The sequence below is a fragment of the Aythya ferina genome (genome assembly GCF_964211825.1).
Source record: "Aythya ferina genome assembly, chromosome: Z".
Lineage (NCBI taxonomy): Eukaryota > Metazoa > Chordata > Aves > Anseriformes > Anatidae > Aythya > Aythya ferina.
The window spans coordinates 18,488,176-18,724,502 of record NC_140299.1 but is presented as its reverse complement, the minus strand read 5'-3'; the positions used below and the strand labels follow the sequence as shown (position 1 = coordinate 18,724,502).

Here is a 236,327-nt window from a genome sequence, read left to right as displayed (position 1 = left end):
TTTATGGGACTGTCCCAGTTCTTTCCACTGTGAAATCTGCCCTCGATCCCCATCCGCTCTGGAATGTCTATGCTTACCTCCCAAGCCAAAATGCAAGAAAAATTCAGCCGTTGAGTAAACTTGTTAAAAACCTGGCTTCTATGGTTTTATTGTGAAGGCAGTGTACCGTTTTCTTTAGCACATGACTGAGTCTTTTACCTTCATCCTGTGTGTTTATACAGAGAAAATCACGCCATTGGACAGCAGAATGTTTTAATATTGCATGTACTTCACAGTGAACCCTGCCTAAAGCAGGTCTCTAAAAAATTAATCTGATAAAATGATCTTCTGTGCTGAATCAGGAACAGAAACATGTCAACCCCACTTTATACAGTATGTGAAATGTCTGGAAAAAATTCGCTGGAAAGTAAGCTCCATAAGAAAGTCAACTACAAAAGAGAAGCTTTAGAAGTCATCAAAATGCACATAAACAAAATTTTCTGGCAAAGACAGCCTGGACCTCTGGCTTATTTGGGCCTGCTGCCATCAATAGGAATCTTTCCCTTTGCTTTCAATGGGCACGGATTCAGGCCTTGGAGAAATTGCTCTTGAAAAGAGTCTGGCAGTGGCAGGAAGATTCCATCAGGAAAGCAGGACTCGGCTTTCCACACAGGGAGCTGGGCGTACTTCAGCAGCTTTCATTCAGGTGCAGTCAGACCTGCAGCACAGTTTACGTGTTATATTGCAGAACGTAATATAACAGGATTACCTACAATAAAACACTGGAAAAGTGAATACCAGACTGAAACACAGAATAAGCAGGAAGCACAATCTGACATAATCTGAAATTTTTTATACCTTTTTTTTTTTTTTTAATTCCTGTGCAATGGCAACCCATAGGTGCAGAACCATAACACCTTTAACATACCCTCCACTGGCTGTTTAGTCCCAGGATGTATCTTGCTTTTCTCTGAATCTTTGGGCAAAAATACATAAGGTCTCTGTGACTTGTGTATAGTTGCACTGTTGCTCCCCTCTGCGCTTGTTCAGTGTTAGTTATTTGTCAGCAGCATTTCTCTGCGGAGTATTTTATAGCACTTGAACCACACGGAAAGTATGCACCAAGCTGCACCCTCTACATTTGGTGAATAATCCGTTGTGTGTACATGTTGTCATGTATTTCTGGGGATGAAAAAAAACACTAAGGGTGCTCTGTCCTCTTCAACAACACTTGTAAGGAATGGTCCGAGACCTGCAGAAGATCCTCCCTTTTCAAAGTGTTGTGTGAATTTCCATGCAGTTCCCTACCTTCATTACTGACTAGAGCCACAAACCTCAACCTAGCAGACAGCTGGAGGGGAGACTGTGAACTTTTCTGACCACATTTATTTTAAAATGTTAAGCTGAAGTATATATAAAGTCGGAGAAGACCCAGAACTGAGTTTTCTGGCTTGTATTTCCGTGTTGGCATCAGCACCTACCCATTGTATACTGCTTTTTAGAGCAACTAATCCAGTCTTTCTTAACCCACCAACAAGCAGCCCCTGATGAGAGTTTGTCTATAGCTGATGAATAGGTGTAGCAGGTACCAATTCCTCCGCCGGTGACTGGGCTACAAAGGAACCACTGAGTGTGTGACTGGAATAGAAAAAAGCTGTTTTGGGGATCTAGAGGCCTAAGCACCCCCAACCTGGTACTGACCTGTTGAGAGCGGGCACTGCTGGTAGGCCCCACACAAATAACAGGCATTTGTATGCTGCTGCTTGAACGCCCGAAGCACACATTGCCCAGTTTTGCCATGAAGTTTGGCCATGCAGGACTGTGCCCAGCTGCACCGTGCCTGCACACCGATCTCCAGAGGTGCTCGAGAGGACGGGCGCATGGCAGCGGCCTGCCTGACAGCCTGGCGCACAGCAACAATAAAAGGCCACGCTTTTAGCTCTAAGGATTTTGGTTTTATGTTATCCACCAGCTATGGTGATGTGAGTGAGCTCCAGAGGCTCATTTCCCTTTACTGGCAGTAAAAGGGGAGGGAGTATTTAAGGAGCTGGGTGTAATACAGGTACGAGCAGCTGCAGCTGCCCCAGGCTATATCCAGCTCCCGGCCATTTGCACCCAGGGAGGTGCCCTGCAGCTGGCAGGTTTCCTCACTGCCAAGCCTGGTGTAACTCTGTGGATGGCTGTGCTGTTCCTCAGGAACTTTCAAAGGGGATAAAATGTGTTGTGGTGTCTTTCTGTAGCACTCCAAGGCTGTAGAAGAGATAATAGGAGATGGATGTAAAAATGGCATCTAATGGCAAAAGCTTCTTCAGGATGTGTGGAGTTCCACCCCAAAAAACTAAAGAGGTAGACAGAGGGAGCATTGTGTGATTGTTTCCATCTTCTTACCATTCACAGGAGTGTTAGTGAGATACTTCTGAGCTCCACCAAGCTCTCCCTTCAGCCAGATACTCAGAAGCAATCAACCAGATATCCCAAAGAAAGCCTACTCCATTGAGCCAGATTAGCACTATAAAGCTGTAAGTGAATGATCGATCTCAGCCCAGGAGAGCTGAATGTCTTCAAAAAACTGCACAAGTGAGGCAGTCACACATGCAAATCCACCGGTGTGCTCTGCAGCTGATGCAAGAGCCTACGTGGTCTAAATGTCACATCGTCAACTGCAAACCTTGTGAAACAAACGGAGCACATTATTTACAAAGCTGTAGGCAATACGGGGTGGAAAGTCATTCTTAACGTCTTATTTCTATGCTTTTAAATGTTTGCTTCCTCAACCGTATGTATTTTTGTTTGCTAATATTAAATGAGTCTCTCCTGGGGGAGAAAGATTCTGTGTCCAGGCCTTCCTCACAGCCCTAAGGTCAGCAGAGTATTAAATGAACTGAAACAGTTTAAACTTCATGGACTTTTTTTCTGCTGCAAGACAACTATTACAGAAATGGCATTTAAGAGTGTTCCTTTTTTGACTTTAAGAGTTTTGGAGTAGGCCTCCTTTTTCGGCTTCAAGATGACCAAATAGTTCCAGTAATTCCTGATCTCCCTGCCAGTTTATTATTAGTGCAATTGGCTACAAACCAGCTGACTGATGTCAGTCTCATAATAAAGAATGACAAAGCTAGACAAGGGTCTCATGAGAAATTGGAGGAGGAGGATCAAACGCAATTGTAAATCCATGTAAAAGACTACAAGGTCTCTGGCAAACGTTTCACTGCTTTTTATAGTGATACTTATTCAACAGGTTTTCTTTCTTTCCCTTTCTTGGGTGTGTGCATGTTGCATTGTTCTCTGGTGTTTTTTTCTTTCTTTTCACTTTTTTTTTTTTTTTTTTTTTTCACTTGTCATGTAATGGAGTACATGAACATTCCCAATTAATGTGAGTACACAACACTTTATTTAATATGACTCATTAATATATTCCACAAGGTAAAGCATCCCTAATTATTTGCTGTGCTGCCAACCGCAGTCTTAGGTTTTCATCTTGCTGTTACACAAATGAATCTTAATTGTGAAGAAAAAACATGTTTTCCAAAGCTGCAGCAGCATTTTTTCCAGCTATTGTATGCACTGGAATCTGTCTGCACACACCCAGAGATCTCCAGACATCAGGAAGGCTTATGGATCCTGTCAGCTGCAGAACCAGAAACTAACTGGTAGCATGAGAGCCACCCGTGGGCTTCCCTCATCTTTCAGCAGCCCTGTTCTTGACTTATTTTTACAACTAAATGTTTCTAAGAGTGGTGTCATAAAATGGACATTGGAAAAAAAAAAAAAAAAAAAAAAAAGACAACTGTGAGATGTCTCTCTGGATTGTTTCAGAGAGCACTGAAGCAGATAATAAACTTCTTAGCACTACGTTCAAAAAGACACCAGATTCAGGCTGCTGTTCATTACAATGTCTAATTTTTACTGTCCTGCCATTCAGGAGAGGTTCTTGGAAGGAGAGTTGTATCCCCAAGAGCAAGATTTGTGGAAACCATCATTGCTGAAAAATGAATTGTGACCTCGCCAGCAAGACTGCTGTAGGGAAGGAAATGCTGTAGGAAGGGAGTTATTCACCTTACTGCGAGCTGCAGGGACATGGCATGTCATTCTTATTACAGCCAAGAAAAGCTGCTGTGTTTGCCATATTTACTTCTAGAGTCCATCTGAGGACCAAGCTGTACTTATCTGAGCTGTCTCTGGGATCCAGTAGAGCATAATTGCAAATCAGTACATCTCTACAAGAGACATCTGGACTTCTGCATTCAAAAAAACTGTTTTGACGAAAACTTGAGTCTCAACAATTGTTTTCATCTCATTTTCCATTGCCTGAACTCTATCTTTACTGTCATCTGTGCTACTCTGCTGGTGATAAAAAGTTTCCAGCCCTTGGGCCATACGAATATGCAAAGCATTCCAGCAAATTCAAGTACCAACTTGCCTCAGTGCAAATCTACAAAGGTGGTTTTCCAGCACACATTAGGCAACACCTAACCCTTAAAAATTCACTCTATTTCAGCAGACAAGTAACATGCTCTGGGAAAAATTCAAACATGACTCCTTAAGACCAGACTATCAATTCAATTAAATTGCCTTTAGGATATAATTTCTTATTTCCAGATTATCACGTGGTATAAAGCAGACAGATTTACAGAGGGCAGAAGTTTTGCTAGGAAGGGATGTAGAGCCTCAGGATCTCTTTCTTTCAAGGAAACTACCAGTACATTAACAGAAAAGAAAAAGAAAGGAAAGGGGAAAGGGGAAAGGGAAAAGGGTGAAAGGGAGAAAGGGAGAAAGGGGGAAAGGGGGAAAAGAGGAAAAGGAGAAAAAAGGGAAGGGAAGGGAAGGGAAGGGAAGGGAAGGGAAGGGAAGGGAAGGGAAGGGAAGGGAAGGGAAGGGAAGGGAAGGGAAGGGAAGGGAAGGGAAGGGAAGGGAAGGGAAGGGAAGGGAAGGGAAGGGAAGGGAAGGGAAGGGAAGGGAAGGGAAGGGAAGGGAAGGGAAGGGAAGGGAAGGGAAGGGAAGGGAAGGGAAGGGAAGGGAAGGGAAGGGAAGGGAAGGGAAGGGAAGGGAAGGGAAGGGAAGGGAAGGGAAGGGAAGGGAAGGGAAGGGAAGGGAAGGGAAGGGAAGGGAAGGGAAGGGTATTCTTTCCTTATTTCTGTGATGGTATCTAATACATAGAGAAAGGCCCATATTTTGTATTGTTGTCTGATGTCTTTGTGCACTTTCAACAGATTTGGATACGATTGTTTCAGCTGAAGCTCAATGCTGTTAATACTTTATTAGTGACCCACCCTCTACTTCATTTCCAAGCTGTACTGAACTTCTCACAGACAGGTCAATAATTCCCAGAGGCCGAAATGCTGCTCTCTTATTAGCAGTAAAACTCAGTGTAGAAAGAAGAGGGAAACGGAGAAATTCCCATGGAAGACTATTGCAGGGTTTGTGGAGTAAGCAAGTTACCTTGCTCCTGGCATCTCGGAATCCCTTTGTGTCTGTATGGGTAAGGCCAGTGCCAATACTTTTAATTTTCTCTCGTTTACCATCCTCCCACCACACCCCATGGTTCCCTGTGCCTCCGAGGTCCAGGCAAACTGTGTGAGGAGGATCTGATCCACAGGAAAGGTCACGTAGCATTAGGACGTAATACCTTTGCATCAGGTACTTCAAAAAAAGGAGAAAACATCCATAGAGTAATTCTCCCTCCCAGCTTCCTGTTCTCTTTATGTAACTTAAGAGCCCAGCTCCCCAGAACAATGCTAAATGTTAACTCAAGTGAAAATTACCATAGCCAACTGGACGGGCACAGCGATGCTGAAGGTAGCTACCCGTCTCTGTATGTGGTCATCAGGCTAGTGATGAATGAGTCCCCACTGTCTGCAAGTCGATGCTAATGACTAAGAAGGAATTAGGACATTTGTTTTACATCTATTCGTACCAACAGAAGCTCCAGCAGCACAGTGGTCGCCTAACTGAGCTGGGGCATTGGTTCAATACTGACTCAGAGGGAAGCATGCCAGCAGCACCACTGAATGTGCATTACATATAATATAGTAGGAAATTTGGACAGCAACTCGTTATAAGACTGTTTTGGAAATGCATGAGTCACCGTGTTTCTGGAATCCAAACCTTTCTCAGCATGTTTTTGTTCTAGATACTCTCTCATGCCTTTAGAGAAAGCCTGAAGGACCGATGCTGAGTTAGTTTACCCAGGATCTTCATATAGGAATACTGTAATCTGTCTGTGTCATCTTTCTTCCTGTTTCCATAAAAACAGAATGCAATGCACAGCTTTCTTCCACTGTGAAATATTATTCAGAATGCTTTTGTAATTGACACTAATCTCCTTCTTTAGAGTAATCCATTGAGCCTTTCACCTCGGCTCTTGTCTCCTCTGATTGTTTTCAGATGGGGTTCCTCCACGTCTTCTGACTTCCATGCATACAGCATTCCCTCACCCTCTTATTTCTAAATGTTTCTTACAGGACCAAACACTAACAACACCGATAAAATCACATACATGCTCTTCATTAACTAAACATGCCAGGGGATGCCTCTGTATTTCTTTTGCTTACTTTCTCCTCCTGCTGACAGCTTTGTTATGGTCTCCAGAGCTGCACCCCCAACTCTGCAGGCTTAGGATCTATGTAGTTTTGAGCTGCACTGATGACAGAAGGTCTCTCCAACATGGTAATTTCTCTACAACACCTTGGCTTTATTTTTCTGCTACTCAACCTAAAATCTAGCTCTGAACTGAATCACAATTAAAATAGTTTGATTTAATCTGATAAATACAGGTATGTGTGCACACATGTTTTATGAGATTCAAATACAGATGTGTTCCAAATGTTCAAGCTACGAGAAAAGTCAACAACGTGTTTCGGCTAGAAACAGGCTGCAGAGCAGGGTGAGGCTTCCCATGCTGCGAGGAACTGCGTGTGTCGGTTTGAGCATTTCAGCAAACAAGTCTCAGCAATGAGTAAAATTAAAGAAATCAATTGAGGAAAGGTCAGGACTGGAGACTTAGAGCCCTCTCAGGTATCCGTCGTGATTCATGTTCTTGAAGTCTTAGATTCCTATCAGACTTTTTGGGCGCTGGCACGTAGGCACATTGGCAATGTCTGTGTGACCAGTTGTGATCTGGCCCTGCAGGCAGCTGGAGTCACTCCTGGAGTCAGAGAGTGCTCAGCACCTGCCTCGCACATCAGGACCATGCAAAAAGGAGGAGTTCTCCAGCCCCTGTCAGCTTTTGATCCTTGTCTATCAGGAACAGCCAGAGCAGGCAAACCTCTCCCTTGAAAGAGAACCAGGAAGCAGGTGGATTATGCACTGCACACCTCTGGCAGTAAAAGCACTCAGCTGGGAGGTGGGAAAGAGGGGAAGCTGAATTCCCCCTTCTTTTCCACAGCAACTGGAGGAGCAGACTTTTAGCAAAAGCTCTGATCTCTCAGAGATTTTCTTACTCAGCAGCCCCACAGAACCACTTCTTTCAATTATCGTAAAATGTGATTAAGCCAAGCGGGTTCTTTACCACGCCGAGCTGATCTCTCATTTATAAACAGTTCTTAATTTATTTTACTTTTAAATTTTATAAATCTAGTTAATCTTTTAAAGCAAGGATAGCACAAGATGCTGGATAGAAAACAAGCCTATACTTAGCAGACGTAATCCTACAACTGCATTGCATCACACAGGCATCACTTCATCGGAGTCTAACACACTGTGTCGGTGTGTATTTATCTGGCCATACCATGTCCCCTCCCACTTTCATGTATAGCTTTCCTTTTAGCTTTTATTCTAGAAGCAGAATAACGCAGTGGTGAAATGCCACTGCATTGGTTTGCTGTATTGATTTGTGGTTAGCAGGTTTTTTAAGATTTCAGGTGGCTGGGCAATAAAAAGCAGGTTCAGTCCTGGGTACTTTTGCCAACCTGCGGCAGCCGCTGCAGTATATGTTTATTTACCACACGCTTCATGGGTCCTTAAGCAAAACAAAGGCCAGGTTCATAACAAATGACTGCAGCACCTACCCTCTTGCCAAGTGCTGAGTCTGAGATGGGATACTCCCCAGTGGCCTATTTTTAGCAACAGTGTGCCCTTTTTATGCTTTTAATTGCCTCAGTCATACCAAGTACGCATGCAGCGAGCCAGATTTTGCCCTATTGATTTGGGTAAAGGTTCTACAAGCAGGCTGTCCTGCTTTTGCTTTTGTTTCCAGATATCCAGTACTGCACAAGATAGCTACCACACTGGCTTATGCTTGCAGGATCTGCACCATTTATGTGTAAGAAGCTATTTACAGGAGGAACCACCCCAGCTGTTTATTGCTGATGTGCCTTAGTGGATCTTATCTGAAATAATTTGAACTTACATCCGAAATCTAGCAGTTGTGATCTTCCTAATTATGACTGAAAAACAAAACAAAACAAAACAACAAAAAAAAACCACTCCTATCTAAGCCAAAAAACAGATCATTACTGGTGAATTTTATAATAATAAGAACTGTGTTAGAGAAAGGAACGAAGTAAATCTGTGCCATAAACCCATACCCGTGGCAGCGGTATCTGAGCCCCTTGCCCTTTCTGTGAGGTTTGCCTCCACAACACCCACCCGCAGCGCAGCAGCGTTATCGTCCCCACCTAGCAGGAGGGAACAGAGGCGTGTGGTGTACGCAGGCTCACGGCTGGTCCTCCTGCTCCAGCCCCAGCTCCCTGAAAGCCCATACCACCTGCTTGTTGACTCACACACTGACGCAAGCCAGTGTGTGCACCAGGAAGGGAAACTTGAACACACTGCAAAGCTTTTTGGGCTTGCTTGCAAATGAACCCCTCCCTCCTCGACACCACCACTTCCAGCCCCTGGCATTGCACATCCAAGACCTCATCCTGACATGGCCAAAAAACCACAGCCATAGCTGGAGAGACGTAAGCAGTGGGCTCCCTAGAAATCTCAGGGAGTGCTTACACCTTAACGACACTCGTCTTCCCCACTTTGGGCTGACATAAAGCACAGCAAAGACCAGAATTATCCACTAGTCTTGAGTAATGAGGTGGATAGACCTGGGGCATAATCCCATCTTTTCTTCTTCTTTTTTTTTTTTTTTTTCCACAACATTTGTAGGTATGAATTTCTTTAGCAAAATGTCTCTGTTCCCTTCTGAACACATTCAAAGGCTGAAAAGTTAAAATAACATCGGGTGGTTTTAGTGCAGTACACCACACATTGTTTCTATCATGTGAGAGTTGCTTAACTGCAGTGCAGTTCAGCAGCACAATTTATTACAAACCTTGGAAGTCATTTCAGGAGCCCAAGGACCTCGTGGACCTTGGACCAAGTTTCAGCAGACTGCTCAGTTGTGCAGTCACAAGGCAGATGTCTGGAAGCGTGTTCTTGCACATTTATCTGCTAATGCAAACGTCCCAGTGCTAGTATTAACACTCGAGAGCGTTATGTGGATTTGAAACAATCCCTGGAAGAGTTGGGTCCCATAAAAGTTACTCTGACAGATATAATCCTTCTCCTCACTTTTGCCAAGTGCTTGCTCTGGCAGGAGCCAGAGCACATCAGGCAAGACTCCTGCCTGCTTCCAGTGCTTCTGGTGCTCCAGACACTACAGCATCCCTGCCCAGTGCTGACTTCACTCTTATTTTCACAGCTATTATTCTCATTGGGAAAGAAGCACAATGTCGAAAGATAAACCAGGAGATAAGAGGATATTTGTATGCTTTCATCTGTGCTGATTACTCATACAGGACAGGTTCATTCCTTGTGTCTCCCAGGATGAGTGCCTCTAGGAGAACAGCAGGAAAATTAAGGCTCTTTGTGCTGCTGTGGAAAATAATACTTTCTTTCTCTCACCCTGCTCTGTGAGGTCTTTGAGGCAATGGCTGCGAGTGTGCACAGCACACAGCACAATTGGCTCCAATCTCACTGGGGCCTCTCGGTATTAGTGCAATAAAAGTAAATACCAAGCGGTCAGGGCTTAATTATAATCTGGACATTCTGTACTCTGGCAATAGATTACAGGAGCCATTGACTTGTACCTCAAGGCACTGAATCCACCGCTGGCAGAGGGATGGATCCATGTAAAGGGACAAGACAGCAAAGTGAAATCCCACGTTTCCTGCCCTGCGTGTAGGACGCAAGCAAAGAGGAAGTGATTTCAGTAACTGAGCTCTTTGCATGTGGGAAAAACTCCAGCTGTGGTTTTTTGTGTTGAACTCTGACAACTGTTTCAAGGAGTTAAGTACTATTTTATAGAAGATGGAGAGGCAAAAGCTTTCATTAGATAATGATTGCATTAAGACCCAAATCCTCACATAATTCTTTGAAGAGGAATGCTAAATAATAAATGTTACAATTATCTGTTGATTTATTCTCCCCTACCCTTAATTTTGTTTTGAGCAGGAACTGCTCCTGATTATGTTCTGTGGAGAATAATTCAGAGATGCAAGAAACAAACATGTTCAACAATTGATACTGAAGCGGGTTTCTTTTTGCTTTACTTGATTCTGCCAGCTTGAGGTTTTTGGTGACATTTTGCCTATTGTTATTTCACTTTCAAAGCCCCCTTGTAATTTATTCTTGTAGTTGCAATTATTAATGTTTGCTAGGCTATTGTAATTGCATTATATTAGTGCAGGGAGATGTGCCAAACGCTGAATTTTATTTATTGTATCTATAATGTCTTAAGAAAACAACAACAATGAAATGTTATGAACTAATGAATAAATTCCTTTGGTTCTATAAGACTAGGAAAAAAAAAAAAAAAACATACACAGATTTGTGGATCTCAAAGAAAAACAACACTGACAACTGTAACTGCACAATACCATTACTAGAAATGTTGCAAAAGGCCCCCGGCAGACATATTTCCATAGCCATCCTGGTTATATTAACTTTGTCTTAGTTCTGGAGTGTAGTTTTGCATGACTGTGAGTTACGAGCATTGCGGTAACATCTGCAGGCACAATCTGTCGTGTTAGGTAACCTACACAGTCAGGGACCGCTGCCGTTTGGAAGGCTTTCCAACAAAAATAAGCAGGACGTGTAGAACTGGAGGGGCAGCAGTCAGGCTGATCAGCCACCTAGCAGGAGTAAAACAACTGGGCCAGGAAAAAAGCTCAGCTCTGCTCCTCCCTGCATCTGTCTACTTTTGTCTCTTCTGCGCTGTTCCAAGCCATTTCGGACTGGTAAGGGACTGGGATTGCTGTCTGATTTAACATCCAGGGTAAAAGAGGTGGGGCTGTTGTGGCCAAGCAGGGGTGAGCAGCAGGAGCAGACGCTTCAGCGCGTGCACTCCAAATGCACAGCTTTGGTCAGCCAGTGAAGCACGTGAAGAGGTACCTGGAAGAGGTACAATGATGCATATATTCCTTCGAGTTTATTTTCTTGTTCCTGTTGAAGTGGATACACGGATCATAGAATCACAGAATGGGTTGGAAGGGACCTTATGGACCACCCAGTTCCAACCCTCTGCCATGGGCAGGGACACCTCCCACCAGCCCAGGTTGCCCAAAGCCCCATCCAGCCTTGCCTTGAGCACTTCCAGGGATGGGGCATCCACATCCAAAAATATATGGAATGAGCCACAAGAGGTTGAGGCTTGAGGCTTTAGGTGTGTCATGGGTCAAAACTGCATGCTCTTGATACATCACTGGAAAATTCTTTACCATACAACTGGTGTATCCTGTTGAAGCTCATCTCTTGAAATTCCTATGGCTGCTAGAGGTAACTCTGCTGTGGTCACTGGTGTAACTGCAAAGCATGACCAAGAAGAGAAGAATCATCTAAAGATTATATATATATATATATATATATATATATATATATATATATAATACATAAATACATATAAAATATGTATATATATATATGTATTTTTCTTAGCCATGGACATTTTGTGAGTGCCCTGGAGACTTCCTTCAGATTCTTTCCTTCAGAATCTATTACTGCTCCAGAGCAATATTTGTAATTGAAACAAATTGAAATAAAATCCAATAAAGAGAGAATGGGGATGGCTAGCCCTGAGGCCAATTAGTACAGCGTAGCTGATGTCCACAGAGCTAAATGTTGTTCCTCTCAAAATCAGCATGGCTGCATGCGAGCTTGCCATTGGGAATGGTCCCTGGCCTGTGCTAACCCCTGACCCAGGCCCAGGAATTGTTTGGGAGAGTGCTACTTATTTCTGAGCAACGCTGTTTGTGAGCTAACAAATAAACGGTGTGGACAATCATGTGGCAGTACCTGTTCGGCGTGTGCTGGCCCTGCTTAATGAACTTGTGCAAAGACACAGCCTGAAGTGTTTTTCCGGAGTATGCTGTATGATCTGAGGCTGCACGGCACTTCCTATTAAATATATATAAACGAAGGTATGTACTTGGGGTTTAAAGAATTTTCATTCATTGCACGAATATGAATACTAATTTCCTATTGCTTTGCTGCCTGGTGACATCTACTTGATTCGTTACTTCTGCGGCTAATCTTTAGAAACAACCTGTCTTTTCTACTAGAACAGATCTTATCGCTTTTGTAGAAATGCTCTTGTAACACTGATATAAAACTGAGGGCAGCAGAACCCAGCAGGATCTGAACTTGCCCGGGAGGGAGTGGAGCACCACAGGTGACCATCTCAAGTCACTGGCCTGAGAGCAGGAGTTTTTTGGTGAAGAGAACACAATTCAATAGAAATGTGGGGGTGAAGTGCCCAAACTACTTTCATCTGTATTTAAAGGAAAAAGAATTAAGGGAGAGAAGACAGGAAACTCCTCTTGCTTTGCTCATTAGGAATACAAAGGTTCTTTATTGCTCACTGCTCCCTGATTAAAAAACAAACATGAGACATAGGAGCAAAAGAAAGAAAACAACTAAATGACCAGACCAAACAAAAGAAGAGATGTGAAGCTAAGATGTGCAGGTGGAACCTAAATTCTGCTTTCTGAAGCTTCCCATGCAAAGCATGTCAACTGACTCCAGAGGTCCGGGTCTCAAAACCAGCTGTAGGACCACGTTTAATTTAACATGAGGGTAAATCCCATGCCCTGGACAAATGGGATAAGAGAGTTCAGGAGAGCCTTCTTGGCACACTTTCTTCCCCGACTCATTTCTCTAGGTCTTACTGCATGAGTGGGGTTTTGGCAGTTGAATTATAAATAACCACACAGACGTATGTCAGCCTGACAGAACATTACCAACAAGCCTAAACTATTCCGTCTCTACTAATTACTTGTACTGTGTTCCGCAGCGTTGCACTGGCTAAGAACATAGCTAAAACCTGGCTCAGATCAAGTCCACCCGGCCCAATACCGTCTAATAGGGCCCAGCAGCAGAGTTTTAGGGAAGAAGGTCAAGAAACAGCCCATGTGGGGCTTGTCCCCAGCATACCACTCTAAATTTGGGAATTTAGCAGTTCTGGCACTTCCTAGGCTACCAAGATCCACTGCTTAGCAGTGGTCCTATCCTTTGCAAACTTCCCTCCTGCCTTTTGTCCCCTTTGTGATTTTGTGCCCCACAGCAACCTGAGGCAATGAATTCCACCATATTCTCATGTTAAAAGGAGTCCTGTTGACACCTTGTTTAGGCTCTCCCTAGCTCTTTTCTGATACGGAATAGTGAATACTTGTCTTATGTTTATCATCACCCATTTCATGATTTTATAGAACTGTACTTTGTAAAGTCTTTTCCCCTCTCATCACTTCCCATGTTGAAAAATCCTGTTTTACTTCTATTTCTCTTACACTGATGCTGTTGTGTCGGCGTCCTAATGATCCCTTTTGCCTGCCTTTCAGCTTTCTCAGCCCCTGCTACAGGCATCCTGGTGTGGTGCTGGCGGTATTCAGGAATGTGTCACGATGACACCGTACGGATTGCTATCAGCCTTCCCTCGCAGCTCCGCCTGCTGCCTGACCCGGTGAGCCCTCCGCTGGGCGCTGAGACGACGGCTTCCAAGAACCATCCACGATCACCCTCTGATCTTCTTCCTGAATGATAACAGCCCGCTCAGAGCCATCGACTCCCACCCCAGATCAAGCTACATTGAAACTAGCTCGGGAAAGTCCCGTCGTTTACTGAGGTTACTGGTCTATATGAATGTTAATTGCAGTTAAAGGTCCTGTTGTGCCGGCACTATTCAATTAGCATACAAGTACCACTGCTGGCTAACGATAAACTTCCTGAGATTAATCCTAGTATACACAAAACTTTTAAGGAGGACGGGCAAAATACTGCAGACTGTGATTTATAGAAGAACCAGGCGAAAACAAAGAAGAGAACAGGGCTTCAACCTGGTCTTAATGTTCTCCCAATTAAACAGAAAAAAATAAAAAATAAAATAAAATAATAAGAGAAAAAAAAGGAGACAATTAAAAAAAAAAAAAAAGATAAAAAAGGAAAGAAAGAAAATATGTAACCTTTCCAAACAAGAGGTGAGAAATTAAGATATTTATGAGAGTCTAAACTCGAGAGAATAAGATTAAAATATTTAATGTAGGGATAAAATGTCACTTCTGACTTTCATCTGTTGCCTTAATTTTACTCAGGTCCCAGTTCAAGAATGCTCTCTCGCATAGATTTTGCCAAACATACGGGTAGTTCTGATCTGACATCGGTGGTTTATGGTGGACTGGGTGGGCATCTAAGGGCCTTGCTGCTAGGGACAAGCATCTGCTGCTCTGGAGACTGTTGCTGTCACAGATATTTTATATTAAAGGTGTTTGTGTTTATTTGTTTGTTTGTTAGTTACACAAAACATCTTATTTGTGTAAAATAATCAGCAATGTATCTGAAGATGCAGAACCAGTAACAGGCCTGCAGATACAGTACTTATACCGAGACAACCCTGGCGTGACAAGGGGGCTTTGTGTACCTTTACCCCTACTGGGTAGCAGTTCTGTCAGAAAGTGTTGGTGTGCTTCCACAGCTGATACTTGTCTGTATCTGAAGGCCCAGAAAAGTTTTCTGAATGCCTGCCACAGAGAGAGCTGAACTGATCCCTTAAATTGTGGTCAGATGGGGGTTTCCAAGACATCAGCAAGCCCGGTGGTGGGAATACGGTTGCGACAGCAAGGAATATATCCCTTGTGCAATGGAAAGTTTGGAGGGGAACCATGTGACCAATTTAGTTTCTGAATTCTGTCAGAAGATTGCAGAGATGCCTCTTCCCTCAGGCAAGCTGTCTCAAGGGTGAAACAGGGATGTAGAAACTACGAGACAATACAATGTGATTAATTTCTCTTGCTTGGGAATGCTGTTCTGCTACAGCCCAATTTTCAGGTGTTTTTAAGTGTCATAACTACCTTGCCTACAGTCTTCTGGGAAGTGTTCCATTTAAATCAGCCAGCGCAATCTCTTTGGTGTCTAATTTACTGTGTAGGGGTGTGGAGCAGGAGAGCCATTTGGTGTTTAGCCTGAGCAAGATTAAGGTGATGCTTTGAGTTGAAGGAAGCAATTATGGCAATTGTGCACGGAATGTTTGCATTGTTTTGTCTATTTTCTTCCCCCCTCTTTTCCTAACTGTCTTGCAACTGTTGGAAACTTATCTACTGATTTCAGGATCAGCAGACCCTGTGAACAATACCCCTCCTTTGGGAGGAGAGGAGCAGATTGCACGCTTCCCTTCAGAAACAGTTCTCACAAAGATAAAACAGGGGTTTGCCAGTGCCATGTTGTGCTACAGTTTATTCTATTACTTTCTGTATTTTAAGGCAACACTGGGGTTTCTACCTCCATGAGACCATCCAGGAATACTTGCACAGGAGAGTGATTTCTGCAAATAACACTACACTTGCATAAATCAAGGGTGGCCTTAATTTCTAGAGCTGCACATTTCGGTTTGTAGATGGCTTCCTTCCTGGATGTTGAGGTGAAATCAGGAAGTCCCTCACAGTCTGCTAATTATAAGCTCTTTATATATAGATGCTCTATAGGGAACTACTTATGTAACTTATTTGGAGAGCATGCTTGAACTGAAGATACAGTACATTCAGAGAGATGTTTCCATCCCAGGAGCTCATTTCCCTTGTGGATCCCCCGAACCTGTTATTCAGCCTTTAGGATGTAACACAAAGCGGACCCTTTGACAGAATTAGAGGGTGGAATAGGTGAGAAAGTGCAGAAAAAGGAGCTGCACAAAGCCCGGTGCTTGGAACATGGGACGTGCCGCCCACCACACAAAAACATTTGTGAAAAACACAAAACATTTGGGAAAAAATTCCCAAAACAGCAGAACCGTGCCTGGTGGCAGGACTGGAGAGTTTGTGCCCCACAACGGTAACAAAGGTGACAGAAACAGCAAGTCCTTTGAGGGGTAGCTGAGGGCACTGGGGGTGTTTGGTCTGGAGAAGGGGAGGCTCAGGGGAGACCTCATTGCTCTCTACAGCTCCCTGAAAGGAAGGTGTGGGGAGCTGGGGGTCGGCCTCTTCTCACAGATAACTAGTGATAGGGCTAGAGGGAATGGCCTCAAGATGTGCCAGGGGGTATTTAGGTTGGAAATGAGATGTTTCTTCTCAGAAAGAGCAGTCAGGCACTGGGACGGGTTGCCCAGGGAGGTGGTGGAGTCACCGTCCCTGGGGGTGTTCAAGGAAAGGTTGATATGATGCTTGGGGACATGGTTTAGTGGGTGACACTGGTGGTAGGAGGATGGTTGGAACAGATGATCTCGGAGGGCTTTTCCAACCTGAATGATGCTTTGATCCTAAAATAACAACGTGTGTATTCAAGCTTTTATTTTTCCATGCCGCCCACAGCATCTCCTGTCAGAAAACACCTTTCAACGGGAAGCCCGGCTCGGGGCTGGAGACCCAGCTCCCCACTCCCAGGCAGCGGCGGCCTCCCCGTTCCCCTTCCCCTTCCCTTTCTTTTCCCCTTCCCTTCCCTTCTCCCTCCCGGGATCCCAGCCCCATCCCCGTCCCCGTCCCGTGGCGGCGCTGCCCATGCCGGCTGAGGCAGGCGGCGCCATGCGGGGTGTGGCGTCCCGGCGGCGGGCGGGGACCGCGCTTCTCCTTCCCTCCCTCCTTCCCTCCCTCTTTCCCTCCCCGTCTGTCTGTGTCTGTCTGTCCGTCCCCCTGCCCGCCTCCCTCCCTCCCTCCCTCCCTCCCTTAAAGCCGGCGCGGCCGTGTCAGTAGCGCAGTGCGGGAGGCGGCTGCCGGCGGGGGGGGGCGGGCGCCATTTGCTCGGGCGCGGCTGAGGCGCTCCCGCCCCTTGGGCCCGGGCTGTCACCGCCTGAGGAGGAGCCGGTGCCGGGGCTGCCGCGGGGCGCCGCCAGCATGTTTGACAGGACGCGGCTGCCCTTCGTGGCGCTGGACGTGGTCTGCGTAGTGCTGGGTAGGTCTGCGGCCGTGGGGGACCCGGGCTTGGCCGCGGGGGAGCGGGGGAGAGGAGCCCCCCCTGCCCCTCGCCTCCCCGCATGCACAGCCCCCGGCGCGGGGCTCCCCCTGCCTGCCTCTCGCCTCTGCCTGCGGCTGCTTCGCCTCCTCGCTCTTCCTCCTCCTCCTCACTCCTCCTCCTCACTTCACTGCCACCCTGGGCCCTGCCCCTGGGCTGCAGCTGCTCCCCGGGGCCCCTCACAGCCCGTCCCGGCCCCGCGGGGTGGCTGCGGGCTGTGCCCCACACGCGGCGGTGCTCCCCTCAGGCAGCTCCGGGACCGCGGCTCTCGCTTCTTGTCATCTTTATATTCTCCATCAGTCCCCCATAAAAAAGTACAGCCCGTAGTGTGAGCTGTCACAGGGTGCAGGGGACACGGGGTAGGTGCTGATCAGATGAGGGTTGGGGAAGCCAAAGCTCTTCCAGGCGCTGGGAGCCAGGGAAGCACCTTCACTATCTGCTTGGGGACCCAGGGGGTGTTACGTGGTCTTGGTTTTTTGGCAGCTTTCTTCTTGCTCAAGCAAGTGCAGAGCTTCAGTGACAAACCCGGGCATGCTCTTGTCACGGGCCAGAGCTGTGTGAACAGCACACACCGAACGTGACATCTGTCTTGGTCGGAGGCATCCCTACTGCCAGCATCAACATCCGAGCAGTGCTCTAGCTTGCTTAGGTAGGCTGCTGATAGCTTCTGGGTGCTTAAACAGCGATGCTGTGTACCTGCAACTAAACGGCATTCAGTAACAAAAGCCGTGGTTGACAGACTTTTTTTTTCTCCTTGCCTTGCTTGCTTCTTACTGGCAGGGGAGGAATTGCAGCCAGTGCATTGTATAAAGCATCCTAACACCTGCAACACATCGAGTTACAAACTCTATACTTGAGACAAAATACAGAAATATAGGAATGGGATAGATATTAGAAACAGGAGAAAATTCTCATCTCTTCATCTTCTCCCTGGCTCCCACAGGACTGAGACAGGACCTTAGAAGAACACAGAATTTAAGCCTGTGCTTCTGGAGGGGGAATCTGTTCTGTTTTTCTTCTATCAAGAAAACTAATTCCTGTTGATTTGGATTTTTTTTCTTAACTCTGCCTCCCCCCTGCACGTGCACTTTGATATCTGTTCAAGTGACCTAGGTAACTGCTCAGATAAAGTGTCTTGCAGCTAACCTGATATCTAATATCTCTGCTGGAGAGACCATGAAACTTCTCTGATAAAACTTCTTTAACAGTGTCATACTGAAAGTTTAAGGCTCTGTAGACCAGCTTTGGTTAGGGACCAAAGTCTCAGTCCTGGCGTGATCGCCCTTTCTGCCACAAAAAGGGCTACCACATATGATGCTTGTGATCCCTGAGGTAACTCTTGATGCAGAGCAGTTTGGCTTCCTTTTTTTCTTCTCTTCTCTCTCCTGATCCTGCCACCTCTGTAGTATGTGAAGGTGGCAAAAAAAAGCCCCAAACAATAAATTTTATTGTCTCAGCAGAGTTGGACAGAAAAAAAAACTAAGGCTACTTAGTATCACCTGGTGATGCTTCAAGTTTTGGCGACCTGACTTGTAATTTCCCTGCTATGAAAGTGGATGACTGACTGCATGTCTGTGTGACTTTTGCTTGTTCCTCGAACTGTTCTTTGTGCAGGTTCAACTCTGCCAACCTCTCTGAGTTTTCTGAAAGGGGAGAAGGAGAGAAAGAGCTTTCTTGTGAGATTGTGTGTGTGATTTTAAATGTGTTTATTGAAAGGTCTGGCAAATGCTCAAGATGGTACAGAGGAAAGAGACAGAATCGCTAAGTTAAGATCACAAAAGAGTAGGTTGGAGCGGTGTCTCCTGGTTAATGTAGTGTCAAGCTGTTAGACTCAGGTTTCAGGCAGCTAAACTGATCTAGAGTTACTCTTACCTGGCCTTTAAAGAAACTCCCTCCCTGTCCACCTTTCTAACTGGTGAGGGAGAGATAATTCTGGGAAAGCAGTCTTCAGTGCCCTAAGAAAAGAAACATGCTCTTTCTCTTATCAGAATGATAATTCCTTCCTAGTAAGCACCAGAACACTAGATAACATTAGGAAAAACAAACACACACAAGCTGCAGACTTCTGCAGCCTCTGTCAGTAGGAGCAGAGCAGCGAGGCTGTGCCTGCGTGCTGCAGTGCTGGTGGGTGGGTGCTGCATGGCTGCGCCCAGGTCTGCAGCACCACGGACAAAAGCTCCCGTCTGCGTGGCCCAGTGGGCATCAGCCAACATCTTCTCCCTTTGGTGGAAAGCGTGAATGCCCTGGGCTGCAGGGTTTCTTTCCTCTGCATCCTTATGTTATTACTGGTCCCTCCTTACTTTACTGATGGAGAGACAGCTCTTACAGCATAGCTCAGATGTCTGGGACTGTCGCTGCATTTAAACAAAAGTAAAATGGTTTTATATCGATACCAAGACCTGGATTATTTCTTATTGTTGGTATTGTTTTAATGTTTCATGCAGGAAAACAACAGCTTGTGAGAATAACTTGATAGGCTTTGTCTGATGTCCTCGTTAGGCACTATACATGTGCACCCTGCTGTTCCTGCAGGTCTATTGTTTGGCTGCAGATCAGGCTCCTTCAGAAAGGCAAGTAAAAGAACAAAGCCGGGAAACACCTGGTTACATCCTAGAATGAATGCAAGAGCTAAATACACCTACCTCTAGTCCAAATTCTCATTAAGACTAGGTCAGGGTGTATTTAGGGGAAAAAATTTTTTTTTTTTTAAACTTTTCTAAATTAAGTACTGCAGAGGTGACTAGAGAAGGAAAACGTTTTCTGTGAAGCAAGGCCCTAGGCAACTTAGTTCTGGTCTATGCTTGTTGCAGTTCGTGTCTAATTTGAATGCAAGGTTGAGGTAAAACAAGAACTTAGGATCTTCTCTGCCTTGTTAGTGATGGTACGGATATTGTTTGTAAGGAGTGTGCTTGTCAGTGTGATTGCTTGGCATAATGTTAGAATATCTGCATCCTAAAATTATTATTTTTTGTGTAAAAAAAACCTTAGCCTTCTGCAATAAGTTGGAAAATAGTATGGGGTTACTTATGTAGCTATGTTTTACAGCAGTTTTAAATTCGTTTGGTGTATATATAGGGATTTCTTTTCTTCTCACAAAGGTAGTTTCATGACATTCCCTTCAGTAAGGGAAGGGGAAGCTGTAGTCTTCCAAAGAGAACAACGTGAGAACTAAAACCAAGTACCAATTGCTTACATAAGATTGGGTGTTTTAACAAGATAGCTGAGACTACAAGAATGTGTTGTGGTACAGGGCAGTGTGCTAAATAGCAGACACCTGTACAAGCAAATCCACATGTCCTACACAGTTTGTGTAGTGGGGGAGTGCGATGGCCAGGCCGCTTCGTGCACCCCATACAACATTTCTGTTTTAGGTGCTGTTATTCCCATCTGGCAGAGTTTGGTCTGTCGGTGAAGGCAGAAGCCTGTACGATGGTGAGGGATCGCCATGCAGTGAGGGAAGGCCTGCTCTATATGGGTTAGCACTTCCTGATTGCCCTCATTCAAGCAAGACCTCCTCCCCTCTTACTTCTGACTCACGGGTACTTGTGTCACCATCCTTATTTTCCACATCATGTGGATGCTCTTACTCTCTTCTCTCTTGTGCCTGAGTCCGTGGTTAAGCTGTAGCAGGTTCATGTCAAAGCCACTTGCCTACAGATGACACTGTCCACCAGGGACCGCAAGGTAGTACTCAATAGGTTGGCTCTAGGTTCCCCAAAAACTTCTGTCACCTCAAACCCAGAAGGTCTTCCCTCTGACACTGCTTTCTTGAAGACGTGGGAGTGAATATTCCAGTTGTGACACTGTTCCCTTGTCCCTTCCCTGGAGCCCCAGGTTAGAGCCTGACTAGCTAATGAATGCCTCAAAGCCAGCAGTCAGGTTCTTGCTTTGCCTGGTGTTGCTCTTAAGCATATCTTGTCCTCTGGCTAACCCCTGCTCACAAAAAGTTCTTGCACTTGCCTTTTACAGCTCTGTGTAAATCCTGGTCCACCTTCCAGTATCTTCCCATGAACCAGATCGTGAACTCAGCACTACACTCCTTGTTCTTGGCAGAGCAGGGGAAGATGCTTCTCAGCAGTGAGCCTCCTTACCAAATGCTTCAGTCCTGTTTTTTAAATCATAAATAGACATAATAAGGGCTCTTGCAGCGTGCTGGTGCCTTCTGTTTAAGAGATGGGGAGGGAAGATGCATTTTCTGTAGAACATGAAATTTCTACAGCTAAATGACATCCCTCCATAGCTGAAGAGGTCCTGCCTCATCTTGTAGCTGCTCTGGTGCTAGCCAGAAAAGTGTGGCTGTGATTTTTGTCAGGGATTCACTGGTATGGGCTTCACTGCTGCTGTGTCTGCTCTTTGGAGGGCTTTCTCCTTATCCCATATCCCCCAGAGGAAGCTTCTCTTTCCTAGGGCCTAATTACTTAGAACAGGTCTCGTACAATAGCTGTGAGATGTTACCTTGCCATCCCTGGTATAGAAGAGAGGGCATAGCTTTTTGCTACATGATCCCTTTCCTAGGGAAGGAGGAAGCAGTATCTGTACTGAGCAAGAGCTTTGCCCTAAGCGTAGAAGGGATTATATACCAAATTTCAGCACTTCAGTCACCATCTGCCTTTCTGTTCAAATAAGATGGAATTTCTTCCTCAAGTTAGTACATTATTATCCCTTCGTAATCTGGTTCTTTTGTTGCTGATTACTGCTGTAGTAAGGCCACAGCTGAGTCTTGGATGACTGAGTCACTAACGCTTAACTGTATGTGCAGCATTCCCTGCAATCTTGGTACTTAGGATGATGAAGAGTATGTGTTCCTAACTGCATCTGCCGTATTTTCAGGTGTCCAAAGGGTAATGGGTTCATCTTACCACAGGCTGAAAGGGCAATTTCAGCAGCTAGAGGGTGAGAGAATACCTTCAGTCAGGAACTGCTCCCATAGAACAGCCACAAGCGACTTCTCACGTCAGCTTCTCCCATGTGTGTTTGTAACACTTCCTTGAGTCAGTAAAATCGAAGTCTTCAGTTTTATTTCATTAGGTGAGTCTTCACTGCAGTGCTGGTGTCCAGATAAAATATTCCTGCCCAATGTGGTGGCTGGCCCTGAGGTTAATGAGATTCTTGAGGAATGGAAGTACAATTGTTAATTCTGCTTGCACACTTGCTTCCGATCTCTTCGTTAATCCTAGGACTCCACTGATCAGCCCTGGAAAACAAAATCTGACCATCAATACGTAGGTGCTAAGACCACAGATCAAATAATGGCAATTCTTGACAGAACTGGCAAGCTACCCCTGCTCTATTACATGAGCACAGAAGACTTTCTACACCAACATTATTCATCATACCTACATATCGAGCAGTGTTTACAAATTCTTGAGAACTTCACATTCCCCCGAATCAGCACGAAACAATGGCTGTGATAGCTGTAAAGTATATTGGGCATAATTTCTCTTCTAAATTCTATTTAGATCTAGCTTAATACAGAGGTTATGTTCTCAGAGTGGCTACACCCTACAAACTTCAGTGTGCAGTGAAAAAACAATGCCCCAATACCAGAAATGCTCCTTGTAAGCACAGTGGCATGCAGCTGTGTGTGAGATGTCCTGGTAGGCAACAAGGTGTACAACTTAATGGGTGTTCTGAGTGCCTCTGTAGCACTGCCATTGTAGGACTTGGCTTTCTTAAAGCATGTTTGAATACTGCTGTGCTCTTAGGCCTCAGTGGGAAAAGGGCAGATGCCCTTTGAACTAATAATTCCCTATTTTTGGGGGGCTTGACTGTTACTTCAGGTCAGGGTGTGTAACTGTAAGTGAAGCCATCTGAAAAATCTTGTGGGAGTGAGTGGAGAAATAATTGTCTTGCCATTTCAGTCTTTATAACTTTGTGAAAGAACACTGGCCTTATAATTGACACCAACTTCGGTTCATTTATTTAATTATTTTTTAAAAATTGCTTACCCGTGTTGCCAGAGTTAATGGCTTGGTTTCCTTCACTGCACTGTGCTCCGTGTCTGTAAGTGCAGTTTTAAGTGGAACGTTTGTAGGAAAGCTCTCTTAGGCTGTGTGTACTTGGTGTGCACGTATGGGCTTCTAAATTCTTTACACAACATGGTCAAAGCCTTTTACAAGGCACGCAGTACAGGCGGTGATAAATATTTAACTTCTAAACAGGGAGGGTTTCAGTGGGAGAACCTGCTCTCTCTTGCTCGGGCTGCAGCCAGCTTGCTTCGAGCATTGCAATGCGAGGAGCTACCCACACTTACTTCCCTTTCCATCCTTTCTCCCCTCTGCCCCTAATTGCTTAGTGGTTAGTACATTGGTCTTAAATCTCTGTTGGGTGTCAGGAGTAAGAGCAAGTGGCCTCTGCCCTGCTGGGTGAGCTGCTGCTGAATTCCCGGGGGTTGTCTGTGGGCTTGTTTGGCTTGGACCTCCTCCACCTGCTGACCAGGCGCCGAGCAGAGGGCACACGGCCTTAGCTTCTGACCTGCAGTGGGCTCTCTTGCACCACATGGTTTTCGTGGTGCAAGGAATAGGACGGGTGAGATGAGACAGTAATACATCCTCGCACTTACCTTGTGTTTGTACTTCCCAAGATGCTCACAGGAGAGACAGCTGTGGGGTTCTGGGCTCCAGCAGGTGCTTCTAAAAGCTCCTTCAAGCTGACTGTGTCATCTTGTTACAACACCATTGAAATGTAGAAGTGAGGGAGCACACCTCACTTGTCCATCCAATTCTTTTTTAAACAAGTGTTGTGGCTTATTCTAACAGGTCAATCATACAGGTATTTGAACTAGTGTTCCCATGTAGTAATTCTGCTGTTGGATGCAGAAAAACTACAGAACTGGGTGTAGATTTCTGCTAATAAATGAGTGGACTAGAAATTATTCAGTGCTTAGGCTGTCCCAGCTCAGAGGAAAGCTTCCCTTGCCTTCTATCTCTACCAGCCTTGCCTTTCCTTACCCAAAAGCATCAGGTATGGGTAGGGAATCATTTGGTGAAAATTGTTAGCTGACCCAGGCTGCTCACCTGGCTTTTCTGCAAGTGAACAGAAAGACTCAAAATGCAGCTAATCTATAGCTGCGGGTTTATTTGTGAGATTCAGATGTAGTCTGGTCTGTGAAACGTGTCTCCCTTGTTTGCTGAAGCCTAGTACAGCAGCTTCAGGCACTGTCAGAGCAATCAGTGTGCTGGTATTAAAAACATTCTGCATTCCTCAGGGTAGCGAACTAAGAAACTCTGCTGGGAAGGTTCGTGACAGCTTTGACTGGGAGGTGAGTTGCAGGGTACTCCCTCATCTCAGCTGCTGAAAATAACATTGACCTTCCATTTGTCCATCCCTCAAAAGTGTCAAAAGTCAAAACACTTCTTAAAGTTGTTGTCTTCCTTTTTTGGGGGGAGTTTTTGCTACACCCATAGCCTCCTACCTAAGAGCCATTGACTATTTCTTTCTCTTCACTGCACATGGAAGAAAATCTTCAGCAAAGAACTTTTTTTTTTTTACAGATTCTCCAAAATTCACTACAGCAGCATGACATTGACCTGTCTGTTTCTTTACATCTCTCACACACCTTCTTTGCCCCAGATTGCTTTCCTGCTCATTTTAGAATGCACAAACGTGTTTGTCCTGGCTGAAAATAACGACAAAAACACGTGTAAGAGCAGGAAAAATCTCAGTTCTCCCTCACCCTGAGTAGAAGTTACCAGCTGGGTTACTAGGTGAGGTTCAGCTCAGAATGACACCATCTGTATGGACGCAGAGTTATTTCACAATATCATCTCTTAAATAAGTATGTATGGTATGAAAACTCATTTTTTTTAATGAGCGGCCAATTACCGGTCTGTTATGAGGCTGGCTTTCGGTATATTTCATACAGATTTTTCCAGTACAGCTTTAGTTCCTGTTTGACACCTTCCTTCTCCCAGTTTATCTGTAAACTGGGGATTTCTTTTCAAAGGCCAAAGTTCACTTTGTGTCAGAACATCATCTGCAGAACCTAACGATCCTTTTCTCCAGAATAAATGTGGAGAAATACAAACATCAGTCTCACTTTAGTGCAGTCCAATTTCTCTTAACTAGCACTTCTGAGCTCAGATTAGCGTGATGGAAGACTTTGGTTAATGATCAAGCTAGAATATTCTCATTTTCCATAGTTACTTGAAGGTTAACTGCCTTTCCCCCAGCTGCTAGGACAACTCTTTAGCTTAAATGAGAAGAACTTTCTGATGGAAGGCTGGGTGGGGGTCTTGTGTGCCACAGGGAACTGGAATCAACAGCTCAGGGAAGCTTTCAATGTGGTGCTAAGCCTCAAATGAAGGTTGTCACCTCCAAAGATAAGGAGGTCATTGGGTTAATTAAAAGATGTTTACAAAAAGTAGTTAATTACTTCGAACTGCTTAAAACTGGGGAGGAGAATGTCTTATAGCTAGGGATGCTATTTCATGAGGCATTTAAATTGATCTGAGGCTATGGCCAGTCTTTTTTTCCTCCACACCCTTGGCTACTTGTTCCTGTTCTACGCTTTCTACTACCTTTAAGTCATGTACTCAGACAGATGAGCAAGATCTCCAGAAAAAATCTATGTTCTCTGAATTTTCTAAATTTTTTTTTTTTTTTTTTTTTTTTTTTTTTTTTTTTTTTTAAGGCAGGTTAACGTCAGAAGCTATTACAACCATTACGAGGACAGGGTAAGACAGTAAATGGCCAGAGGTAGGAGGAGGGGAGGTCAGTCTAGGCTGGCTTGAGTTGCTCTTAAAAACATGGCCAGAAACTTTAGGAGTTTTGATAGCACCACAGCTGATTCCCAACTAGATAGTATGGTGTATATAATGGTGTAGGATAACATAATGCATAGTCTGTAATGAGCAAAAGTAAAAAATAGCTTTAATATGCATGACTGCTCTAAACTGTGTCCACAACCTTTATTAGGAAAAGGTTCTTGGAGTATAAGCAGAATGCAAAGACTGTTTTTGTGACTCTGAAGCCACCTGCTGTCACACAGTATTCTTTGCTGGTCTTACATGTTATGACAACTGTCAGCTGTAAGAGAGGCCTATAAATGCTAGCATATTTTTCATTTCTTTGTCTAAAGATACCTGAGTCAGCAAGGTGCCCTTGCTGCTAAGAAAGCTAATGGCTGTCTTGGCTGCGTCAGGCAAGGCACTGCCAGCAGGTCCAGGCTCTTCCCAAGTGTTCAGTGATGGGATGGGAGGCAGTGGGCACAACCCTGCACACAGGAGGCTCCATTCCAGCACCAGGAGCCCTCCTGTGCTGTGCGGGTGAGGGAGCCCTGGCACAGGCTGCCCAGACAGGCTGTGGGGTCTCCTCCTTGGGGATATCCAAAAATGCCAGGACGTGTCCTTGAGAAGCCTGCTCTGGGTGTCCCTGCTTGGGCAGGGGTTGGGCCAGATGGACCCAGGGGTCCCTGTCAGCCTCAGCCCTTCGGGGGCTCTGTGATATCCTGTGTAGCTTGCTGGCAAAGCCAAAGTGTGCCGTGCTGTGCTTATAAGCTTAGGTACTTCACTCTAAAATCACAAGTGTGGCAGATACCACGCGTCTGAATAACAATGCAGCAGTACATACCATGAAAATATAGCTTATCATTCTTCTTTTATGTAGGATAAATGGTGGAACTTCATTTAAACAGACAAAAACAGAAGGAATTGCTGCTTAATAAAACACATACAAGAACACTTCTCTACATTAAACAATATTTTTTTTTTTTTCCAGATAAGGACTCCACCTTCCCCGTTCCATGTTTTCTTCCTGACATTCATTTTCTGTGGGTGGAAAACTAATCTAACAGTAACTTCCTTTCTGGTCTCCCACCCTGTACTTCCCTTTCTTCCTTCCTTATAGGATTTTGTGTCACACCATGTTGTCCAGCCAGATATGGATAAATAAGAGTTCACTGATGGCTATTGATACTGCTGTGAATTATCTAGGTTCACAATGGAAACAGGCTGTAACTGGCTGGAGTTGAACTTCCTTGTGGTCTCAGAGCAGCCTGATATAACGTCTGTTGCTAGCTCAACTTTGTGTTGCCCTGTTCTTAATAGCTCCAGCCAAAAACTTAGAGCTGTTTCTTCCCCCAGCCCCTGCTTGCTCATTCCAGTCCTGAGTTTTGCCTCTTTCAAACTCCATCCTGTGCCCTTTTCTGCTCTGGTCCACGCGTCTGAGGTCTTTTGCCATTAGTTAAAGGCTTCAGATCTCTACAGGCCTTTTTCCTATTCAACTTTGCTGCTACTTCTGAAGCTTTTGAGGGTCAGCCACAGCATGTGTGTTGGAACCAGGTGAGCAATTCAGAGCTGCCCCCTGTTTCTTGCTGCTAGCTCGCAGAGCAACCTCTGGGGTCTGTCGGTGACAAGCAGTTGACCAGATCAATTAAGCAAAGTAGCAGAGAAGAGAAACTCCACTTCTGAGCCTGAAGAGCTTTGGGAAGCAATCCTTTTCCTCTGAAGGCTGTGTTTTGGGGGAGGTGGATAATAACCGAGCCATTAGGATCCCGTAAGAAAGGTGTGGGTTGCCTAGCTCAGAAGAGCACCCTCAGAGGTTGCTGCTTCTGGCTAGGTAAAGAGGAAGAGGAACCTTGTAAAGAGGGCAGGGCATGAGGGCTGGTGTACGATACTGCCTCGTAGCCTTCTAATCTTTCCTTAGATCTTGGTGATCCTTACCAACTGGAGGAGACAGCTAATGGACCCTCACGGATGTGCATTCCTCAAAGTTCAGCTTCAGTCAGCCTGCATAAAGGTCGTGGGGCAGCTTGGCACCTGCCATGGTGATACTGGTCTGCCACGTACACTACTGTTTGCTTCTGGTGTGGAAACTGCAGGGCTCTTTGTCTGTGTGTACCCGGTGGGATCTTCCCACGCTTCAGAATGAGCAATGGGAAAAATGGTGCTGTTCCTTTCCCATGGGCAGTCAGTGTAGGAAGCCCACCCAGCTTTGGGTTCCTCATGTTCTCTTGCTCTGGACTGCACAAACAAATTTTGCAGTCACCTTTGTGAAGCTGTGCCCCTCGTTCACTGCCCTTCCTCCCCACCCTGCCACTTCCCAGTGTTTCCTGGCTGAAAATAAGAAATTATTTCTTAATGTCAACTCTAGATGACATAGTTTATTTAGTACTTAAAAACACTTCTAACAATGTAACTTAATCACTTTGCTTTAACCACTACGCAAACCTAGAAATGTCAGAAGGAATGGCTGAACGTAGGAGCATCAGAAAAATTCAGATGACTCTTGTTAAGCAAAAGTAGTTCTGACAAATGAGTTCTTACAAACAGATTTAACATAAAGTTATTTCTTCAGATGAAGAGAGCTGAATTTTGAGTTCCTTTCCTTGTAGTTTAATGAAAACTGAACTTCTCTTAGCTCAATAAAAATTAATAACACTGTCAGGAATTCGCCTTAATTGGAAAAAAACTAAACAATAAAAAGCCCTCAAGCTTCTGTCTTAACTAGGTTACAGAGTGAGTAATTCTCTCCTACTGCAATTACACAACAACAACAAAAAAACTATTCAAAAGAAAGTTTGTTTTGCTGGAAGGCTTAAAACACTGCTTGTCAAACTGTTCAGGTCCCTTCTTTCTCATGTACGCTCATGTAATGTCTCTCTTTCAATTCCTAAAGATTTTTTTTGTTAAAAACAAGCAAACCACCATGACCCAGAACCGTAAAACTGTGAGCGCTGGTGGCACAAAACCTGGAATCGGTGAGCTAAGGATCCTGCCGTGTTCGTAAGTGAGCTCTGCTGGAGGGGCTTCTAGCTTCTGACGAGAGCACTTGGAGAACATATTTCGGCAGCTGACAAAGGTGATAAGTTCACTAAGACAGGCTAAACCCAAACACCCAGAAACAAAACCAAAGGCAAAAAAAAAAAAAAAAAAGTAAAAAGCTGACAACAGTGGCTTAAAAAAGTTTGATCTAGAAATGTAACGGACAGAAATCGTGTGGTAAAGGAGTAACTACTTCTGGGTGTTAAGTTATAGCAGCTTTTCTCACAAAATGCATCCTTGTGTCTATAGTAGTCAGCTTCTGAAGACCACAAGCTGCTGCTTAAATAGACCATGAGGTTGTGACACTTCCAGACACGACCTCTTTGGTGGTATTTTGGTGCGGCCTATTTGAGAAGATAGGACTGCATGAACTAGGACAGCGAGCTGGCAAAGCCGTGGCTTGACTCTGGGTACGGCGTGCCAGAGACGAGGACAGGAAACGTGGGCTCTGACTTACATCAGTGGAATCTTGCCACGGCCTCGGAGAGCTGAAAATTGGCTCCAGACTGCCATGCAGCAACCTCCTTTGATCCACTCTGAGCGAACTCTTGAGTTCTTCAGTGTGACTTCCTTTGTGCTCAACGGGCTGAGTCTGCTTGCACTGCTTCTTGCTCAGCTGTCAGAGCAGAGGAGGGAGAGAGCTCTAGATGCGATTGATTAGGAGGTATCATACTTCACCAAAAGGCTGGTGCTTCAGCTTCAAGATGTGCTTCCATCTTATGAGATGTTAAAGCATCTGCTGAAGTGATCTGCTGCACCAGGGCCTCTGCCTTTCAAGTGAAGTGTGACAGTCCTCAGGATTTCAGGTGCTTTGTGGAACAGATTTCTCCACTCTTGATACCTTTCCTTCTAATGAAGCATATAGGAGTAAGTTTATTTAAAAGGCCTTTAAGAGGTGATTTCCCTGATACTGTTGCCATAATGAGTGCCACCAAAATCAAAGCAGACTCTACTGAAGTGAACGTCTTGAGATGTTTTTGTTCTGAGGCTTGTTTATATCACAAGTAGTCTTTGCTGCTTCTGTAGTTGCACTCCTAGTTTACATGGAGGTTGCAATATACAGACTTGTATTTTCCCCACCATTCACTTAACATGGGAAGCTTAGTTTACCTCTTTCATCTTCTTTTAAGCAAAAAGTCTAGCTTTTTTTTTGGTTTGGGCTTTTAACAGTTCTTCATTATACACTGGTGATCCACTACTTTTTCAGGGGACCAAGGGAAAGGGGGAAACTTGGAAGTAAGACGGCAAACTTGAGCTTCCTAAGCTGACTGCTCCTGCGAAGTCTATTCTCCAGCTAATTCTTACTTTGACAGAAATCAAGTCCAGACAAATGTATCTTTCAGACATCTTGATGGCTTCTTTAGGGTATGACTGCTAGCATGCTGGGAGTGAACTTAGGAGAGGACAAAAGTTAATGCGTTATATGTGCAGAGTAAGTTCAGAGAGCTGTCATTCGGACCCGAGTCTTTGTTTTCATGTTAAAATTCATTATGTGCATTCAGAAGTCTTCTGAAGTGAACCAAATTCATGTAAATGCACCTTGTAAAATTAAAAACCTCATTGCTGTTAGACGCAGTCCATTCAAAGTGCCCATGTTTCCTGCTGGTGTCTCTGAAGTTCTCTTGCTCTCCTTACCTGCATGGAAAAACACTTGCATGAAATCTTTAACTCCCCTACTCAAAAGAAAAATACCTTTTTTTTCCCCCTTGTTTTCTGTAAGCACTGACCAGATTAGTGTGTAGAACAAGGCTGGTAATTCAGATATGAGCCAATGTCATGGGGTGGAGAGGGCACAGAAGGGCACAGACTGCCCTCGCTAACTAGCTGGTCATGTGAGTGGCAAATGCTGTCCTTAAGCATAATCTTGGTTCAGTGTGTGTGGCAACTCTGTCTGATGAAAGGACTTGGAGTTCTGTGCTTAACTTCTCTATCTGGTGGGGTAATATCAAGGTCTTTCTGAAGCAGATGTATAAAATTTCTGTAAAAATGGTTTTCTAAGTGTGTATGCTGCATGATAATTTGCTCTGACCTGGGAAACTTGAGTTTTGCATGTTTGGTAGTTTCCTCCATGCATGTTTAAGAATGGTTTTTTTTTTTTTTTTTTTTTTTTTTTTGATTTAACCATATGTATTTCTTTTCTTGTGTTTTTTGTTTTCCTTCCCCCAACAGCTGGCTTACCCCTTGGTGTTCTAAACTTGGCCAAAATAAAACCGTATCAGAGAGGCTTTTTCTGTAATGATGACAGCATCAAGTATCCGTTCCATGACAGTACCATCACATCCACTGTCCTCTACACAGTGGGGTTCACCCTGCCCATTTTCTCTGTAAGTAGCTAATATATAGGGAGCTTTGGTGATGGGAGTAAAATGTATGCCTTCTAGGATTACAGCACTGTGACTGAGCCGAAGCCAGGAGGAGAGGTTATAAAGGCAAAGTCCCGAATGTATGTATAGTCATATACATGTGAAAGGTGCAGTTGGCTACTTTCTGTTTGCACAGAAAATCTGGAGCTAATTTCTAACTAGCAGTGTCTGTATAATCTCATTTGCTTCAGGAACAGAAAAATTGGAGATGAGGATTTGCTGCATCTTAGTGAGCCTCGATTGTTATCTTTGGGGAGAAAAACACGACAGGTTCCATATTGCTAAGAAATGAATACATCTGTCTTCTGTTCAGAATGGGTTACTCTGATAAATATTTATGGTGATAAGACTTCCACTTTAGCAGAGCATGCAAACCTGCAATTAGCAAGTGTTGGTTCTGTACGCTTTCTACAGAAATAAGTCTAATTTGAACTCGGTGGTGTTTTTTTGTTGTTTAAAAAGTGTAACAATTCCTTAAACCTTCAAAAGTGGGATACAGAGGCTGAAAATCCAGATGCTTACAGAAAAGAGGCTCTGTTTTCAAGACCACATGATTTTAATAAAGAAGAATTCAACTCTGCGGTAGTTCTGTTAACAATACTTTAAGCCTGATTGTATCCAAATTTTAGTAAGGTTTGAGCTGGTTTAGAGAGCCAAAATCTAACTATTCAGAAGTCTCTGGCCTGGAGTTTCATCTTGTCTCTGCACATATTAAACTGGTTAGAAGGTAGAAGTAGCCATTTAAAACAAGTCACCAGATATCTGTAGAACCTATACATGTGCTTTTTTTACTCAAATTTTGCTTTCAATGTTTGTTTGTTAAAGGTTTGTTCCTCTTCAATAAAAGTAAGGTCAACACAACAATTGTTACCATTAGTATTTAGTTCAGTTTTTGAGGAAAATAGTTGTCTGAAGCTTTTCAGTTAAGTCCTCTAATGTACGTGTAGGATTTGCACAGCAAACTTATAGTGCCTTGGTGCAGGGAATTAGAATATATAACTGTATCCATCATTTCTGGCCTATGGTTTGTGTTTGTTTTTTTTTGGGGGGGGAGGGAAGGGGGAGAATGACTGTCAAAATCTAAAGCATTTTTAGGTTTGCAACAACAATACCTGTTATCCAGATTGATTCTGTTTCAGTTTGAACATGTACAAACCATAAAGTAACACAGGTTTCCTGTGATCTAGTGAGAGAAAGGCAGTCTTTGTAGCAGAGGTATATTACTGCTGTGTGTAGGTAATGCAGTAACCTAACTGGTTTTATTAGTTCTGGTTTTAGATTCCCCCACCTTGTTCTCTTAAGTGTTGGTCTACTAATGCAAGAAGTCTTAACTGATGCCTATTAGTTGGCTTGGATTAAGTTTGTGATGCTTCCAAGTTCTGTAGCTGATGAGCTCCTTGTAAAACACCTCTTTCTGAGAATGATGGAAGTTACTGTAGGATAAAACCAAAATTAAACTACTCTGCACTGAGTAAAAAGAATCTGCCTCTGAAACGGCTGGGACCCTGTCAGAACAATGGATATTTAAATTGTAATTGTACTTCACTGCTGAAACTTGGAAGGGGAGGAGAATCGGGTTGTGGAAACAGTTCTGGAAATGTCTGTAGGCAGTTCTTCAGCCCCTTGCAAAGGGTGAAAAACAGCCTTTGTGCTTACTGAGAACTTGAGGACTAGGGTGAGCTGTAGAACTAGGGAGCCAAAGAAATAGGTTTTTATCAATTACTGAATTTCAAGTGGATTCCAGCTGAATGCTTTCTAACTTCAATATTGCTTTTAGTCAGAATGGAAGGAAAAAGTTGACAAGGCAGAGAACAGGAGAATCAGATATCCAGGCTGATTCTTGCTGTCTCAATGGAGGATTCTTGCTGCCTCCATTGACTGTCTCAATGGAGGCTTGAGACCTGTTTTCAGGGCAGCTAAAGTTTTTGGAAGTGGTATGTTTTGAATCAGTACCTTCAACAGGGTCAAAGCTGGTTCATGAGAGCTTATTGAACAGTAGTTCTCATTATCCCACATCTAGTCCAAATGTTATCCTGAGATAAGAGTCTTGTGGAAGGACCAGGCTTTTTAATAAAGGAGTTGATGCTAAAAGTAGGGTCTAGTACCGTGCAAAGAGAGTTCATAAATAGGTCTTTTGTGCAAACTTTGTTCTCACATCAGACTCTTGTTCCTACATTGGACTTAACCTCAGCTTTGTCTCATTACAAGAAAGAAGAACTTGTGGTAAGAAGTTGAGGGAAGTAAAGGGAAACATATCTGAAATGTGAAAAATGAATGGTTAATTGAGGAGTAAAGTGGTTATAGGCCTTCCCTCTAGCACTCAACAATGTAGAGGTATCCCTGATCCAGTTATTTAGTCTTTAGCCACCAAAGCCTCATGAAATCTAAGCAGAATAGCTTGAAATATTATGAGTATGTTCCTTGCTGCACTAAAAGATTGCTTATCTTCAGAATCCAGTAAGAAATGGCCTCAACATCTTTCTTGCATAATAATAATGAAAGGTCTTGTCTGTTTTAGTTGGTAGGATAGGCCTGTAGTGGAACATAAAATAACTTCAAAGGCGTGTGCGTGCAACCCAACAACCAAAAAAAACACCAAATGTGCAATAATGAGTAGGGCATAGATATTCCATCGTTAAGAAGTCTAGTTTTATGTAGAAGGAACAATGACAAAGTGTGTCAATGTCTCTCTTGTGGCAAGCTCTAACCATGCCCATTTGCATGTGCTCCATCAGTTGGTCTTTTCTGGTGACCTGACCTACAAATCAATTTTCTCTTCCCCCAGTCCTCATTCTTAGACCCACTGCCTTCAGGGGCACTTATGCAGCTTTTCTTAAATCCGCTGCTTGGGACTCCTTCCTTTGAGTGAAAGGAATGTTGTGGGTCTGGAACTCAATTTATCCTCCTTGAAGACGTGCGCTCAAGTTGTGTCACAGAACGGTTTGGATTGGAAGGGACCTTAAAGATCAACTAACTCCAATGCCCCCTGCCACATCACTTTGTCTTTTACTTCATAAAACAGAACAAAGTCTTTGTTTGGTTTGGCAGAGGTTGCTGTTTTCAGTATCACAAAGCCTTCCCAAAAGGAAGCCACTTAGTTTTGTTTCTTTGACCAATTAGACTTAAAGTTTTCAGAAATATGTCCTTCCACCATATGCATCAGTATCTGGCTGTCAGTTTTCCTTCCTACAAAGGAAAGTTTTGGAGGTTTGGAGGCCACCTATTGATTTCTTTTCTGACAAAAGAAGCAAAACTTTGCTGTGTTTGTGAAAGGGATCCGTTTTGCAGTGAAACTTCAATTGAGAGTTCCTATCTGATTAATGATACAAGCACTTACTGGGCTAACTCATGTTTCTCAAGGGACAAATGTAGTTACAATTGTGGTAAAGACTGATAAAGCAGGGAACTGAAATTAAGCCATTGTAAGACTCAGATTGGTGGAGATACGTGTTTCATTTTTTGCTGTGATAACTTTTTTTTATGGCCCACTGCTGATACTTTTGCAACTGATTGAAATTAAATTTCATTTTGACACTAGAGCGCACATTAGCATCCCTTTTCTCATTTTTAGGTCTCTAGTTATTAAAACTAATAGATTTATTATTTATTAAACAGGATTTTCTCTACTATAGGAAACCTTTCAAATAGGAAAATGTGCTACTCTCATAATTTCCATTGCACTGGAAACCTTTTCGGGCAGTGCTGATGAATTTCATATTCTGGTATGAGTTCTGCTTGACACTAACTTTTCACCTCCTATACTCCAAATGAGTATTGTCTTTGAAACCATGCTTATTCTGAGGAATACTGTGCTTAAACCCAGCATAATAACCCTGTGTGAAGGGGTAATGTGTAGGGTGATGTACTTTAATTAAAAGACCAGTCATCCTTGAGTGAGATTGGATGCAACACCTGCCACTTCTGAGCCTCTGCACCAGCTTCAGCCCCTTCTGTTGCACGGCTGCCCTGCAGAGCAGTTGGATGCAACAATACCAGAGGAGCACCAAGCACATTCTGTGCTTGAATGAGTCACCTGTACCAGATGCAAATCTTAAATTGTGGCAGCTTGCCTATTAAGTGTGTAGACTTTGGGTTGTACTTCTTTTCTCAATCCTTCAGATGCAATTATTAATACAGCGATGAAGGTGCCATGTAAGAACCAGAGTAAAATAATTGGCAGCCTAATAGTAGACAGAGCTTCAGGCAAGGGTTTTTAAACTTGTAGGTGAAGTTTGGTCACAACTATGAGAAGACCAAGCTGTCAGTGTGTTTGAGCTGTTCTTGAAGGTTTTAGTTGACAAAGTATATGAAAGAGTAAAAAGGAATAGGGGGAGATGTAGGGAGAGAGAGTTGAAACTTCTGCTTAAATTACTTTAAATAATGAGCAGTCTGTCTTCTGTCCTCTGGCTCACCTGCTCACACTTTCATTTGCTGTGCCCTAGGCAGTAAATGGCTTACGCAGCTTTTTTTCTGGCAAAAATTGATTGACAAAAAGCAGCAGTTGCTCTTGGTGAACCAAAGATTGATGGCTCTTCCTAGGTGCTCTCATGAACTTTAAAGTTCTTTACATAAATGGAAAGTGGAGCTGTTATAAAACTGAAAAAGAGAAGCAAAAATCTAACTTGTCTGTAAGGAGCTGTGAGAGACCAGTAGCAGCCTGCCCAGAATGCAGGTAGCTACATGGGGTAATAACAAAGTCTTGGAAATTTCAGCTAAGTCATTGTAAAATGAATGTTTCCAGGCATGTTTTCTAGTGTTGTACAGATGAATACTATGAATGCTTTTGCTGATGAACGTAGTAGCAGGTCTCTACAGAACATACAGGAGAAGCATTAACTTGGCTTCTGCCTTGACTGTCTTGAATTTCTGGTGTAAGAGGACTTAATCTCAAAATACCACTTACCAAATACCACGCTTTTTCCATTGGAAATATAGGTCTTCCCTAGTTTAAAGCAGTTCTAATGAAGTTGACATTAGCTAATAAGTTGAAAGTGGTGATGGCTTTGCTGTCTGCTATTCTCTCAGCTCTTCAAGAAGAGCCTTAACTTTGTCTTTCTAGATTATTGCAACCCACTAGTGAAGCACTGAGGTATAAGTCTGTTCTGTCAGAAATGTATTCACTGTTTCCTGGTGTCAACCACCTGTTCTCCTAATCCTATTATTCCTCTTAATAATTCCTCTATAATCCTATTAATCCTCTCTTCTAGAATTAAGGAGGTCTCTATCAGTAGTTGATCAATTAATAATTGGAAATTAGACTAGGAAGATGAAGTTCTCAGACAACAAAGCAGCATTTAAAAAATAAAACAATGTAAACCAACCAGCAAAACTTTTTTCTTTAAGTCCAAATGATCATCTCACCAAAATATCATGCAGAAAACCTGAGGGGTCAAGACAGGACAGCAATATATCTGGCTACTGACATACAGTGTAGATGAATGTAAAGTGATGTCCCTCCTGAGGAGAGTAGGAGGGATAATAACCCTATGCAATCCTAGTGTGATGTTCTTTCAGCCTGCGTGGTAATGGTCAGCTTTTAGCTCCATGAAGAAGTGCTTTGGAAAAGCCTTGTCTAATGGCTGCTCTATTGATGTACAGCAGCCATAGGAAACGATTTTCCCCCTCTTGTACGCTGAAATGACAAGCTCATCTGCGTAGCTTAACCTCCAAGTGCATAACTCTGAACTCATTAATGGACAAATCTCCATCTCTCTTGTCCTTAAAGTGGTTTTGCAGGCAAAACTGGATGACCTTGATCTTCTACTGTGTCAAAGAGTTGCCAGCTTTGTCAGCAGTACATCTGCTAGTTATGCCAGAATCATTAATAAATTATACACTGCGTAGTGCTAGCTCCGTGACTTGATCCCTGAGATTACCCTGCCAGTAACCTTCTCCCAACCTTATAGTTCCTCTTAACATACCTGTTGTCATTTTCCCTTTAGGCAATTTCTTCACCCTGCTGCAGTTGACTTGTAAACCTTTACAAGTACGCATCAGGGATGCTTTTTTGGTATTGTCATCTGAGAAGTACTCAGTAGAGAGCCTTTAATGACCCTTTGCCATCTCTACTTCTTACTAAAGAGACAAATCCAATTACTTTTCTTACTTTTGTCTAAAACTGAGTCCAGCTGGTTTTTAGTAATTCTCCCATTTGTTTGCCAGACTCTGCACTTTGAAGCTTGGTTAGGGGGAAATGGGTATTTGTAGAAAAAGCAGGGCCTTTCTTTTAACATAGTGTGTCAGTGTGATTGTGCAAGATGTAGCATTCACCCCTACTGCCCAGTGATTTGCTGCTGATTTTTTACTACTATTCCTTGATAAATAACCTTGATACTTCCAGGTGGATACATCTCATGTCTAGGTAGGCTTATCCTGCAACAGGTCTAAAATTCTGTTATTTTTTCTTATGCCTGTCCTCTGAAATGATGGTATCTTTCATTTTTTTTTTTTTTTTAAAAAAAAAAAGTCCATCACAATATAGGGCTAACTAACTTTGTGCTTATTACAGTGAGAGGCTTTGCCTTGTTCAGACATTATGCCAGTTGTGTTGCTTGTATTTTTGTGTTTGTATGAAAGCTGAACTGTGTATTTCTGTCTTTTATCTTGGAGGGATGTGTACTTACACTGCAGAAGTACTAAAGGTCTATGTTTGAAAGGATTTCAATCTAAGTGTCAGGCTTGTTTATGTGGGATTTGTTTATTTTTCTAAACAAACTCAGGCACTTAAAACAGCAAAACCCTCAGTTATGGTGCATTTTCTCAATGGTTTTGCTTGCCAGAAACAGGGGTTGCTGTTGTCTCCCTATTCTGACTTCTCCTTTGCTCCCTTCCCCTCTAAACCAGCTAACAGTGAAACCAATCAATGTGTATTTAAAAGAAGTAAATTAAACCTGCTGTATGGAGTGTGTTTTGAGGGGGTATCTGTAGACCCCGGGAGAGTGCTTTACTGGATCTTGATGTCTTTTTGGTTACTGATTAGCAACTGCCTTGGACTGTGCAAATGGTAAATTGCAAATGTAGTTCTGTTGACTGAAGGTTTCGGTTTGATAGTATTAGATCAATCTGATAAAACTGCCAGTAAGCTGGCTTTTGGAAACTAAAACTTCTGCGCCAGCTTTTAATGGAACATGTCTCCTTTCAGCACTGAGACATGCTCAGAACAAGAAGATAAGTCTGCTGCAATTGTTTCTTTAATCAGTTACAACTGGAAGAAACTGGAAAAAAAAAATATTACATGTAACAAACTGTATAAAATTTTTAACAGTGTTATGTTACACAGCATAGCTCTTTGGATTAGTCTTTGGATTAATTGTAGGTAAATATCAAACTTTTTAAGACTGTCTCAACGACATCGTGCTTTCTGACTCAAAGCTACTGGCTTTCTTATTTGAGCGTTGCTGGTTATGACTTCAGGAAACTGTCTGTGACTCCCATAATTAATGGATGTTCTTCCCCATACTCGGTGGCCTTCAGGTGTAGGTGTAGTACTTCCCTCAAAGCTCCATGGAGCAACCCATTATATGCTTTCATACCTAGTGCTGGTCTGTCAGTAGTCCACTGCTGGACACAAATGACTGCGTAATACTTCATATGTTGTCTCGGTAATACTGCTTGAAGGATTATAGCTCAGGAAGATCAGAGTCCTTCTCTCTCTTAAGCCTGGGGAGAGGTTCTGAGTGCTAGGGTGAAATGTGAGTTCTTTTACCATGCTCTTCATTGCTTTATTACGCGACTCTTGGTCTAACAAACACGAGCAGTGGAACATCAGACAGATGAAGATGCACCTCAGCACTTGAGTGATGGAGAGAAGCTGTGAAAGAGGGCAGTCTAACTTATTTTAGCTGGTTCCTAGAAGCTTAAAATGCAAAGCAAACACCAAGTTTGTTGTTTAGTTAACTATTCTGTTTGCATGCTCTTGATACAGGACAGTGCTGCAAGCAATTACAGACTAATCAGAGCAGAATCTCAGTATTGCTGAAGAGTGAGCACACATTTCAAACAACTTCTCTTTGCAAGGAAAAAAAAAAACACTTTTAAAACATAACCTGAGCCCTCCAGAAACTTGCCTCCTTTCCAGCCATGAGAATTTGGAGCAGTAAGGTGGGGGTAGGAGGAAGTGGGGATGAAGCCACCTTCATGCCATTAATCATAAAGCAGGTCTTTAAAAGGGATGATACACAGCTGGTGACATGCCAGTGACAACGCCTAGGAGAGCAGAGGTGTTGGGTTTTGGTAGCTGCCTGGACGTGGTCCTGGGCAACCTGCTCTGGGTGTCCCTGCTTGGGCAGGGGTTGGGCTGAATGGACCCAGAGGCCCCTGCCAGCCTCAGCAATTCTGGGATGCTGTGGTTTGTGTTCGTAGGCTGAGCTTAATTGTGTGAGTGACTGCTTTACAGGGATGATTGGAAACTACCAACTTTGAAAGAGAAAATCCTGTAAAAAATCAGCCTTATTTTATCAGTCCATTTTATCAGTCGCATATCAGTCCTCATTTTTAACCTTAAGATCTAAAGAAGTCTTGAATCTTCTTGTTAGTGTGTGTCTAGGGCAAAAACATCCTTTGTTCCATCATACTTCTATGGAATAAATGGTGTTGGAAATGCATCATGGCCTCGTGTTGATGAGCAGCACCTTCCCTCGTGGCTGCACGCTACTTCTGCCTCCTCCCTCGCACAAGGGAGCTAAACACTGATCTGCAGCCGATGTGCAGGCGTGCTGCTGTAACACCACCACGGAGCAAGGCAGAAATGAGAGCTGGGCTGTGATGTCTTCCAAATCCCTGCTATCCTTGCTATTAGGATCAAGGAACGCTAGTATTTTTTTGTTGTTTTGTTATGTTTTCTTTTTCTTTCCCTGGTAGAAGGGCTGCTTTTGCACTGTCCTGCACAGCCCAGCTCCCGGGGCAGCGTGCTGGCTGCTGTCTGAATGGCTCAGTGTTTTGGAGAGGCTCTGGCTTGGCTCTCAGCCCGTCCTGCTGTCCCTCCTCTGCTCGGTCGGTGTGCCTGGATGGCTTCCAGAGCCAGATCAGTTGTAGTCCCCCTGGCATGGATCTGGAAACAACCCCTCTTCACAATGGCAGGGCTTTTCTCCTCCCTGGAAGTGGTAGGAAGCTTGGATTTGTGTAAGTGGAGCAGTGCAGAGCATGTTTGATTCTGAGTGATGGGCACTGCAACAAGCCCCGAGCTACTCAGCTGTGTCCCAGCACTGCGTCACTCTCAGGTTGCCTCGAGGAAGTTTTCACCTCATGAGTCACTGGCTTGTCATTCATTCTTCCCTCTCAGTTTTGAAACTGAAGCGTTTGTTTAAAAGTCACTTCTCTGTGACGTAAACAGCAAAAGCTGGAGCGAAACATTGGCGTAACCACCGTGTTCCTCATCTGTGTCTGCACCACGAGTTGGACTTTGTTTGGAGGGCTTCCCGAGTGGAGATTCAAGGGGGAAGGAGTTTGAGAAGTATCCAGTGTTTTCTCTTTCACTTTTGTGAAGTTTGGCTATAACTCTGAGCTCTACTCCTTCCCTACTCCCTAATTTTTTGCAGCATTTGATGTTTTTTCTTCCCGATGTCATCTTCTCTGTCCTTTCTATATTATCTTTGTTTGTAGACACTTACCTGGGGGTGGCTGGTATGTATGTGGGAAGAGAAAGCTGGGCTGTGCCCTGACACAAAGGTCCTGAGGAGGGAAGTGTGATCACGGTGGCATCTCTCCTGTAGGCAGGACGAAGCCCATCTTTCATCCTTGTGATCCCTAACTGGTATATAAGCAGGAGGGTCTTCCCCAAAATGACTTTTCTTTGTCCAGCTCTCATCTGGTATGCATTTTGTGTGATGCTACCGTATTTCGAGCACAAAATCAAGTTCTCTTCAGCTTGTAAATCCCTAAGTTGAAGACTTAGTGAAGGTTCTTGGTGGTCTCCCATTTCTCTTCTTCCATACAGTCACATCCTTCTGAGGTTATTCATCCCTGTAGGAGCAGTGCCTGCAATCTTTGAGCTTCAGACAGAGGATCAGGGTTTTAAAAATGCCTTGGTAAGAGTTTGTATCCTCTTGTGAACTTCTCTTAAACTCTGCCATTCAAATGCCTAGCTTCAATTAGTGTTGCAGGTCTCCTGGTGCACAGTCCATGGTGTGCCTTCATCTTGTCCTTAAGATGACAGAAACTCCTTTTGACGGAAAACGGGAACGAAACCTCCAAGCCCCGAGGCTGTTGGGTGTGTGCAGTGACCACGTTATTCCTGGGACCTAACCAGTGTGCCTGGAGTGAGGAGGCTGCATGCTCACCTTGTCATCCTTCCCCTGCTCCTTCCTGAAATCTCCCTCTGCACTTGCACTCCCCGAGGAGCACCCCTCTTCTGCTTTCACGAAATGCAGTTTCTGCTCTCCTGCTTTCCAAAGCTGGCCAGGGAAGGCATAAAGGGGCAGCTGCTGCTCACTGCAACGTAAAGGAGGAGTGGGTAATTGTGGCAGCAGCAGCAAATTGAGCCACTCGGTGGCTGTCACTAAACTGTTTACTCAGTCATGGTTTCGGCATGCTTTCATGCTTCGTGTGCCACGAACGTGAAGGTGAAGGAAATCCTGTCCTCTCTCTCCTTCCTCAAACCTGTGCACGTGGCTCAGCAGCCTCTCCCGGGAGGAGGCAGCCCTTGGGCAGAGCGCACAGCCTTCCAACCTGCTGCATGTCCCTTCCTCTTCATGCACTGCTCCTTGGAAACGCGGGGGTGTAATAATCACCAGAGATTAAATGTTGCTTTTGTAATGTATTTTTTATTCCTTTTTGCTAGCTGGCTTGCCTTTTGCAATTCTCAATTCAAGACGTATCCCCTTCCAGAGAGGATTTTTCTGTAGTGACGAATCCATCCAGTATCCATACAAAGAGGACACCATTTCTTATAAGTTGTTAGCAGGAATAATTGTTCCTTTCAGTATAATTGTTGTAAGTTAAACTTTTTTTTTTTCATTGCATTTTGATTTCAATGGGGGGTGGGAAGGAGGGGCAGTCTGTAATACAGATCTCTAAAACATTTTTCTATAGGATTTCTCAAACTTTAAAGTAATGCCCTTAGCTTTGCTGCTAAAGCAGGAGAAATGGTGTTCTGGTAAGGATAACCAAAAAGTTTTCATTTGAAGCCAAACAAATATAAGTGAAGAACAGGAAAAGAACACCACAGAACTATAGTGGCATATTTTGGTTTTTAGGTGACTTAATTCTACAGTTTGTAAGATACAGGAATGAAGAGAGCTTTTATGGGTTAAGAATAAGACTCGTGTGTTAAATGTCTGTTTAAAGCTTTCCTCTTTTGGGAGCTACTGCTCAGGAGGCGAGTTATCATAACCTATTAAGTAAATATTTCTGTTTGCCACAGAGCCACTGGAAATAGGCTGGAGGTAAAAAGTTCTGGAATAAGACAAAACATAATATTATGACTTCAAATCAGAACGTAGCACAACCATAGCTTTAGAACACAAAGAATAAGGAGCTAGGGAGATTTTTTTCCTGAACTTACTCTGAAGGTGAGAATAAAACAGTGTCCAGCTGTCTGAGTTAATGCTGGGTTTCACTTTGCTGCACCTAATGTGGTTCAGCTGTGCTCTGTGGGGCAGGGGACTGTCACCCCCTTCCCTTCTCCTCACAGCTCATGCAAGAAGTGGCAGGACCATGCCATTGAGCATGGGTGGAGTGGAAAGCTGGATCTCACCAGTTACTTTGTTTTATGTCTTGTGGGACTGTACTTAAATTCCCACAATGGCCCCTCAACAGGGGCTTCATTTCTGTCCAGATCTACCAAAAAACTTCAGATTCCACTCATGCCTTTGTGCTGGGTGACATCAAATTTGACGGCAGCTACAGTTTCAGCAGTGTTGAAACTTTTTATGCCAAACAAGATTTTTAGGTGTTTAACTACTTATCCAGGAATATGTCAGAAATTAGAGCAGGATAATGAGCAGCTAAAGCAGAATGTCAGCTGGCTGTTTTTCTGGGCAAATGGATTAAAAGCAGGAAATATCATGGCAGTCTGAGTCTCTTGTATAGATACTGTAGGTATGGATTTTTATCGAGGTTCCAACATGTAGCTCAACCTGTAGCTGATGTGTGCTCTTGAAGTGAATTTTTTATCCTTACCTGTAGAAATGTGGGGTTGGGAACCAGAACTGACTTACTTTCCTTTTACAGGAAAAGCTGTGCTTTAGAACATAAATGCAGCAGATTTTTTAAATCCTCCCCCCCTTTATTTTACATGTTTATGCTCAAACCCGGCAGGCAGAATTGCCAAGGAGCAGCCATGCTGGGTAACAGCTGAGGTCCATCTAGCTTATTTCAAGTCAGATGGTAGAAAGAAGCAAATGTTGGTGTCTTAATGCCTATACAGATCACTGAAGACGAATGCTCTGAGCCCAGATACCACTGACATAACTTGTTTCTGTAATCGCCTCAGCTGAGATGAGTGGCCTTCCAACTTTTTCAGCCGTGTTCTCTAAAAGGGATTAGTTCTTTACGAGTCAATACATGGTCATGGCTGTGACGCTTCATTTCAGCTATCCTTGCTAAGAGGACACTCTGTGGGATGGGTAGATTCTGTCTGAGAGCTTTGATTTCTGCTGTGCCTGAAATGTAACTTCTTCAGCTTTAGTCCATGTTTCATCGTTCCTCTGTTTCGGTCCATGTTTTGGTAGCGTGCAGAACCCAAAAGCTATCAGTGTCATACCCTCATTGGCTTGTCTGCCTGCCTGAAGTGTGCAAAGCTACTAACAGCTGCCTCGTTTGCCCAGGTGCCAGTGTCTAATGACAGCCTTATTTGCTCAAGCTCTGCCTCTCTGGGGTTGTGGACATGTCACTCTCTCAAGTGACAGATGGAGCCATCATTTAATCCTTACAGGATTTCTAATGATACCTGCCTAACTGCATGCAGCCTTGCTTCCATTTTATCACCTGTGTGAGGAGAGCCCTTCTGTGTCAAATGGGACTGGCTGGCTCATGCCCAGCCTCTCTGGCGTGGAGCATTAACTCTATCAAGTGACGCTGAGGTTTTGTATGCTTAGTTTAAGAAAAATATGCTTTCTGCAAAAGACAGAAGTTATTGGAAAATAAAATTATATCTATTTTCTTATCAACACTTAATATATTTGTGATGCTTATACCTTGAAAGCCCTTGGTAATATTTGTCATTAGCTTTTTTCTCCCCTAAAGATAAAATTTTCTTGAGATATAGAGGTTTCTTTGCTTAAATAACTGTCCTTTCACATCTAGAAATCAGATTTTGATCCTTCAGAATAGTTCCTGGCTTCACCAAAAAAACACCAAACTTTCTGACAGGAAAAAAAAAAAAAGCCTAGTGGAAACTTAGCTAAGGAAGACTCAGTGTAGGATAAAACCTAAAGCTAGAGGAAATGCTTCTGATCAGAGCCATGTTAAATAGTATGGTTGAATCTTCCTCTGAGAAGGCTTTGTTTTAGTAAATCTTGGCAATCAGCATATTTGTATAAAGCTCGGCATAAAGCAGGGTAAGGCAAAATGTTCTTTTAACTTTTATATAAAAATGTTTTTTAAAGCTTTATGAATGGTTACTACCAATTCCTGGGAAAATTAATTCTGGAGCCGAATCAATTTTTTTTGAAACTACATAATGAAGTAGTAACAAGAGTAATCTTTTTCTCTCAAGTCACTGTCTTCCTTTAACTGCTGTCCTTCTTTTTCTTTCAGATAATCCTAGGAGAGACTCTCTCTGTCTTTTATAACAATTTGCACTCAAATTCATTTGTCAGAAATAACTACATAGCCACTATTTACAAAGCCATTGGGACCTTCATTTTTGGAGCAGCTGCTAGCCAGTCGCTGACGGACATTGCCAAGTACGCCATAGGCAGACTGCGCCCTCACTTCCTTGCTGTGTGCCAGCCTGACTGGACGCGGATCAACTGCAGTCTGGGTTACATTGAGAACTTCCCTTGCCAAGGAGAAAAGGCAAAGATCAATGAGGGAAGGTGAGTGACTAACAACCTCGCAGACCTGGCTGTGAGACACGTTGCTTAGCCTGGAAAGCCTTTGGGTGGTGGGTTTGGTGTCTTCTGCATGCTTTGTGCTTCTGCCAGGGTAAACTTGTGATGAATTTGCAAAACTAGGGTTTGACACTAGAATTTTTTTCTACTTTGTGGAAATCAGTTTTATTGATATACAGAAGAACGTGTAAATTACTACGTACTTAGTTCCATTTTTAACAGAAATGGGTGATGCACACAACTTTGTCTGGCTTCTGTTTCTAAAATGTCCGCATAACCTAGCGAGGAGAAGAATTTGAAATCTCCTTCAAGAAAGAGTGTGGAATAGCAAGAAAAAATAGTTCAGGCTTAGGATGGAAGCTAATCAAAACTGAGTATATTCATTTAGAAAATATGGAGGACTGTGAAAGGAATAGATCAATTCAGTTTTATCATTATTAGTCACTTCACTCCCTTTAATACTTAACTGATGTTTCTTTGTTACCTTGCTGAAATTGAACTAAAAAGGGGGAAGCATCTGACACACCTCACATTTATGACTGGTATAAACAATGATGTTTGAGTACTGTTGGAAATGCTAAAGCAGGTTCAGAATAACTTCTGTAGCATGTCCGCTACAGATCTTCCAGTAGCATACATGATATTCTTAGCAGTATTATTCTTCAGTAGCAGCCATAGGAACATGCTGCGTGTTGATTTAGTCTAAGGACCAGGTGTAGTTCCAAGCCATGCACAGAAGGTGCTTAAAGGTTTCAGGAGCAGCTTGTTTCAGAGAGCTGTTGGTAACACAGCTGGAGAAAATGCACCAGAATAAGTAGTGAGGCAGAATAGTAAGTAATCTTAAAATGAGCAGAACTTCATACAGGTACTACGTAGACAAATCGGGGGTTGTCCAGTGGGAGTTCTAAGTAGAAGAGTATGCTTCATGCACAGCTTTTTAATTATTATTAATGGCCTTGTTTGTGCTCAGAAGGCTTCATTTATTTACTCTGAGCTACTCTAGACACTGATTGCTGCATGAACTTCTCTTGCCTGTGAGTAGCCCTGCAGAGTTAAGAATATCCACTAATAAGATATACCTTCCGAATTTCAGTTCCAGGAAATAGAACTTGTAGTGGCCACTTCCTGTGTGACTGTCAGCCTCAACTTGGAAGAAGTCAGATTAAAAAGCAGAATTTTTGTTAAGTATATCAAGCGAAGAATTTCTAAATAGCGTGTTTCTCTGACTCCTTGCCCCACCTCTCTGAAACAAGAGCACTAAAAAAAAACCAGCCACAAACCAACAAATGAGCCTGCAACAAACCTTAGTCCTTTGTTAGCACTTAATTTACTAGCAAAGTCAAGCCTGATTAGAAATGAAGCAAGATCTTGGCAGGATGTGTGGTTTGGTATTTTTGTCTTGGTATTTTGTCAGCTTTGCAAATTTTATGTGGTAAGTTAGTAGAATTAATTGCCAGAAATGAATTCTTTTGAGATTAAAAGAAGATAAAGATCTATTTACCCCTACATACATTTATAAATTACTTTGACATTGCATATAGTATTGAGGCAAGGAGGAGAAGTCTTTGAATATTACAAACTGTTGAAATATCACAAAGCTACATTCTTTTGATCCTTTCAATCTGAGCTGGTTTTGTAGGTGTAAAATGCTGTTACTTTTTCACTTCAACTCACTAAATGTGCTATTTTGTTTTATTCTTCTACTGTGCAAAAAGCAAGAAGGTACTTGTCTAAGTTTTGCACAAAATGGGTCTCTTAAGCTGTACTTTCTCAGGTGTTTGTGGAACAGAATGGCATTGACGAATCAGTGGGGTCAAAAATCAACTTTGCTAGAGGTGTGAGTCTTCAGTATAATTTCTGCATGAGTCTGAAAGGACTCTCAAATGTAAAGCATAAAAGGAGACAACATTATCCCTGGAAGTCTTCAAAAGACGTTTAGATGTAGAGCTTAGGGATATGGTTTAGTGGAGGGCTGTTAGCGTTAGGTTGGAGGTTGGACTCGATGACCTTGAGGTCTCTTCCAACCTAGGAAATTCTGTGATTCTGTGATTCTGTGATTAACTGATTGTAATGCCTGAAATGGTGCTGAGATATTTTTTTCATGATTTAGGGGGAGGATTGTCCATTGTTTTAGGAACACCTTAACTTCTTAGAGGAGACTAAGGTCTTGTGTAATGTGATCCTAGATGAGGTGCTGTCCTGATTTTTGTCTGGGATAGAGTTAATTTTCTTCCTAGTCATTGCTATGGTGCAGCATTTTGGATTTGGGATGAGAATAACTCTGATAACACACAGATGTGTTAGCTGTTGCAGAGCAGTGTCACACAGAGCCCAGGATGTTTCAGCTCCTCGTGCTGCCCTGCCAGCGAGGGGGCTGGGATGCCCCGGGAGCTGGGAGAGGACACAGCCAGGACAGCTGGCCCAGGCTGGCCAGAGGGATGTCCCATGCCTTATTGCTAAGCAAGATGCCATCTGAGATCTGAGCTGGGAGGAGCTGGCTGGGGGGTGCTGCTGCTCGGGGACAGGCTGGGCATTGGTTGGTGGCTGGTGAGCAATTGCATTGTGCCTCATTTGCTTTGTGTATTCTGTTATTGTTGTTATTAGTAGCAGTCTTTATTATATTTGTTTCCCTTCATTTTCTGGCCTATTACACCATCTTTATCTCAACGTACGAGTTTTCGCCTTTTTTTTTTTTTTTTTTTTTTTCCCGGTCTCTTCTCTATCCCCCTGTTGGGTGGGGGGAAAGCGCAAGACATAACAGGTCTGACCAGAGCATTTTAGAGCAAACTTAGTGCAAGTGTTACATTAGTTTAATGGTTGCTGGTCACAATAATGATGTGCTTGCCCTTGCAGCTGTGCTTGTTGCCAGAATTCTTGGGTAACACCTTACCTGCTGTCTAAGCCCCCTGTTATGCTGTTCATCACTTCTGGGAGCTGGTTTAAGGTTGTAATTTTGCTGTTCTGTGTAACGCTGGCTTATGATATGATAGGATTATGGGCTGTGAGACTAATCTCGTATTTGTACTCAGGAGCACCAGCAGTGTCCAGAAAGATGCGGCAACAGAATAGTTCACTTGCTGTTTCCCAAAGAAATTGGGCCTGACCTCTGAGAGTGGTTTGTGTTCTGCAGGCAGGCGCTCTCACACTTGAGGGCTGATAAGCCACCAAAGGTAAAGGGAGCTTGGCAATGAGTTTCCCAAGAATTTGGAGGACATTGATAAGCTCTTGAGCTGTAACTGAAAGGTGAATTTCTGTATCAATTAGGTGTTATTAGAGGTAGAGTTAACTACCATTTACCTTCACATTTGCGTAAAATAAACATGCAGTTAGAAGTACGGAGAGAGTGAAGACAAGGCAAATGTCACATACAAAATCATAGGCTCTGAACTGAGCACACCATTCCTGGGTTGTGACAGAGCTTGAGGTAGTTCTGGAATATTTTCAGAGATTCATGCTCAGTTATACAGCCAAAGACATATCTCATCTTTATTTACTGTTTCTTCCTTAAATGATACCAGGAAAACCACTTCCAGGGTGAAAAATCCATGGTGTGCTTAAATTATGTATCTTGGGCTGTTCTATTCCGTCCTTCTTTGATCCCCTGAACTCCAACTATAAAATATTTCCTCTGTGTGTGTTAGCGTGAAAGTAAAGCAATGGACTTTTGCTTGGTTGCTTACACTGGTAAAGTAGCAGTGGATTTTGGTGAGTTTCAGTAAGGTTTTCCTCTCAAACCTGAACCTGATAAGTTAATTCTTGTTGATTCCAGTATCTTGTTTACTCTGGAAAGAGTCCTCTTCAGCTTTAGATAGCTTTAGCTTCTCCTTGACAACTTTTGTAGCGTATTTGCACTTCCAGTACTACCGGCGGTTAAACCAAGCTGAGGATCACAATAACAGTTGTGTGCTTAGTAAATCTCATTCGTATTTGTTGAAAGCTGCACATAAGAGTTGAGATGTATTGCATGAAAGTATATAGTAGTTCCAGATCTCTAAAATACGTATGGGAATATCTACTTTAAAAATTTCTAGTTAAATTGAAAACTCTAAGTGTTAGAAATCGGTGTTCTCTCCTACCTGTTTGTAGGATAGCCCTTTCTTCAGGCATTCTCTGGCATTTAATTTAAGCTAGATAAGGAAGCTGGTATGAGCTAATTCACAGCAGTTTTCTGAGTGAATGATTCGTACAGAGCTGTATTCTGAAGCTTTTTTTAAAGGTATTGCTATGCTTAATTCCCAGTAGTCATGTGCAGAGCTTCTAATACTTACATTCAAATAGAAGGTTACAAAGAATAACTAAATAGGATGTTTGGCATATGAAGGGGATTTTTTTTTTTCCCTTTGGTATCAAAAACAGTAAAATTTTCTTTAGTCAATGACATACATAACCTGGATGAGTAAGGCGTATGGATTTTTAAATGTAATTGCACTGTGGAGGAGGGCACCACATCATGTTGGTTCTTTATTGGGAGGCACTGCTTGTTTTGATGTTTTAGGAAATTAAGTCTCAAAGAAAAAAACAAGTTGTTCTCCTGTCACTGCAGCTAGTAATTATCATATTACTTCGTATATTTCTGTATATACTGTAATGCTGCTAAATTGCCTTTCAGGTACTTTCTTTAGGATATGTAAAGGCAGTGACTTGCCTAAAGGCCATCTGATCTTTCAACTCTGGCAAAGTAAGGCCCGGTAGGATGGAGTAGGTATGCTGGGCTGTGAACACGGTAGAGGGGGGAAGTGACTGAGCAGTCTATGCTGTTCTCAGATATCTCTGGATTCTTTTGCAGATTTCCTTTTTTGATCAATTTTTTCCTTCTCTTCTGGCTTGCTACAACTTACTTTTACCTGGCTTTGAGTTGGTTTCCAAGATACCTGAATTCCTCAGAGGAGTACGTATTGAGGACTCAAAGGACAGATTATGACTTCTTCATTCCTTGCTGGTTGCAAGGCTCACTTCTCAAACCAGTCTGCTCTAACTCGTCTGTGGCAGGCTGTCCTTGCGTCCTGCTGGTTAGCTTCCTTGTATTGGAAGGAGTTAATAGAAACCACAGATATTCACCAGCAGGAGAGGTGGATGAGTATTTTACTGTCCTCTCAAGTATATTTTATTGTACTTGCTGGTTCAGCCTGTCTGAAATGAGTTTGTAAGCGTGAATGTCTGGTGTAGTAATGAACACAAAGTGCTTCTGTTTTCTTCTAGTATATGAATTATGGAACCCTCAAAAAAACACCCTCAAAACAAAAAAACACTTTATTATTAAGTGTATTTAACACTTGGTTGCTCTTGCAAAAAATTTGAGGCTTCTGCTAGGCGTAAAAGGGAAACTTCAAAAGTTACTGTGCTTAGATGTATGGTGCTTTGTGGCTTCAGGGTGGTGGCCTTCTAAGTGTAGTGTCAGATTGCAGTGACACCTTGAGTGAAGATGTTAACTGGTTGCTTCTGGCGCCTTTTGGCAGTCAGGAGCTGGTAATTGCATTTTGATTGCCTTTGTGCAGAAGAGCATTGGTAACCCCTAGGTAACAGGATCTGGAATCCAGCAGACAAGTTTGATCAGGACAGCCGAACATGGAACAGGTTGGCCTTTTAACTGAGTATCGCTTTAGGCTAAGAATGGGTATTGTTTCTTGCATGTAGTGTCCAATCCCAAAGACAGAATGTATACCTTACACAAAGCTTCTTGCAATACTCTTTGGAAGGTGGGAAATTAGTGTGGCTATGGGCTTTTCTTTCAAATTTTTATCCCTTCTTTCTACAAGCCAGTAAAATCTCCAAATAAATTTAGAAACAAAGCACACACAAAGAAAACAAAGAACTTACGGTATCGAAAAGCTGTGTGTAATCTAAAGAACACTTTAAATTCTTGAACAATGTAGCAGGTGCTATATACAGTTGACAGTATTTTTAGATTTTAAGTGAGGATTATGCGGTCAGTCCTGTGTATCATGTTAAACTTGGCAGCACAAACAGCACATTTAAGCCTTGTAGAAAGGTCAGGTGTATTGAATCTGATGCTATTTAGGCTTACATGTTATCCACAAAGTGTTAAGAATAAACGGTGTAGCACAAAATATGTAGTACAACTACTCTGCCTTCTGAATTGGATCACAGGGAAAATGATAGGCTATGGAGGTAAGAAAAGTAAGTTCTCGTTACAGCTGGTGTAAATGATGTCTCCCTAGAACTTCAAATTTAAATTATACTTATTTCCCTTGAATTTACTGTTTTTTAAAAATCACTTCCTGCAAAAATGTAGAAGGAAAAGTCCATTTGTAACACCAAAAAACAATAAGGAGTGTGAAACAGTGTTGCTAATGTTACTCTGAATTTACAACCTTTGAAAGCAAAGAGCCTTTAACTGGCATGATTGTTCTAACTTCATCAGTTTTCTCACCGGTTCAGTGTACCTGATCTGCTTGCTGTGCCAGAGTGCTCACAAAAATCTCTGAAATCTATACAGGACTAATCAATTTAGTGAATAGAAGCTTAAGAGATCATCCCAAACTATGAAGAATACCTGGCAACTGGTTTATGAAGTTAATGCAATTCTGTATTTTGGATGTAGAAAATTATTTTATGTATTTTAGTATGACCGTTTTTGTGAATGACAGTGTAAACTTTTTTTCAGAGGGTAAAATCTCACCTAAAGTACTGTCACTTCAGAAAATGAATGTGCTGGCTTCTTTTAAAAGCTGACAAACTCCGCCATTTAAATTATACATTAGAGATCTGTCTTTATAAAGTAATATGGATCCTTGTCTTCTGAAGCTTTCACTGAATTTTAGCTGTTGAATTCAGCACTTCAGCTCCATCCTTGGCCTTTCGAATTCCTTTGCAGCATGCTTGGGTGATGCATCAACACTTGTCCTGGGTAGGCAGTCCATTTATATCTCGTGCTTTTTTTCTGTCTGAATTTAAATGGTGCTCACTGAATCAGGATGGCCTTTTGCTATTCCTACTCGTTTCCTTACACAAGGGCGTGGGATGTTCTGGTGCTGTGAGGTTGTCTCTGCATTCCTAATATCTCCTGGCTGCTGCATGCAGTGATGCTGATGTGTCCAACTAGTTCAGCCTTGCTGCTGAGTAATAGATTCAGCAAAGCACCTTTCTTGTTTGGCCTGTCCAGCAGCAGTGTCAAAACAAAAAAAAAAAAAAAAAAAGAAAAAAAAAGAAAGCTGTTGAGTTGCTTGTACCCTGCCACGTTGCTCTTCCAGCAGATTTTGAGGCTGATGAAGTTCCCTGGCAAAGGAGCAAAAAAGTTCCCTGGGCGAAGCCCTTCTGGATACGAAGCATCTGGGTTCCTATGCCTCTGATCCTTACAGGACTTTGAAAATGTTTGCTAGTTGCCTGGTCAGACTAGTGGGTCCTGAGATGTCTTGGGTTTGGTATTTTGTATCTAACACTAAATTACTTATTAAGCCTCAAAAGAAGACTTCAGCAACTCTTCACATTTCCTCAGCCTTAGGAAAGAGTTGATCACTGGCCTCTAAACATCTGAGCAAGCTTCCTATTTGAGATGCTCTCATGACTTTGCTTTTCCTTTTGTGTGTCTCCAGCTGCACCTAGGGTTGTAAAAGGAGAAGGGCTAACACATGGTGTGGTTTCCTGAGCCCTTTGATTCATTAGCTTTTACTCATATTCTGAGCTCTTGGTTAAGGTATAGATTTGGAGGAGTCCCAGTCATCTTGCCTCATACATCGTCTGCATTTGGGATGGCTTATTTCTGTTCTCTTAAAGAGAGATGGAGCAAAAGGGGGGGGGGGGGTTGTCTTGTTTGTGCGTTAAATGTGTTTTGAACTGGATTTCATAATTGCCAGATGTGTCCTTTCATGATGAAACTTTGTTGTCCTGCTGGATTGCATCTGAAAAATCCGGATTGAATTTCAAACCTAGGTAAATGCTGGGCTCAGTTTTTTTTTTTTTTTTTAATTATATATATACCCATCTATGTATATGTATACATACTTAGTTTGCTTGAATGCAGTTCAAAAACTTTAAAATTTTTGAAATTTATGAAATTAGCAATAATATTTCAAAGCAATTTGAGAGTTGCAGAGGGAGATGGTTCAGGTTTCTGAATGCTGAGAATGAAGGGGTCAGTATTTAAGAGCCAGAGATGCATACAGCAAGGAACTTGCTCTTCTTCGTAGCCTTAAAAATGGAGAAAGCAGAGGTCCTGCACACATGTGGCAGTGCACTGTTGTCATCATATAAACCAAGCTGCTCCCTTCCACTCCAGGGCTGTAAACATTGCCATGCTGTTGGTATGAGATACGGAACAGTTGCTTCCCTTCTGCAGATGGGAAGGCATAAACATAACCTGCTCGTCCTTGGTAAACACTGCAACGGTGGGAACAGACAGTGGGCATTCAGCTCCTTTGCTGGAAAGTTGTGAGAATGTAATTGTAAACAGTCTTTTTGACAGACTAGTCCTTCAAGCAAAAAAAAAAAAAAAAAAAAAAAAAAAATTGACTGTGGTTGCCGGTTCCTAACTAACCAACTAAGTGCATGTGTGTAATATGCAGATGCATAAAGAGTGTCTTGCACAACCTCTGCTTCTGTGCAAACAGAAGGCAGTGCAGGTGATCTGTCTGAGTAAGGACAGTGGTGAACTGATTCTGCACAGAATTGTTGCCATATTTCTGCAGTGCATACTGAAAGTACTCTGCTAAGACTTTTTTTTTGTAGTTGAGTCTTAAGTCATGTTGGAAAGCAGTTCTGAGCACCTGTTAGCTTTTTCAGAGTTCTTTTCAGTTTTCAGGAAACTTACTCAAACTAGAACAAAACACTTATTTTCAGCAATTGTTCCCGAAGTCTGCGCTCTCCCTTAACAGAGTGGCTGAATATAGAGGAGAGGGGGAAGGGAGCAGTGTTGTAGGTATTTAAAAGATGAGCTGGACACCAGCACGCTTGTTTAGGCTGCTAATGCCCCACCTCTTACAGCAGTGCTAAACTTGGTGGCAGTGTGCAGTGCAGTTTGTTGGCTTACTCTCTGGGTTTACCACTGGTTAAACTAGTTCCCATCAGCACACCTTCTTGTACAGTGTGAAGTTCACCCCCACATGTAATTGTCCTGGGTGTGTGCTAAAGGGCTCTTAGCCTGCCTGCTCAGGCTTTCTGTGCTCACTCCAAGCTCTTCTGGACATGTTTTTTATTGCATTTTAGATGAGCAGTTCAAGTTTCTCCTGGTATTCTAACTACTGACTTCTAAACATTTTTGTCGTTTTTTTTAAAAAAAAAAAAAAAAAAAAGGGAATGGTGATGGGCTGGGATCTGTAAGGTCAGAGTCCTGGGTTTGGAGGAACAGGAAAACCTGATGACTGTGCAGATCCAAGCAGCCGTCCTTGCTGGCTCATTCTTCAGCTCACTGAACTGAACGCACACACGCAACTAAAACCTTTGAACCTTAGGTGGTAAATATTAAGCCATGCTGCACTAATCAAGCTACTTGAAAGGCTCTCTATGCGATCTGAACTCTGTTAGACTCAAAAGAGGACTTGAGGCTAGCAGGGATGCCTGTGTGTGAGAAAAGCTTTCTCTATACAGTTCAGTTTACCAGAGGATTGTTGAAGGTCTCTAATTTCAGTCTGTCACTCTGCTCCATTTGTGGTAACAGATAACACAGCTGTGAAGGTTCATAACTATAATTGTATTACTAATGTACTGATTTATATCACAACTCAGATGTCTGTGGAAAAAAACAGTTCCCTACTTCAGTTGATATATTGCTGTCATGCTGCCTGCACTCAGAACAAGATGTGTAGTCTGCCATTGCAAACAAAATGTAATCTTCAAAGAAGTCTTTAGGAAATTAGAGCTGACTGTTTTGACCTCGATAATTTATTTCAGCACAATTGCCAAGGTGGTGCCCTTGACTAATCATTTGCCAGGAATTTTACTTTAGCTTTGTTTAGAGTTGTCTGTTCAAGCTCTTTCACAGGCAGTGCACATGCGTGCCAGTGAGTGTGGTTAATTCCCTTAGAGCAGTTCCCAGGAGCTAAGTACCCATGTCAGACAGCTGGCATGGGGCTAAGCCTGCATAAAGGTTTGGTTGAACTTCAAAATAAAGGTGGAAACTCATATGTTGTCCCTTCTACATAGGGAAAACTCCTTTAAAACTCAGTGTTTAAAAAATAAAATAAAAATCAGACATAACTTGCTTGGATTTTAATCAGGTTTTTTTTTTTTTTTTTTTCTGTGTCATTAGATAGCCTTTGCAGGTGATTTGCTCTGGATTTTGTTAAATGTAACCCAAAAGACTGGACATTTGCTTCACACTAACCTGTCTTTATTACACAATTGTTCCTAGTTTTCATAGTTCTCTCTTGGTACTGGTGGTATTTCTAAGATGAAGCACCATTGTGTGTTAAAATAATGTTATACTGGAGTATTTCATAAAAGCTTTGTTTTGAAACTAAGCTTTGTGGAAAAAAAAACAAAATGCACTTACTCATTCAAACATAACTAAATAGTTTACTTATCTAATCTGGCAGTTTCCAATAACATCATGAATCAGAAATGTCTCTAGAGTTTATACAGACTTGTTAACTACACGTTTGCTTGGGTACTACTGGTATGTTGTGTATAGCAATCTGATTATTTCTGTTACAGAGCTTTTAACCTTTGAGCTGTTACACTGTCACTGTGCGGAAGCTTAAAGGTTCAGGAGTTTTCATCAGAACCTATTCAGTATGTTTCAGTTCTGGAAAGATGCCTGCCAAAACCTTCTGAGGAAGTCTGGATACCAAAGCAGTTGAAAGGTTGAATGGACTGAATGCCAGATACATTTTTGCTATTAATCAAATGATGCAACTGTTCCCTTTACCACTGCTTCTCACCCCTTTGTCATTACTGTTATCCAAGATGCAGCACAGCTGATTTGTGAACACATCCAGTCCTATCCAAATAATCCTTCACTCCTGAGAGCTGGAGCCTAAATTAGGGTACCCACACTTAACGCTTGTGGGAAGGTTACATGGAAGGAAAACACTAAACACGGTGGTCAATGAACCTCTTAAATAATTAAACTTCAGAAGTTGCTGCTGGTCCATGGTGAATGATGAAAGGGGGCTGTACTTGATCTAGAGAGCACAGAAAGCTGCCTCTCTAATAGAAATTAATTGTCAACAGGGAGCACCGGATCTGAAAGATAAACTTGCTGTAAGCAACTGAGAAGCAATTCTGCAGTCCGGATCAGATTTCTGATCTTCCATCTCTTTGTCCTGATGTGACTTGGCCCTTCTATGTGGTGATGGATGGCATTAATTTTCATAACTGAAAATATGGCTCCTCACTCTTTACAGTTCTCAGAAATAGCTGTCCCTGCTGTTTTTGGTGTTAGTTTGATCTGGGCATACAGCGCTCCACTGAATCACTGTGTGGCAAAGAGCCTGTATCTTTATTCCAAGGGCATCTCTTCCTATCTATTGGTCAAGTCGTGTAAGCTAAGGCACTGCATCTCACGTGCACCTGAACTGGTTTATTAAATGTATTATTAGGCTTAAGAAGACACAAATGTCAGCCTGAAAAATATACTTACTTAAAATTTATCTATTAGTTCAGTTACTTATTATCACCGTTCAGTTCATTAGCAATCAAAGTGTGTAGTTTGTGATGCTGATTTTTTTTTTGTAATTTAGCTATGGCTAATGGAGCAGGTAGATGCATCTTATCCTTTGGCAGAACTTTTTTGACTTGCACAGCCTATGCCCAAATCAATAGAAAGGGACTACTTCGAAATGGACATGAGCGTATCTGTATGTTGCTCAAAGCTCAAGCAGTACTGCAAGAAATCCACTTAGTGCTGACAGCTTTCTTGCCCCCTAATTGCTGAGGATTACAAACTTTGGGGTGGGGGGTGGACTGGAGATAAGGTTCTGCATGCTTTCCAGGTGCTTTGTTTCCAAAGCAGTTTGTTAAAGAGGGATCATTAATCAAATCTGTGATTTAACAGGGATTACTCTTTTTTTGTTCTCATTCCCTTTATGTAAAATGATGGTAACACTCCTGTGAGTCAGGAAAGTACGTGGATAACCTGTGCAGACATGGCTAATTGAACAGAGGTTTGTAATCTGATGCGTGTGAGAGCAAACCAGCCTTTAGAAATACTGGTTTGAGTCTCACTCGCTGTTTTCACTCTTACTTTTTCCTGAGAGAATTATTATGAAAGAAGTAAACAAGGTTGCAATTTTTTTCTATTTGGAGGAGGTAAACTAGAAATACAGGGGAAAATCAAATTTCCCTTTGGACGTTAAGCTAAACTGAGTGTCAAAGTAAAACACAACACAGGAAAACTGTGGTAGTTTTGCAATGTGAGCATGGAATGCCATTGCCACGTGCCAGTAGATTGGACTTGGTAATGCTGAATTCAGAGCGTATGTGCTTGTGCATGGTGAAAATGTTGGGAGTTTGAGTAACTTCTTGCTCCCTGGATGAAATGTTGAAGAGAGAATATTAGTCAGTTCAGGACACAAGTGAATTTTTGCTCATTTGAAAAGAAAAAACAGCAGGCTAATAAAACTTCTTCTCTACTGATTATCTTTACAGGAAAGTTCATTCTCCTGGTAGCCACCTGTACAAGCCACAATGACAGCTGCAGAACAGCTAGCTAACTAGAAATTGCCCAATTAGATTGTTCCACCAGTGTGTAATCTCTCTGTAAAAACAACAAAGTCCATGCCTGCTTGCATGTGTTGTGCTATATTTCTCCAGTTCCCGGGGTGGTGGGTTAGTGGAACCCAACAGCCTATGCCAGCAGAGGTTTGAGTCTAAGAGCCCGCTTGACCTCGGTGAAGACGAGCCTCCTGGCACTCAGAGCTGAGTGAAACCACTCCATGTTCTCCCTGACCTCAGGAAAAGGTTACTTTCTTCCCCTGCCTCTTGCACTATCTGCAGGGCTTGTTGCAGAAGAATAATAGAGGTGGGGGAGAGAAGAAGGTGATTGCAAATTAGGACTGCCTCTTTCTTCCTCGAACCTGCTAGTTCTGTTTTTCGTCAGTAGGACAAGCAGGGAACTTTCATTTGTGTAAGATAAGAAAACGGTGAGATTGCTCTGCTTTTTGAAGATGGGTAATTACACATTTTTCTTTTTACTAACCTAGTCTTGGCATGTTTTGTCTCAGTGCTGGCAAAGTTTGCTTAATATCTGCCTCTACTTAAAGCAGAGCTGAGTGGCTCTGCTCTCCTGCCCCAAGTATGATTAGGGAATTGTACAAGACACTTAACAGAAACCTCACGTAGAAACACCTTTGTCAGTAAAATTGGGAAGCCTGGCAGCTCTTCCCTCTGAATGTCATGCTCTGTACTTCAGTATGAATTTAACTACTGGCAGGGAAGGAAGAAGGTGGAGTAACTGTAAATAATACCGTCTTTTGAAAATGGATTTCTGACTTCTTAGTTGTGGATGTTGTTAAATATACATGACTTGCTTGTGCAATTAATTGACCGTTTCTTTGCAGTGAAGCGCAAAGTACTCAGAACTTTGAGTCCTCACTGATATCCTTGGAACTTGTTCTCGTAGAAGTCCGACACCTCGAGAAGAGAGTGGGTTCATGTGAAAACATGTTGATTGCTGAACGCAGAGCTGGTTGTCTTTAAAGAATGTGGTGTTCAGCTTGTGTGTAGCACTATCACCTTATTAAACCAGGTCCTCAGTGTGTTAATTCTAGGAATAATTCCCTGCCAAGCGTGCAGAGCAGTCTGGCACACTTGAAATGGACGTGCTGGCCTGCAGTTTGTTGGACACTTTATTCCCCACCAGATCAATGAAATCTGTAACGTGAATGTCAAGGGAAGCTTTGAGTCAGATGTGAAGAATCTGGAGAACCTGAGGATAGAAGAGTTTTGCAGGCTAATCCAGTGGGTGATTATTTTTGTGTTGATGATACAGAAACAGGCATAATGTTTTGTTGGATATCCTGTTTTCTGTTCATAAATATTACCATACAAAATCCAACAATTAAGCTGAGACAATACCCACAGGCAAGTCTCTATCATGTTTTTGTGGCACAAGATAGCCTTGCTTCTGGGCTATTCCATTTTACTGTCACTTCTAAATCTTTTAAAAGATTTTTAACTTCTTGCTGTTTAATATTTCATTGTCTTGTACTTATCCAACTCTTTCCTAATCTCTTGCTTCACTAAGGCTATTCATTCCTCTATCAGACTGTTGCAGAGAAGTGCACTTTGCTTAATGCTTCTGCACCTTCAGTAGTTCTTACGAGCATATAAGAAGCCACACTTTTAAGAGCAGTTTAAACAGAGTGTTAAGCTGTTTAAATGAAGAAAGGTTAGCAGTTTATTTTGTGTGCTAAAAGTAGGTAGTGACTCTGCTTGGGAGCAGGTAAAAATGCAATGCAGCTTTCACAAGTCAAAATCCAAACTCTAATGTTTTGAGAGAGTTGGGGGTTTGTGTTTGTCTCCCACCTCTGACTTGTTTCCGTCTCTTGGGAAAACTTTTCTTGTTTGCCTTTCTGTATTTCTGTGAACATAGTAAAGACCTTAGCAAATTTGTAGACATGGCTCTGTGCAGCTCCTGTAGGTAATGCAGCTGGCTGAGATATTGCTGCTGAGATAATTTACCCCTTCCTTCATTAGCCAGAAGCAGGGCTTTTGAATGCTGCCTATAGCACTTTATTTACAAATGTAATTTGATCTAGAACTCCTGTGTTCTTGGAACTAGTAAATTCTGATTTTATTTTTAATCATTTAATTTTAAATGCTGGCACATGGCAATCATGCTGAGGAATAGTCAGAAAACTTCTGCATTGTTTCACTTTAAAGATTTGAAAGAATCTTAAAGTTTTCATAATTAAAGTCTAGGGAAGTGTAGGGATGGCAGTAATACCAAAGAAATTTCACTGGGATTGCACAATGTACAAGTTGGATCGATATTTTATCCCAGTTGTATTTCTGGCAATACTTCATGTGCTAAACACAAAGTTTTAAGTCATGCACAGCATATTTATCTATTCCTGATGAGGCTGTACTTAAATTTTGTAATCTTCAACTTGGAACAAGACATTCTTAATGTTACATTAGCTGCTGGCATTCTTGGTTTTGGACATACCTAATAACACATTTAAAATGGCATAGGGATTCCAAAATGAATGAAAAGAGTTGCATTTATTACCTTCTCTCATTCAACACCCTTCTGAATGCCTACAGTTGGCAGTATGTTGCCCTAAGGAGTTGCAGGAAGTTTTGTCTTACGGACAACAGCGAAAGCCCCGAAGATAAAAATATTGGCACAGGGCTCAGGAATTCATTATTGTGATTTTTTTTTTTTTTGAGTGCTCCTTTGTGGCTCAGACATGTCTTGTCTGAAAGATAACGCTTCCAAGTTCTTGTCATACAGGATTTCATAGCAAGCTGCTATCCAGAGATCAGCTGGTGAGGAGTAAGGACTACTGCAGTGGAGATGGTGAGACTGCAGTTTTGCTGCAGAACCTGGATTTGAATTTCAAGTATCTGAAGATAATGCTGTCAGTACAGTTTTTCTGAATTGGAAGTGTCTTTGGTATCTCCATATACACAGTACTCATCTTGCTCTTTTCAAAGGGCTTGTTTAGGGTCTCTGAAGATGAAGGCTATTGATAGTGCTTTAAACCAAATGTAAACCAAGAGCTCTTCCTGCCTACACAGGACACTTAGCGTGCATTTTTCTTTCCACTGTCTGATGCAGTTTCTTAATATTGTGCGTGCAAATTGAGTTTCCCTTGTGCATGAGATTGAAATACTCTCAAGAAGGCAATCAGTTAGTGTTGAGTGTTGAACCCAATTATCTTACTGCACATCATTACTCTTGGTGGGAACAGCAGAGATGTTTCCTTCACCAGGGATTTCCCTTGATCCAGGCTCTCCAGCTGGCTCAGCTCCTGAAGTCGTGAGGTGGCAGAGGGCCACCAGGGGAGCTATGAAAACTCTTTAAGTTGTCCTTGTTTGTGTATGTAAGATTTTAAGTGGGTTACACTGTTAAATCACACAGACGCCTGTCAGAGGCCTGGTGGATAGCCTGTGAAATGGCCAAACAGTTGTAGGTGCTCCACATAAGGTAGGAAAAAAAAAAAAGAAATATAATTTCATCTCGTGATTGAAGATCGAATCAGAAACCTCCTTCCATTTTACCAGCCCTTGTTGACAAAGAAGTGGCAGGGGTTTGTCCTGTGTATGGTTTGCCTCAGGTTCGGGAGCCCTGTCAGGCCTCTGCCATTACCCGCAGCCCCTGACGTGAGGGCCCTCTCAAGGCCTCCTTGGTGTCCTGGGGCTGTTGCTGCCGGCTGCCCACACCTCTCAGCCTAGAAGCTCCCTTTAGAAGAAGTTAGAGGCAATATTGCTACTTCTTAAACAAAATAACTGAGTATAAAACTGTTTCCATAAATGTGGGATGGGGTGTCACCTTTTGCACTTGGCTGGCTGGTGAACTGTCTTCCTGCCTGTCCCCTTCAGTGGGTCAGTGGTCAGTCTGTACGAAGTGGTATGTTTCACAAATATGTAGTACAAACAGCTAAACACGAGCAGTCACTATCAGGCAGTATTTAACAATATTCATTTATGAATATTCATTTTGGGTGAGTATGCTATTTGTTCTCATAACCATACTGTGACTATCAGATAGGCACTCTTAAATTGATGATATTTACACTGTTTTAGTTCTGGTGTTTATCAAGAACAAAACACAAATATACTGCTTTAATACACGCTTGATTTCTAGTTTTAAGGATGCGCTCACTTGCTAGTCAAGCTTTAGTCAAAAGACAGGCAGTTACTACCAGATGTTGAAATCAATTTAACATTGAAATAGGATAGCTTCTCAATAGTGAAATCAGCCCTCTTTTGTCAAAAACTGTCGTCAGACGTTAGTGATGACTTCTGTGCACAGATAGCATCCTTGAAGTAATAGCATGGGGATGTTTGCATTTTCCTTGTTCACTTGTGTAAAATAACTTAGTATCATTGTAGACTGTTGCAAATGGAAAAATAATGAAATGTCTGATCTCTTTTCTTCCAGACTCTCGTTTTACTCTGGCCATTCATCATTCTCCATGTACTGCATGCTTTTCCTAGCAGTAAGTATACTCTTTCCATCTACATGCCAACAAAAAGTCTTATTGACCACAAAATAGAGATATTTGCTTGAGCTGTTTTGTGCAAGGGACACTAAAATAATAAATGTCTGACAATGAAATGTGCAAAGCCTACTTAAAGAAACAAACACACACGTGGCCTTAAACTGTTGGCAAATTGAGTGTTGTATTGTTTGATATTGTTTATGTATGATTATCCAGTGCTTTTTCAGTGAGTGCTTCTTTGAGTGCTGATCTTCAGTATTGATCTTCAATACATTTCAGTCCAAGTCGGCTAGGGTAACTCATCAACCCTAGAATAAATTTTGTAACTGAGAAGTTTATACATATATACAGGATGGCACAGGATTCTCATCTGTCAACTATTTTTAAAAAAAGGCAAGTGTCTTTACTTGTTCATTGTCATTGGCAGTCTCCAAAATTGTATAGGTCCATCTGTTAGGTGATTTCAAAAAAAGACCAAACAAACCAGAAAACAGATCAAAATCACTGTGTCAATGATATGGTGAAACAGTTCCTGCTGTGTAGCAACCTAATACTGATTTCCTCCATTGTTTGATTATGTGTGTCTGATATAACTTATCCTTGCATGGTTTTTCTTGAGCAATGTGAAAATGTGGCATTGCATCCTTTCTGAAGCACAAACTCGGAGATGAGAACTTAATAGGTGTATTATGAATATGGTTTATAATCTATACTAACTGGATTACAGTCATTGGTCGAGGATTTCAATCTGTCTGAACTTTTATCTCTGTCATGTGTATGAATAACGAGCCCTGCTTGCTGCAGCTTGTGGGAAAGGAGGTTGTGGTCAGGAGGACTTCTCAGCCAGTATAGACCGAGAAGAAAGGAAGTTGCTATTTTGAAACCTTGCATCTGGTCATGAGAACTCCCCCCATGCCTCAATTACGTGCTGTAACACTGAGAGACCCTTTAGTTTTAAACAGTGTTCTGCAACTTTGGCTTTCCATGATGCCAAGGAGCAAAGATTAAATCTCCCCAAAATATATTAGACAAAGTGAAAATTGACAAATGCACCAGGTAACACTGATTGTTTCTGGGTCTGATGTGATGGGGTCTGAGAACTTGTTAGTGTTAGGTCAGAGGTTGGACTCTTGGAGGTTTCCTCCAACCTAGATAATTCTGTGATTCTGTGACTTCAGACCTTGTTTGTTTAACCTACTAGGATTTTTTTTTTTTTTTTTTTTTTTTTTTTAAAAAAGCAGCCTTTGGCAAAAAGGTGTTTTTATTATTTCTTTTGAGGATGCTAATTTCTCCATGTGGGTTGAATAATCTTTTCTACAGTTGCCTATGGCATTGGGTGTTTTTGTTTTTGTTCTTTTAAATCCATGCAGGAAGCTTGTGTGGAGAGTTGCTGAACTCCTGCGCTGAGTTACAGGCAACTGCGGGGTTTGTGTGTCTATGCATCCTTCACTCTTCAGCAACCTTCTGTATGGGGAAAGAGGTGGGATGCTGGGGGTCAAGTCCTTCCTCTGTATGCCACTTGGAAAGGCTGTAAATCCAGAGTTTGTGTCAGCACCCTTAAAAAGTAGAGGTACAAATACCCTTAACTCTCTTAACATAACATTTATTTAACAGGGATTTATCATAGATTAGTTTGTCACTCAGGTGTGGCAGCCAAATGTTCAGAACAGAGCTAAAGATTAGTGAGAGCAGTTTTGAAATCACAGGCACAAGAAGGAACCTAATTACCAAGTGTGCTCCCCTTCAGAAGGCCTGGGTTGGACCCATCCAGCCATGCAGTCATCCGCATGGTGGCTGGTGCTGCAATACTGGGATGTGGGAGATGGTGCAAGAAAATGCTGTTGTAGCCCTCAATTTTGTGCTTCTTGTATGCTCACTCACCAAAAGAGTTTACCTTCTCACATGTTCCCTCCTGAACTATGTACTGAATTCACACAGGGTCTGATTTCGGTCAACTTTTTTTTCTCTAGTATCCAGACCCTGGCCAGAGGTGGATGATGGGTGCTCTCCTCCTTTTCCTGCACCTCAGTTTCTTGTCTTGTGTCTCTGAAAGAGCTATGGTTGAGTACAAGTAAGAGGTTTTGAGGAGCTTAGACTTTAGACTTCTACTTTCTTCAGAGAGACATCTGAAGAGGGTTAACAGCTCCTGTGCAGGATGTTTTTTCCACTGATTGATACAGTACTGCTGCATACCAACCTCTGCACTGAATGCAGGCCTTTCGATAAAAGACAAAACAGGTGTATTCAAGCGGGTAGCAGCTGCAGGAAGGTGGGACAAACTTGCTTTCTCACCCTCCACCTTGCCCGCGTGGCAAGGCAGAGTGCTGCCCCTGGCTGTACACCAGACCTGTGGCATTTGATAACCTGCTTGTTAGCTGACCTCTCACGCTGGCTTCAGCTGCTCCCTGCACACTTAATCCAGCTGTGGACTGAGTCATGAGTGGGACAGGGCCGTGAACATGTGGCATTACTCATCGGCGGCGTTAATCACAACCAGATGCACGCATGCTGGTTGCCTAAGGACGAGAAGAATCTGCCTTGTGAGCATGCTGCTGAATGTTGCTGAACACGTGTACTTTGTCAGGTTACGCATTTCAGAAAGGAGGGAGCGCTTTGGGGGGTGGGGGGGGATAAAATGGGAAATGGTCTCTGCCACAGATAGCACAGGCGCTGCAGCCGTGAGATGGCAGATGCTGAAAGTATGTGGTTTGAATCAAGCCACCTTGCAAAACGCTAGGCAAAGGTATGAAATGCTTCTGCAGCTTCAGGTACTTAAAACAGAATGGATGTGCTATGAATAAATCAAATTGTAGCTGCACTTTCTGTTCTGTGCACCTGAACAGACTGGTTAGAAATGAACATGATGAGGTCATTCATTAATAATTTTCAAATATTTTAGATGCTTTGATTTGTGAACAGCTACGGCAGTGTCTGTGGAGTAATAATCCTTCTGGGTCTTATTTCCTACTTTGCAGGATGTCTTGTTGCTTTGAGGATTGAATTAAGGAGGAAGTTTATCCTCCTGCAACTATATCAGAATGATTAAAAAAAAATCAGGAGGTGTTTGTTTATGCTTGACTTCCTATTGAGTGTTTATTCTCTGCTTTACTCTTTGCATTGTTTCTGCTTCTCATGGAGATAACCATGTTGGTTTTGATCTTTGGAGGAAAAAAAGATTATTCAATATTAGCACAACTCAAAATGCTGCAGTTGCTTCAGGCAGCTTTTTCCTTAGCTAACAGGTAGTTTCCATTACCACATCTCTGAAGTGCTTATTTTTGGTAATACCTGAGTGGGCCTTAGAAATATCTCTGTTGCCATAACCTGTGTGCTTCCTCTCCTGAGGAAAAGTTCAATGCCTTTTGGGCTGGTGGGGAGCCCAGCCATAAGGCAGCACAGGGACTGGCACGAGTTGTGCTGTGCTGGTTACAGGGGCAGAGTACTCTGCAGGGAGCCCTGGTCAAACCATTGGTGACATGAAAAAAAATAATTAAAAAATGCAGGTCAGTGGCAGCTCCGGTATTTGAGCTGTGACCACACGGCTCCCCTGGTGTCAGAAGGGAAAACTGCAGCTTTAAGCAGACTCCTGTGGTGAAAATCCCGTCCCAAAGTGAGGGCAGGGTACTTGGAAATACCCTGCAGCTCAGTCTTTATCCTTAAGGGAAGGATTTTGTGGTGATGGTGGTGGTTTTAAAGATCTCTTGGGCATCTTCAGACTTTTGTGTCCTAGAGGCTTTCCCCAGAAGCAAGCCTGTTAACTAGATGGTCTCATCGTCTTGCGTCAGGTATCTATAGCAGAAAAATGTATGATCTGAGCATCTACAGGGAATTGTGCTCAGGGGATTGCTGGGAAGAGTGCTAGCTGAAAAAGATGGTAATCTGAACTGCAGGGAAGGAAGGATAGGAAGGAGCTGGAGGGTCTAAAATTCCAAACTGGGCATACGTGATTTACGCTTAGGATGAGGTGAGGAGATGTGGAAGAATCTCGTGTCCCATGAACAGTCTTAGGCAAGACGCATCTGAGAATTCACAGCATTTTTCCTAAGTTTGTCTTTTGGTTTGTGGGGCAGGCTTAGAGAGCAGAGCTAAACTTTGAACTTGAGGAATGGCAATGTTTCCTTGTATGTAATTTGGGCTCCTGACCCTTGGGAAGCTTTGCGCCCCAGTATTTACAGTTACTTAATATTCCTTTCCTAACTCCTTACCTTCACACTGCTTGCCTTCTGTACGTGCGGCAGGTGGGCTTCTAAAGGGTTGTCTGAGTAAAAGCAGTGACTGCCTCATACCACGTCAACTAACACCCCCCTAACTGAGAGCAGCTTCATGGAGCTTAAAGCCTTTTCCAGGAACTGGCAATGAGCACGGGCTTTGCTACCTTCTTTGTACTCTCAGTGTTGGTGCACAGAGTCTATGTGAACTGATCTCGTGTAGCTCGCTGCGTGTGACCATCTGGCATGAAAACAGATGCAGGGGCATTGCCTGTGGCAAACCAGAGCTGGGCACCTGGCCCTGAGAAAGGAAACCCGCTCACCTGCGGGGCGAGGAGGAGGAGGGACGTGGCCATCCTGCTTTAGAGCTTACCTGTTATTTCATAAAGCATTTATCTAATAAATGCTTTATGAAAGAATGGCAACACGGAAATGTGGGTTCTGAGTAACTTCAGGGAATGTTAAATAACTCTAATCTGCCTGCTTAAATAGCGTGCATCACTCCTATCTTTATGTTATAGATCACTGCTGCTTCTTTTTTTTAAACTGGATATTATGATGCCGTGTCCCTTACAGCAATCTGGCCTCAGTTTTCAGTCCGCTTCTAGGATAGGCTCCTGTTTTCTTCTGTATTTTTGTCAGCATAAGGAGTGGAGCCCTGCTGCAGGGACCTGGCCGAAATGCTGTGCTATTCCTGGGAGGGCAGCGTGTTTGCCTTGCCCAGGGTGGAGGCGGTGAGGGGTCTCTGCAGAAGGTAACTCGAGTTGCTTGCGAGCTCTCCCGCAGCTCGCTGGCAAAGAACATCCTGTGTGCCCAGGGAAAGGGGAAATTGTAGAAGAGCTGGAGAGTGACTGGCATTTCAGTGACCCGGGCTCACAGCTCACTCCTTTAGCAGAGAGGGGACGTGTGCTAAACACAAATGGAAGCAGGGTTTAGGCTGTTCTGTTTTTATTTTTATTTTTTGTACTTATGCTACTAAATGCGCCAGTCAAACTTTGGGCTTGAAATCTTGTTTGTGTTGGGACTGGAGGCTGAGTGAAACAAAGGCTCCCGAGCCCTGCTTGCATGTTAACACGGCGTTGTAGGTATGCCTGTTTGCTTAGCAGTGTTTCTTCACTTTCCCAAACGCTGCTGAACAGAGCCATGAATGTCCCTAATATGTTCCTGCCCACATGAAAGCTGAGCACTACCCAGTCTTCAGCAGCTAACGGAGAGGCATTTCCTACCGAGAGCATTTTGGCTGCTGCTTTGGGCTGAGCCTAGCACGCTGCTCAAAGCAGAGATGAAGAAATAAAGGACAACTGTTCGTGCTGTGAGGCTCAAGTATGAAGGCACTCGTGCTTCTACTCCTATGCCCTTCCAGCACACGCTTAATATCAGTACTTAGGCTCTTCTGTGGTAAGCGAATGAAGCCAAATGCCTTCTCCATTGTGTGCTTGGAAACTGGCTGTTGGCAGTGCCGAGGCTGCTGTGAAGTGGCTCCTGTGGGACAGAGATAAAAGCGTTGCAGTGCTTTCCTTCCACTGAGGCTTCCATAACTTGGTAGGTACAGCAGAAAAACACTTGTTTCAGTTTCTTTCCTAATAAAAGGGCCAAGTGTTAGTATTTACAGCAGAACAAAAAGTTACCATTTACCCTGCTTTATGGTAAAAATGGTATCAGCAAACAGTGATTTCTGCAGCATACAGCCAAGCTGAGGCTGGAGGATTACTACTACTGGTGCTATCACTTATCTGCTGGGAAGTATCTCCGTAAAGTAGATGAGCGTGGCTTTTGAACTGGTAAATGACAGGATGTTTCCCCACTGCACGGGAGGCAGCTCTCAGTATCAAATGCCTTTTGATGGCAGCTGTCTGAGACCAGCCAGGTTAGTACAGACGTTGCCTTTTCTATCTAATCTGGCCGAGTTTAGCTCCTGAATTCATCTGTCCCATGGATCAGCCCCCTGACCAGCTCACCATGCTCTGAACATCAGAGCTGTTGCTGGCGTGTCAGCATGGAAAACGTGGTTAAAGGTAAGAGGGGTGGGCCAACAGCAGCCCAGGTATATCCCTGCGTTGAAGGAAGTGCAGACCTGTGTCCTTTTCCTTCTCTGGAAGGGGGAGAAATAATTCTGAGTTCTTTCTCCTTCATTTCTGCACACTCAAAATAAAATGCTGGAGCAGGTAAGCCAGAGGTCATAAATGTGTATTTTTAAGAAAATGAGTTCTTACTAAAAAGGCAAAATAAACCATGAAGTCTCTTAAGGTTTTGTTTTAAAGCAAATAAGCAAAAGCCCCAACTCACAAATGATCCATGAATTCTGCAACATCTCTGGGGTGCTATAAATAATAAAAACCGTTTGCGTTGTGTCTCCTGCTTAGAACTACAGGAGATAGGTGCTGTCCGTGTTAATCCAAGCTTTGCATCAGACAGGCTGCAGTGTGACTCCTGGTTTGCAGGCAGGGTCTTGCTGGTTGGTGCCTGGGGCTCTGTGTCCATGTCAGTGCCCTGGGTACGGAGGGAGCTGTCGCACTCGCATGCGGTGCCCTCACATAACCGCACGCCTCTCTCTGTGGCAGTTGCAGTGTTTCTCAGCACATCTTGTTTCTGTTGGGACACTTTTGTGCTGAGAATGGCGATTTTTTTACTCAAGTTTCCTGGATTTCTTATACTGCTCTGATTTCCAGGGTTTGTGCTAGCTGAAATATGAATAATAGCTCCTGTACAAAACAGCTTTCATGCAAAGGAAAATCTGAGTTTCCTGTAACAAGCAAAAGGGAAGGGCTATTCTGCAAACCTCCACAGAAGTGGAAAGCCTGGAAGATGTGACCTAGGGGGGGAACTTTTACCCGGTGTTGTCTAGTGCAGGCAGGGTAGAGGTCTTATTATCTGGATTATCGAGCAGGCGTGGGACAGGAAGACAGCAGGCCATCCACGTGTCTGTGAACACTTTCTGTTGCTTCTTATTTATCATTGTGCAAGAACCCAGGTGCATGTGTTGTCTTTTCCATTCTCTTGGAGGACTGCGTGTGAGCAACAGCTTGCACTGAAAATGCTGGGCTGCAAGCTGTCGTGTGTAAGCTGGTAGTAAGGAGGTTATTGGGGTACCCTCCCCTTACAGAAAGGCAGCTGAAGGTGGACTGCTGCTTCGGCTGTCCGTGCATCCACAAAGCTTCCTGATGGAAAACCCTGTCCATCAGGGGATGGAGGGAGGATGCTGTCCTTGGGGTGTCCATAGAAACACAGTTCCTCCCATCCTACAAATGTGCCTGGATTGTCAGTGTTTATTCTTACGTTCTTATCCCCAAATCTTTATGTTTAATCATAATTACTGAGGCTGCTGGTTCTCTTTTTCTAAGTCTAAAGGGCAGCACTATTGCCTCCTGTGCTTTCTCTTCTTCCTTCCATCCCTTCATCATTAGCAGCACAAACCCAAAACACGCTACCTCTTTACCCCCTCTCCTCGCCCCAGAAATCCCAAAGCCGACCGCATGCATGTGTACACACACTCGAGGTGGCTTATGTGTAGCTATTTCAGAGCTGCTTGGTTTGGGAAAAAATCCTCACGGTGGGTTTCCACAACTCCGGTTACTCCTTGTGGCTCTTGGGACTTCTTGGGCCGGCTGATTTGCTTTCAAGAAGCTTTTCTACCTGTCGTCAGTCGTGGAGCCAGAGAGTTACTACAACTGCAGTAGAACCTTGTGCCTGCTAACAGGGCAAATAAATTAATAGCAAATGGGGCTGTTTCTTAGTGCTCTGGGAGATACCGTGACGACGAAGATTAACCACGACTAGTGCTCTATTTACTTGCTTTTATCAAGTTTATATTGGACTATTGTGGTCTCGAAGTGGGACTAATTTCATAGGAAAACTGATCTTTTGCAACTTTCTTCTTTTTCCCCCAGCTCTTTATCACAACAAGGCACCTATAGGGAGTGTGATTAACAAGGCCTCTTCATACCAGGAAATAGAAAATCCTGTCAAAGAGAACAACTTTCAGTCAGTGACAGGGCAACTCAGTATGTGCAGGCACTGAATCGTCCTGAGTGAGTGGAGGAAAGGTCCCCAAAAGAACCCCAAACTTTCTCTGCTCCTCCTGTACTCATAGGAGGACTGGCAGTGCAGGGGGATCTTCTGTACCTTTGTACTGCAACATGTATGTAATAGGTTTCTGGACAAAAAAAAAAAAAAACAAAGCTGAGAAGATACTAAATGAAAGATGGCCTAGAAATTTTCAGATATTTAGTTTTGATATTTTATAAACGACCCTGGTGGAATGAGTAGGTTTTAGCAGATGTCAGAGCGTTGTGCCCTGAAGGCAGGGCCGCGAGGTGTCAGCTGCTCGGAAAGTCTCTCGTGGAGCCGCAGATTACAGCCCCGAAGTCTGTCTAGGAAATAGTCACCGTACTTTAAAATTAGGCAGGCAGGCGTGCGTATGTGTATTAATACTGCTTCGGTGGAAGAGCAAATAGTTGAAAATTATGCCAGAAATGTTGAGTAGCAAATAATTCTCCAGTTGCAGAGACCCTTCCATTCATGTCTGCGGCTTCTTGCAAGAAGCCACAAAGTGGCTGTGAGTTTCTCTTCATTCCTGTGTGTATTTTTAGAAATGAAGTACTAGACCATAGATTAAGAAGAAACTTGTGTTCAGGATGTGTGTGGTGTAGAGAACATATTTTCATTGTAGAGTAAGCATTAGCTAGTGAAAGAAATGCTGGTGATTATTTAATCCTATCACAAGAGTGTTTCTGTGAAATCTATTTGTGCACTTCGAAAAAACAAAAACAGGAGGAACTGGAGCAGGGAGGAGAAATAGTTCACAGCTGAACGGTGTTTCTGGAAGAGCAGATACTCAGAAACAGGATAGCAGGGAAGAAGCAGCGGTAATGTAACCGAACTGATGGGAGCATGTTGCAGCCAGAACAGCTCTGGATGCTTGCGCTGCATCCGTGGGCTCACGGAAATTTCTCAGCCACAAGTGAAACACTGGTGAGAGGCATTGCAGGCATGTTAGCCAGATGAAGTTTCCTAAAGGTGCAGTTTCCTAACATTTCCTGCTGCTGCTTCTGTTGAAGAAGTCATCAGGGCCAGAACAGCAGTCGGTGTGAATGCAGTTCAATGCCAGGGCATAGTACATGATGCATGTAATGCTATGTACAGGGCTCTCGGGCACACTTCTGGTATCAAGCTTGTTTTATTTTATATTTGATGGAATCAGAAAGCAAAAGCTCCTTCTTCATCGGAGTGCTTTGTTTTCCTGAACATTACTGACCTGTTTCAGCCCCAATCTGTTGCTGTTGTCTGAGTCAGGGTAGGAGGAACAATCTTTGGGGAGGGCACCACTGCCCGAGCCCATTAAAAGTAACGTGAACGTGAGGTTACCTGTTCAAAAATAACAGGGGATCTGCCACTGCAGCAGCTGGCTTGTAGGAGAAATGACTCCATGCCTAACGAGCAGGACCAGAAAGCACAATTGTAACCAGAGGAGCAGCTGCTGCTTCTGAAATTAAACACAGCCGCCCTCGGCCGCACGGATGCTTCTCTGCGGTGCGAGTTCTCACCCTTCACAGGCTGGGTTCTGGAGCAACATAAATCCATCCCCTAGCAGGGGGTGCGAGAAGGGCTCTGAGGGTTTTCCTTACAGCTTCTGCAGCTGGAGCTGTGCAAGCCTTTGCAAGAAGTGCTGAGAACTGGTGGAAGCCTGTAGCTAACCGTGCATCTCCTACAGGTGGTGAAGCAGCTCCAGGTCTTAATTATGACTAGAGACTGCTCTCAATGCAAATGAGACCTCCGTGTAAATGTTAGAGCCAGCTTGCAGCTTTGTAATGCAAAAAGAAAATCAGAAACTTGCCCTGAATACATGCTGCTTAGGGGAGATCCAAAGTTCTTCATTGGTAATTTGGTGTCGTGCAGACTGGTATGGTTTCTCAGAGCTCGATTTTTGGGAGGCTTGCCTCATTTTCTTCCTTCAGAAGGAAACTCAGTTTTCCCACCTATCTGCAGTTGCATAACCCATTTTCTTAATCTGACTGCGTGCTTCTGCCAACTATCAGAAATGCTTACATGGAAAAAACTTTATTACAGCAAGGTATTTTTAGCTGCCTTCAGCAGAATTCAGTGGGAATAGGGAAAGGGGAAAGAACAGCCAGTATCAAACCATCAGCCAGCTCTTTGTAGACTACCAGCATGTGCTCTGAGGGCCCACCTCGGCTCTCTGATACCTGGTCTGCTTGAAGTACATCCAGAAGTAGCATTAATGTAAGAGCAGCGTAACACCCTTCGTTAGAAGAACTGTGTGACAGATAACTCACAAAGTGCCTCAACAGTTTCCCCTTTTTCCTTGTGGTAAAATTAAGGTCCCCAGAAATATGCAGAATGCTACTTAAAGGAAAATATTTTCCAGTTCAGGCTGAGCCGAAGCTTCTTCAGAGTCTGATTTCATCCTGACCTTGCTATTAAAGAGGAGCAGTTATGGATAGTGTTGATCTTTTTGACGGTCCATTTATAGCTGAAAAAGTCAGCATGTCAAAGCCATGATGCAAGTTAGTCAGAGAAACCAACCAAACATTCCTCAAATGTTTAACTTTGGAAAGTAGCACCTCTGCCCCTACAGAGTGTGCTCTGTGCCCATATTGACACTGTAAATGCAGTGCCTCTAAAGCTAGCCATGGCTTTTGGGGCTGGCAGCGGAGGGATTTGCCAGGAGCTCAGTATGTTGTCTCAGTGCCTGATGTCTGCGTCTTAGTTTGCTTCTGTGATTTTGCGAGACTGTCAATTAAGGTTTTGTACTAGACCTGGAGTTCCTAGATGGTATTGAGAGATGTACTCGATGTTAAATATAACCTCCATCTGCATTGTTCTCCCCAGTAAGTTCAGTAACCATGCTGCCTCTTTTAACAAGATCAAGTTCCAGAGCAAACCCAATGATGTTTACAGGGTGGACAGTTAGAAGCTCCTCTTATGGCTGAAATAAGAGGTCTCTGTCATAGATAGGACAGAGGGGACACACACTGGAGATCCTGTGTGTGTTTTTTTTTTGTTTTTTTTTTTTTTTTTTTCTTTTGGTGTCATGGAATGAGTTTGGGGCAACACATCAAAATCACAGGTGTGTATATATATATATCTAAGATAGAGCCAAGGGGGAGAGAAAAAGAACGGAAACTGCATAGAAACTGCATCCATCCTTCTGCGTACCAGACAGGTAACATGGTTAGTATGCAGCTGGAAAGGACTGGGAATAGGTTAAGTGAAATAAACCACAGACAGCTGAGGAATGTGATCCTAGATCTAGATCATGACACTTGTTGGTTTTAACACGTAACTACAGCTGGAATGTTGTGCTAGAACTTTGGTGGTACTAAAGGTAACTGGAACTGGGAATAAGGCTTAAAAAGCTGGCTTAGAAGTTGGCCAGCTCTGTGCATAGGCTGTGGATTTTACTCAGGTGCTTCCTGCCTAGAGCAAGATGGGGCTCTGTGTTTGTAAGAGGTACATTTCTGGATGTTGTCATGTCTATTTCAACTCAACTCTGAACAGACTGAAGGCAATTTAATGTAACTGCTTTGTACTTACAGCATCTTATAACAACTTCTTTTTTTTTTTTTTTTTTTTTTGCTTTAGCTTTACCTTCAAGCCAGGATGAAAGGTGACTGGGCAAGGCTTGTACGTCCCACCATACAGTTTGGTCTGATTGCTGCATCCATCTACGTGGGCCTGTCACGTGTTTCTGACTACAAACACCACTGGAGCGATGTTCTAACAGGACTCATCCAGGGAGCGCTGGTAGCTATACTCATTGTAAGTAGCTCCTGGAGTGCCTGCACGTGCCCTGAATGCTGCTTCTCTAAACAAAATGGCAGAACCGGGCTTTGTTCTGTCTTCCTATTGTTTTGAAAATTGCTCAGGAGTGGGGAGAGCAGCTCCTCGAGCTGGGTGCAGTAACACTGCTGCAGGCAGTGAGGCAGACTCTGGGCCAGTGATGCAGTAGGGGCTCTTTTCCCTGTTAGACAAAATAAAACTGTGCCAGGACACGAGCTTTGCAAGTAACTGAGATGGAAACAGCCAAGTACAAAAACACCTGGGGCTCTATAAAACGCCTTTTGTTTCTAGACAAGTTCTAAATCCCAAGTATAATAACAGGAAAACTGTGTATATGAGGTAAGCAGGGAAAAAAAAAAAAAGCCAAGGCACCTCTTCTAAGGAAAAGGGCAGAGCCTGTGCAGCCTGGGGGAAGGGTCAGATTAAGGAGATTTCTGGTCCAGAGACACGAACTAGTTGAAATCAGTGAAGTTACCAAGAACTGGGGCTTACCTGGAAGGGATAGTTTGTTTTCAGACTGATTTTTCTGTTTGTTTGGATTGCTAGAATGAATTGGTGCAGGTTGTATGGTCTCCCAGGCCTGCTATGGCTTCGCTATCTGTTATTTAATGACTTCATGTTAAGGAGGGTTTTGATACAACCCCAAATTCTAAGAAGAGTTGCAGGCAGTGAGAAATGCCACAGACCAAAGAGGTGCAGGGCACTTCTATTATGGAAAAGGTATTGGGGATTAAAAGGATATTTTTAAAAAGATGCTCGATTATGCAAGAATGAGTAGAGCGTGGCATTACTGTGAACAAAGAGGAGTTGAAAGATAAGGGAAATTAAAAAAAAAAAAAAAAATCTGAAAGAAGTGTTCACCTCCAGAAGCAGAAAATGAGCGTGTTGGAAAACTGGGAATGGCGCACTGAACGGAGTGAATTCAGCACTGAAGTGGAAGCTGAAAGGCACCGAGTGCGCAGCTAAAGCAGCACGTGGGTGGTAAATCAGCCCCCAGTATGGAATGTGGCTGCCTCAGCCACCTTCAGCAGGTCTCAGGTGTGCAGTGGGAGGGGAAGAGGCCCTGTAGGGAGGGAAAGGATCACAGGAGAAGGTTTCTTATACTGGATGCAGCGCTGTATCCAGCGCCTGTACTGGTATGACTTGGAGAAGGAGGATGTGGGGGGTGGGGGAACAGCAAGCTGCAGAATCAGATCAAGGCCACCAGCTTTTACAGAACTGCAAATAAGTGATGCTTATGAGAAACTGAACACTTGCTCAGCTGAAAGCAGAAGCTCTTCCAGCAATTTTCTGGTGGTTTAATCTGTTTAGATTTTGTTAATTTAGGTTAGAGTATGAAAGATAGTTTCCTGTACAAGCATTTACCCATTGTTTGCAAGAGGAAGAGCTTAACGCTAATCTGTTCATTTAGGTGGTGTATGTGTCTGACTTCTTCAAAGTGAGAGGATGCACGTTTCAACCAAAGGAAGATTCCCATACAACCCTGCATGAGACGCCAACAAATGGAAATCACTTTGGCAGCAATCATCAACCATGAAGAATGATCACTTCACCTGTCTTGGTCTCTGAAAGGAAAACAATTTCATCAGTCAACTATGTAATATAAGTAAATGCCTTTAAGGGACTGCTGCTGCTCTTGGATGCTCACTTTTCCTGTATATAGTAACACTTACTACAGTTATGTATATCTAAAATTTAAATTGCTGTTGGTTCAAGCTCTTGCTTAGAAAAAACAAACAAAAGGTATTCAAACTGTAAATTTTTATTAAAAATGTGGTAACACTTCTATGACATACACTGCTGTTTGTACATGCCTTGTTGAAATTATTGTGGTTTAAATACACACAATTAAACCAATGTCTTGACTGAAGCTGTGAAGTGGGAGTTGATTTTGTATCGTCCTCAGAATATACCTTCTGTTACAGGTAAAGGCTTGCAGCAAAAACGATATCTCTCTTGATTTTTGTAATACCTGTAAAACAAAAAAGAGAAAAAAATTAGTATCTACAATTCTGTTTTGTTACAAGTACGCCTGTAATAAGTTGTAAGCCTTAAATGAAAGTCATTGTACTTAAATTTCCAGTCACGCATTTGCTACATACACGGAAACAACACTACTTAACTACTTATCTAGGTAAAAGCTTTCTAACATCTGTTACCTTATACAGAGAGCAAGACTTCCTTACCATGAAGTCAATTAGTCAAAAAAAAAATGCAACCCCAAGGCTTGCCTTTCTTGTGCTTTATAGAATAACTTACATTGTGGGATTTAAATACCTACCCTCTGCAAACTTGTTTTCCAGCTCTGTGTTTCCAATAGCTTTTGCAGCCTGGCACATCTGCCGCAGCAGTTCCTCCAGCCTTCTCATACAACGAATGATGCTCCCTGTGTAAAAAGAGTTACAGACTGACTACTTTGCACCTCACTGAAGGATTCAGCTCCTTGAGCCCCCCTCCCCTCCTCCTTCAGCCCCCCCTTGACACAAAGCAATACACCTTTCTCCAGCCCTGTTCAGAACTCACCTGGACAAACGTGCAAGAAGAGCCATGTGGCTTAAGCCATGCGTAGTCCTCGCTCACTTTGTTTTGTACCCTTTCCCATCAGGCAGCTGCTTGAAGTTACTGTTTGTCCTGTCCTGATTTTGTTTTGTTTTAATGCTTGTGCAGCCTCTAACTCTCTGCTGAGGGGACTTGGTTTGGTAATTTGCAGTAGATTTTTCTTGCAAGTATTTGTCAAGACCTCCCTCACACATGCTACTTGCACAGGTCTGCTGTTTAAGGACCACCACGTTAGTCATCCTGAACTAGGTTCCCACTTATTTTTTTTAAATTAGTCTGAGTTGTTTTGATGTTAGAAACAGTAAACTGTCTGCCTTAGGCAGCTGTGCTCGCCAGATGCGTGGACCACTACCATGAATACCTGTTGTCTACACTTGCTTCCCCAAAACCGTCAATCTGGACCTGATTAACAGGGCACTTGGCTCAGTTCAGCCAGTCTTCTCTCCCGCTGTCATGCAGTGATCTCCATTTCTTCCCAACACGTTTCTATTTAATGACAGCTCGTTTTCATTAACCCATGAACTCCAGGTTCCTGTGCAGAAAGTTCTGCTACGGCCCCTTAGCCTGGGTGGCAGCACAAAGTACAGGTCTCTCGCCCATGAAGAACACAGACATCCAGAAAAACACTTTTTATTGGGTTTGGGAGCTCCTGAAAAGCCAAGTTAAAAAAGCAGAAGTGGTGGGTGGCTTCCAGTGAGCTCTAATTGCCCGGTCCATTTTCTGCCTCCTTACTGAAATCAGCGCACAGCAGTGAAGCCGGGGCTCCCTGTGCTCAGCAACTCATCCCTGCTCATTTCACATTGCCCGGAAGGCAAAGAGAAGAGCACTGTAATCCTATACAACAGGGGAACAAGCCCTGTGGAAATTAAGTCAGGAAACACTGATACTTTATATAAGGATTTTTATCAAAATAAAGACCTGCATTTGTTTTTATTTTTGTTTCTTAATTCACTGTGACAACTTGGGTAACCTGTGCAAACTCTTGTGATTCAGTAATACCACACTGCATTTAGGGAAGTGACAAGGGATGTCCGAACGCTTCCCACCCTTCTGGACAACGCAGAGACAAATCAGTCCATTACAGGGTGGAGGGAAGACTCACGCATCAATTCCTGCCACAAGAACTGACCTCAGAATGTACCCTTAGGATTTAATTTTGAAGGAGCCTGCACTGTTCTAATCAGGCATGCCAGAAGACTAGGACAAAGTGGACTGACTAGCCTTAACCAAAACAGGATAAATAGGAAATGTCACTGCCCTGCATATTCTAAACAGTCAAGAGCAGACATACAAAAACACAAGGCAGCTACTGCTGTTCTTGTGTTCCCCTCGCTCAAGATGCATTGGCAGCAGATGTAAGGCTCAGACATTAATTTCCACGAGGCACTTGCAGAATGCAGCATCAGAAGACTGCCAGGATTCCTGCTGGTCTCAGGCAGCCAGGTTTAGGAGGTTCCTGGGTCTAGGAAGTGGATTTCTAAACACACGAATGCAGTTGTGTTAAGGCCTCCCCGGTGTAACCATGTACACAGCATCGGAGAGAAGCAAGGCAATGGTGACAGGAGTAACTTCACAAGGGATTTCCAGCATCGGTCACTACACACAGAATTGTAAGAGTGGGGAACCAATCCTACCCTTCACAACTTTCAACATACTTGATAGAAGAAGAAATTAGGTTTTTGTTCTGGTGGGACCTTCACTTGAACGGTCTGTGTTTTAAGGAAGCACCTGGGCTTTAAGTCACTCTACTTTCAACATAATGGGAAATCCTGAGTACCCCTCCTGAAGGGACAGTTTCTAGTTCTCCGATTTTAGGAACAAAATTAGCCCAGGTGACAGCTTACATCCAGGCTTTTCAAATACCCGCTCTGCACTGCTGCTATGACCCATCCAAAACAGAATCGGTTGCCACCTCTCACTTCTGTCAGTGTTATGACAACAGGAGGAACTTTCAACTTAATAAGCAAATAAATACTTTGAACGTAATGAGAAGTGTAAGAGCTGTACTTCTTTCTTAATGGCAAGCACTTGGAGTGTGGTATTTTTGCTCTAACTAGCAAAGGTAACCTTTACCATTTGTTGCAATGGTGAGAATTTCTGAGTTTTATGGGCAATTAAAAAAAATTTTAAGATACCTTAAGTCTTCTGCAGGTTCTAATTTACCAGCAGTGCAACTATAAATTTTAATATATAGTAAACAAATTTCCCACTTGGTTTTAGCCATGCAGACACTTCAATATATCAGAATTAAGAAAGTCTGTGATCTATTATAAGGCTACTTGGAACTCAGACATTTTTGTGTATCTGTCATCCCCCCAAAGAAGAACTGATTAACATACCTTCAAAGACATCAGTCATCTTGCAGATGTGAGCAAAGCTAGCTCCATTTGCCCACGTATACACAACATCCATGAGGTTGGGTTTGAAAGAATTTAAGTAATTTTCTTCATCAATTTCCAGTTTTGCTTCTGCTGATACCTTGGCAATTCTTTTTGCACACTCCTTTAAAATAAAATATTTAAAATTTACGATAAGCTTTAACACATTAAGCGTTTAACCAACAGAAATGTTTGCACAGTATTAGATACTGTACACAAGACAAAGTTTCCTTTCTAGTGTGAAATTATTCCAAAAAATAAACCACTGATCACATCACTATTTAGATGTGCCTGCACTAACAGCTACAGTGCTGTAAGCAAGTTTATACAGTTTTTAAAGGCACGTTCTAAATTAGAATTAAGATTTATTGTGAACAAGACAACTTATTATTACACACAGCAAAACCACATGCAATCAGTGGCAGCCAAGTCCAAAACCAAGTCCTCATCATGCGTTTTTTGTACAATGAACTTCAAACACGTTAGCATTAACCTTGAGCTGAGGCAGATTTCTAATAGGCAGATTACCTGCATTTGCCGAAGTGGTCCTGCCAACTGCTCTGTCAATTTTGGCATTTCACTGGACTGAAAAAGAAGATACTTAATTAAATAACATCACACACTCCCATACATTTGTCCTAAATCAAATCAGGTGCAAAAACAAAAGTTACAATCTATGCTAATGCCATCTTAAATTATTCCTGTGACTTCTCAAGCCTATTATCAAACACTCTTAAATCTACTGAATCCCTCAAGTGCTTGTTTCTCAAATTATACCAGGAAACAAATCATTCATGAACATATCAGTGAGAAGAAAAAAAGTACTTGCTTTCTGAACACTGCAAGAATTCCCCCTATTTGCTGTTCAATAGCTTTGAATTGCCAAAATGCTCAGCATTTACTACTTTATCTGTGTTGCTAGCTTTTTGTTCAGAATATAAAAAGCAACTTATTTTAATAACTTAAACATGAATGGTTATGTAAGAAAATGCAACTATTCAAGTACAGCAACGTTTTAATGTTCTACCTATTTAGACTTGAGTACTACTGCTATGTGAACCACAGTATTTTGTTCTGATACTTAAACTTACTGTTGCTTATGAACAATGGCTTACCTTAGCATCCCTTCTGCTAACAAGATTTATTTGTTAGCGTTACTACTTTTCATCTTTGAAATCAACCTGAGTGATACAACTTGTTAGCCATCTGCATGGAAATTCTATACGGAAGTTTATTTCTACTGAATTTTCCTGATGCCAGTAAATTTCTATATAGCTTGCAGGTGGGAAAACTAAGGCATCAGATGTTAAATGTCCATCTAATCAATTCCATCTAATATTGCCATTTCCTTCAATAGGTCAAGGGCAATATCCAAATAACAGCACAGGCATGTCTCAATTAGAAATACCCTCACACCAGAGCAGAAGGAGCAGATACCACTTAATTATTTTCTTGACATTATCCAATCTGTTAAAAGACAAGGGTGGGTTGTTGGGTGTATGTGTGTGTGTAGGCAGGCACACAAGCACATGTTGTATGCTGAGAATCTGCTGTTAATATTGCTTCAGTGCTTGAAGGAGAAACAGCTGCAGATTTGTTACAAAGACTGCTGCTTTCTTACACAACCGTTAGCACATCACTTGTCAAGGAAAGAGATTTTGGCCCTAAGGTTGCAATGCTTTTACTTATGTCAGAAACCCCTTGGAAATGATGAAATATGCAATGGCTTGTACCATTGTGATCAATTGCTGGAACTGACTTAAAAGTACTACTGTCGGTAGACAGCAATGTCTAGAATTCATGAACTCAAGAAGTAACTCACGTTCTCTTGAAACACAAAACAGCTTAGCAGTGCAGTTGCCTGTTCTGCGGATAAGTCATTGAAGAGACCATTGAACATCATTTCAGTCAGGAGAAGTTCATCAGCACTAAAATAAAGAGAAGGAAGCTTAGAAGAAAGACCTAACAAATTGTAATTTTTAAATCAAATACTATTGACTGTTTTGTGAAGCAACTGACTACAGGTAAAAATCAACAGCTTCTCAATTTTACTTAATGGAACACCAAAAATAGATATATTAGCTTTTTCAGAGTGATGTCAATGAATCTAGACTACAAATAATCTCTCTTAATACTTCATAAAAGTTAATACTAACAGTTGCTTTAGACAGCTTTTATCAGATAGGACATCAAGAAATTGAAAAGAACAGAGGAGATAATTAGGCAGTTTATGAAAAGGACTAAAATTGGTAATGCTGCTGATCAAAGAGATTCAACTGGATATTTCCAAGATATGTAAGAGGAACAAATTCGTTCCAATTTCCTTGTAGAATAAAAGACTTCTTCATAAATTCTAAAAAGGAAATGCATGATGCTGATACAAAATCCAAACCTACTATTTGGATAATGCATTGAATTGTTGATACAACTGCACCTTTATTTTTGGAGTTACAGACAACGCACGGGATGGGGAAAAACATATTTTGTTTTTTTGCTTTCTTTTTTAAATGAATAAATACATAACTCATTAGCAAACAGTCCTTGAAGGTGAGGAACTTGATAAAATCCTGATGCACCTCACCCATTTGCTACCAAATTTTGCAGGGAAAAGTTTGCCAGATATATAGGTAGCACCTCTCTAGACTATCTATAAGACAAGCAGTAGAGTAGTCATTGTAACTTATAAAAATACACAATTCTCTCGATATCTGAGTTACGCCCTGAAGTACTGAGTCCAATTCATGAGTTTCCATGGAACCTTTATTATATGTTTCAATACGTATATATACCTGCTAAATGCATTACAGCGAAATGCATCACTTCCATGGATTTGTTCCAACAGCCCTATGGAACCAATTAAACTGTATTTAAACCTGTCAGTGATTTGGTAATTACTGACAATCACTGTTACACCCATATTTGTGAGTGACTCTGTTAACAGTACCAGCAAGTGGGACCATAGAAACTGAGATGATTCTCTCACGTAACATGTAACACTAAACAACACATACTACTGCCTGAATTCTGTAAGAAAATAGCCATTCTTCTGGCACTTTAACATCCACGTTTTAATATTTATTGTATTTTGTCCTTTAGGTGTCATCTTTATTGCTTTAATCAGTACATTCCTTTTGTGACACAGATTGGGTAGTCTAATAAGAATCTTTCTTCTAATGGTCTAATAACATTAAAACATAAACATGAAACAGTAATTCCAGCAAGGACAGCAAAGTGTGTACGCATGACAATAAGCACCTTGCACAGCAACCATTTACCTGCTGATTTCACAAGCAACCCGTCCTTTCATCTCAATAACATCTGAAGATGTGGCAAACCCCAGCCTTCTCAAAACACGCTTGCGGCATTTGAGTTCATCCATTTGTAGGACAGTTCTGGCTTTTTTCAGCTCTCGCTTTGCTGCTTTGATATCCATAGCAATCTAGGGGTGGGTCAGAAGGAGAGAACATAAATGTTGCTTGATTAACAGATTCAACTGTTTAAAGACATTGTTTAATATACATTAAAGCCTCAGAACTACAGTAGATGGACATATACGGACTTTGTAACTCTATTGAGAATAAGGTTTAAAATGAAGTTAAAAAACAAAACAAAATAACAACAAAAAAATCCACAACTGTATCCATTCATCCATCGGCAATTTGGTAAGCTTGGGAAGTTAAGATACTTACCCAGGAGGGGAATGAAAAAAAAATGAAAAAAAGTGACAGAAAAAATCTTTGGTTGAAACTTTGGTCTCAATGACTGTCTGAAACAAGTACTACATCTTACTCATGAACTACTCCATCAGATATAAACCAAATACATTATTTCCTGCAATTACAGCTTCTCCAGTGTCTTATAGTTCATCAAGTCATTGTCAACATCCTGACAGCAGTGTATACTGCCCAGATACCCTCACGGAAGGCTGCTTGGTCCATCGGGTCTTGCCACAAACAACTCTGTGCTGCCCATAACATAACTAACGTCACTTCTGTAGAAAGACTCCCAAAGAACTTGCCTTCTGGAGCAGCACAGAAAAAAGGAGCTGTTTTAGTGTGTAACTGGTTTCACTCCAGTAGGGTACAACTCTATAGAAGTATGCTTCCAGGCTGGGAGTGAGGAAGGAGCAGCACAGTGGTTTGTTTGTATAGTACTCTCCCCAAGCTAGCAGGCCCTGTCACCTCAACAAAGCTCTGCACAGGCAAATTAAAAATGATCAGTTTCAATTATCTGTGAGCATGTTATCTACACCACGTTCGTGCCATGCCTATGGAGTGAAAAGGACTCTAGTAGCACTTCTGTAACTTTCTAGTCCCTGATGACTTATTCTGAAGAACCTTTTCAGGTGAACTTCCCAGCTTTATCAACAAAGGGCATATCACAGATTTGGACAGTTTGTTGTTAAGATTCATTAATTTTTACTTGATTTAAAAAGGAACAAAATTGTGCTTTGCAAAAATAAAAGAAAAACAAGAAAGGGAACTACTACTGCCTCTCTCTTCAGCAAGATACAGCTATAGCTACAGCTTCTTGTTTTGTATTTGTACCTGTGCTTTTCTTTCACAAAGTTTGTATACAGTTTCCAAATTGGGATCGTTGTGAAGAGGATGAGAATACATCCTATGCTCAAATGCCTCTACTTTCTGGATGACTTTTTTGAGTCCTTGATCTTTGATACCCATGTCATCAATAGGGTCTAGTAATGGTACTCCATCAGGAAATCTCTTCTGTACTTCCTAAAACAGGAAAAAAGTTTATTTTTAGTAAGACTGTAATGCTAAAATAAAATACACTTTTAAAAATCAACTTTTACAGTTATATGAACATGAAAGGCAGAGGTGAGAGTCTGGTACATGATACTCCAGCAGTTTTCAAAATTAATTTAAAATGACTGTTTACAAGGAGAAACAGCTGACATACATCCATGGTTTCCAACCCCTTCTAAAACCTTTAATGACTCAAACTTTAGACAAATTTGTTTAGAAATAGTTGTCACGTATTCAAGTGTACCACACTAATCAAATCAGACGGCTTTAACAGTCCAATGGAACTTACTTGTATAGATTTTAAGACACTTTGCCTGTTGTCAATAGGCCTCAAGTCTTTTGGTATATAAAGTCGGACACTGCTGATAGCTGAGAGAAGATGTACCAAAACTGGAACAACCTGTCAAAAAGAATGCAGTATCCAATCAGTAAATTATTACTGCTCCATTGCAAAAATTCACAAAGGAAAAGGGAAACAGAGTAAACAAGGACACAGCAGCGGATAAAGGAGCATGGGGAAGCAGAAAAACATGAGTAGCGAGGTAAAGTTAATACAGAATAAAAGTCAGTTTGGCCAAACATGAAAACTCAGTATTCATTCAGTTAAGTCTGGAGAAAGGCTGTCAGTGGAAAAAAACATTTAATTTTTTCTACTGCTTGTAGTCCAATGCAATAAGTAGGTATAACTAGTGAAAGTGTACTCTCACTCAGTATTTATATCAACTAAGACTGGATTTGAACTTACTCCTTAACTGTATTCCACTGAAATACACAATGAAGCACTGAACTGTCCTGCAATGAAACACTTGAGGAGACTCCATGGGTATATTTAGCTTTTACAAGATGATGATTTCTAATCACTTTTGACAATTCTTTCCTTGCCTCTTTTCTACTCGAACGTATCACTCTTACAATCCAAACCAGAAAATTATTGTCATAAACATAACTGAGAATATTAACAATTGAGGATGATTAACAATAATCAAATATATACTCAGTATATATTTGAGTATACTCAGTACTGTATTTCAAGCTTAAAACAGAATTTGTGGAAAAAGCATCTGAAAAAACTGAATTATTGAATAACTGTGTCTGATCTGACAATGATAATGATAGGGTTTCAAACTGAAAACTTTAAATAATACAATCTTTTTAACTAAAAATTTCCATTTTATTTTTGACTGAAATAGACTCACAAAGCTAATGGGCCTGAATAAAGGAAAAAAGAGAAAGAAAAGAAACCAAAAAATATTTCTTCTTCTGTTCCAAGGGATGGAAAGGTATCTTAAAAAACTGTCTGTCAAATATCACTGCTAAAATTGACTCTTCAAGGATTACCAGAATTCCAACTAAATTCTCAAATTTAATATAGAAAAGGTACACTGCCCACAAAACCCTGCACAGGTATTTGACAGAAAACAGCTTATAAATGTTTACTATCTGCAGATAAAACACAGGTCATTTTAATAACTATATTCACACAGCAGTTATCATCACCTTCCAGTTTCAAGTATTTGATGTGACAGAAGCTAAGTTTCAAAGCATTTCTGATATGGTATCAAATGTGGCTAAGGTAACTTCTTCAATATGAATAATGGCTCACTCTTCAGTGAAATCAGCAAGCATTTAGGAGCTTTACACCTAACTCTGCATTCTTTTCTCTTGATGCATCTATCCCTCTTTTACCACAGTTTGCAAATGCTTTGGAAATAAAATCTTTTAGAGTAATTTATAATAAGATATTGAGAATAAACATTAATAGCAAACCTGCATCTCTCCTTTCTCATCGGGTTTGGCTGGCTTTGCAGCCTCAGTAGCAGAATTTTTCAAACTCTCCTTGCTGCAGTGCAGTAGCACTTCAACTACATATAATGGGTCCAATTCACCTGAGTTAGGCTGTTGAAGACAAAGAAGAACAATTATTTTAAGATATCAATGAGAACAGAAGAAAAAAGCATGATTTTATTCACTATTAAAGGCATAACATGAGGTACTGGTCTTTGCAGAGCATCAGTTCAAGGATGCAGTATATTATAAAATCTACTGAATATGTACAGATTATGTATGGATTAACAGATCCCTCACATAGAAAAATATACTTGAAAAAAAATGACTTCTCTCCTGTCCCTCCATCCCAATGTAACCTAAACTGTAACTGCTGCTTTAGGTGCTTCTGTCTTTTTTTCTAGATGTTGGCTTACTAATAAAGAGCTACATCGTCTGTAACCATAACACAAAGTATTTGCATCATGCTCTCAGTACTGAACTTTGCTGTTTTTTAGGGAGGGAGGTCTGTTTCATCTACAGGTTTACAAATTCAAGTTTTTTTTTTCCCACAACAAGGATCACTTAAAGATATTTCAAACAGCAGATTTTATCTGCAGGAGCCAGGAAGTTGCATCTTGCCAAGTCTTTATACACCCCAAACTGTACACGTACCACCCGACATCTATTTAAAGAATATAAACATGCAGATATGGTGGCTAAAGAGTATAGTTTGTAAAGCTGTAGCCTTAGTTATACACTGCATTGAAGAAAAAAATGCATGTTATTTATTTGACTAAACTGATATGGAATGAAGTAGTTCCAATACACTCCTACTATCAGAAAATATTTTTATGATTTCCAGTAGAACCGAATTACAGACGTGGAACTGAGGACAGGCATCATCTTTTAAACAATTACACAAAAGCTTTTCCCCTTCCAAATACAGGTTGGGGAAGAAGAGATGAAAAATCTTCATGAAATCCTGTGTTCACTAAGTTCAGTTTTCCTGCGGACTATTTTTCATTCCAAATCTACAACACACGATTTTGCTTTCACTGCACGCAAAACAGGATGGAGCCATCCAACATTTAAAAGAGGTTTTCAGAAGTACTGCAAGAAACTGTCGTAGTAAGTTAAACAGAAAAATGGGGTTATCCTGTTCTACAAGCTAGGTCATTTCTTCAAAAAACACATTCACTTGCTGAGGAAGAAAATGTTCCTCTGAACTGTGCCCTACATTTGCAGAAGGCGCTCACTGCAGCCACGTACAAGATGCAGAGTCCACTGCTGCTCCCTGAATTGGTGCTTGAAAGCAATATCCACACAGATACCATCAGCATCCAGCCAACGCCATGGGAAGCACAATGCTGACTTGAACGAAGAGACTGAACCAACACAAGCACATAATGTGATACAGAACATACTCAAACCGGACATGTACAGAAAGTTATTGTCAGTAACTGTGCCGCAAACCTACTAATAAATGAGGAGTGTAAGTGTCACTCACGTTTACTGTCAATACTGCTCTCTGTAAGTTTAGCTACAGCAACAGATTTAATTATGCTGATCAGACAATTTAATCTAGAACTCTTTTTTTTTTTTCTACACAAAGAAATTCAGAATAATGTGCCATTTGCAATTTTGTGGAATACTGCATCTTGAAATTATGCTAGAAAAACCATGTAAATATGATTAAACCTGAACTGACAAGTGCTTTTGCTTTCACATTGCAATGAAGAATTAATCAGTGAAATGATACAACGTGACCCTTAATTTTTGCGTATTCCTCACTAGAAAAAAGACTACGTTAGAAAAATAGACAACTGAAGTACAGACTGAATTCAACATCATTTGTGAAAGCAAACCCAAAGAACTGTCACAGCTTAAAAGTGGATGAAAGTTTAATGATACAGCATAATAGTGACATATTTCCAATAATCATTAAGTAAACTGAACTACTACATTAAACAGTAACAGGAAAATGCATCTATGTTCCAGGACGTATGAATGAATAGACTTATTAGAATAAGGAAATAACAGATTTTTTAAGCAGTCATTGTTTTGCCTCTGCTCATAGAAACCATTTTTCCATACTGATTTTAAAGTTACACAGCTTTAAGTCAGTTCCATGATTTTCAGCACCTATTGTCATTCTTTCCACAGAACTCAGAAGGAAAAATTCAATCCAGCTGCTAGTGTAGCGTGGCTTAACTAAAAAAGTACTGCTGGAGCCAGAGCCGTCACCTCCAGAACATACTGTAATTCCAAAGCTAATGTTCAAATCTAAAGGCCTTATACTACAGCGAGACAGGCTAGATAGGGAAGGCAAAATATGTATGTGGGTAACATGTGACAGGTAGAAACGCCTTCAGTGACACTGAAGTTGGCAATTTTACAAAAAAAAAGGCTGGGGTGAGGGAGAAATCTGTTTTCTTTCTCATGTGGTTCTACGAAAAAAGCAGTCTAGAAGAAACATTTGAGCATCAGCAGTAACAGTCTAGATTTCCAACCCGAGGAAGAGAGAAATCTGCCTTTCCAAAGGTAAGATGGAAATACAAAACAGTATCTCTTTTAATAAGCTCTGTATGGACACATTTTTCTCATGTCCTCTTTGATGAACATATATTAGAGAAGCACCAAAAGGTGCCACACAATACAGGCACCACTAGAACTTGATGAAGACTACTTCTCATTTAGCTCTAATAATTAATGCCAAAGCTCTACTGCCAAAATTACAGCCGACATGCTACCACAGAAAAATATACATTAAACTTAGTTTTTAGTTTAGCCAGTAGAGTAGCCTATTAAAACAATTTTGAAATGGGGACCAAAACATGATCTCTGGGGTTATGCAGAGACCAACTGTAAAAATGGATTTGGGGAAGGAAAAACAAATCTGGCTTAAATTGCATCACTGCATTCTGTAGTTTCTTCCACATTTCTATTGTTTTGCTTTCTTTGAATTTTAACTTGCCAACCTTCAACTCCACAGCAGTAAGTCAGGGGACAAGCAATCTCCTGTCTCAGGCACTCTCTTAGGACTCAGATACAATTCCTCAGTTTATCATAGGGCCAAATGTCAATCTCCCTGTGCTCTCAACCTTCATAGCTTCCATAGTTTTTCTGAGATTAAACAACATAGCACATCACAGGACAGCACTGCTGTGGATGTCTCAGAAACAAACCATTTTGAAACCTTGTAGTGTCAATTTTGAACTAATTATCCCAGATTCAAGCAAGCATCTCTTCAATAAATACACCAAAATTAAAAAATAAACACAGGACTTAGGGCTTGTCCTATCTTCCGTGTTTCATTTGACTCTGGGGAGGCCTGAGGTTTTTTTTTCTTTTTTTTTTTTTTCCTAAATTTAGGGTGAAAGGGCAGATTTTTTGTCTTGCAAAACCACAAAGAAAAGAGGAAATTTAACTTTCTGAAAATAAGACAAAACTGGTAAGATACATATTTTTCTAACAGAGTGAATGCATATTTTACCTTAACATTTGATTTCTTAGAGAAGTTAACAACCACTCCCCATCCAAAGTCATCATCTTCGTTCTTCACCTGAAAGTATTAGAAATTGTTATATATAACTGACACACAATTACATCTCAACAAGCACATCTTTTTGTATTTCTGATATTTACAATAGCAGTCATGGGCTACTATTCACCTTGAAAACACTACTTATTTTTCTTTCACTGTTGAATGTTTAATAAAGATGTAATAAAAGTAAAAATAGTTGCTTAGTGGGACACATGTAACTGCTTAAGATGGTAAACTGGCAAAGACAAATTAAGCTGGCAAATGTCACAGGGAGACAGAGACCGGAAACACAAAAAAAAAAAAAAAAAAAAAAAAAAAAAAAAAAAAATCAGTTTACCTTTACCAGTCTTCCTGGCTGTAGAAATGGCAAACAATACTTTGGTTTGTGAATGTATTCTTCTATCTCTCTACCCAGTTTTGCAAGTTGCTGTCGGATTTTGTAGTATATGACCACGTTTTCTTCATTGGGGATTGCTATTTTGTTGTACTGTTCTTCCAGTTTATTCACCTCTGTAATATAAAGTAAAATCTCATGGACATGAATAACTACAGAATTAAAAGTCAAGGTTTCTCTTTCAGATTTACATAACCAATATTTTGTGACCCCTTTCAACACACATTTTCTGTGTACAATAATGCATTTTCTGGAAATCTAGAAATCTGTGCCTGTTAAATATTATAGTAAATTAAGCATTATACACTGGAAGTTAAAAAAAAAATAAAAATAAAATAAACATTCAATTTATTAAAAAGCTTGAAAAAACATAGAAGTAATAGAATTGTAAAATATCCAAGTTGGAAGGGACCCACAAGAATCATCAAGGTTCAACTCCTGGATTCCCTAAGGACCACCCAGGAAAAATAAAAAAATAAAATTCAGACCACGTGTCTGAGAGCATTGTCCAAGCACTTCCTGAACTCTGGTAGGCCCGGTCCTGTGCCCACTGCCCTGGGGAGCCTGTCCCTGTGCCCAATCACCCTCAGGGTGAAGAACCTTTTCCTAACACCCAGCCTGACCCTCCCCTGTAAGTTGGGTCCTCCACTGCTCAGGAATCGCTGTTGTAGGGTTGCACAGAAGTCCCGTAAAGCCTTGCAAAGATCTGTGAGAGGGTATTCACTGTGTGCCAGCACTCTTCAACTTTCTCCTATGAAACAAATGTTGTGCAAAGACATCTTCTGACAACTTCCCTCAAGAGAATCAATGTAGTTTGTAACCTGTTTTAGGCTCTGATTTCACCAGTTTGAAACTTTGAAATTTTCTTCTTCAAATACGGTGTTTTCACACCCTATTTACGCAAATCAGCTCTTATTATAAGCAACATGCTTCCTTCTCTCACACTGGTCGCACCACTGGTCACCATAAACAAAGGCCACATTATTAAGATCTCTGTCCTCTCTACCAACTCACCCTCTTGCAAGCTATTTGAATGCATATGGGTGACTCAGAAATCCCACTGCACTAGGGCTACTAAAGACACCACTCAGGAAAGTGTTCCCTATTTTTAGCTGCCAGCTTTTTAAGGAAAAAGCTAGCAATTCATACTCGTGGCATAATTTGCACATTGACCCAAACAGCCACTTCTCTACTTTGTATTCTAGATTTAAGCTGAAATGACTACAAAATTCTAATGCCCGATACAGTGCCTAAACTAAAAAAAAAATCCAAGAAAATAATTTTGAAAAGTTATTTTTTAGTTTCTTTATTTCAATTTTAGTGCTGGAATGCCAGAAAAAGAATGAAGATCTAGGCATGCCAATTGGAACAGGCAGGTCCTCAGGAAATACATAGTCTATCTGACTACTACTGTCTTAAATAACACACCTGCAAGCTGACAGAAACCCTGCTAAGAGAATCAGGACAAAAACGCAGCTCTGCTCATCTACCAACCCTACACATGTATGCACACGTGTGCACACTGTCTCTTGACATTCAGTTAACAATCGAACAGATGAACTGCTTGTTCATTGGTGGCAAAGGAAGTAGCTACCTCTTATATTCTTAAGATTCTTCTGGGTTAAATTTTCAGAGAGGCCTCATTCTCAAACATTGGCTGAGTTCTTTGGAAACTGCCTTTGGCTCATGAAAACACACTATTTAAAGATCACGGCTCAGATTTTTGAATGCAAACAGTGTCTCCGTCCTCTCTGAATTTTGCTTTGTATTTCAACTGAACTTTTTTTTTCCTTCTACTACTCCTGATGCCTTATGTTTTTTGTGTGATTGTAATGAGACAATAGAATTATACTTCTTTTAGCTGAGTCCTATATATCGTTAAACAATAAGACTTTTCTTCTCTGCACCTCATACAAGCTGCAAGAATTTTCAAATTATTCTCCCTCTTCCTGTCCTACAGAATAGCAGTGGGATAACCATTCTTGTCTATCTCTCAGGGGAAATCTCTTGTCATATACTGACAGTGCAGATGAACATAGATTCTAAGGAGAGGAAATTACTCTTCCTGAAATTGTAATAAAATAGCAAACAATGCATTGGCAACAATTCACAGGCAAAACAAGAACTACCCAGGTACACACCCCTTACAAGCACAAAGAAGCATTGATTACTTCACAGTCACAGTATCTTTTATACTGACTCTGGTGAGTGAGTATAACATGCAGTATAACATGCAATACTTACTTTCTACTACTCCTGGAATAGCTCTGTAATGTTGGAACTGATAGAATGATTTTTCTAACATATATTCAGGGTTAATTTCCTCCACTCGAAGCAAGTTCAATACCATGTTGTATGTGAGGTGGAATGCACTGTTTAGAGGATCAGCTGAACCCTGAAAAAGATCCAAGAACATTGTTCAGTTAAAAAAAATGTAATTTCAGCATACAAGAGCATATCAAGCAAGTTATGATGTAGTGTTTTATACAAGCAACTGCTTTGATGGGTAATATAACTTGTCTTGAATTTAGATTATTTCTCTCATAAAATCCTAAGCCACTTTCTTATGCCCTACATGTAACAGCATTTATGTCTCATTGTATCTATATTCATTCTACAGTGGTATACATGAAAACATATATACATGAACATCATACGATGGGTGAGCAATTGGCTAACGGGCAGGGCCCAAAGGGTTATGGTAAATGGGGCTGTGTCAGGCTGGCGGGCGGTCACCAGTGGGGTCCCTCAAGGCTCCATTTTAGGGCCGGTACTTTTCAATATTTTTATAAACGATCTGGAAGTAGGAATAGAGGGTATTTTGAGCAAGTTTGCTGATGACACCAAACTTGGAGGAGTTGTGGACTCGAATGAGGGTGGAAAGGCCTTGCAGAGGGATCTGGATAGGTTGGAGAGCTGGGCGATCACCAACCGCATGAAGTTCAATAAGAGCAAGTGCCAGGTCCTGCACCTGGGATGGGGAAACCCTGGCTGCATGTACAGACTGGGCGATGAGACGCTGGAGAGCAGCCTAGAAGAGAGGGATCTGGGGGTCGTGGTAGACAGCAAGTTGAATATGAGCCAGCAGTGTGCCCTGGCAGCCAGGAGGGCCAAACGTGTCCTGGGGTGCATCAAGCACAGCATCACTAGTAGGTCAAGGGAGGTGATTGTCCCGCTCTACTCTGTGCTGGTGCGGCCTCACCTCGAGTACTGTGTGCAGTTCTGGGCACCACAGTATAAAAAGGACATGAAACTGTTGGAGAGTGTCCAGAGGAGGGCTACGAAGATGGTGACGGGCCTGGAGGGGAAGACGTACAAAGAACGGCTGAGGTCACTGGGCCTGTTCAGCCTGGAGAAGAGGAGGCTGAGGGGAGACCTCATCACAGTCTACAACTTCCTCGTAAGGGGGTGTCGAGAGGCAGGAGACCTTTTCTCCATTAACACTAGTGACAGGACCCGCGGGAACGGGGTTAAGCTGAGGCAGGGGAAATTTAGGCTGGACGTCAGGAGGGGGTTCTTCACAGAGAGGGTGGTTGCACACTGGAACAGGCTCCCCAGGGAAGTGGTCACTGCACCGAGCCTGTCTGAATTTAAGAAGAGATTGGACTGTGCACTTAGTCACACGGTCTGAACTTTTGGGTAGACCTGTGCGGTGTCAAGAGTTGGACTTGATGATCCTTGAGGGTCCCTTCCAACTCAGGATATTCTATGATTCTATGATTCTATGAGAAGTTCAAAAGAAACATTTAACATTTCTCATAATTCATTATTTTGTTCAATTACTTTAACCTTAAAATAATAGTTATTAACTATTAAATCCATTGTTTTAACAGACTGGAAAAACTTATTTCCATACCTTTTTTTCTCTCTAGGAGTAAGGCTTACTCATGTCTTGGAAAGTTTGTTCAAGAATAAGTAGCCTGCAGCTTCTTTAACTTAACCAATGTCTCATTTTAAAATTAGTTTACAGGTTATGCCACAGAGGCTGTGGACTCTCCACTTGTGAAGACACACAAAAGCTGTCTGGATATGGTTCTGGACAACCTCCTCTAGGTGGCCCTGCTTCAGGACCAGGTGACCTCCAGAGGTCCCATCCAACCTCTGTTCAAGGATTCTATGAAGTTTGACTTCATTTATTTATTTAAAATAAGCTCCTGTTTACAGGTATTTTAAATAACATTAAATAACATAAATAGCATAAATCACATTTTTAACATTAAAAGATGCTGAGGAATTATTCTGCAGAGGTATCCCCTTGCTACTTCCTTTCCCTGTTCTTATCTTCTAAGAAAATTTACTTCCATCCTCTGTCAAAAAACAGGTACTGGACTTGACAGAAGTACCACAGCTTACTTATGTTCTTAACCAATAGGGAGATTTAATATATACCAATTAAATGTTTATAACAATAATGAAATAATAATAATAATAATAATAATAATAATAATAATAATAATAATAATAATAATAATGAAACCAACCAGCTATTCAAAGAACACACAGCAGAACCGAGGCAGAAGACTGCCACACTACAGCCTCTCTAAGCAGAAACAAACTCAAGTACCAGCACAGAAGCCCATACTGATAAAATGAGTAAGAAGTCACTGTGACCAGATGACAGAGACCAAAAACTTCTGAAGTATGAAATCACCAACTGTGGTGTTTAATGCTTCGACTAAAGCAGCACAAAAAAAAAACAACCCCCACACCAAAAAAATACAAACCAAACCAAAACAAAAAAACAGCTGTTACAGAGAACCCTTTACTGAATGTTTGTATCAAGGAAGTAACAAAATAATTACATGTAAAACAAGTGTAAGATAAAACAAATCTAACATTTTGCTTTCTGTAGCTAGAGACTCACTCAATGATTCTATATTGTATTTATGTGTAGGTGATAAATACACAAGTAGGTGTGTTTTTTTTTTAATCAATAGATGCGCCAGAGAACAAAAATATCTCTTTAATTAAATAATGAAACGTACATTTAAATTAATCCCATCAGTTCTGAAGTTACCTCAAATGGGATTCTGATAAAACAGACTTGTGTCAATAGGGGCAAGATCAACAGCCGAGCTGCAGTGTGTTCAGGAAATCTGAAGTTTCTACAGATTTTTGAAGGTCAGACAACTTCCGTTGCTGATGCTAACCAACGCACAACTTTTTCCTTAAACCTGAAACAAGGATTCGTGCCCAATGCTCTTGTCCATTATTCTAAATATATCAGTTGTTCTAGGCAAGAGAAATTGCCACTCCCTAAGAAGCTTGCTTCTCTGAAACAGAGAACGCCATTTAAAGAATGGCATTTACGACACAGCGATTATGCCAGTACCAGTTCAGAGGGGGACAGATTCTTCCCAACACCAACATTTATGGCTCTAGCGAGGCATCAACCAAAGCAGCTGGATCCCACCCGCCAGCTCGCTGCGGTCACTGCCCTATCTACAGAGCAGCAGAGATCTGACAAAATGCCGCCGAAATCACTCTGTGAACCCCACCATCCATCCTCACAGTGCTACGTTGCTTTAAAGCTTAATTTAGCTGTGTTAGATTATCAGCAAGATTATCAGTTATTATCAGTTAGCAAGATTATCAGCTATTTGAAATAATAAAATCGACATATCACACTCGTACTACCATAAAGTGAGAAAACAACATTCTTTCCACAAGCACAACATACGCACAAAACATTCCAGGAAAGACCAAACGAATCCAGCAGATTCACTTTGGAGTCTGTGAAGAAAGGGTGATTTAAAAACAAATGAAAAAGAAAGCTAGCTACTTCAAAGATCACAAAAAGCAGACGTATTTGAAAGGCAGCATTTGAGCCAGCTGCTGATGTGGCAACTTTTATTTTAAACACATGACCAGCATTTTACAATTTGAGAATAAGACCATACAAAGACAAAGACAAAGCACTTAAAATAATAATTCTTTTTTTTTTTTTGGCAAAAATTGTGAATTGTTTCTGTATTTTTCTCTGAGTTTCAGAAATTCCTGTTTTCTCACTGTTGATCCTTAGGCAATTTTATGCTTGAAATCAGAATCAAAAGTCAAAAAAAGCTTTTTTTTTTTTTTTTTTCCCTTTCTGGAAACTAGAATTGTAACTTCTCCGAACTAAACACAACTGAAATAGCTTTACTCTACTTCACCTTTAGCACAGCCAGAGAATTCTGCTAGGGCACTACTCTTTTCTGACCATCCCAGGCTATGAACAGATTCACATCCAGCGTACAGCAATCATCCAGATGCCTTTGAATCAAGTACCTAATAGCAATGCAGCTGCATTAGGAAAGCTAAAATCAAAATACAGTTACCCTTACGTACTAAATACTCACTAAACATGATTAAAGAAGCAGCCCTTGTCAAATAACAAAGGCATGATTTCTGAAGAGGAAGTTGGTTACATAAAGACACTTGTCATGTACATATGGTGGAAGGAAAGGAGAATGGGAGAGGAAGAAAAATGAGATGTATTCATAATGGGAAAATGGATAAGGTAGCCCTTCCCTTCCTAACTTGCTACTCAAGAGTTTATGCAGTGTAAAGGGTTCAACCAACCTGGGGTTTCCTTGGAGCTAAGGTATAACAGGAGGCAGATCTGTTTAACTTATCTTTTCTCTGTCCAGTTCTAGCTCCTCCTGCAATCCCTTTCTCTGCTCAAGCCCTGTATCACTATTATTAGTTTCTTAAAAATAGTGTGAAGCATGTGCCTGACACATTTAGCTCACCCTCTACCATAGATCCTCCTGTCACAGTTAATCAGCTTTCTCCTCTTCAGGCCAGAGTTCATGATCACCTGCCTCTAGTTAGTTCTCTTGGTCTGTGGAAGCCTATTCCTTGTTTCCAGAGAAAAGGTTCTGTATTACAAAAAGAAAGAGCCACCAGAAAAGAAAGAACCACCCACGCAAAAGCCTAACTGCTTAGAGCTGCAATGAACTTTGATGAGAAAAACTGCCATGTACAGTCACCTTCAAGTACATGCTGTGTCCATCACTTTATTGCTGCTGTACCATCCAAGTACTCCTAACCCCTCTCTACAAGTTAAATCCCCTCTTCAAAGAGAACGGTCCACTGCTTCGAGCCTTCAACAGGCAGTAACAACAGATTTATTTCTGAATAATTAAAAAAAAAGGGGGGAGGAGAGGGCAGACAGAGGAATGATTTTGGAATGATTTTTATCTCTCCAGATGAGAACAGCCTGGATACACAAAGTGCAGTTCTCACAAATTAATGACCTACTTGGTGTTCTTGCAATCACCCCATTTCAGAAGTCTGAAGTCAACTTAACATGAGCACCCTTTTAAGATTTGGATCGGAACAGAACGATAGGTTTCAGATAATAATTTTAAAAGCCAAGAACACTGGCATAAACAATTCACTACAGAAATAATTTAGTCAAGAATTAACTGAAAATTACAGCAGCTATACGCTGTGCCTTCTTTATCTGTCAATGATGGCAGAAGGGAATCTCTGAATTGAATCATCAAGCAGGCCACTGAGCATTTACTAGCCCTACTATTTCTTGCCCACATCAATTAGAAACATAAAACAATTGGGGAGGAGGCAGACTAGTGTCTGGATTTGATATTCACAGCTTTTTCAGATTTTTTTTTTCCCCTGTTGCTGTTAAAAATAGGAAACCTTGCCTAACTGGAGATGCGAGGCTGTCGTTGCTGCATCATGGCACGTAGTGTTGAGCGAGACTTACATTTGGTAAGGGTTACTCTCTCTGTTCTCTCTCATAGTGGGTAAAAATATTTACGCTTTCAAAATTGTTCCCATGCAGAGACAGAAACAAATTTTACATAGCACTTTCTTGCTCTCCAGTCTCTCACGGAAAACATGTGCAAAGCTTTCACAGGGAATGTACGATGGCAAATACTGTCTGAACCTAACTTACGGGGACACTGAGAGCTAACAAAGATGAAAGAGGCAACACCCTCTCTATATATACACAAACAGTTTCTTTTAAGCAACAAAAAAAGTGTCTTTCATAATTACACAGATCATATTTTAGGCCATTTGTCCAACTGATAATTTAATTTGCTCATCAAAATTTCTAGAAACAAGCTGAATGATTTAGTTTCCAATAAAGAAATAAAGAACAGCTTTACAAAGAGAGCAAATAACACAATAAGAAAGATTTCATTAAAGACACAAGTGGCAGCTTGATACATCTGTAAGACAAGTATCTTTACGAGAAATACTATCAGTGCACTTTTTTCCACATATCAGTTATGTAGGTACCGTTTGCATAAACAGATCTCTCAGAGATACCAAAAAAGACTCTGTAGTTATACTGATACCAAGATAGTCCTGAGCTACATTAGCAGGACTGCAAGAACTATAAAACCCCCTCCTGCAGGGTTATTTTTTAATAAACAATACTAAGCAGCTATTTTAAGCACACATTTATTACCAATCTGGCTCACCGCTTTGTCTCAAAAACAGTTACACCAACACAAACAGAAGCCACTACGGGTGGCAAATGACTGCTTTCTGCAGGCTTTGCTGATGAAAAACACCCAGATTTTGGTTCCACAAAAATTTCAGTTCTAACAAGAGACTTAAAAAACCCAAGACCCTATCTTGGTTTCTCTTCCATGCAATGTATCTTGATTTCTCTTACATGCAACCATCGAAAACTAGTTCTGAATGACTCGACATTTCAGTCATTTACTTTCACTAAGACAGTAACTCTTGCCGTCATATCCTTTGTTTTACCTCAGGCTGGTCACTCCAAATTCTGTTCTTCCACTCCACATTTTATCACCATTCTGAACTTGTCACAGAAAAAAAAAAAAATAATAATCCTATGCACTTGTACCAAACCATCCTTATTTAACAAAGTAGTATTTAAACTTTCAAGCAAATATTTATAACTACAAGTATTTTATACAAATATTTTACTATAACTTGAAAAATTTAAATATTGACCCTCTCTATAAAGGATCATTAATTGTTCTGCCCAGAATACAAACAAACTGGGGGAGCTGGGAGTGGAGAGGCATAGTCATTTGATGTGTTCAGCACCAATTCTTTTGGATCTGGCTTGGTAATACTAACTGTATTTGCATAATGTCTGAGTAATTTTGTTCCATCCAAGCTGAATGTATTCAAAGGAAGCTGAAATGGAAAACAGCAAATAGTATCCGTATCTACACTCAGAAGCTAGTTTAGTTACTCAAAACACTGGTTTCAGATTCGCTACTACAGACTACTATCAGGTCAGTAAATACACAGTACATTTTTGATTTAAAGTGTGCCTTAACAAAGGATGTAAATTTCTAACAAAAAAAATAGCATAAAAACATGTTCAGGGAATCTTGTCTGTTCGTCATATCTCACATATCTTGTTTTAAGCATAAGGCAAAGTCAAAGCAAAAAGTCTAGCTTAATAATTTGAAATGTAGTTAAATTTGTAACACTGCAGTGACGAGTTTACTAAAGTAAAAGCAAATTTCCAAAATATGTCACTGTGGGTGGTTTTACCCAGCTGGGCAGTTGAACTCCACCACAACTGCTCTCTCACTCCCCCTCCTCGAATGGAAAGGGGGAGAAAGTATGTTGAAAAGTGGATCAAGGGCTGAGATAAGGACTCACTCAATAATTATTGTCATGGGTAAAAAAAAACTTGAAATAACGAGATTAATATAATTTATTGCTTATCACTATCAGGCTAGAGCAGTGAAAAAGTAGGAGCAAACTAAAAACACCTTCCCCCCAACTACCCTCTTTTCCCTCCCACAGGCAGCAGCTCTTCAAGCACTGCTCCCACACGGCTCCGTCCCACGGGGTCCATCCATCCCCCAGGAGCAAACTGCTCCAGCACGGGTCCCCCACGGGTGGGGGCAGCTCCCCCCAGACCCCCTGCTCCTGCGTGGGCTCCTCTCCACGGGCTGCAGCTCCGGCCTGGGGCCTGCTCCTGCGGGGGCTCTCCATGGGCCGCAGCCTCCTCCAGGCCACATCCACCTGCTCCACCGGGGGCTCCTCCACCCATGGGGGGGCTGCAGCGTGGAGATCTGCTCCATGTGGGACCCATGGGCTGCAGGGGGACAGCCTGCTCCACCAGGGGCCTCTCCCTGCACAGCCCGCAGGGGAACTGCTGCTGCCTGCCTGCAGCACCTCCTGCCCTCCTCCTGCACTCACCTGGGGGCTGCAGGGCTGCTTCTCACCGCTCTCTCCCAGCTGCTGTTGCACAGCAGGGTTTTTGTTTTGTTTGCTTTTTCCTTTTCTTCAATCTGCTCTCCCAGTGGCCCAACCAGCCTCATTCCCTGGCTGGTGTCTGGCCATCAGTGGGTCCCTTTTGGAGGATCTGGAGCTGGCTCTGCTCTGACATGGGGCAGCTGCTGGGCTCTGCTCACAGAGGCCACCCCTGCAGCCCCCCTGCTACCAAAACCTTGCCACGTAAACCCAGTACAGTCAGCTGGGGGAAAAGCTGCTTTCCACAGACAGGTCTAATAAAACTTCAAGTAACTTGTGGTATTAACATGCAAGCAACCACAATTAATAAATAATACCAGTTAGCTTAATCCTCCTGGATCCAGAAAAAGCCTGAAATGAAGTCCAAGAGTGACTAACCATTTACGTGCCATCTGATGTAACCCATCTTGCCACATTTTGGTTGCAAATCTCAGGAAGATCTACTTGCTTTTCAATTCTATCTGCTGGCTAGTATTAGCTGTCTAAAAAATCATGAGCCTGTTCAGGATGGCATTTGAAAATCTGTCTGCCTTCAAACAGCTGAATGCCTCCACAATTTCACAATGAAGTCTTGTTGACTTTAAGCAGACTTTAAATTAATGTTGGATGTTAAGTATCTTCCTGAATTGAAGCCTGGAAAATTTCTGCAGTCCAAGCTTTGTAAGAACAAGATGAGTTTGCCAGTTTAAAATGCAAAATAATCATAGAAACATATTAAAATTATTTTTAACTAAATTTTGATAAAGTATCCAAAAACTGTTTGTTTCATTGAGATCCTCATCTATGCCATAACTCTGGATTACAAACCAATTTACACTGTCCTTATAGTACCAGTGACAACGTATTTCTTCAGATTTTGCAATGGCTTTTCCAACAAGTGTTAGTGCCAACCCCCAGCTGAAGTCTATTTCTCTTCCAAACTAAGCTTCATTAAGTTTTTCAAATCCTGATGCATCCCCTGGACTGTGCCTCTTGCCCAGTAACCTTTAAGTCAAATCAAAGTAAAATACTATACTTAAGATGAAGCATTAAGCTGATACTAGCCAAAGCAATGTATGTTGATGCAATGACAGTCTGACTGGAGTGCTTAACCTGCTGCCTTTTATTTATTTTTGCCAGCAGTACTAAAGATTCTGTGCAATCTTTTTCAAAAAAAAAAAAAAAACATATTAGTAAGCTTTATCATTCTATCCCAATTTCAATACAGGCCACCGCATTTTGCCCCGAGACATTATTCACACATTCTGCTATCAGGATATCCTTCTCTCACCAACCAAGCGTGTGCTGTGATTTTGCTGAATGCTGCACTTAAACAACTGCTCAGACATAGGTTCCTGCCTGTATTTGACTGTACCCTGAGCCTCCTGATAGAGACTGTCCACAGCGCTCCGTCTGCCTTCAGAGGCAACCATGCACAGCTACCAACCTCAACTTCTTCACTTTAGACAGTGCTAAGCATTTCACTTCCAAAAAGGACCTTGTCTGATGCTTTAATTCTGGGCTCACTGCCTGATCATACAGCAAAAAGTTGGTACAGCTAATAAATGCAAAGTGAAAACTCACTGCAATTGAGTAAATCTTACCAGCTGAAAAAACTCCCACTCGTTAGAAAGGTTTTCTGTATGTTGCTCAAAAGAGGTCACCTGAACAAAACCAGCATAATGCTAATGTGTATGGATAATTTAAAGCACTAACAAAGATGAACGACAGTTTAGGACTGCCCTAAATTTCTCTAACAACAACGGAACAGTAAGAAAAAACAACCCCCTCAAACAATAGAATCCATACTTTCGCACTAGGCAATTTTTGAAATTTTACTATTTTTCAACCCAACTAAGTACATACACTTGTTTATTTTAAAACAGAGCACAGAATATAGGAGCAGCTGCATGGCCTATCAGTCACAGAATCACAGAATTTCTAGGTTGGAAGAGACCTCAAGATCATCGAGTCCACCCTCTGACCTAACACTAACAGTCCCCACTAAACCATATCCCTAAGCTCTACATCTAAACGTCTTTTGAAGACTTCCAGGGATGGTGACTCCACCACTTCCCTGGGCAGCCTGTTCCAATGCCTCACAACCCTTTCGGTAAAGAAGTTCTTCCTAACATCCAGCCTAAAATTCCCCTGGTCAACACCATATGAGCCCAAAGAAGAAACAACAACAACAACAAAAAAAAAACAACACAAAGACTACATGAATTACTAATGCGTAAGTTTTTTTCTTTCCCATACATTAGCTACTGTTTTTGTCTAATTCCAATTTATCATAGTCTTTACAGTATCTTGTAATTTCAGATTACCTCACAACTCACAGAAGAGTTATAGTTGTTTGCTACACTTTCTGAAGTTAAAAATCCACATAAAATGACACTGGTGGCAAAAGCTTTTTAACCCTTTCTGCAGACAGGTAGCTTTGCTTTGTAAAACTAGTAACACTCCAAAATTCATCAGATCACTTGTATTCCAGAAACTTTCTAATATTTGAAACTCCACATCACCTCCTCACCATTTCCATTCATACATTTATTCCTGATCACTACAAATCTCCTTATTTTTATGTAAATATTGCTTTGCACATTGAACATAATTTTCCTTGTAACTTGGAATCTGAAAGGAACTGAGCTATACGTGGTACAGAACAAACAATGAGAACATAAAGCCTAATGATGCTGCCTCAATTATTATGGAATGACAATTCACGTGCTTGCAAAATTAAGGAACTTTCCAACATGTAACTGCATCATGGTCATACGACAGGCAGGATGGTAAATGAAACATATTAAACTCCCTGAATTCCTATCATACCCATTTGGCTATTATAATAAAACCTAAGAATCAAAATAAAGCACAAAAAGACCAGACAGATTTCTAACAGCAGCATACAGGCCAAATAACCACAGCAATCCCAGCTCTATAAATGAAGGCCCTGCCAAGGAGCCAGATGTAGGTAGTGGAATACCTCCTGCAGCTTGGCATTGGGGCTATTTATGTTACATGTGCAAGTGACAAGGAAAGCATAATATTGTATATTTTATCTGGCTAGATGAATGTTTTCTTTCAATTTTTCAGTCCCATCTAACTTCTCCTGTGAAGGAGTAAGTAAAATGTAAAGCACTGATACACTCAAATGCAAGTCTCTAAAACATACTTCACTAGCATGTTTTCTTTCATTATAAAATTATTCATTTCCATAATATAATTAGCTTAAGATTTTCGACTTTTAGAGAGATAACAGATTACCACTGTTCAGCATCCCAATTGTCTCTGTAAGAATACTTGCTTTGTAATGTGGCCAACTAGAGACATGCTGCTCCAGTTTCAAAGGCCATCTAGCGTCCAGGAGAAGCTTTTCACTTCCCACCTAAACTAATGTGATGCAGTTTAAAATTCCCCCTCACCCCAGCCAATTCTTATAAAATATTTCTTTACATGCAAATGTAAGACTTTAATTTATTGTCTTCAGGAAGCTAACAGTATTATAAGCATTCAGTTTTTATAAATTCATAGATTTATGCAAGTCACCAGTTTACTAAATATGCAGCAGTCAAACAAATGCTAAGGGTAAACAGAAAACCTAGATACACTGCAGAAGACAAATGCATGTCACTGAGTTTAAGAAATATTTACAAATATCCCACATAAGAACTCCATTTAAGATGTGAACTTTGAATTTTAAGTTTGAAGTACTGTACACAATGTCGCAATAAACAGTGTCATAGCCAACAAGCACAGCTGCAGTATCACTGCTGGTACTGAGACGTATACAAAGCCCTCACTTCACTGATCACACTGCCAGGCAGCTGATCACAGCATTTCTTAGATGTTTCACTCCAGTGTTCATGAAATGCTTTGGATCAGACCTGCATGAGGTTTGAAGAGCTACAATGTAAGTATCCTTACATAAGAAGTGTCCTATTATTCCCAATACGGTTCTTAAAATTATTTCTTTTGAATTTTCCCTATAAATTGTTAGCTTGTCCTGGAGCAAAGCCAATACTTGATGTGGCAGCAGAATACTACCACAAGACACAATCATGGTCTTGCCACAGATAAACACTGTCAGTCAGCAACTGAAGTCTAATTTAAACACACTTAAGGATGAGTACAGACTGTGAAGAGTCATTGGTTTGCATGCATTCTTGGCCTATTTTCACATGAAATATCCTCTAAATGTTTTGTATTTAAAAAGGAAAATTAGTATTTTTATATTATACTGTTCATCTCATAAATGATTCTGTTTACTGCCTTTTCAGCAACTGGCTGAATAGCTAGAGAAGCTTCAGAAGCATAAATATTTTCATTAGAGTCCTTTCCAATCTTCTTAAAAGAAATCTTAAATTCAGTCCTTGCTCCCCAGTAAAGTAGTGTGACAAATTAATTAAATACATTAACTTATTTAGATCAGTGGAGAAGAAACAAGAAATAACAAAAAATTAAAAGGTTTCCATTATTCTTTCCTTTTTGTTTCCTTATATTTCAAAAGAAAAAACAAAGGGCTTACAGTTTCCATGAAGGAAATATTCTTTACTTTCCCCTCAAAATCTAGACAAAAAATATAGATCACAGAACCACGGAACTGTAGGGGTTAGAAGGGACCTCAAGAGATCATTTTGGTCCAACCCCCCTGCCAAAGCAGGTTCCTTAGAGCAGGCTGCCCAGGTAGGCGTCCAGACAGGCCTTGAATATCTCCAGAGAAGGAGACTCCACAACCTCCCTGGGTAGCCTGTCCCAGTGCTCCGTCACCCTCACCATGAAGAAGTTCTTTCACATGTTGGTGCAGAACTTCCCGTGATCCATCTTGAGGCCATTGCCCCTTGCCCTGTCCCCACAAACCACTGAAAAGAGGTTGGCCAAATCCCTCTGTCTCCCACCCCTCAGGTGTTTATACACATTGATGAGATCCCCTCTCAGTCTTCTCTTCTCCAGGCTGAACAGACCCAGGTCTCTCAGCCTTTCCTCATAGGGAAGATGCTCCAGGCCCCGTATCATCTTTGTGGCCCTCCGCTGGACTGATATCCAAAAAATATAAGTGATTTATTATTTCCCTCTTCTGTCTTAATTCATGCAGATCGAGTCCTACGATTCTCAAACTAGTGAAAATACAAATGCAAAAATACCTTTTAAATGGTTGAGACAAAAAAATGAAATATTCGCTTTTCTTAAACTATTTATATTCATTTCAAATAAATTAACTTAAAAAAAATATTCTTTATAGAAATAGAGATTAGAAGTACACAAAATTAAGACTTCAAAACAAGCCTTTTTTTGTTCTCTCATTTTGTATCTCCTGCTGTTAAACGAGCTCCAGCATTTTTCAAATTTCTTTTTACTAGCAAAAATTCATGAAAACTTTGACTTCAAGATGGCAAACACTGTTTGCGTATAAGATGGATCTAACGCACAGGTCTATTATGAGTGAACAAATAGCACGGACAGTAAGTAACTGCAGCCATGTACATATTTTTCCTCCTTAAATTTATCTTAACAAAACAGAGAAACACCGGCTCCTGATTTTTTTGCCACAAGACCTGCAAATACGTATTTTTATTAACATATCCTGATACTGACTTTAAAATGATTCCCACAAATTATGCAAACCCTAAAAATATTATAAATGCAGTTTGACCACAAATGACCTACTATTTTTTTTTACCAATGGTACAAGCTACTGAGTAATGTATTGAGCAGTCCCTCAAGTGTTCAGTTTTTTAGATATTTTCATAATGATTGTAAGCAGCCTGAGATGGTCTATGCACACAGTACAGTATTTTGCATCAATATGATATTTTTTGCCACAGAATTTAAATAAAAGCGACAATGAGTGCAATGTCTCATATTTGAAGTATAAAGAAAAAAGATCATAATACTCTGTAACAACTTCCATTATAGTTTGGGGAAGTCCTATAATCTAATACTGATTTCAACCACAAGAGTAGTTTTGGACACTTTTGATTCACAAACTTCTAAAATTTTCCTGCAGGCCCTATGAATTTCTCCAGTCATTTTTAGGTCATTGACGGTAATCTTGTTTTTTGAGTTATCTTACTGAACCTCATTTTTCAGTCTATTACATTGAAAAGACCATTAACAAGCCTTTATTTTACCACAGAACCAACATTTTAATTACCCTTGTGAGAGCTCAGCAAAACTTTTCTTATGCACCAATATTCTTGAATTGACTGCCATCAGCAAGGAACAAACAGATCACTGTAGTATTAGAGCATCATTAAAGAAAGAGGATAAAATTCTGGCTCTTCTGACTGAGATCCCTGAGAAACTGGAAGCAAAACAAAAGAAAAAGCAACAAAACAGCTTTTCTCTCTCTCTTACCTTCAAAAGCTGTTTGCCAATTGTTGGACTCATTTTTTCATCCACCATGAGAATTACTATTCCTCTGTCATCCATACCTCGGCGTCCTGCACGACCTGACATTTGAATGTATTCACCAGAGGATATCTAAGATAAAAGGGAAAAATGTAACAAACACTAGAAAGACAGCAAGAACTTATGAAGTGCCATTTATGATTATATAGTACATGATCATGACCTATAAAAATTAACAGAAGAGTTGTATAAAACACAGTCATAACAGATCAAATTCATTATAATTGATCACTAAGGATCTAACATAAAAATCCATGCTTATGAATACTCTTTGTCAAAAGGATGATTTAACCAGTGCTTTCATAGCTACATTTATTGATACATTACTACAGTGATTTCCCTAACACCATCTCAATACGTGCTAACCCCTTTTTACTCATGTCTCACACTTGTAAATCTTAAGTTTGAAGTGCATGGTGGAGATCATTACAATATATTGCATCTGCAACATCCAGTCACAAAAACTATGTCAATTTAAAAGCAGGAGTTCCACATAGCTGATACCAAAAAGGTAGCTAATTCTTTCTTTCATATTTCTTAAGGACATCCAATCAGACTGAATGACTTGTGAAGCTGAACAGCCCAAACTGAGATTGAAGCGATGTTTGTTGCAAAACATATGTTGTTACATGTCCCATTTACCTTATTTTCCCATCTCTGAAAGAGGAATCAACACTTATAAAGCTTTTGTGATGATTTGTACACCCTTATTATTATTTACATGTGAATTACAGATCTTGTTTTAACATTTAAAAATGTTTAAATTGTTTATGTTCCAACTATTTAAGAACCCAACCCTTCCTTCTCACATCCCTGTCATTCCATGGGCTACCCAAAATACTCTGCTATAACAGAACAATCAATATTCTCCTGAAGTAGATCATCTCTTCTCTCAGGTGTGTCAAAACCTCAATTTGGTGATCATCATGAGAGTACTGAGCCCACTTATTCTCCAGATCCCTCTGACATGAAAGAAAATACTTGGTCTCACAGTTCAGGACAAACTGCAAGAAGTCTTAGGCTAATCAGCACTTAGGCTTATTCAGCACTAACCTGTTTGATGCCCTTTTGCTGTATCTATCTGTAGTGTTTTTACCCATATGGGATGCTGAACTCCACAACTACTCTCCCACTTCCCTCCTCAAAGGGAAAAGAGGAGAAAATGCAATGGAAAGGGCTCACGGGTTGAGATAAGAACAGGGAGATCACTCACCAATTATCATCACGGTCAAAACAGATCCATGGTAGGGAGATTAATTTATTTTATTACCCATTACTAACAAGCTAGAGCAGTGAGAAACTAAAAATTCAAACTAAAAACGCCTTCCCACCATCCACCCTCTTCTATCTCCCCTCCCCAAGCAGTGCAAGGGAACGAGGAACAGGGGCTGCGGTCAGTCCCTGATGCTTCTCTGCTGCTCCTTCACGGTCACTCTCTGCTGTGCCTTCTGTTGCGTGCCCATCTCCAGCCGTCCTGCTGGTTCCCGCTCCTCACTCTCCCAGCTGCTGTTGTGCAGATTTTTTCCCTTTCTTCAATCTGCTCTCACAGAGGAGCAAACAGCATCTCTTACTGGCTTGGCTCTGGGCAGCAGCAGGTCCCTTCAGAGCTAATTGAAGCTGGCCTTTATCTAATGTGGGGCAGCTGCTGGATTCTTTTCACTATCCCTGCAGCCCCCTTGCCATGTAAACCCACTATTAAATAATTTCATGCATACTCTGAGGAATCTTGTCTTTGGAATTTGTAGGCTAATTATAAATTGATTAGTAAACAACCAGAAAGATTTTTTGAAAGAAAAAAATATTTTCTATGACACCGAAGTGCATATGTCAACAGTAAATCTTATCTTAGTAAGAGTTTAAATAATGTAATTGAGTCATTCCCACGCACAACCTCTTTTTCACATACCCATCGGAAATCTTTCCCATCAAACTTGCAGGCACTCGTAAACAGCACAGTCCTGGCTGGCATATTAATTCCCATAGCAAAAGTCTCTGTTGCAAATAAGGCCTAAATAAACAGACTAAAGTTAAGCAAGCAAAAACAAAGACTAAGAAAACACATACATAGTCAAAGATTGCACAAAACTCCAGATTTTACTACTTATGTACTGTCAACATAACAACACAGGCACATTAAATGTTTAAAAACTGGAACAAAACCATTCTTTCCCCCTCCCCTCATTTCTTCTAGGAAAACAAGGTTAGTCATATGGGACCATGTGCCAGAAGTAAACACAAGCCCTGCAAATGCAATAAATGCTAGAAGCACTTGCAAGATTTCAGAAAACACTTTTGCCCCTCGAGTCTGCTTTTTCATAACCATATATCATACAACAGTTGAAAATTTTGAAATTGCACAATATAAGTTTTAATACTTCCAAATAAAATCTGAACACTTAAAACTAGAGCTGTGATTATGTACTATCATAAGATATTTAAGGCAACACATTTTAGACTACGTGGTAAAAAACAGCTTCAAGAGTTTTTTTTTTTCCCATATAAAGATGGAGATAATTATGCACACACGCTTCTCAGGGAAAGGGAGCTGCAACTAATTACATCAAATAACCTGTGTCACTGGAAGACTTAAAGACCTCCAGAGGGGATGTACGCATTTGCAGAACCCAGTATCTAGATCCACAAAACAGAACCCTGCCCCTTATATGTACGTAGTTCTTTTTATGACTGCCTACTTACTAGTCTATACAATGTTTTAAAAAAGCTTTTGGTAAATACTAATCCTGAATAGAAGTACACTCAAACCCCAAAGCATTTTTCAGAATGGCATTTGCAGTAAGTCTTTCTTTCCCCTTTTTCACCCAAGAAGCAGATCTTCACTATATCCTAGAACGCCTTCTGAGCTAAGATAAACTCATTCGGTTTGTCAGGATTACTGACAGCGTATTCAGAACAGATTAAAACCCAAATGTGAACACAAAACTATACCTTTATTAGGCCCTCAGAGAAAAGAATTTCTATAGTTTCTTTCAAGATAGGAAGCAGACCGCCGTGATGGATACCAATTCCACGCTTCAGAAGAGGAAGTACATGCTCAACCTGGGAAGAAACACAAGACCAGTAAAGAAATTTTAATATTCTTTCCAGAAATATAAAACCTCTGCTCTTAGCATACATGTATTTATAATCAGGAAATGGTGGATTACAGTAATGTTGTGGTTTAAACCAGCAGGCAGCTCAACACCACAATGCCATTCGCTTATTCCCACCATCCCCCGCCACAGTGGGATGGGGGAGAGAATCGAAGGGAAAAAGAAGTAAAAGCTCACGGGTAAAAGCCCACTACAGCCAGCCACCGCATATTAGATGTTCAGCATAACACCACACGGTGTGGGACACCCCTTTGGCTCGCCTAGGCCAGCTGTCCTGGCTGTGTCCCCTCCCAGCTCCTGGTGCACCCCCAGCCTCTTGCTGCAGGGCAGTGTGAGAAGCTGAAAAATTCTGGACTTCGTGTAAGTCCTGCTCTGCAACAGCTAAGACATCAGTGTGGTATCAGCGTTATTCTAAATTCAAACCACCGCATCATGCCACCTACTAGGAAGAAAATTAACTCTATCCTAGACAAATCAAGTAAAAATATGCCACTTCAGTATTACTTTCTACTAAAACTAGGAATGGTAAGAACGGTAAAGCCAACAACCAACTTTTTCAGCAGTAGGGTTAGGCCTATTGTGAAGCTACATGCTAATTTGCGAATGCAGTTAATATTTAAATTAATCTCTCTCTCTCTATATTTTTTTTTCCAGTGATTTGCATGTGTATTTTGTATTGATATTGTATTGAATGCAGTGATTTCATTTATTGATCTGTGTAGTAACAGTGAATTGAGCACCTACGAATGCTGCAAAGGGAACTTGGTGCTGCCAATGATGGAATTAATCTCTGTATTTCTAAAAACTTTACACTTTAAGATAGCTATGTAAGTTTTATCTTCAACAAAGGAAAAACAGAGACAAAGGTAAGATTGTCATTAACAATGTAACTATGAACATTTGGTTATCACCTCGCACCTAATTCTGAGAATATGCTTTTCAGATGTCAATGCCTAGAGAGACCAAAACAGATCATACAGGTATAATCCCTCTGTTATATGTGCTGCTTTTTCAGTACACTTGAAACCTTATACATTGGTTTCCTATTGTCAGTTCTTCTCAAGTTCAAAAACAGAACAGACATTTTGAATCTGAAGAGAGCAGGCACAGCCAAAAATTAAGTGGTTGTTTTCTTCAAGGAGGAATTGCCATGCTCATAATAAAGATTGCTATAGTAATGATTGATGGATGCAAGTAATGGGGAGGGGTGCAGAAGAAACTACCGTTTTCAGACGTACTGAATGCCATAATATTCTGTTCATTTAGGAGACTGTATTTTTCTACTGTAAAGATGAAGTTACTATACTTAGTGATTGCAGATTAAATTACAATGCAGAAGGATCACTGCAATTTTTGAAAGGCTCAGCAGTCAGTATCTGATAAAATGCATACTGAATTCACATTTGAACTGTTTCCAGACAGTTTTAGCCCCAGTATAAGCTTTCATGTGTACTTAAAAACATACTTGGAAAAAAAAACAAAAACAAAAACAGAAATACAGGGTAGGAACTCCCTGGTTAATTTTATCACATGTGATTTGCTGGAATCACAACTAGAAGGAATCCTAGTCACTGAATCCTGTTCACAATGCAAGAGACAGAAAACCTCAGAAAGATCAATGAGAACATCCAATTTATGATTTCTGTACCCACTACACACGACCCCCAGTCTCGAAAGCTGCAGAAAACAAGAGACCAGTAGCTACCCTCATTTAGTCTACACTCACCTGAGGAAGCTTTTTGTCTTCATCTGACAAACAGTCAATTGCATTATTGAATACTTCTTCAACCATCTTTTTCTCTTCATCTGAAAAGGCAATTTGTAATTTATTAGCCTTTTAGATTTTGTAATAACTTGTGTAAATAAAGCTATTACATTCTCAGGTTTGTAAAATTTTAAAATAGTGTAGAAGGCTGTGAAATCTACACAAAACCACTTACACTGTGGTCAGACAATCAATCAGTGTGGGCCTTAAAGAGCCTAACAGTGACTGTATGCTTAGGGAAGAGGAAGAATAGCACAAACCTGTAATAATCATCAAAATTTCAGCTACCATTAAGCTTGGTATTTTTCAGCTTCATGTATGTTCTATCTATTTCATAAACCTCCACGTTTGTCTTCTATCTGACAGTGCCCATCTGCACACTTCTCCGTTAATACTTACACACTTTCCATACACTGAACCAGAGCATGCAACGACTGGGGAGCAAGTGAGCAAGCAAGAACCCTGAAGAGTTCTCAAACAAGAAATAGTATTCTGACTTATAACAGAGCCCTTACTTTTGTTACTACTCTTAACATTCCAGGAAGCCAGGAACTTAAGCCCATTTTCCAAGCTTGGTCTTAATCCAAAATGAAAAAAAAAAAAATCTTCTTTGTTTACTGTTACGGTTTTTCTTTGATGAGATGGGAGATGAAGTAAGGAAAGAAAAGTGGACTGAACAGTTGAGCAAGAACAGTCTAGTGGTTTGTTTTACAGCTGTTTTAATTTGGAGAAAATGCTCAGATTTCTAGATGGACTTTTCTATAAATTCTTCTGGTATTATCACGGTGAACAGGATTTTGGAGAAAGAAAAATTTATTATAGAGGAACAGTTAAACATTGTGATGATCAAATACTCTGTGTACCCACAGTTTCCTACTGAAAATAGGCTGATGTACTGGAATGGTAAATAAGTACCAATTCAAAAAGTGGTAAATATTTTACATTTGTTTTTACACAAAAGGACTCAAATGAAATAACTACCCAGAATAATATTTCATTTCAAATTACAATTTTTGTTGAATAAAACTATATGTTACTTATCAGTACCTGTATTGAAGTCTAACTTTGTCATCTGAAGTGCATAGGCTTCACAATCTTTTTTACTGAAGCTGAAAATAATTACAGGTTGGAAATTCCTTTCCATGATCATCTTCACAATCTTAAAAACATTTGAAGGACCTGTAGAGAGATCACACGAATTTCAAAGTTATTTTAGCAGAAAATTATTCTGTTAAGTAATAATTAAAATAGAAGCACAACTTAGGTGCAACTTTTTTTTTTTTAAAAAAGAAAGGTTATATAATGCAAGAAGTTACATAAGAATGAGATTCAAACTCACCTTTTGTTCCTCCTTTCCTGCCTTTCTGGTCCCCTTTTGCTAAGTCTCCTGCATCTCTAAGCACTTGCATTGCTGTGTTAAAATTATCTTCTCTGAAGTCTCCCTAGATATAAAACACAAGCTTTGTAAACAATTACTTCTTACATAGCCCACTGAAAAATACATACTAATTTACATATCCAGTACTATTACCACACATTTACATGCAGAAGGACAAAAAAACAATGCATAAGCTTACAAACGACATTATTAGGTTGAGTGTCGCAGCTCAGAATTTTATTTGTGTCTCTGAAGTTATTGTTTATTGTTTTATCTACTATACCATCAACTAAGTTAGACATGCTCAGTGACTGTGGTGGTTTCACACTGACAGACACATCTCCATCACACCACTTTCTTACTCCTCAAAGTAAAAGGGGGAAAAATACCATGAAAAAGGGCTCAAGGGTTGAAATAAGGATAGGGAGATCACTCAGCAATTACCACAGGCGAAGATTCAGCATTAGGAGTTTAGTATCATTTATTGCTTATCACTAGCAGACTAGAACAGTGAAAAAATAGAAGCTAACTAAAAATCCCTTCCCCTCCCCACACACTCTCCTCTACCTCGTCCCCCAGAGCAATTCAGGTGAACTCATTCTTCGTGGGCTCCTCTCCATGGGCTGCAGGGGCACTTCTGTTCTGTACCTGCAGCACCTCACCTCCTGCCCTCCTGCACTGACCTTGAGGCCTGCATGACTGGCTCTCACTATTCACTCTCCCAGCTGCTGTTGTGCAGTATTTTTTTCTGTTTGTTAAGCATCCTCTCTCAGATGTGCAACCAGTGTTGATCACTGGCTCAACTTCGGCCAGCAGTGGGTCTTTTCTGGAGCTGGCTCTGCTCTGACATAGAGCAGCTGCTGGGTGCTGCTCTCAGAGGACACTTGTGCAGCCCCCTGCTACCAAAACCTTGCCATGTAAACCCAACACAATGGCACAATAGCGAAACTGACTTACAGGAATGTCTACATAAAGATATTCTGCCCAATTAAGTGCAATATTGCTGTTTACAGCATAAGCTGTAATTCAATAATGAATTGTAAACACTGTTACTTCTGAATCACCTAAAGACACAAAAACATTATGCCCCCCTCAAAGAAAGTTTAAATGCTACCTTTAAAAAAAAAAAAAAAAAAAAAGAAAATTAAGTGAGAAACAGTACCAGCAACCTCAGAAAGCAAGGATGAGGGTGCTTAACACATCTCAGCAAAGCACTGCTCATCTGAGTACATGACATTAGAGAATAAAATCAGTGTCTTCTATATGACTCCAAAATCAACATCTCAGAGATCACCGTTACCCATTTGTACCTCATTTTATTTTAACATAAACATCCTTTGCATAGTCAATCCAAGTTCTGCAAAAGATGAAACTCATTACTGATATGTGAGGAAAAAGAAATTTCAAACTAACTGACTATGCCTTACATTTTCATCAACGACAAGACGCAATCCATCTCCTCCTGCTGGGAATATATAGTGCTGCAGTGGAGTAGGTCGATAGTCTGTGTAAATCACATGGCAGGGCTATAAAAAAGAACAGCATATACGTAAGTTATTTCATATTTCTAAATGAACTGGAAAAATACTGGCTTGAGGGAAAATCCAACGCATTTGTTTTAAAATACATCCTTCTGAAAGCCAGAATCTAAGATTTAAAGAAATTTAAGTTTTCTTCCCTGAATATGGATTTTGTACTAATGATGTTGCTTAAAAATGTGAAATCTTGCTAATCCTTCAGAGTAACACAAGCTGACAACAATCTCTTATAAAAAAGAAAAAGCAAAGATAGGTAATGGTCTCTTTTATATTATTAAACAGACTTGAAATATCCTCATATCGTTTAAAACCAAAGGAAGAACTATTAATTTCTATTTTGTAAAAAAGCCTGCAGTATTTCTTGCACCACCTAAAAAAGGCATTGTATATTTTTTAAAACATTACAAGTTTTAACATGTGAGTAACGCTTGTTTAGAAAAAAATAAATGAAACACTTCCTTAAAAATATTAAATCTTATATAAATCTGCTTTAAAAAAAAGATCAGTCAAGTGCTCTGCAAAACAAAGTCAAAGCTTTGTGCCAAGTTTGAGTAAACATCTCTTATGCTATGCTCCTTTCATCACAAGCCACATGAGAAACAAAGCTGGGGGTTATTTTTAAAATCAGAGCAACCTCTTGTGGAAGTTCCTTCCCCAATTCTAATTCATATATTCTTTGCTGCAAAACTGTCACTGAAAAAAAAAAAAAACAGAATAAAAATTAACTGAAAGGTTCTGGAACAGGACATATTCATCATATTCCTCTTTTCTCATTTTGGCTGCATGTATATATATTTCCTAGGAATTTATGGTTTACTTTTCATTCTTGCGTTCTAGTAGCAGCACATATCACTCATATGAACCGTGCTATGCTAACTGAGCAAGGCAGCGGTCCTGTCCTTAAGCTCATTATGAGAATCCTCTATGTGAAACAGCTCAATACTTGCTAAGTGCAGTTTAAGCCTGGGATAACAGCAAAGGCCCTGCATACAGGCATAGTTTGAAAACAAGAGGTCCCAGAACTATGATCTCCACTGACGGTTAGTCAAAGAAGACATGCAGCTTTGACAGCTGGTAAAAAATAATAATAAAAAAAAAAAGCTGTAAACATAAGGAAGAAAACAAGCAGAAGCTAAGAAAAAGATCTGAGCAGCAGGAAAAGGCACCTACTTTCAGCCTGCGATAATATTATCTTCTGGAATTGTGCACAATGTAGTCCATGGGCCAAAAAACACCCAGACACTGAAGAATTCATTGCAAGACAAGATCTTCTGTTAAGAAAAGGCTATTATCATAAGAATCACTGCTGTGGAATCACTCTAGGAGGGACATCTGCTCTCCATGCCAGTTCCAAGGACCTATGCTGTGAATCTCTGCCGCCTTCTGCCCTGCCTGCCTGCTTCCAGGACCCAGCTCCTCAATCTGGCTGCCTCATGAAGTTCAGCTTTGCCTCTCTCTTCCAGCCTGTTTCAGGAACCATGATATGCTAGTCAACTGTGTGCAGTTCTGGGTGCCACAATTTAAGGAGGACTTAAAACTACTAGAGAGTCCAAAGGAGGGCTACAAACATGTCAAAGGGTCTAGAGAAGATGAATGAGGAGTGGCTGAGGTTGCTTGGATTGTTCAGCCCCGAGCAGAGCAGGCTGAGGGGAGGCCTCATGGCGGTCTGCAGCTCCCTCATGAGGGGAGCGGAGGGGCAGGCGCTGAGCTCTGCTCTCTGGGGACAGTACGAAAACAGGAAGAGAAATAATTACAAATTAGTGTGAACTTAGCAAGCATATCCAAGATACAACTGAAAGCTCATAAAAATGGTTGACAACTGCTTGTCATGCTGCTGGCAGCCCACTGACAATCACACACCTATTTTAATGCAAACAATGAAATAAAAGTTTGTCTTTGTTGAAACAGAGATGAATATAATGTTTACGGATTGCAAACAGGCCCTTTGAAGCCTCTGTGTCCTGAAAGGCCTGCCTCTGAAGATCATAGTAATTTCACAGTGTTTCATAATTCAGTGTTTGTTGAAATCAAGCTGGTGTCTAAATAAATGGTAAAAATAAACTATTAAAGAAAGAAACGTTAAAGTTGTATGTAGAACTAACAATCCATACAGACACAAAGGCTAAGTGTACAATCAAAGGAGTGATCTACACCATCAGTTAGAAGCTATAATAACATTATAAAGAGAGGCTTGTAGGTCTAGGTTTTTTTTTCGAAACAAAGATGCAGTATTATGCCACAAGATCACAAAGATAGAGGCCTCTCACATCAAAATTACCTGTTTGTGAAGATGACAGATCCATTCAGCAAACTGACGAGCATTTGGAATAGTCGCGGAAAGGAATACATAGTGAACATTGTCAGGGAGCAAAATAATCGTCTCTTCCCAAACTACACCACGTTCTGAAAATGGAAAAATCATATGGGAAATGTTATTCAAGTCTGTTTTTCAGCTCTGAAACCAAAGAACGGCATACTTAAAGACAAAATAAAAGAAAAACTAACAAATGCCTCATATATAAGTACACACACGTCCTCAAAGTTGCTTTTGTCTCAGCAAAGATAATGCAGACTGCTATGCACAATAGCTATTTCACAAAATTCACTAGAAAACATATTCTGTATGATTTATGCACAAAGATATCTGATTTCAAGAGAAAATAGAGATTTAATAAAGGAAGCAATCTTTGCTCTTCAAAAAAATGGATATGAAACGCAAAATTGTATTAAAGTTACCTGAATCTCTCATGTAGTGGATTTCATCAAAAATAACCCACGCAACTTCTCGCATAACCTCAGAACCTCTGTAGAGCATACTTCTCAGGATCTAGAAAACAAAGAAAAAGGATCTGTCACAAATTGAGATTTAAAGTTCCTGACAGAGATTCCAAAAGCATGAATTTATAGAGATTTACCTATTTTTTCAATAATCTGAAGTTAAATCAAGCGCAAGGGAGAAATAATGAACTTTCAAATTTTTTTTTTTTTTACCCTAACTGGGATTTTTATGATAATTTTTATTAGTATCAGACCTTTCCAAACATAAGGTACAAAACCACAGATAGATCAAGAACTTGTGTCTGATCTTACCTCTGTTGTCATCACCAGACAAGAAGCTGTAGGATTAATGGTGACATCCCCAGTCATCAAACCAACATCCTGAAACTCTTCATACATCTCACGGTACTTCTGATTACTCAAAGCTTTAATTGGACTCGTAAATATCACACGCTGTTTCTCCCTCAAAGCCAAGGCAATTGCATACCTGTATTCAAACATTGAACATATTACAGTTGCCAGGAAGATATACACAACTATTTATTTTCCTCTTACCTTTTTGTTGAAAAAAGAAAAGTAATTCAAAACACCAGTAGAATGATACAAAGCACTTCTTATCTGTTTAAGTTCAGTGCAGTCTAAGCTTAACTACTTGTGTCTCTTTGGAGAGTGACAAATGGCCCAAAAAATAACTGATGTAGATGGACTTCAGAACACATCTAATTATAACTAAAAATCTAATCATAAATGCTTTGTGTCAAACTACTACTCTGATCCCATGTTACATATTTTCATGTAGATCTCACTTCTCATCTCAGGTTGGCAAAGTCACTCCAAACCCTGGCAAAAATGTATGTGCTTGTTTAAACATTTCTTGCCTGATAAACACCAAGATGCTAAATAAATCAAACTGATACTTCTGACATAAAAGTTAAAAAACAAACAAACAAAAATGGCCTTCTTCATTAGCTACAAAAATGGGCTAGGACACAAAGGTATTTTTTCTAAATTCATGTAAATCTGTATTGCAGAAATTTTTCTCTCAGTCTGTAGAAAAACGTCTCAATAAGGACAGATTGTTTAAAAATAAAATAAAAGCTTAAACATTACTCAAGCATTTCAATACCCACTCAGCTAGATGAAAGAAATAGTTATTTATATTTTAGTGCAGTCAATTCAATTCCAAGCTGTTTAATCTAGGAATTGATGCACAACAGCTACTGATGGTTCAACAAAATGACAGTAAAAGCATCACACATTTTCTTATTAAGAACCTGTCAGAAAATTACTTACTCTGCACATACAGTTTTACCAGCTGATGTATGAGCTGACACTAACACAGACTGGTTATTATCTACACAAAGAATTGCTTCTCTCTGAAAGGCATCGAGACTAAACGGATATTCCTAAAAAGAAAGAAAAAAACATTACATATTTTTAACATAGACTACTACCTACATTGATTATTCTCTGACTGAACGAGCATGCAAATTACAGGCAGAAATTAAATCATGCACATAGACATTTGTAATTTCAATTAACCTTAATCCAGTATTTTGCAGTGGCTTGTTATTTACATAAAATTATCTAACACGCACACACCTAAGATCTTTGCTGATATCTTGTTGTTGTATGGAGTGAAAATCTGGCCCAGACGACTGGATTTTCTCTAATTTTCTAAGTCAGGACAGAAATTATCACACAGCACCAAAGCCTTTGCCCAATGTTGTAGAGTAGAAACAAAACCACAAAAGCCTCTCCACTCCATTCAACCGCTTTATTTTACTCTACCACATTTAAAATACGAATATCAATCTTCCTTATGACAGGTCATCTTTTTAAACCTTTGTCAAGTCTTACTGGCAAAGTACAACACTTTTCCTCTCTCTACCCTTACCTACTAACTAAAGCATATGCAAGAAGAAAAATTAACGGAATCTATCACATACTTTTGCAGGTTTTCCAGTTCTTGGCTTTAGACCTTTGAACTCTTCATTTGCTGGAAGTGCAACCTATAAAATATATTTTAAACAAAAACAATTGCAGAATTCTGTGTGTCCATTCCAGTGACATATCAAGCTACGAAAAGCTGAAGAAGGAAATGCAAAATGCAGGAAAACTTACATTACTTTCTATTATCCTGGTTCTATGAGCTCATGTGTCAAGGTGTCCTTTCTCTCACTATCTTTACCCTCCTGACACAGTACCCCTTTTCCCATTTCTCTGACACTTCTTGCTGTCTGATGTGAAATATTTCTGGTACTACCTAACTTAAAACATAAACTCTTCTGGCCAAGATGCAGTCACAATTTCTGGCCAACGGAGGTTAAAAGCAATTGCACAGCTCACATTGATCACACTCCCTTGCCAGGGACCTGCTTATAGAGGTTAAGTTCCTGTTCCTGACTAACATCTAATATTCATTCATACTAAGTATTTAAGCCCTCTTCAGTTACTAAGTGATGACAAACCTCTATCAGACATCTCTACATAACAAAGTCTGTGCAGATGCATTGGCTTTAAAACCTGTAACATCAATTGTACAGACAGTTTCTGTACTAAAAATGCATCATCATACAGGGTCCTTTAATGTGACCCTAATTAGCATGGGTTAGTTCTGGAAGACAGATAAGCGCAAATACAGGCTGGGCAGAGAACAGATTGAGAGCAGCCCTAAGGAGCAGGACCTGGGTGTGCTGGTTGATGAGAAGCTCAGCATGAGCCAGCAACATGCGCTTGCAGACCAGAAAGCCAACTGTATCCTGGGCTGCATCAAAAGCAGTGTGGCCAGCAGGGCGACGGAGGGGATTGTGTCCCTCTGCTCTGCTCTTGTGAGACTCTGCCTGGAGCCCTGCATTCAGCTCTGGGGCCCCCAGCACAAGAAAGATGTGGAACTGATAGAACATGTCCAGATGAGAGCCACAAGAATGATCAAGGGGCTGGAGCACCTCTCCTACAAGGACAGGCTGAGGGAGTTGGGGTTGTTCAACCTGGAGAAAAGAAGGCTCCAGGAAGACCTTGTAGCAGCCTTCCAGTGCCTAAAAGGGTCCTACAGAAAAGCTGGGGAAGCATTACAGGAAAGTCAGGGAGTGTAGTGATAGGACAATGAGTAATGGCTTGAAACGAAAAGAGGATAGGTTTAGATTAGATATAAAGAAGAAATTCTTCATTCAGAGAGGGTGGTGAGGCCCTAGCACAGGCACATTTTGCCCAGAGCAGCTCTGGCTGCCCCATCCCTGGAGGTGCTTAAGGCCAGGCTGGATGGGGCTTTGGGAAACCTGGGCTGGTGGGAGGTGTCCCTGCCCATGGCAGGAGGGTTGGAATTAGATGATCTTTAAATTCTCTTCCAACCCAAACTATTCTATGATTCTAAGACAGAAGGAAAAACAAACTGAGCATGTAAGTACAGGGAAGTTAAAATTGACATATTTAATACTCATAGAAACTCTTTTTAACAATCACCTTGAGAAGAAGTACGATTAAACATAATAAAATAAAAATCAGCATTAATGCTTCTGATTTTTCATTTTATAATTGTATCATTTCCATTAACATAATCTGAAAATAGATAATTCTCATTTTCTTGCTCTCACATACAGTCTCTTTTCCCATTTTACCAAAATGTCCTTTGAAACACTGAACAGCTTGACATGAAAGCCTTTCTTTCTTGAAAAAGATTAGAAAAATACTTCCATGCACTGCTGAACAGTAACATTGTACCATGAGTACAGACTTATTTCAATAACAAGAACAGCACTCAGAATGTGCTCAGTACTTTTCAAATACAAAAATATATCAATATTATCATTGAGTTTTCCACAGCCACTCACTTTATTGCAAGTATCACGCAAACTGCTTCTAGTAAGATATCCTGTTGAGTTTTAAAGTGTATTTTGCGCATGGACAGTGTCAGGTGCATATGTCAAACTATGCATAGGCCTGTTCAATCTTAAATATACTATCAAATGACACATAATTAGTATATTAATAAAGGTAAACAATATTATAATACTAACAGTAGTGCATGTACTTCTACAAAAAACCTAGACTTCCCACGTTCAGTTGCACTGTACTCACCTCATGTGTGCAACCTTCAACAGTTTCCACAGCTTGCACCTTTACGTGAGGCATCAGGTCTGCCAGACTAAAAAAATATGAGTTAGGATTGCCAAAGAATATATGTAAGAATCCCGTTTTCTTTATAAAATGGAAAACGTCAAACTTCACCTCTACTTTAACTGCAGCACCTAAAAAATGATGTGCAAATTTAAACTGGACATTTGGTAGAGGTGCCTACCTGTACTAAGCACATCTGTAAGTTAACGTTTTGCTATTTTGTAAGTGTACTTACAAAAAAAAAAAAAAAAAAGCTACTACTTTAGGATTTTTAGTATTTTAAAAACTTGCATCACAAAATTACTCTAGGGTCACATTTATAAAAGTATGTTCATATGGAGTTTGCCAGTTACATGTGGATTTTTTTTTTCTCAGTATACAAAAGCAAAATTCAAGACCTGTATTTGTGGTACTGAACAACAGCAGCCTGAAACAACCCAAGGAGCTGTCTTACGACAAGAACCCTCTTTTTCTTTACACTTCTCTCATGGCCACAAGCAGCTAGTATCTCACAGCACGTAACAGTTGTTTTCTCACACAGTATTAGCATACTTTAGGAAGCTACAGTGGGCAAGTACACATTTTATTGAGACCACTCACATAAAAAAAAAAAAGATTTAAAATGGTAACTCTTGTTCTGCTTTGCTTCTGCACAAGTACCCTATGATTGCAAAGTTCTGAAAAGTCTTCTCATGACTGTTCTCACAGAAAATCTTACCTTGAACTTGAAAAAAAAAAGACTACATAAGAGCAATGAATTCTGTCTGACAGAAGTAAGTGATATGTCACCCAAAGAAAAGTACAAGTACTCAGCAAGCACACAGTATTTATTTCTGCAGTTGAGTCTTTTATGCCTTGAACTAGGAGGTACACATCTATGCTTGGTAGCTCCAGATGAAGTTTTATTCCATGAACTTGCCTAATTGCTTCTGAACCCACATCATCGTCCAAGTTTCAAACAATCTCTTAGGATAGACTACGCTGACAAAGCTCCTGCACTGTCTGTTTTTTCACAACCCCTCAAAATACCTGTCAGGAAATTCTAGAAAGAAAAGACAGGTACACAGATCCTAAAGCACAAAACCAGCACTCTGGCTGCCCTTTGGTTGCCTTATCTCCCCAGCTTTCAACACATCCAAGCTTTCCCTCTTCTCCACGTCAGGTACCTTCCGTTTGTGTCCAAATTTAAAAGCATGCCTACACTTCCATCACAAATACACCCTGCAATTATAATCTTACGTGCCTCAGAAGTCTTTTTTCCTGTCCCTTTTGTCAAATTCATGCTCCTGTGTCCGAGGCTGACCGTGTCCTCCCGGGAGGTGGCACGCCGCCAGCCTGCCTCCTCACTGCCTGTGGCCCGCCGCATGCCTGCCACCAGCACCAGGCTGCCACCAACAGCCCCTCGCCCACGTGCAGCAGCACCACACCAGCGCTGGGCGATGGTTAGCTGCTGTCTGCGGTGAGATTTTAACCTCCTCCAGAGCTCGTCGCCGGTGAAGCCGTGCTACCCGCACATCCTCACGTACGCAAAGGTAGTTTAAAATAAGCAGGCAAACCCATCTCCATACGGAAACACTGGCGGGGTGCATCTGTTGGCTACTCGCAGGTGACATCCAGCTAAGCAGCACGCCTGGCGCGCTGTTTTTTATCCCCTCACGTGTACTTACTTCGTGTCTTCCGATACCACATCCTCCAGTTTGGGTTTCTTCCCCGAGCCCGCATCTTCTCTCCCGTCACCCTCAGCCTCCCTTTTGGCCTTCCCTGGCGCCGCTTCCTCCGGTCGCTTTCTGCGAACACACACACACACACACACACCTCGAGGCTCGCCTTTCACGGGCACCTTCCCAAAAACCCCTCACGGCGCCCTCCCCGCCACCCGGGCTCCCCCTCAGCCCCCCTCACCCCGTCCTCCTGGCGGCCTCAGCAGCCGCCGCCTTGCCCCTGGCGGCCGCCGGCTCCGCCTCGAACACGCTGAAGAGCTCGTCCCCGAAGGCGTCCGCCATCTTCGGCGCTACCCGCTCCGCTCCGCTCCTCCCCGCTCCGCCTCCTTCCTCTCCCCTTTCTGCCCGCCCCGGGGCCTCGGCCGGTTCCGCATCCGCTGCGGGCACGGGGCGCCATGGGCGGCCGCAACAAGAGGCACCGCGCCGGGGGCTCGGCCCACGCCGCCTCCACCGCCGCCGCCGCCACCGCCGCCGCCCGGGCGCGGGCAGCCGCCGCCGCCGAGGCCGGTGCTGCCGCCGCTGCTGCTGAGGCGCCGGGCGGCCGAGCGGCCCCGCGGCCGGTGCCCGCCTGCAAGGAGCCGCGCGTCAAGCAGGGTGAGGGGCAGCGGGGCTGCGGCTGCGGCTGGGGCTGGGGGTGGGCAACGAGGCGTGGGTTGCGTGGGGACACTGCCAGCACAGCCACGGGGCTGGAGGCTCCTTTTCAGCCACGTCGTACCGAAAACAGCGCTTGCGTGCTCGCAAAGGGCGGCAGGCAGCATCAGGCTGGCTGTTGTGAGGAGCTAAACTGGTTCAGTGGTGGTAAATAATGTTGCGAAGAGATGTTTTTTCACTGGCTGCTGGTAAATGAAAAGTAGGAACGCCTGCAGCAGGTCAGACCACAGACCTGTGTCACCCAGCGCCCTCCCCTAGGCTGGCTCCAAACGCAGGTACCCAGGTGGGAACACTTTCGGAGAGTGCTCTTACATCCTCCCCCAGCTGTGGCGAAGGGACTTGCTGTGCCACATCACATTTCTATCCAACATCCCTCCAAAAAAATAGATTTAATTATGCAAAACCGTCCTGCCTGCTCTTGGGCTTACACAAATGTCCAACACCCACAGCTTCAGTGGCAGAGCTCTGCTATGGAGCTGTGCATTTTGTAATTAAAAGTAACAAACAAACCATCACCCTTACTTACTTTGAATTTGCCATTCGCTTCCCTGTTTGGGGAGTGCTATTCTCTGTTCCTGTATGGATAGTGAGCAGTCAATCGCTTTTCCTCACTGTGCCACTCAGGAATTTTATATTTTGTCTCCTGAGTCATTTGTTTCTTTACTATTCCTTGGTAAATGGCCTTTCCACACCATTGAGTGTTCATATAGTTTCTTATGTGCATGCATGTTACTGGCATATTAGTGTAACACTTGCCTCCTGTTGGACCTGCTTTAAAAATCATAGAGTGTTCTCTGCACTCTACTTGTGTAATTGATGGTTGTTTGCAATTTGCAGGTCCAAAAACTTACAGTTTTAGTTCACCAGTAGATTCCAGTGCTGCTGCTGCTGCAAATCTAGATAAGTCTATTCTTAAGGTGAGTATCTTCTTTAGGTAAAAGAACTTTAGGATTCATGGTACTCTTTTACCCGAGTAAATATTTCTTCAGCTATATATGCTATGTTGCACGTGTGAACTACGTTCGTGTGTTAGACCTCGTCTCATGAGCTTGAGCTCTCTGGGGTTCTGAGCGTGCTTTGAGAAATGGGATAAACTAGTAGGGCGGAACATCTGTCTGTAAGTAACAAATTATACATTACATGCAGGGCTATGAAAAGCAGTGTTTGGGCTTCTGTTGTGCACGGATATTTTTCTTCCCGTCAGAGGAAGAATACAGATTTTACATGGCAATCTCATTGACAACTAAAGCTTCGTTCATGTTTTAAAGATGTTAAGAATACTAAAATTGTGTCTGGATTTTTTTTCCTAATCCAGATAAGAAAGAGATTCTCACAAGATTGTCTTAATGATCAAATTATTTTAGGTTAGTTCTAGTGAGCTGAGAAGAGAGGCCTTGTTCTTTCCAGTATATATATATATATATATTAATTACTTTTTCCTTACATTATGTCAAGGGAATTCCTGTATTTTTTAAGATATAAATGGGCCTTCTCTGTAATAGGGAATGATTTTTTCTATTTCAAGTTAAAAAAAAATACAGCAGCATACAACTTAAGTAATCTGTACCTTTCATAAGAAAGTTTTGCTAAACTTAAGTAAAACTGGAAAAGCAGAGATTTGAATGGCAGAAAGATTTCTGCATTTTAATTTCCTTAGGCAGGAAGAACATTGATATATCATAAAAAGGTGTAGTGTTCTGCTTTGTTTCAACTATTTGTCTTTTTGCAGGTAACAATAAACAGTAATTTGGAGAAAAGGATTATTGATCTAATCAATGACCATAAAAAACAAAATGATGACAAAGGAATGATTTCCAAAAGACTTACTGCTAAGAAACTGCAGGTAGGGTTTAAAATGTCCTCTGACCATTGTTGATTTAGAGTAAACAGTTTTTTTTTTTTTTTTTTTTTTTGTTATACATATTCCTGTGTGTAGTGCAAGCCAGTGTACCTTATTTTCCAGTAATTGCATTAATGATTAGCCGGTGGAATCAGTTAGCATGTTTATCAGGAAAGACACGTCTCCATGCATTCAGTAACCACAATCGGAGTGTCTAATCAAATAGATAGAGGGATAGAAGTTAACCTCAATGTTTTAAGGACATTGTTTCCTACGTTTTTAGTTCCATATCCTAGTTGGAAAACTGCAGATTTATCTTTCTACCCAAAAAATACACACTCTATTCATATTCACTTGGATGTGGCTTTACTTATGTATATATGTTTACATTCAAAATTTTATGAGCTTTGTTTTCAGAACAGGATTTTCTGCTCTGCCTTCTGATATGTTAATTTATGCTTTTTTATCTGTTTAATCTCAATTATGTGATGTGTGGGAAATAGCAATTTAATAAAGGCTCAAACTTTTAGGTTAAATCTTAAATCTTACTTTTTTTATTTGTAGGATGTATACATGGCTTTGCAAAGGTTTTCTTTTAAGACTGAACACATAGAGGAAGCAATGAAAAAAACACTTTTATATGGTGGTGATCTTCACTCTGCACTTGATTGGCTTTGTTTAAACCTTCCTGATGGTAAGTATAGTGACAGAGAATTGACTACAGTTTATAACTGAAGAACAGTAGGTCCAACTCTGATATGGGAATATGTGAAAGCAGCAGTCAAATATGTTGTTTCACTTAGACCAATAGTCATCAGTTTTCCTAGCTGTGCTGCTGACTGTTCTTGTTACTATTTTTTGATAGTCTTACAATCTTCTTCTTCCTATTCCTAGAGTTTTATCAAAGTCAACGAGCAAATGCTGACTTACTTAAATGTTATAGCCTGATTTTTATTTCAGGCATACTGTTGTTGTTTTATGTTCGTCCAGTTGGTTCCTAAAACACTTAAAAAGATTTTTCAGTAATCATTATTGGCATATTCTATGACGTGGGTTTTTTGTTTTGAAGATGCCTTGCCTGAAGGCTTTAGCCAGCAGTTTGAAGAACAACAACAGAAACCTAGAGCAAAATTTTGTTCTCCTGTGTCAAAATCTGAACCTCCACCTCGCTTAGTAGATAAGAAAAAGAAAGAGAATGGCCCTGAAACTAAGGTAATTTGAGAAAATAACTTGTATTTATTGGTGGGAAGAGAGCATGAAATTTTCCAAAATACAGAATTTGCATAAACTTCAAAAGTGACATGGAAAACTTCTGAAAATATAATATGCTTAAATAATATTGTCATCCGCAGTGTTTTAACTACAGTGGAACAGTCACTTGAAAGCAAATCTTTTTCCATGTGAAGTCTAAAAGGCTCTGTAACTTGTTGTTTGTGGTAACTTTTAGTAAGTCATAGCTTTATTTTCTCCTAAAGTGGGTTTGTTCCATTTATTTACAGGTAGCACTCTGTCATATAACTTAATTTATGTGAAACTTTAAGCAGTAGTTCCTAAACCCTTACTGAGAAAAAACATTGGTGGTTTCACTTACTGCTATCATTATGTTTAATTTGGTTGCTCTTCCAGGAGACAAATGCAGAAAAACAGAAAGAAGTGAGCATGAAGGAGTGGATTTTGCGATATGCAGAGCAACAGAGTGATGAAGAGAAAAATGAGTCTGTGAAAGACACAGATGAAGAAAAGTTTGATCCAGTAAGACAGAGTAGTGTTTCTTGAGAAACATTCAAAAAGTTTCAAAAATCAATAGAGATCTTTTGCAGCCTAAATGATTCTGTAAGACCATCTAGTTTAAAGGTTGGACCAGCACTGCCAAGACCACCATTAAACCATGTCACCAAGCACCACATTTACATGCTTTTTTTGAAGACCCATAGGAATGGGTCAACCACTCAACCACTTCCATGGGCAGCCTGTTCTTCAATACCTTACAATCCTTTCAGTGAAGATATTTATCCTAATATCCAACCTAAACCTTCCCTGGCACAACTTAAGGCCTTTTCTTCTTGTCTTAAAGATATGTCTGGCACATCTGCAACTAGTTGATTGGTTTGTTAAAAATTGAGGGTTGAATAGTCAGCATGCTCTTTTTTTTTTTTTTTTTTTTTCTTCCTTAAATTAAGACTTGGCATCAGGCAACTGCATGGAAATATGCTGGCATTTTTCTTTTCCTCAGTTGTTTTTCCTCTTTTTTTAATAATGAGCTCAAAATATTGAATGCATTTTTCTGGGAAGGAAGAATTTTTGAAACACATCTCAGTGAGATTAGGAAGGTGGTTATAAAATTTTGAGAGGTTTTAATTGTTCATTACTTGCACAAATGAGAAATAAATATTTTTTTAAGCTTAGTGTAAAGGATGACTTTTTTATTATGTAGGCTATTAATGATGACAAGAATACAATATTAAACTTGTATTTAATAATTCTATATGAAACAGAATGAGAGGTATATACACCTGGCTGCAAAACTTTCAGAAGCAAAAGAGCAAGCAAGCATCTCCAAGCAAGACAAAGACAAGCAAGGGCAGAAGGTGGCACAGGAGAAAATAAGAAGAATTCAGCAAGGTAAAGCCCTGCAGATTACCCGTGTTTCATTTTGCGACTTACATATTTGTTAGGCGAGTAGGTCTCATGAGTCAGGTTGAGTTGATTTCATCATCCGTCATGCCACTCACAGTGTGAACGGCAGGCTTTCCTGAACTTACTCTTTTCATGTGGGTCAAACTGTAAAAAGTCAGTAACATTTCACTTTTGGGTTTTCAGTGCTCAGTTTTTTTCAGTGCTCAGTAATTAATGCAATTATTCTTCTCTTTTTAAGGACCAAAATGCTCAGCAATTAGTAGAAATAAGTTATGTATTTATTCTCTTTGACAGAAATGGCAACGCTTGAAGAGCATCCTGTATTTGATCCATCTGTAAAAACTTCAAGCCAACAACAAAACGAAAAGAAAAAAGCTCCCTTACCTCAAACTCCCGTACCTCAAGAAACCACTTTGAATCTGAGTTTGCTTGAAAAACCTGAAGGTGCTGCAAAGGAAGAGAAAGGTGTGGTGGAACTTGTTCAATATGAGCCTGGCACATACCACGTATTTACAGTATCAGTTCTTTTTTTAAGGGTTGTACAGCATTTCAGTGTGGAGTTGTCAGCTTTTCATTGTGGGAATGGTAGGTGGGCTGTCTTGCTGACCAAGCTGACTTGACAAGATCCACATTTGTTTTAGCACATGATGCTAAAAGCTATTTTTGCCATGCTGCCATGTCTAAAATCTTGTGTTTGTTTTTTCATTGCTACAGGGCTAGTGACTGTTCCCATTAATTGTCACCCTCGCGTCTTTCTAAACTGTTTTCATTGTAAACCTTCAAACTGTCAATATTTTCCTAACAACGGAATATTAGTAAAAGCTCTTGAATTACTCAATGATCAAATATTGTAAACAGAATATTGTAATGAATTTCCTGCTAGGAATTAATTTCCTTTCTTGAAAAAGCAGGAATTTCTATCATTTCTCAGCACCAGTATTTTCTATTAATTTAGTAGAGCTGCAGAACACTTCAGAAAACAGTACTCTCTGGTGAAAACGCACTTGTAGAACAGATAAAACATTTCTGAATGTAAGGAAAAAACAAACAAACAAAAAGTTTTAGAAGAATTAAAGTATGTGTCATTCTACTCTTGTAGCCAAAAAGAAAGAACCACTAGATGTAAGAAATTTTGATTATAGTGCTCGAAGCTGGACTGGTAAATCTCCCAAACAATTTTTGATTGACTGGTGCAGGAAGAATTTTCCCAAGAGTCCAAATCCTGCCTTTGAAAAGGTTCCAGTTGGAAGATACTGGAAATGTAGGTACGTATTTCCCATGACGTTTACATTTTCCTTTTGGTTTATTTAAAAATAAAAATGCTCAAAACTTCCGTTTTGACATGTTGGTTCGGGTTTAAATGAATGTAGCGTGTTTAATTTGAGTGATTTCAGTCCAGCAGGGAAGTATTTCATTCTGGATAGCTCTGGAGAAGTAATGCTTCAGGGGAAGGAAGAGGGAAGGGGGAGAACCCACTTCACCCTACAAATGTGCTGCTGTAATCTGCTGAAATTTTTCTGCCATTCAGTCAAATGTGATCAACTGTGTGTTCACAAAAGATTTTTGAAAAACTTTTTTTTTTTTTAGATCCTATATTTGATTTTCACTCATGTTTTAAAAAACATGATTAGGTGTGCCGTTTATATAGGTAACAAAAATTAAGAGTAATGCCTGTGTGAATCTGTTTTTAAGGGTCAGGGTTATCAAGTCATCAGATGATGTAATGACAATGTGTCCTACAATTGTAACAGAAGATAGTATGCAAGCACAACATCTAGCTGCTACTTTGGCACTCTATCATCTAACCAAGGGACAGGTAAGGCTTTCACCAATATTACTTTTTTTAGCTTGGAATTTCCCTTTGTTTTTTATATTGTAGTCTCCTGTAATTAAATTTTAAAAACAGTTTATTCAAGTGTTATCCATTAAGCTCTTTGCTTGAAAGATATAATAATTTGCTTTTATTGACAATCACAGGCATTGCAGCATATGGGGAGGAAACTCTTCTGTAGTAAAACTGTTCTTTCAGTGCTGCAAAGAAAGCAAGACAGTTGAGAATAAAATGTCTTGTTGATGTTAATATAACTGTTTTCAGAGCTTCTGTATTTACAAGTAGTTCCGTATCTCAAATCTTATCGTATCTTCTGCAACGCAAGCTCATTTTCACATAAAATGTTAGTTACGTTACTGAATAGTATACAGAGTAGTTTTTTTTCTGTTTTTCTCCCTAAGTCAGTTCATCAGTTGCTGCCTCCTACCTATCGAGATGTCTGGCTAGAATGGAGCGATATTGAAAAGAAAAAGGAAGAAGAAAACAAGATAGAAACTAACAAACCTCGTGATAACTTTATTGCTAAATTATTAAACAAACTAAAGCAACAGCAACAGCTACAATCTGAAAATCAACCAAAAGTATCTGAAGGTCCTGAAGATTCCTGGGAAAATTTAGTTTCTGATGAAGACTTCAGCAGTCTTTCACTTGAGACGCCAGAAACAGATAATTTGGAACCTTCCAGGATTTTGTTCAAAAAGCTGCAAAGTTCCCCCAAATACCAGAGGCTTTTGAAAGAGAGACAGGAGTTACCTGTGTTTAAGCACAGATACTCAATTGTGGAAACTCTTAAAAAACATCGAGTAGTTGTTGTAGCTGGTGAAACAGGCAGTGGGAAAAGTACCCAAGTGCCCCATTTCTTGTTAGAAGACTTGTTGCTGGATGAGGGGTCGAGTAAGTGTAATATTGTTTGCACGCAACCACGGAGAATCTCAGCAGTGAGCTTGGCTACGAGGGTTTGTGAAGAGCTAGGCTGTGAATCTGGACCAGGAGGGAAGGTAAGATGCATCTTCATTCCTGTTTCTAATCTTGATCAGATTTTAGGAAGGCGTATTCTTGGTACGAAGTGAAAACATTATTATTCCTTACACAACCAAATTAGATATTTTTTTTTTCTTGAAAAAGGCTTCTTGCTATGTCAGCTGCTTTTGTAAATTGTCAGCTCTGAATGTCTGGGTATCAATGTGTGATTTCTAAAAAAATTTACCAAGGGTGACTAAGAGCAGGTGTTTAATAATGGGGATTGTCAAACATTGGAGAAGATTGCCGAGAGAGTTTGACATCCCTATTAGTAGGAGGTCCCCATCAGTAAGGGAAAATTGCACTGGATATAGGGCTGAGTAATCTAATCCGACTTGAAGCCTGGCCCAGCTTTGAGAGAGGTCCCTTCCAGCAAAGTTCTCTGTTATTTGAAGAAAAGCAAGGTCATGTATGTTTTATGGTAGTCTGTTTGTGTGAAGTCCCTAGGGGGATTCCATACCTCCACTGCAAAAATATTTTATTTGAGGACTACCAAGAACCCTTAAAAAGAATACCAAGGTTATTGGCTCTTTCCTGCTCTGGAGAAAGTTGAGTTGCTATATTTCAATATATGTTTCCCTTTCTTAACAAAATCAAAGGTAGCTATTAAAAAACAATGTGGCAGTCATTTACTATACTATTCAGTCACCAACTGGTGCAGTGTTGGGTTCTAACAGTGCTTAAATTTAATTTAATCTTGAATCTGTTGCTTGTCCACTATTTTAAGTTATTCTCATATTTTTAATGTCATGTTATTTCTTTTAAAGAACTCCCTGTGCGGTTATCAAATTCGTATGGAGTCTAGAACGGGAGAAGCCACCAGACTGCTATACTGTACAACAGGTGTTCTGCTTCGGAAACTTCAAGAAGATGGTCTTCTTTCAAGTGTATCTCATGTTATTGTAGACGAGGTTATCAGCTCTTTATTTTCTGCAGAAACTATAGTTATTCTGGGCCCAGACTTACCATCTTTAGTAAGAAGTTGTTATATGTTTTTTTTTCCAATTCTAGGTGCATGAAAGGAGTGTCCAGTCTGACTTCTTGCTAGTTATCCTGAAAGAGATCTTGCATAAACGTTCAGACCTGCATCTGATTTTAATGAGTGCTACTGTAGACAGTGAGAAGTTTTCCAGCTATTTCTCGCACTGTCCAATTTTAAGGATTTCAGGGAGGAGTTATCCTGTTGAGGTAGGCAAATGTTTCTCTGACTTTAAAAGACACTTTGCACCTATACCATGTTTGCTTAGTTAGTATTTGAAATAAATATAATTATATTGTATATTATTGGTCAGAAAAATACCTTAAGTATTTATGTCAGACTTCTAGCCTTTTTCCACTTTGAACTACAGAATTGTACTGTTTTGTTTTTTTTTTATGGTATATTATCAGTTGATTAAGATCAGTCTCATCTGAAGACAGTGACATTTTGATTTTTCTCTATTGAATGTAGGTAGTAAGGAAAGGAAAGTGTTGAATTCTCCTGTCTCTCTCCACATACAAAAAAATGCAGTGAAAAAGTTGCATGTTTCTCAGACACGTTTCTCATGGCTTATACTAAAGGTAACATCAGTGATCATATGGAGAGATCTTTTAAGGTCTTTTAACAAATTCATAGCAAGTCTTGGGTTTTCAGAAAGCATGAGGAAGATTAAGCTGAAGTTTGCAAGATCTGTTAGACCATTGACATGGAAAGGGATGGCCTGTTCAACTTTGCATTAACAAAAAAACGCAAAAAAATCTGCCAATTAGTTTTTGACATGCTTTTTTTTTTGTGTCTGAATTTTCAATAAAGATATTCCATGTTGAAGACGTAATTGAAGCAACTGGCTATGTTCTGGAGAAAGACTCCGAATATTGTCAGAAGTTCTTGGAGGAGGAGGAGGAAGTAGTAATAAATGTTACTACCAAAGGAGGAGGCACTACAAAGTACCAGGTAAAATAGGCATTTCTAATTTCAATTTAGGAGTTTTATTTTTATTTTATTACCTTTAACTCTATTAATTAAATGCAATTGGTTTGTATATCAAGTGTTCTTTCAGCAGTTGACACAAGATACAATGGCACTTCTACAGTGGAAATCAAATATTTACTAAAGCCATGTCCTTATGTTTGTCTCAGCTCTCTTATTGCTGCCATAATTTTGATATCTTTGGCACTGAGATCTGCTGTTTCCCTTTCGCAAAATCCTAGTTCTAATCCTGTATGCAGCAACAGGGAAAAGCATTTAAATGAATTATCCTCAGTATTGAACTAAGAAGAACAGAAAAGGCAAGGCCACATCTCTTAACAAAACAGTTCCCAAGATCCTCTAACTTGGCATGCCAAATGGGATAATTTATGTTAAGATTGTAGAGCTTTTTGGATTGACCGGCTATGGTTAATCTACACTATTAAATCTAAACTATTCTACAGTGACAGCTGGACATGTTTTTGAATTCATACTCTTCAAGAGTTTTAATGCCTCAGACTACAGGCAACTGTAGACTGTTCAGCTCTAGGCTGTGTATATTTTGGGTAGACACCTGTCTACTCACTTGTTCCCTTGAGGTTTCTGCAAGACCAGTTAGTTAGTTGTGATCAAACACTGGTGTACACATGTTCAAAGCATGCTACTGTGTGATTTGCAGATTTTTCCTGGAGTGATGGTTACTCCATACATCGCAACAGCACATTTTGGTTGAAGCCAAAGTGCTCTCCAGAGTGCTGCTCCATCTTTATGATTTATTTCTGTTGAGATTCCAGTACAGAAGGATATGTGGTGGAAAGCTTCCTTCTGAAGTGCTTTTACAGTGAAATAATTTATAATGGTTCCACTTAACACAGAAACCTTATGCTATGTATGTATGTCCGAGATACTTATAGAAAATATATAATTATTAGAACTAATATTTATTTTCCTCCCCCTTTCCTCCTTCCCCAGAACACTGTAGGAGCTGTCACATAATCGACTCTGAACTTTCTTTTCAACCATTAGTTGAGAAGGGGAATGTTAGGGAGAGAAGGAAAGCTGTTTGCTTATAGTACAGAATTTGAATTCTGAAATTCTCCTAATTAGATGCTTGATTTTGGACATGTGAATTGCTTTAATTCGTAAAACATAATGTGTAGTACTGCTTGCATAGACTTTTATTCCTTTTTTCATCTGGGATACAGTAGTAGCAGTTATCTATAGATAGGTTATGTAAATGTCTGTAATTTAATCTAACTCTCACTGTTTTCCATGGGAAGTTCATCAATTAAAGGTCACTTACTATGTTTTAAGAAGCCTAAAGTGAACAACAAATCGACCTCTTTGTTATAAAACACTGAGCATATGATTTTTCCTCTTTTTTCCTTTCTAGGAGTATGTCCCAGTCCAGTCTGGATCTGGTATTGATTTGTCTCCTTACTATGAGAAGTATAGCAGTCGTACACAGCAAGCAGTCTTCTATATGAATCCTTACAAGATCAACCTTGAACTTATTTTGGAGTTGCTTGCATACTTAGGTACATTCTGCTTCCTCAGTTTATATACTTGTGACTGCCCTTTGGATTATCTCCCAGAGTTAGCTAGTGATAAGGATTCTTGACTTAATTTTATATGAAACATCATAAAAAAGTATTTACCACAGGACTCAAGAATTAGTTTGTGTTCTCAATTTAGGCTGTCTGCAAATCTATGTTTGTTTTAACTGTGTGTCTGTATTGTCGCTTCCCAGATAGAAGTCCCCAGTTCAAGAACGTCGAAGGTGCTGTGCTGATCTTCTTACCAGGCCTTGCTCATATCCAACAGTTGTATGATCTCATTTCAACTGACAGGAGATTTAGCTTGCGTGACAGGTAACACAGATATTTTCTATAGTTAATTGATTAACTTGATGAATACGTCCTTCTTGATTGTTAAAGCCTGCTATTCTTGAAATGTGAAGTTGAGTTATACCTTTGAGCTGGTTTTACTGCAAATCCATTTTTAAAAGAGATCCACAAAGAGTAATCTGTTAAGAGAAGTGGCACAGGGTTGTAGTGACAGTTTTGAAATTTATTTTATGGGTAACTAAAAGGTAGCAATGCTGTGGCATAAAAGGAGTATTTTCAGTCAAATTCTAAAGACTTGTAGATGGCCTTAGGTGTCAAGGTTTAGAAGAAAAGGAAGTTACAAATTTCGGTGACTCTTTCTTCTCTGAAGGCTTTTCTCACTCAGGCTAAAAGTTGCCTGTGTTTATAGCTGTGTACAAAGCTTCAGTGACAGTCCTTATCTCAGAAGAATAATGTAAAGAACTCAGCTTCATGGATGCCTAAATCTCCCACCCCAGCCAGCCCCCCCATATCAACTGTTCAGCATGACATCAGATGGTATGGAATACCCCTTTGGCCAGTCTGGGTCAGCTGTCCTGGGTCTGTCCCCTCCCAGCTCCTGATGCACCCCCAGCCTGCCCAATGGCAGGACAGCAAGAACCTGAAAAGTCCTTGGCTTGGTGGAAGCACTGCTCTGTAACAATTAAAATATCCGTGTGTTGCCAACATTATTCTCATCCTAATCCAAAACACAGCACCATACCATCTAGAAGGAGGAAAATTAACTCTATCCTAGCTGAAACCAGTCATGCCAACTTTTGCTCTTTCCAATGTGCATTCTACTTGCTTTCTCCAACTTGCTGTTGTATTTCTGCTCTCATTTTTACTGTATCTTGATATACATATTGATTAGTATAATATTGATTAGTATAATTTCTTACTCTAGGCACAGATTGATAGCCTTGCATTCTGTTCTTTCAACTCAAGATCAAGCAGCTGCATTTACAGTACCTCCACTTGGCGTTAGAAAGGTATGTTAAGCAAATTACACCACTGAAGAATTTTTTTTTATGAGTGTGCAACTATGAATTTTTAAAAATCAAATCATACATAATTACATGACAATCAGTTGTTCCTGGAATTTTCTCACTGGAAAGAAACAGTTCTTCTAACTTGGTGCTCTGTAAGAGATGGAAGTTAGTGTGCTGTGAAATCTTGACAGTAATCAGACAAACTCTTAAACCTAGTATTTTTCTAAGAGCTACTTTAATTATTGCTTTCCTATGATTTTACTAGTAATTGCAGTTTTTTATTTCAGAATTAGTATTTTACTTACTTCCAGACTATTTAAATAGACTAGTTTTGGCAAATACTAGCTATTAGTAATTTTGATGGATTATAATAGCAAACATGAATGTGAAATTCTCCCAAATTTAGACTCCTGAGTAATTGGGGAAAACTAAATAATTTTCCAGCTCATAGCATTTTTAATGCTTTGTCAGCCTGTTTAGGAAAATAATTTTGAGTTTAAGAAACAACAACAACAACAACAACCTTTAGCCATTTTTTTTTTTCTAAACATTGATTTGCTCTCCTGGACTAAGCCTCTTCAGGGACCTGCTTGGAGGAATCCCATGGGTTAGGGCCCTAGAAGGAATGGGGGGGGTCCAGGAGGGCTGGTCAGCATTCAAGGATCACTTCCTTCAAGCCCAAGATTGATATATTCCTGTGAGCAAGAAGGCAAGCAAAATGGACAGGAGACCTGCATGGATGAGCAAGGAGATCCTGGCAAAATTCAAACAGAAAAAGGAAGTATTCAGCATATGGAAAAAGGGACAAGTCCCTTGGCAGAAATACAGGGACATTGTTGGGGTACTCAGGGATGCAACGAGGAAGGCCAAGGCCCATTTAGAATTAAGTCTGGCAAGGGGTGTCACGGACAACAAGAAGAACTTCTTCAAATATATCAGTGGCAAAAGGAAAACCAGGGAAGATGTGGGCCTGCTGCTGAATGGGGTGGGTGCCCTGGTGACAAAGGATACAGAGAAGGCAGAGTTACTGAATGCCGCTTTTGCTTCTGTCTTCACGGCTAAGACCATCCCTCATGGATCTCAGATCCTAGAGACAAGAGAGGAGGTCTGGAGAAAGGACTTTCCCTTGGTCAAGAAGGATCGTGTTAGAGATTGTTTAGGTGAACTTGCCCATGGATTTATGGGTGTCCCCAATGGGGCACACCCACAAGTGTCGAGGGAGCTGGCAGATGTTATTAGCCATCCACTCTCCATCATCTTTGAAAGGATGTTGAGAACAGGAAAGTACCCAAGGACTGGAAGAAAGCTGGTATCACTCCAGTCTTCAAAAAAGACAAGAAGGATCCAGGAAACTACAGGCCAGTCAGCTTCACCTCTGTCCCCTAAATGTGATGGAACAGCTCATCCTGGATGTCATCCCTAAGCATGTGGAGGAGAAGATGATCAGGAATAGTCTGCATGCATTCACCAAGGGGAAATTACGCTTAACCAATCTGATAGCCTTCTGTGATGGGATGGCAGGGTGGATGAGGGGAGAGCAGTGGATGTTATCTACCTTGACTTCAGCCAGGCTTTTGACGCTGCCTCCCATAACATCCTCATAGGCAAGCTGAGGAAGTGTGGGATGGATGAGTGGACAGACTGAGAGCTGGCTGGATGGCAGAGCTCCAAGGGTTGTGCTCAGTGAGCAGCCTAGTTGGAGGCCTGTAGCTAGCGGTGTCCCCCAGGGGTCAGTACTGGGTCCAGACTTGTTCAATTTATTCATCTATAACCTGGATGATGGAACAGAGTGCACCCTCAGCAAGTTTGCTGATAACACAAAGCTGGGAGGAGTGGCTGATAACCCCAGAGGGCTGTGCTGCCATTCAGAGGGACCTGGACAGGCTGGAGAGTTGGGCAAGTTCACCAAAGGCAAGTGCAGGGTCCTTCATGTCGGGAGGAATAACCCCAAGCACCAGCACAGGCTGGGGGCTGGCCTGCTGCAGAGCAGCTCTGCAGAGAGAGACCTGGGAGTCCTGGTGGACAGCAGGCTGACCATGAGCCAGCACTGTGCCCTTGTGGCCAAGAAGGCCAATGGTAGGTACTCTGGGCTGCATTTGGAAGAGTGCTGCCAGCAGGCCAAGGGAGTTGATCCTCCCCCTCTACTCAGCCCTGGTGAGGCCCCACCTGGAGTACTGTGTCCAGTTCTGGGCTCTCCAGTACAAGAGGGACATGGAGCTACTGGAGAGAGTCCAGCAAAGGATAACTAGGATGGTGAGGAGCATCTGTCACATGCGGAGAGGCTGAGAGAGCTGGGCATGTTTAGCCTGGGAGAGAAGAAGAGAAGACTGAGTGGGTAATCTCATCAATGCGTATAAATATCTGAAGGGAGCATGTCAAGAGGGGCCAGTCACTTTTAAGTTGTGCCCGGCGACAGGACAAGAGGCAGTGGGCACAAACTGAAGCACAGGAGGTCCCAGCTGAATATGAGGGGGCACTTCTTTACTGTGAGGGTGACAGAGCACTGGGACAGGTTGCCCAGAGAGGCTGTGGAGTTGTCTTCTCTGGAGATATCCAAAACCTGCCTGGATGCCATCCTGTGCAATGTGCTCTAGGTGATCCTTCTTGGCAGGGAGGTGGACTAATCATAGAATCATAGAACTATGGACTAGTTGATCTCCAGAGGTCCCTTCCAACCTCAACTGTTCGGTGATTACGAGGACGAAAACTGACATTCCGTAATTCTTTTATTTCTGCTGTGTTACTTCATTTCAGATTGTTTTGGCAACGAATATAGCAGAGACGGGTATTACAATACCCGATGTTGTCTTCGTAATTGATACTGGGAGAACAAAAGAAAATAGGTGAGAGTTTGAATTTCATAATTCACATTGTGATTACTGTGCATGCTTGCAGGCTAGTACTACAGGAGTTCCGTAGTATCCTTATTAACCTACAGTTCCAGACAAAAAATGCACTGAACTCAAGAATAACTCGCAATTCAGGTTCAAGCCTGGGATGAATCTTGGGATTTTCAAATGATGTGACGAACAATAAGGGAGTTCTTTATAGATAATTCTTATCTTGATTAAGCACTGGTTTAAAAGTAAAGTAGATTTTTATATATATATACTATTGTACATTTTAGAAGTCGCTCTTTGTCTACTTCAAATGTATAAAACCCTATAAAATGCTAGAAGGACCAATTCTGAATTGTCAGGGAGGTGGGCTTGATGAGCTATTGTCATAACTCTTTCCTTTTCCAATTTTTACACTTTCATTAATCAGTTGTATCCAAGGTTCTGTGATGTACCATTTTCCCCAGGTATGCTTAGTTTTCAAAACTAAACATCATATTCTCAAACTACTACTATTTAAATACAGTATTTGTATATATGCTTTAAAATTAATAACTAAATATACATACATTTTTATTCTGAAATTGAGTGACACTCACTTTATAATTTTTAAGGTACCATGAAAGTAGTCAGATGAGCTCCTTGGAGGAGACTTTTGTCAGTAAAGCTAGTGCTCTGCAACGACAAGGGAGAGCTGGGCGCGTTAGGGATGGATTCTGCTTCCGAATGTACACAAGAGACAGGTACTGTAATCTTGTTTTTGTAAATGAAACAAATGCCATTATATTAATTCTGTGGAAAACAAATCTCATTTAAATTAATTTTAGTTATGCAAACTATAAAGATTCAAATGTAAGGATGTAATCTGAATGCCTTATTCATAAAGTTTTAAAGTAGTGTTAATTTTGGTTTCATGATTTTTTGAGCTGCATTCACTATCTCCAATGTAAATGTTTTTCTTAACCTTTTTCAAAATGAAAGGAAAAGTGCTGCATTATGAAATTGTGGAAATAATGTTTTCAACAACATTGAATCTTTTAATCTTACAGATTAAAAGATCTTAATCTTTTAGATCTTTTAATCAGACAGATCTGTAAGTTTCTGAAACGGTGTCTCTGTGGATAAGAAATGTGAAAAGATTAAGTCAAGATGCAGTGTAGGATTAGTGTCTGTTACTGCAGCAGAATAACCTTTTTCCTGCTTGTCTGGAGCAACGAGACCCTTACCTTAGCCTCCATCTCAGTTGAAAGTATTTTGAAATAATCAACAAAGTGTGCATTTGAGCAGTATGTAAAACTTCCATTTCAATTTAAGAGCTATACATTTTAAGAATCTGTTTTGAAAATTGGAGTCTTACTGTCTTTCCATCTTTCTTTAAAGTTCTGCTTACCAAGCTACCATGTGTGCCTTAATGTAATGGTCAGTTTACCCATGCATTAAAATACACCACCCAAGAGAACATTCTCAATGAATGAGCATGTGAAACATGAGGTTATAACTTCAATTTGGACGTTAAATTGCGTATCTGTGATTTGTGGTGATTTTACGCAGCTGGGCAGCTGAACTCCACCACAGCTACTCTCTCACCCCCGCCCCCCGCTCCTCAAAGGGAAAGGGAGAGAAAATGTGATGGAAAAGGCTCAAGGGTTGAGATGAGGACAGGAAGATCGCTGGACAATTACTGTCATGGGCAAAACACACTCATAGTAGGGAGATTAATATAATTTACTGCCTATTGCTACCAGAATAGAGCAGTGAGAAACTAAAAGCAAACTAAAAACACCCTCTTCTCCCTCCTCCCCCCAAGCAGCATGGGGGAAGGAGGGCTGTGGTCAGTCCCTGATGCTTCATCGCTGCCGCTCCCTCTCTGCCCCTGCTCCCCATGGGGTCCCTCCCATGGATGCCGTCCTTCCCCAACTGAGCCTGCGGGGGCTGCCCACAGGCAGCAGCTCTTCAAGACCTGCTCCCACACGGCTCCGTCCCACGGGGTCCATCCATCCCCCAGGAGCAAACTGCTCCAGCACGGGTCCCCCACGGGTGGGGGCAGCTCCCCCCAGACCCCCTGCTCCTGCATGGGCTCCTCTCCACGGGCTGCAGCTCCGGCCCGGGGCCTGCTCCTGCGGGGGCTCTCCATGGGCCGCAGCCTCCTCCAGGCCACATCCACCTGCTCCACCGGGGGCTCCTCCACCCATGGGGGGGCTGCAGCGTGGAGATCTGCTCCATGTGGGACCCATGGGCTGCAGGGGGACAGCCTGCTCCACCAGGGGCCTCTCCCTGCATAGGCCACAGGGGAACTGCTGCTGCCTGCCTGCAGCACCTCCTGCCTTCTTTCTGCCTTGCCAAGTAAACCATATACAGTGATTCTCTTTTTTATGATGTTACAGATTTGAAAGTTTCATGGAATATTCAGTTCCAGAAATACTACGTGTGCCTTTGGAGGAATTATGCCTTCATATTATGGTATGTTTTTTGTTACGGAATTTCTGACCTTGTTAGCTAAAAAGGGGATTGCAAGGATTGCCTTAATCCAGTGTAGTTAGAGTTTCTTCCACTACAGTGGGGGAAATCCAGTACATGTGTCATGGAAAATCCAAAGCATGCTGGTGAGTGAGAATAGGAACCTATAGTGTTCCAGTTTACCTCTGAATGAGAGTTCAAGCTCAGTTAAATATCCTTCAAACTGTTGTCTGCTTAAAGGAACAATTCAGTGGCCTGTTCCCTCATCCTGAGTGAGTAAGATATGCATGGGAAAACTGTTGTATAAGGATGGTTTTTCACCCTTCTGCATTTCAAGATCTGTATTGTGAGGCATTTGTAATGTGCTTGTATTTTAAGTGCTGGGTTGTAGCAAACAAACTGTTTAACTTTGGTTGTGAATTAGTGCCCAGGTGTTGAACAACATCTCAGCAGGTTTGTCTCCTGCTCACCTGTGATAATTGGTGACACTTCTCTGATCAGTGTTCATGCTATTTTAAGCCCCCTCTGAAAAATGAAGTTATGGGCATATCTATTCCGTCAACGAAGAGGCTGGTGCAGAGGGTGGGGAATGTGTGCTTCTGGTTGCAAAAACAACTGTCCAGTTTCTTTTGTAGCTATTGTAAAAGTTTACTAAATTTCTGTCTTTGTTTTCACCTGGTCTTTGATATAATAGATTTTATACTAAAATATATGCCCATTCACTCTGTAGAAATGCAACCTTGGTTCTCCTGAAGATTTCCTTTCCAGAGCATTGGACCCGCCACAGCCACAAGTCATTGGTAATGCCATGAACCTGTTAAGGAAGATAGGGGCTTGCCAGTTAACTGAGCCCAAACTGACTCCATTGGGCCAGCACCTTGCAGCCCTCCCTGTCAATGTAAAGATTGGAAAAATGCTTATATTTGGAGCTATATTTGGCTGCTTGGATCCTGTGGTAAGTAAACAAATACTGCCATCTTTGTCTGAATATTTTCTAAAAAGTAGTAGTATAGAAACAGCTAAATATTAAAATTGATCTGGTTTCTTGCAAAACGTTGTTTTGAAAAGATGATATAAGATGTTAAAATGTGTACTTTAAGGTGAAGACTCCAGGATATCATGGGGGACAGAATTATGTAACTGTTTGTAAACTCCCAGCTATTATTGACAAGAGGGTAGCCATACTTGCAGTTCTCTCTGTTATGATCCCAGGGAGTATGGAACTTGTAGAAAAAGCCGTTTTGCATTTTGGTGAGACCAATCAGGGTTACCTTGCAGTTGATGCAGACTAAGAAGATGCTGATGGAAAGTTACTGCAAATTAACTGATTTGGTAATTTATTACATGAGGGCTGTGGAGTGGCTTACACTTCCAGCTGATACTAAATGCGAGTTACGAGGATGCATGGGTATGTTAGCTGCTGAAATTGAAAATCAAAATCATTGCATTCTCAGTTTCTCCTGGTAATGTGGTATAACTCAAAGCAGCAGTTGCTTAATGTGTTGATATTCACAGTATCATATTGGGTATCCCTCTGTCGTGTAACAAACCATTTCAGATGAGTTTTGAGATTTGATACTTTTTAAAGTTTTCATCAGTGTAGTAAGGCAGCATGTAAGCAATGTCTTCAATGTAAGAAAGATCTGAATTAATCAGAAATTGTTAAATACTATTACAATAGTATTGTTTTACAAAACAAAATGCAAAGTTATTTGTGTAATAAACTCATAATCTTACAATAAAATATTGATGTATGCTTTATTAATTGCAGGCAACTTTGGCTGCAGTTATGACAGAAAAATCACCATTTACCACACCAATAGGTCGAAAAGATGAAGCAGATCTTGCAAAATCATCTCTAGCAATGGCAGTTTCAGACCACATAACAATCTACAAAGCTTATCTAGGGTAAATAATGTTTTGTTGTCCTTATAGCTAAAAGCATGCACAAGTAATATGGTTCTTGAAAGAATCCTTATGAAGTACCTTTCCTTGAATTGCTTGCCCTGGAAGCTTTTCTCCTCAGACTAACAGCAGATTATCAAATACTGTAGCACAAAAAAGATACCTCATTTGGTACCTTATCCTTTTAAAATATGCTTGCACATGTACCAGATGGAAAATAAAAATATATACAGCTTTCTCACGAGGTGGAGTGGAGGGGCAGGCTCTTTAATGACTAGTGATAGGACCTGAGGGAATGGTGTCAAGCTGTAACATGGGAGGTTTAGGCTAGACATCAGGAAGAGGCTCTTCACTGAGGGGGTGGTTGCACACCAGAACAGGCTCTGCTGGGAAGTAGTCTCTGCACTGAGCCTGTCAGAGTTCAAGAAGCATTTGGACTGTGCTCTTAGTCACATGGTCTAAAATTTTGGGTAGACCTGTGTGGTGCCAGGAGTTGGGACTCAATGATCCTTATGGGTCCCTTCCTACTCGGGATATTCTATGATTGTACGATTCTATATTAGAGAATAAGATACATGTTTCTTCCTCATTAATAAAACAATACACAGTCTTAAAAACACATCTGACTTCCATCTCAACTGTCAAGACATAGGTGTAATTTTGGGAGAAAATTACCTTATATTTTTGCATGTATCTGTAAAATATGTTACAGATGTGTTCTCCTGAGTGGTATCAGACCAGCAGCATTTATCTTTGTTAATGCCATTTATTTCTGGTTTTGAGTGGAGAATGCTGACCAAAACAACTGTATTGTCTTTTGACTTACTACCTCTTTTGTGCTGTTTTATTCTAGATGTGATTATTTTTGCTGTAGTAAGATGGGATTTTTTTTTCCTTAGGTGGAAGAAGGCTCGACAAGAAGGAGGGTATCATGCTGAAATGACTTATTGCAGAAGAAACTTCCTTAATAGGACTTCACTGTTAACTCTGGAGGTAAACCGAATAATTATGCTCTGTGCTCAAAAACTAGCTGTTAAAATTTTCCTGTGAAAACATCCTGCCGTTTTTAAGTGATGACCTGTCACAGTTCCTATTTAGATGGGACCAAAACAAGTGGACTTACTAGGAACTGGTGAAACATACCATCAATTCAGGTAGCTGTGTGTACACTGGCACACTTGTATATGCATGCTTTGTTGGTATGTCTTTGCAGTTATCTGCATTGGAGAAGCCACTCCTTACTTCAACCAGAGAACCAAAATTTATGAATTAAAATACTTAGATTGTCATTCTTAGATATGTAAGAATAGATCTATTCCATAGTTAGAGAGATGAGCCACAATCTTACATAAAGGACCTTTTATTTTTACTAAGAAAATATTCTGATTAATCTCTTCTAGTTAAGTTTGAATGCCTGAGATGTCCAAAGCAGAAGTGAATACTTGATATAAATGTGTGTTTTCTTTTTAGTTAAAGTAGAGCTGGGAGATTTGGTGTTTGCTGTATATCCAATGCTGTATATCGAATCCTATATTCCAGATAATGCTTTCCTTGTAAAAAAAAAAACAGCCAGTATTCCAAGTTGGCCACAGAAAACACAAGTGTTTTTTCTAAGAAATAGGTTATCCACTGGAAAGCACAACTAATTGAGATGGGGTGGAACTGATGGACATGGGCATTTTTAAACTGTGTTTTGCTTACCTGATTTCAGGATGTGAAGCAAGAACTCATAAGGGTGGTCAGAGCAGCAGGATTTGCAGCACCTACAACTCAGCATCAATGGGATGGAAGTGGAGCCACACAATGCCTTTCTCTCCATGAAATAGCTCTTCTTAAAGCTGTGTTGACCGCAGGGCTGTATGACAACATAGGAAAAATAATATATACAAAATCCGTGGATATCACAGAGAAGCTGGCATGCATGGTAGAAACTGCTCAGGGTAAAGCACAAGTGCATCCCTCCTCTGTAAACAGAGACTTACAGATACATGGATGGCTTCTTTACCAGGAGAAGGTAAGGTTTTGACTCTGTCAGAGGGATAACTAGGGGAAAATAGTGAATGTAGCTGATATTTTGTGTAAAGGTGACATAATGCCTTTAAGGAGAAGTAAGGTACGCCAGTGTAAAGTATGCTTTAATATCTGACTCATCTTAAGAGTCCTTAGTATGTAAGGTTCCTTACATGTATGTCCATAAAGATGAATCAGCTGGGTACTGAACTAAAATGTGAAGGCTGAACATCTTGAACAAGTCTGTTCATAGTGAAACTCACAGTTATAAATTAAAGAACCTTTCTGTGTGTCATTTAACAGTATCATTGACAATCTTTGACGCTGTACCATTAACTTAAATATGAACACTTTGACACACTCATATGCTTGTGGTGCACTTCACAGTGTGCTTTGCACTGTTCTAAGCAGACTCAAAGGTGTTGAAGCTTGCTACAGGTCTGACTCATCCTCAATAACAACGTAAAATGAAATAGCTAATTCTGTAATTGACTGCTGAACTTCCTAACTGAATTGCAGGGTTTTTTTGTTTGTTTGTTTGTTTGTTTGTTTTATTTTTTTTATTTTTTTTCCCCTGCCACTTTCTTCCACATTCCAACTCAAAATTTTGTCATCTCTTTGCTGAAGTGAGTTAAACGTGATAGCAGTTGCCTAATGGCCAGCTTCACTGTAGGGGAGCGGGACATTACGTTGGAATTCTTGGTATATACGAAGTAATCGTATTTTTTTTGATAAGCTGAAAGTATTTCGTGCCTCCAAGAACCTTGTAGTTCAAGGCAAGGCAGCAGCTAAGGCTAATCAGTTATTCCATGAACAGGGGAATGAACAAAGTTTACTCTTCTGTGTGAAGGTGCACCCTTTTGTTTCTATTTGTCATATTAGAGCTTCCTTCCCATCACATTCCGTGTTGGTTTGCAAGAGGCTCCAAAGCCAGAAATAACACACACTGAGTCTAGCCCCATTGTTTACTTTCTGTATGTGTCCACCCATGTACTCTCATTTATGCATGTATATATGTGGATATAGACAGAATGGCAAGTCAGCTGCTGCTGAGAAGAATGTCTGATGGAGAGTTTTACCTGCTTTTTATTTTATTTGGTTTATTAAATAGAAAGAAAATGTTATCCCAGTGCTTCTAGTCTTAACCAGAAGAGAGAGATGAAACTTAAATTTAAGCAAGAATATATGTCTTAGCTAATTTCCTGATAGTATGTCACTGATAGCCTGTCACTTAGGAGGGTTTAAATGTGATGTCATCTGGGGTATAGGGCAGACAAATTGCTACTAGCTGTTCTGTGTACAATAATTTGGTTTGACCTGGTTATTAAAGGAAAAAAAAATAATTCCTGCTTTTAAAAGCAGCACTGAAATTTGATGTTGTAGATCTTAGGGATTTTTTGTTTGTTTTTAATGCTCGTATTTGTTTATACACAGGTGAGGTATGCTAAGGTGTATTTGAGAGAGACTACTTTGATATCCCCCTTTCCCATTTTGCTTTTTGGTGGGGATATAGAAGTCCAGCATCGGGAGCGTCTCCTGATGGTTGATGGCTGGATCCATTTTCAGGTGCGTTGGAGTGGTAGCTGCCTTTTATGGACTTTTGTGTTACACAGTTAATATCCTGCCTTGCTTTAGAACACTATTCATGTGGGATGAATGAGAATTTAAGGGAACGATGGGAATTTTATATACATATAATAAAATCTTTGCAAGTCACTCTAGAAAGAATAGTCTAGACATGTGCAGCTTGTAACATGTCAGCTCCCTCTTTTCAGGAAAACGGTCAGTATTCTTTCAGAGAAGGCATTTGAAATGGGTGTAAGCTAAACCTTGCTTTCATGGAGCTGGTACTGAAAGCAGATGAGTGTGCTATTATATATTGCCCTTCTCTGCACTCTTGCATATTGGACTGTGCATTTAGTCACATGGTCTGAACTTTTGGGTAGACCTGTGCGGTGTCAACAGTTGGACTTGATGATCCTTAAGGGTCCCTTCCAACTCAGGATATTCTATGATTCTATGATTCTATATAGCTGAGGTTTAAAGCTATATTTCTACAAACATTAGTTTATATAAGAGGTAAAGTTTTAATCTATGTTTTTGTATAAGACGTCTTCAAGAGCAGTGAAAATGTTTCTTCTCTGTTCTTTACAGGCTCCTGTAAAGATTGCAGTAATTTTCAAACAGCTGAGAGTTCTCATTGAGTCTGTTTTAAAGAAGAAGCTTGAAAATCCTAAAATGTCACTTGAAGGTAACTTTATTGCTGCATTGCTGATGTAGTATTTGTTACATGAACATCGTGGTTGACTGAAGAAAGTATTAGTATGCTGCATCCGCACTCAGCAGGATTAGTGTAACTTGACTGTAATTCCATTATCTTGAGAGAAATAATTTGGAAAGGTCATTACTGATATTATACAGCTCATCCCAGATATATGATGATGTGCACAACTTTGGTTTTAAACATAACCCTGATAATAACATCCAAGGTGGTGGTAGTAAATGGTGAGGTAACTTCCCAAATCCGAAATAACATGGTATAATGGCGAGCCTCAGGTACGGATGAATTAAAGTGTTAGTCTCACAATTTAGAATAACAATGGGGAGCTTCATGTTGGCCCCCTGCAGTAAAGGGTGGAGGAGCACAGTTAAAGCTTTGAACACAACACTGAACAAAAAGCAGCGAGTTCCAGTATCCTAATATGTCTGCAGGTCACACTGTCATTTTCTCCATTTCTTCTGTGAAATACTGAAATTGCCAAAAACAGCTCACGGAATATTTTCACAGACTTTCTAATCACATGCTTTGGACATAATTTGCTCTTTTGCTCCACAAATGGGTATTACTTGTGTTACTTTGGAGTCCACCATAATTTGCTGATAGCTAGATTGATTAATCTTTTGATTTTTCTTGGATATGTGAGGGAATCTGTTTTTACGCTCACTCTTTTTGGCTTACTGTTGTGTTTGTGTTCTCTTTCCTAGATGATAAGGTCTTACATATCATCAAAGAACTGATAAAAACAGAGAATGGTAACTGATACTGGACATCAGTAACAAACCGTAGCTTTGGTAATGTCAGGAGAAACACACACTCCAACACTAACTGAAAGTATCTGAATGCTTAGTGTGGTTGATACCAGCCGTGACAAAGGAAGACTGCATGATTTCTGGATATGATTTACCTTCCTATATCATTTTGAAAGATGAATGTGGAATATGTTTAGCCTTTACATCAGTGCCATTTGTCTGAATGTATAAATGATGGAAGTAGTTTATTTTCAATATAAAAATGGTTGTGGCCAAATCCAGTTTTCTTTGTTTCTGCTTGATGTACTAATCATACCATTAATGGTGATGCAGACTGTTCTGATAGTTCAAGACTGGGTCCTGAATCTCAGCGGGGTAGAGCTCTGTAAGATAGATGCAAACAGAAGACATTCATCATGTTGGTTTCTGAAGTGTGCTTTTTTTGAGCTATGAATTTGCAGTATGGAAGCAATACATCTTACAGATATCTTCATTTTTCTGTATGGTTTACATTAAGAAAATGCTGTAATAAGAGGATAGAACAGACTACCCTGACCAGGTGCAGGGCTCAGCCAAACATGAGTACTGACCAGCAGCCTGTCCTCCCCCTTCTCTGTGTCTTTTCACACTTGCTTCTCTCCATTCACCCCGATCTTGTTTTTTCCTGCCTTAGACCCTTCACCCAGGGGTACTGCAATAAGCTTTGCTCTCCTATGAGCCTCCTCACGCATCCTGTCATAAGCTTTGCACAGTCTCACAAGCCCCCTCAACTATCTCATACTATTCACGCTGATTGTGTTTACCCCTCACTCCTTAAAGTTCAGGTTGACTCTCCTCACAGTTATATTGGAGCAGTTCCTTAAATGGCTGTAAAATCAGTAGCTGAAGATTCCACGTCTTCTTTATTCTCTGTATCACTTGCTCCTTATTGTTTGTGCATCTGTGTGTTTAACTCACCACTACCTTTGTTATTTTTTATAATGAGTAGCTCATAACCAGGTAACTTAATGAACAGTGTAAGGTTCTCTTACACTGTTTACAACAATGAATTGAAATTTTCAGATCACAAACAGCTTTCAGAATGGGGAAGTTGTTTTTCTTACTTTTTTGCCATGCAACAATTGCAGTCAAGCAGGGAAACTCCGTATGTACAGACGTAGTGCAGAAGATTTTTTCATCTGGAAAGAACAAATACTGTGCAGCAGAGGTGAGTAGTGTACAAAAAGGACAATGAGGGAACTGCGTGATCTTGAAAGATACCAAGCAAAACATATGGAGATACCCAGTTAAACGATTAATAGCAGAACCAGTACTGCTGCACCAAAAGGAAGCCGTAAGATTAAAGTAAAACTAGCCTGTGAATGCTAGCCTACGCTCGACACGGCAAGGAGGCAAGTTCTTCTAATAGTTTCCTAGGGCCTCTGAGGGAAAAGTAATAATCACATCTGCTATCGTTTTAAGAATTGTGATAAACTAGTCATAGTCCAGCTTACCTAGAAAAGAGGGGGAGTGCTTTTTTTTTAATTGCAAAGTACCCAGCACTTAGAGAGGAAGCACTTAAACAGATAAGTTTGATCTTAAAACCTCAATTTTATACACCATGCCTAGACATGTTTTTCTTTTGTAGTAGAGGTGCAGATACTAAAAATAATAAAAATAAAAAAGAATAAATAAATTGCATTCCTGGAAGATGAAAAATAAATCTGCATCCCAGCTAGCCAAATTTAAAGTGAATGATTTCCTAGTTCTTGTTCTAGTTGAGGTATTTTTTTCTATCCTTAGAAATATGAATTGGAGATAGGTTTCAGTAGTTGGAGAACTGTTGGGCTCCTGTTTCTTTTGGATTTGAATTTCACACATAAATCAGTGTCATAAAATGGCTAAATCCTAGTGATGAGAGCATTGATTTTCCTTGAGGATTTTCTCCCTTACTTAACCATGGTGAATATATTTTTTCAATTTCATAGATGTATGTTAATGTTGAAGTTCAGAGGTATTCTTTGTGTTTCTGCAGCATGCCCTGCTCTGTAATCTTTTACAGAAGTATCTTTTTTTTTTTAATTTTCTAAGGGTTTTATTGTAGTAACTAGAGCACTGGTTACTATCCTAAGTGGCCAACAGTTTTCTGCAGAACTGATGAAACAGGTCAAACTGTGGTGTATAGATAAGCACAGTTATCATAAAATTTACATGGGGATAGAAAAAGACCACAGTGGCTTTCTGTTTCTGCAGTGTATGCGAGCAGCTTTTGTGCCTGTATTCTCCTGGACAGATGAACTTTCTCCTCTGTTCCCTTTATTTAATAAACACTTCTTTTAATACACTTGTGTCACTCTTCTTGAAGCGTGTTGGACACAGATCTGGTATCAGTGGCTGTTTCTTGCTGCAGTGCTCTGGGGGATGTGCTTTGTGTCAGAGGCACCAAGTCCTCTTGGTCTGGGTACGTCCTCTGAGTGTTTCCTGCTCCGGTCCTGCAAGCTGCATTGCTCCTATCTTCTCTTCCCTTTTGCCCTTGGGTTTGTGGGCTGCTTGAGTCCCTCTTTACCATTTCCTATTGACTTCTTCAGTCTGCTTTCACCCAGGGGCGTTTCCTTCTACTTACTCTTTGCAATCACTGAATCGTGTGCCCATATCTGATAAAATTGCCATGTCTGGCCTCAGCTCTGCTGTGGAAACCAGCGGTCAGACTAGAGGAATGCTTTGATTTCCCTCCCTTCACCTTTCTAAAATAGTGCTCCCTGATATAAGTAGTCGGCAGCTGGGTGCAGAATCGAGAACTGCAGCACTCTTACTTTTTATTTTTCTCCTTTTTCATTTGTGCTGTGCTTCCTGGTCTCATTCCATTCATTTGCTTCCAGTGCAGCGTGACCTGAAGCAGCAGCCACAGCTCCCCGTGAGACCGTCCCTTTCGGTAGGGCCCAAGCACAAAGTGCCAAAGGGGCCAAAGGGGCTGGGGCTGGCTCCAGCCGCTGCCCTGCTCCTCCCGGCCCCGCCGCATCCCCGCGGTGCGAGCGTTGTGTTTTGGAGACCGGCGCCGCCCCCGCCGCCCCCTTGGCTCAAATACCGGCCCGGCGGCGGCAGCGCGGCCGCCCCCATGGTGGAAGCGGCGGGCGGGGGGCGCGGGGGGACCCCGCAGCTCGGGCTCGGCTCCGGGCTCGGCTCCTGCCCGCCGAGACCCGACCGCAGGCGGCGGCGGCGGCGGGCGGAGGCGGCGGAGGAGAAGGAGGCGGCCGGGGAGAGCCGGCTGGAGCTGCAGGCTTTCCGCGACTACGGGGAGAGCTGGTACCGCTCCCGAAAGGGGCTGGAGAGCCGCTTCCAGCCCCGGGAGCCGCTCGCCCGGCAACCGCAGGTGGGGGTCGTCCGTCCCGTCCCATCCCATCCCATCCCGTCCCATCCTGTCCCGTCCATCCCCTTCCATCCCCTTCATCCCATCCCATCCCGTCCCATCCCGTCCCCTCTTGTCTCTCCCGGTCGCGGCAGGTGACGGCGGAGGCTCGCTGCAAGCTGGTGAGCTGGCTCATCCCCGTGCACCGCCACCTGGGGGTCTCCTTCGAGGCGCTCTGCCTGGCCGTCAACACCCTTGACCGCTTCCTCGCCACCACCCCGGTGGCCGCCGACTGCTTCCAGCTCCTGGGGGTGACGGCGCTGCTCATCGCCTGCAAGCAGGTACGGCGCAGAGCCCCAGACTTTTTTTTTTTTTTTTTTTTTTGGGGGGGGGTCCCGGCCGCCCCTTCGCCCCCCGGCAGCCCCTCTCCCGTCCCCCCGCAGGTGGAGGTGCACCCGCCCAGCGTCAAGCAGCTCCTCGCCCTCTGCTGCGACGCCTTCAGCCGCCAGCAGCTCTGCAACCTGGAGTGCATCGTCCTGCACAAGCTGGGCTTCAGCCTGGCGGCGCCCACCGTCAGCTTCTTCCTGGAGCACTTCACCCGGGTGCGGATGGAGGAGCCGGGGGCCGACGCCGGGGAAGCCTCCGACGCCGGGATTTTGGCCCGGGGGGTGGCGGAGCTGAGCCTGGCCGACTACGCCTTCACCAAGTACGCCCCGTCGCTGCTGGCCGCCGGCAGCCTGGGGCTGGCCGACCGCCTGCTGCGGCACCGCCGCCCGCTGGACCTGCGGGTCAGCGGCTACCGGGAGGGGCTGCTGCGGGGCTGCATGGCCGAGCTGCAGCTCCTGGTGGCCCTCAACGGGCAGTCCCTGCCCATGGTGCTGCCGCCCGACGTGGCGCAGAAGTGCCCCTGGCTGCGGGGGGGAGAGCCGCAGGGACGCGAAATAAACTCCTCTCCCACTTACCTCCTGCGGCTGTTTGTCTGCTCGCGGGGTGCGTGCGCTTCTGGGGTGTGTGTGTGGAAATACGTGGGCACAGGGAAAGATCAACCCAGCAATCAGTTCCCTGCAGTTAATTAGCAGTTAAGCCCGCTAGCATCACTCTCCATTTCATACGGTGTGCGCTGGCTTGGTAATGGTTCTAGGAAAAAAAGAAAAAAAGAAAAGAAAGAAAAAAGAAAAGAAAGGGGGGGGGGAAAAGAAAAAAAAGGAAAAGGGAAAAAAAAATAAAAAGAAAAAAGGGAATAAAAAAGGAAAAGGAAAAGAAAAAAAATAAAAAAGGAAAAAGAAAAATAAAAAGGAAAAGGAAAATAAAAAAGATAAAAAAGGAAAGGAAAAATAAAAAAGGAAAAGGAAAATAAAAAAAAAGAAAAAGAAACGAAAAAGAAAAAAAAAGAAAAAAAGAAAAAAAAAAAGAAAAAAAGGTGCACTCATCACAGTGTAAGAAAGGAAAACACTGCACAATAAAGCAAGTAGCAAAAGCAGTTCCTTGCTCCAGTCGGTCTCTATTCGTACTTAACCAAGCAGGCACTGCGACACGGGGTGGGGGGGCACCAAGAGAAGAGACGTAGAGCCCCCAGACACCCCGTTATTTTTTTTATTTTATCGCCTGTCCCGCACCAAAGGGCCGCAGGATGCCTTCCCGCCGCGCTCCGCTCGCCTTTTCCCTGCCCCTCCTCCGCCGTTTGGGGCGCGCAGCCCCGGCCGCGCCGTCCAACAAGCGCGGCGCAGCCCGGGGGGGTGATGCTGCCGGTGCCGGTGCCGGTGCCGGTGCCGGTGCCGGGCGGCTCCGCGGGCGCGGGAGCGGCGGCGGGACGGGAGTGGGGGGGCCGGGAGGGGCCGGGCCGGGGGGGCTGCGGGGCCGCGGGAGGTTTCCGCGCCGGGCCCGAGGGAAGGCGGGCGGCCGGGCGGGCACCCCGCGGCCCGGCCCCGTCCCCCCGCGCCCCCGCGGCCCGCCCGCACCCTCGGGGCGGCGCCGAGCGGGGCGCGGAGCCCGGGCCGGCCGTCGGCGGAGCGGCCGCGATGGAGCCGGGCGGCCGCCGGGCTTTCGGCAGCATCTGCCCCAACCGGCTGCCGGGCCCGGCCGCCCGCCTGGCCAAAAAGCCGGCGCGGATCCCCCCGGCCGCGCCCCGGCCCCGCCGCGGCCCCGTCGCCGCCGCTCCGACAGCCCCCGACGGCCCGGCCCCCGGTGAGTCCGCCCGCAGCGTCCCGGCCCCGCTGCCCCCGGCCCCCGTCTCGTCCTCACCGCCCTCTCTCGCTGTCCCCAGCGCTCAGCACCCGCGACTGGCAGGAGCTGGCAGCCCGAGGCCCCGTCCTCCCCGTCGGTCCGGCCGCCCCCGCCGCCCCGCTGCAGGTAACCCCCGGCCGGGGGCAGCAGGACGGGGCCCGGGGGAGACAGGGACGGGGGCCGGGGGTCGCGGGGCAGCACCGCAGGGCCCCCGGGGCATGGGCAGCCGTCGGTGCGGGAGCGCTGCGGGGACAGCCCCGGCCCTGCTCACGTCTCTTTTGCACCCCAGGGGCTGCTGCTGAGGGATGAGCCCGAGTTTGACTTCCAGGAGCTCAGAGATGCCGTCGACGATTTCATATCTGGCAAGTGGCTGCTTTTAACTCATCTGGGATGCACGCATCTGGGCTCGTTCCCTGCCCGGCCCCCACGCTCGGTCTCCTCCTGCTTTTGGTGTATCTGATTTTTGGGTGCACGCTCACCCAGCCCTGGCCGGGGGGGGGTCACACCTGTGCTGTCGTCGCGGGGGTGGCAGCGAAATCCTAGCGGGTTCAGCTCCCGCGGTGGCGCAGAAGTGCTTTGGAGACACAGCGACGGGGGGAGAGAGATGCTCGGGACGGGGAGGGCGCGGTGGGATCGGGGCAAAGCGGGCCGGGACCACCTTCCCCGCGCTAACACCCTCGGGTTTTCCCCCTGGAAGCCTCCGCCCTGATGCCGCCGCCGCTGGACTGCCCCGACTTCGACCTGTCCCTGGGCGAGGAGGCGACGTGCGGCCCCTGCGCCCCGCAGATGGGGATCGGGGCGGCGCCGCGGTGCCCCCCGACGTGCCCGGAGCCCCCCGAGCCGTGCTGGCAGGACGCGGCCGAGCGGCACCAGCGGGCGCTGGGGGAGGCTCTGGAGGAGAACAGCCAGGTAGGGCCCAGGGGGCTTTCCCTGCCCTTTGTCCCCCCGACGGGGAGGCCGCACGGCGCCCCGAGCGGGGTGTCCCCATCTTGTGCCCGCAGCTGCAGGAGACCCTGGCGCAGAGGCAGGAGGAGCTGGCGACGCTGCGGGAGAGCAACGTGCAGCTGAAGGAGCTGGCGAGCCAGGCCCGGCAGCTGGCCGCCGTCCTCGACGTGAGTGCTGCCGCCGCGGCGCAGAGGGGAGCCGGGTCGGGGCCGTGCTGGGGAGCGTCGGGGCCGAGCAGGGTGGCGGCGGAGTGGGGCAGCCCCCTGAAGCCGCGCCGTCTCTTTCTCTCCCCGCCAGAAGCTGATGCTCCCGCAGTGCCCCGACGGGGCGGCCCTTCCTCCTCCTCCTCCTCCTCCTCCTCCTCCTCCTCCCGCCGCCAGCAGCGAGGGGGCGGCGGGGGTGGGCCCGATGCTGCGCTCGGTGTCGGAGCAGTGCCGCGCCGCGCTGCGCAGCCTGGCGGGCAGCCCCCCGGCCAAGCGGCCCCGCCTGCGCGGCGCCTTCCGCGGGCTGCGCCCCGACCGCGCCGCTCCGCGCCCCTCCGGCGGCGGCGGGGGGGAGCTGCCGGGGGCCGGCAGCCTGCGGGCGGCCCTCGGGGAGGAGGGCGGCATCCGCACGCTGTCCTTCCCGCAGGGAAACGCCTTCACCCTGCGCACGGCCGCCGGAGGGTACCGCTTCCGATGGGTGCCGCGCTGAGCCGGGTTTCCTCCCGGGATGGCGCGCGAACGCTTTTTTAAAATTTTTAATATTTTTATTATTATTTTTATTTCGTCTCACCGGTGCTGGAGGCATTGCAAAGGGTCTTCTCCCGGCTGGGGGAGCGGAGGGGAAGGCTCTGCACATCCTCGCACCGAGCGCTGGGTGTCAGGGAGGACAGAGATTTTGCGGCTGGGGACCCGCCACTGGTGGCTTGCTGAGGAGCACGGTGAATTCAGAGCTACCTTCACACGAGATCCTGCCCGGCTTGCTCACCGAGCTGCCGCGGGGAGAGAAAACTCTCAGTGGAAACTTGAACTGCAAGGCGAATGGGGATCCTGGGCGGCTGCGTCGGAAGGAGCACGGCCTCCCAGTCGTGGTGGTTAAACTCACAGTGTTTACAAGCTGCACGTGTGTCAGTCATGTGCTGCTGTCGATGTGTATGTGCACTCAGTGTGATGATTAAATCGTGCATAAAACGACCACTGGTTTGTACTGGTGTAACGCAAGCACAGCGTTCTGCACCGGGTATGGACGTGTGCTTTCATCGGAGCAAAACCAGCAGAAAGCTGAGTGTCTGTGCAAACCTCTCCTTGCTCGAGGTGCTCAAGCAGGAAACTTTACAGTGCAACATGCCGCTGTTACTGTGCAGTGATGTTATCTCAAGCAAAGAGAAGCGTGGATGACATTAATTAAAGGCTTTCTAGGCAGACACATTTCACTCACACCCACTGGCTTGAAAGTTGAGACACCACTGCCACATGTGAAATGCTGCCAGAGGTGTCTTACTTCTGCAGCACATCAATGAATGGAGGCACTGTGCTCTGCCCCGGAAGGAGACCTGGTACCTGTGAAAAGACCAATTTTTCCCTTTTTCAATGCTCAGATTCCCCAGTATTCCTGTACAGGCCCATGCACACTAACAGCAAACCATCATTTGACACCCGTGTGTGTGTCAGTTAAGGTGCAAGCACCATGCCATGGCCTCAGTGGGAGGTTTCTTAGGGCGGCCGTGACCCCATCCTCAGTGCTGTGCTTCTGGCAAGCAGAGGCAGCAGTAGGATGGGGAATGGCTCCTCTCGTCAGCATGGTGTGTTGGTACATGGCTCCTAGGAAACTGCAAAGGGCTGAGTGCCTGTGGTCCTTTGTATTTTTGGCCCCTCACATCTGGGATCCTTCACATCTGGGGTCCAGCACTAGCTGTGGTCCCCCCGCCTGCAGCCGTGGCACCTTCTATCAGGGATGGTGCTGGTGAGGGATGCTGAGGCTCACCCTGGGACAAATCCAGAGCCATTCATTTTGCAAAAGACCTTTGCCACGTTGGCACAAATGCTGCGTGAAAACAGCAGACAGGAGTGGAAAAACCTGCACCAGGCTGCATTAAATTTATCAGGGACTAAACTGATAACATAAGGCAGCTTGTACGGTAATGTACAGCTCTTCTCCATGTGTTTTAGGAAGTTAAACTCAACATGTGTAGTGCAAACAACTTCATAATTCTTGTAAGTGTATTAATTCTTCAGAAATAGTGACACACGGGAACTGCACAATTCTAGTAGGATGCAAAAATAATCACAGTTTGATCATTGCTAGCATTGTTTTTGCTGCTATTCCATCTTTTGAGAATTACAGGGACATGCTTACTCTCTTATTATTTCAGTTAACCTTTTAAAAGTTTCTGCTGGCTACTTTTATTTGCAGTGCTTCCATGTTAAAGATATTCTGGACTAATTCTGAGCAGTAATATAAAATGATCATAGGTGTCATCTGGCTGTTTTTATCTTCATCCTTGTTAGTCGGACAGGCTGCTAATTGGCTAACGAGGCCAAAGTGCTTCTCGCTGAGACTCAGGGGAGCATCATCAGACACAGACAAATAATGGGGAAAGGGAGGAGGTGTTTGGTATGTAACATCACGTGGTATGCAACACCACAACATATTTGTGTTAAAATATAAAAAAAATAAACTTTTCCTTTAAACTACCAAGGTATTATTTTACATTCACACCTACCCATCCGCTCCTATACAGGAACTCCAAAATAAGTGCCCAAGCCTCTTGCACAGGTTAAAGCACCTCCACAATGACTTTACCTGTGCTCTGCCTTCCCATCAGGTGGGAGCTGGTTTGGGGAGAGGGGATGGAGCTCAGCCCCTTCCCACGTGCTCCTGCTGTGCCTCAATTCCCCAGAGAAGCTGGATGGCCACCACCACTGGGTGTAGATTCACATATACTTAGGAAACCTCATGCCCAAAGAGATCTAGCTTTAGTGCATGGGGTGGGATATGTGGTGCAATGCACGGGGCAAGGCCACTAAATGCAGGCATGGTGCACCGAACAGCACAGTGATATGTGGTTTGTCTTCAATCTCCTTTCCTCACGCTCTCCAGGGAGGTGCCTCATCCATGCAGTGGTTGAACGGAGCTGGTCAAGCCTTCAGCAGAAGCCTGCCTACCTTGGGCACTTTGTGGTTGCCTAGGAAAAAGAAATTAAAAAGTGGTTTGACCCCTGTGGCAATGCCGACAAGTCACGTGTGGGATGGAAAGACAGCAGCAGCACGGCCAACACAGACATAGTGACATGTTGTGAGTTTATCCCTGCCCTGCCAGACCTGGGGGTGGGTGGCTCTGGGTATGTGGTGGTGCAGAGCCGCAGACACCAGGGGGTTGGAACTGGGTGGTCTTTAAGGTCCCTTCCAACTTGAGCCATTCTACAATTCAATTAGTCTGGCTACCATTTCTGAAGCATTCCTACAACCATCACTCATACGGAGCTGAGTTCCACAGAAATATTCACCAGGTGTTCCCACGGGTTTTCCACAACCCCTGGGTGTTGGTGGGTGGCACGGAGGCTTTGTAGTCTTGTAGAAGTCAGGTCGCAATGCAGCTATGGTGCTACGGCACTAGGAATGAGCCAACACTGTTGGGCTTGGCCCTTCTGTCCAGCGATTGTGGAAATGGAATTTTACTGACACTTCTAACCTTGCTTTCCTGAATATGTTTATAAAGACAGTTACACCTATGTCTAACTTGAGGGAGAAGACAAGTATTTTGCAGTCAGTTTTATATGACAGCCGCAGCCCTCCTCATCTTTTCTAAACATTAATTTCTGGTCAGTGGCCATTATTTACATTTTGCATTGTACAGTCTTAACAAAAAAAATAAAGCTAGTGAGGTCAGAAGAGGCTGTGGTTTGCTTTGGCACAGCTGTTTCATAGGTGTTTCAGAAGCAGTCTTACAGTCTGCTTCACAGCCAGCACCTGTTCAAACTTTGATAGCAAGTGACTATTTCTTTTCAATATTTACTTTATACTTTTCAAGGAAACACTATGAAAATAAAATTAAGAAGTGTCTTCAGGTTTATTCACACGTGGTGATCACTCTTGGTAAAGCCTCTGGATCTCTTGCCTGGGTAGCTTGCTGAAACAGGGTAGCTGGAAATCTGCAGGCTGATTCTCTTGGAAGGCATTTACTGTGACTAAATCCTCGCTCTTTAATATCCTTCAACAGAGAAACATCCTCTTTTCTAAGCAGAGCTGTTTAGCACTGCACAGCAGCCCTTTTGTCAGTGCTTTGCAGCACAAATGGCTAAAGCTTGAGGATTTGCCCCGAAACCCAAGTTGTCCCAGACATCGTGTGAGTTCCCATTTATGATAGTGCTGAGGAAAGGTAGACGGAGACCTGCTAGAGACACATTCCTCCTTTAACCAAATGCGATGGCTATTCCTTTTTTGCAGGGCCCTATGCTCACAGGCTGGGGCAGAAGCGTGGCATCACAGCACCGGAGAGAAGCCCTGTAGAAACATTTTCTGAATGCAGGATACCAGGAAGGTGAGTTGAAGAGTTTCTAATGTATTTTGCTTGCCATCCATTGCGGCAAAGTTTCTCCCTTTTTTTCTAGGCCTTCAGTCCTTGTGAGCTAACAAGTAGTCTCAGGTAGCCACCTCTGCCTCTCTGGTAATCCCATCTCACCTTGTTCTTCCACCAGGACACAGGTTGGCACCAGAAGAGTCGTGTCAGACACCGTAACCCTGTGTTCAGACACCGTAACCCCACGTTCAGCTCCTGCACACTCCTGCCACAGCCCCAGTGTGGTGGGGGGCCAGCTGATGGAAGAAGTAAAGCAAAGAGGGAAACAAAAATGAGTGGAATATCTACAAACAGTAAAGCTTTCTGTTGTTTTCAGTATGTATGGCATTAAAACCAAGGCAGTAGGTGATTATAACACTCGCTTTAGCCTCTGAAGTACTGTGCTACCTTTCAAAAAGATCAACTAGAACAGCATGTCTGCTTCTTCACATATCACAGAAAAATCCCATTTAAATGTTAGCAAATCTCAGAGCAGATGGAATCAGGATCTGCAGCTAGGTATTTGTTTTACCTTAAATATTTGCTGTAAGTAGAATTCCCTGTCAGGAATGGATTCAACATCCTCAAAATTAAATGGTTTTGTGCCTCATTTTGGGGTTCTGGGTTAAGGCCAAAACCAACACCTTCAAGAATAACCATGACCCGTGGAAAACATTTATAAACACTGTGCTGCTGCTTTTGTTGCTTTTGTGTGAACTCTTACACAACCTTGACTTAGAAAAAAAGGACTGAGTTTATGAATACGTCATCAGCAAAAAGCTGCCCAAAAACATTTTTTTTTTTTTTAATGCCCAGAAATAGAAGAATTATTATCATTTACACTTATTTGTTTGGCAGGTGCTATGAATTACTGGATTCCCTGTGTTACTTACCACTGGATGTTATCCAAACAATTCAACTCTGAATCGTAGCTCCTTTTGGAATACTTTTTTTTGTTCATGCTCCGTTGTCTACAATCATGGTAACAAATACAGCATGAACAAGCAAATTCATTCTCCCTGATTCGCCTTCTTTTAACTGAGGTGGAGCTGACAAGGGAAGCTCTTCAATTTCTACTACTGTCAATAATCCTTTGAGCGTCTACAGCAGATGACTGAGCTGTAGTTTCAAGCGGTCAAACATTTTAAAGATATATTAATAATTATTAAGATTATGTAAGGTGATTTTTTTAAATTGATTTATTTATTTTACTGTAAGAAAGGATATCTCGCACGCCAAAATTAAACCTCAGTACAAAAAGTATTCTTTATAATTTGCTAACAGTATACAGCTGTTTAAACAAAGCAAAAAAAATAAATAATTATGTTACAATCCTAAACTCTTTCCATGTTAATGAAAGATCTCGCCAGATTAATCTGTTTATTGTACCAAAGACACACCTCAGTTTACTGTTACACTATTTTCAGTCAGCAGTTTCGACATTGACTCTGGGATCCTATGAAGGCATTTGAACACATGTCCAACAAGGGACAGTCACTCAATGAAAGTTATAAGGTTTGAACTGCAGCTAAGCATGTGTGGTGTTAATAGATAAGCAAAGTTCATCTCACCTGTGTATGAGTTTCTTCCTGGATCAAACCTAAGCACTTCAAAAATGCAAAGAAAATGTAAAAGGGCTCTCTGTTCTGTTTGGATTTGTGCCATTAAAATTTTTGCAAAATGGAAAATATGAAACTTCAAAGATGTTAGAAAAATGGGTGAATCACAGCGTTATCCATGTATACTGCTCCTTTTCTTACCTTAGGCTGGACTGCAGCCCTGTGATCTACCAGATTACAAGCTGCTCCTGAAAATCCAGTGTGCTTGTTTTGGGTTTGGAAGAACAAAAAGCAAGAAACCACAAACCACTGCCCCTCATTGCACATCCGCTATCTGCTTTTGTAACTTCAGGTCCATTTACTGTAATTTTGGAAATGATTCAGTTTGAGCAAAAAAATGCAACAACAATTCCCCTAGTACATTTCTCTGCACAGGATTTCCATTGAACATGCAGCCTTTCCTGAGTTAGAAAGCCAGATTAGAGATAGTCTTCATTACCCATTACCTGTTTCTCTGTCTGCAGTCATAGCTTCCCTTTAAAACTGCTTTCTAGTGGAGCAATGAAACTGTCAGCCCACTGATGGAGGATCCATGAGGACAAAATCATCAGTAGAGGCAAACTGGACACTATGTTTAAGTGGTAAAAGAGCAAGTGTTCCCTGAGTGTGGCCACTCTCCCTTTGCTCAGACTTGCAGGCTGGCAAGCTGTACTCTGGTGAGGATAAAGGATGTAAATTTGTCTCTTCTCAGCAAGAGGAGAGGGGATAGGAGCATAATGGTCATTTCTGAGACCTCCTGGATTATGATGGATGGTGGATGATGTGCAACAGCTTAGACAGAGAGATGCAGCTTCATTTACATCGAACTACGTGAACACAGCACCAGGAGCTAAGTTTTAATTTAGTTTATCAAGTCATCAGCTGCAAAATACATGAAACATATTACTGCTTGTCTGTTTATATGTAAGTTCATTTTAAATGAAACCAAAAAATTCTCAGTAATGTATTTATTCTTCCCCATCTTCCTCCTTTTTAAAAGTATGCTTCTCTACTTGCCCTGAGCCACAAAAAGCAGAGTCCTGGTTTGCTGCATGTTCTATAAGCTCAGTCTCTTCCCAAAGGCACTTTTTGAAAGTGTCCATCCTTTTGTATGCTCCATTTGGTGGCAGAAAACTCATAGAACTTCATGGATAGATATTTAAAGGAGAAAAAAACGATATTAATGCAACTAAGTGTATTACATATGAACTTTTTCCTTATCAAATTGTTTTTGTATTATTTCCTCTCTAAGCCATTAGTGCAAAGAGCACCAATCCCAACAAACCTCTCACAGAAAGGTTCAACAAACAACTGGGTAAGAAGAATTAAAGATGTGGTATTTAGAAAGGCTTTTCCCAATTTCCCCAAAGGCAAAGGAGCAAGTTCTCATATGCTACACAAATTCTTTAACTCACTTTAGCACACATTCAGCATCTGAAGTTAAGTCTGAAGATTATGAAATAATTAATGTCCCAATTGTTTGTTTCCTCAGTAGTTACTAAGATGTCAACTTGGAAATCCCCATGGTCCTGTTGAATCTCTTTGAATGTTCTTTAATATTTTTCCTGGCTTGTTCATAGTTGCCACAACCCCTTCAATGAAATAAATGGGACAGTCACTCCCTTCTGTGCCCTTTGAATCAGGCTACACAGGTGGGAAGGAATGAACTTCTCGAGTACACCAGGCTGTTTTCTTCAGTTTTACTGACAAATCAAGTCTCCATGAACTGGTGGAGGCAACAAAACTGGGCTTTTGTTACATGACATTTAGTATATGCCTGCTATTACAGAAAGAGCTTTGGGTGTAAAAAAGCAGAACTCTGGTGGCATCTATGGCATTGCCCATGTTCTTCTTCCAGATCAACCACTAAGGCTTTCTGCATCACAGGGACTTCTTCCAAGTCTTCAGCAACACATGGGAAGAGTCAATGAGTCAAATGAATATTAGGAGTGCCAGATGCTTTTGAAAATTGCCCCATAGGCTAATCAAATCACTGCATTTTTAATTGAAACATTTCCAAGTATGTTTTATGGCAAAGCAAACACACCCGTGTAACAATGGGGGCATTTTACCAGCATTCAGTACAGTGCAAATTAGCAAGTGGGTCATAATTTAAAAATAATGAGTGTTTGTCAATTATGTTTACATTGCAGTAAATACACATGGTCTAGATTTAGAAATGAGTATGACCACAAGCAAAAGTTCTTCAGTGAATATCAATACTGAAACAAAACAGTATGTGAAGAACAGAACTGAGGGATTTACACTGCTTTTTAATGCTCACAGTCAAGATTTTTCAATGAGAAAACACTAAAATCATAGAACAAGCAATAAGAACAAGCAGAGAGAGATGACACGCAGTAAGCAAGAAATATAGCAGCAGTATTTACAGACAAGGCAAAAAAGGTGAAGGCAAAAGTTAGGGACAAATTAGAAGTAGGTAATACAAAATTGAATTTTCATTATTATACATAGAGGCAGTAACTTTATTTGCTGCTTTAGAAGACTACTGCACACCACATATTTCTAAAGAAATTGGCTGAGGTTAGATGTGATAATCCCTGCTCATGTCTCCGAAGAGGGCATCAGACAATGATAGAGATGGTGGCTTTAGCACTGTGTTCATTTTTGTTATTTTATTTTATTTTATTTTATTTTATTTTATTTTATTTTATTTTATTTTATTTTATTTTATTTTATTTTATTTTATTTTATTTTATTTTATTTTATTTTATTTTATTTTATTTTATTTTATTTTATTTTATGTTATTATTTTTATTTTATATATTTTTTTCTCTGGAGGACTATCTTCTTTCATAAAACTCCCCAAGGATCCTGCGCAGCTGTGTCCTAGACTAGGAACTCCTAGTTTGACATAAACAGTGTCAAACCCAGTATGGAAACACTGCCATACATCTGATCACCATCTTTGCACAAATGCCTGGCTGGCAGCTACTTCTGCTGCTGCTACAGATGTTGATACTTCATGCTCACAGGACTTTTCTCAGGACATAGGATGAGTTAGGGACTACCCATCACAGAAAGCAGTCCTGATTGTTACGGGGATACCTTTGGAGCTTCCTCCTGGAGAAATGCAGGTCTTTCAGTTGGGTTGAAGGGGATTAGCAGTGTGATCCATCAGATACCTCTTTTTTTGCACAAACAGAAAGGAGGAACACAGCTGCAGGGATTGGTGCTGCAAAGCAGCATCCTGGGTTTTGGAGTGTCTGCTCTGGTATTTCTGGGATGAAGTGGTGCACGCACTTTCTACAGGCACCAGCCTGCTCATTTGCCTCCATGGAATCTGTTTCAACTGCTTTTGATACCAAAAGAATTGTATAAGAGTCTAACTTGCAGGTATCTAATTATCCAAATCTATGTCTAAATCTACGAGCTGTATTTGTATTTCAACGACACTTTTTTTTTGTACTTTTTGCAAAGTTCTCCATTGTTGTAAATAGATTTTATTCCAGCTCATATCCAATTTATGCCAGCAAAGAATATTGCAAACAGACAGACCGTACCACATTTACCAAATATTCGTTAATAATGGGACTTTTAGCTTACACAATGGACTATTTTCAGACCACAATCAATCAGAGGGGTAATCATCCAGGCTGGAAAGAAAGAACTTGCTGAGAGAATTAAAACAAAAAGGGAGCAGGCACAAAGCAGAAACAAATCTGCTCAGGATAATAGGAGTTTCATTTCAAGAATGCACGTTCTGAAGAATCAGTGGGTCTAATGAGCAAGAATTAATGAAAGAACTGCAAGAAGCCAACAGCGTGTCATGAAGCAACCACCATTCAGAGGTCTGCAGGTAATAGTAAATGGATGAAACTGCTTCATGAAAGACCATTTGGCAGCTGAGGGCCAGCAATCCTGCTTTCGCAGCTCCACTGGTAAAGAGGTCAGACCACAGACATCCATGCCCCAAAACATAACCACAGAGCTAACAACCAGAATCAAAGCATCAGGGTTGCACAGGGGCATAGTTTCGCTTTGTACCTAGTTTGGGTAAAACTAAGCAGTGATTATGTCCCTGGGGACAGGAAGACATCCCACATTCCTGCAGCAGGAACCAGCCCCCACAGGCAAGGTTAGACACTCGTCAGGGCAGTGGGAGCTGAGGCATCTCTTAGCTTCAGTTTAGGGTGCAGGACCTAAATCTCCCCATTTTCCTGGGGGAATTGCTTTAACAGGCTCCTGTATAAAATGTAGGTAGTGGAAAGCAGCACCAACCTGAGTGTGCTAAGACAAGAAACAGCAAGTCTTTCTCAGCCTTTTCAAGGAGCAGCTGGAAAAGACCTCAGGAAGGGTCCTGGATCTTCATCTTACGATCTTATTTATTTAGAGGTGGCTGTTTCAAGGCTGAAATACTGGGTTAGCCCCCTGTGCTTAATGCACCCCTCAGGCAGCTTAGCATGGGGAATTTTTGCCTTGTATCTCCTCTGAGGTGCTCCTCTTTCTCCCTCTGGCCCTGTGTAGGTGATCCCAGTGAGTGTCGCTGTGTGTACTCAGCGCAGGGCAGAAAGTCAAGCACTGTCCCACCTGGGCTCTGTGCTGGCAGGAGTGGTCTGTAGCTGTTCATATGTGTCAGTGGATGGTCGTTTGGTACTGGCAGGAAAAAAGAAATTATAACATTCACAGAAAAATATCACTCTAACTCAAAATGAGCAGATCAGTTCTCTGCTTCAAGTATTGGTGCCTCTAACTTTAAATGAATCCTGGGAAAAGTTCATAGGACTGTTTATTAATATAGACTGATGCTGAATGCCTGAAAACATTACATGACTTGACAAGTTTTCCCTTGAAACTGGTCTATATTGTCATTCTCTAATGGAAATAAATTGTACAGTGGGTTAGCTCCTCTGTGCTTAATGCATCCCACTGTACAGCAACAAAGCAGTATTTTTTGTTATTCTCTAACTCAGACTGTTCTCAGGTAGAAATAAATAGATGAAGGAAGCTTTCTAACACATTTCATTTTGTTGTTTACATCCTTGGGGCATTTTGCATCCTTTTGTGTAGTGAGAGGTAAACAATGCTACAAAGGCACTATCCAACCTGTGATGTACCAGGGATCTTAAAGCCCTGAATCAGTTATTTCTGCTCTTAGGAAAATCCTATCATTTTGGTTGCAATCATTGGTTTCCTACAGATGACTGCACAGGTGGTAAGAGACATGTAACTGGCAAGTCTATAAAGGATTCTTCAGAACTCTAGGTAGAGCTATCACATATCACAGTAATGGGCAGCATGTGCTCCAGGATATCCAGGGGTGTGCAGTGCAGAACAAGTGTGTTTAGGAAACTGAAGAAGAAAGGAAAAGATGAGGCTAAAAATAGATGAACCCCTTACAGTAGGTTGCTTGTGTGAAAGGTGTTACTAATAATACATGCAGCTGCAGGTACATTTATTGATAAATGTTTTCTATCATTTCTATCATCTTGTCTGGTCTGATAGCCCCCAATATAGCTCAATTTGTACGTACTTTGGTGTTGTGTTCCTCTCTTCTTTTGTTAGCCAGTTTGTTTTTCCTGGCAAAATTCATACACCTCCTTTATCTCAGAGGCTCTTTGAGTGGGCTCAGGAATCCAGCAGTGCTGAAGTCTTTGCAGAACTGGAGAAAACAGGCCCTCTAAGATGATCTGGAATGGACTTGTATCTACTATGAAGTGAGAGAATTTCACACATTGTGGGTGGACAGAGATATTTTACCTATAACCACACCTTGAATATCAAGAAAGGGTTTTGGAAGCTTAGAAAGCTGGAAGAGCTGAAACAGATGAACATCTATAGTAAGGTAAGGTCAGTGTCTTGACTGTCTTCAAAGAGACCCAACCACCCAACCAAAACAACCAAAGCTAGCAAACAAACAGGGAAACAAGTGAATGACAACAACAGAAACAGTGAAATATATTGTAATTTAAAACTTAGCTTAAAATATAGGCTGTCTGAATGCCCTGAATACTGTTTTCTTGAATGGAAACTGGAGACTTTTCTCCATGTGAAGTGGCATAGAGGTGTGACAGAATTTCAGGAATATTTAACAAAATAGTTAACAAAATAAATTCAGTTTTGGATGGAGAATTGCTTCAATTAACTTATCTCACTTTCATGGAACTGTTTTCTTCACAGCTCATTTGTAATGCACAGTCAGTTTTGAGTTTCTGATCCAATCTAGTGAGTCCTCAGACAGTTCCTTAGAGGGTACAGCTGTCCATCATGGAATAGAAGCTCACCACTCATCTCCTTTTCACAATGGTAGTACATTAACCTTCACTGAATATAAACAGTAAATGCCCATGTTTCAAAACAAAAATCTTTTTAAAGGCTTGTAAATACACTTCCCTGAAGATTATTATTATTTTTTTATCAGTTTAGTTTAAAATGTTTGACAATGACAGTAATCAGCACTTTTTTTCTCAATATGCATCCCTGCACTAGAAAATGAGATGTGACCGTACAGGTTTCCATGTTCCTTCAATAGCCATGCTTTCAAAAAGTTATAAGAGAGCAATATCCCATATGTTACTGAAAAACAGATGAGCACACACGAATAAGCTAGTGGTAACAAGGGCACAAATGGGAGTAAGCACACCCTTTCAAAACTGATGTTAAAGTTGCCAATTATTAATAAATCACTTTGACCTCTGGCTTTCTATTCCTCAGTTTGATCTTTGTAAATTGAGTCATCATAATAAAAGAGATTGAAAAAAAAAAAGTAGCCAGATATTCACAGGTGTTGGAGCTGAAGCTCTCAGCAATGATTTAATTGAAACATGTTTGCAAAGAGAGATGATAGTCATTTTTAAGTGTGTATATTTAATTGCCCTTACACAGGAAATGATATTAGAATCCTTGCCCTGTCTCAGAAGATAACCTGAGAAGAATTATCTACAAGTTCCTCAAGCCTCAGAGATATTGCAATCCATAATTATTCAAACACATAATTAGCTTTTACGTAATGTAACTTTGTTGTGACTTACAGGGGTTTGGTACCAGTAATGGACTAGGTCCTGTGCTACCAACAGAAGTTGCTAGAGAAGCTTTGGAAAGAACTGTGTCTTGGCAGCATTTTGGCAGTTTGTTAATCCAGAATGTCTGGATTCCAGGTCGAAATACCATTTAGACACACAGCTGGCAGCTGGCAACAGACCCAGAGGTTCAGTAGTTGGGCTGGCGTGCAGCCAAGGCAAACAAACTGCAGTATGCTGTGCGCAGCCCGCAGGGCAAGCGCGGGATTCTGCCGTGCTGGGAGCCCTACCTTAGACAGTCTTTGTAGCAGTGCCTTGCCAAAACGGATTCTTAATGTGCATAGAAACAGAAAAAGTGAGTGTACACTGAAGAGAGAAACTTAGCAGGAAGGCACAGAGAAGGCTGACCTAGAAAGAAAGCTCTTGATCTGCCAGCTGAACAGAGAGAAGAAATTACTATATTCTGACACTGAAGAACTGATTGTTAAATGTATTGTTTTAAGAAAGGTAAAGGTGACATTAAAAGCAACAATCCTGGAAGTCAACGGGATGTTGCATTAGAAGTGAAACAGTTTATTAAAATGCCTCCCTCCCAGCAGTTATCACTTGGTACACTTGTTTTCTTGTTTTTATACCAATGAGAACCCTTAAGAGCTGACAGAAATTCCTCCTTGAAATAAAGAGATCTTTAGTCTACTTATGCACACTTGTCAAGTAGGCTAGTGTTTACCACTGAATTTAACACTGGAAATAACAGAAGTTTAAGTAATGGGAAGATGTGGTACAAATGCACAAAGGACAGAAGAATGTAAAGATGGTACTCCATCGTTCTCATGTCAGGACATCCAGAAAATGCAGCACACTTGCAGCACATAAGGAATAGCTCTATTTGTTTTCTTGCTTGTCTGCATAGGAGAAGAAATTTTCCTCAGTGTCTGAGGTGTTAAGGGTCAACTGAGGTGGCACAGCGGACAGTCATTTCCAGAGCTCACTCTCCATATGTTCCCATCCACTTTCACTGTGCTGGCGAAGGTAAGTGAAAGGAAGTGTCTGATGAGCAAACTATCAGACTGAGGTGTTAAGTGCATGGCTTAAGGTAAGCCCCAGCAAAGAAACAGGAACTTTTGTCATCCTTGTACTCTCAAGGACATCTTAATAACCCATGATTTGTACACTAAAACAAAGCTGTGAGTTCACTGCCAGAATATTCCAGTTGCCTAGTCAACAACGTTTCATACTGGAACCTAAACAATGATTGCTCATGAAGTGTGAAATGATGGGAAGAGAATGGCCATGTGAACTGAAGCAAATCCCTTCCCTTTCCTGACTTCCTTACTTCCTCACCCTTTCTCTCCTTACCACAACCGTCAGAAACACCTGAAGGTCAAAGGTGCCTTTTGCAAATGGAAACCACTGTCTATGACTACTGCCAGTCTTTAGAGTTTGCTCTGCACCACTGTAAGAACCGTTCCTCTAACCCACTCACAGGTATCTCAGCACTGAAATAACTGAGCAGGCAACAAGACTGGGATCTTTCTGGGACACTGGCTGAACACTAGAGAGAACAGTGAATAAATATAGGAAGAAAAAATAAGAAATGTCCATATCTCAAGACCTCTGCTCTGTGAGATCCAGACAAAGCTGGGGCCTCCTTTTCAGAGTTGAAGAAGCATTTGGACAATGCTCTCAGACAAAAGGTCTGATGTTTGTGTGGTCCTGTGTGGAGCCAGAAGTTGGACTCAGTGATCCTCGTGGGTTCCTTCCACCTCAGGATATTCTGTGATTCAGTTGCTTTAAGACAATTTTCTATGACTTCTTGTGATCTTTCTAGTTGTCAGAGCTCAGCATAGGCTAGCATCACTTCTTGTCAGCAAGCATTTGGCAAAGAGCACCCTCACTACCACATACCTGAACTTCCACTGCTTGGTCAGCAGTCTGTGTGTGAGGAATCCAACTTTTCCTGAAGTCTTGTTTCAGCCACTGCTTAATTCTCTGATAACCATGTGAAGCTTGCTGTTGATGTCCACATCTCACCATCAAACTGTAAACTGGTATTTTACCTCAGTAAATTCTGAGTCTGCTGATACTGATGACAAATTAGAATGCAGACACCTCAAGGATAAGAAGATGAGAAAAAACAGAAATTAATATGTGATTGAGATGGTGATTTGATGATCCTTTCTTTCAAGGATGTACAAAGTGCAACATATTAGCACCATCTACTGCCATCAGAGACAAATTACACAGTTTGTGAAGGGAATGCTTTTACAATGAACTGCAAAACTGAGCACTGGAAATCTACATTTCCAGTATGTAAGTGAAATAACTTAGCAATTGTCTGCCTGTGTTCCATAATGTGGAGCCTAAAATGAGTCTGCATGATGATGATATTAAATGAAGATATTTAATCATGATGACCTTTCCACAACCAGGGAGGTGATCGTCCCCCCGTACTTTGCTCTGGTGAGGCTGCACCTCGAGTGCTGCGTTCAGTTTTGGGTCCCTTGCTACAAGAACGACATCGAGGCCCTGGAGCGTGTCCAGAGAAGGGCTATGAAGCTGGTGAGGGGCCTGAAACACAAGTCCTGTGGGGAGCAGCTGAGGGCACTGGGGGTGTTTGGTCTGGAGAAAAGGAGGCTCAGGGGAGACCTCATTGCTCTCTACAGCTCCCTGAAAGGAAGGTGTGGGGAGCTGGGGGTCAGCCTCTTCTCACAGGTAACTAGTGATAGGGCTAGAGGGAATGGCCTTAAGCTGTGCTAGGGGGTATTTAGGTTGGAAATGAGGAGACATTTCTGCTCAGAAAGAGCAGTCAGGTGTTGGGACGGGTTGCCCAGGGAGGTGGTGGAGTCACCGTCCCTGGGGGTGTTCAAGGAAAGGTTGGACGTGGTGCTTAGGGACATGGTTTAGTGGTGACATTGGTGGTAGGGGGATGGTTGAAACAGATGATCCTGGAGGTCTTTTTTAACCCTAATGATTCTATATTTCTATTTCACTTTGAAGAAACTTTAGTGAAGTGCTGGAAACACTTCAGAAGCTATATGCTCAGCTATGAACAGCTGTCTGAAAACAAAACTGTATTTTTTAAAATTCAGGTCAAGTCCCTACGTGACAACAGAGCTCTCACCTATCACGTCATTTCCTAAATGGCAGGCACTTCAGGTGAAGAAGTGAGTTTTAAGGATATCCTTCATGTTACAAAACCTACCCAACATTCCAATACATCAATTTTAACAAACACAAAGCAATTCACAATTGCAGGTGTGAATGTGCCACACTACGGCACTGCTGCTTATGTTTGGATTTTTTTCTACTATCCACTTATTTCAGGACTTAGTTATTTTAAAGCTATTGGCAAATACAGAATATCTTGGTGTGTTTTCCACTTATTAATCAGTGTTCAGAAGCTTTTATAGAAAAACCTCCAAATCTTTTCTTAAAATTTGTTCACAGTATCTGTATGCATGAGTTGAAGGTTGACGGGCAGGAATCGCTGCTTGTAAAATCAGTTGCAGTGGGTCACATTACTTATTCTTTAATGCCTTCCTCTGCTAATCTCACCTTCTCTTCCCTCTTCGATTCTCAGGTAGCAGCCACATTATCATCAAGAGTCCTAACAAGTTACCAGATGTCACCCAGTCGCTGGGAATAGTTTGTGCACTGCCCTTCGTCTGCAACTCATTTATTTTTCTCAAGCTGCAAGGAGAAGAGTTTGAGCTACAAGATGAGTAAATTCAGGGCTGGTGTAACGAAGATGACGCACAGAAAAAATGACTAAGGCCTATGTGTGTGTTGGTCCATGATTCATTCACCAGGTCTGTGTGCAGGGGATGAACACAAACAGGCTCTCAACAGAACTTAGAGTTGCTTCCACAGGACAAAGCATACTGAAAGCATCAGCAAGTGGGGTTAACAGAATCATATTCAACAAGGGACTTCTGCTTCTAGAAAACTGAATTACACACCTTCCCATCAGGTTAAAGCTCTCACTTTTTAATAAAATTAGGAACATATTGGACTTGACTATGACAACTGGAAAACTGCTTTATAATAATTATTTTGGATAAAGGTTGTGAAATATTTTTTAACATTCTCTCCACTGAAGTTTGATTAATCCTAATTCTACTTTGCTGAAACAAAAGCTTGTTGATTTTGAAAGACTTCTGGCTTTTATTCCAGTTTGCAACCATATAGTTCTCAGACTGCAAACCCTTTCCTTGCACTGCGAGACAAATTAGTCCCATGTAAAATTGCATTGCTACAGATTTGTTCATCTGAAAGAAGCTTCTCAGTAAGTTTCACTAAGCAAAAGCTTCACCAGAGGCCCAGACACTGGTCTAATAGGTAACTGTTTGATATGCTTCGTTTGAGTTTTGCTGATTCACTGTGTATTAAAAGGAGGTGGTTTTGCAGTGCATGCCAGCAGCTGCTGTTAGGCAGTGGCTGTGCAGAGGAACACTCTCTGGCAATGTTTGTTGAACGTTACTCTTGTAGGAAGAGTTCATGTTCAGTTAAACGAACACCTGAAGCATTGCAAACAAGCCTTTGTGATGGAAGTCCTGCAGTGCTGTGTGTATTGTTTGTTTCACAGCAAGCATTAAAATGATCTTGAGTGACTCAGCCACTTTGTAGCCCGGGTGTCCTTAGCTCTGTCCTTACCAATAAACAGTGAGATAGTAAAATGATGCTTTTGAACGTTTCACATTGATTTGGCATAATAGCTCTACCTCTGATATTTAAGTTTTGCCTACAACTAAGGTATTAATAAAATTTTTCCCCTCCATTATCCTGCTCGTATGATGCTTTTTTTCCAGGTGTTACATAGGCAGCTATAGGAATTGAATTGACTGGGAAAACGGGACTTTACAGGAGCAGAATTTTGCAGGAGAGCTCTTCTTTTGTCAAACAGGATGTTCCCAACTGGGAAGTCAGAAAAATTGCTCTTCTCCCGGGGGAAAAGAGTGAAATCATAAGAGAAGGAAACTGGCCACATTTCTGTAACTGGCATCGCGCTTCATACTCTAACATTGATTCTAAGACACAAAAGCTAGAATGGGGGAAAACGGGCTCTTTTACATGCTGTGTGGTTCTCAGTTGTGAAAACTCAAGTGGCGTAACTCCAAAATTTCATACATACATGTTACAAAGGCTGAAAAATTAATGTTCTGAACTTATTTTGAGTAACATATGGAACGTATACGTAGTGGTAACTCGTGTTTTGTTTCTCCTGCTCCTGTTTCTTTGGATTTAACTAAACCTGTCTTCCAGCAAACACGTTTGACATCTTTCCCACCAAATCTGTAGTTGGGGGTGAAACGAGTGACTAAGTGACTAGGGGTGACTGTAAAACAAGTGAGTCAGCAACTCACCTGCTGGGAGAACACGCTCCTGCGCGGCTTCTCGCTGATTTCTACCTCTGACATTACAGCAAACTGATTTCACGTTACAGCCCCTTCAGCCTCCGCTCAGCTTCGGCTTTGGGGAGCCACACCACAAAACCTCAGCCTCCCGCGGGCCCTAAGCGGGTCCCGTCCCGGGGTGGCGGCCGCCCTCCCGCCCCTGCCCCGCTTCTCCCCGCCGCCGCCGCCGCTCCTTGGCGCCGCCGCTCAGCCCGGGAGCGCCGCGTCCCGCCGGCGGGCAGCGCAGGGCGGGGGGGGGGGGGACAGGGAGGGACGCCGGCCTGTGCTTAAATGGAGGGGAGGACCAGGCTGCTGGACGGCTGGCCTAAGGCTTGGAGGCAGGTCGTTGTGCCCACAAATCGCCGAGCCCACAAGTCGCCGTCCCCACAAGTTTCGGTGCCCACAAGTTGCCACCCGGCGTGCCTTCCCCACACCGCTGCTGTCCCCCATCCTGTGTGTCAGCCACCAGCTGGCGGGTTCAGGCGGGCCCGGCAGAGATGGAGTGGAAATTAGAGAAATCTGCTGCGAGGAGGATGAGGACGGATGAGGATTTGCTATGGGTAACTGTGTTCTGGGTGCCCTGCAGGGACATGGGGGGCTGCTGGTGGCCTGGGGCGGTCATGTCCAAGGAGCTGGTGGGTGGCCACCACCAGCCCCTTCCGTGGGTGGTGAAGCCTCACAAGTGGCCGGGCTTGGCCACAGGCGATGCGGGGTGAGGGAACTGCGGCCCTGCTGAGTTAGGTGTCTGTGTTAAGCGTTGTGCATCTGTTCCTTTGAAGGAGAAGGTGATGGGGACGCTCGGAAAAGACCTGAAGTGGAGCAGAGAGCAAAGCCTGCAGCAGGTGACTGAGGTAAGGGCAGGCACAGACCTTCGCTCCCCGCTGTCTGTGTTGCGCTGGTGTTGCTATTTTTGATTGTGGAGGGAGGGAAAGGAGGAGGAGGCTGTGGAAAATCAGCGATTTTGAGAAAAGGAATGATATATTTTCCTTTCCTGTTAATCCTTACCACTCTTTCTTAACTTCAAGATCTGAAGCGTTTGAAAGACACAGGTTATGATGGTGACATCTGTTGAGGGAAGGATTCAGAAACACGTGGGATTCTCTCTTGGCACTAGGGGGACTGCTTGCTGTTTAAAAGCAAGCACTGCTTGATTTGATTGAAGAGATTCTGCAGATTTACCGTGTTGTCTTTACTGGCACTTCAAGCTGACTTGTCCACATTTAGAGGGTGGTAAAGATAAGAAGGACCACACGGAACTCATGTATACGGTAGGTACATAGTTTACCTAACATGATATTCACCAACAGTATGCTTGACAGTAAGCAAAATGCAAAATAACAGGCAGCTTGCACCTTATGGATTTGACAAATACCACAAAACCTAGTGAGAATGGAATGCATAAAGTGATGGACTGGGTGAAGGTGTAAAAGGAAATGACCGTATTGGAAGTGACAAAGCAGGAGATAAGCAGTGCACCCTTAGATATGACAGCAAAATAAATTTTGCCGCCAGCATGCTGAGAATGGCACTCCAAAATAAAAATGTTCTGTAAGTGACCCCACGGGAAAAGCTGTGTTGTTATAATGAGCAATGACTGGGCTCGAGGAGAAGAAGGTTTGACTGGGGGCTGAGGGGGAGCCAATGGCCAAAACAGCAGATTGTAGCAGTCTGGCAGTGCCTGTTAGCTGGCTGTTGTCTCAGAGGTGTGAACAGCTGCTAGCTGCACTCCATATTGTTGCATTCACAAGCATCCTGGAAAACTCAGAGGTGGCCTCCTCTTGCTGTGGGACAAACCAGAAAGCAATTAGCCAACACTACTCTGTAGCTGCTAACAGCAGCATTCCGACAAGTAAATGTCTTAGTCTTTTGTTTTGTATTGAGAATGCAGGGTTGGTGAGATTTATTTTCAGTGACCTAAGCCTTGCTTTTAAGAACAAAGAGAAGTCTTCAAATTTGATATTAATTTTTGGTACTAATTTGCTTTGATCCAAGACATTTAACTCAGTGACTGACTTCAGCATGACTTCAAAGGGCTTTCTTTCAAAATGGATGTTGTAGGTAAAATTTTACCTCCATCCAGCCTAAATCTATGAGCTTGAATCTTAGAGTCCTTAGGCATCTTTCTGTAAAGGGAGGTACAGTGAGCCTCATCACCTGAAGTCAATTTGTGCTATGAAGTAATCAGTAATGATTCGTATTTCAAAATAAGAAAATCAACTAAACTGATTTAAACTCCTGGCTCATCTAGTCACAGGCCTGGGCTCCCACAATGACCAATATGGATGCTCAAGGAAGAAAAGGACTGAAGTAAGTATGTATGATACTAATTTACTTGTGGAGACAACATACTACACTGGTGCTGGTACAAGGCAAGGCAAGAAATTGTTTACAACAATTTCCCATTCCTTTTTGGTAGTCTGGAGTCTGATACTTCTCACATTCCATGTGGGTTTTGTACAATTAATTTAATTCAAGTCTTACTGAATTGGAAACTTATCTGTGTCATCCATTGCATGTAAGTATTTACTGCTTGAACATGCATACATGTGTATTTATATGTATATGAAACATGAAACTTGAAACAGGTACACAAAGCTGAATTTAGGTAGATGTCTCCAGGTACGTGCATTTCAGGAGGAATCTCAGTCTGCATGAACTCTGTGGCTTGCAGGCAGTGTGTTGTTTGGTGGCTGCTGTATTTGAGTGTAGCAGTCACTACTGCACTGTCACCAGCTGCAGGGCCAGTCCATCGCTGTTGATGTTGAATCTAATTTCCAGTAAGGGAGGTGGTGCACCTGTGTGTGACGGGATGGCAGTGTATGTTAGCTGGTTGAAATTCTGACAGCAGCTAACATGCAGTTGCTAGCCTGATACACATACCTTTAGCATCAAACTGGAGAGCTGCTAGTTTTGTATATGGAAACTTCTGGGTCCATTTGATTTTTACTGTTTTTTGATTGTCAGGCTCATTTTCAGTATTATAGTTGTATGTTGTATTCCCCTTATCCAAAGAATTGAGGGAATTTTTGGTTGGTTTCGATTTTTTTTTTGGTGTGTCTGCTTCTATATACCAAGGTAGTAGGAAGTTTATAAATGCTTGAAACAGGCAGGTACTTAATTCAATAAATATTTCAGGTTTGAAAAAAAAAATCAAACCACTTTAATTTCTCTGGAAGTTTTCTTAAAAGAACAATTAAAAACGTTATTTATTTAATTTTTAAATTTAATTAAATGATTTTTTTTTGCATTGAGTAATTAGAAGTTGGAAAGGCTTAAAATCACATTTCACTAACTGCCTGAAGGCTATAACTGAACAATAATTACCTTTCCATTCTATAAAACAGAAGTAATTTTTAAAGCCTTTTTTCTCCCCTTGCTTAATGGCTTAATTTGTGAACGTGGATGCCCTAAAAAACTGCACGTATTCTCACCAGGAGACAATAGAGTTTGAATAGGACATATATTATTCTTTGGCAGGTTACAGGCTGGAAGGAAATGGATCCTTTTGATTCATATTACACTGTAAGCTTCTATCAAACATACTGCCACAGGCATCAGAACGTTACCTCTGTCTTCATCTCTGCACTTTCTCTTTATGGAATGCAAAAGAAACTCTTTGTTACAGGAGCACTCAAACAAAGCAAGTAATGTGCCTTGCAAACCATCTAAATGAAGGCCTTCTAGGAAGAGAAATGGGAACAACGTTGTGAAGCTCTCCAGAATTAGGTTGGTCCTAGTGCTGTGTGTGGTGATTAGGCAGTGTGTTGTTAGTTAGCTGCTCCCCATACACCAGCAACTAACTACACTGCCACATCAGCACATCACTGCATCACTGTTGAGACAAGAATATTAAGACTGTTGCTATGAATACCTCATCGCATCCTTAGCTGGTGTGGGGCCCTGTGCTAGACTAGTTCCCCTGACTGAAAGAAGGTGTGCTAGGTTACACAAACTGTGTGCATCTATAAAAATATATTTAAGTATATTTTACACAATTATGGAGCTAATCCAATTGGTTTCTAAAGAGATTACTAATTTATGTAAATTCAGTAACTTCAGTAAAAGTTTCAGGTTTGGGCCCCTTGTGAGTATATTTTCTTGCACCACTAAATATGATCCTAAGGTTAAACAGAGCCTTACAAACAAAGGCTAAGGCCTTTGGAGCACTCAGGGCACTGTCAAGAAGCAGACAGTGGAACCACAGAAGCGATTTGGAAACTCTTGGCTTTTTCTTAGCAGCTGCAGGTCCTTCTGCGGGAGAGGTGTGTGGCTTCAGCTTAGGCTGAGTTGACTTAAATGGGAGCTGGCAGAAAAGCAGCACTTTTGTTTCTCTGAAACTTGCTTACTTTGATCAAAAAATAGTTTAAAATGAGCAAAGGGGGTTAGGGAAAGGAATTTCTCATGAATCATAGGTGCTGAGAAGTTTGTCAATTCCACACTAGTAGAACCAAACTAGAGCCACAGACAGCAGTAAGAAATGTATTGCTGTAACAAGGACTGACATGATGTGCTTCTAGAGAGCCCTTCTTCCTTAGTGACTGTGCTCTAGGGACATGCTCAGATGTGGAAATAGCATTTATTTTTGCTTTTTAAATGGAGAAATCAAGCTGCTAGAGCTACAGGTCATTCACGTGGGATTTCAGAATGACAGGAGCAACATCCATGTAAATATGTTGCCCAGAGCCAGAGTTCAGAATCTGTCTGTGTAATTGTTTGCACACTTGGCATTTTTTTGGCTTCACCATGACTGAGACAGGTCAGGTGATAACATGGTCTGTAGACTGCTCTCCATAGGGAGTACAAGTAACATCATCATCTTTTGTCACAGACAGGAGCATGAGAAAAAGGGGTTCTGGTCTGACATAAATTTTGTTTTGGAAGTCATCCTATGACTTCACAGTTCCTTTAATATTGCTCTTATTTACTGGAACATTGATGTATGGGCTCAGCAAACAAATATTTTCTGATAATGCTTGCATTAACAGGGACATGTCCAGTGACTGAAGTAGATTTAGAATATTTGCATTCCTGGGTAAACTTTTGGAAATAGGAGCTGGTTAACGGTATTTGTTGGAGAAAAAGAGGAGACCTAAAGAGTGAGGGAAAGAAATAAAGGAATCATTAGGATCAAGGCTACAATAGTTAATGCTTAAGTGGAATTGAAGAAACTTTAACATTTGTGGACTGAATTCTGGTAACCGTAAAGGCAGTTTTAGCTGAAGTTGCTGGGATTATTGAAAAGTCCGATAAATAGGTTTTAATCTGTTCATAGTGATTTTAGTTTAGTACATATATTTTATATGCAGTATCCAATTTAAACTATAAGTGGGCACAAACATGCATACATCTATTATTGTGCTGACTTTTGAGCATAGATAAATGTGTGCTTGTATAACAGTGCTCTAATTTTCTTTTTATTTATTCTCCTTTCTAAGTCTGTGCAAATTTGACAGTTAAAGATGCTTTGTTTTTACCTTGGAATAACTTTAAGAAGGAAGTGTTTAGTTTACCAGTGATCTGCCTTAAATATTGCATTGGAATAGTTGGCATGTCTCATGAAGAACAATTAATACAAACATAGTGAGTTTTTGGAGGAACACTAATTAAACAGTAAGCCTTGAAAAAATTAAACTCTGTTCAGATTCAGGACTGAACGGCACCTACATAGAATGGTACCTATACTCACACTTCTATAGAGATAGATATATCAGATTCTGACCAAGCAGTAAGAAATTCAATTAGTGTTTTCTCAGGCAAAAGTGTTTTTCTTTTTTTTACAAATTCAATTATTTTCAGTCACTGCTAGTCTTACAGAGCAGCACTAATTCTGCCTGTTCACTTTCATATAGGAGATACTGATTTCTCTTGTTCCTGTCCTCTCAGCTCTCCTTTCAGACAGCTGGCATAGGATCTTCATTCCAATTTATTTTCTCCCTTCATCAGACAGATCAATCAGAATATCAGTTTGAACTAGAACACTGGAATAGAACTGGGAATGGCATTGCAGTTACATGCTGGAGAGGGGAAACTGCAAGGTGAGAAGAGCAAGGCTTGAGGCAAGACCCTTTGTCCCCTTCAAATGTCTCTACCTGAAGACTTTGTTCATTAGGTGGCTCGGGAGCATTGTATTGGATAGCCTCAGAAAGCTGTGCTTGAGGATGTTTGTTAGAGAGCCATGCTGCTGATTTTTGTTGCCCTTTGGCTCCTGCTGTAAGCTGCCATGTTTATGCACACAAGCCCTGCCTTCATCCAGGTCAGAAGACAGGAAATCCAGCAGGACATGTGCGCACAGTCAAGGCATTGTACTGCACTGCCAATGTACGGAGAAGGCTAAAGAGGTTAAAGGTGTTGCTGTAAGGGTGAAAAGCATGCTGAATCAAAACACAGAAAGTGGGCAAGGAAACAGTTTTGCATTTTTTTTTGTTTTCTTTTTCTTTTAATAATATTACTTTCTATGTACAGGTTTTTACAACTTAATTGAAAGCTCCACAGTTCATTAATTTTCCTCTGTCAATATTGTAAAGCTAGTATGGTCACTTGCATTTGTCTCAAAACCAATTTGTCACTGGTAGATAGGAAACAAAATGTCTTCTGTGCAAATACTGAGTAATTTATCACCAATCCTCTTCCTTTTAGCTATCTTCCTGCTGGTGAAAATTGACATTAGCTGTTACCAAATGTAAATAAACATTCAGAAACATTATGCAAATTGAACGTCCATGCCTGCAAAGTACCGAGTATCTTGCCATCCTCATTGACCTCAGTGGCTTGCTCTCAAGGCTGTTGCAGGAGCCAACCCGACATTAATTGTAGTGTACTACATAGTGTAGCTGAAAATACTAACACTAAAGAGAAAAAACAAAAAAAAAATCACCTGATGGTTTAACTTCTAGCAGCATTTCTCAGGAATGTGGTAAGGCTGTACAACCATGCTGTTGGATTGCTTTGATCCATTGTTGAATGGATTCACGGAGTGAATGGCTTTTTCAAAGGTCTTCTCTTTTTTTCATGATGATTTGCCTGATTAATGATGCTACTTCTGGCTTGATACTTTCTATGGGCTCTTCAGGTCTCCAGAATTTCACAACTTTACCCTCAGGACTGACCAAGTACTTCCAGAAATTCCACCGAGGCTCTTTCTTTGAAGAATCTGTAAGAATGGTATTGGATCATTTTAGTGACTCCCTTACTCTTCTAGTTGTGACATTATCCTGCAGTGATTCTTCAGCTATTTATTTCGAAGCAATCCTACCTTGTTCTTTCCTAGAAGTTTGGACACGGTCTTAATGGCAAAATGCCCTGCTGCTGTGAAAGCAACAAGTAGTTGTGTGAAGGCCCTGGCATTGTATTCACTGCCAGTGAATTCTTTTTGCACCAGACTGACAGTGCTGGAAAAATGCTAGCTAGCAGTCACAGTCAGAAGGGGATGTAGCATGGAGATGTTCAACCCTCTGAATGTCTAGACAACCAAATTAAGGAAACAGTTGCTTGTTTAATTGAAGATGCACAGGAATTTCTTATGAAGCAAAGGAACTCGGGAAAAGAAAGACCTTATGTCAAAATACTTAAGTACTAGAGGATCCTTCTCCCTTTGTGCAAACAGCATATCAAGTAAGAACTGAATGTGTGGATGTAACAGTCCTGTTTCTGTGTAGGTATTAAAGCCTGACACTGACTGCACTTGAGTTAGAATCTGAGTCTGAGGCCTGGATTCATCCCACCCAACTCTGATACCTTCTTGCCCTAGTCTCTTCTATAATGAACTGAGAAGCACCTCCAGAATGCATTCAGAAATTCCCCTGGACATCAGGGCAACTCAGGGTGATGAGGCTTTACCTGACGTCTTTGGTGACGTGCCTAAGAGGAGGTGGGAGGAAACACAGTGGCAGTGATAATGCCGACCACTTAAAAGGCTCGTAAGTGAGGAGGGCCATGATAATCATTTTCAAGAACATAAAAGGTATCACAGAGAATACAGCAAGAAGCAATAGGCGTAAGTGGTGTGAGACGTTTCATTTAGATGTTGAAAGAGTTTTCTGACAAGGGATTGTGAAGAACTGCAACAGGCTGGGATGTTCTGGAGTTTTTTACAGGACTACTGTAATAGTTCGGAGAAGCACCTATAATATTGGTTAGGTACTTGTGATCCTGTCTGGGGCAGGGAAGTGGAATAAAAGTTCGGGCCTTCTCCTACCCCATTTTCTAGTTAAAAAGACGTTATAGAGGATGGTTATGTCCTAAGTATCCTTTCTTTCATAATATTGGTGTTTAGTATGGATCAAATACCTGGCCAAAGCTCAGGGGAGGCTTTCAATTCAGGGAGGCAAATTCAGGAAGGCTTTTAAAGTCAGATTTAGGTTTGTGAGCTTCTTGGTCAGCTAAGTAGAATTTCATTTTGCTTATGAGAGTATGAGGCTCAGTAAATGTTTACTCTAACAGGGCTTCCCAACAGTGCAAGCCCATTTTACAAGTTGGGCCCTAAGGTCACAAGATAAATTAATGCAAATTAGTGGTTATATATCCTACTGTATGCTCTTGGTTGCTCTTTGCTAAAAAAGGAATCTTCTCATCTGTATGCATTTATGTTGTATCTTCCAGTAATATTAAGACACCCATAGTTACACTTTTCTCTGTAAGAAAAGTTGTTTTCCAACAGATGTCATATAATCTGAAGCAGGATTTTGTAGGTGGGGTCTTTGCACTCTGGTTTACACATCCATCAGATTGGATGTTTCTAGCTGGGCTGGTCACAGTAAGCTGTTTTTATCCTCAGTGGGGAGAAACAGATGCTTTCGGGGTCTTCTAACCTTTGTATTCCTCAATATCCACATTAAAATGAGACAAATGTGTGCAAAATGTGTGCATAGTGCCTGTTTCTCTCCATAGGCTATGATGTGTGCTCAGACCTGGCCTGTCAAACTCCTACAGGACTGGAGGGTGAATACTGTGGTTAGAGGCAGCTCAATATACCAAAGAAAATAGTTACCTATTAGAAATTTAAACGCGGGCTCTGCTTCTGATCCCAGGATCTTGATTTTGTGGAAAACAGGGAAAGTTACTCCATAGTTTCCTTTGGCAAAAGCCTCTATTTCCTGGCTTGAGCCGGGCTCTGATTCTCCGAACTGGTTGCAGGGAAAGGCCAGCACAGTGAAGTGGGAGGGACCAAACTCCCTGTGCAGCTCTTGCAGGGCGATGTAGTTTTTGTCTGTGTTCTGGCAGTAACTCGCCACGTTTACAACCAAAGTTGCCTTTGAAGAAATAAAGTCAGAACACTGAGGAAGAACCCTGAGATGGCACAGAGATTTCAATTAAATCTTAACGTGACAAAGCACACTACCACACTATTCCTACCTGAGAGCTAGACTCTCTGGTCATAATTTCATTAAACTGATAAGAGTGATAGCTGCTGGAGCTACTTTGAGACATCCTTCTTTAAACATCCTATAAATGGATAAACTTAAACTGTCAGCTTTGTTTAAATATAAGCATGTAAAAACAAAACAACAGATATTTAGAGCAGGCATTAAAATGATATTTCTCAGATCAGTGTCTAAAATTCAATGCAACATGTCATTATTCTTAACTAAGATTAAAATGCACAAATTCCATTCTTATATCGTACTGATTTATAGTAATTCTTTCTTCATTTATTAGCTCTAATAGTTAATTCTGGAAGCAGGACTAAAAAAAAACAATATTATCTGTAGCTTACTGTTTACATAACAGGAAGTTAGGACAAATCTCTGCTGTAAATTCCCACAATCAACCTTTTTGTTTTCTTACCAATGGATGTCAGTTTTTCAGTAAAGATTCAAGAAAAAGATAAAATGAAGTTGTAACTTACTTTCCCTCTGTACTTCTCCAATGAAACGATCCTTCCTCGTGAATCCTTGACTTCGAAAGAATAAAAATCTTTGGTTTTAGGTTTAAAAAATCTGAGTTGCAGTATGCAGAGAACTGCAGTACACAAAACCATCGACAGAAAAACGACAAAGACCCTGGCTTTGGGCACTGAATATTTCAGAGGGTAAGTAGTTGTGAGAGGCTCCATTTTCGAAACACTTGGGAGAGAAGCCAGGGCAGGCCCGGAATGCGAAGGAGGAGCTGAAACTCGAAACTTGCAACTCAGACTAAAAAGGACACGCTGCTCGTTTTGTCCCTGTTGCCGAAGCAGATGTTTCACTTCACAGTGCCTCTGCTGGGCTCCAGGGCGCTCGGTAGAGTAGGGAAATGCCTCCTGCTAGGAAAAAAGAACTGAATGAACAGTGTGCTGCTTCACCTAGCGATGCAGATTGCTCTGTTTGGCTGAGCTGTGTGGAGTAACTGCAGTGTTCACCTGTACACTGTCCTGAGAACTGCCTAGGGCCTCGTTTATGTGTCTGTAATGCAGCTCTAGCACATCTCCTTGGCCCATCAGGTGCCCCTGACCTTAGCAAGGAGAGCAGTATTGAAGAAGTCTGTTTGCATGAGATGCTGTGTGACACAGGCAGCTTTGTAAAACTGTTTTGCAGCACATGAGCAGAGAGAAAACCTTCTTTATAGGTTAGCAAAAGGGAAGAAAATCACAAATACATACATACATATATATATATACACACACATATATATATTTAATTGGGGGGACACAAAACATGATGGAAAATAGGTTGCTTTTGTACTGCTACTGCCTACCTGGCTGCTAGCTATGGGGAGATAAGAAGATGCAAGGTATGCAAAAGGGCAAAATGAGTTACCTGAGTCTCAGACCTTGGCCATGCAGCTCCAATGATGTTTTGCCGAGGCAATTGTGAAAGACACTCTCAACTTAAAAGCCATGCACCTCTGGTGACTTCTCTGCCTGCCTTTAATTGTTTTCTGTTTCAAAGGTGTTTGCTTCTTGCTGTCAGTCTCTGAAGGTACATTGACATGTAGTGGTGACAAATCGTGGAAAAAACAAAATTTTCTCTTTCTTTCTTCATGTCTTGTTTAGGTTTTCTTTCTCTCTTTCTGTCCATTTGCTATTGCCTTTCTGTCAGCTTTCATTTTCATTTTTTTTTCTCTTAGTATTTCTGTCCTTGGGCTTTTTTAAGCTATCTCCATCTTTGCTGCTTGTTGCTTGTCTAACATCCTTGTTGCTTGTCTAACATTCTTTTGCTCCCAGTCTGAACTAGCCTTAGCCTCTTGTTTTTCTTTTCACTCCTTTTTTATTTTTTTTTCCTTCAATCAGAGGGTACTTTTTTAGGGATGAGAATAGAACAGGACTTTGCAAAGGTGAAACCTGGAATTTGGGTGTCTGTTGTTTTTTTGTGGGCTTAGATATCACCTCAACTACCTTTGATTTGTACAATACCATAATGGTACGTTCATCAGTTTCTACGACGTTCTCTAAATAGCTAAGGTCCATGTTCATTTATTTTAACAAGACTTTATAAAGTGTTTCATACAGTTCTATACAGAGAGATGCTTGTCATATACTATGAAATTTCAGTATTTATATGGATGTGTCTTCTGACCTAGGGGTTATGTGAGGCTTGATGTCTGCTGGGCAGTGAGCCCTCAGAGTTAAAGTAGAGGGGATGGAAAAGGTGCAGACTTGTCTGATGAAAGGAAAAAAGCTGTAGTCAGAAAGCAAGCACAGATTGCTAATGCTGACTTCAAAAGCAAGTCTGAGTGTGTTTGATTTCAGAAAATCCATGCAGGATTCTAGAGTTCAAGTTACATCTTGATAGCTTGTAATTTGCACAGAACGTTATGTCAGAAATAATGAAAAAATAACGAAACTTAATGCTTAATATACTATAAATATTCACAGAAGTGTCCAACAATGATTCTGAAGCCTATTACACTAGCAGTGCTTCCTTACTATTGTTGATACTTTCACATGTTGCCCTAATACATTGCCTTTAAACTGAAAAGCAGTCTTGTATTCGGTATTATTCAGTTTCTCTGACCCTCTTGTTTAAGAATTGCCTTTTACGTATGGATTTAAAAGTAAGAAATGTAAATCTGTCATTTGATCTTAATTTAGTATGGCTAAATAAATTAAGTGTAACATTAAATATAACACCATGAGCGTGTCATGCTGGTGATGAGAAGATTCAGAAATCAGAAATGTGCTAAATCCTTCTTCGGGAAAAGATCTGAAAACCAGCCTGGTTCCAGACAGCTAAGATAGGTTAGCTGAATGCTTTTATCTCATGAGAGACCAGCCCAAAGATGCTGAACTGAACCTCTGAAAACGTCTTGGGTCTTTCTAAGGTCAGTGCTGTATCCTAGTGCATGAGTGATACAAATTTGATTTTCTTCTGTGCTGCAGACTTTCTATGTGACTGTGACAAGAATTGCATCTCAAATTTTACCTGAACTTTTGCCAGCCCTTATTTAGGTTTCTATCTATTGTCTCTACCTGATATTGTCTCTGTCTGTCAAATGATTCAGGGTTACTTACCAAAATAGGACTTTCCCCTTTCTCCCTTTCCCCCTTTCCCTCTTTCACCATCTTCCCCTTTCCCCCTTTTCCCCTTTCCCTTTCCCTTCTGTCTTTCTTTCTTTTTTCTTTTTTTTTTTTCTTTCTTTCTTTCTCCATTTTTTTTCTCCTCACACCTTATGTACTTATACTTAGATCCTTCCAGTTCTTAACAAGTATTTCTCTGTGGAAAGGTAAATATTGTGCTGATCAGCTACCTGAAAGTTGTGACTGCTCCTGAGCAGCTCCTGTGTTACTCTACTGCAGCTGAGAGTTGCTGCATCCCCTGTGTGATGTGGGCAAAGTAAATCCCATCACTTGCTGTGTACCGTGTAGCCACCCCGATGCCCATCGCCATGTCCTGCTGCTCAGAGCTGTGCCGAGCCCATGCAGATTTGCAACAGCGTGAGGGGACAGAGCAATGTTCAGCGATGACTGACCCTGGTGTTTTGGCTCCCTCCACTTGTGCAGGTCGCTGCCTCAGAGAGGACGACGTACGCGAGGTTTAAGAGCTCCATGAAGAAGCAGCTGGTGGCCAGGGTCCCGGTGGCGAGCAGCCCCATTGTCACAAGATGGCAGCAGCTGCACGCAGGAGGCCGCGCTGAGGAGCCCAGCAGGACCTGCAGGGCCCACCATAGTGCCCCTGGGGGGGCCCAGCCCGCAGACACACCTGGGGAGACTCCAGGTCAGGCAAAGAGTTATTTTCACACGCAGGATGGCATCATGTGGGTAATTCTGTGGGATGGCGTTTCCCCATGTCCAATGGACAAGGGCTGTGGCATGCAGCAGCTGCAGTCTGTGTAGCGCTCCCCGGGCAGGGCGAGCTCAGGGCCAGGTTCCTTTCAGCAGAATTACACTGCTGACAGCGAACGAGAGGAAAGCCAGACCTGCTGTTAGCAGTGTGCAGGCAGACTAGGACGGTAGGTCACGCAGACAGTAGACATCGGGGGTGAGGGTAAAAGAAAAGACAAAACTTCATCCCCAGCCAAGTAATTTCTGTTACAGATAAACCTTTTTGCCTTTACACTGGGGCATGTGTGGAGCTGGATTTAAGTTGCACTGGGCTGTAACAGCGCTCAGGGTTTGTTGCTGCACCTTTGCACCTCAAAAAGCTATCCATAGCTGGCAGGACAGTAGGAGAATTCATGCATACTTCTTTCCTTTCACAGAATCATCTAGGTTGGAAGAGACCTCCAAGATCACCGAGTCCAACCTCTGACCTAACACTAACCAGTCCTCCACTAAACCATATCACTCAGCTCTACATCTAAACGTCTTTTAAAGACCTCCAGGGATGGTGACTCAACCCCTTCCCTGGGCAGCCCATTCCAATGCCTCACAACCCTTTCAGTAAAGAAGTTCTTCCTAATATCCAACCCAAACCTCCCCTGGCGCAACTTTAGACCATTCCCCCTCGTCCCGTCACCACGCATGTGGGAGAATAGGCCAACTCCCACCTTGCTACAGCCTCCTTTAAGGTACCTGTAGAGTGCGATAAGGCCGCCCTTTGCCTTGCATGTGGCTACCCGAGACCTGTCTACAATTGCAGAACTTCGACCACTCTGCATGCCTGGATGTGGTGTTGTGTATACTCTGTGATGACCCACTGAAGGAGACGTGTGCCTTGTGTTAGTTTCCCCTCCAATATCTAAGGCTATAGGTATTGACAAAAGTCCCGTCTGCCAGTAGACACTTATTCTCAACACACCGTAGGGTAAGGCATGTTTGTCATTCAGAGTGCAGATCACACGTACTTTCAGGACTTAGGTCTGGAGAACTGACTCTGGAAGAGGCAGTTTCCCTCCATCAACAACAGAGGGAGCTGAAGAAAAACTAAATAAGCCTTTGAACTCACTCCCACATCCAGCAGTGGTAAAGTCCAGAAGGGTCTTGCATGTACTAGAAGAATTTCTTGGAAGGGCAAGGGAACTAAACAAGGCACATTTCGTGATTAATCATGGAAATCTTTAGAAAACAAATAAAAGGTGCTTGTTGCTGTACAAGATGTATTCCTATGAGGCCACGGTTGTTGGAGACAAAGTGCCATTCTATCTTACGCTGAGCAGAATACTCTTCAACAGTGTGGTCATAATGCATGCATGCCCAGCTCTGGGAAATTCACGTTCGAAAGCTGGATTCATGTTCTAAACTGAATTTTTCCCTGCTTTGTGGTTTCTAGAACAGAAAGTACTGCATACTTGCATCACCAGCAGTGGTGAAAGCCTTTATGGTTGTGGGAAATCAGACTTTGATTTTGTGTGGAGTAGGTTCTGGTGTAGCCAGTCAATAGATATGTGTTATAGAAGTAAATATATACAGTTTATAAAGGGAATGACCAATCCGATCTTTTTTAGATGTCTTTTTTAGGACAAGATGAACAGTGCTATAGAAACATCTGTTTCTTTTCCTTGACACTGAAGGAAAGGGAGAGCAGACTGACTAGCTCAAATGCCAGCATTTGTATCGTCCCAATTAGTGTGCCAGTCAGCTTTGAGAATATTGCTGCTAGAAAATATATGCTTTTCTGAAAAGTTCTAGACAATACCCCTATGTATGGTTTTGAGTAAAATGTTTCCATTAAAATTATTTTTTTCTCAGTGACACCTCAGATGCCTAAGAAATTCTCCATGAGGAAAACTACTGTGACTCTACCCTGCAGTCACACTGCAGAAGGCTTAGAATGGAGAAATAACAGGAGAACTAAAATAGGAAAGAAACAGGTACGCAACACAACATTAAAATGCACAGGTAGGATATTTGCTTTCCCGATGTGTTCTTTAACCCTATCTTTGGTCTGGAACCTGTTGTGCAGATGCTGCCTTATTAACATGGAGAACATTAACAAGAGGAGATCCATTTAGGAAATGTTTGCTAAAAAGATGACAGGAACAATAGCTTCATCATTTGTTTGATTCAGTTTCTGTCCCCTTCTGTCAGCCTATCGTCCTGCAAACTAAAATTGAAACCAAGTTAATGAAGCCCTCAAGATGCATTTGTGACCTCAGAGGGAAAACCTATATTATAAAAAATGCGCATAAAGACCACGAATGACTCAGTTTTTCACATGCTTAATAACCACTATGCATGAAGAAGATAATTTCTTCAATTGTGCAGGATGTTGCGGTTCTTTTGGTCACGTAGACAGTGTGAGATGCTGTAAAAAATTGCCAAAAAATAGCTTTCTGTTAATAATGTTTTTTATCACAACAATAGAAACTCAAAGGCTAGTTAGTAATGTTTAATGATTCTTGGCCAAAGATGAATGAACACAAGAAATCTCTACCATGTGATATAAAGACTTCAGTTCTCCTCCCATTTTGGTGCTGCTTTTTATTGCTGTGCACTATATCCATTCATTTTTGCTAGTGTACACTGACAAACCTTTCACACCTTTTTTTTTCCTCTGTGGGCTATATCTGCTGCTGTTTGGTCACCTTTAATAAACCTCTGCACCAGACACCCACCCATTTCCGCTAACTAACTTCTTGAAAATCGTTTTCTCACGTGAATCACAGTGATACTTATCTGTGTTAGGAAAAGTTATTATCGTAACATTACCCTCAAAGCTACCTCCTGATTTTAGTCCTATCTGATTGCAACTATTTGTATATTAAGTTGTAAACTTATGGTCAGTCACAATGCTTTTTTCTGACTGGTCCTCTCCTTGATTGCACTAGTTGTAAGATCAGTACTGAAGACCATGACAGCTGTTTTCAAGTGATTACATTTAGACTATAACTGTTGAGTAAGGATGCTTCATAGCTGCATACTCAATGTCCTTGCTTGTACTGGTTTATAATTTTTTATTAATATTATTGAGAAATTTTTGTGAGGGTGTGAAGATCAACTTCTGAGAAGAAAAATTAGTATCAGAATAGCTGGGCTAACAGGCTTATTGGTTGTTATCTTTTAATACTTGTACTCATGAAGGTTATTGAATGTTGCAAAGGTACGATGCTTTCTACATCATTCTGGGAAACCTGTTTTTCAGGGCAATTACTTTCCTTCACAAAGTAATATTTCTTCACAAAGAAATTTAGTGAAGTCTTTTTGTAAGAAGGTAAAAACTTTCTATGAAGTAATATTTGTAAAACATACTTCCTGTCTTAAATTTCAATGAATTTTTAAAGATGTATGTGCATGCTGTTGTTTTCACTCTTCTGTGTCAGTCTTTCATCTCTACAGTACCTAGAATTATACTGTGACTGACATCAGAAGTTGAGTTAGAACTAAGATATTCAGAGTTTTACATCAAGGACCACAATAACTTCCTGTAAGTGTGATGTGGGGGTCTTTGAGATAACATTGTGGGATAAAATCTTTTCACATTCCAGTGAATGTGTGTGGTCTCCTTGTGGGCCAAAAGATTACTTTCCTGTACACACAATAGGTTTTCCATAGAAATGTCTGTACTTATTTTAGAGGGACACAGATCCAAGCAATCTGATTAGCTTTCTGCCAAGCTGTCTATATAAATCATGCAAAAAGTGCTTCTCAGAGCTGAAGGCTTGCTGTAGAACAGATGGGATGTATAAAAATCTAAACTTTTTTTCCAGTTATATTTATTTAAGACATTTCTTATCATGATTACAACAGGGTTTTTAAGAAGAGTAACACTGGATGTGTTTGGAAAGATAGATTTCACAGACACTGGAGAAAGAGCATACTGAGTGGCTGGTAAAAACATCAGCTGCACTTCCACCTGACTGTAAATAATGAATTACAGACCAGACAACTAACATCAGAGTGTTCAATTAAGTGAAACAACATTGGGAAGAAATGCATATTATTAGAGATTGGTGTAGGGATTCATATCCCATGGGACTGATCTGAGCCTTTACCTGATTTTGCCTAAACCTAACTAGGGCCTAATCTATTTTTTTTTTAAGGGAAGAGTTCCAATAACATGTCAGATCTCACTTTTCTTATCTTTGTCTGCTGCATTATCTGTTTCTCTGACACACAAGGAAATTTTATAAAAAATTATTATTCCTTTGTCTATATTTTTATATAAATAACTGTTATTTATATAAATAATACCCTGTTTATATTTTTAGCACCTGTGGATTCAAATTTTAATACTTGTTTAAGAAATGGGATCGTGGTGTCCAGACTCCGGGACCCTGGCCTGAGTGGGGACTCTAGTAGGTTTCATGTTGGCATCAAGGACCTTGCAATGTATGCATTACAAAACTGATCAGCAAGCCTGAGGCATCAGACATATTGCCTACATGTAGAAAATCTATCATTGTATGCTGCTAAAATTAAGCCGATACGAATTAAAAGAGGGCAAGAAGGCACTAAGTTTCAGTAGGTGATATGTACACATACAGAGCCTGAGAACTTTTCTACTGGTAAGATGGCCTTGTTCAAACAGCTTTGTTAGAATTTGTATGATTGTTAGCAGTGAATTGGTGTTTTATGGAAGGAAAAATGATAACTCTAGCCAGAGCATATGATTTGGACAGTGGTATTGTGTATTTTTAACTGACCTTCCATCCAAGAGTCAAGTCATTCTAAAACTTTCATGTAAAAAATATTGTGTCTTTTTGATTTTTATGCTTTCCTTTATATTTAAATATACATTTTGTTACATTTCTTCATTCAATCATCTTTTCACTCCAACGTATTGGCAGAAATGTTCTACTCAGCTTCCAGTGGTCCAAGAGGTTGGATGTAGCATGGTCAAAAGTGTAGACGTGAAGGTTTGTGAAAATAGCAGTTGCATCTGGAAAGGTATGTTCCTGTGTTCCACTATAGCAAATACCCCCATGCACACCGAACAGGAAGATAGAGCAGGCTGCATCTACCATGAAAAAAAACATCTGTTCCAAAAAGTGTTGCAAAATAATACAAAGTGGCTAAGATGTACACAGCTTCAGGCTACTTCTCCTTCAGTTGCCACTGCCTTTGAAGCAATAGCACCCACCTCTTCCATTGTGGTTAACACCTAGTATTTTACCTGGCTCTCCTTTGGGCACGATCAGACACATGAATTCCTTTTGACTTTTGAGTTTCAGATAGGGAATGTGATAAGTATCAGATGGACTTCTAGGTACATGAGAGTTTAAAACATACAGAGATAGTGGACTCTTGTTGCACCTACCTGTAGGGAAAGGTAGCTGGAACAGATTGTCCCCAGCATTGCTTCTGGTTTCATCTGACTGGGAGTTGATTAGTTAAATTCACTCCAAAAATATCCTAGGACTGAATGAGCATACAGAGAGTGTGAATGATCAGGGGACTAGAAGCTGGGTGAGATGTGAGAATCTAATCTGTCAAATAATACAGATATTCCCAGAGGTTTTTTTGGGTATGCAACACTTTATGAGATACCAAACCAAAATTTTACTGTGTTCTGTCTTAGGTAATTTGTTTTGGTGATCTGGCTATTTCTGTGCTGGACTCCTTCCATTCAGAGATTGATTCATGCTCATGTAAAAATAGTGAGAAACAACCTCTATATGACTGGAATTCAGCTCATGTGGAAGAAGTTCAGGGGCATGTGAGAGACCAGTGTATATTCATTTGTTACTCTTTTCCATGCACATAAAACTTGCTTCATAGCAGTCAATAGCAACAGTATAGGGAATAGTCACAGTATTTTTTCTTAATGGCAAATGAATATAGATATCAGGAATACTGGGTTTTATTCCACATACCTACTTGTTGATCAAGTGGTCTTACATGCCAGTGATGACTACTTACCTCTTCCTGAGTCTTGTTTTGAGAAGTGACATAGGCATTTGAGACCTGAAATCCTATCAAAAACCAGTGATAATCTTCTAGTACTCAGGCAAAACAACACAAAATGGTGTAATAAAGCTTAATTTCCACTAATAAGAAAGTCTGTTATGCACATTCACGTGTCCATATATGGACATATATGGACACGTGAATAGAGCTGAAATCATATCAATACGAGTTTGGGGTAGATAAATTGCATATGAGAGAAGAGAAAGCTGAAATGAGTTACACAGATGATTTCATCCTTTTTATCTCAATCCTTAATCCCAGCTACCAATATTAAAGAAGAAAATCATTTTCAAATTGTGTCAAAAGTTGTCATTCTCCAACTGTTATAATTAAGTGCTGTAGCTTCCCTGAACTGTCCTATTTGTCTGGGTTCAGAAACAGTAAATTTTCAAAAAATAACCCAGAATCTAGATATTAGAGATATATATTGCTGCACAGACAAATCTCATTTCAGTGATATCAGACCATTTTTAGTGTTAGGAAGAAGTGTTACATATTGCATAGGGCAAGCAAGGTCTCACACTCAGTTGTTCCTGCAATCCTGCTTGATATTTTAATTCCACAGACTTAGATCTGGAAAAAAATCACCGTGGCCTACTTCTTGCTAATCTACAGTCTTCATTTAGGGGGGAGGTGCTACAGTTGAGAGGAGAAACAGTTGTTTGGCAGAAATTCATTTTGGATTAGGGAAGAAGACTAAGGACAAAGTAGGAAAGGACTGTGTGAAATGTTCTCCGCAATTTGTCATTGATAAGACTTCCGTGTGGGATGATAATGCATGTATTTGTGTTAAGAGTGCAAAAACTTGTGAGTGTTGACTTTTTTTTGAACAGAAAAGGTTAGTTGTCAAGGTAGATAATCTATTCTGCCCTTGAAGCTTTTGGCATTCTTTCTAAGTATTCCTCTCTGGAGAATAGTTCAAAAATGAAGTCAAAACAGAGGAAAGTGCAGAAATATGAGTCTCCAGCTCTTTTCTCTGCATATTACAGAAAGACAATTTCTTACTCATAAAAATGTAGCATTAAATGATTCATGGTGCTAATGATCTTTTCCTACAATGCTTAACAGTTGCAGCGTACCGTAGACAATGACCACAAGGGCTGACTCTTCTGTTTGCTCATACCTGTTTTTTACTGCTAATGCTTTTGTTTCTCACTTTTGCATTGTCACAAGCTTGGTGTGCTGTGATCAAAGTGGGTGTGCATTAAAAACCTTTTCCTGTGGTTAGCTGTTGGTGGGAGAGACCTTTTAACGTGATATTAACATCAGAAAGCAAAAAGGTTAATTGCTGTCTGAGAGGGTTTTAAGGTGGGAGAGTCCATATGAACTGGTAATAACAACTTCTGACAGAAAGCTAACCAAAGACAAAGTGAACCATGTTCTGCACTGAGCTGTGAGACAACTTAAATAAAATATAGCGGACCCTATTCTTCGCTCTAGCAAATTACATCCATGGAGATTTGAAAGAGTTGTTAAAAGGTAGCTTTCACCTACTTTTGTGTGCAGTGTTTTGGCCTACACAGGATAAATCAAACCCTTCGGGAATGCTGTGGACAATGGACAGTCTAATATAGTCAGTGTGAAAGGCTTAGGCATGAGAAAAACTGGTGGCATTTTGCATTATTGAACTGTGCATGGTGCATCTTCAAATACAGGATGCCAAGAAAGGACACAGAATGAGTTTAGAGCTGTTACCACTGTGAAGTCACCCATGCCATTGGAGCCAGAAGTGAGGCTTCATATTGCTGGTTTGCGCGATGATTACTGTAAGTTACTTTCTTCTATTCAAAGGCTTCTGCAGAGGTTGGGGATACTGATACATGCATCTAGAAAGATGGCAAATATGTGTCCCCTTCAGATCAAATGGAAACTCTCCAAGACTTATGCATAATGTAATTTTTTTTAATAACATTTCACCTTTGAAAACTGCCTGACTCAGGATGTAGAGATGACCGATCAAACCCAAGAATCAGTATCACCGAAATCTCATGCAGCTTTCTTCAGCAATAGGTATCAATACAACTTTAAAGTCAAACCCATATACTTATCCCTGCTTATTAATTAAGCTAAGGACATTTCAGATATCTGCTTTGGATGTCTAGCAGACTGTTTATACAGCAGCAGGTTTATTGAGAAGACTTTGAAATCTCTTGGTTTAGGGAGACATCATTGATGTTGACTATAGTTTAGATGACACATACCTTCTGAACTAAATTCTCACTTACATGTTTGGTGATGTATAGGCAAAAATTAAGCATACACAAGTTACACCTGAACATGCATGGATTTCTGGTCTAAATATATAGCACCAAATATAAAATAATAATAACAATAACAATAACAATGATAATAATAATAATAGAATAAATATAAGCACCAAATATGTGTCTTAACACTTCTGACATTCTAACAACCCTGTATATGAAAGTGTTAAAAAGTGTCCCTGTGCTTTTTTTATTTCAACTTTTAACATGTCCTTACAAATGTTCTTTAGATGTAAATCTGTGAGCAGGACAAAGGTTTATTTGCATGCAGATTGAGGCTGGATTTCTACCTGGATGATTTACACTGATTATGCACAAAGTGTGTCCCAAGATTAAGCATAAATAGTCTTTGGAAATGATTTCGTAATACTTATTTCTGACTGCAGCAACCAGGACTCTAATCAAACAGCTGGCAAACAGCTAGTGATGAAGAACCCTCATTTCTGGTGGCAGAAATTAGAGTGATGTGAGCATCCAAAATGGAGTATGATAGATGCAAAAAAAATGATGAGGAATCTGTCAGTCATGTTCTGCTGTACAAGCGTACCAGCTTGTGGACACTAGCCTGATGAAGACCTTGGCTTGTTAGAAATAATCTCCTTCATTTAGTTCTCATTTGGTGTCTTCATCAAACACTAGCTAGTAATGGTTTCATAGAAACAATGTCCTGAAGTTTTCCCATAGCTATTAAAAAACAAACAAAACAACAACACCTCTCCCCCAAAACCATGTGCCTCTCTCCCATCCCCTACCTACAACCTTCTTGCAGTGATTTTTAGTAGCTTTCTTCTAGATCTGAACATACTGGACTGGAACCTTGAAAATCTCATTGCTGTTGCTGTAGGACCTGCTGCACACATCTTGAATGGAAGAACTCTTCAAGGCATTGAAAGCATTGGTTTGAATTCCTGTTCCAAATACATTTCATCTCTGGCTTGGATAAAAGAAGGAACTTGCCTTGCAGTTGGCACTAGTGATGGAGAAGTGCAAGTACTTAATAATTTACTTTTTTAGTCTTTTATCCATTTCTAGCTAAAATAGCCACAAGACAATATGTATTTTTTTTTTTTTAATTGAAACAAAACAGAAAGATTGGCTGAAATACAGAAAAACCCTTCTGTAGACAATATTTAGCACTTATCCCATATTATCATGCATTTTATTGAATAAGTAGATGCTATCCACTATTATCTACATGGAGCCTCTGAAGCTACTAAAGAGCTGGTGACTGAACTAATGACTCAGCTGTCCAAAGAGTCAGAATTTTTCCAAAAGTAAAAGGAACTCTAAATTATTTTTTTCTCAGCACAGGCTATTCTTTCTTGTACATCTCTTACAAAGAGATCTGTCCAGTAGTGACAGATGCCTTTAGAACTTCAGCTAAAATTCTCTTTATGGATTCACACACTTACATGCAGAATTTGACTTCAGTCTGATTATACCCATACACCTCAGGCTGCTGTTACAGAGCAGTCCTCTTATTGAAAGGTTTTTTTGGACCTTGGCTGAGATGCTAGAAAATATGGGGATCTACCTGCTGCAATTCTGAGTCAGCAGTCTGAAGGTACTGAAGGGCAGTGCATTCAAACATGCACTTCCAAACACTGCCATATAAATAAATAGCTTTAATGTCAGAGATGCACATTCTCTCACAGTAAAATTTGAAAATACTCCTTCTTGTCTTAGTTGTGAAATAAATGAGCTTGAAGTTGTCCGTATGTCAAACTAGAACTGGGCAGTGGTTTACATGCAAATTATGAGAACTATACATTTGTATATATGTATATTTTTCCTCTTAAATTTGTATTTGTTTTGTTTGTTTTGGATTGGCAGCTGTGGGACATTGAAACCAAAAAGAGGTTGAGAAATATGTTTGGTCACCTGTCTGTAGTTGGTGCTCTGAGCTGGAATCATTATATTCTGAGCAGGTGGGTGGTGTAGCATGTTCCCAGAAAGAATCCTGATGCTTTCACTTAGACAAGTGTCAAGCTTTCATTTTAGGTGTTTTTGTTGGCTCTGCTTGTAGGTGATATATCCTGTGACTTAACAGCCTTTGCAGGAATAATATGTAGGTTTCCTTAATGGCAGGATAGAAGCCAAAAGGAATTTATCCCACCTCTTCAGTCTTTTCTTCTCACTCTTCTAGAAAACTGTCAGCACTTGCAGAATCTCACTAGGATGTGGAGACTATGGTTCTAGTTTTGTGAAAAGCCTGAGCTCTAAATGGTGTTGTCTCCAGCGGGTCTGGGCTCCAAAAATCTTAGCCTACTCAATGCAAGGGAGAGGGCCTGTATCTTAGGCTCCATTGATATCATGGCAGCACCCGTCTTTTTAGCTACATAGCAACACGGAAACAATAGCAAAGGTTGACTAACTTTGTTGTTAACCTCAAGAAAGTATCTCTTGATAAGAACGCTAGAGGTAGTTTTATTTTGATTTCATATGATGCTGTGGCTTTTGGTTCTATTGGGTGTGGTAGATGGAGTGAGGTACAAGGATACCAGATAATCAAGCAGATAATAAAGTGCTGTGGCTCTTGCAGAAGTAGGTACTGTGGTGGGCTAAGCTACAAGGGTGTAGCTTCAACACCTGCCAGTGCCAAGTGGCATAACCTTGTAACAGTAATGAATAGTTTCAGTGTGCATTTCAGCTTGGCCAAAGGAGTGAAAACAACAGACGCATTACAAATCTCTCTGAGTAGAAAATGAGTATAAAATTCAACATGGATCTGTGAACTACAGTTATTGTTTATAGTCTAGGTTCAGATAACAGATTTCTCTTTTTTTAAGTCTGAATCTAACCATATCATTACTGCACAGTTAAAATAATCCATATAATAAATTAAAAAAAAAATAAAAAAGGCATGGAATTAGTATTCATTATAACTAAAATAAAAGCACAATTCTTACAGAAAACTTCAATATCAACAGTTGATACTTTGGGATTGCACACTAATTCCTGTGGTTAAAAATTGCATCCTCAAAATAATGAACCTCTAAACAAATTTCAGTATTACAAATTAACTTGTCCCAAATTTTTATTAGCTTCTATTTGTCTTTAGCAAAACAGATACTATCTTCTTTGTCAAAAGCAAATAATTCTGATTTTTTATTATACCAAATCAAAAACTTTATTTTCAAACAGGATTCTTGGGAGCCAAGCTCCTTCCCACTCCTGCCACTACAATCACTGAAAACCTTAATTTGGCCATTCAATTCATCTCTTTTGGTTAGAATTAATGCTTATTATTTAGGAGGAAAAATCTATACAAAGCTTCAGGAGAGAAATGATCATGCCTTTGCATATAATGCATATACTGCCATGTATATTTACAGATATTTTCCATAAAGATGTGCTTAATATTCACTAGTGCACTGCTTGGTTGAAATCTTTCAGGCTTTTGTAGACTTGAAGAGCGTGGCAGGTAGGTAGTCCAAGCACAATAGAGTGGCATTCAGTCACTTTGTGCATTTTTAGAGCTTCCAAATCACTCTACTTGCATCTGAGAAATCTTTAAGAGTCGGTACGGGAAGGTTTCCAGTCGTTATTGCCTGAAATGGATCTGTTGCAGTAATGTCAGATACATGTTTCTTGGATACCCAGAAAGTAGGTATTGAATTTGCTGATTTTTTCAGTGTCATCAGAACAGGAAATGTTAATTTCCAGCAGGAGGTTTTGGTATATGTTTAATGTAGGTAATATCCTTAGAAAGGCAGTGACCACTGATGAGTAAAACCCACATCCAGGAGATAAACTGTAACAGTAGCTGTGCTTCCAGACAGGGCATTTCTTCCTTCCTTTGGTAGACTGACTCTTCTGGCCATGGTACCCGTGGGAGAGCACAGCCTGAGGGAGTGGACCCTCAGGAAAGATAAAACCATGCACCCATTTTCTAACAGGTAACTAGTGCAGCAGTGTCAGACAAAGAGGGGAAATATGCTGTGACAGGTAGAGGTGACTGGTGCAGACTTTCATTCAACCTGGAAAAGGGAAAGAGAAAGGGGCCAAGAGGGGGGACAGGACAGAAGAGCACAGTGACTCCTAAGCCTTTTCCTAGGCCAGTGCAGTTTTACACTGCCTCTTTGTTAGGCGTGGAGTCGCATCCAGCCTTGGCAAAATTCATGTTGCAAAAATACTTCTTTTGAAGAATGGAAAGAGTTTACATTGAGTGGTTAACTGTTGAACAAGCAGGCATACATTGCAATATGGATTCAGGCAAATGAAAACCATGATGAAGAGCAGGTATTTTGCCTGGCTGGTTCCGAGCAGCCGCTTTGTTGCTTTCTGTTGTGAGCCACCCCTGACAAAGTACTGTTGTACTGCATGCATGCTTTGCTCTGATGTGGTTTGCTTCTGAAACCACTGAAGAAACATGAATATGATGAGGTAGATTGCTGTTGTTAACATCAAATGTAAGCTGTCTTTTTCTCATTTACAGTGGTTCACGACTAGGATCTATTCATCATCATGATGTTCGTGTTGCTCAGCACCACATTGGGACTCTTTGCCAAAACAAACAAAGCATTTGCAGCCTGAAATGGTCGCTAACCGACCAGCTGCTCGCAAGTGGATCTAATGATGGTACGTTGAATATCTGGCCTAGTGACCCTGGTGTGAAAGTGCAGTCACAGCCATTGAAGACCATACCTCACTCTTCAGCAGTTAAGGTATATGGTGGAGGAACATCTTCTTTTTTGTATTTGATCTCATGAAATTATGTTGTTGATGTAAACAGTTACGGATTTTTTCAGATTATTTCAGTTTCTTTGGATTTCTGTTGGCTTCTTCTCCTGACTCCAATGCAGTTAATTTTCAGACCAGTTCTCATGCAGATAAGTTTGATAGTGCTTTGACTGATTAGGAAATGTTACCAAATCAGTAGGCCTTTGTAAATACTATATCAAATAGCAATGAAACCTACAGCCTGCTCCCCTCTTTCTCTATCCTGCGCAGAAAACTTCAGTGGCACAATACTTAAAATTTACCAAACAAGACCTTTCAATAATAGGAGTTCTGGAAAAGTCTCTCAGAACTTCCTTCTGCTGAAGTTATTTTAAATGTGAGGTTTCTTTTGACATCCTGATCATATTCTCATTTCAGGGTATGATTGCTGGTAACAAAGGATCTGAACTGAGAAACTGGAAACGGGACAATTTAGATTCTCCGACTTTATAAAGTCCCAATCTGTGAGGGAGACAGGACAGGTATCAGCAGTAAGGGGGAGTCTAGCATTTATGAACTGTTAATCCTCCCAGAAAATTCTGTGTCTGGCTTGAAGCACTGATGTTAAAGGGTTAGAGAAGGTTATTGAAATAGGTAGAAATCAGTTCTTAGTAGCTTTTCTTCAGGTAGAGACTTGGCCTTAGGCATATTGAGGAAATAACTCAGAAGAGGCCATCTTTCTTTTAAGTCCTCTAAGCCATGTTGCTGAAGCTTCTGTGATGGCTTTTTCAGACAGTAAGTCAGACTGTATTCTGCTGGCTTCTTCTGGTACTTCTGTGACTTGTGAAGGGGAAGCAGAGAAGCTAGAGTGTAATGGGCTTGTGTGATGGAGTGGGTGCTAATGTGAAGCAATGTCAAAGGAAGGAGTTCTTGGAGGTTTGGGATCCTACATTCTGCGTGTATATGGAAGGAGGAGAATGATATAGGGTGGAAAAAAAAAGAAAAGATACATTCTGGGTGCTTGTTGCAGTTCATTTTTCCAGTTAGGCTTTTAAGCAAAATCTATTCTCTGTTTTTTGAGCTAACCTCCTAGTCTGTTCTGGCATATGTTTTCTTTTCCTTTTTTTTTTTTTTTTTTTTTTTTTTTCTTCTCAGGCTATGAACTGGTGTCCTTGGCAGTCCAAAGTCCTTGCTACAGGGGGTGGAATGAAAGATGGGATTTTGCGTGTCTGGGACATAAACCGTGAGAAAATCATCCAAAGTGCAGCTACAGATTCTCAGGTGAAATGCTGAAATGTCTGCATGCTTAGGCTATGCTCTTCTTGTATAGCTGTGCTCATTTGGCAAACTCCCACTGACTTTGAGGGTGGTTCTGCGGACAGAGGAACAGCAGGATTTTCTCTGGATCTGCTTCTTGTAGCATTGTGCTACATTCAGCACTGCAGTGTATGGCTGGACTCAGAAGCAGTTTGTTGTTTTTAATTCACCACTTCTGTCTCCACACAGAAGTGCTTGAAGAGGAGGTGGTCTCACAGCCAGACACTTTTTATCTTCTTTTCCGTAGTGACAATGATGGTTTTGGCCAAAACTCTTATGAGGAGAGAACATTGAGTGGGAAGGAAACATCCCAGAGTGCTGGTGTAGGGAGAAGTCTAAGAGTCAGAGGGCAAACATCAGTCTCTGGAGTTTGCATATTAGGAGACAGAAGAACAGATTGTCGGCTGGAATAAAGCAGCATAACTGTTGATATTCCTGGAGCTATGACAACTTAGCTGAAGATGTGTTTAAAGGGCTTTGGTTTTATACTGATAGGCTATTACCACATTTAGACAATAAAACAGCTGTGCTTTCAAGTATTGCAAGAAATAGAAAGATCCTTCTAAATAAGTAAATATTCTGTTGGGGCTACTTCTCAGCTTGTTTAAATACTGTAGAAAACATTTCAGATCTACTGGATGGTGTATATGAAGCCTTTCTGAAAACTAAAACATTATTTTACATTGCAATAGATTTGTTCCTTGCTCTGGTTACCCAAAACCAGTGAACTGATGACTGGACAAGGCCTTCCTGGAAATCAGATGAAAATGTGGGAGTATCCCATGCTTGTCAATTCATTGGAACTCTATGGCAAGTATTTCAGTTAATAGTTTTAACTATTTCAATTAGCTATCTTCCTGTCTAATCAACATGTTTTCACAAATGCAAACCTTATATTTTTAAGTAAAATAAAGTTAAAAAGAGCAGTCGCCCACACTTCCTGTCACTACCTACGTGCATACATTCATTCACAGAATCCAGATGTATGGAATTGTAAAGGTTGACTTATTAAGATAACGGTGTAAGTTGCTTCTGTAAAATTCCTTGGTTTTAATGATGGGGTTCTCTTATCGTTTCTAAGGCCACCTGTTGTGGTTTAACTCAGCCGGCAGCTAAACACCACACAGCCGTTCGCTCACCCTCCCCCCTCCCTCTCTGGGATGGGGGAGAGAAATGGAAAAGTGAAGCCTGTGGGTTGAGATAAAGACAGTTTATTAAGACAGAAAAATATAATAATAATTATAAAAATAATGATGATAATAGTACTACTACTACTAATGTGTATGAAACAAGTGATGCACAATGCAATTGCTCACCACCCGCTGACCAATGCCCAGCCTAACCCCGAGCAGTCTGGCTCCCCTCACCCCAGCTAGCCCCCCCTATATGTTGTTCAGCATGACCCCAAATGGTACGGAATACCCCTTTGGCCAGTTTGGGTCACCTGTCCTGGCTCTGTCCCCTCCCAGCTCTTGCTGCACCCCCAGCCTGCCTGCTGGCAGGACAGAGTGAGAAGCTTGGTGTAAGCAGTGCTCTGCAACAATTAAAACATCAGCGTGTTATCAGCACTCTTCTCATCCTAAGCCAAAACATAGCACCCCACCAGCTACTAGGAGGAAAATTAACTCTGTCCTAACTGAAACCAGGACACCACCCCAGGTGCAGGATGTTGGGGGTGTCTTCACCCTAAGGTTTTCTGGGCCTGGACTGAGTGTTTTTGCCAGTATATTGTAGGCTGATGGCCTTCTAGATAAAACAAACCAGAAGTGGGATTTCTGGTTTACAGCTGGTCATGCCGGGATACTGAACCAGCTTCCAAATGAAGTTTGAAATAAATCTCTATGTCTGAGTTTTAGTTAATGATTTTAGCTGTGAAGCAATGTAATGCAGCATGTTTCCCTTGTGCCACGCTGACATGCAGTGGAGTTCCCTTACAACTCTGTATTGGTCCATGAAGCTGCAGAGCTACATATCACAGTTGTTTTTTGACACTAAGCCTTTTTTGTTGCTGGTGCTTGCTGTCAGTCAGATGCATTGTGTTTTATTTGTTCCAGTGTTAGCTGAAGTGATCCAGTAGATAACCTGAAGTTAAAAGGAAAGCACAAATTTGCACATGGCTGCATTTTCTCAAGTATGGTTGGTTTTCACACTCACCGACAAGATATAACAAATGAAGCTTTGCATTTTTAACCTGACAGACATAGTTGATATTTACAAATGCTTTTTATACCCTATTATTACATTTGAGGGCATTTATTAAATTTCTGATGTGTGCTATACTGGCATGCTGTCCTTGGAACCAGCGACCTGACTTCAGTACTAGACTATAAGGGGAAATCAAAGAATAGTCAAAACAAAGACAAAAGGAAGAGAGGTCAGCAAAGACATTTGTTTATCTGGTTACAGGTTATCCTTGTGTTGTGCTGCTTATCTGTGCTGCTTTTTCTTATCCCTACTAATTTGTGGGATATTTATGTCTCTTTCAATTGCATATAATTTGCAGATAATTAATTTGCAGATAATTTCAAATAATTTGTAATAATTAATTGCAGATAATTGCATGTGATATTCTAAGAAATAATATGGAAAGTGACATGATCATTAGTCTTAACTGCTGCATTAAGGTTTCTCAATTCTTGAGTGTAGTTTTTCTTGAATGTAGTTTTTCAAATAAAACCTAGATCTACCTTTGAGAACAGTGTATGGTGTAAAACGTTTACCATATAAGTAAAAGATGTTGCTAACTTCTTGATGCTGGAGGGTTAGTTATCAGCCTGTTTCTGATTCAGTTTACTTCACCTGCAAAAGAAAATAATTTTATTTTAAAATAATTTTATTGAATAAAAAGACCAGATTGCTCTTACACAGATATATTTCTGCTTATGAAGACTTACTAACTTATTGTAAGCAAGTGAATGCTTGAAACAATTTAAAATGTATCAAAATATGTTCAGAAAAAAACACTGTAATGGATGATTATGACATGGTTCAAAATCAGCCTCAAACACTCTTCAACACGTGAGTCTTACACCCAAAGAAATTAATAGATAAATTGTAACTGAATTTCATTGTTGAATCCTGCCAAATTCTGAAAATCCTGAAAGTACTCAGGTGAAGCATCAAAAACTACTGCTGAGTACTTTAGTACTTCCTATTGCTGAACATATTCAGAACAGAATAACGAGTGAAAGATAGTAACCTTCTTGTTGCAGAGCCCATCTCTGATATGCTTCTGATAGAACTATTAGAGTTTCTAGTTTCACTAGAAAAAAAATGCATTTTGGATATAAATGTCCTCCCTCAGAGCAGTTCTTTTAGATCAAAGAAAACACATAAGGAACCAAAACATGTAATTGCTGTGAAAAGTACCTGGATGTGATCTTGAAACATAAAACCCCAGCCTTCTCTACTCAGAAAATATGGAAATGAATAATTTCAACTTTTCTGATTTCTTCTGATCCTTCTTCTCTTCTTTTTGACTGAAACTAGTAATTAGTTTTCAGTCAGTATTGTGAATAGTTTTGGATGCTTACAAAGGCCACATCTGCAACTGCTCCTTCAGAATTGCTACAGACACTGAATGGAGACAGTGAAAGGAAATTTCTGGCTTGCAAACTCCTGGTCCTTGATATTGACAAAGATTGTGTACTCTTCAATATCTTAAGAAGGAGCAAAGCCTCAAAAAATATCTGCTGGAATAATTTAGTAGTGGTATTGAAACTCTGATTACAAAGTTTAGGTGGGACACATATTTCTCAGCACTAGGACAGCAGAAACTTCCTTTCAGTCAAAAAGCCATTGCAGCAGCTTCACAAAGTTAGGGCAGACTGGCCATCTACAACACTCCTGTGGATCTTCATCAGGTACCATTGTGGTAAGTTCCACAGTGTCAGAGGGCCTTACAGGTCTTCACATGCTTATCCTCATAATATCATTCTGAGGATTAATATTATTTCCCCATTGTGTTCATGGAGAATGTGGGTACGAAGATCATCTATATTCCTTCAAGTTGTTCACCCAGGACTTTCTTCACACCTTCACACTTCTTTTTAGGATGTGGTTCATCTTGTCTGTTTTAGGTGAGAGACACTATGTCTCAAAAGTGTCTTTTTTTTTTTTTTTCCCCTGTGGAGGATGACCTCAACTATATGACCATCAGTAACTCATCAACCCAAAGAAGCCAATAAGTAAAATTGGAAAGCTTCTGATTCGTTATGCCCCTTTGTGCCTAAAACCTTAGCACTAGCATTGCGTAAGATCACACAAAGGCTTATGGCAGAGTAATGAGGTAAATACAGGTCTCAGTAGTCTCAGTTTAATACCAAACAGTTTTTCTTTCTTTGTTTCTAAAGTCAGTTACTTCTACCGAGGGAGACGCTTGTATAACCTTATTAATAACCATTATATATGGTTATTATTATATATATGTATAACCATTAACCTTGTTAATGCCTTTTGTACATTATTTGTGCTGCCAGGCTGGGATAGCTTCTGGCTTTCAGTATCTAGCTGCCAAAGTTTAATACAACTGCAGACAAACTCAGATGTGCTCAATTTCAATAAATTATTCATTGGGATCACTGTTAAAAAATCCTTTTAACAGTAATAACGTAGCAGCTGGAAACACTATCTCATGATTGTTGGATCAGCTGCAAACTGTCTGCAAGGCATGTGCAGCCAGATGGGAAAGCTCAGGAGTGAGAGACATTACCAAACACAGATGAGACTGATGTTGTAAATGCAGTGGAGAATCATGAGTTCAGGTTTAATGTTTTTCTTTGACAGAAATTACTTTGCAATGCAATGCAATACTGGCAGTTAAAGCTTGGTCCCTAAAAAGAAAATACCGCCTTCAGTTCTTTCTTAATGTGAAAGTACTCTATAAAAAAGGCTATCTTTACACATCCTGTGAAGCACATCAACCCGATGCAGTAAAAGCAGCACAACCTCTGCTGTGGATGGGTGTGATAAAAGTGATAGACATTCTCTCTGTAAAACTGTGCTATATCTTGCATTTTTTGTACATATTTTGTCTTCCAGGTCATAAAGGGAGAGTCCTGCATATAGCCCTGAGCCCAGACCAGAGCAGGCTCTTTTCAGTTGCGGCTGATGGGATAGCTTGTCTGTGGAAATGCCACGAGTCTGGGAAGAGCAAGCACAACAGCAAGTTTTTTTATAATGGTTATTAGAGCTCATTCCTGTGACTTCTTTTCCTTGAAAGCAAATGATTAAATGTATTTCATCCATTCAATAAAATTCAAAATATGTGTGTTCCTTCCAATTGAAACATGGCAAAAGATAGTATCTTTTTTTTTTTCTTTTTTCCAAGAGTAAAGCAATTTTTTGCTTTTATCCATCATATGAAATGTTAGTAGCTTGTCTTTCTTAGCCTAGAGGAAAAATATTCTAACTCTGAAGAATAACATCATATTTATTTTCATTAAACTAGCAAGCATGGATGGAATCCACCATTTGTCAAGTGCCAACATAAAGTCTTAGGTCCTGCCTTTAGCTATAACTCTTGTAAGTTATTTTACATGATTTTAATGTCTCTGCATGCCAGGCTATGTAAATTGGCTTGCATCATTCAAGGGCTGGGATCAGCAGATACCAGTCCAGGGGACTGGATTGTTCCATATATCACATAGATCATGGTACAAAATCTGTCTAAATATTTCTAGAGATCTTGGCTAAATATATGACTCTAACTAAAAAGAAACATTTTCTTTGGAATTCTTTATTGTTTTCATAGTGCTAATGATAACTAACTTTACTAGAAATACTGTCTGTATTGGATTTTGAATTGTTTCCTTTTACCCACCTACTGTGTCTGATGGATGTTTGAAAATATAAATAACTGCATAATAATTATATTAATATGCATAATGTTGTAATCAACTGGCTAACAAGCCAGCTGGGCATTGCCAAAGAAGTATTCTGTTTGGATCAAACACAGCACTTAGTTCATTGATCCCTTAAGGGTACCAGTTTAATTCTGGGTGTCAGAAAACCTGGCAGCTGCTACTCTTGTATGAATTTTATTTAATGCTCACAAGAACCAGACCTTTTGGACTTTTATTTGTCTGCATAAGACCTGTACACTGTCAACAGCTAAGTAAGGATGTCAGGATTGGTCTTCATTGCTATTCAGGTGCAGCTCAGTAGTGCTATTGAAAGCATGTTCTAACCACAGATGTCTTTTGAGCTTTGATTTCATTATTGGGAATGAAGAGAAGCAGGGGACAAAGACATAAAAATTCACTCTTAGTTTTGTATATTAAAAACCCTTTGAGCTCAGAAACCCATACTGCTTTCACCCCCTTCCCCTCACCCCCCAGTGTTAAATATGTTTTGAGTATTTCTTGTAGATGAACTGGGAGAAAACGGAAGATGCAGTGTCAGTCAATGGAAAATTAAGCAGTGACAAAAAGCTTGAGAAGAGACAGGCAACGTTAAAGGGGCATAAGCATCACTGGAAATGAATGTGAAACTGTCATGTCTTTAGTTCTCATCATTCTTAAAACCTCATCTGCTGTTCATAAGTCACGTGGTCACTAACTTTAGGTCTGGAAGGTTGAGACCACTCATCTTTTTTGCCTAAGAAGTTGCTAATTTACAGTACATCTGCCACCAAGTTACTGGTTTCCGTGGTCATCTCGCTTGGTCTTCAGAACAGGCTCGAAAATGGGAACATTGATTATCAATTTAGAAATGACTATGAAGATGTCTAAGAATGGGAAATAACTTATACTGTGCCTGTCTTCTAATATGAGCATGTTTCCTGCAGCTGATTTTATCAAACGTTTAGAATATGAATTAAATATTCAAAACACCATTTTTTTTTAAGGTTAAAAGTAATTTTTTTTTTTTTACATTTATGATTGGGGAAAAAAAAAAAAAGCAGTGACATTCAGTTCTTTACTCATATATTTCTGGGATGCCCTCAGAAATTCTTTCCTTCCTATGATGGTACATGAATGATATTGGTTTGCCAAACAAAAGAAAGAGGATGGAGTTGTGGTGGAGAAGGAGCTAGTTAATACTCAAGCATATTTTACTGGATGCTCATCTGTCAAAATAAAAAAAAACTACCTTACTTTCAGACTTAGAAGTGCTCAGTACTTAGTTAATTGTCCTTGTTCATTAATGAGTTGTAAAGCTGTGTTGGCCCTGGACGTATTTTAACACAATACCTAAAAGTGGGAGAAGTCACCGATTTCTCTAGAACTAGCCAGTAAACAAATATCTGAAACTGTGTGTGTGCATGCGCACTGTAGCTCTGTTTTATGACCCTGCCTAAGAAAGCATTTAAACATGTATTTAAACTCGAGACTGTGACTAACTGGGGGATTGGTCTAGATGATCTTTCAAGGTCCCTTCCAATCCCTAACATTCTGTGATTCTGTAATCTGAGACAAATTAAACATATACTGAGGTGCCTTTTCTGGATATGCTTCTTTTCTAAATGGGCTCCTCTACTGTCAGTTCCTTTCACATGGCCAATATCTATCTTGCTGTAATAGAAATTTGAGGACTTGAGTGGGTAGCATGCTTCTGCTTCACTAAACTTTTAGTTTGTTTCTGAATACTTACAGGCATAGAGCACACAGTTGGTAGATCAATGTTCATGCATGGCTGCCTCATTCTGAGATCTTAACATCTGAAATCAGGCAAAATGTGAAACCTTGACTTCTTCCCTGTAAAATGTGGTATATTTTTAGCTCATTGCTGTTTAGGTGTGTAGCCTGTGGTTCACAGAAGCACAGCATCCCAGAAGGGCTGAAGCTGACAGGGACCTTTGGGTCCATCTGGCCCAGCCCCTGCTCCAGCAGGGACACCCAGAGCAGGCTGCCCAGGACCACGTCCAGGTGGCTTTTGGAGATCTCCAAGGAGGAGATCCCTCATGCACACAGTGAGGAAGTGCAAGTTCCTGATGTTTGGATGGAAACAGGTTTGTGCACACTGTCTCATCTGGTCACTAAACACTGCTGGGAAGAGCCTGACTCCGTCCTCTTTACACCCCCATCCCCCTTCAGGTATTTATACATACTGAGATCCCCCCGCTGTGCCTCCTCATCTCCAGGCTGCACAGTCCCAGCTCTCTCAGCCTCTCTTCATAGGCTCATCCTCTCTCATCATCTTGGTGGCCCTGCACTGAGCCCTCTCCAGTGTGTCCACATCTTTGGACACAGTGCTGTAGGTGGCCTCACCAGTGCTGAGTAGCGTGGAGCGATCTCCTCCCTTGACCTGCTGGCGCAACTTTGCCTCCTGCAGCCAAGAACAAGACCATTAGCTTTCTGATCAGGACGGGCATGTGGCTGACTCATGTTTAGACCCAGACTGAGGCAGAGATCAGTGCAAGGTGCTGCCCCTGGGTTGGGGCAATCCCAGACACAAGCACAGACTGGGAGAAGAACCCAGTGAGAGCAGCCCTGCAGAGAAGGACTTGGGGGCTCTGGTGGACAAAAAGCTCGACACGAGCCAGCAGTGTGTGCCTGCAGCCCAGAGGTCCAACTGCGTCCTGGGCTGTGCCAACAGAGGGGTGGGCAGCAGGTGGAGGGAGGGGATTGTGCCCCTCTGCTCTGCCCTTGTGAGGCCCCACCTGGAGTGCTGCATCCTGGGCTGGGGCCCCCAGCACAAGAAGGATGTTGATCTGCTAGAACGGGTCTAGGGGAGGGCCACAGAGATGATCAGAGGGCTGGAGCACCTCTCCAGTGAAGACAGGCTGAGAGAGCTGGGGATGTTCAGCCTGGAGAAGAGAAGGCTCTGGGGTGACCTCACTGCAGCCTTTCAGTACTTGAAGGGGGCTTATAAAAAGAAGGAGAGTGACTCTTTTCCCAATCAGATAATGATAGGATGAGGGGGAATGGTTTTAAACTAAAAGAGGGGGAATTTAGATTAGAGGTTAGAATGGTGAAGAAGGAATTGGGAGGAGCCCTGATGAGAAGGACATGGTAGTTCTGGTGGATGAAAAGCTCAACATGAGCCAGCAGTGTGTGCTTGCAGCCCAGAAGCCAACTGCATCCTGGGCTGCATCAAAAGCACTGTGCCCAGCAGGGTGAGGAATCAGAGAATGCCAGAATATCCCGACTTGGAAGGAATCCACAAGTATCATCGAGTCCAATCCCTAGGTCCACACAGGTCTACTCAAAAATTCAGATCATAGGGCTAAGAGCACAGTCCAAACACTTCCTAAACTCCAACAGGCTTGGTGCTGTGATAATGTCCCTGGGGAGCCTGTTCCAGTGCGCGACAACCCTCTCAGTGAAGAACCTCTTCCTGATACCCAGCCCGACCCTCCCCTGTCACAGCTTGACTCCATTCCCTCGGGTCCTATCGCTGGTCACTGAGGAGAACAGATCGGCGCCTGCCCCTCCACTGCCCCCTGTGAGGAAGCTGTAGGCCGCAGTGAGGTCTCCCCTCAGCCTCTTTTCGAGGCTCAGCAGGCCAAATGACCTCAGCTGCTCCTCATACATCTTCCCCTCAAGGCCCTTCACCATCTTCATAGCCCTTCTCTGGACACAATGAATGTGAATGTGGAGGTTGGAACTAGGTGACCTTTAAGGTCCCTTCTAACCTGTGACATTTTGTGAAATTCTATGAAAATTCTATGATTCTTCCCCTCTGCTCTGTTCTCCTGAGACCCCACCTGGAGTCCTGCATCCAGGTCTAGGGCCCCCAACAAAAGGACATGGAACTGTTGGAGTGAGTCCAGAGCAGACGGGCCGAGGGAGTTCGGGTTGTTCAGCCTGGAGAAGGGAAGGCTCCAGGGAGACCTAGTAGTGGCCTTCCAGTACCTAAAGGGGGGTCTATTCCACTTTCTTTTAGCTAATGCCTATTTCCAATGAAACAAACTTGAAAGCAACGCAAAATAAAATCCATTTTTATGGTGTTCATGGTATTGTAAAAACCCAAGATTGTCCCCAAGAGATGGGGAGAAACATTTTTCACAGTAGGTCTGTTTGATTTTTGACAAGAGGTTGCTGAAGCACTCAGAAATTTCACTGCATGTCTGTCAATGGCAGTAGTGAAACCACAAAAGTAAGATTCTTTTCTTTTAAATGTTACAAACAGTGCTTTATCATATCAATACTCCAGCTGAGATACCTTCTGCCATTGAAGGAAACGACAAAGAGAAGATGGCTTTTCAGCTATTTTTTTTTTTCTTTTAGTATAACTTTGCTGACCTTGTTTCATTCTTTGAACATAGTGCACATCCAAAACATTATGGGCACAGAATATCTGTACTGCAACAGACACTGTGCTCCACATAAATGGACAGCGTCAAACAATAGGTTTTATTGCTGTTTCTTTATTAAATGCAGATTACATGCAGGGATGAAGTATAGAGGTTTCAAATACATGAAAGTTAGGAAATAGTTCTTATATCCCGCAGTCAGAAGCCAACAAAACATAACAACTAACAACTATAAGGACATCAAGATAGTGAAATTCAGCATGGGAATATCTGTGTGGGAGTATCATTATTACCAGTAAGATGAAGCTGTTTTAAAAGTATATTTCAAAACTAGATTTTGCTATGCAAGCACAAAGTAGGAATTTGCTTGGTCAAAAGCCAGTCTATAAGTCTCCCCCTATGGTTTTCTTTATCCACTGAACATATTCCTTTGTGAGGCGAGTGTAGACACCAGGGGCACCAATGGCACCACACTTATTTTTTTTCCCAAAAGAGGTGATGCCTCTCATCACATTTTTACATATTAAAGGTCCACCTGAATCCCCCTGGAAAAGAAAGGACAAAAATTGTTATTCAGACTTATAAAAGTGAAAAAATCCTTCCCTTACATAAAGCTTACTCCAGCTCCACAGTGGAAATAAAAGCATAGACAGTGCTAGTGTTTTCTTTTTCTTGTTTTCTCATTAGAAGATAAGCTTTTCACTTTTCATTAGCAAAAGGAAAACAAAACAAAACAAAACAAAACAACAACAAAAAAGAATTCAATGTGATCTTTCAAGTGAGATTTATATGGAATAAATTTAATTCAGTGTCAAGGTATAGCAGGTCCTAATAAATGTGAAAAGAAAAAAATGGACACTTTCCTCTTGAAAGGCACAAAGTGTCTAGTAATTGCTACTCTTTTTTTTTTTTTTTTTTTTTTTTTTTTTTATTATTGTTACTTCAGTATTTAATTCTTATTTAATTCTTTTAAAATGTGGTAGTTCTTACAAAGTTTTGCATTTGACGTGGCATCCAGTCATATTTTATTATTATTTTTTTTTTTTAGCAAAATCTGTTCCAGAACCCTCTGGTGTCAGGGAAGCTGTTTCATTGAATTTAGCTGCTTGAGAAACGGCTTGTAGAGACTTTTTTAAAAAAAAAACATTTGAATGCAGAAAATAACAGCTATCTGCCTTGCCTGGATTAAAACAATATCCGTGACGATGAATTTTTGATTTTAAACTAGAAGAAAAAACCCTGATAAATTCTCTCAATTTTAGGATCATTCCTTCTTGAGCTGAGGATAGGCAGATCCTATGTCTGTAGATGCTAGTATTTTATTTTATTTTTAATATAACCTATGTGTATATGGGATTATATATGTAAATATACTTACCCGACATGAGTCCCTTTTGCCTTTCTCAGACCCTGCACATATCATCCTGTCTGTTATAGTAGGCTTGTTCCCATAATATTTTGCACTATTGCAAGTTGCTCTGCTGATGATAGTGACGTTGACTTCCCTCAGGGTTTCAGAAGGCTTTCTGAGATTATTTTGAGTTCGTCCCCATCCTGCTACTCTACAAACAGTTCCTGGCTTGGGATCATCAACTGAGGTAGGCAGGCGAATGGGTTTCACAGCTTTATTAAGTTTTGCTCTTCTATTAAGCTGTGGAAGATATAGCAAATAGTTTTTATGTCCAACAGAGACTCCTGAAAGTTAGATCTATCCCATTATGGTAATTAATGATTACTGCAACCTGTCTTTCAGATACATCAATTGATTGTGAGGGGATTTATGTAATCAGTGAGGTAATATAGGAATGAAGAAAATGAGTATATATTGTCTTATGAAAACACATTCAATGTCTGCTGAAACATTACATCTGAAAAGACCTTAGTTCCTTTCCCTGTCACTCATATCATTGGGAGGTACCTAAGAAGAGAGAATCTGGGCCTGTTTGCCTAGAGCAAAATAACAGCAATAAGTGAAGCTGGCAAAAAAGAGAATCAGAGTTGAGAAATTTTTAATGGAACGGTTTTTAAGTCAGAACATAACGGTTTTTAGACAATTTATTTTTACATTTGAAGCATGCTGCTTTCTGTGAATGAAATTCACATGCTTCTTTATTATTCCATGGAAAAGCCAGGAATTGCAATATGTAGGCCAAGCTGCAGAATTTTTCTCCTTTGAGTATTGCAGGAAATGTTGAGTGCCTTAGTCCCCATTGCATCCCCAGTTCCCCAGTCAGCTGGATTTGCAGAAACAGTTATCAGAAACTCCTGTGCTTGATTTCCCTTCCTCACAAGAAGGAGGAAACTGGTGCATCATAGGAGATGCATATTCCTTGAGTGACGTGTAAGTAAGTACATACCTGCAGCAGCATAAGGTCATGATCCAAACGATCGGGCCAGTAGCATGGATAGCGAATTAGTTTTGCAATCTTAAAAACCTGTTTTTCTTTTTCTTTTCTTTTTATTGAATGAGCTCCAAGAACAACTTCATCCTTGCTGTTATCCCTGAGGAGAAAGACAACATGGTTATTGGGATTCATTTGTTGCAAGTCCATAATTCGTTGCTGATAAACGTGGTGCTGTAAATCTCTTTTCTCATGCCTGAAAAGCAGGAGTAATTCAGAAAAATGTAAGAAATTACGCCGTTTTACAAGTAATTAATGAAAGTGTCTCATTGAATCACAACTGATGCTATTCTACCTTCCATTTGCCAGGAACAGGCAGGGTTGAGGTATACACCATATAGCGGCCATATATTGATGCTACTGATTTTGGGCCCTGTGCTGCCTGGGTAGTAGAGATCTCCCTGTCTGGTGGCAGGAGAAATGGATAGGAGCCTCTGATGTCTGCAGAGCCCAGCGATTCACTGCTCCTGGGCAGGCTGCTGACAGAGCCTGTGTGAGGTCTGGCTCAGCAGCAGCTCCAGTGCTCCCAGCAGAGGCAATGGGTGGGATGTGAGATTTGAACCTCACATCTCTCCTGGCAGGGAGAATGCGCTGGGCCAAATAGCCGTGTACGGCATGAGTCAGACAGGAGGGAGCAACGCATCCAGTTAAGCAGAGGTCTCTAAGTGATTCCTGTCATCTGTCTGGAGAATGTTTTGCTCCTTTGTAATTGCGTGTTGTCTTTCTGTGCTGCCCAGTGTGTCTTCTGCAGAATAAAATGACAGGAATTTGTTTCTGGTTTCTGAGCAGCTATTTAGACTGGCCAGTCCTCTCGCCAAGTGACTGAGAAAACAGGCATGGGTCTTTCCGCCAGATTTACCACTTCAGTGTTGGTATTCTGTGCTTGCCTGCAGCTAGAAACTTAGAAATGTCTCTTTAGAAACAAGAGAGAACAGTATACCTTGTTACAGTATTTTTTACTCACCTAAGCACAGTAGTCAATATAATTTTTAAACATAGCAGTCAGAACATGATCATGATCAACCTACCTGCACACAACCACCAGCAATATGATCTTTTCTTCTCAAACAGAGAAAACAGATACTCACTAATGACAATCTCCAAATCGGAGCAAAAACTTACAAAGGACAGTGGGCAGCTGTTAACACCCAGTTTGGCTTGATCAAAGCTCCTCCACAAATAACTTCTGTTTTGTTTCTTATGATTAGGGTCATAAACGGTCTTGAGTGTGGTTTTACTTCATCTCCTCCAATTATTTCCACACATAAACCTAAAAATAAAAATAAGCCACAATACACACAGTTGGGCTAATAAATACTGACAGACACTGCAGTCTCCTGGAAAAGAACATTTTATGTAATCACAGAGTACGCAGACACACAGGTATGTATGTGTGTCACAATGCTGGTCTTCAGGCTAGATTTCTAAGATTGCTCAGCAGTGCTACTTCTGTATGTTTCAGTAGGACCAAAATTAAGTCAGTGCTGTGACAAAAAGAAAACAAACAAAGAAAAACAAAGAAGAACAACCCCAAACCCACCACAACGTTATTGATCTTGCACAGATTTATTTTCCTGATGTTCATGGCAATGGCTAAGTTCTTAGCTGTCATTGTAAGAACCCCAAATCTGACACCAGATAAATGTTGTGCATTATCTGTCCTACACAGACTCTTGGGAACTGGGCTGTATATGGTAAGTAACATCACATGAACGTTTTTGTCAGAAAAGCAGAAAACCAAGCAAATCATATAAGTGCATGCCTGTAGAGAGAAAGATCAAAAAAACATCATGTTAATTTCTCTGTATATAAGCTCAAAGAGATACAAAGGTTTCTATTATTGTAAGAACCACAATAACAATTGCAACTACTTTCTTTATGCTAATGCACGTTTGCTTAAGTGAAACTGCATGCATCAGCATTTGCCTTCAAAAACATCTAAGTTTGTACTTACCTCCAGGAATTACTAGGAGGATGACAGCAGCAGAGGTCGACAAGGTAAAGAAAGCTCCCATGGTTACTAGCTGCTGTTCTCCTCTGTTCACTATGCAATATATAGCAAAACAAAGAGGATGTGGGTTTTGTTTTTCCTCTTAAGGGTATTTGACATTTGTAACTGTGAAAAAAAGAAAACCCTCCCCAACAACATAGCTCGCAGTGGAGGTGCGAGTGAGAAGTTGCGTCATCTGTTGTGGTGTGAAGACAAAATCTCCTTTCTTTCACATTCCTTCTGTAGCATTACTGGACAGTTAATATGAGCATCAGAGCGAATCTTTGCAAGCCACTACAAATCAAGTTACACAGTGGAACTTGGCTTACCTAAATTTCAGCTTGATTCAGTTGCCCACATGAAGATGTTTAGTTCCAGTCTAGACACCTCAGGGTAGTCTAGAGTGTGGACCTGGAGGATAAAAAATTCATAGGGGTCTGTTGATCTGAGACAGACCATATCAGTCAGCCCCAGCTCACAGGCCTCATCATCTGTAGTTTAAGCTTGCAAGGAAATTTCTGAAGTCTGCCTAGTCAATATACTATAGAAATGCTGCAGAGACATTCAGTGGATGTCTTGGTTTTAGTTAGGATAGAGTTAATTTTCCTCTTAGGAGCTTGTAGTTTGCTATGTTTTGGATTTAGGATGAGAATAACATTGATAATGCGCTGATGTTTTAATTGTTGCAGAGCAGTGCTTACACCAAGCCAAGGACTTTTCAGCTTCTCACTCTGTCCTGCCAGCGGGCAGGCTGGGGGTGCAGCAAGAGCTGGGAGGGGACAGAGCCAGGACAGGTGACCCAAACTGGCCAAAGGGGTATTCCATACCATTTGGGGTCATGCTGAACAATATATTGGGGGGGCTAGCTGGGATATGGTGGGACCGGCTGCTCGGGGTTAGGCTGGACTTCGGTCAGTGGGTGGTGAGCAAGTGTATTGTGCATCACTTGTTTTATCATATTATTATTATTATTATTATTATTATTATTATTATTAGTCGTAATAAACTGTCTCTATCTCAACTCACAGGTTTCAGTTTTCTCGTTTCACACCCCCATCCTTGAGAGGGAGGGGGGTAGGTGAGTGAACGGCTGTGTGGTGTTTAGCTGCTGGCCGGGTTAAACCACAGCAGTCCTTTTGGCACCCAACGTGGGGCGCGAAGGGTTGAGGCAATGACAGATCTGACCAGAGTTTGTTAAAACAAGATTCTGATAAGCATTACATCGGTTTAATAGTTACTAATCACAATGCCGATTTTTGTGATCTCAAGTCTGCTGTGCCTGTTTTCTGAATTGAGTTATATAGCACATTACTTAGTGTGTGTGTTCCCTGTCATGTTGATTATCACTTCTGGGGTTTTGTACAGGGTTATTATTTTGCTGTAGTATGTAATACTGGCTTACGATAATATAAAATTACCAGCCATGAGACTAATCTGGTATTTGTACTCAGCATTGTCATCCACTCCGTACTTTGGGAACCCTACCTCAGAAACTATTAATAATTACACCTTTCATGCTTTTTCTTCAGGGAGCCAACCTATGGAGGGGTCAGGGGAAGATGTTTTTTCCCGTTTGTTCACTCTTCCTTTTTTCTCCTCCAGGAGAGTTGTGGTAGCTTTCCAAAACTTTGAATATTCTTGGGGTGTTCAGACCAGCATGTTCTCACTGTTACGTCTCCTGAATGCACTTCAGGTTTTGTCTAAGGTTACACAAATACTTAAGAGTGTCATCCAGAGATCTGTCCTGAGGCAGGATAGTTATGAGTCACAGGGAGAAAATGTGGGAGGATATGGGCAGGAATCCAGAGCAGTGGGCACCTGCAGTGCTTTGGAAATCTACCTCCGAACAACTGAAAAATCTTAAAAAAGTGGTAGAGTGCTTGAAAAAGGTGTGGCATCACCCTGGCAGTACCAGACATACAGAAATCACTCTAACGTGCTGGGGCTTGGCCTATGCTTACCAAGCTGCACCCAATGCCAATATAACCCCAGTGATAGACCTGGTGGCCACTTCAACTTCTGAGACAGGCCCAGTGGCCACTCCAAGCCTTAAAATGGGCCCCACGGCTGAGCCAGGGAAACAAACTGTACTAGTATCAGTTGCACCCATAACCAAGGTGAAAAAATGGTATAGAGAGTCAGGTCGTTGAGAACGCAGAGAGTCTTCTGCTAGGTCTAGGTGTAGAGAAGGTGAGGCCGAGCCATCAGAGGAGCAGGAGGGTGAAGATGAGGATGTCGCAAAAACAACAGTATCTAGCCAAAACCTATCCGAGTTTGAGCTACAAGATATATGAAAAGCTTTCAGTCACTGTATAGGTGAGCAGCTTGTCACCTGGCCTCTCTGGTGCTGGGACACTGGAGCCACTTGTGTGGAATTAGAGAGTGGGGAAGCCAGGTGGCTGGGATCCCTTGCTAGAGACGCAGGCATTGACAAAGCAATTGGAGATGGAGCATGATCTCACAGCCTCTGGAGGCATCTCCTGTCAGCTGTGAGGGGAAGGTATCCCTTCAAGGAAGAACTTGTATGTCTACCAGGCAAGTGGACCACTATGGAGAAGGGAATCTAGTACCTGAGGGAATTAGCTGTACGGGAGGTGATTTATGAGGACCCAGACCTCGGACAAACATCCACAGATCCAGATGAAATCAAGTGTACACGACCCATGTGGCAGAAGTTTGTACGGAGGGAGCTACTGCGGGAGAAGGTGAATCGAGTCAGTTTGCAGAAGTGAAAGCCATTCAACTGGCTTTAGATATTGCTGAACAAGGAAAGTGGCCAGTTCTCTATCTCTACACCGATTCATGGATGGTAGCAAATGCCCTGTGGAGGTGATTACAGCAATGGAAGCAGAACAACTGGCTGCGCAGGGGCAAACCCATCTGGGCTGCTGCATTGTGGCAAGATATTGCTGCCTGGGTGGAGAACCTGGTTGTAAAGGTATGCCACGTAGATGCTCATGTGCCAAAGAATTGGGCTACTGAAGAACATCAGAACAATGGGCAGGTGGAGCAGGCTGCTAAGATTGAAGTAGCTCATGTGGACTTGGACTGGCAACATAAAGGTGAATTATTTATAGCCCGATGGGCCCATGACACCTCGGGCCATCAGGACAGAGGTGCAACAAACAGATGGGCTTGTGATCGAGGGGTGGACCTGACCATGGACGCTATAGCACAGGTTATTCATGACTGTGAAACATGTGCTGCAATCAAGCAAGCCAAACAGTCAAAGCCTCTTTGGTATGGAGGACGATGGCTGAAATATAAATATGGAGAGGCCTGGCAGATTGATTACATCCCACTCCCTCACACCCGCAACGGCAAGTGCCATGTAATTACAATGGTGGAAGCAACCACCGGATGGCTGGAAACATACCCTGTGCCTCATGCCACCTCCCGGAACACTATCCTGGGCCTTGAAAAGCAAGTCCTATGGCGACATGGCACCCCAGAAAGAATTGAGTCAGACAATGGGACTCATTTCTGAAACAACCTTATAGACCCTTGGGCCAAAGAGCATGGTATTGAGTGGGCGTATCACATCCCCTATCATGCACCAGCCTGCGGGAAAGTTGAACGATACAATGGACTGTTAAAGACTACACTGAAAGCAATGGGTGCTGGGACATTCAAAAATTGGGATACGCATTTGGTAAAGGCCACCTGGTTAGTCAATACTAGGGGATTTGCCAACCGAGCTGGACCTGCACAACCAAACCTGTTATGTACTGCAGAAGGGGATAAGGATCCTGCAGTGCATGTAAGAAACATGCTGGGGAAGACAGTCTGGGCTACTCCTGCCTCAGGAAAAGGCAAAACCATTTGTGGGATTGCTTTTGCTCAGGGACCTGGGTGCACTTGGTGGGCAATGCAAAAGAATTGGGAGGTCCAATGTGCACCTTAAGAGGATTTAATACTGGGTAAGAATAGCCCATGAGTAGAATTGTATTATGTTAATTATTATATAATATGGTATGTCATCACTACCATGATTCCTATATGTCAATTTCCTATTAATGGTATTGCAGTAACAACCATGCAGATACAGATGAATGAATTTTGATAGAATTGGACAAGCAAAGTGATGTGATGGAATGAGAACGGGCTTCAACGTGTGACAATCCAACGTCACACACCATCTCTTCTGCCCTGAAAGACTGTGATGACAGATAGAGCCTGAAGTCAGTCATGGACTATGCAAACTCAGTGGACATTCTGTATACTATAAATGAAAATGATGGTCAACTGGAATGTATTGGAGAGGGTGTAACCTGAGCATGACATAATTCATACGGAATAAGGGGTGGATATATGTCCTGGTTTTAGCTAGGACAGAATTAATTTTCCTCCTAGTAGCTGGTAGGGTGCTATGTTTTGGATTTAGGCTGAGAAGAGTGCTGATAACGTGCTGCTGTTTTAATTATTTCAGAGTAGTGCTTACACCAAGCCAAGGACTTTTCAGCTTCTCACTCTGTCCTGCCAGCGGGCAGGCTGGGGGTGCAGCAAGAGCTGGGAGGGGACAGAGCCAGGACAGCTGACCCAAACTGGCCAAAGGGGTATTCCATACCATTTGGGGTCATGCTGAACAACATATAGGGGGGGCTAGCCGCGGGGAGGAGGGCTGAACTGCACAGGGTTAGGCTGGGCATTGGTCAGCGGGTGGTGAGCAATTGCATCATGCATCACTCTTATTGTACATATTATTATTATTATTATTATTATTATTATTATTATTATTATTATTATTATTATTATTATTATTATTATTATTATTATTATTATTATTATTATATTTTCTGTCCTAATAAACTGTCTTTATCTCAACCCACAGGCTTCAGTTTTCTTGTTTCTCTCCCCCATCCTTGAGAGGGAGGGGGGTGGGTGAGTGAACAGCTGTGTGGTGTTTAGCTGCCAGCTGGGTTAAACCAAAGCAGTGGATCAGCTGCTAGAGGCCTGTTTATCTTAGCTGAATCACTTTTCAGGCTCTGCTAACTATGACCATTAAATTTCCACTGGACTTAAACCAGCTGTTGGTGATTTCTCTGAAGAAGGTAGAAGCAGAGCTAGTTTTAGAGATAACTGACTGCTGTAGCCCTTTGGAGAAACTGTACCTATGTGACACAGTGACAGGTCCATACACTGCAACCCATGTCAAGCTTTTATTTTTCTTTCAGTTTTCTCCTCACTACCTGTACACCCCTGGTAACTATCAGCAGTTCAAGCACTGTTAGCATTCCTTTTTTCAGTGTTATCCTGAACATGGTATCACCAAGTGACATAGGTACCATTCTTTCATTCATCACTTAAAACTAGGTGATAAAGTCTGACTTTATGCCATTTTAATAGGCAGTTTTAAAATACCTTCTTAAATCCAGACCTGTTTAAACTCATACAACTACAGGGATTAATCCTCACATATTCTTGTTTGAGGTGCAATATGTAGAGAAATGAGGTTTTATATATATCATCTTCTTGTTACCTGGTCTGTTTTCAGGAAAAGACTAATTGATGAAGTTTGCAAAAGAGATAAAGGATAGTAAAAAGGGTTTGTCTAAGTATATAAACAGTAAAAGGAATACTAGGGATAATGTGGATCCCTGGCTGAATGAGGCAGGTGTCCTGGTAACGGGACACACCAAGAAGGCAGAGATACTAAATGCTTTCTTTGCTTCAGTCTTTGCTTCAAGGACTCCCCCCTGGGACTCCTGGACCCTGGAGGGAGGAGAAAGGGCCTGGGAAATGGAGAGCTCCCACCGGTTGACGAGGGAGTGAGTTGGGACCATTTGATTGGGATCAGTGCAAACAAATCCATGGGCCCCCTAAGGAATGCATCCACGTGTGCTAAGGGAGTTAGTGGAGGTGATTGCCAAACCACTCTCTATCATCTTTGAAATGTCCTGAAGAACTGGAGAGGTGCATGAAGTCTGGAGGATAGCCAGTGTCACTCCAGTCCTCAAGAAGAGCTTGAAAGAGGATCCGGGAAACTACAGGCCACTCAGTCTCACCTCTGTCCCTGGAAAGGTGTTGGGACAGCTTGTTCTGGAAGCCATCTCCAAGCAATTGGAAGAGAAGAAGGTTACAAGGAGTAGTCAGCATGGATTCACCAAGGGGAAGTCATGCTCGACCAACCTCGTTGCCTTCTATGATGGCATCACCAGCTGGGTAGATGGGGGGAGAGCGGTGGATGTCATCTACCTTGACTTCAGCAAGGCTTTGATGCTGTCTCCCATGACATCCTGATACCAAAGCTGAGACAGTGTGGGATAGAGGAGTGGACAGTAAGGTGGGTTGAGAACTGGCTGACTGGCCGAGCTCAGAGGGTGCTGATTGGCGGCACAGAGTCTGGCTGGAGACCTGTAATTAGTGGTGTTCCCCAGGGGTCGGTGCTGGGTCTGGTCTTGTTCAACATCCTCATTGATGACCTTGACGAAGGAATAGTGTCCACCCTCAGCAAGTACGCTGATGACACAAAGCTGGGAGGAGTGGCTGACACGCCAGAAGGCCGTGCTGCCATTCAGCGAGACCTGGACCGGCTGGAGAGATGGGCAGGAAGAAACTAAATGAGATTTAATAAGAGCAAGTGTTGAGTCCTGCACCTGGGAAGGAACAACCACACGTATCAGTACAGGCTGGGGGGCGACCTGCTGGAGAGGAGCTCTGAGGAGAAGGACCTGGGGGTCCTGGTGGACGACAGGTTGACCATGAGCCAGCACTGTGCCCTTGTGGCCAAGAGGGCTAATGGGATCCTGGCATGCATTAAAAGGAGCGTGGCCAGCAGGTCAAGGGTGGTGATCCTCCCCCTCTACTCTGCCCTGGTCAGGCCACACCTGGAGTACTGTGTCCAGTTCTGGGCTTCCCGGTACAAAAGCCAGGGATCTCCTGGAAAGAGTCCAGCGGAGGGCCACAGAGATGAACAGGGCCTGGAGCATCTTCCCTATGTGGAAAGGCTGAGAGACCTGGGTCTGTTCAGCCTGGAGAAGAGAAGACTGAGAGGGGATCTCATCAATGTGTATAAATACCTGAGGTGTGGGAGACAGAGGGATTTGGCCAACCTCTTTTCAGTGGTTTGTGGGGACAAAACAAGGGGCAATGGCCACAAAATGGAGCACGGGAAGTTCCGCACCAACATGTGAAGGAACTTCTTCATGGTGAGGATGACGGAGCACTGGAACAGGCTGCCCAGGGAGGTTGTGAAGTCTCCTTCTCTGGAGATATTCAGGGCCTGTCTGGACGCCTACCTGGGCAGCCTGCTCTAAGGAACCTGCTTTGGCAGGGGGCTTGGACCTGATGATCTTTCAAGGTCCTTTCCAACCCCTTCAATTCTGTGATTCTGTGATACTCAGATAAATGCTGCATTGGTTTATGTAGTGCATTTTATACCTGTTAGTTTCTCCCAGCTCATAATGAGTAGAAATTGTTGCATGTCAAAAAGTTATCAGCTGATTTTCCTTAACTGCTACATCTGATCTTAACTACTACTGAAATACATAAACTCCTGTGGGCTGCATCCCATTGTGGTGGATCTGTATTCAGATTTTCCACTGCTGGAAAGGATGCTTACAGTAACTTCCAGACAAGAGGTAGAAGGAGACCAAAGAGGAAGCAGTAAGATGAAGAAAATTATGAAAGGAGGACAGTGAAAAAGGTGGGTGAAGTGTAAAGAAGTAAGACTTATTTTTGTGAATTGGCAACAGTCTGTTGGGTGTTACTTTGGGTCTCTGTAAGAGTCAGTGGCCAAGTTGTACTCCCAGTTTCACTGATGAAGTCTTCCTTGGCTGAGAAACCTCCTCACTGCTTTGCCTTGTTTCTGTGCTTATGCATACTCCTGTGTCTGTGCACGTGCCTGTTTGTGTTTACAGCCCATGGGCCAAACATACATAATCACTTTTTAGGAATAACAGTAAGGTATGTTAGAAATTATGTTTGTGTAATATTTGTAAGGGACAGAAAACGTAAAAGAAGATGAAGACGTTCAGCATCAGAAATTTCAATAGAGATCCCCATAGCTTAAACCTTTCCCCCTTATTCCCCTTCCTTATTCTCTGTGACAAAACTGCTTTTTCTTCTCAACAAGATGTGAGGTGGAGGCAGTCCTGTAAAAAGTTTTAATCTCTACCTTTGTGTGTTGTGTTTATAAGTGATGTATATGTTCATGTTGAAAACAGCAACTGATTTTTAAAATTAAAATCATACAAGATTGCTCCACCTTTTGAAAGTGCTCCACTTTCTTTTAGCTAATGCCTATTTCCAATGAAACAAACTTATGGTGTTCATGGCATTGTAAATACCCAAGATTGTTAATATACAAATAGGGGGAAACATTTTTCACAGTAGGTCTGTTTGATTTTTGACAAGAGGTTGCTGAAGCACTCAGAAATTTCACTGCATGTCTGTCAATGGCAGTAGTGAAACCACAAAAGTACGATTCTTTTTTTGTTTTGTTTTTAAATGCTACAAACAGTGCTTTATCATATCAATACTCCAGCTGAGATACCTTCTGCCATTGAAGGAAACGACAAAGAGAAGATGGCTTTTCAGCTATTTTTTTTTTTCTTTTAGTATAACTTTGCTGACCTTGTTTCATTCTTTGAACATAGTGCACATCCAAAACATTATGGGCACAGAATATCTGTACTGCAACAGACACTGTGCTCCACAGAATCACAGAATTTCTAGGTTGGAAGAGACCTCAAGATCATCGAGTCCGACCTCTGACCTAACGCTAGCAGTCCCCACTAAACCATATCCCTAAGATCTACATCTAAACGTCTTTTGAAGACTTCCAGGGATGGTGACTCCACCACTTCCCTGGGCAGCCTGTTCCAATGCCTAACAACCCTTTCAGTAAAGAAGTTCTTCCTAACATCTAACCTAAAACTCCCCTGGCTCAACTTAAGCCCATTCCCCCTCGTCCTGTCACCAGGCACGTGGGAGAACAGGCCAACCCCCACCTCGCTACAGCCTCCCTTGAGGTACCTATAGAGAGCGATAAGGTCGCCCCTGAGCCTCCTCTTCTCCAGGCTGAACAAGCCCAGCTCCCTCAGCCGCTCCTCGTAGGACTTGTTCTCCAGGCCCCTCAACAGCTTCGTCGCCCTTCTCTGCACCCGCTCAAGCACCTCCATGTCCTTCTTGTAGCGAGGGGCCCAAAACTGAACACAGTACTCGAGGTGCGGCCTCACCAGAGCTGAGTACAGGGGGACGATCACCTCCCTAGCCCTGCTGGTCACACTGTTCCTGATACAAGCCAGGATGCCGTTGGCCTTCTTGGCCACCTGAGCACACTGCTGGCTCATATTCAGCCGACTATCCACCATCACTCCCAGGTCCTTCTCTGCCTGGCCGCTCTCCAACCATTCCTCTCCCAGCCTGTAGCTCTGCTTGGGGTTATTGCGCCCCAGGTGCAGGACCCGGCACTTGGCCTTGTTGAACTTCATGCAGTTGACCTCAGCCCATCGGTGCAGCCTATCCAGATCCTCCTGCAGAGCTTTCCTACCCTCAAGCAGATCGACACATGCGCATAGCTTGGTGTCATCTGTGAACTTAATGAGGGTGCACTCAATGCCCTCGTCCAGATCATCAATGAAGATATTAAAGAGGACCGGCCCCAGTACCGAGCCCTGGGGGACGCCACTAGTGACTGGCCTCCAACTGGACTTGGCTCCATTCACCACGACTCTTTGGGCCCGGCTATCCAGCCAGTTTCTAACCCAACGAAGCGTGCGCCAGTCCAAGCCAAGAGCAGCCAGTTTCTCGAGGAGAATGCTGTGGGAGACGGTGTCAAAAGCCTTGCTGAAGTCAAGGTAGACCACATCCACAGCCTTTCCCTCATCCACCCAGCGCGTCACTTTGTCATAGAAGGAGATCAGGTTCATCAAGCAGGACCTGCCTTTCATAAAGCCATGCTGACTGGGCCTGATCGCCTGCTTGCCCTGCAAGTGCTGCATGATGACTCTCAGGAGGATCTGCTCCATGAGCTTCCCTGGCACTGAGGTCAAACTGACAGGCCTGTAGTTTCCCGGGTCTACCCTCCAGCCCTTCTTGTAGATGGGCGTCACATTTGCTAGCCGCCAGTCGATTGGGACCTCCCCCGATAGCCAGGACTGCTGATAAATGATGGACAGTGGCTTGGCCAGCTCCTCTGCCAGTTCTCTCAGTACCCTTGGGTGGATCCCATCCGGCCCCATCGACTTGTGCACATCCAAGTGCCGTAGCAGGTCACCAACCAGTTCTTCATGGATAGTGAGGGCCACATCCTGCTCCCCATCCCCTTCCACCAGCTCAGGGTGCTGAGTATCCAGAGAACAACCAGTATTGCCGCTAAAGACTGAGGCAAAGAAGGCATTGAGCACCTCCGCCTTTTCCTCATCTCTTGTAACTAAGTTTCCCCCCGCATCCAGTAAAGGATGGAGATTCTCCTTAGCCCTCCTTTTTGTGTTGATGTATTTATAGAAACGTTTTTTGTTATCTTTAACGGCAGTAGCCAGATTGAGCTCCAGATGAGCTTTGGCCTTCCTAATTTTGTCCCTGCACAGCCTCGCTACATCTTTATAGTCCTCCCTAGTGGCCTGCCCACATAAACCCTCTTTTTTCTCCTAAGATCAAGCCACAATTCTCTGTTGAGCCAGGCTGGTCTTCTTCCCCGCCAGCTCATCTTTGGGCACGTGGGGACAGACCGTTCCTGCGCCATTAAGATGTCCCTCTTGAAGAGCGCCCAGCCTTCCTGGACCCCTCTGCCCTTCAGAATCGCCTCCCAAGGGACTCCACCAACTAGTGTCCTGAGCAGCTCAAAGTCAGCCCTCTGAAAGTCCAATACAGCGGTTTTACTGGTCCCCTTCCTGGCCTCGTCAAGAATAGTGAACTCCACCATTGCGTGGTCACTCTGCCCAAGACAGCTCCCGACAATCACATCCTCCACCAGTCCTTCTCTGTTTGTGAAGAGAAGGTCTAGCGGGGCACCACCCCTCATAGGTTCACTAACCAGCTGCATCAGGAAGCTATCTTCCACGCTCTCCAGAAACCTCCTAGACTGCTTTCTCAGGGCTGTGTTGTGCTTCCAGGATATGTCAGGGAAGTTGAAGTCCCCCACGAGTACAAGAGCTGATGATTTTGCAACTTCTGTCAGCTGCCTGTAGAGTTCCTCATCCTGGTTCGGCAGTCTATAGCAGACCCCGACCAGGACACTAGCCTTGTTGTCCCTGCCGATCCTAACCCAAAGGGACTCGACCTTGTCATTCCCAGCCTCGAGTTCTACAACCTCGAAAGACTCTCTAATATAGAGAGCCACACCACCACCCCTTCTGTGCTGCCTGTCCCTTCTAAAGAGCTTATAGCCAGGCATTGCAGCACTCCAGTCATGAGACTGGTCCCACCACGTCTCCGTGATGGCAACCAAGTCATAGCCTGCCTGCCGCACGATGGCTTCCAGCTCCTCCTGTTTGTTACCCATGCTGCGTGCATTGGTGTAGATGCACTTCAGCTGGGCCATTGCCTTATCCTCCAGCCTTGCCATTGTTCCCCCCTGCACAGCCCCAACAATCCTAGCTTCAGCCCCATCCCCCTTCCTACCTAGTTTAAAGCCCTCTCAATGAGCCCTGCCAGCTCCTGGCCCAGGATCCTTTTTCCCCTAAAAGATAGGGACCCGTCTGCGGCCATCAGGCCAGGTGCTGAGTAAAGTGCCCCATGATCAAAAAAAACAAGATTTCTGCGTTGGCACCAGCCCCAGAGCCACGTGTTTAACAGGTGGGCTTTCCGTGTCCTCTCTGTACCCCTCCCTGCCACCGTAGGGATGGATGAAAACACCACCTGCACTCCCGCTCCATCCACTAACCGACCCAGTCCCCTAAAGTCTCTTTTGATAGCCTTCAGGCTTCTCTCTTCAATGTTGTCACTGCCCGCCTGGACTATCAAAATAGGGTAATAGTCAGAGGGGCGTACCAGGTTGGGAAGCTTTCTGGCAACGTCCCTGACCCTGGCCCCAGGGAGACAGCAGACTTCCCTACGGGTAGGGTCAGGCCGACAAATAGGGCCCTCTGTTCCCCTAAGAATCGAGTCTCCAACAACAATAACCCTCCTGTCTTTCTTGGTGGAGGCAGTCCTGAGGCGTGGAGTCGACCTCCTCGCCCTAGGCATCCTCCTGGGAACACTTGCTACCTCTTCCTCAGCTACTGGTCTGTCGAGCTCCAGGGCCTCAAACCTGTTGTGTAAGGGCACCTGGGAAGGCGGGGCCGGAAGGGGAGGGCGTCGCCTGCGATGTCGAGCAGGGACCTGTTTCCATTCCTCCTCAGCTCCCAGATTTCCTCCCTCTGCCCGACGGGGACAGGGCAGGGGGTCCACCCCCATTTGAGAAGTCTCACCTCGGTACCTCCCCTTGAGGCCCTGCAGGGAGTTACTCCAGAAGTCTATCTCTCGCTCACACTCCCTGATGGCCCTCAACCTCTCCACCTCCTCCTTGAGCTCCGCCACCATGTGGACCAGGTCATCCACCATCCACATAAATGGACAGCTTCAAACAATAGGTTTTATTGCTGTTTTTTCATTAAATGCAGATTACATGAAGGGATGAAGTATAGAAAAATACATGAAAGTTAGGAAATAGTTCTTATATCCTGCAGTCAGAAGTTCAACTAAACAGTTGCTGAAAATTAATTTTCTGAAATTTGTCAGTCCTCTATACCTATATAATCAGGAGATCTTCTGCCAAATAACTAACAAGTTTTTCAGGTGTCTGGTGTTGTACCTAGCATCTCATTACCACTTAGGATTATTTGCAGAAGTCAAGATAGAGAAGAGAGCAGTATATACTCAATGTGCAGTGAGGATACAAACGGCTGGATGAGATTCTTGCTCAGATGTACTCATCCAGGTAGGGCTCAGTTTGAACATGCAACACAAGGACATTGGAAGCCTGAGTCACAGATAGACTCTATGGCAGTGTAAGCTACAAATGCTGTTCTAGCAGAGTGTTCTGTGTCCTGGTCCTATTAAAAAGACATCTGTCCTGAAAATAAATGTATGTTATTTCATCTATAAGGACATCAAGCTAGGAAATTCAGCATGGGAATAGCTGCATGGGAATATCATTATTACCAGTAAGATGAAGCTGTTTTAAAAGTATATTTCAAAACTAGATTTTGCTATGCAAGTATGAAGTAGGAATTTGCTTGGTCAAAAGCCAGTCTATAAGTCTCCCCCTATGGTTTTCTTTATCCACTGAACATATTCCTTTGTGAGGCGAGTGTAGACACCAGGAGCACCAATAGCACCACACATATTTTTTTTCCCAAAAGAGGTGATGCCTCTCATCACATTTTTACATATTAAAGGTCCACCTGAATCCCCCTGGAAAAGAAAGGACAAAAATTGTTATTCAGACTTATAAAAGTGAAAAAATCCTTCCCTTACATAAAGCTTACTCCAGCTCCACAGGGGAAATAAAATCATAGACAGTGCTGGTGTTTTCTTTTTCTTGTTTTCTCATTAGAAGATAAGCTTTTAATTTTTCATTAGCAAAAGGAAAACAAAACAACAACAAAAAAAGAATTCAATGTGATCTTTCAAGTATGATTTAAATGGAATAAATTTAATCCAGTGCCAATGTATAGTGGGTCTTAATGAATGTGAAATGAAAAAAATGGACACTTTCTTCTTGAAAGACACCTTTAAAGATGTCTAGAAATTGCTACTCTTTTTTTTTTTTTTTTTTTTTTTTTTTGTAGTATTGTTACTTCAGTATTTAATTCTTATTTAATTCTTTTAAAATGTGGTAGTTCTTACAAAGTTTTGTATTTGACGTGGCATCCAGTCATATTTTATTTATTTATTTTTTAGCAAAATCTGTTCCAAAGCCCTCTGGTGTCAGAGAAGCTGTTCCATTGAATTTAGCTGCTTGAGAAAGGGCTTGTAGAGATTTTTCTATCAAAAAACATTTGAATGCAGAAAATAACAGCTATCTGCCTTGCCTGGATTAAAACAACATACGTGATGATGAATTTTTGATTTTAAACTAGAAGAAAAAGCCCTGATAAATTCTCTCAATTTTAGGATCATTCCTCCTTGAGCTGAGGATAGGCAGATCCTATGTCTGTAGATGCTAGTATTTTATTTTATTTTTAATATAACCTATGTGTATATGGGATTATATATGTAAATATACTTACCCGACATGAGTCCCTTTTGCCTTTCTCAGACCCTGCACATATCATCCTGTCTGTTATAGTAGGCTCGTTCCCATAATATTTTGCACTATTGCAAGTTGCTCTGCTGATGATAGTGACGTTGACTTCCCTCAGGATATCAGAAAAGTCCTTGGATTCATTTGTAACTTTTCCCCATCCTGCTACTCTACAAACAGTTCCTGGCTTGGGATCATCAACTGAGGTAGGCAGGCGAATGGGTTTCACAGCTTTATTAAGTTTTGCTCTTCTATTAAGCTGTGGAAGATATAGCAAATAGTTTTTATGTCCAACAGAGACACCTGAAAATTAGATCTATCCCATTATGGCAATTAATGATTACTGCAACTTGTCTTTCAGATACATCAATTGATTGTGAGGGGATTTATGTAATCAGTGAGGTAATATAGGAATGAAGAAAATGAGTATATATTGTCTTATGAAAACACATTCAGTGTCTGCTGAAACATTACATCTGAAAAGACCTTATTTCCTTTCCCTGTCACTCATATCATTGGGGGGTACCTAAGAAGAGGGAATCTGGGCCTGACTGCCTAGAGCAAAATAACAGCAATAAGTGAAGCTGGCAAAAAAGAGAATCAGAGTTGAGAAATTTTTAATGGAACGGTTTTTAAGTCAGAACATAACGGTTTTTAGACAATTTATTTTTACATTTGAAGCATGCTGCTTTCTGTGAATGAAATTCACATGCTTCTTTATTATTCCATGGAAAAGCCAGGAATTGCAATATGTAGGCCAAGCTGCAGAATTTTTCTCCTTTGAGTATTGGCATGCATTACAGGAAATGTTGAGTGCCTTAGTCCCCATTGCATCCCCAGTTCCCCAGTCAGCTGGATTTGCAGAAACAGTTATCAGAAACTCCTGTGCTTGATTTCCCTTCCTCACAAGAAGGACGAAACTGGTGCATCATAGGAGATGCATATTCCTTGAGTGACGTGTAAGTAAGTACATACCTGCAGCAGCATAAGGTCATGATCCCACCTTCCAGGCCAGTAGCATGGATGGCGAATTAGTTTTGCAATCTTAAAAACCTGTTTTTCTTTTTCTTTTCTTTTTATTGAATGAGCTCCAAGAACAACTTCATCCTTGCTGTTATCCCTGAGGAGAAAGACAACATGGTTATTTGGATTCACTTGTTGCAAGTCCATAATTCGTTGCTGATAAATGTGGTGCTGTAAATCTCTTTTCTCATGCCTGAAAAGCAGGAGTAATTCAGAAAAATGTAAAAAATTACGCCGTTTTACAAGTAATTAATGAAAGTGTCTCATTGAATCACAACTGATGCTATTCTACCTTCAATTTGCCAAGAGCAGACAGGGCTCAGGTACTTGACTGGGAACCTATCCCTGTTGTTTCCCTTGGGAGCTGGATGCCTGCAGCTGCCTAATGGGCGAAACCTGTCAGAGCAGGCTGGCCCTCAGATGCCTCTTCCTGCAGCAACCCAAACCCTCAGGACATGGTTGCTCCTGTTCCTGCAGCTGTTAAGGGCTGTGTGACTGTTCACTGAGCATCATTATGTTGATTACATCCTGCATTTTTCTTCAGAGAGATCTCTTTTGGAATCACCATACAGTGGCCATATATTGATACTACTGATTTTGGGCCCTGTGCTGCCTGGGTAGTAGAGATCTCCCTGTCTGGTGGCAGGAGAAATGGATAGGAGCCTCTGATGTCTGCAGAGCCCAGCAATTCACTGCTCCTGGGCAGGCTGCTGACAGAGCCTGTGTGAGGTCTGGCTCAGCAGCAGCTCCAGGGCTCCCAGCAGAGGCAATGGGTGGGATGTGAGATTTGAACCTCGCATCTCTCCTGGCAGGGAGAATGCGCTGGGCCAAATAGCCGTGTACGGCATGAGTCAGACAGGAGGGAGCAACGCATCCAGTTAAGCAGAGGTCTCTAAGTGATTCCTGTCATCTGTCTGGAGAATGTTTTGCTCCTTTGTAATTGCGTGTTGTCTTTCTGTGCTGCCCAGTGTGTCTTCTGCAGAATAAAATGACAGGAATTTTTTTCTGTTTTCTGAGCAGCTATTTAGACTGGCCAGTCCTCTCGCCAAGTGACTGAGAAAACAGGCATAGGTCTTTCCGCCAGATTTACCACTTCAGTGTTGGTATTCTGTGCTTGCCTGCAGCTAGAAACTCAAAAATACTAAGGACAATCTCCCACTCAGAGCGAAAACTTACAAAGGACAGTGGGCAGCTGTTAACACCCAGTTTGGCTTGATCAAAGCTCCTCCACAGATAACTTCTGTTTTCTCTTTTATGATTAGGGCCATAAACGGTCTTGAGTGTGGTTTTACTTCATCTCCTCCAATTATTTCCACACATAAACCTAAAAATAAAAATAAGCCACAATACACACAGTTGGGCTAACAAATACTGACAGACACTGCAGTCTCCTGGAAAAGAACATTTTATGTAATCACAGAGTACGCAGACACACAGGTATGTATGTGTGTCACAATGCTGGTCTTCAGGCTAGATTTCTAAGATTGCTCAGCAGTGCTACTTCTGTATGTTTCAGTAGGACCAAAATGAGGTCAGTGCTGTGACAAAAAGAAAACAAACAAAGAAAAACAAAGAAGAACAACCCCAAAACCACCACAACGTTATTGATCTTGCACAGATTTATTTTCCTGATGTTCATGGCAATGGCTAAGTTCTTAGCTGTCATTGTAAGAACCCCAAATCTGACACCAGATAAATGTTGTGCATTATCTGTCCTACACAGACTCTTGGGAACTGGGCTGTATATGGTAAGTAACATCACATGAACGTTTTTGTCAGAAAAGCAGAAAACCAAGCAAATCATATAAGTGCATGCCTGTAGAGAGAAAGATCGAAAAACAATCATGTTAATTTCTCTAAGTTCTTCCAAATAGCTTGTCACCTGTGTAGCTTTAGTTATTACTATCCATTCAGAAATGATTTTGTCTGTATGAAAGCTCAAAGAGATACAGAGAGTTTTATTTTTGTAAGAACCACAATAACAATTGCAACTACTTTATGCTAATGCACGTTTGCTTAAGTGAAACTGCATGCATCAGCATTTGCCTTCAAAAACATCTAAGTTTGTACTTACCTCCAGGAATTACTAGGAGGATGACAGCAGCAGAGGTCGACAAGGTAAAGAAAGCTCCCATGGTTACTAGCTGCTGTTCTCCTCTGTTCACTATGCAATATATAGCAAAACAAAGAGGATGTGGGTTTTGTTTTTCCTCTTAAGGGTATTTGACATTTGTAACTGTGAAAAAAAGAAAACCCTCCCCAACAACATAGCTCACAGTGGAGGTGCAAGTGAGAAGTTGCGTCATCTGTTGTGGTGTGAAGACAAAATCTCCTTTCTTTCACGTTCCTTCTGTAGCATTACTGGACAGTTAATATGAGCATCAGAGCGAATCTTTGCAAGCCACTACAAATCAAGTTACACAGTGGAACTTGGCTTACCTAAATTTCAGCTTGATTCAGTTGCCCACATGAAGATGTTTAGTTCCAGTCTAGACACCTCAGGGTAGTCTAGAGTGTGGACCTGGAGGATAAAAAATTCATAGGGGTCTGTTGATCTGAGACAGACCATATCAGTCAGCCCCAGCTCACAGGCCTCATCATCTGTAGTTTAAGCTTGCAAGGAAATTTCTGAAGTCTGCCTAGTCAATATACTATAGAAATGCTGCAGAGACATTCAGTGCATCAGCTGCTAGAGGCCTGTTTATCTGAGCTGAATCACTTCTCAGGCTCTGCTAACTACAACCATTGGATCTCCACTGGATGAAAACTCAATAAGTCTTATTGGACTCACAGCTCCTCACTTCCCTCCTTTCCAAATATATACACAGATACAGCAATACCTTTCATCAAAAATTTAATTTAAAATATTAAAAAAATTTGGAATTTCTGATAGTTAGCTAAATCCAATGAAGTGTCATTACTACACAGCCTGGAAGGTTTCATGATGACTTTAGCTGCACTGCAGTCAGTCTGCAGAAAGCTTCTGCATGTTGGCTGTGTCACATCTTTGAGCTCAGCCTGACGTGCTTTTTACTCACATATGATCTTGGACAGACAGCTGGCTCAAATTTGCTATTTTCTTCCCAGGGCACAGGCTAGCTGTTGGTGATTTTTCTGAAGACGGTAGAAGCAGAGCTAGTTTTAGAGATAACAGAGCTTTTTGTGACTGCTGTAGCCCTTTGGAGAAACTGTAAGCTATGTGACACAGTGACAGGTCCATACACTGCAACCCATGTCAAGCTTTTAATTTTCTTTCAGTTTTCTCCTCACTACCTGTACACCCCTGGTAACTATCAGCAGTTCAAGCACTGTTAGCATTCCTTTTTTCAGTGTTACCCTGAACATGGTATCACCAAGTGACATAGGTACCATTCTTTCATTCATCACTTAAAACTAGGTGATAAAGTCTGACTTTATGCCATTTTAATAGGCAGTTTTAAAATACCTTCTTAAACCCAGACCTGTTTAAACTCATACAACTACAGGGATTAATCCTCACATATTCTTGTTTGAGGTGCAATATGTAGAGAAATGAGGTTTTATATATATCATCTTCTTGTTACCTGGTCTGTTTTCAGGGAAAGACTATTTGGGAAACACAGAACAAAACATTAACAAGTATTCCTAGACATTTTTCAGGCTAGTCAGATAAATCTATACCTACCATCTAAACACAATTTTTTTATGGCCTGTCCATATTCTTTCAATCTCTGAATGCACTCTGATTTATCTCTAAAGACAATTTTGTTGTAATTTCTTAGCTGTTTGTATACACTTTCCTTAAAAATATCCTATCTAATTCTTAAACACCTCATTTATATTGATGATTAGAACTATGAATATGCTGTCTAGACTACTCTTTGATAATCACTGAATTGTTTGGGTTGGAAGGGACCTGAAAGACCACCCAGTTCCACCCTCCTGCCATGGGCTGGGACACCTCCCACCAGCCCAGGTTGCCCAAAGCCCCATCCAGCCTGGCCTTGAGCACCTCCAGGGATGAGGCATCCACAGCTTCTCTGGGCAGCCTGTGCCAGGGCCTCACCACCCTCTGAGTGAAGAATTTCCTCCTTCTATCTCATTTAAATCTCTCTTTCAGTTTAAAGCCATAGCACAGGTTGGAGGGGACCTTGAAGATCATCTAGTTCCAACCTCCACATACACATTCATTGTGTCCAGAGAAGGGCTATGAAGATGGTGAAGGGCCTTGAGGGGAAGACGTATGAGGAGCAGCTGAGGTCATTTGGCCTGCTGAGCCTCGAAAAGAGGCTGAGGGGAGACCTCACTGCGGCCTACAGCTTCCTCACAGGGGGCAGTGGAGGGGCAGGCGCCGATCTGTTCTCCTTAGTGACCAGCGATAGGACCCGAGGGAATGGAGTCAAGCTGTGATAGGGGAGGGTCAGGCTGGGTATCAGGAAGAGGTTCTTCACTGAGAGGGTTGTCGCGCACTGGAACAGGCTCCCCAGGGACATTATCACGGCACCAAGCCTGTTGGAGTTTAGGAAGTGTTTGGACTGTGCTCTTAGCCCTATGATCTGAATTTTTGAGTAGACCTGTGTGGACCTAGGGATTGGACTCGATGATACTTGTGGGTTCCTTCCAAGTCGGGATATTCTGGCATTCTCTGATTCCTCACCCTGCTGGGCATGGTGCTTTTGATGCAGCCAAGGATGCAGTTGGCTTCTGGGCTGCAAGCACACACTGCTGGCTCATGTTGAGCTTTTCATCCACCAGAACTACCATGTCCTTCTCATCAGGGCTGCTCTCAATCCATTCTTCGGCCAGCCTGTACTTGTATTGTGCTTGGGATTGCACAAATAATAACTGCTAGATGTGCAAGCTCATTCTGAGTGTTACCTCTATCACATACTCCTGGGACTGACTGCATACGTATTAAAGATCAGATTGACAAGCACATAATCAGCCTCTACTTTTGTACCCAAATGCTTTTGTCAGTGTCCTCTTCAGCTTGTAATTCATTTAGATGAGGTTGAAATTTTGATATTTTTTTCCGTACGGTAAACAAGTCAGCTGGACTACTTTGGCCGTGTCAATAAGTTAATTTATGGTCAAGTTTAGATTATATTCTCAGTCTTTGTGTAATGGCAGGAAACCTTAGAGCAAAACTTCTTTCTCCATTGAGTGCATAGTCAAGATTTTTTATTAGTTCTTGTGCTGCATAAGCAATTGGACTTCAAGAAGTCTGAAACATGTAAGCAAAATGTTCTGTTCTTTCCCCCTGCTGTGCCCATGAGGCATAGCCACTCTTTCAGTGGAAACTACTGCACGAACAAAAGAACAAATCTCTCCAGCTGCTATTTCTAGCCTTTGCCTTTGAGGAAGTTTCCCATGGGCATTATGCATGGGTCAATGGGTCACTTTCAGCTCCATTCTGACTGTTGAATACTTCTCTGTCTCCTAGCTCATACACAGTCATTTTGATAATTTTGCTTCCCTGGTAACTGTGTTTAGTTTTCATTCATGCTGCTTCCTGTGCCACTAAAGGCAAACATCAAGAACAACTTTAGGGGACCAATATAGGAGCCCGATTTATACCTAAGCTCCATACCTCTCAGAGCCTCCAGCTGCACAAGTTGAGCAGTGCAGAGTGGGCACACCACCAGGAGCATAGCGAGGCAGAGCTGGGGTGTCTTCTCTGACTCTGAGAGGGGGGCATGGTGTACAAGCTCTTCTTGAAGCACAGATGCAATAACAACCCATCTTATATGTAATGGCCCAGTGGCTAAAGCATTTCCCTAATAAATGGGAGATTTTACTTCCTTTTTGCTTCAAACCCAGCTATTCTTATAAATAATAAAGTAATAATAATAATAATCTCTTCCTTTATTTGTCTGGGATAATTTCTGTATGGAAAGAAAATGAGGAAATCTTAAATTTCTCCAATGCACATTCATGTTTCTGAAGGATGTCAGCACGAGTGTTGCACTAAACAGCTCCATCTTCCCTGGCGTGCATTAAAAGGAGCGTGGCCAGCAGGTCAAGGGTGGTGATCCTCCCCCTCTACTCTGCCCTGGTCAGGCCTCACCTGGAGTACTGTGTCCAGTTCTGGGCTTCCTGGTACAAAAGCCAGGGATCTCCTGGAAAGAGTCCAGTGGAGGGCCACAAAGATGATATGG

General features: G+C 41.9%; 9 protein-coding genes and 1 long non-coding RNA gene across 16 annotated transcripts; 5 read left to right on the top strand and 5 right to left on the bottom strand.

Annotated features, from left to right (window-relative positions):
- Nucleotides 1–17,068: 17,068 nt before the first annotated feature.
- Nucleotides 17,069–76,394, top strand: PLPP1 (phospholipid phosphatase 1). Of its 2 annotated transcripts, none has more exons than XM_084505099.1 (6): nucleotides 17,069–17,274; nucleotides 42,237–42,388; nucleotides 45,155–45,435; nucleotides 62,456–62,513; nucleotides 74,327–74,503; nucleotides 75,936–76,394. In XM_084505099.1, the coding sequence occupies exons 1-6, from the start codon at nucleotides 17,217–17,219 to the stop codon at nucleotides 76,059–76,061; spliced, it is 852 nt and encodes a 283-aa protein (XP_084361225.1). In that variant the 5' UTR covers nucleotides 17,069–17,216; the 3' UTR covers nucleotides 76,062–76,394. The 2 variants fall into 2 exon arrangements, with proteins under 2 accessions (XP_084361225.1, XP_084361224.1); XM_084505098.1 differs by lacking the exon at nucleotides 42,237–42,388 and adding an exon at nucleotides 31,266–31,420 and having other exon boundaries at nucleotides 17,079–17,274.
- Nucleotides 76,271–123,258, bottom strand: MTREX (Mtr4 exosome RNA helicase). Its single transcript, XM_084505097.1, has 27 exons — nucleotides 123,116–123,258; nucleotides 122,881–123,000; nucleotides 121,175–121,241; nucleotides 119,047–119,109; nucleotides 118,391–118,503; nucleotides 117,410–117,584; nucleotides 117,056–117,146; nucleotides 116,598–116,722; nucleotides 114,209–114,307; nucleotides 112,743–112,845; nucleotides 112,451–112,582; nucleotides 111,365–111,444; nucleotides 109,475–109,585; nucleotides 108,435–108,536; nucleotides 106,475–106,600; nucleotides 92,177–92,327; nucleotides 89,876–90,048; nucleotides 89,488–89,556; nucleotides 85,995–86,123; nucleotides 84,517–84,627; nucleotides 84,009–84,197; nucleotides 82,737–82,900; nucleotides 81,284–81,389; nucleotides 79,990–80,046; nucleotides 79,423–79,585; nucleotides 76,806–76,910; nucleotides 76,271–76,496 (listed from the first exon to the last, which is right to left on the bottom strand). The coding sequence occupies exons 1-27, from the start codon at nucleotides 123,214–123,216 to the stop codon at nucleotides 76,444–76,446; spliced, it is 3,078 nt and encodes a 1,025-aa protein (XP_084361223.1). The 5' UTR covers nucleotides 123,217–123,258; the 3' UTR covers nucleotides 76,271–76,443.
- A 53-nt stretch (nucleotides 123,259–123,311) lies between these two features.
- Nucleotides 123,312–148,234, top strand: DHX29 (DExH-box helicase 29). Of its 2 annotated transcripts, XM_084505095.1 has the most exons (27): nucleotides 123,312–123,528; nucleotides 124,423–124,502; nucleotides 125,315–125,428; nucleotides 125,990–126,119; nucleotides 126,495–126,637; nucleotides 127,052–127,177; nucleotides 127,921–128,047; nucleotides 128,357–128,527; nucleotides 129,162–129,327; nucleotides 129,755–129,878; nucleotides 130,295–130,891; nucleotides 131,681–131,824; nucleotides 131,925–132,101; nucleotides 132,706–132,846; nucleotides 134,255–134,399; nucleotides 134,612–134,732; nucleotides 135,634–135,718; nucleotides 138,473–138,561; nucleotides 139,170–139,298; nucleotides 140,940–141,015; nucleotides 141,743–141,967; nucleotides 142,784–142,920; nucleotides 143,817–143,910; nucleotides 144,629–144,931; nucleotides 146,362–146,493; nucleotides 147,082–147,178; nucleotides 147,913–148,234. In XM_084505095.1, the coding sequence occupies exons 1-27, from the start codon at nucleotides 123,330–123,332 to the stop codon at nucleotides 147,966–147,968; spliced, it is 4,128 nt and encodes a 1,375-aa protein (XP_084361221.1). In that variant the 5' UTR covers nucleotides 123,312–123,329; the 3' UTR covers nucleotides 147,969–148,234. The 2 variants fall into 2 exon arrangements, with proteins under 2 accessions (XP_084361221.1, XP_084361222.1); XM_084505096.1 differs by lacking the exon at nucleotides 124,423–124,502 and having other exon boundaries at nucleotides 123,397–123,528.
- A 2,817-nt stretch (nucleotides 148,235–151,051) lies between these two features.
- Nucleotides 151,052–152,365, top strand: CCNO (cyclin O; the record flags this gene model as incomplete). The annotated part of the gene is made up of 3 exons (XM_084503081.1): nucleotides 151,052–151,306; nucleotides 151,438–151,623; nucleotides 151,726–152,365. The coding sequence occupies 3 exons, from the start codon at nucleotides 151,052–151,054 to the stop codon at nucleotides 152,356–152,358; spliced, it is 1,074 nt and encodes a 357-aa protein (XP_084359207.1). The 3' UTR covers nucleotides 152,359–152,365.
- A 1,848-nt stretch (nucleotides 152,366–154,213) lies between these two features.
- MCIDAS (multiciliate differentiation and DNA synthesis associated cell cycle protein) lies at nucleotides 154,214–155,143 on the top strand (the record flags this gene model as incomplete). The annotated part of the gene is made up of 3 exons (XM_084503080.1): nucleotides 154,214–154,414; nucleotides 154,507–154,617; nucleotides 154,748–155,143. The coding sequence occupies 3 exons, from the start codon at nucleotides 154,214–154,216 to the stop codon at nucleotides 155,141–155,143; spliced, it is 708 nt and encodes a 235-aa protein (XP_084359206.1).
- Nucleotides 155,144–156,591: 1,448 nt separating this feature from the next.
- On the bottom strand, nucleotides 156,592–173,117 carry LOC311427461. Its single transcript, XR_014687373.1, has 4 exons — nucleotides 172,934–173,117; nucleotides 169,476–169,679; nucleotides 159,113–159,246; nucleotides 156,592–157,616 (listed from the first exon to the last, which is right to left on the bottom strand). It is a non-coding gene; the product is annotated as an uncharacterized lncRNA (long non-coding RNA).
- Nucleotides 173,118–173,122: 5 nt separating this feature from the next.
- On the top strand, nucleotides 173,123–205,694 carry CDC20B (cell division cycle 20B). 4 transcript variants are annotated; one of them, XM_084504821.1, is made up of 12 exons: nucleotides 173,123–173,523; nucleotides 173,743–173,814; nucleotides 185,880–186,093; nucleotides 188,007–188,128; nucleotides 191,045–191,144; nucleotides 193,820–193,930; nucleotides 195,222–195,418; nucleotides 196,262–196,356; nucleotides 198,867–199,095; nucleotides 200,246–200,371; nucleotides 201,100–201,217; nucleotides 205,448–205,694. In XM_084504821.1, the coding sequence occupies exons 1-12, from the start codon at nucleotides 173,461–173,463 to the stop codon at nucleotides 205,594–205,596; spliced, it is 1,596 nt and encodes a 531-aa protein (XP_084360947.1). In that variant the 5' UTR covers nucleotides 173,123–173,460; the 3' UTR covers nucleotides 205,597–205,694. The 4 variants fall into 4 exon arrangements, with proteins under 4 accessions (XP_084360947.1, XP_084360950.1, XP_084360949.1 ...); XM_084504823.1 differs by lacking the exons at nucleotides 173,123–173,523; nucleotides 173,743–173,814 and adding an exon at nucleotides 180,120–180,879; XM_084504822.1 differs by lacking the exons at nucleotides 173,123–173,523; nucleotides 173,743–173,814 and adding an exon at nucleotides 183,476–185,200.
- Nucleotides 174,230–183,167, bottom strand: GPX8 (glutathione peroxidase 8 (putative)). 2 transcript variants are annotated; one of them, XR_014687372.1, is made up of 4 exons: nucleotides 182,808–183,167; nucleotides 181,950–182,211; nucleotides 179,838–180,113; nucleotides 174,230–174,744 (listed from the first exon to the last, which is right to left on the bottom strand). XR_014687372.1 is itself a non-coding variant. In XM_084504825.1 (3 exons), exons 1-3 carry the CDS (start codon nucleotides 183,012–183,014, stop codon nucleotides 179,950–179,952), a joined length of 633 nt encoding a protein of 210 aa, XP_084360951.1. In that variant the 5' UTR covers nucleotides 183,015–183,149; the 3' UTR covers nucleotides 174,230–179,949. The 2 variants fall into 2 exon arrangements, 1 of the variants encoding a protein (XP_084360951.1); XM_084504825.1 differs by having other exon boundaries at nucleotides 174,230–180,113; nucleotides 182,808–183,149.
- A 5,005-nt stretch (nucleotides 205,695–210,699) lies between the features above and the next one.
- On the bottom strand, nucleotides 210,700–215,081 carry LOC311427458 (granzyme A-like). The gene is made up of 5 exons (XM_084504820.1): nucleotides 214,962–215,081; nucleotides 214,130–214,277; nucleotides 212,963–213,107; nucleotides 211,984–212,256; nucleotides 210,700–211,150 (listed from the first exon to the last, which is right to left on the bottom strand). Exons 1-5 carry the CDS (start codon nucleotides 215,020–215,022, stop codon nucleotides 210,989–210,991), a joined length of 789 nt encoding a protein of 262 aa, XP_084360946.1. The 5' UTR covers nucleotides 215,023–215,081; the 3' UTR covers nucleotides 210,700–210,988.
- Nucleotides 215,082–227,494: 12,413 nt separating this feature from the next.
- Nucleotides 227,495–232,494, bottom strand: LOC311427614 (granzyme A-like). Its single transcript, XM_084505094.1, has 5 exons — nucleotides 232,265–232,494; nucleotides 231,367–231,514; nucleotides 230,143–230,287; nucleotides 229,154–229,426; nucleotides 227,495–228,335 (listed from the first exon to the last, which is right to left on the bottom strand). Exons 1-5 carry the CDS (start codon nucleotides 232,323–232,325, stop codon nucleotides 228,174–228,176), a joined length of 789 nt encoding a protein of 262 aa, XP_084361220.1. The 5' UTR covers nucleotides 232,326–232,494; the 3' UTR covers nucleotides 227,495–228,173.
- Nucleotides 232,495–236,327: the final 3,833 nt, after the last annotated feature.

Coding starts and splice junctions, on each gene's coding strand:
- PLPP1 (XM_084505098.1), top strand. CDS start 17,217: ATGTTTGACAGGACGCGGCTGCCCTTCGTGGCGCTGGACGTGGTCTGC. Junction 45,436..62,455: donor GCAAAGATCAATGAGGGAAG/GTGAGTGACTAA, acceptor CTTTTCTTCCAG/ACTCTCGTTTTACTCTGGCC. Junction 74,504..75,935: donor CGCTGGTAGCTATACTCATT/GTAAGTAGCTCC, acceptor CTGTTCATTTAG/GTGGTGTATGTGTCTGACTT.
- MTREX (XM_084505097.1), bottom strand. CDS start 123,216: ATGGCGGACGCCTTCGGGGACGAGCTCTTCAGCGTGTTCGAGGCGGAG. Junction 114,308..116,597: donor TCTGTCATCTTCACAAACAG/GTAATTTTGATG, acceptor TCTTTTTTATAG/CCCTGCCATGTGATTTACAC. Junction 76,911..79,422: donor GATGACTGATGTCTTTGAAG/GTATGTTAATCA, acceptor CTTTTTACACAG/GGAGCATCATTCGTTGTATG.
- DHX29 (XM_084505095.1), top strand. CDS start 123,330: ATGGGCGGCCGCAACAAGAGGCACCGCGCCGGGGGCTCGGCCCACGCC. Junction 128,528..129,161: donor TGCTGCAAAGGAAGAGAAAG/GTGTGGTGGAAC, acceptor CTACTCTTGTAG/CCAAAAAGAAAGAACCACTA. Junction 141,016..141,742: donor AATTATGCCTTCATATTATG/GTATGTTTTTTG, acceptor TTCACTCTGTAG/AAATGCAACCTTGGTTCTCC.
- CDC20B (XM_084504821.1), top strand. CDS start 173,461: ATGGAGTGGAAATTAGAGAAATCTGCTGCGAGGAGGATGAGGACGGAT. Junction 186,094..188,006: donor CACACCTGGGGAGACTCCAG/GTCAGGCAAAGA, acceptor TTTTTTTCTCAG/TGACACCTCAGATGCCTAAG. Junction 201,218..205,447: donor CAATTCATTGGAACTCTATG/GCAAGTATTTCA, acceptor TTTGTCTTCCAG/GTCATAAAGGGAGAGTCCTG.
- GPX8 (XM_084504825.1), bottom strand. CDS start 183,014: ATGGAGCCTCTCACAACTACTTACCCTCTGAAATATTCAGTGCCCAAA. Junction 182,212..182,807: donor TGGAGAAGTACAGAGGGAAA/GTAAGTTACAAC, acceptor ATTTCTTCAAAG/GCAACTTTGGTTGTAAACGT. Junction 180,114..181,949: donor CGCGTTTAAATTTCTAATAG/GTAACTATTTTC, acceptor CCATTCTTACAG/ATTCTTCAAAGAAAGAGCCT.
- LOC311427458 (XM_084504820.1), bottom strand. CDS start 215,022: ATGGGAGCTTTCTTTACCTTGTCGACCTCTGCTGCTGTCATCCTCCTA. Junction 214,278..214,961: donor CCTCCTAGTAATTCCTGGAG/GTAAGTACAAAC, acceptor TTTTATTTTTAG/GTTTATGTGTGGAAATAATT. Junction 213,108..214,129: donor ACAGCTGCCCACTGTCCTTT/GTAAGTTTTTGC, acceptor CTTTCTCCTCAG/GGATAACAGCAAGGATGAAG.
- LOC311427614 (XM_084505094.1), bottom strand. CDS start 232,325: ATGGGAGCTTTCTTTACCTTGTCGACCTCTGCTGCTGTCATCCTCCTA. Junction 231,515..232,264: donor CCTCCTAGTAATTCCTGGAG/GTAAGTACAAAC, acceptor TTTTATTTTTAG/GTTTATGTGTGGAAATAATT. Junction 228,336..229,153: donor GCAAAAGGGACTCATGTCGG/GTAAGTATATTT, acceptor TTTCTTTTCCAG/GGGGATTCAGGTGGACCTTT.